The 285,793-nt window shown below is 41.8% G+C and overlaps 19 protein-coding genes across 44 annotated transcripts; 12 read left to right on the top strand and 7 right to left on the bottom strand.

Moving 5' to 3' along the window:
• Positions 1–86,810: 86,810 nt before the first annotated feature.
• LOC125307982 (desmocollin-1-like) lies at positions 86,811–96,862 on the bottom strand. 2 transcript variants are annotated; one of them, XM_048264136.1, is made up of 17 exons: positions 96,776–96,862; positions 96,592–96,678; positions 96,294–96,387; positions 95,908–96,107; positions 95,682–95,786; positions 94,958–95,113; positions 94,385–94,526; positions 93,925–94,079; positions 93,637–93,771; positions 93,006–93,194; positions 92,053–92,300; positions 91,526–91,668; positions 90,971–91,192; positions 89,934–90,158; positions 89,641–89,753; positions 88,033–88,320; positions 86,811–87,786 (listed from the first exon to the last, which is right to left on the bottom strand). In XM_048264136.1, the coding sequence occupies exons 2-17, from the start codon at positions 96,655–96,657 to the stop codon at positions 87,589–87,591; spliced, it is 2,679 nt and encodes an 892-aa protein (XP_048120093.1). In that variant the 5' UTR covers positions 96,658–96,678; positions 96,776–96,862; the 3' UTR covers positions 86,811–87,588. The 2 variants fall into 2 exon arrangements, with proteins under 2 accessions (XP_048120093.1, XP_048120084.1); XM_048264127.1 differs by lacking the exon at positions 96,776–96,862 and having other exon boundaries at positions 96,592–96,765.
• A 7,113-nt stretch (positions 96,863–103,975) lies between these two features.
• dsg2l (desmoglein 2 like) lies at positions 103,976–116,165 on the top strand. Its single transcript, XM_048263637.1, has 14 exons — positions 103,976–104,148; positions 104,666–104,791; positions 107,676–107,831; positions 107,931–108,081; positions 108,167–108,333; positions 108,616–108,750; positions 108,944–109,129; positions 109,845–110,110; positions 110,344–110,486; positions 110,670–110,888; positions 112,624–112,863; positions 113,727–113,857; positions 113,999–114,292; positions 114,452–116,165. The coding sequence occupies exons 1-14, from the start codon at positions 104,098–104,100 to the stop codon at positions 115,487–115,489; spliced, it is 3,303 nt and encodes a 1,100-aa protein (XP_048119594.1). The 5' UTR covers positions 103,976–104,097; the 3' UTR covers positions 115,490–116,165.
• Positions 116,166–117,424: 1,259 nt separating this feature from the next.
• si:ch73-140j24.4 lies at positions 117,425–131,529 on the top strand. Of its 2 annotated transcripts, none has more exons than XM_048261100.1 (9): positions 117,425–119,098; positions 119,817–119,886; positions 124,194–124,355; positions 124,689–124,886; positions 126,330–126,578; positions 126,708–126,800; positions 127,931–128,057; positions 128,162–128,206; positions 128,476–131,529. In XM_048261100.1, the coding sequence occupies exons 1-9, from the start codon at positions 119,043–119,045 to the stop codon at positions 130,971–130,973; spliced, it is 3,498 nt and encodes a 1,165-aa protein (XP_048117057.1). In that variant the 5' UTR covers positions 117,425–119,042; the 3' UTR covers positions 130,974–131,529. The 2 variants fall into 2 exon arrangements, with proteins under 2 accessions (XP_048117057.1, XP_048117049.1); XM_048261092.1 differs by having other exon boundaries at positions 124,689–124,901.
• A 308-nt stretch (positions 131,530–131,837) lies between these two features.
• On the top strand, positions 131,838–135,597 carry LOC125303215 (RING finger protein 11). The gene is made up of 3 exons (XM_048256818.1): positions 131,838–132,453; positions 133,088–133,257; positions 133,391–135,597. Exons 1-3 carry the CDS (start codon positions 132,331–132,333, stop codon positions 133,560–133,562), a joined length of 465 nt encoding a protein of 154 aa, XP_048112775.1. The 5' UTR covers positions 131,838–132,330; the 3' UTR covers positions 133,563–135,597.
• An 877-nt stretch (positions 135,598–136,474) lies between these two features.
• On the bottom strand, positions 136,475–141,045 carry rpe65a (retinoid isomerohydrolase RPE65 a). Its single transcript, XM_048256807.1, has 15 exons — positions 140,975–141,045; positions 140,642–140,724; positions 140,381–140,531; positions 140,109–140,216; positions 139,782–139,923; positions 139,478–139,625; positions 139,242–139,323; positions 139,012–139,144; positions 138,659–138,798; positions 138,276–138,405; positions 137,897–138,011; positions 137,660–137,754; positions 137,374–137,485; positions 137,033–137,216; positions 136,475–136,665 (listed from the first exon to the last, which is right to left on the bottom strand). Exons 1-14 carry the CDS (start codon positions 140,983–140,985, stop codon positions 137,071–137,073), a joined length of 1,596 nt encoding a protein of 531 aa, XP_048112764.1. The 5' UTR covers positions 140,986–141,045; the 3' UTR covers positions 136,475–136,665; positions 137,033–137,070.
• A 20,075-nt stretch (positions 141,046–161,120) lies between these two features.
• dab1b (DAB adaptor protein 1b) lies at positions 161,121–188,280 on the top strand. Of its 7 annotated transcripts, XM_048241877.1 has the most exons (16): positions 161,359–161,418; positions 169,367–169,415; positions 170,302–170,639; positions 176,240–176,379; positions 178,314–178,412; positions 179,978–180,109; positions 180,205–180,324; positions 180,495–180,533; positions 181,256–181,321; positions 181,606–181,665; positions 183,157–183,213; positions 183,586–183,691; positions 184,045–184,614; positions 185,633–185,760; positions 186,018–186,117; positions 186,408–188,280. In XM_048241877.1, the coding sequence occupies exons 3-15, from the start codon at positions 170,573–170,575 to the stop codon at positions 186,102–186,104; spliced, it is 1,671 nt and encodes a 556-aa protein (XP_048097834.1). In that variant the 5' UTR covers positions 161,359–161,418; positions 169,367–169,415; positions 170,302–170,572; the 3' UTR covers positions 186,105–186,117; positions 186,408–188,280. The 7 variants fall into 7 exon arrangements, with proteins under 7 accessions (XP_048097821.1, XP_048097826.1, XP_048097812.1 ...); XM_048241864.1 differs by lacking the exon at positions 169,367–169,415 and having other exon boundaries at positions 161,121–161,418; XM_048241869.1 differs by lacking the exon at positions 169,367–169,415 and having other exon boundaries at positions 161,121–161,418; positions 170,299–170,639.
• A 1,121-nt stretch (positions 188,281–189,401) lies between these two features.
• Positions 189,402–194,458, top strand: c8b (complement component 8, beta polypeptide). Its single transcript, XM_048241842.1, has 12 exons — positions 189,402–189,530; positions 189,827–189,974; positions 190,446–190,593; positions 191,140–191,281; positions 191,374–191,506; positions 191,993–192,190; positions 192,317–192,557; positions 192,656–192,784; positions 193,140–193,303; positions 193,704–193,857; positions 193,977–194,045; positions 194,211–194,458. Exons 1-12 carry the CDS (start codon positions 189,454–189,456, stop codon positions 194,363–194,365), a joined length of 1,758 nt encoding a protein of 585 aa, XP_048097799.1. The 5' UTR covers positions 189,402–189,453; the 3' UTR covers positions 194,366–194,458.
• A 173-nt stretch (positions 194,459–194,631) lies between these two features.
• c8a (complement component 8, alpha polypeptide) lies at positions 194,632–201,020 on the bottom strand. The gene is made up of 11 exons (XM_048241832.1): positions 200,828–201,020; positions 200,614–200,728; positions 200,217–200,361; positions 199,849–199,996; positions 199,511–199,700; positions 199,200–199,394; positions 198,664–198,904; positions 198,412–198,543; positions 197,588–197,745; positions 197,200–197,440; positions 194,632–195,038 (listed from the first exon to the last, which is right to left on the bottom strand). The coding sequence occupies exons 1-11, from the start codon at positions 200,914–200,916 to the stop codon at positions 194,893–194,895; spliced, it is 1,800 nt and encodes a 599-aa protein (XP_048097789.1). The 5' UTR covers positions 200,917–201,020; the 3' UTR covers positions 194,632–194,892.
• Positions 201,021–201,046: 26 nt separating this feature from the next.
• On the top strand, positions 201,047–207,500 carry si:ch211-188c16.1 (uncharacterized protein LOC562677 homolog). Of its 4 annotated transcripts, none has more exons than XM_048241810.1 (19): positions 201,047–201,438; positions 201,752–202,598; positions 202,713–202,871; positions 203,026–203,446; positions 203,731–203,849; positions 203,987–204,009; positions 204,168–204,208; positions 204,297–204,347; positions 204,467–204,602; positions 204,724–204,883; positions 204,969–205,086; positions 205,215–205,249; positions 205,427–205,487; positions 205,699–205,733; positions 205,842–205,905; positions 206,136–206,234; positions 206,345–206,358; positions 206,523–206,556; positions 206,743–207,500. In XM_048241810.1, exons 1-19 carry the CDS (start codon positions 201,430–201,432, stop codon positions 206,816–206,818), a joined length of 2,502 nt encoding a protein of 833 aa, XP_048097767.1. In that variant the 5' UTR covers positions 201,047–201,429; the 3' UTR covers positions 206,819–207,500. The 4 variants fall into 4 exon arrangements, with proteins under 4 accessions (XP_048097767.1, XP_048097758.1, XP_048097750.1 ...); XM_048241801.1 differs by having other exon boundaries at positions 203,731–203,861; positions 204,470–204,602; XM_048241793.1 differs by having other exon boundaries at positions 203,731–203,861.
• Positions 207,501–207,767: 267 nt separating this feature from the next.
• On the top strand, positions 207,768–219,180 carry LOC125295556 (phospholipid phosphatase 3-like). Of its 2 annotated transcripts, none has more exons than XM_048244873.1 (6): positions 207,768–208,171; positions 214,686–214,843; positions 216,751–217,031; positions 217,191–217,248; positions 217,367–217,543; positions 217,818–219,180. In XM_048244873.1, exons 1-6 carry the CDS (start codon positions 208,036–208,038, stop codon positions 217,947–217,949), a joined length of 942 nt encoding a protein of 313 aa, XP_048100830.1. In that variant the 5' UTR covers positions 207,768–208,035; the 3' UTR covers positions 217,950–219,180. The 2 variants fall into 2 exon arrangements, with proteins under 2 accessions (XP_048100830.1, XP_048100838.1); XM_048244881.1 differs by lacking the exon at positions 214,686–214,843 and adding an exon at positions 214,139–214,290.
• Positions 219,181–223,500: 4,320 nt separating this feature from the next.
• LOC125295522 (lymphocyte expansion molecule-like) lies at positions 223,501–227,931 on the bottom strand. Of its 5 annotated transcripts, none has more exons than XM_048244817.1 (10): positions 227,791–227,931; positions 227,409–227,496; positions 227,130–227,288; positions 226,594–226,716; positions 226,201–226,341; positions 225,723–225,866; positions 225,360–225,524; positions 224,577–224,711; positions 223,776–223,903; positions 223,501–223,635 (listed from the first exon to the last, which is right to left on the bottom strand). In XM_048244817.1, the coding sequence occupies exons 1-10, from the start codon at positions 227,838–227,840 to the stop codon at positions 223,542–223,544; spliced, it is 1,227 nt and encodes a 408-aa protein (XP_048100774.1). In that variant the 5' UTR covers positions 227,841–227,931; the 3' UTR covers positions 223,501–223,541. The 5 variants fall into 5 exon arrangements, with proteins under 5 accessions (XP_048100774.1, XP_048100782.1, XP_048100790.1 ...); XM_048244825.1 differs by having other exon boundaries at positions 227,154–227,288; XM_048244833.1 differs by lacking the exon at positions 226,594–226,716.
• A 201-nt stretch (positions 227,932–228,132) lies between these two features.
• LOC125295547 (leucine rich adaptor protein 1-like) lies at positions 228,133–230,854 on the top strand. Its single transcript, XM_048244863.1, has 2 exons — positions 228,133–228,951; positions 229,286–230,854. The coding sequence occupies exons 1-2, from the start codon at positions 228,748–228,750 to the stop codon at positions 229,907–229,909; spliced, it is 828 nt and encodes a 275-aa protein (XP_048100820.1). The 5' UTR covers positions 228,133–228,747; the 3' UTR covers positions 229,910–230,854.
• Positions 230,855–230,870: 16 nt separating this feature from the next.
• LOC125295507 (E3 ubiquitin-protein ligase TRIM41-like) lies at positions 230,871–235,723 on the bottom strand. Of its 3 annotated transcripts, none has more exons than XM_048244788.1 (6): positions 234,674–235,723; positions 234,496–234,591; positions 234,119–234,391; positions 233,394–233,413; positions 232,740–232,867; positions 230,871–232,604 (listed from the first exon to the last, which is right to left on the bottom strand). In XM_048244788.1, exons 1-6 carry the CDS (start codon positions 235,241–235,243, stop codon positions 232,063–232,065), a joined length of 1,629 nt encoding a protein of 542 aa, XP_048100745.1. In that variant the 5' UTR covers positions 235,244–235,723; the 3' UTR covers positions 230,871–232,062. The 3 variants fall into 3 exon arrangements, with proteins under 3 accessions (XP_048100745.1, XP_048100763.1, XP_048100754.1); XM_048244806.1 differs by having other exon boundaries at positions 234,119–234,349; XM_048244797.1 differs by having other exon boundaries at positions 234,119–234,352; positions 234,674–235,721.
• A 122-nt stretch (positions 235,724–235,845) lies between these two features.
• On the top strand, positions 235,846–246,536 carry LOC125307670 (outer dense fiber protein 2-like). 4 transcript variants are annotated; one of them, XM_048263752.1, is made up of 18 exons: positions 235,846–236,032; positions 236,660–236,686; positions 236,860–237,044; positions 237,202–237,328; positions 237,582–237,707; positions 237,885–237,959; positions 238,113–238,184; positions 238,433–238,549; positions 238,720–238,905; positions 239,896–240,005; positions 240,128–240,263; positions 240,417–240,527; positions 243,272–243,376; positions 243,999–244,157; positions 244,603–244,703; positions 245,010–245,172; positions 245,769–245,894; positions 246,117–246,536. In XM_048263752.1, the coding sequence occupies exons 3-18, from the start codon at positions 236,872–236,874 to the stop codon at positions 246,285–246,287; spliced, it is 2,058 nt and encodes a 685-aa protein (XP_048119709.1). In that variant the 5' UTR covers positions 235,846–236,032; positions 236,660–236,686; positions 236,860–236,871; the 3' UTR covers positions 246,288–246,536. The 4 variants fall into 4 exon arrangements, with proteins under 4 accessions (XP_048119709.1, XP_048119700.1, XP_048119692.1 ...); XM_048263743.1 differs by having other exon boundaries at positions 236,609–236,686; XM_048263735.1 differs by having other exon boundaries at positions 236,570–236,686.
• A 6,883-nt stretch (positions 246,537–253,419) lies between these two features.
• Positions 253,420–260,553, bottom strand: LOC125301430 (CCN family member 1-like). Its single transcript, XM_048253811.1, has 6 exons — positions 260,470–260,553; positions 255,584–259,195; positions 255,261–255,474; positions 254,820–255,149; positions 254,353–254,558; positions 253,420–254,239 (listed from the first exon to the last, which is right to left on the bottom strand). The coding sequence occupies exons 2-6, from the start codon at positions 255,629–255,631 to the stop codon at positions 253,931–253,933; spliced, it is 1,107 nt and encodes a 368-aa protein (XP_048109768.1). The 5' UTR covers positions 255,632–259,195; positions 260,470–260,553; the 3' UTR covers positions 253,420–253,930.
• An 84-nt stretch (positions 260,554–260,637) lies between these two features.
• bcl10 (BCL10 immune signaling adaptor) lies at positions 260,638–263,402 on the top strand. 2 transcript variants are annotated; one of them, XM_048253826.1, is made up of 3 exons: positions 260,638–260,744; positions 261,247–261,535; positions 261,693–263,402. In XM_048253826.1, the coding sequence occupies exons 1-3, from the start codon at positions 260,694–260,696 to the stop codon at positions 262,121–262,123; spliced, it is 771 nt and encodes a 256-aa protein (XP_048109783.1). In that variant the 5' UTR covers positions 260,638–260,693; the 3' UTR covers positions 262,124–263,402. The 2 variants fall into 2 exon arrangements, with proteins under 2 accessions (XP_048109783.1, XP_048109791.1); XM_048253834.1 differs by lacking the exon at positions 260,638–260,744 and adding an exon at positions 260,812–260,929.
• A 257-nt stretch (positions 263,403–263,659) lies between these two features.
• On the top strand, positions 263,660–269,854 carry mcoln3a (mucolipin TRP cation channel 3a). The gene is made up of 12 exons (XM_048241170.1): positions 263,660–264,484; positions 264,923–265,085; positions 265,995–266,148; positions 266,481–266,559; positions 266,736–266,832; positions 266,940–267,039; positions 267,675–267,793; positions 267,987–268,136; positions 268,292–268,393; positions 268,763–268,885; positions 268,968–269,174; positions 269,354–269,854. The coding sequence occupies exons 1-12, from the start codon at positions 264,258–264,260 to the stop codon at positions 269,489–269,491; spliced, it is 1,659 nt and encodes a 552-aa protein (XP_048097127.1). The 5' UTR covers positions 263,660–264,257; the 3' UTR covers positions 269,492–269,854.
• A 239-nt stretch (positions 269,855–270,093) lies between these two features.
• Positions 270,094–277,996, top strand: ssx2ipa (synovial sarcoma, X breakpoint 2 interacting protein a). 4 transcript variants are annotated; one of them, XM_048241121.1, is made up of 14 exons: positions 270,094–270,347; positions 271,860–271,996; positions 272,335–272,498; positions 272,663–272,869; positions 273,126–273,236; positions 273,370–273,505; positions 273,703–273,778; positions 274,559–274,739; positions 275,603–275,768; positions 276,198–276,340; positions 276,476–276,649; positions 276,749–276,866; positions 277,017–277,170; positions 277,439–277,996. In XM_048241121.1, the coding sequence occupies exons 2-14, from the start codon at positions 271,972–271,974 to the stop codon at positions 277,584–277,586; spliced, it is 1,803 nt and encodes a 600-aa protein (XP_048097078.1). In that variant the 5' UTR covers positions 270,094–270,347; positions 271,860–271,971; the 3' UTR covers positions 277,587–277,996. The 4 variants fall into 4 exon arrangements, with proteins under 4 accessions (XP_048097078.1, XP_048097106.1, XP_048097098.1 ...); XM_048241149.1 differs by having other exon boundaries at positions 270,098–270,347; positions 276,479–276,649; positions 277,439–277,994; XM_048241141.1 differs by lacking the exon at positions 270,094–270,347 and adding an exon at positions 270,705–270,904.
• A 709-nt stretch (positions 277,997–278,705) lies between these two features.
• tubb2 (tubulin, beta 2A class IIa) lies at positions 278,706–282,764 on the bottom strand. The gene is made up of 4 exons (XM_048241156.1): positions 282,573–282,764; positions 281,879–281,987; positions 280,973–281,083; positions 278,706–280,084 (listed from the first exon to the last, which is right to left on the bottom strand). Exons 1-4 carry the CDS (start codon positions 282,627–282,629, stop codon positions 279,000–279,002), a joined length of 1,362 nt encoding a protein of 453 aa, XP_048097113.1. The 5' UTR covers positions 282,630–282,764; the 3' UTR covers positions 278,706–278,999.
• Between the last annotated feature and the right edge of the window lie 3,029 nt (positions 282,765–285,793).

Below are 285,793 nucleotides of genomic sequence, written 5' to 3'. Positions count from 1 at the left end.
GGAAAGGTGTAGCACAGGCTAAGGAAATCCCATACATGTTTGGAGCCGATCTAACTGAAAGGGAACATTTTCCATATTGTAGCCTATTCTCGCAATGATGGCGAAAGTGAAACGTTTTATTTTAAATGATGAATTTGTGCAAGCCTGTGTCATTTCTTCCACGTCTTTCAACATAAATAATGCATTCATATGCTAGTAGTAATGCCAGAAATTACCGTGTATAGGCCTCTTAGAAATGATTGTTGCATCTTGCATATTATTTAGATGCGCACTCAATCGTGCATCCATGCAGGCAAAACGTGATCAAATGTGGCGACTTTTACAATACGTGATAGCCTACAGTTAATGTGAATCGCGGACAATAACCAAAGAAAGGAATTTGCACCTCCATTCACCAATTAAAGGCTGTAGTAGGCCAAGTGTTTCTACATGTTGGCACAAAACGTCATTTCTGTCAGAAGCCAGTCTATAATGCATACAGGGGTAACATGAGGTGAGTCAGACAGAAGAGGGGCCTGTCTTAGTAGCCTATTCCTGAATCCTGTCTCTTTCAAACTATGTTAAAATTGTGTGATTAGCCGCCAGCATAATAAAATCTAAATTAAAAGACAAAATCTTATTAGGCTCCAGACCTATGAGTCTAAGCCTTAGTTTAAAAAAATCTTCAGGTTTAAGTAATAAGTCGAAGAACCACATTCTGTGTAATATAGAGGTCATCATACTCTAGTTTGTAATTTCTTTTAAAGTATACATTTTGAACACAAATGGAGTCACAGGTCCAGTGAAGTTGCTTCTTCTCCACCCTTCTCTTTTCACAAAACTCACCGGGGTTGGGCATTTGTGTCCGTCAAAAGTTTGGAATAACCTAATTGACTGACCTAACTAACGACTTGTTTGTGATTTTTAATAATATTTTTGCATGGTAGGAAATGTATTGAAATTCTGTTTGGGGGTCCCTCAGACCCCACCACAGATTTGGTCCCCCCCCAATGTTGACATCATGACTACGGCCTTGGTAGCAGGTCACTAAGCTGATTTCCTGATTCTCTTATGCATTTCGTCCACGTAATGGAATTATCGTGAAACATAATTCATTCCGTAAACTGCTGACTCAGAAAATGTATTGCAGCAGGTCACAAAACTGATTTTGTGATTCTGTTATGCATTTTGTCCACATAATAAAATGATCGTGACACATACCGGTAATTAATTTCGTAAACTGCTGACTCACGAAATGTATTGTAGGCTACTTGATTATATTATGCATTTCGTTCACAGAATGAAAGCATATGTCACTGAATGTATTTCGTAAGTTATTAAGTTACTATTGCGTGGACGGAATGCCTTCTGTAACACAACACAATACTTTTGTGGACGAAATTGAAATGGGATACACAGAATGATGCATGTAGGTGCATTCTGTATTTACGTAGACAGAATTACTTTTGACCAAAAAAAAGAGTTTATTTTTGTCTACGACAGTGAATAGTGCATTCAGCATTATGTCCACGAAAGGAAAAGGCCACCAGTCAATTTCGTCCACGAAATGATGTGCTCTCTTCAGTGTTTCGTGGACACAATGCAAACCAATTTGTGCATTAAGTGGACAAAAGGCGTTACGACGTAACATGGTTTCGTAATGAATATATGTATTTCGTCACACAAAAGTCATTCTGTCCACGAAATAAGGCATGTTACATTTGGCGCCCCATAGCACAGGGGGTCGTAACAGATTGTAACGTTGCAAGTCTGCCATGCTTTTTAAGATGAAAAGATCCCTCAGACAAAACTAAAAAAGCACATACTAATTGAATTTCACAGCCCAGATGGGGGTGAAGTTTATGGTCATGCTCAGCAAACACAGTGGACAATGGACAATTACAATGAGCCATAAACGTGTTTGTGTGATCACCATGTGCAGTAAGGCAATGCTATTTTACCAGTGCTTGATATTACATGGAAAGATGGCTTTAGAGAGATGTGTAGCACCACATTACAATTTCCCACAAAGAAAATCACTCTCAAGTGCAGTCTTCAGTTGGGGGTGTGAATCCCTGGTCCTCAAGCTGTCAATCTCTTTATGTCAATGTATATGTTTTCTGTCTCATGATAGTCGCCTAGAATGTTTGTAGGCAGAACACAAAAGCCCAAATAACTAAAAGAAATAAATGACCCCACTGAACTGTTTTATCTTGAATGGAGTTAATAATTTGCCTAAAGTTTTTTTTTGTGGGTGCTGATCTTTCAAGATGTCAGAAAGACTGAGTAATTGAAATCCATTCTCTGGCTATATTGAATTAGCCATCACAGCACTGTGATGAGAGTCCTATTTATCGGATTAAAAGAGACATGTTGCACAGTCCTGATAACAATGTGACAATGACTTGAAGGAGATAATGGAATGTGCGTACAATTCAAATGAATCTGCCTAATTCCACAATGCACTCATGACAACCTCCCTCTGCTTGCTATTTTTATGTGGTTCAGGGCAAGGGGAAAAAAAACTATAAGGAAGCCAACCATCTAATGAGAAAACTAGTGAGAAAGTTTACATGGCAATTAGATTTTATTAACATGAAGAACATGCATTAGAGTAAAGTGTATATAGTTTGATGAGAAGGCTAGAGGGAGGTCAAATGAAAGTCATCTAAGGGCACGGTTCTCCTACTAAAAGATATACTAAGTGCTGCCTATGTATCATGCACTCTAGACTATGACAGTTCCTTTGGCTTTGCCTTAGTATGTTCTAAAATGTCACATTGTTCACCTGCAAGAAGTGTCTTTGTTTTCTTTTGATAGCCACTGATAACAGGTTTCACTTCTAGACAGTGGTCCTTCACAATCCCAGACATTCACCTGCTTAATAACAGCTCCCTCATGGCCCAGTGAAGGCATTCCTTCCCCTACAAACAACACAGCCATTCGCCCCACCTACACACACATTGTATTTATACAGGAAATTCCACCTCCTTCAGTTTTTGTGGGTCATTTCACGGCATCAACCACTGCTGCTCTGATGACCGGGTGGAGTGCACAGAAGGTGAAGGGCCTGGAGTGGTGAAGGACAAAGCCCCTCAGTCGGCTCATCTTGACCCGCCGGACGCCCAGAGAGGCACTTGTGCTCGAGTCTCTTTGATGTGCGCCCCCAATAGATAGGGACACTGACTGCACGTATAATACCCAAACAGCGGCAGGCAGATCAGTCCAGCTCAGCTCAGCTCAGCTGCTACAAATGGCTTTTCTAATCCACCAGCCGCACCAGGCCTCTCTCTCTCATGCGCCCTTTTTGTTTTGAAGCCTGCGCCTCAAAGACACACATATATTTCATTCTCTGTGTATGATGATATGTGTGTTGCGAAGGGGGGAAATGAGCTGGGATTCACATTCTTACTCTGAGTATGAAGAGGTGAAGAAGGGAGAGTTGAATGCAGTGTCTTAAAACGAAGTGTCTCGGAAAAGTGTCTTGACGCTGTCGTTAATTCTTATCTTATTTTCAGCAATACAGGCATGCTCAAGGGCACGGATTCCTCAAATGTCTTTTCATTCAAATCAGTTGGCCACAACTGATGTACGCTCATCCCGCCCACACACACCAAACCGATGCAATAAATGTGGCCAATATTCATTTTGCAATCCCTTGGCTGTAATAACATGGCAAGCCAAACACGATTTCAAGGGTTCTTATGTCTCTTTAAGTCTCGCTTAAGGTTCTTAAGGTTCTTTGCATCCCCACTTACTAATATATCCTCAAGGACAGCCTGTGACCATTACCTACATGTGGGGCCAAAATGGGGTGAGGAGACTGTGCCCTCAAGGCAACAATGTGGAGTCCTTCACATAGCAGACACAAAGGCATCCAGAAACCTAATCTGAGACAGCATATCCAGACAGAGCCATGAAGATAGAGGTATATATTTACCATCACAGCTTCAGAGACTAATTACTAGCATACAGAGCAACAATACCATATGCCAGCTGACAAGGCAACATTACTGTCATTCCACAGAGACAGGTTCAAATACGGAAAACAGGCTTGTCTCAAATGACATCACCACATATGTGGAGAGGGAGTTCAGTGGAGCACACAGACATCCAAAGGCTTTATATACTAAGGTACAGACATCCAAAGGCTTTATATACTTAACAAGGTACAGAATGTGAGGAAGATGTCATGTACACTGCATGGAGTGTATTTTGCACCTTTTTTTAACAAAGAGGTACATTTGAATGGCTGTGTGCACCAGTGAACTCCTTCTCTACATGTCATCAGGGGTGTTCCCAGCAGCCTGGTGGAGCGACTCATGACCTATTACTGAGATGGTTACATATGTACATATGTTAGAAAAGAGACCAGGGTACAGATGATGAGCTCCTCTACATGCATATCATGGAAGTAGGCTGAAACTATAAAGAACAATACTGTACATGATTAACAGCTTTAATGCCTTGGTGTTTTTCATTATTATTTGTATAGTATATGTTTTGTACATGTGCATAGTTTGGTACTTCAGTATGGTAGTTACATACCATTAACATCATATACAGTATTGTCTGTAGTTATAATTTGGAAAAAAGAAAGAAAAACAAAATGAACCTCAGTTGAACCTCACTGTTTGATGGATCTTTGAGAGCCATTTATAAGCAACAGTGTTGACCTTCAGAGGCTTCAGTCCATACAATGTTTTCAATGTGCACTTTTTACCTGTTGGGTAACTTTCCTTAGTTGGATCCATCATCTGCACCAAAAGGCACATTGGGATGTGTCTGTGTATACACACACTGACTAATCCCAATAAGAAGGCCTCTTTTCTCTCTTTAAAGTGCAAATCATGTCATATTCAAAGGGTAGCTCATGTCAGCTAAAATATGCATATGCCCTTCAAAGCATTTATAATGCATGAACATGAAAAAGGCTCAAAACTTGGATGACAGATGCTATCACAATTTAAGCCACAGGAAAGCACATGGTCCTCTCTTGCAGGTGCAAATGTACCAATTTGTGCAAAGCATAAATGTAAGAGTTGTCAGTTGCCTTAAAGTAGAGGAGTCTCTGGGTGCAGAGAATGTTCTCAAACACTTGAAATTGGAGGCTCCTCCTGTGGAAATATTCTGGACCTATTGTCCATATGATGTAGGTAGGGTTGATGGGTAGGATGCTTTTTAGTTTGCATATATGTTTCCATCATATTTGTTTTTAAAGGAAAAAGAGGGATAAAATCATAAGAATGAAATCTTTGTTTTTTCTTAGGTCAGCTTTAGCACAAATATAAACACAGATATTAAAATAACACTCAGCTTTATCCAAGCCCAAACGAGATGAGATATAAATAGCATTGGTGTGAGCAATGCCTTTTATTTTGCTCCTTAACAGCCAACGGTTTTCAAACAAAGTGATCCTCAAGTGGACTATTGAGACAACATTTGGTATAAAATCAAACTCCTAGTACCACCCACTACCTCTGCAAGCCCCCAACCATCTGTCAGACATTGGTAATTAGTTTTATAGTGTGGCTGGCTAACAGTAGCCAAAAAATAATTAGGCCCTTACTTTTTATGTATTCCATTGTTGGTGTTGTTTTTGTTGTTATTGTCAGGTTTGTCCTAATTAAAAAAAGTTTGTATATCTACAGTAGTTAAAGAAGCAGTGAAAGCTACATTAATAGTCCTTGGCGATGGAGCGTTGACCTTTAGAATGAGAGAAATAAAAACCGTGGACCACCCACACACCATTTCCACCACTCACTACTAACTAGCATAGCTGTTTGCATGAGAATGTGTTGTCATCTTCTGCATATGATTTCATAATAGAATAATTATTCTAACCTTGAATGAAATCTAAAATGACATAAAAAATGGCATAAAAATATCAATGTCTCAGTGAGTGGTTTAACTGTCATGACTCCATTGCACACAAATAACTTCATAGCTATATGTTCGTGACAGAAAGCTCTGCGGTCATGGATGACGGCAACTTCCATACATCCCATCCTTTCCAAGACAAGAATACAGAGTTATGTCACTTTTTTTGCCAAACAACTGCTCGGGGTTGCTCAATGTAATTTACTGCTCCCTGTCAGCACCCACTATGGGTCTAGATCCAGCAGGAGAGCAGGCGCAGGAGGAGGAAATGCGGACTTCTACTTACGCTGAAACAATGCACTCTTCTCGAGCTCATTACCTCACTAAGCCAAAAAAGGTCCGTTTTCTCCTGATCATGCGCTTTATCGCCTGGAAGGATGACTACTCTACCTGTAGTTAATTAAACATGGACTCACCCTCACAGAGCAGGTACATTTCAGAGCAAAGGTCATTATTATATTTCAGCTGAAGTTGGCCTTCACTTCCATCATTCCCACTGATGCATACTTTTATATCCAGCCCATTATTAAATATGACCACCTTGTCAAAGTAAGGGGTTCATTTTAAATGACAATGTAATACGGTGAGTAATTTCCCAAAGGAAAAACGTAATAATTCAGATCTCTTAGCTGTGTAGGAAACTTTAGACGAATGGGAGAATAGCCATGCCTCTAGCTTTTTATGACATTTCACCAAGCCTCTATCCTACACCCAGAATCACTTATTGTCACATGGTTGCAATTCACCACTTAATTTGTTGCTCAGTTTAACAAAAGAAATATTCTCTAACCACAACACAAAATCAGCATGTTTGCCAGACTATGCAAAAGCAGCCAAATATTGTGTTTATGTGTGTCTACAATTTTGTTTTCAGTGCTGCGCTTTGTTTCGCAAAGACTAAACAGAGTGAAGGGAAGTAAACATTTGACATGAAACCCACATAATTAGTCTCCTTCACTCTTCATCTTCACAGTGTAGCAGGCAGAGTCACAAAATGACTTTCGGTAACACTTTATTTTATTGGGTCCTTGTTCCATTACCTACATGTGGGGCCTTCAGTATATCTGCATAATGAAGTACAGTGTAACGGCATGTGTAACTATATGTAATATCATGTACTTATGTTGTCCATATATAATGTATTTTTGTGTACCTCATTAGTACATGTAATAAGAAATGTCCTAACCCTAACCCTAACCTATGGCCACTTTGGCAAAGTGTTGTAACAAGTACTTCTTATTACACGTGTACAGTACTAATGATCTGTAGGTACATAAAAATACATTATGTATGGACAACACAAGTACGTCATATTAGCTATTGTTACATACATTGTTACACTGTACTTCATTATGTAGATACACTGGAACAAGGACCCTGTAAAATAAAATGTTACCCTACTTTTACATTCACAAGCCATATGAAATACATCATAATTAAAATGTACCCAAATCCTACATGATTCTCACACTAGCTGCTAACACAGTGACACTAATGTTGCCTAGTGTTAACTCAATAATTAATGCCTCGAGGGTTATCAAAATAGCCTGGACTTTCATTTCAGAGGACTCAAAGAGTTGTTTAGTTAGCCAACATGGTCCTATGGGGTGAGGTCTAAATTGGGCTAAAATGACTAGTGGTTATCAACAAAGCCTGTTATTTCTCAGGTGAGTTTATTTTTGCTGTCCGAGATGACTGTTAATGCTTCTCCTGCTTTGACAGTTGCAGCTCGGGGAGGAGAGGTCGCTGTCATGTTGATCACACATTGTGTTGCTCCACGAACAGACAGCCGCTCCCAAGTAATCCAGCAAAAACAAACTCCACGTCTCCCATTCTCGCCTCTCGGCAGGGGCCGCCTTTCTTCTTCTGAGCTCCCTCTTCAGCCCTCTTCTGGGCCGTGAAGGTCAATATTTTCACTGTATCCCCCCCTCCAGCCATGTTTTTAATGGGTTTTAAGTTGACAAATGGTCAGATATCAACTTCTCTGGAATAAGACGTCTTGTCTGGGAGGTCCCTGGGGCGAGGATTGGACATCAGTATGGAAAATCCACTTACACGCAAACTCCTAAGCCCTCATATAATAGTCTGTGCCGTATATTAACCTGCGAATCACCTGGTGTATACTTAAACGAAACACAACCTGGTTCACACAGTCTTTAACTCTAGATGTTTTCTATTCTTTGCCTGAGGATTAAGATACATCCCATTGTTTATTTATTAAACTATTTATTCTTTTTCAACAGCACAATTAATTACAACTTTTGGCCTTTGAACTCTCCACCCTGGGTGGAATTCAGTACACTGAAGTGTAATTTTTGTAACTTGAAAATGTGACAAACATTTTTGCACTTGCTTTTCTCTGAGTGAGATTCAAAAGTGACTTTTTAATTGGTAGGAATCAGCATGCTCCTGGCACTGGCCATTAAAGAATAAAGAGGAGAAGAAAACAGATGATGGGTTAAATGAGTCCCAGTGTCCACACTAGTAGTTGGCATCACATTTTTTAAAGCATCATTACTGGAACCAACCATTTATGTGAGTGAGAGATAGAGTGGTTTAGCAGTGTGTGTGTGTGTGTGTGTGTGTGTGTGTGTGTGGAGGGGGTTGGGGGTAGAGACAATGACAGAATCGTAACATGCAAACTCCTGCAGTTGCAGCTGCATGCAGTCCGCTTTGGCAGGGAAGCTGCTCCCCCCATGTTTCTCTTACCCAGGAATGGGAACAGCAATAAAGATCCTGATTCCCCCTTCCCCCATCAACTCACAACTCACACACAGCAAGATAGAGAGAGAGAGAAAGAGAGAGAGTCCAGACTACAATTGAAAAGATTTACTTCTCCCGTGTGCTGCATGTGGCGGAGTGAGCTCGGGGACAAGCCTGGATAGTTTATTTTTGACAACTAAATCACTGGGCTGTCTACACCCCTCACCCATCCAAAGCAAACATAGTGATAAGGGTGTCATTTATCTCAGAGCAGATGTCACAGATTTTTGTGAGTTTGACTATTCGGTGTGCTTTGCTTTTATTGCATGAAGGAACATATCAAGTTTTGCAGCATAACTCCTGGATGCTACAGGCTGAGCGTCTCTGTCTCTGGCTCACCCACTGTGCCTAATGCAAAGCCATAATTTGCATTAATAAGTGATAACTAAATGACAAGCAATTTCCACTCAATCCACATGCTAGATCAATGCAACAGCCTCATTACATTTGAGGGGATATTCGTACGACACAAAATGGACGACAAAAAGATGATTAAAAAACAGTGTGTCGTGGATGCCAGGAATGGAAGCTGTGCACACCATTCCACATCACCATGTGAGTCCCAGTCATCAGTAGGACGGACAGACACACACACACACACACACGGACACATACACAGGGTGATGATTCCCACTTAAGGGTGACATCCGTAGGAGGCTGGACAGTTCCCTTCTCTCCAGCCTGCCTGGCGTTCACTAATAGGGCTTGTCGCTGCCCATTATAGTCTGTTGACATGGTGACTCGCCGTGCCTGGCACCAGCCGTCGTCCATAGCTTTTATTTCCTCTGCCTTTATCGCATCATTTCCGCTGCTCGCACAACACACACACACACACACACACACACACACACACACACACACACACACACACACACAGACTTATGACAACATTTATCAGATGACAAAACTAACCTTGTTATTCATGAACCATGGCAGAGGAGGCTCAGCGTCTGGCTCAGTGTTTGCCAGCGCCCCATCCTCAGCGCCCTGCTGGCTCTTACCGGGGCTGGAGCCGGCGCTTGCGGACCAGATGCTAGAGCCGCTGCCGTGCAGCTCTCTCAATCACCGGCACGAGCGCCGCGCTCTCGCACGCTGATCCAGACATGAGCCAAACTAATTACGGTGTCAGCCTCACTGCGATTTTTTAAGGCTCCTCGGATTTCCCGAGATTAGTTCCCTCGGAGTCATCCATTAATGGGTTTCATGCAGCGCTAACAATGCGTCTGTCTGAATTAGCCTGCAGTGTCATTCTCCTATTTGTTTAGAATGGAGATGAGACCTCGGGGCTAATTGTACAAGGGAAGTTGCTGTTTCACATTAATGGGCCATCACCAACTCGTGCTATGAGGCTAGCACGTTCCCTTTTTAACACTCGTACCGGATCACACCAAAACAACCAAACAAATGTGCGTCCTATCGAGCTGAACGTGCATCACAGGTTTCTAGTTCTAAACCTTCAAAGCTTGGACACTGAGGACTCTTAAAACAGTTTTGCCTTAGGAGAAGATACCACTGAGTACTAAACTATAATTGAGCATCCCACTTGCAGTTTTAATGAAGGGCAACATCAGTGGAGCAGGGTAGAAACTCTGTAATAGAAAAGCTTGGGCTATATTTGACAATTACTGATAATACTTTGAAACAGCCATTCTCAAAATAGGAACATTTCCATATCTATAAAGATTGTTTATTCAGTTCAATTCATTGAAACACTTGGATGTGTTCATGTTGTGCTTTTCAGATAGATGATTTTGGCAAACAGCATCAACATAACTTAAAGGGGAGACCATGATTCTAATCCCATAAACATTTTTGCCAGATTCAGCCAATCCCTCCTCACAATCATTGAGCTGTTCGTTCAAAAACAGAAAGAAAAATTGTGCACAGTTCAGATTGTAAATGAGAAACATACATAGTAGCTCAGACCGAACCATAAACAACCTCAGCCAATCAACACAGAGGGGGTGTCATTTCATTGGTTGTCGATTGTGATTGCCTCAATTATAAACAACCTTTCAGAAATCCGAATCGCACACTGCATCTTTAATGACATCTCCAATATCGGTATAAATCTTCATGCCATTTATTTATAGTCTCCCTGACAAAGTGGCCTCATAGAGGTACTGTTATATGCAGTAGAGCCAGTCTACTGTATCATAGGTTAATGGTGATTCTACAACTTACAGGCCACACCCAGGCCCATTTGCTAGACCAAACCACCTAATAATACTGACCACACTTTACATGGACGGTGTCCTATAGACTCTTTCAACTGCATAAACAAACATGTGCATTCCCATTTCCCTTGGCACAGAAAGCAACACTGAGCTAATGGTAACTTGGGGACAAACAAAATAAAAAAAATAATTTAAAAAAAGTTTTGTAGAGCATTACTGATTTATTTTCATTTCGAAGTATCTGCGTTGGTTTTGAATGTTTCAACCGGAAATCCTCTCCGAAGAGATTGAAAGGGTCTAAAGACTATCTACAGATTCTCACATTATAAACACACTAACACGTTCAGATTAGGCTATTCAGTAACTGTACAGTAACCACAACATTCTGATGAACTTGAATTTTAACAAACCATCAGTAAAGTCTGTCAGCCTGGGTGAATCCAGGCAAACCTGTAAGCAAATTTGCTCTGCAGCTCTGTCTGGAAAGGATCCAATTGACACCAGTTTGCGAACCTACTGTTTTATGACTTCCAGAGGCGTAACCAGCAGTGAAATGAAACTAAAATTGGTGCATTATATCATTGGTGCTCTTACCCAATCATCTCAGAAGTGCAGCAAACAAATCTGGATTTAAATGCAGTCGTGTACTCAATCCCTAAGAAAATGCATTTTCCTGGGTTTTTTGGTGATTCAGAAACGGACGTCAATGGGATCTTTTCCAGAACAACCTGCAGAGCAAATTTAAATTTGATAACAGGTTCATCTGAGTTCACCCAGGCTATGTGTAGGTGGTCTATCCAAGGAAACTGATGCCATATCAAATACCTAGGGTATATTTCTGCTATTCAAATGTTCTATTCACAGTTTCAGAGCTACTAAGATGTCTGGAGAGGGGGAGCAAACAGATGACAAAGCAACAGACAGAGTCATGCAGGGTGTACTTTGCCTTCCCCCCCATAAGGGCAGGACAGAGCTCTGTCTTTGTCTCCTCACAGAGGAAAAGGGTCTTCCACAGCAATAGATGAAAGATTCTAGGTGCCATCATCACATCACTGTCACAATCCAACAGTGATGAAAACAAAGTCCTAACACAGAGAAGTTGATATCAAAGACATTCACACCAAATGTCTCACTGTGTCTTCCAGCGGCGAGGCACTCCAGTGCTCAGTTTTGTTTGCTGCACCCACTATTAAACTGCCGCTCACGGAAAGGTCTCCTTTTGATTCTCTCCTTTTGTCGTTTATGCTGAGCAATTTCCCTGCACCCCCGGGGGACCTCATGCGTGTAATAGCAGTGGTGGCTGTGGAGCGCCGGAACAGTGGCAGCGACAGTGGCCCCGAGTCCCACAGGGGGAGGTGGGGGTGGTGGGGGCAGAGGGGGTTGTAGGCAGAGTGACAGATCGCCCTCGTTTCTTTTCCAGTCAGCCAGGCTCAAAGTCAAACACGCGCACAACTTAAAAGCGGGTCAGCCGCGGCGCGCTGGAACTGATGGACACGGGCCCACTCAGAACAGAATGTCAATTCAGACCCGGCTGTGACTCCAGCACCGCGCTGGCGGGGGCGGCGCTGCCTGGACGTGTTAGCGTAGCATGACATCACATCGACAGAGGCAGCAGGCAAATGTGGCATGCAGAGACACGAGGCAGCTTCAAATGACGTCGGTTAGTTTGTCTCATATGTGGAAAATGGACTTGCTAACTAAAGGAATTAACAGCAAAGTTTACTATTAGTATTTAATATGAAGTAAACAGATTAAGATAGATAATGTATTAATAAACCAAACTGATGATAACATAATAATTATGTAATTATGTAAATAATTAATTAGACCTTAAAACATAATATGATATGGAAACATCATTGATAGAGCAAAAGACTACAATCACATCCAATTACTTCTCTACCAATGAAACCATGTCACAGCACAGGCACAGGTGAAGACCCAGTAATGATTTCTCATGTGATCTCCAACATATCAAATGTCAGCTTTATCCAGGACACCCTATCAAAATGTCTCTGTGTTACTGAGATGTGTGTGTGTGTGTGTGTGTGTGTGTGTGTGTGTGAGAGAGAGAGAGAGAGAGAGAGAGAGAGAGAGAGAGAGAGAGAGAGAGAGAGAGAGAGATAGCACGGCTGAGCTCTTGTAGTTTGTTGTTAATTCATGTTTTCACATTATGTGCTTCAAACTCTGGGAATAATTTATCTGAAAAACAGCACAAAGTACTTTCTCAACATCCTGTGCAAGCAGGGAACCTTGGTGCCGATGTTTACTTTTCAACATGCCTTGCGTGTTCAACACACTCTGTGCCATGATGAAAAGCTACATGATATTTCATGTAGCTGCAGGGTGCAGTGCAGTCCATTTTGGGGAACCTTTGAAAGCAGTAATTGTTGTTGGATATCATTTTGAATTCTGTTTGCCATGCATGCATAAGGAAAGGTAACATTTCAAGACCCAATATGATTATGTTCTGCATCCATTACTTTGTGTATAAAGGTTAACCATTTACAGCATATGCAATCCCTATCTAAAGCAAAGCATTCTTTTTTGTCACATAAAAAACCCAGCTGACTGTTTCTTTTTAACACGCCAATACTGTGTATTTTGATAACAATATGAAAAACATCAACTTGTTTGTTGTACTACTTTCTTTGGTTACTAAAAGTGTTAACCATCAGTAGTTGGGTGGTTACAGTTTATTCCATTGCTGCAAAGCCTTTTTCCTAATTCAACCATTTACTATGGTTGTTATAGTGACCATTCAAAAGAGCAATGATATGGAAAGTTGATTAAACTTTTTTTTTTCAGATCTAATTCATATGTGTCCAGATGTCAGCCAATCATAAAATAATATTTTTGTCTCAAGAGGATAAAGTTATAATGCTAACTCTGACAAAAATCCTCCAAACACAAATTGTGGGACTGCACACTCATGATCCTACAGCAAGTTATGTGCCAAGATTGATACATTTGGCCTTATGGAAAATATTACTATGCTAGTCTAAAGATTAAAGATTCATGCACCATCAGCAGCAATTAATCTTAGTCAAAATACATAGGATACATTTCCAATTGCGCAAAGTGCACTACAAATCCAAACTCACTCACATTGATATCAGCTTGTGGGTGATTTTATGCACACAGCGCCCACCATGGCATCTGCATCAGGCCTACTTACCAAAATTATTAAGGTCCTCCAATGACTCATTCCATCCTTGTTTCCATGGAGACATGATATGATTCAACCAGATAGGCCTAAGTCAGACACTTGAGTTAGTGTCTGGAACAATGTGAACAGACAAAATCAGGCTTATTGATTAAAAAACTTAAACATTTTCGGTCATATGGAATGGAAGTCCAAGTTCCAGAAACTCACAGTAAACAAAGGTTTTGGTCAGTGCATTTTTTTCAGTCATCAGCTAAATTCTGTGACGCAAGTGGTTCCATTCAGATGAATTCAGTTGCCTGAAGAAGACCCAGATGGGTCAAAATGCCGTTGGTTTTCAAAGTGGGGAGCTAAACTTTGGTGTCATTAAGTTAGCAAATCTAAATTAAATGTATTTTTAAACAAAATAAAAATATATTCGATCATATATTTTAAAAATATATTTTATATAATAATAAAAATAATATTCGATCATATATTTTACATTTTGTTGATATGTCTAATTACAGTGGTAATTAAGGGTGTCCTGAAATTGAAGATGCTATACTATGCTATGAGTCAGGGTCTGGTCAGCTTATGAATTTCATTTCATTTCTTTATCTCACTTCCATCTTTTGTTTCACTGCTCCCCGGGCGCTGTGTGTGGGTGTGTTGTAGGCCTACACTACCCCCGGATGGGTAAAATGGAAAGAACAAATTCCTTGTATATGCAAGTATACTTGGCCAATAAACCTGACTTACGATTTACGATTCTGTCATGTATGGTGTCAGAACTGTGATTCCAGGTGGCAAAAAGAAAAAAAAATCTGTTGGCAATCAAGCAAAGTTCCAACCTAAAACATGAAGGGAGCTAAGGGTGGACGTTAAAAAAATATACACTGTCTAGTTGCCACGGAAATTGTTGTCTATTATCTGGCGAATAAAACTTGCTTAGTGCTGAAATCAATACTGTATTGGTAATTAGTGATATGAAATGCTATTTCTTGCAGAGGAAAAAAACACTCCATAAGATGTACGATAATGACTTACAAAAGCTGATTCTCACAGAGACACTGAGGCAAACATGCCTGCCAATTTCCCATAACCTATGAATAACAAATTATTAGCCGAGATAAATTATGCAAATAATTTAAAATGTCTGTCTTCATTTAGTCAAAGATGTGAACATCAGAAAAAAAGATCTGATGAGCACATTCAACATCAGTACTGTCTTCTTACCCACACGGATAAATGTTAATTCAATGAATTAATGAGCTCAACATCTAAAAATATATACTTGCTCTCTATATTTAACTCTGATGGAGCTGGGGAAGCCTTAATGCAGACTTTACAGTTATGGGGCAGTCGAGGTCTACTGGTTAGGCCTTCGGGCTTGTAACCGGAGGGTTGACAGGTCGATCCCCGACCAATAGGAACGGCTGAAGTGACCTTGAGCAAGGCACCTAACCCCTCACTGCTCCCCGTGCACCGCTGTAGCAAGGCAGCTCACTGCTCCGGGTTAGTGTGTGCTTCACTTCACTGTGCGTTCACTGTGTGCTCTGTGTGTTCACTAATTCACAGATGGGATAAATGCAGAGACCAAATTTCTTGTATACGCAAGTATACTTGGCTGAGAAACCTGATTTACATATTACATTTACATGTCTGTTGTTCAAATCTTTCAAGGAAAGATTTGAAAGAGCACAGATAAGTTCTTATGATTTACTTTTTACTTTATTTAATGGTGTATGTAAAGTTGGTTATTATGTGCTCAGTGTCTGGCTACGAATATCCTAGAACACTGGTGAGCTTATTCGGCCACTTGGGACGTAAAGCTTGACATACAATCCACTTCAGCTCCTTTGATGTGGCAGGTCCAGGGCTCGTAAAGTCCACAGAAGGTCTATAACCATCTCCTTGGTCATGCTGAACCTCGTCCCTGTAGGCCGTCTCATCGTCATCTCAGATCTGACCTACAACCATGGGGTCATTTGTGGAATACGGAGTTAAAACCACTGTAGCAGGAGGAACTCATTACTATGTTAAAGCTGCACTTGGTACAGCTCTCTCTACTCTGCCCCCAGGTTGGTGGCACCGGATTGGCCAAGTCTCTAAATCTGCATTCAGGTGGCATCTGAGCATGTGCCAGTTTGTGTGTCCTCTTGAGGTTATCCCATGGACCAAGTATCTCATGTATCTTATTTGTTTGTCTGTGACCTCTCCTGATTGCATTTCCATCTTGTCAGCCTTATACCACTTGCCACCCCATGCACAGGAATTATACAGGAAAGCTGCTTTGTGATCAGAGTATCACTGTGTTGAATGTTGAACTCCAGCCAATGAAAAGCATATGAGCATATGACATATGAGCTGATGTGGGTGTACAAGACAGAGTGGAAATAATATGTCATCAGGAGTTCTGTGTTAAACCTGAGGTGTACTAACTCAGAACAGCAGTAGGCCTACTTGACCGCTGCCTTTCTATGAAGACCCTGTGGGCTGTTTGTGGAATATTTACTAATATCTCATTCATAAATGGTCAAGGTGAAAGGTGAAACAGTGAATGAGAAGAGACTCTTCTCTAGCACTGATGGCAAATGAATAATGTTATGGGTTATGTTATATCACATATCCTTCACTATACTTAGAGATTGGCATGGGATACTTTCCATAAGATCATCTCTCAATGCAAATCAAACCAGTTATTAGGCTAACTGAAACTAGATGTACCGCAGAGCGGTACAAAATATGACCGCCGCCCAGTCCAGCCCATTTTTTCCACAAAAATAAATCACGCTGAAAGGCCTATATGATTCTAACTGTCTCACTAAATTGCATTATCCACACTCAATTCCCACTGGTATCTGCTAGACAACAAGTACCAAAACATGATTAGTTCATAGATTTCACATGTAAAATTCATTTTATACAACCCCACCCCCATCTTGCCTGTTCATAATTGTGAGAAATTCTTGTGTGCATGTGTGCTTGTACATGTTTATGTTTATGTGTGTGTGTGTGTGTGTGTGTGTGTGCGTGCTTGTGTGTGTGCCTGTGTATGTGCCTGTGTTTGTGCATGTGCATGCATGCGTACATATGTCTACTGTGTGAGTATTTGTCATACGTAGGATTACTGTGAATGTATGTGTGTGCGTGGAATGGGTTAAGATGACCCCTGGAGGCAAACATACGGAAAAAATTGGTCATCCTAGGCCCTACAGTTCTCAAGATATTCACAGAAAACTGTGTCTGCCCTACCCTCCTTTCCGGGGGTCCAGTCCAGCGGGGGGGCTACAGATCAAAACGAAAAATGATGGTTCCATGCTATCCATGTGGGGTTACATGCCCACCAAGTTTCGTGTACCCCGGTCTTTCAGTGTCCCGGGAATCCTTGTTGGTGTACGGTCACTAAATGTACACATAAATTATTTTATTGTAAGGCCCCACATAAACGAAAGTTCACGAAACTTGGCATGCATTCGGAGGGTGTCATAATGATCCTACACTTTCAATTTCGTGCAGTTTTGACCATGTCAGCCAGAGATATTGTGATGAAAACACCTAATTTTTTGCTTTTTAATTTTTAACTAGGTGGCGCTATACATGAAATAAGTGGTAATGGGATAGGTTGACATGTCCCCTTAAGACCAACATACAAAAAAAAGGTGGACCTCCTAGGCCCTACGGTTCTCGAGATATTCACAGAAAACTGTCTCCGGCCACCTACAGGCCAGTTGGTGTGTAGTAACATAAATTAATTTATTGTGTGGCCCCCCATGAACGGAATTCCACGAAACTTGGCGTGCATTCAGAGGGTGTCATAATGATCCTAAACTTCCAATTTCGTGCAGTTTTGACTATGTTAGGTCACAGATACCTGCGATTACAACACCTCATTTTTACTTTTTTGTATTTAACTAGGTGGCGCTATACATGAAATGAGTGGTTATGGAATGGGTTGACATGGCCCCTTGAGATCAACATACAAAAAAAAAAGGTCCTTCTAAACCCTACGGTTCTCGAGATATTCACAGAAAACTGTGTCTGCCCTACCCTCCTTTCGGCGGGGTCCAGTCCAGCGGGGGGGCTACAGATCAAAACGAAAAACGATGGTTCCATGCTATCCATGTGGGGTTACATGCCCACCAAGTTTCGTGTACCCCGGTCTTACAGTGTCCCGGGAATCCTTGACGGAAATCCCATTACCACTTATTTCATGTATAGCGCCACCTAGTTAAAAATTAAAAAGCAAAAAATTTGGTGTTTTCATCACAATATCTCTGGCTGACATGGTCAAAACTGCACGAAATTGAAAGTGTAGGATCATTATGACACCCTCCGAATGCAGGCAAAGTTTTGGGAACTTTCGTTCATGGGGGGCCTTACAATAAAATAATTTATGTGTACATTTAGTGACCGTACACCAACAAGGATTCCCGGGACACTGAAAGACCGGGTACACCTAAACTTGGTGGGCATGTAACCCCACATGGATAGCATGGAACCATCGTTTTTCGTTTTGATCTGTAGCCCCCCCGCTGTACTGGACCCCCCAAAAGGAGGGTAGGGCAGACACAGTTTTCTGTGAATATCTTGAGAACCGTAGGGCCTAGGATGACCAATTTTTTGGCCTCCAGGGGTCATGTTAACCCATTCCATGTGCACACATGTGCATAAACAGATACACACGCACACACATACATTCACAGTAATCATACGTATGACACATACACACATAGTAGACATATGCATGCATGCATGCACATGCACAAACACACATACGCAGGCAAACACACAAGCACGCACACACACACACCCACACACATAAACATAAACGTGTACACGCACACATGCACACAATTCAAGAATTTCTCAGAATTATGAACAGGCAAGATGGGGGGTGGGGTTGTATAAAATGAATTTTACATGTGAAATCTATGAACTAATCATGCAATTTAGTGAGACAGTTAGAATCGTATAGGCCTTTCAGCGTGATTTATTTTTGTGGAAAAAATGTGCTGGACTGGGCGGCGGTCATATTTTGTACCACTCTGCGGTACATCTAGTTTATTTATGATTTATGATAGAAAATTGGTGTCCTTAAAGGTTGGATATTTCCTCATCTTTTTACTTAATGCATTAAGATCAGTTTCCAAAAGATGATTTTATATTCCTCTTGTGGCCGGATACATAGAACCAACCAGTTTTAGTCATATCATACCATTTTTACCTATGGATGTGCCTTCAAGCAGACTGTTCTTTATGTGGAACAAATAAACTACATAAACTTGCCACTGCTCACCAGTAGTGTGTAAAAGCCAAAGAATCAATGCAAATGGATGTGTGAGGACAATCAGACATCATTTCTTACTCTGTCTCTCTATATGCATTGGCTCACCATTGATAAATTAAACTAACCATGAGGGAGTTCAAATAGTGGAATACAAAATCACATTTTTAATCTCCTTTAACTGGGAGACAGACGGAGGTCAGAACAGAGGATGTTGCCATTCTTTCACACTTTAAATGCATACAGTAGCATTGGCAGAATCGCCAGGCATGCTGCTCAATTAATGAGGGATCGTTAACCACTTGTAAATTATGCAAGCCTCCGGGCTCACAACAAAAGGATGTGCTGCTTCCTTATTTTTTTCTCCATTCCTCTCATAAATTATTGGCTCCAGTTTTTGTACATGCTAAGACGTTTCTTACTGGCAAGTTGTTAAGGGCAATATGTTATGAAAAGCATTTGTTCGTTGTAAACTTATTTCAGTCCTAAATCGTGACAGCAGAAGTCTATTAAATGATCCTCAAGTTTTGATGGTCTACATGGGTCTATGGTTACTTGAGCATGCCATAGTTCTCTTAATCAATCTTTTCATGTATCCCTTTATGACAGCAAGACAGGATGCGCTATATAGAAAATGTTGCATGTTCATAAGCCCCCATGTTCACACCCCCAGAGTGTAGCACTGTAGCGGTAGAGCCAATTGTTTTCATTTCTGTTTTGTTTTTTGGGCCAACAGCACTCTGTGATGTTGAAAAACAGAGATCTATGTGATAAATGGCCAGAATTCTCCTTTAATTTCTGGTCAGTGCAGACAGTAAGTTTCCAGTAATGCTGTTTAGGGCTCCACTAATCGAGGGATCAGATGTTGATGTCTAAAAGGTGCTTCTGTGTTATGAAGTTCAGTTACAACAATGTTGGTGCAGGAGTAAGGAGACTAATTCAAAGCTGAGAAACATTCACATGAATATCTCAGGATTTCACAAAAAAGACACCTTCCTTTCATCCTTCATGGTACACTGCCGGTTAACACACACACACCTGCTCCTTCCAGTGACCACCTGATTTGCATGGCTAGGCCGATGCCCGATAGCCTAGAAATCTAGACGCACCCTAGCAGCGGCAAATTAATTTGCTCAGCCTGTACGTCTAGTATCAAACCATAGGAATTTCTATTGGCTGATGCCGTGGATGTCATCCAATCACAGCGCTCTATTTTGTTAGAGAGTCTTAAGGCAGGCTCAACAGGATGATGACAGTCCTACGACGGTGAACAACAAGGAAGGTGGCTATGGCGAACGAAGAGCGGTTGTTTGAATCGGTGTAGGCGTCAACTTTGGAGGAGGACTTTTTTTTTTGAAAGTTGAGCAACACAATGCACTTAAGTCATTCCTTTCAAAAAAGGATGTATTTGCCGTTTTGCCGACCGGATACGGATATGGTCGTAGCGCTGGCCTATTGCATGCCTAGGCAGTTTGAAAGACAATTCTCTGCCCGCCCCTTTGATTAAGCGAGGTGAATGGGTCGATTCCAGACTATACATTTCATTGATATAGGATGGCCCGCCAGGCTAGATGCCCGAGGCACCCCCAGCGAAAAACTGTTGAAAGCATCGGCTAACTAGGGCCAGATTTCTGAGTGCAGGGGACAAGTCGAGATGAGCTATGAGACATACATTCACACTCGGTATCATGTTTCAACACACTTTAGGTCAATATCACACCGGAATTCTCCTTTAAGTAGTCTAATGGTGTGAGGGAAAAAGCTCCTCGAGATGCTCAGTTTTTGACATCAGACTGTAGAAACACCTGCCTGATTTCAGTAAGCTGAACTGGCAGTGACAGGGATGGTTGGGTCCTTTATAATTTTGATAAAGTGTGACCAACTTTCCTGTGGCAGGCTACACTGGCACCAGCCTCTGGAATTTCTGTAAGTGCCAAAAAAAATAGCGTCGCCCAAAGATGAGGAGAGTGATTTAGTTTAACACCTCATTTAACATTTTTCTATAGGACATTTACCTCAGGTCATCAAAAGAGGGCCTCCTGTGTGATTTGTCAAAAGATGTATCGAAATTATAATTTGTCAGCAGGAAAAGCAATATGTGCAACACTACTCTGGAGCAATGCAAAAACTCAGTGTCAGATCACTCAGACTTCCATAACAATGTCCTGGGTGATGCAGGGAAAATGCATAGTAGCTGATTAGGCTACTCTCAACATCAGTAAGTAGTTGGTTAGTAAAACTACAACAATATCCCAAAGTGTATCTTACTCCAAGCTGTGTTATTGATTAGTGTACTGATACAGCATACCAGACAGTATATGGATATTACATATGTCGTCACTACATTTTAAAGACATTGACAGGAAGTGTGAGAAAATCACTGATGCTCCTCTGTTTTAGCCTCAGGAAAGTCGGTGTTAACCTTAAGAGACAAAACATGGGATAGGGGATGTCAGTTTTGCTTATGAAAGCATCAATCTGTTATTTGTTTTTCATGATCACTAAACCATGACGTGAGAGATGTTTGTCTCCCAAGTATTTGAACAAACGCTTGAGACTGCAAAAAAAGAAGATTAAAATCTGCCTCTGGATATGTAACCCTGCTCAGATGAAATGCTCCCATGCTTTTAATTGGTGTTTATCGCCTGCATCAGCAAAGTTCCTCTTACTGAATTCCAAAAAGCAGACTAACATTTTTATCAAAGAGAATATTGATTAATGCTATGAATTTCACAATCATGGACAATTCCCTTGCTATCAGACATTATCATCACACTGCAGAGCTGTAACCTAGCAGACTATGTACCCTTCCACATTCCAGGTGCCACAGTGCATACGGAAAGGATTCACAGGATTTTCCACATTTTGTTATGTTTCAGACTCATCTTAAAATGGATTCAGTTGTCACTACACTTTTCTAATAATGTCCGTTGAATTAATTTAGGCACAGGTGGACTCCAATCAAGTTGTAGAAGGATCTCACCATTGATAGAAGTAGGATGGAATATTTCAGTCTTTTATTATTTATACAAAACACTCCAAACAACTGTTTTTTTGTGGAGTGTTGGAGTATTGTGTGTAGACTGATGAGACAAAATGTGGAAAAAGTGAAGCGCTGTGATTTACTTTCCGTATCCACTGTATAACACACATTGTCTGTAGAAGACAATCAAGTTGTGTCAGAGTGTGCTGTGCCTGAAGGTCTGTTTCCTGGAGAGATTGTGAGGTGTTCTTCTCTGCTCTCTGACTCACATTGTGCTGTCTAACTCTCACACTGCATCTCCCTCACCACATCACTGTCCCATTACTTGGCTTTTTACTACACAGGCTGAAGTAGTGAGTTATTTTTTTTGGTAAGGCTATTTGTACCCCTGGTACAATTAGCAGTGTATGCTATTCGTACCCTATTGCAATTAGAAGTGAATTCTATTCGTACCCCGGTGCACACAGCAATGTGTCCTATTAGTACCCCGTCTGGTACAAATATCAATGTATGCTATTCGTACCCCGGTGCACACAGCAAGGTGTTCTATGAATACCGTGTCTGCTACAAATATCAGTGTATGCTATTTGCACCACTGTGCATTTATTCTGGCATATTGATCACACAATCTAATAATAATAAAAAAAAACAAGCAACATGTTTTTTTGTTGTTACGTAACAGGGTGTGAATAGCTCAGCTGTGTAATAGACACTCTGAATAAGGTATGCTGTTTGCATCAATGTATAGTTAGAAGTGGATGCTATTCGTACCCTGGTGTATATAGTACTGTATGCTATTTACACCCTGGTGCATGAACTAGCTAATTGTTGCAATCAAAACTTCCGTTTGAGAATCGATTTCTTGTTCAAATTGCGCGCCTTCTCTCCAGAGATGTTGGTACACATGCACACTCACTCTGCCAAAATGCATCACATGGGAATTGAACCCGTCTCCCACATGCTAACCCATGTCTGTGACCCCTGCACTATCTGCTTACACAAGTAAATTGTGTTTGCAGGTAAACTTATAGTTTATACTGTAGGCCTGAACGTATATCATATACATGAATTTTCTGTTAACTAACAAACTGACAGTTGTATGTGTTCACTGAAACAAGATTATGAAAATAAAACACAACTTTTCAATCTAAAACTTAATCTAAACAGATATTAGGGCCGAAACCTTTCAGAATTCGTCACTTTCTGCTGACGAAAAAACGAATGTCCGCCATGTTTTTTGTGTACGTGAGCAACGTCTTTTTGTTGTTATGTCACAGGGTGTGAATAGCTCAACTGTGTGGCCAAGGCTATTCGTACCAGGGGTGTAAATAGACACTCCGTTTTTCTTTTCATTTTGCCTGACGGGAGAAGAGAGCACCAACATATATCAACCACATGAACGTTACCAAATAAGAAGTTTAGATCATGCCCACTATTGTGAGTAGATTGGATGAGAAAAAAAGGAATTAAAATGAAACATAAAAAATGTGGAAAAAGCTAAGCACTGTGAATACTTTCTGTATGCACTGTATGTGGAGGTCTGTATGTTTGAAGTTTTATTGCCCACAGCCACATGACACTCTTCCACACATGGTGCAATATTACAGCAGAGCCGTGCTGATGGTTTACACCTTTAGGCGCCAAGGTTAAAAAAAACAACACTGGATTTTGACATCAAAATTTCAAAAGGCTGTGGCTTGAAAGTGGTCAGGGATAAAGTCCTACTGTAAATGTGAAAATCATTAAGTATGATCAAAAGTTTATGAAGAGGGTAAATCTACTCATCTAATTTGTACATCATGACGTCACTGGATGGCAACCACCCCGAATCATGCAATTTTCAGTAACTGGATGTTGAACATACATATTTGAGTTCTTCAGAGCCCTATTTTTATTACTTACTTTCTGTACATCATCACATTTACCACTGCCACCTCCAGCTATGTTGGACAAAGGGTCGAAATAAACATTGTGTGTGTAGGACAGTGTCCACTAAGCATACAAAGATGCAGCTTCATTCACAGATGCACCATGACTGTCAGTCAATAGAAGATCGATCAACATCACCAAAAGGTAGATATTCTCCTTCAGAATCAGAATAGGTGTATAACAGATCCAATACTTCATCACATATGAACGTTTTATTCACCATTTGGTGTATTTCTGCTTCAATTTGGGAAGAATCGTTTACGCGTCAATACAAACAAATGCACTTATTCTCCGTCTTTTTCATGAATGATTCACTACTTCCTCTACACTTTGGCCGACATATTTGGGCTTGAATTGAAGCTCTGGCTGTATCTAGTGGTAGAGAGTAGGCCTACAAAAGAGATTTTTTTACACCGTACTTGGATTTATCATCTGTTTTAATCAGTGTTGCTGTTTGTCGCAATTTTGCGACTTTGGCGCTTATGGATACAGACGATATATATTAAATCGTCATTGAATCCAAATGTTTCTCTATCTTATCTTAATTGGATGAACCTGAAGGATTTTACTCTGCTGCCGCCTTGACTACAGCTGTTCATTGGAACAAATGTGTCAATAGAGATGCCATTTTGCCGCGGGGATCCACTCCTCAACTACTTACTGATGTTGAGAGTAGCCTAATCAGCTACTATGCATTTTCCCTGCATCACCCAGGACATTATGGAAGTCTGAGTGATCTGACACTGAGTTTTTGCATTGCTCCAGAGCAGTGTTGCACATATTGCTTTTCCTGCTGACAAATTATAATTTCGATACATCTTCTGACAAATCACACAGGAGGCCCTCTTTTGATGACCTGAGGTAAATGTCCTATAGAAAAATGTTAAATGAGGTGTTAAACAAAATCACTCTCCTCATCCTTTTTGGGCGACGCTAGTTTTTTTGTCACTTACAGAAATTCCAGAGGCTGGTGCCAGTGTAGCCTGCCACAGGAAAGTTGGTCACACTGTGGCTATCAAAATTATAAAGGACCCAACCATCCCTGTCACTGCCAGTTCAGCTTACTGAAATCAGGCAGGTGTTTCTACAGTCTGATTGAAAACTCAAAAACTGAGCATCTCGAGGAGCTTTTTCCCTCACACCATTAGACTACTTAAAGGAGAATTCCGGTGTGATATTGACCTAAAGTGTGTTGAAACATGATACCGACTGTGAACTTTTGTCTCATAGCCCATCTCGGCTTGTCCCCTGCACTCCGAAATCTGGCGCTACCAACAGGTTTTCAATGGGGGTGCTTCGGGCATCGGGCTAGCCATGCAAATAAATCACTGTACCTTCAGGAAGTTTTCCTTGAAATCTCGCGTGTCATGGGAAGTTGATTGAGGAGAAAGAGCGAAACTACAGCTGATACTGACATGAACCATCCCGTCTTATCCTCCATTAGGGACTGTACGATATTTAGCGGGGGGGGGAGGGCCAGTCGCCAGACGATCGGGTTAAAAATGTTCTGCCTAGCCCTCCCCCCTGGTCAAATTTTCTTTTCCAGGGGCCTCCCCCCAGCTCAAAAAAATTCTCCTAGGCCCTCCCCCCTACGTGAATCAAATAAAACTGGTCGAAAAATGACGTTTACAAGGTTAAAACGGCCAGCAAATGTCATAAGCACACATACACACACACGGGTAGGCTACACATCAGTGTTGCACGAGTTTGGTCACAAGCGGCCCCCAGTCGCCCGATATTTTAATCAACCCGACGGCAACTCGGACCGCAAATATTAATTAGGACAAAATTATACCCGACCCGCGATCCGACCCACTTATTTACAAAATGTGTGCTTTTGGTTATAGCCTGCATGCAGTGTGACAATAGTCCATTTCTGTAAAACAAACTAATTTATTTGCGAAACTTTATGCAGTAGAACTACACGCAGTAGGCATGCAGGACATAATGTTTGCACAGGAGAGAGAATGAGAATAAGAGCGCAAGCACGCACGCAACCACCAAGGATTAGAGCACTTGGATAAGATTTGGCCATGGACATACATCTTTCTTTCGAAAACAGAAATTGTGAGGCAAGGTAGGCAAAAGAGATACATTGCTGGTCAAAACGTTAGCGTAAGAACTGGTTTAAAATGCTTAATGAAGCACAAAGCTTTACTAAAGCACATCCACTGTTTAAAGTCACAAACACAACAAACTAAGGTAACTTTTATGCATGCGCGAACCTATACATACCGGTATATATGGCTGTGTAGTCTGTGCCATAACATTTATTCCTGCAGGCTGCCCCGTTTCGGCTGTCATACTTTTAAATGGCTTCGCAAGAAGTAGGCCTACAGTACATAGACCATAACTTGTACTACTGTCATCTTCTTTAAGAACTTTCCCCAATATTTCCCATAGCCTATTATTGCTTTTCCTGAAGGGGTGTCTTTATTATTTTAACTCGCATCTTCAGCTTCTTTACTGTTGACTTTACTGTATTGATGCTAGCCTTCTCGTAATATTTTAAGTAGGCCTATTTGTAGAAAATATATATTTAATTAATTTTAACTGACCCGCCCAAAAATGACCCGAATATCATTAAAATATTTTGTTTATGACTCATAACCGCGGGTGACCTGCAAGCTTATGAGGGGGGTTGTGGGAGATTCAGGTAGGGTTGCGACTTTTTGTACTCGCCCACTCTGTCAAAGAGACGTGAATCATGTTTTGAAAACGGATCATTGATCAGGGAAAAAAAATATCATGGATCAGGAAAAAAAAAATGTCCTCGGCCCTCCCCCCAGGCCAAATTTCTCCTGGGCCTAGCCTGACGACCGCCCCCGTTAAATATCGTACAGTCCCTTATGTCAGCTGAAGCTGCAGTCCGTAGGCTATATGCACATGTACCGGTCACTCCTTCTTCACACAGCACGTCTTCTGTCAACATTACTATTGCGAGTATTCACGTATCAGCTGTAGTTTCTCGTCAATCAACTTCCCGTGACACGCAAGATTTCAAGAGGGCGGCGCCCGGAAAACTTTGTGTTTATGGTCGAGTCTAGAGAAAATTAAGCTTTTGATGATAATAAAGATAATCGGGGTGGTCAGAAGTAGCTACATTAATCATGGGTGTAGTTTGGGCGTAATGATGATTCCAAATTATTCCAAAAATAATTCCGTGGAAATGCATGGATTCCAGTTGCTGCTACTGGAAGCAACTGAATCCATGCTTTCCCACTGAATTATTTTTCCTTTATCATACCTGTTCATTCGTACTCGTCGCTCGACTTATCGTGACTAAATTCAAGATGGCGTTGAACGGTAAAATTCCTTAAGGTACTGTCTGTATAAATCGTCTTGCAAATAAACTACCAGTGCTTTTTCAAAGTTCTCCATGTCTCGTTTTAAATGTCAAGGCCCTCGGAAGTCTACAAATGAAGTATAGAGCTACTTTGAGCCTCGTAAATGGTGTAAAACAGGGATTTATTTGCATGGCTAGGCCGATGCCCGAGGCACCACAACAAAACACTGTTGGTAGCATTGGCTAACTAGCGGCAGATTTCTGAGTGCAGGGGACAAGCCGAGGTGAGCTATGAGACATACGTTCACACTCACTATCATGTTTCAACACACTTTAGGTCAATATCACACCGGAATTCTCCTTTAACTGCACGTGGTTGACTTAAAACCAGCTACGGCTGTACTAAGCGATTGTATATGCTCATTTAGAAGCCAAGAGTTCATGGGGCACTATATACTAATCTTGTTTTGAGATAAATGCCTTTTATTCGCGATCTCTTGGATAAGTACTTCATTACCCACAATCCTGAACAATCCCACAGTGATGCCTCTGATTGGTGGAAAGGCTGTTATGGTCTACTGTAGCCTTCATACTGTATGATTCATATCAATCATTAACCTAGGAATACTTCTTCGTGCATTTAATGAACATTTTGTGTAATAATTCACGGCAAATTAATAAATATATGGTATATGGTGGTCCAAGAGCAGACCATGCACCGGTCCATGCATCAGCCCGACTGAGCAGTGATGACAGCATAGGATGACAGTCAGGTACGAAGCACTGTAGCACTACTATGTTGCTAACGCTAACGTTAACCGTTTTCACACACACAATATAAAATACACGATGATAAATATAAAATTCAATATTATTTTTATATTCACTATTATTTACACGATTACTCCTGAAATAACTGCTATTATCTGCACATTCACTATATAAAAACCATTGTTTGGAGGAAAGGGTTTGCGTGCTGTTGCCGGTTGGAAATGGTTTAAATGGCAAAATAAATCGCGCCGATTTTGCCTATATTATTTAGTGAGGCGCGGTGGTTTATGGGATGAGTAGTTCCTTCACTCGGAAATGAAAATATGTACACAGTCTTGTACCTTTGACTATTTTTGGATTTTCTCTTCGTTTTTTCACTCGAAATGATATGTTGTATGCTTATGAGGTATGCCGTAGCTGGTTAGCCTAAGACAAATGAATGGGAATCTTGTGCAGCTCTATATCAACATTGATCACCACACAATGATTTTCCAGGTTGTAGGCCTACTAAATTGTGCTTAAATCTGGTTAGCATCATAACCACGCTGTGCTAATGTGCTAACTATAAAGTAGAGTTTGTAAACACGTTATCATCAACTTAAAGCACGCACAACATGTTTGAGCAGGAGAGAGAATAATAATGAATGGACGCAGCAACTACAGAAATTGTAGCCATACTTGCTGCATTCTTTTACTTTCTATGGTTGCTGGTTAAATAGCACATAATAAGCTGATTTAAGCTAATTCACTAACTCAAGACTTCAAGGCCTAGCCTAGAAATCTAGACGCACCCTAGCGGCAGCAAATTACAATTGCTGACAGGGCTAGTCTAGCAACTCTCCGTTGGCTTGTTTCAAATATATTTATTGGGAAACATTTCCTTGAAAAAGGCACTTTGTGTGGCATTACATGTTTCTTTTAGAAGACATACAAACAAATAAGAAGCAAAGACAGCGACAAAAATATATTACAGAAAAACCACAAACTAAAAAAGGTAAACAAAAAAGCACAACATACACAACACATAATTCACACCACCCACCCCCTTACCCACCCTGACCCCAAGCCCAGTACCCATGTCAACCCCACCCTCTCCAGGAGTGCATTGCTACAGACTTTATTGTTCAGATTCCCTATCCAGGTAAGAGACCAAAGGTTGCCACATTTTCTCAAAATCCCTCAGTTTATCTTTTAGGATGTATATGATTCTCTCCAGGTGAAGAGTGTCTGTCAAGTGTGTCAGCCAGTGTTTGAAGGTGGGCACCTCTTTCTTTTTCCAGTGGAGAAGGATCAGTTTTTTGCCAGTTATAGCACCATATGCCAAGAGACGCTGTTGTGCTACATTAAGCTTTCGAAGGATCCAAGATATTCCCAGAATAATCAAAATGGGATCTGGTGTTATCTGAACTTTCAGTATCAAGGAAAAGAAGTGGAATATGTCACACCAATATTGTTGTAGTTTAGGGCATAGGGCATAACTGTGTGAAAGGGTAGCCTCCATGGATTCACATTTCTCGCATAGGGGTGATGCATCTGGGAATATTTTATGCAGCCTAGCCTTTGAATAGTGTAACCTGTGCAGAATTTTAAATTGAATTAAACAGTGTCGGTCATTAATGGAACATTCTTGGATGTACTGTAGACTCTCTTCCCACACGTCTAGGGATATCAGGGTACCAAGCTCTTTTTCCCATCCTTCCTTTATACTGACCACCTTGGGAAGGGACATAGCCTACTTTGTAAAGTGTCATATAGTTGAGAAATTATAAAGCGTGAGTTGGAAAACATTCTAATGAAGCTCTCTAACTTGTCTGGCTTTGCCCTTTCAAAATTAGGGAGGTGCGTTTTAACATAGTTTCTGACCTGAAGATATCTGAAAAAGTGATGCTTGGGTAAGTTGTACTTCTGCTGGAGTTGTTGGAAAGAGGCAAAAGTCCCCTCAATGTACAGGCTTCCAATATTACAGAGCCCCACTTCCTTCCAGACATTGAAAGACCCATCCAAAGTGGAGGGAGTGAAGGTGGGGTTTGCTGCTATTGGCAATAAAAATGACAACGTGCTGAGATTGAAATGTTTTTTTAGCTGTTTCCATACCCTTATTGTGTCATGAATAATAGGGTTGTGCTTATAGTATGCTCTTTTCACTGGCACAGCTGATAGTATTACTGCTCTTATAGAGTATGGCAAGCAATCCTCGCGTTCCATCTCTAGCCTATCAAATGGATACGGGGTGTCCTCTAGCCAATGTGCAATTGATCGTAATCCGGTGGCCCAATAATACAGCTTGAAATCAGGCAGTGCTAGCCCCCCATTTTCTTTGTGTTTGCAAAGATGGTCTTTTTTAATTCTGTGTGCTTTATAGTTCCATACAAAAGGAAGGATGATAGAATCCAGTTTTTTAAAGAAGGATTTAGTAAGGAATATAGGTAGGTTTTATAAAGAGGTAAAGTATTTGAGGAAGAAAAATCATTTTAATAGCTTTGACTCTTCTCACTAAGGAGAGTGGGAGTGTTTTCCAAAATTGAATGTTGCGTTCAAGTTTCTCAAGTAGTGTAGGAAAGTTAGCCTTATAAAGGGCACTGTATTTCTTGGTGATTACCACTCCCAGATAAGTTAAGTTGTCTTGAGTTATACGGAAGGAAAGCTGTTTGAGCCATTCCTGATTCTCAACTCGTATTGGTAGCAGCTCACTTTTACCCTAATTGATCTTGTATCCAGAATAAGTGCCAAATGAATTAAACACTTCCAGTATTGATGGGACAGTTATCTGAGGTTGAGTGACATATAATAAGATGTCGTCCGCGTACAAAGATATCTCTGTACACCTTGTATTATAACCATGAATTTTGGGATGTGATCGAACGGTTTCTGCAAGCGGCTCTATGGAAGTGGACACCCCTGCCTTGTGCCTCTGCCAAGCTGGAATGGAGTAGAAAGGGTCTGATTCGTAAGTATCCTAGCGCAGGGGTTATTGTATAATAGTTTAATCCAGGAAGTGAACGTATGGCCACAATTGAACTTCTCCAAAACTGCAAATAAGTAAGGCCATTCGACCCTGTCGAATGCCTTTTTGGCATCCAAACTAAGAATAGCAAGGTCATGTGTGGGTGGCCTAGGGCAATGTATAATATTAAAAAGGCGTCTGAGGTTGTGAAAAGAATTCCTATTGGGGATAAACCCAGTTTGGTCCGGATGTACTAGTTTACTCATAAAGGCGTTAAGTCTCTTGGCTAATGTTTTGGCCAGAATTTTTTGATCCATATTTAATAATGATGTTAGCCTATATGAGCCCACCTCTTCTGGGTCCTTCCCTTTCTTAAGGAGTAGGGTGATGGTGGCTTCAGTCAGCGTCTGTGGCAGTATGCCATCCTCATATGACTGTGTGTATAATTTACGTAAATAAGGAACCAGCAGCCCACCACACTTCTTGTAAATCTCATTACTTAGCCCATCAGGGCTTGGGCTTTTACCATTAGTCAGTGATCCTATAGAGGCTAGTACTTCCTCACATGTAATGTCTGCATTTAAGACCTTTTGCTCTTCTTCACTTAAAGAAGGGAGTTTGCATCCATCGAGGAATAATTGTACTGTAGTAGGTGACGTGTTATGTTCCGGTGTGTATAAAGTTTCATAAAATTGCTTGAACTGGTCGTTAATGTCTTTATGGGAGGTCAAAGCTATACCCTCTCCTGACTTGACTTTGTGAATAGCCCTGTCATTTTCAATTTTCCGTAATTTCCTCGCTAATAATTTATGTGGTTTATCACCAAATTCAAAGTATTTTTGTTTAGCAAAGGTAAAGGCTCTGCAAATTCTGTCAGACAGTATTTTATTCAGCTTGTATTTGAGAGTGTTTTTCCAGAGAGGGTTGTTGAGCATTATCCATATCCAACTGATGAATGCTAATTCTAACTGTGTAGCTTTATTACGCTTTTTGAGGGACGACTGGAAAGAGATAATGCAACCCCTCAGGTACAGTAAGCCTTAAAGGTTTCCCATAGTAGAGTGGGAGAAATGTCATCTTTATCATTGGTTTCAAAAAAGAGTTTTATGTGTATTTCTAAATATTCACAAAACTTGACATCCGTAATAAGTTGAGGGTTAAATCTCCAACTCCTATGGTTAGGAATATTTTCAGAGAGCTTAAGCATAAATGACACTGGACTATGGTCAGAAATAATAATATTGTGCATTGGGCATTATACGAGAGTGGTAATAATTTGCCATCAACTAGAAAAAAGTCTATCCTTGTATAGACATTGTGTACTTTGGAATGAAAGGAATACTCTCTGCCAGAGGAGTTAGAGATCCGCCATATATCAAACAGATTCATATTTTCAGTGTATGATTTTACAAGGTTGCATGCTTTGAAAGGTTCCGCTCTCGAGGTAGTAGATCTATCTAGGTAAGTGTCCAACACAAAGTTAAAGTCACCGCCAATGACTAAATTAGTGCTAGAGATGTCTGGTATTAAGTTTAGGACCTTTCTAAAAAACTCTGGGTCGTCATTATTTGGACCGTATATATTCAGTAGAGTTATTGGGGTAGAATGAATTTCCCCCACAAGAATGACATATATTCCATCCCTGTCAGTTATTGTAGACAGATGCTTAAAGGGAACTCCCCTACGGATCAGAATAGCTGTGCCTCTAGCCTTTATAGTAAAATTAGAGTGATAAATCTGTTGTATCCATCTACATCTAAGTCTAGCATGTGAGTCATTCCTCAGGTGCGTTTCTTGCAAAAAAATTATGTCAGCCTTCAATGATGTAAGATGGGCAAGCGCTTTCCCTCTTTTAACTGGTTCATTAACGCCATTCACATTCCAAGAGCAGAAGGTTAGATTACCCCCACTATTCCTATTCTGCATTCCAGTATGCATTACGGGGGTAGATTAAGGGCATTATGGGTAATTAATGGGTAGATTAAGGGCATACTGTACATTAGTCTCTCCTTCTCTGTTTGATATATTATATATGTCTGTAAGCTGAATGACACTCCTCCCAATACTCTCCCATACCACCCATCCTCCCACCCACCCTAAAAACACAAAACACATAGAAGAACATAATAATGTCAGTTGTACACTTAGTGCGTAGTTTAAGCATTCTGAACAGAGAATTAACTCTAACTTTAACAACCAATAGTGGTCAAACTCTTAATCTTAGTAACTCTACAGTTGTAGAATCTATAACCAAACCTACTTTAATCCTAAACCTAAGGTTATGCATCATCTTTGTAGTGCATTGAAAGGATGTAAACTCCAAAGTCCTGTAGGCCTACAGACTTGAAAAGGCAAAAATAAATAACCATATAAATGAAACTGTGAGGCCTATTAGTTTAGACAAAATAAAACAGTATCAATATTACCAAATGAGGATTGCCTTCAGGAGGGTGGCCAATCAAAAGAAAATAGAGGAGATAGCTGCCTTAAAAGAAATGTGCATTCTGTGCTCCTGGCCATGAAAGTAACGCGTCTCAGTCTTGCTCCTGGCCGAAAAGCCGTTCTGCAAACTGACGGACCTCCTCTGCATCTGTGAACGTGAACTCGTTCCAGTTGTGCGTCACTCTCAGCTTGGCCGGGTATAAGAGACCAAATTTAACTCCGGGTTTGTCTCGTAATAAGTTCCTGGCTGGGGTGAAAGTGGCTCGGCGTTTAACTACGGCGGGTGGAAAGTCTCTGAAAATTTGAATTTGTTGACCTTGGTACTTGAGGGTTCTGGACTTCATGATCTTGTGTAGAATATCCTCAAGGGTATGACAGTAGTGGACCCTGAGAATCAAGTGTCGTGGTGGCTCCATGCCAGGGCTCTATGGGCTCGGTCAATCACCGGTTTCTCATCAAGCTGCAGCACTTCTGCTAACAGCTGGGCCACGAATTCTCTCGGTTTCTGACCTTTTTCCATCCCCTCTTTAACTCCAGCAATCCTCAAATTCTGCCGCTTAGACCGCCCCTCCAAATCCAGGCACTTCTCTGAAAGTTGTTCCACTTGGCTATGTAGTTTCTTAACTTTAGCTTCAAGATCCACCACAACATTGGAAGTAGCATTAGCCGATTCGCCCAAACTTTTTCAATGTGTCATTTTGGCTGTCTATGCGGGCATGTACAGCAATAAATGCATTATCGGTATCTGTTTTCAGAACGGCAATTTCTCCTCTCAGGGTTGTACTCACGTCTGCTAAATTTTTCATCAATTTTGTCCGATTTAGCTTTCGACAAGTCTGCTCGCAGGGATGCTATGGCGGCTATCACAGTTTGATCCGTGTTCTGAGCACTCGGCTCCGGGTTCTCTTTCCCAATCTGGCTCGGCGCTTCAGTTGGGCCTCCATCCCCAAACGGCTCGGCCTTGGAGTTCTGGTTGGTTTTCCGCATTTGGAATACACTGTAGATACTAGGAGTATCGTAGATACACAAACCTTCAAGCAGATGAGTCAAAGTTGCGTAGGTTTAGTATAAAATGTAATTTTAAGTTAAACTCTGCAGGAGCTACAGCCTAGCGCGTCTTATCTCCTCATTGCTCAACAGCGCCCCCCACCTCCGTTGGCTTGTGAGCTCGAAAAATTAAACTTCTATCAGACCAATCAAATCCTGTATCGTTAGGCGGGCTTAACATAATGATTGATGGCAGAGTTGCAACGGTTTGGCTTGAATTCCCTGCTACTTGAAAACAAAGAAGATGGATGTTGCTGTTGGCGAACAGTCTGACATGAGTTAAGCTTTTTTTAAGTTGGCAAAAGTTTGAACTAGCCAACTAGCTCTGCTGGTGGGAAAACGCATGGGACTCATAGCGCTGTCCTATTGCATGCAGAGGGAATTTGAAAGACAACCGATTATCCCGCCCCTCGGACTGAGCACTGCGAACGGTGAGTCCGGGAACGGTGAAACCGGGAAATGGACAAATATTATCAAGGCTTAATGTTTCCGTCTGTGTGCGGGGGTGTCTGTAGATCGGTGTGCAACGCATTCATTCCTGCAGGCCTGTGGCCATGCATGCACCCTTAAAATAGCATCTGCATTTGCGCCACTGACTTTAGACCAGGGAGTTCCTGGTCTGTGGCCGAATTGTTTTCTGAAACTGCAAAATATCAACAGGTAACTTTTGCGCCGGAACACGGCCCGTGTTTTCGCTGAACCACCCCCGTGGGTGCAATCAAATTCCCTAATTTACAGACATGTACCTGTGGAGGGAAAATTCCAATATGTGCTGACTGCAAAATAAGAAAGACAAAAGCGTGAGTATACAAAGTCAATTGCGCTGGAGTGCCTTAAAAGTCATTTAAAAGTCTAATCAAAGTTAATTTAATAACTGCACACAATTAAGACAATATAAACTCCCATTATATTATATCGTGTTATATATTATATTATATTATATTATATTATATTACATTACATTACAGGAAGGACACCCAAGAGATTTTTTTCATTACAATTGTTTCATTACATTGAGTTATTGTTTGTATTTGTCGGAATTTAACCTTTGAGAGGGGACACTGTTCTATAAATTTTAAACCTGCAATCACACACCAACACCCCGCCCCCAATACACACACACACACACACAAAGTTTGCCTTTTGATCCTGTTGTGCATCACAGGCCAAAAGAATCTGTCTGGGGTTTTTTTTGACCAAAGCAAGATGACTCAGAGGTGACACAGCTTCCTGAAACTTCCTGGAAAACCTCCACGTCTTTTGTGTAGTCTAGTGGGTATAAGGACAAAAAAATGACCCATGGTTCTTCACTCATTTCCCCTCCTCGAGCTGAGAAAACAATCCATGTAACAGTGCCATCATCCTTCAACGCTCACCCTGCCTCTGCCCGAGGAGAAGCAGTGAAGGACAACCACTGCTATGTTTAGCCACTGCGATGGCTGGAAGAGAGAAATGGAGAGAGAGGAAGAGAGACAGAAAGAGAGAAAATGAAAGAGAGAGAGAGAGCATTCTCTGTGTCATCCGCTCTAATCCCATTACGGATGAACTGCTCCCAGGACCAGGCCCCCTATCAGACAATTAGATACCAATGGCTCCCCTAATGGGTTTACCACGATGTATTACCTGGCATTGGCTCCTTACCTGGGGCCTGAGCTTGCACTGAAGAGAGGTCAGATACTATATGACTCTGACATGCGGCTCTAAACGTGTGGCCAGACGGACATAGAAGAGCTCTAATTGTAGATATTTAGTGCTGATTGTTGCTCAATCCTATAATGATCTAAAGATGTTAAGGTTTTCATTAAAGCCAAGGATGTGTGTGTGTGTGCGTGTGTGTGTTTAATAAACTGTAATTTACACTATACAATCCACATGATGAGGAATTCAAAGTGCAATGTGCAACATTGATTTTAGCTATATGTCCATAAATATCTCAGACTTTTCCCATATTGCAGGGCTTCCTGCAAGTCATTTGGCAGCGCTTCTAATAGCTTCTTCAAACCATTTAGTCATTTTATGAGTCATTTTACACTCGTACAAGACTGTAGTAGAGTCCCCTATGTGTGTATGTGTGCATGTGTGTGTGAATGTATGTGTGTGTGTGTCTGTGTTTATACAATTGCAGGCTAGTCAGCACGTACCTGTCGGTGTGAGTCTGGGAGCTGGTACGGGGTTAACAGAGGGTGTTGTTACGACTCTTTGATTCTGCCAGGCAGCAGAAACCACAGTAAGATAAATGTTCTTCCTCCGAGCCCCTGTCACTTTGCATCCCTTCCGCCGTTCGCCGAGCCCACCGAGCAGTCCTGCTTTGGAAAGATGAGGGGTGTGATTGTATTTAACAGCTCATTTAACATTCCTGTTGAGGACATTTACCTCTGAAGTCTAATAGTGTGAGGTATGTGCAGCATAGCTCCTGCTGCTTCCAGCTAAAGGCAAGAGAATGGGGGTATTTCTGTAGCAACAAGCTTAAATAAAAGACATTTTTCAGTTGCAATTGCTTTAATTGTGTGTGTGTGTGTGTGTTTCTGTTTGTATTTCAAAGAGAAGTGTTTCAATTAGGCTTTTCATTGCACATTCATGGTCCCATAATGGAAATCTGTAATGCGTTGGAATGAAATAATCAGAATTTATCAGACAATAGAAACCGAATAAAATACAGATCTTCAAGGCTTTATTCAAAATCACATTAACCCCAGGGTTAACCAATTACATTCATGTTCCTCTTCGCCTGCAACCACTGACTATTTGCACTTCTCAAGGCAGTGAAAGGAAGTGGTTTATTTTGTCAATTTTATGCACTTTGCACCAGGTTGCACTGGGTCATTTTGGTAACCTCCCTCGACATACCAGAGCAATGGCGTGTGTGCTTCTCACACCCCCATCAAAGCCCCAAATATGGTGCTCAGGAAGATGGGTCTGTGTCCAAGGCTGGCTCTGTGCACAGCTGACAGAACAACCACCATTTTAAAGTCATCTGCATTATCCATCCACTCTAAGAAATAAGCCTTTTGTTTCTCTTTTACCTCAATGTCTCTCTCTCTCTATTCCCTATCTCTCTCGCCCTCGCTCTCTCACTCTTTCATCCTCTCTCTGCTCATTCCTCTCTTTCTCATTCTTTCTTTGTTTTTACTCCTTCTCAGGAGGGGCCTGGTTTGGACAAGCTGCCTTAGCTTTGGCCTTGCTTCTTCCAACCGAGGCATTCTTTTATTTGCTTCCCCCCCGCTCCTCCCCTCCTCTCCCTCTCCCTCTCAGCCGCTGCTGCCCGGCCTGCCTGCCAATTTTCCTGCCAAACGAAGCAGAATTTGCCGGGGAACAAAAGAAGAGGAGTGGAGCACTAGAAAAGCAGAGTAGTCAGCCCCGGCGCTCGCTAACGACCCCACTCACCCTCGCGCCACTCCCAGCCAGCCCCTCCTCGGCCCCTTTTATCATCCATGATCCTCTTGCCCCAGTCTGGGGAGAGTCAGCACGGCGAATACTTATTACATTAGGTCAGAGCGCGTCGGAGGGGGGGGGGGGGCTGCTGGCCCTGTCATCATCACCACAGGGCAAGAGGGGAGGGAGAGCGGAGCCCAGTACAAACAGGGGGATACTCTGCAGACATACTCCCAGACAAAAGGCAGAGAGAGAGAGAGATACAGAGAGAGAGAGATGGAGACAATGAGAAAGGGAGATAAGAGAGTGAGTAAAAGAAAAGGCAGGAGAGAGAGAGAAAGATAGAGAGCATCGAATGTGTAGGAGAGAGTTAGGAGGAGGAGGAGGTATTTGGGGGGTAAACTTGATTTCAAAGCTATTACAGTCTTTAGCACACACCATTTATTTGACTTTATGTGATTTGGAAACATCAGCAATTATCCGCATCTCCCGCCCACGCAGTCTAACTCCCGTCAGATTTCATTTCCTCTCATTGTCTCTGCAGGCCGTTCACGCCCTGCAACTAACTGCAAGATGGTCATTTTGTATGCTATACCTGTGTTTTTTTCTGCATGTGTGAGAGAGAGTTTGTGTGTGTGTGACACAGAGGGAGAATCTTTTGACATCAAGGTCACACATTTAGTTTCCTCATATGACACAGGGCATAGAATAAGCCATTGCATAGACAATTGCGATTTGTGCATCATGACAATGTTCTTTTTTATGATAATGTTCCATGATTCTGTTCCTTCAAATAGTCCTCCACTCCCAAGAAATGAGCTCATAAATAGTCTGCCTAATCAGGCATCGCGCCAAGGAGCAGCATAGCTCTCAATAAACACCCAGGGTCTCCTCTACAATCTGGGATTGACATACGTAATCATTACAAAACAGTATTTTTTTGTCCTCTCAGCTATGTGGTCATAGTGTTGTAGAAATTCTTACAAATATATATTATTTTTTTTTTCAGAAATGAAAAAGACCTTCCTCCATGAATGTTCTGCAGTTCAGATATTCATAAATTCAGTGTCATTACCAAAATCTGCCAAAACCATCTGAAAAGCCAGATTTACACATCAGATTTGTTCATTCAGGAGGAAATGTTTGGCACCAAAGGAAAACAAAGCTCCCCTTTCATGTTGTAATGGATCAATGTAGTCCTCAGGACAAATGGCTAGTGTTTATCTTGGGGATGTTGCCAGCCTTTTGACAGGGAAACAATGGAAGTTTTCTTTAAAAGTAAAAGTATATGTGTTTTGTTGGCACATTATTTAATTCTGCCTTCAGAAGTCCCAGACATGCAGTTTCTCAGTGGAACTAGTCAGAACACTTTGTTCTCATTAATTTTAACTCTGGAATTTTGCTTTTGCACCCAATCCCTAGACTCACGCCGTTGGTCCCCGTTACCCACACAGCAGATCTGAGGTCAGCACTAACAATCCTCCAGGCACCTCCAGACCAGAACAGGGGACTCAGGCTCCCCCTAGAGATACAGCTGCGACCTAAAAGGGTGTATGGGGCCTTTGAGCTCCAATCAGAAGCTGTCTTTCCCTTAACAGGCAAGCAGATTCTGTGGACGCCATTTCACCCACTATGATAAAAGAGCAATCACTTGGGTTCGATGACAAGAACCAAGAGGCTCTAGTGCTTTATTTACGCCAAAACCTATGACCTCAGATTTCATCATGTATCAAGACACAGGATGAACTGCTTTCACTCGACACATACCTCACTGCCTCGTAAGCGGGGGGGTAGGGGGGGGGGGGGCTGGGGAGTCATTCCCCAGGCACCTAGAGCACCATTGCTGACAGCAGCACACAGCCTTGGCCCCAGCAGACACTGTCTTTAGGGATCAGCACTGCTGTTTCTCACCCCAGCTGGTCTTGCCTGATCAGCAGAGAAAGTCTGGGAATGGTGCACTCCAAATCTGCACCAAAAGTGTTGATCAAGGCCATTAGAAATGCTCAAAGTGTAACGGGTGGAAGTGCTGAGCCAGCAGTTATTCAGGCCTTGTTAAGAGGGTGAGAATGTTGATCAGATGTTCAGTTATTTATTTATTTGTGCATTTGGAACATAGATAGGCATTCATTCTGCTATTTTAAGTGTAGATGAATGGACAGTGTGCTTTTCACAAAATACATAATCAAATACATTGAGCATTTCAGGTGTACCCCCAAATGTTAGAGAGAAAATAATCTTTCTAAAAGTAACAAAGTATTCTAAAAGTATCCTCTCTCTCTCTCTCTCTCTCTCTCTCTCTCTCTATATATATATATATATATATATATATATATATATATATATATATATATATTGGCTCCATCTACTGGTAGAGTTGGAAACTCCACCCCTCAACTTACGATATCTCAACACACCTGACGCTGATCAGTGCCTGATGAGCTGAAGGGCTTTTTAAGGCTCAGAGACACGGTTAGTGGCAGAGTGGGGTTTGGGAGACAAGCGCCAAGTTGTGTTCTCCCTGTGGGTACAGGCTGTCAATGTGGATTACCTGAACGTTGGAATACTTACCTGAAGACGGGAATACTTACCTGAAGACGGGAATACTTACCTGAAGACGGGAATACTTACCGCTGGATTGGCCACGGGCTGCGGCGCTAACTAAAAGTAAGGCTAAAGACTTTTCAAGAGGACACTTACCTGAGGGAATCGGGATTATTATTTCACAGTTGAAGAGACCTTGTTTAAGTTGAAGACCAACCTTCTCCTTAGTTACCCTTTTGACGTACCTTTTCTGTTAATTCCCAAGAACTGTATTAAAATCCTTCATTGTATTCAAACACTGTGTCCTTGAACTGTCCCGCTGAGAACCGTGTAGCCTCTCATGGCATCACATATGGTGGAGAATGCGGGCAGTCTTCAAGCGCTAATAGTGCATGTCAGAGAAGGACACCGAACATTTGATCTCCCAGTTTTCCACATTGGCCGTAGGGCCCCCACAAAACAAAATGGAGGCAATTTTGAAAGCCCTGGTGGCTGGCCAGCAAGCCCAGACGCAAGCGAACGTGGCTATCTTGGAGGAGCAAAAGAGAGCCAATCTTCTGAAAACAGAGGAACTGCAAATGCAGAAACAATTGGCTGTCCGTAATGTCCGCCCAATAAGAGCGATTGACTTTATATCCAAGATGGGGGGGGCCACAGATGACGTTGAGGCGTACCTGCACGCCTTTGAAGCTACAGCCACTAGGGAAGCGTTGCCCAAGGTACAGTGGGTTACAAGGTACACTGGGTTAGCCTCCTTTCTGTCGGGGGAATCGATGAATGCTGTCCAGGACCTGGCCCCTGACCGGGCGACTGACTATGATGCACTGAAGACGGAGATCCTCAGCAGAAGTGGGCTCACCAAGTTTGGCATGGCCCAGCGTTTCCACAGCTGGACCTTTCAACCAGACCAGCCTCTTTGTGCACAGATGCACGAACTTGTCCGGATCACGCGGAAATGGCTGGAACCGGAGAAGAGTACGGCAGCTGCAGTAGTGGAGGCCATTGTGGTGGACCATTACTTACGGGCCTGCCGAAACGGCTCATCAGTCAACAGGCCTTGACGACAGCGGATCTAACCATGGAATCTGTAGAAAGGTACCAGGCCACAGCAGAGATGCTTCGGACTTCCAGCAAGGAGCCCCGGAGTGTGTCCCCGCCACAGACAGGTGGAGCCCATCCAAAAGAACCCCAAGGTTTCCAACCCAGCCACTTCAGGAGCTGTCCAGGCTCCAGGGGGAGCCAGAAACCAGCCAGCACCAGAAAGAGTACACCGGGAGAGTGAAACCCGACAGTGTTACCGGTGTGGGGAGATGGGACACCTCTCCTGGCAGTGTGGGAAACCGGCGGATGAGCCTATGCCCACTGCTGAATCCTCCAGCTCACCACCCGCCCACCTTTTTGCTTCGCTCGTGGTAGTCGTAGATGGCGCCCAAGAACGAACCCCCACCTGCCCGGTGACTGTGGTGCGTAAGGATCTGGTGGGTTCATCGTGTCTGACCCCAGGGAAAGTCCTCCTGGTTTCCTGTGTCCATGGAGACACCAGAGACTACCCCACCACTGAACTCACAATGACCACCACCAGGGGAACCATACTCACGACGGCGGGTGTGGTTGATTCCCTACCCATTCCTGTCCTAATTGGACAAGACTGCCCAGCCTTTCACCCACTGTGGAGGGAGGCTCAGGAGAGGCTGACCCGACTACCTCGGAAGCGGAGAGGTAAGACTTATCCTGAGAATACGCAAGTACAACCCTCAGAACCACTCACTCCAGCCTGTCCTCTTGCAGGGATGGCAGGTGCCCAGGCTGATTCAGAGACTGGTCCAGACACGGGGGAAGAGAACATGGTCCCAGGGAGTGCTCCAATCTCCAGCGAGGAAGACGTCCAAGGCACCAAAGAACTCCCCAATTTATTTAAATAATGACAAGTTCTAAATATCCTCTTCAACAGTGTTAAAATCAGCGGGTGCTGCAGATATAATAATAATAATAATAATAATAATAATAATAATAATAATAATAATAATAAATACATAACACACATATTTCTGTTTTCCGGCAACATATTATGAAGCATAGGCCATTTTACATCATTGTACAATATATTCAATGAAATGCCAACATGCTGCATTAAATGGATCCATAATCCAGTCATACTGAGCACTGCTGGTTGGGAAATATTTTTGAAATAAACTTTGCAGGGATGTGATGTAGGCCTACTGTTTAATACATGGGATCACAAGAGTGCCTCCCAATCAGACGTTTCAGCAATTTCGCTCAGAAATCTCAAAGGCATAATACTGTCGCGATCGAGGCGCCTGTCCCATACTCAGGTTTTTTTGGTGAATGCAGTAATCTTATTTGCTAGGTGAGGTAGGTGCTTGTCTTTGCCTTGTAACTGGACATTTAACTCAAATGTATCGCTAAGAGACCAGCTTAGTCAAGAAATGTTCATTAGTGAACGTGTTTGCAGATTCAAACATGCTCTTCCTCCAAGAAGAGGCTTAACTCGAGCTCAAACACGCAGCGACAGCACTTTACCTCGGGAAAGCCACCTTGCCTCGCTGTAAAACAGTACAGCCTTTTTGGTCAGCTACCATCTCTTCAAGAAAGTGCAGAGAATAGACGCGCTCTTAAGGGCCGGGTTTTGATGAAATTCACCACTCTCACAACAACGTTCAAAATCTCATGTAGGTCGGGACTAACTAAGCTGCCTTGACATGAGCGCTTCCCTGTGAATAACACAGTGCGTCCATTGCGCATCGGGTATTACCTGGGCCCAGGCTACAGATAAAAAATAAATAAAAAAAACATGTCAGTTTTTTTTCATGTCAGTTCGCGCCCCACCTGGCATGTCTCCGCGACCCACAGTTTGAGAAACGCTGCACTAGGGGCTCACCTAGGGGTAGAGAAGACGAAAGAGAGAATCTTGCAACGCTTCTTTTGGCCAGGAGTACGCAAAGAGATGGAGAACTACTGTCGGGGTTGCCCTGAGTGTCAGTGGGTGGCGCCAAAGCCCACATATAGAAACCCGCTCATTCCCTTGCCCATTATCGAAACCCCGTTTGAGAGGATTGGACTGGACATCGTTGGGCCCTTACCAAAAAGTTCCAGGGGACATCAGTACATTCTGGTCATCCTGGACTATGCAACCCGATATCCTGAGGCCATCCCGCTGAGGAAGGCTACGTCCAAACAAATCGCCAAGGAGTTGTTCCTTCTCTCAGCTAGTCTGGGGCTCCCGAAGGAGATATTGACAGACCAAGGGAGTCCATTCATGTCCAAGGTGATGAAAGAACTCTGTGCTCTGCTGAAGATCAAACAGCTGAGAACGTCAGTCTACCACCCCCAGACAGACGGGCTCGTCGAACGTTTTAACAAAACCCTAAAATCCATGCTGCGGAAGATGGGCGCAACTGGGATCAGCTGCTACCGTACCTACTGTTTGCATGAGAGAAGTACCTCAGTCGTCTACTGCTTTTTCACCCTTTGAGCTCTTGCTTTCTTACAGACCCCGAGGACTGCTGGACATCGCCAAGGAGGCCTGGGAGGAGCAACCGTGCCGACAGCGGACCCTGATCGAGCATGTCGGGGCCATGAGAAAGAGAATGAAGGCTGTCTATCCCATGATGCGTGAACACATGGAGACTGCTCAACGGCAGCAGCAAGCCTCCTACAACAGATCTGCTCAACCCAGAGAGTTTAAGCCCGGGGACAGAGTGCTGGTCCTGGTGCCAACCGTTGAGTGCAAATTCCTGGCAAGGGCCATATGAGGTCATTGAACGTGTGGTGAGGGGTAAACTACAGAAGTGGCACGCCAGGGAGGCATTGTTCAGCTGTCTACCCCCCACAGAGTCCAAGGAACCAGGGAGAGAAGAGGTTCAGGTGGGTCCAAGCCTGTCTCCACATCAACAGCAGATGGCCCTGGAGTTGGTGGATCGCAACCGAGATGTCTTCTCCTCCCTACCTGGGCACACGGAGGTGGTCCAACATGAGATCTGCACTGTGCCTGGCCAAACGGTAAACCAGCGCCCTTACTGCGTGCCGGAGGCTCGTAAAGGGGTTGTTCAGGAGGTAAGGAAGATGCTGGAGCTGGGGGTAATCGAAGAGTCCCAAAGTGCCTGGGCAAGTCCCATCCCATTGTACTGGTTCCCAAACCAGACGGGTCTGTACGATTTTGTAATGACTATCGGAAGATGAAGTGTCTAAGTTTGATGCATACCCAATGCCTCGATGACTTGATAGACTCCTTGGTGCATGCTCGCTTCCTAACCACTCTTGACCTCACCAAAGGCTACTGGCAGGTTCCCCTGACCCCGGCGTCGAAGCCCGGTGTCGAAGGAGAAGATGGCCTTTGCCATACCAGAGGGGCTCTACCAGTATACCCGGCTCCCGTTTGATCTCCACGGGGCGCCTGCCACGTTCCAGCACTTGATGGTTCGCGTCCTCGCTCCCCACAAGAGGTACGCGGCGGCATATTTGGATGATGTGGTCATACAAAGTCCAGATTGGGCCAGCCCCGAGTACAGGCTGTGATTTGATTCACTCAGGGAAGCAGGGCTCACAGCAAACCCAAAGAAGTGTAGGCTGGCCTTCAGCGAGACAAACTACCTGGGGTACACCATTGGGCGGGGGTTGGTCAAGCCTCAGGAAGCCAAGTTGCGGGCCATACAGGACTAGCCACAGCCCATCACCAAGAAACAGGTGAGGTCATTTTTAAGCCTAGCCGACTACTACAGACGTTTTATTACGGGTTTTGCTACCATTGCTGCACCTCTAACAGAGCTGACAACCAAACGCCACTCACGAATGGTGAGGTGGAATCCCGAGGCGGAGGCAGCCTTCGTCAACCTGAAGCAAGCCCTGTGTTCCAGTCCGATCCTGGTGGCGCCGGACTTCAGGAAGGAGTTTATTGTCCAGGCGGATGCTTCAGAGGTGGGTCTGGGTGCTGTACTCGCCCAGGCACATGACGGTGAGGAACATCCCATTCTCTACCTAAGCAGGAAGCTACTTCCAAGAGAGAGGAACTATTCCACTGTTGAAAAGGAATGTCTTGCTGTAACCTGGGCCCTGGAATCCCTGCGGTTCTACCTCCTGGGACGGCGGTTTACGGTGGTGTCTGATCATGCCCCTCTGCAGTGGATGGCCAGGAACCGGGAGACCAACAGTAGGGTTACCAGATGGTTTTTGAGCTTACAAGCATTTAACTTTCCTGTTGTCCACAGGGCTGGCAAGCGCCATGGCAATGCGGACGCCCTCTCCCGGCACGACGCCTTCACCCCGACGAGGACGTCGGTCTCAAGGGGGGGGATGTGTGATGTCACGAGAGGCTGTGTCCTGGAGGGGCGCTACATTCCCCTGAAATGGCTGCAGTCACAGACAGCTTTGGCTCCATCTGCTGGTAGAGTTGGAAACTCCACCCCTCAACTTACGATATCCCAACACACCTGATGCTGATCAGTGCCTGATGAGCTGAAGGGCTTTTTAAGGCTCAGACACGGTTAGTGGCAGAGTGGGGTTTGGGAGACAAGCGCCAAGTTGTATTCTCCCTGGAGGTACAGGCTGTCAATGTGGATTACCTGAACATTGGAATACTTACCTGAAGGTTGGAATACTTACCTGAAGACGGGAATACTTGCTGCTGGATTGGCCACGGGCTGCAGCGCTAACTGAAAGTAAGGCTAAAGACTGTTTTCAAAAGGACACTTACCCGAGGGAATCGGGATTATTATTTCACAGTTGAAGAGACATTGTTTAAGTTGAAGACCAACCTTCTTAGTTACCCTTTCCCGTTACCCGTACCTTTTCTGTTAATTCCCAAGGACTGTATTAAAATCCTTCATTGTATTCGAACACTGTCTCCTTGCACTGCTTGAACTGTCCCGCTGAGAACCGTGTAGCCTCTCATGGTATCACAATAGTCTTTACCTCTCCATCCTTCACATCTCTATATATCTACAGTATATCAGAATTTTACAAGTTAAGTGTGTGTGTGTGTGTGTGTGTGTGTGTGTGGGGATCACCAGCTTAGTTCACCTGAGGCCCACAATTAGTGCACAGCAGCTGCTGCTGCTGCTCTCCACACACGGCGCCTGCATGGCCGACAGTGTGGAAGCGGTGGAGGCACCCAGACAGAAATGACTCCTGAGATCTGAATTTCTCCCATGCATTTGTGTTATCTGTCCAAGGGTGAGGCAAATCTGCATGCATCAGTGCAGAGGCGTCTGATGGCCAGTGTGTACGCTTAAAGCTGTTGAGGTGTGTGTGTGTGCGCGCATGAGTACATGCGTACGTATGGCTGGAGGTACGTGTGTGTGTGTATTTTCATGTTCATGTTCCACTGGCTCTCTCAGACAATTTCCCATTTGCTTTGTTATTCCTTAGTGTCTCGTATAATTCCATATCGGCCTTCCCCACTTTGAGGCCGAGACCCACTGCACATGTAGCCGTTAATGAGATGCAAGCAGCATGTGTGATCTGAATCATGCAAGCCCCCTTCGACTCTCAACCCGGCCGGCTCCTTTTTTAATGGTTATTAAAGTAGTCAGAAGCGGCAGTGCAGATGGCTTCTCTGAGGGGAATCCCTAATAGAAGTATTGTCACGTGTTATGATGAGGTAACTCAAACGACGCGCTTTCACCAACCACTTCCTCTGAGTTGTCAGAGGAGTCTGTTAAAAGCTACAATTTTGGTCTCAAAGAAAGTCAGTGTTTAGTCTGTTTCTGCGATGCTAAAAACAACTCTGATTTGGTCTGTGGGTTTGTTTTAATGGGATAAGTCTAAAACAAACCACACTAGACATTTGAGGTAAAGTATAGTTCAATATGAAGCCCTTTAATGCATTATGGTATGGTGTATTCACATTTTATGCTGACAAGACAATATTGAACCTATTATGTATGTTAACAATGTAATGTGGGAAAGAACACGCTTCAAAACAGTTTGTGACTAATTACAAGCGTGGAGTGACACATTTGATTATGGAGTAAAAAATGAAAAACAACCATAAACAAAAGATGAGATTCACTCTTCACACCCTCAGCTTCTGGTCCACGTCCCATCTCATCAAAAAGCCTTTCACATCAAGACACATCTGCAGCTGGCAGGAATGAAGCATTGACTTTCTTTTGTCTTTAGCGTCTGAAGTTGCAGTGAGACCTTGAAAGAGCATCTGTATGCTGAACCTTGTGTGATTCCAACACGACCCAAGGGCCCCTGCTGCTTTGGTGGGTGTCTTGTGCGACAGAGGCGTAGGGTCTGGAATTAATGAGATTAACACGATTATTCTGAGTTTTTAGTTGGGTTTCCAAGTGGCGAAGCGGAAGGCTTAGTTACCAGTCCTGTGCGCACAGGAACAATGTCCCACTGCCATTAAAACAACATCTTTAGTCAGAGTCAGAAGCACTCAATAATAAAATCAAATTGAGTTCCCCAAGAGTGAACAGGACATGGATTGATGTCTGATGAAGAGTCAGGTGTTCTCACTCTTTCTCACAATTCAAGAGTATAAAGGGTCATCTTTTCCTAAATTGCAGTGCAACCTTTAACTGAGTTTTGTTCTCTTTAACTATAGCCTACACTTTACAGTTCAGCTCCACCTGCTCTCTCCTCACATCTGTCACATACTGTGCACCATCTTGTGTTTTTAAAATATGCACAGCTGTGGATAGCATTACATCCAGCTGAAATCAATCTCCATATGATTTTTTCTGTGCTCTAGTAGGGAAAAATGGTGAATTAAAGTCCAACCATGCTTATGGAGTTAGTATCTTTAAGAATCCCTTCTGGTGTCTCTCTCTCTCTTTCTCTCTCCTCCATGTTCAATAACAAAACAAAAAAACTGTCTTTCGAGGAAGTGAAGGTATGCATAATTTCAAAAGAAGTGTTTCAACTGTACCAAAACAAACCGGATCAATCTCACCGGCAGACACTGTGATTCAGAGAAAAACAGCCCAGGGCCACTCTGCGTTTTTGTTCTGGGCCTTAATCAAGCAGGCTTTTGTAGGTGATGTGTCATACTTGAACTGTGCAGACACAGGAGACTGTAAAGCATTGCTCTTGGGGGTGGGGATGACATTTGTGAAGTGAGATGGCATTTATTCGCTTATTACCAGCTAAGCGCAAGAGTTGCTTTGTGAGTTTTCCAAAGTGCACTGACAAAGGGACATGCTGTTTCTAAATCACTCTGTAGGTCACTGCACTATATCCTTAGTAAATTCAAGGTCATTCTCCATTGACTATTTATTTAAGTGTTTATGGTGAAATGCAAGGTCTGATCCATACAGGCTTGCAATAATTGACGTCTGCTTTCTTTCAGAAATTCTGTGTGTACTTTCACCTTCAGAAAGAAACAGGCTGAGACCATCAAGGTTAAATTACCATGGATTCCAAATATAATCCTCCAGGTAACAAAATAGACAGACCCGTATTAAATAGACCTTGGATTTCTTCCCTGTGCCTTGTGGCTCGAGCAGAACCTATGTTTACAACATGTCTGCCCTACTCAGCCCACCCAAGCTCTCCACTGGAGAGGTGGGGCCCCGCACTGATCTATTTTTGGCCAGGCCCCTACCTCAGCCATGTTACAGGCTAGTACCAAAAGAGTCAGCAATCTGCCCTCTTTATCTCTCTGCCTTCCCCTGGCCCTTAACAGTCTGTGCTTATCAGCAAATAGATTACACAAGCATTGCCCACTCACAATGTCAGCATTACACATTTCTTTGAGAAGTGGAATGAGTCATTCGAAATACCTTGCCATTACCCCCGACTTCCGTCAGCATGGACAGTATTTTAAGTAGATACACCTATTATTTATGACTATTTTAAGTGTGTTACCATTATTTTAGATAAACGATTCTGTTCCGGAACATAAACATTTTTAAAGTTTCTGGTTTTCGTTTTCGTTCCGTAAACCGGTTCAAAGCCTTGATTTTAAGTCTGATAATAGTTTGTGTACACTCATAATAGGATAGCACTACACTCTCGCGATATTAAACAGAGTTTGTCATGTATTTAAAAACACCCAAGGAGTCTTTTAAGCTGAAGCTAAGATCCTTCCTGAAAACCTCTGGGGGGATTGAGAGGTCTGTGAAATATCACTGCTTTTCTTCAGATGATTCTAGGAAGCTCTTAGTGTAGGAGTCACCCTGGTTTGGGCTACATCCTGCAAAAACAACTTTCATCACTGCTTAATTGAAGAAAAAGGTCCCTGCAACTGACTTAGCAGGACACAGTTTGAAATGCAGGGCTTAACCGAAGCTGAAGTCTTGATCTGCGTGGATTAATCTGTCCCAGATAAAGACAACTTTCTAATGCAGTGGAGTCCCCTTTCTCTGCTTTGAGCCCCAGGAGGCTGTGGGAGACCAGTGATCTGACCATGACATTCAACAAAAAAAACAACCTCTCCACTCCTTCACTCTCAAACCTCTCCATTCTCTCTCTCTCTCTCTCTCTCTCTCTCTCTCTCTCTCTCTCTCTCTCTCTCTCTCTCTCTCTCTCTCTCTCTCTCTCTCTCTCTCTCTCTCTCTCTCTCTCTCTCAAACTAACTCAAGGTTGATGAAAACTTGCTCTATTCTTTTTGATCAAGGCCTCCTTAAAGGTTTACATGAAGGCCCTTGTTGTTTTGAGGTTTTGCTTAACCTCAGCACGATCAAAGATTCAAAGCAAGCAACATTATCATAAAAACTCAAATGAATGTTGGGCACGCAGAAGAAAGAAGGAGAGGCACATCTGGCGAGCAGACCCGGGCAGGTTAAGGTAAACAGCATCTCCTTTTATGGACATGAGCATGCCCTCTGCAGATTCAGAGGTATTGCATGGAACACCTTCAAAAGAACATGAGGCTACCACATCTTGTTTCGATTTATCCCGAACCAGACTGCCTCTCACTGTCTCTGACTGGCTTTTTGGCACGCCAGTACGACCCTGCAAACACGGTGCCCATTACACACACACACACAGACACACACACACACATTCACTCACATGCTCTTACACATACAGTCATACAGTACATGGTCACGCACATAAACTCTCTCTGTCTCACACAGACACTCTCTCTCTAACAGACACACTCTCTCTCTCTCACAAACTCACACACACACAGACACTCTCTCTATATAACATACACACTTTCTCACACTCAGACACATACTCACACACACACAGAGTGAGCACACGTTTCCGAGTGACCTTCTGGGGAACCATTAGGTGGGAGTAGATTAATTAGTTTGTACATGGCTTTGAAACCGAGGAGCAGCCTAAACCCACACGCCAGCCCGCCACACATCTGGTGCGGGGCATCTGGTGCCATACATCAAGCTCTCTCTCCCGTCACCGCAGACAGCCGCACAGGAAATGTTGCTTTATCAAACCAGCTTTTTAAGATAATGTTATTTTTGCAGCCGATAGCCGGGCGTGGAGATGCAGTGTCCAGAGCGTGTGGGGGGAGTGAGGGCCCCCCCTCCTGTCGTCGTGCGCAGGGGTGAGGGGTGAGCTGGAGCAGGCGCAGTGCTACTGTACACGTGCCAGTGGGAAAGGGAGGCAGAGGGGAGGAGATGCGAATGGAGGGGAGGGGAGAATGCAATCCTGAGGCCAAAGTGGCACGCCAAAGACCGAGCCCTAACAGGCAGTTGCCCCACTTTCCCAGGACTTTTTGTAAGTGCGGAGGGGGTGTTTGAGCTCACTTTTTTCTTTTTTTTTTTGGTCACTGCCTCTCTCTGCTGTCTGGATGACACTGACAAGAGTGGGAATGTGAAAGCAAGCGAGCAGGCAAGCGAAGTGAGTTTCTCTATATCACAGAGGGGAGTCAACTTGTCATGTGATTAGCTCAGGCTTTCCTTTTACTTTATTTTGACTGTATGGAAACTCAGTGAAACTTCACTCATACTCACAAAGCATCTGTACTTTCCAGATTTTTAAACCTATACTCAAATGCCAAACTGAATACTAAAGCACGTATACCACAGCGTGACCACCATTAAAACACAACAGATGCAACAAACAAATCACACCATTAGGTACATCACATGAAAACATTGCATTCCCGTTGTTCGTTATTCGAGCTATCGAGCTGTTCCAAACCATTAACTGATTTGCGTCATGGAATCCTCTCCAGGCCAGCCTGTTGCAGTAGACCTTCAGCGTTAGCTGTTGTTGAAGCTAACCTGTCACCCTGCTGATAGGATCAACTATCCTGGTGAATCAGTATGAGCACAGCAATAAAGCAGCCCACTCAGGCTGTTCCCAGGGCTACAGGTCTGCCTATTAGCAGCGCTGCTTTATCATCCCTCATTAGCTCACAGTTGTACTTTACTGTATTTACTGTGCTGGGATTTGGGTATATTTGCATTCGAATTGTACACTGTGTACCTTAGGAGAAAGAGGTTTTACCTGCTGTTTGTGAACATAATTGTGATGGATTAAAAGGGTTTAACAGTAGATTTGTAAATTATATATTTTTGGTGCGTGTGGTGAGAATTAGAGGACATAATGAGGAGACATGGTTTATTAAGGTGATGCCACGTACCTATAACAGAGTGTTCATGGTATGATGACGTGTTAAGTGTCAACACTATCTTAGTGTCAAACGTGACAAATTGATAAAATGGCAGAAAAGGAAATTCATTAGCCGCTTATTTTTCTGTAAGTGCTGTGAAAGGAATTGGCTCGTGAAGAACTCCACCTGATTATTCTGATGCATTCTTTCAAGACAGTGGGGGTGTGAAGATTGAACGAGACAGAGAGAGAGAGGGAGAAAGAAACAAAGAAAGCTTCATTCTTTAGGATTAAGGTGGGCAGGGGGTGGTGTACATTTATGAACATGTAGGTGGGGGCTCTTTCTGTCTATCTGGTTTTTGTTATGTGAGCATGGGTAGAGGGGAGGGGAGGGGAGGGGAAGAGGGGTTTTGTAAGGAAAAGCTATGAATCCCTTCCCTACCAATCCCCTTGTAATCCTAATAATCCTTGCCTGCATTCTCCGTCCTCTGTAATGCGTGCCAGATGCTGATAGTCCAGATAAACAGCCAACCTGAGTTTTTTTATCCAAGCTAAATAAGGCTTGGGAGCCGCAGGAATTCACCCCGCTGCGCACACACACACACACACACACACAGGAGGACGATCAAAAGCACACAGCGCACAACAACGCTCGACTGTCTGACAAACACCTCCACCTCTGTACATGTGCCACATCCTGTTCACACGCACTCTGCGCTCCGCACTCACAAGTGCAAAAGATGCAGATGCTGTACAGTAACACACATGCACGTGGCAGTTGTGAAATATGCTTCATATTTCTCACACACACACACACACACACACACAAAAATGAATAAAAAATGAAGCACCAAACAGACACAAACATGAATCCACCGTCGGCGTTGACTCCCCCTTGTCTTCTCAGCTGTTCTCCCCTATCTGCCTGTACAGTATATCCTTGTATTTCTGCTTCCAGGTGGTAGTGGTGCGCTCTGTTTGTGTTTGCTATCCCCCTCGTCTCTTTCTCTCTTCTCCTTCCCTGAGGGCCTGAGAGGAATGCTGGGTAGGAAGGAGCAGCAGTGGTGTATTGTATTGTTAAACCTGTATCCTCAGGGCTTTGAGCTGCATTGATTGCCTTCGCCATTCTCTAGTGAGGCAATATACGGGTGGAAATAGAGAGCAGTGATGAAGCGCCGTGCCACAAAGCTCAAGTGAGAGGGTATTGGCCAACCAATAATATGGAGGATCTGGCCGGGGATGAACCATGGGACCCACCTCGCCCCCATGATACCAGTTGTTACAGTAATCTTCTGGGACCCGTGCTTATAACTTGGGGGGCGTGTGTGTGTGTGGGGGGGTGTCATATGTGTTTTGTGACACTATATTCCACTGGATTTAAAGCATTGTGACATCTTGCTGAAGTCAAAACCATTTAATGAGGCATGTTCTCAGAAGTGCTAAGAACACCTGCAAGTGTCGCATTGTTATTCACTCACGAAAAACACATAGCAAAAGAATCACAACATCAAAAAAAGGATGGAATCAACACATAGCCTAAAGTGGTGTCAGTGAGTGCACGGCTGCTGTTAGTTTACTTGGTAACACTTTATAATAACTACACACAATTCATCATTTATTAAGCCTTTGTTACTTATTAGTTAATGGTTTGTTCATCATTAGTAATTTCTAATTTATCATCAGTAAAGCATTTGTTCACACAGTTATAAATAGTTTGTTCATAGTAAATAAGCCTATGGGCTCTATTTTAACGGTCTGAAACGGATGTGTCTTTGCGCAAAACGCAAGTCACTTTGTGGGCGGATCTTGGGGCTGATGCTATTTTACCAGCTGGATATTTGACTGTTGCCGATGCAAATCTAAAATGGGGTGGTCTGAAGTAGCTACATTAATCATGGGTGTGATTTGGGCGTAACGTGCAATAAACCAATCAGGGCGTCATCTCACATTTCCTTTAACAACAGGCACGCTTGTTCCATAGCTGATTGCTATTATGGTGGCATATTTGCCAGGCGCAGCCAGGAGCGTTCACAGCGATTTTACTGTTCAGTTAGGAACGGTCAGCTATTGATTTTTCCTCTTGACATACTTTCCGATGTTTTGGGATCACTCTCACTGAATCACGAGATTATGAATGCGTGGTGATATTTTCGCTATGAACAATGTAATCTAACATTACCTCTCTATAGACAAGGCATATCTTCTGTCAGTTAATCTCTTCTCTCCCGTGCTGCCGCTGGGGCATTTGGGTTAAATGGTATCGGCATGCAATTCAACATCACGTCTCCTTAAGACATCTAATAATTCCTATTTTATGTCATCAACACATCCATGATTCGTGAAAATGTGTACGCTAGATTTATGCCTATTTTTTTCACATCTTAATGGACACCACACTGATTTCCCTCGAGTGGTAATATTATGTATGGTTTACCGAAATGGGAACTACGTTGTATAGATGAGTGGAGCGAAGTGTGCGTTCAGCACAGGCGGCCTGTGAGAAACAGTTTCCAAGTTGACCTCTAACTTTCAACTCTGCACACTATTCCATTAACCCTTAGAACCCGATTGACGCAAAGTGCGTCAAAAAACACACCCTTTCTTCTCTGTTAAATTTCTCTGCGACTGTTCATCGCAACGAGATAAAACCTTTATTGCGAGAAGAAGAAGTGGGGCTTTCCAAAGAGACTACGCACTGTACGATTGTCTGTACGATCAAGTATGAAAATTAAAAAAAAATCATGAAATTAAATCAAATTGCATCATATTTACAGTCTATACTTCTCTGCGTTCACCTGCGCACCCATTACTCTCGTTTGAATTACTCGCGAACCCGTGATCGCATAGATATGGCAAGTATATCAGATGAAAGAGGAGAAACAGGGCTATCCATTGGTATCATGGATATCGATCTTTCTGGCTTATAAAAACAGACAAGTGACTGCAAAATATTAACATCATGTACACAAACCAACGCTGCACACCCATTACTCTCGGAGTAATTACTCGCGGACCCGTGATCGGATATATATGCCACGCATGTTAGATGAAAGAGGAGACACAGAGCTATCATTTGATACCAAATACATCCTTCTGGGTTATAAAACAGACGAAGTGACAGCAAAATAATAACTTCATATAGCTGGACTTACCCCACGTTTTTGTCTGTTTTTGTGGCAAAGCATGTTTATAATCCAACGCTGTCGTGTGTTTCTCTATGGCAAAACATGTTCATAATCCGGTTTTGAGATCCTAGCAAATTCCTGCATGGCATCCAATTCAAGGCTCACATTGCATCCCAATTTGTTCAACAAAGAAACACCTTTTTTGCCTTTACTTTGTTCATGGCAATGCAGTAAACAGTTGAGAATCATCATGAGTGCATATACCATAGTCACACATGCTAACAGGCAAACTTGGGTCAAGTCAGGTCAGATCAGTTCATGTCACAGATATGGAGCGCAGAATGGTCATTTTTCATCGCTAAATAAAATATGGCATTTATTTCCGTAAATCACACACCACATATTTCTGTAAATTGCTCAGCCCCAGAGTATCCCTCCAACATGGCAATTATATTGCCCGTTTCAGGACAGTCAGCCCTACACACACATGAAATGCATGTAGAGCTATGAGCTTGCTGTGGTGAGATACAGGTCAAAATATAAGAATTTTTATAATATGATTTTTATATTTTAATTCTTTAAAAATCAAAATAAAATCAATGCTAGTACTAATACATGAAATGATTAGCAAATGTCTAGGCAGATCTGGATAGCCTAGACTCTGCTGAAAAAAACAATATATAATATGTGTGTGTGGCACTTACAATGACCAGAATAAATCCTTATGAATAAAGGTAGTGAAAATGCCCTAAAAACAGCTTAGGGTTCTAAGGGTTAACTGCATGACAATAGGCTATTTACAATATTTTCTGTTAAGTAGAGTTTTAGCTAATTTTTAAGCTATTTAAGCTAATTCACTAACTCAAGACTTTAAGACCATCATGGATATAAAACGTTTTTTGAAAATAACGAAAGGATGTTGCAAAATAGGAAAGACAAAAGCGCAAGTATACAAAGTCAATTGTGCTGGGACGCACGAGAGCCCTATATCTAAAATATGTTTATACATTATTGTTAATACTTAATAAATGATGCAATCATTTGTTTTTTATGTTTTTGATTAAGTAATATTTCCATTATTTAACAGTTGTTACACATGCACTAATGATTAGTTAGGATGAGGATACATATTTTATAAACCACTTTCTAATACTATAATTCATAATTATCTCAGGAGTTACAAGTGGTTAGTTAATGATATTTTGTGAGCACATCTAAAGTGAGGACATTTTATGCCTTGCAACACATTTACAAATGAGTTATAAAGTTTACACTTGCATTTATTAATTTAGCCGACACTTTCACCCAAAGCGACTTACACATGTCAATGAAATTAAAGGGCAAGGCCAAATGGACGCCAGGGTTTGAACCCCCAACTTTATAGGTTACTGCATGTTAACCCGGCTCCCTATCCACTACACTACCTCTGCCCAGTGGTATTACAACAGTCAATTCAAAAATATAATATAGATATGTGTGTTTACTATGAACAAACCATTTTTAACTGTGTGTAAACATGATTTGCAGATGTCAGTGTGTAGTAGAAGAAAACAGAAACTCTTGCATAGTTGTGGGGGTTTCTATCCAGGCCAAGGTAGTGTAGTGGATAAGGAGCTGGACCAGCATGCAGTAGCCTGAAAAGTTGGGGGTTCCATTCCTGGCTTTCCCTGTTATGTCAATGTGTATGTAGCTTGTCTGCTAAATGAATGAATGTGAATGTAATCTTTACAACTCATTTGAAAATGTGTTGCAAGGCATAGAAAGTCCTCACTTCAGATACACTCACAAAATATCATTAACTAACCACTTGTAACTCCTGAGTTAATCATGAATTATAGTATTAGGAAGTGGTTTATAAAATATGTTTCCTCACCCTAACTAATCATTAGTGCATCTGTATGTAACAACTGTTAAATACTAGAAATGTTACTCAATCACCAAAATATTATTGCATAATTTATTAAGTATTAACAATAATTCATAAACATATTTTAGATATAGGCTTATTTACTATGAGCAAACCATTTATAACTGTGTGTACAAATACTTTATTTATGAGAATTAACATAGGAACAATGCTTTACAAATGATGAACAAAGCATTTTGTAATAGTTTGCAACTGGTTTATAATAAGAAAATGATTTCATTATAAGTGGTTGTTTCATTACTTTGTAAGTACATGATTTATACTTAATAACATATTTTTTGAATAGGCTTATTTACTATGAATAAACCATGTATAATTGTGTGAACAAATGCTTTACTGATGATAAATTATGTATGAACTTACCAATGATGAACAAACCATTAACTAATAAGTAACAAAGGCTTAATAAATGATGAATTGTGTGTAGTTATTATAAGGTGTTATTTTTAATCACCTATTATGCAATTCTCAGGTATTAAAGAGCATCAAGGTCACGACTCTATCTTACTGTTCTCCATGCACACTCCAGATTCTGGATCATCTAATGAGGGAAATTAGGCAGAAAAAAGCAAACACCAAGGCTGAATATGCAGAGTGGTTATGGGAAATCGTGATGCCGATGATAATAAGGGCACGCTGGTATTGATCACAGTAATGACCGCACTCTGCAGGGACCAGCTCGGGGAGCAGATGGCGCATCCACCCATTTGAGATACAGACCCCTCCATCATTCCTGGCAGCCTCTGAAACGTGGCCCTAATGTCGCGCATCAGTCTTGATCACTTTTGCCAATCTGGAGGACGGTGCTGTCTTTCAGGGGTGACTCCGCATGTCACCTCATCAGATGACATTGTCTCAGCGCTCCACTCCGTGCTCTTCTCATATTGGTGGGGAGAAACTCCAACAATGGTCTGAAAATGTGTGAAGTGCCAGAGAAGATTAAGGGTGTTGCTTTACAATTCAGAGTAGACATGTGCATGTCAATCAAGGAATGTCTGTATGCAGCATGTATATTTCACAGCACACCGTAGCTCATACCAACTCAGTTGTATGCAGCAAGATTACGGGAGATGAAATGTTCATGTCCTGGGGATAACTTAAAGATGCTCGCCTCAACCTGCCCTGGCTCAGGGCTAAGATTGGCATTATCCCCCTATGAATGCACAAGTGGGAGATGTTTGTTGCTTCGCCTTAGCCTGAGAGTCTCCTTAGCCCTGGGCCAGCGGAGCTTTTAGCCTCGGGCTGAAATTGGAAAATAGAGAATGAAAAATAGTGTGTGAAAAGCTGCGAAGAATTCCTTCACACGATTCATGGAACAATGCACACACTGTCAATTATGAAAACGTCATACAGTGGTTGCATTAATGTATTGTGAAATAATCAATGATTTGTCAAATCTGCGAGGCATCAGATGCATTGAATGTCCTGGGCAAAGATATTAATCACCTTCTTGAAGTAACATACAGTACAACCAAACTGAACAGGACATGAAACTAAAGTATTTGTGCCACAGACAAATGGATTTCTTAAGATCACAATACAGTATAACAAGTACAGTCCTGTAATAAACCATTGAGTTAATTGGCCATTGACCAGCTGTTGATATTTTTGATAACCCAAGACAGGTGCCCACAAAAAGCTTGTGTGGAATGAAATTAATGAGCATGCCCTCAGGCCAACCCAGGTCTGTGCTGACCACAGTGTAAGTGTAATTGACTCCAGGGTATGCATTTCTAGAAAGGGTACTCAATTTGCAGGTGTGATATGCTTATGTGTTAGACATTATTTTATAGTAAGTGCAGGTCCTGTTGTAGATTATGGCCTTTATTTAAAAAAAGGCACCAGTGTCGATTGCCACCACCAAGGTCTCTCTTTCGTCAGTCTCATTCAGTTGAATCGTATCTCCAAGGAGACAGTGTTTCTTTCTTTCCACCCACTTCCACCGTTGTGATTTTTAGACAGGGCTCACACATGCACAGTCTACAGAGAGCAGAGGTTCAGGTCAAGGAGAGTAATGACTCTCTCTCCCTCTCTCTCTCTCCCTCCCTCCTTCCATCCCTCTCTCCTGCCTGTGGCCTGGTCAGGCAGGCAAATACTGGGTCAGGGAGGTTGGATTCTCCTGGAATGTTGAGAGTGTTCAATCACAGAGCCGCTCACTATCAGGCAGAACAAGGTCTCTCTGACGCCAAAGGTCCACACAACGGTCCCTGTGGTATCACGCTGGTTGGATATGGTAGCTGCCCCAGCCCTCCACGCAGACGCAAACCTCATGTGTGAGAACATGACTCACAGGGTCTTTGGGAAGTTTGGGAAGTGCCCCCTCGTCTCCGCGGTGACTTCAGCTCGCAGACATCTGCTGTGGATTAGGTCCGGAACATTCCCTCAAAAAAAAAAAAGCCCACTGGTACCTACCACCTACCGTGTTGACACAACCAAGATAAATTGAAAGCGTGAAACCATCAGTCACTTCATTGTTAAACAGCCACGGGACATAAGAACGGGGCTGACTTAACCATTTTGTGTGTTGGCTGTCTGTTTTAGATTCACACTTTTTTTGTCATTCTTTTGAAATGAAGACGAGGCCCCCTTTAGTGTTGGGGGCAGAGGTGCAGGTGTTGGCTGTTCTGTCCTGTTCCACTGCGTCATTCCGCCTGTCCCACCACTGGACGCCTTGGGCAGGCTGCCAGCGCTCTCCCTCACCGGCTTATTTTTAGGACACAGCCTCTCCACATTGCACCGCTCTGCCTCGCCCCCTGTGAAGAAGAATTATCTCAAGTGGACAGCATCTCGGATGGAAGTCATTTAGTGTGTGTGTGTGTGTGGTGTGTGTGTATGAGAGAAAAAGAGAGAGAAAGAATGAGAGAAAGTGAGAGAGAGAGAGACAGAGAGAGATAGAGAGAGTGTTACATTACAGGCATCATGTTTCATGTATAATACATTGTTCTTTGCTGAACATCTCATGAGGTAAACTCATTTGGACAAAACAAACTCACACATTTTTATAATGGCTTAAGCTCTCACAACTGACTATGCAGACATAACAGGAGCTTTTTGTTTTTGGTCCCATTTAACAGGTCCATGTCAAATCAGTGCTCCCTTTATGTGTAAGGATGAAATCTGAAGGAACCTTTAAGCTGTGTCAAAAGCTGTCCCAGAATATCTTGCCCTCTAAATAGAATTCTGTCGCATCTCAGATTTAAGACCTCAGACCTAGCGATGTTATCTTGAAATAATTGCCAAGTTTTGAATACTTGTATTGTATGTTGTATTTATTTAGATTATTATCAAATAATAGTAGCTTGGCAATGTGTTTGTTTTTAACATGTTCAGGATTGAAGTGATAAGAGTATCACCTATGTAGTGGTTTGCAAAAATGTATAGGCTCCTTGTTGTGGAACTGCATGTAGAGTTTCAGCACTGTGCTAAGGCTTGGATTTTCCTATTTGCTTTTTGGGTGTCGCAACACTGGAATTTCCATGTTTAAGATTGGTTATGAACAAACTATTTGATCAATACACCTTTGTATTTGTGTTCCAATTCAGTCAACCCTTTTGTGCAAGATGCACAGGAACAAAAACAGCTATTTCTCTCGGTCACGCTCCTCGACTTGTGATAAGACTGTGACAGCACTTGCACCTTGCATCAAAAACGAAGGTGAACATATTCTGAGAAATATTATTTGTCTGTGTCTGTAATCAGGATTAGGCCAGTTTTCACCACAGGGGTAGCATGCCATGTGCTGAGGAAGAGCTACACTTCAGAGCAGGTCTGAATTGCAGGATGGAATCACAAATGATTTGTCTCTTTTGTTCAGATTGTGACATGGCCATGACAGTGCCTTGGAGTGCTGCTTCTGGTTCTCAGTTTTTCTGTGAATGCCCATTATTGAGAAAACAAACATATACAGTACTCTGTTCAATTAGGATCCAGTGGTCATACATAACATGATACAATGTACGAGCTTGAAAAAAGAATGTATCAACTTTCCTTCAGACCACCTGGCCAATTAATGATTTCCAGAGGTAGTCAAACCTCAAGTGTGTGTATACACAATATGGGAAACTGCTTGTAGACTAGCTGCAGTAGCTAAAACGCTGCCAGGAGGAAAAAGAGAAATGATGTGGGAACCCTTGCATATGCCATAAAAAATACATGGTTTTGCATTCATTATAGTTCCAGACTTTTTTTTCACTAATCAACAAATGCTTCAAAGGCTTTCCAAAAACGTAATGAGTCCCAATTTAAGTACTGAATTGCTACCTATTCAAAACATCAAATTGAAAGGTTATTTTTAAAGATAATGTTCTTATCCACTGGACCAGTGGTTGAATAGAATCTAATATCTGAGAGGGTGCTTCATATTTTGAATGTTTGATTTTTTTTTCATTAGCTTTCCACATCTGTCAACTTTCCCATTTTGATATCATTCTGTTGAGGTTTGTTTTTCCTGTGTCAGGTTTTCTCTAAAAGTCTAAACATATGCATCCAGCGAAATATTGCAAAACAGCTCATCAGGCATAAAAAGCCTCTGTTTTGTGTCACTGTGAGAAATGGCAGTCTGCTGCTTCTAGGCATTCCCTCTTATGACTGGAGAACTCTCCAATGAATGTCTCCATTAATCAATGGAAATCCACTGCCAGATGGGTGTTCACAGGACCACAGACTGTCCAGGATTTATGCTATAGCTGAAGAGGAGTGGGAAAAAAGCTGGAATCCCCAAGTCAATTAATAAACAGAATCTTTGATCTCTCCGTCTGACCCATCCATATCCTCCTGGTGTCTGACTTCAGTGTAACTGCTGGTGGACGCTTCCAGTCCAGGGTCAGGGGGTGAGGACTAAGAGCACCCCCTTCTCTTCAGTTCTAAATCAGAGACATGCTGTAAGGAGGATTTGTAACTTTTTCTGAGAGAGTAATTAAAATACTCACAGCCCCCTGACTGAGAGGAAGATTAATCTCCTGTGGCACATCTCAATCTGTGGTATGGGTTGCCTGATGCTCCAACGCACGCACAGACACACACACACACACACACACACACGCGCGCACACACACATACACACCTCCATCAGGACCCAGCCTCCTCTACACTTCACTGCTCACTTCATAAGAGTTTGGAGGGTAAAGTGTGTGTGAGTGTGTCTCTCTGTGTGTGTACATCCTGCATGCTGTGCATTTAACTGGTCCAATAAGACCTGGAACGGCAGCCATATCCAGAAAGGTTCACATCAACCATCAGCTCATTTTTGCCTCATTTTCATCCAAACACTGCTACCCAGGGACAACCAGCGTGTCTACTGTATGTGTCTGTGTGCTACAGAGAAAGAGAGAGCACTTGTGTGCATGTTGTGTGTGTGTGTGTGTGTGTGTGTGTGTGTGTGTGTGTGTGTGCCTGTGTTCATATCTTGGTAAATCTGTGTCCGATGCGACCTGGAGGGGCAGTCATTCTCATCACACTTGAGCTCATTTTCTACTGTCATTTAGGCCTCATTTTCATTTCATCCAAATTCCCACTCTGCAGGGGGACAGCTAGCTGATGCTAACGACATTCAAAGTGTTGGGGCTGGCAAGAGAGGGATGCATTCGGGAGTCGTGCAGACTACCCTGCTGGAGTTGACAGCCTGTTTTCCCTGAGCAGCCCCCTCGTGGAGCCTGGAAAGCTTGCGTGGAACGCCTGTCTGCCTTCACTGGCTCCAGGCTGCACAGGTGCTGTTCACCCAAAGCACAGAGGAAAAAAACAACACCTCCCCCAGACCCCAAACACAGCCCCACCGTCATCAGCCCCACACACACACACACACAGAGAAAAATATGGATACTGTCAGGATGCAGAGATGAAATCACTCATCATAGCCGCTTGCTAGGAAAGACAAAAGTGTTGCTGCAGACTGAGATAAGTATGTAGATTGGCACTGACAGTTTGAATCTATTATACAAAATATGTCTATGATTCATGGAAGCTCAGGCAGCAGTTACTTGTTACTTGTTATTCATTCGGTCATGGCTTCAGACTGATAACATGTACACTCCCGTTTCCATATAACCAAATAACAATATATGTGTTGCTGCCTGCAGTGCACCTTCTTCCATCGTTCCTGTTTGATCCCTGTCCTGCTGTCCAAGGAGTAGGCTCCACCACTGCAGCCTCAATCCGGAGGGATGGGCAAGGGTGACCCTGCACTATATACTATAATCTGGACTATGGATGGAGCCTACTTGCTTCTTACTGTTCAGATCTTCTTTGTGAATTGAATTGTCAGATCCATTCACCTTTCATGAGTCTTTCTGGTAGAAATGGCAGTTTATCAAGTCAATGCCCTCTTCCTCTAGTCTAGTCTACAGCATTAGGTAAACATTAAAAATAATTTAATATAACTCAGACTCTTCTCACTACCTCAGAGCTCAAGAACGTTTTGACATAATTCTGGTCACACTGATTTGAATTGAACCCTTCTCCGTCATGCTGGTGATGGTTGGAGTACTACGACATGTTCCCCAGAGGTCATCTCTCTCCTGAGTTCAGCGCTACAGTGGCAGAGATCTGGCTGATCCAGTTTGGGGCGCGTTCAATCAAGCTAATTCTGCAGGGGGATGTGAAGGCGCGAGACGCTATGCTGTGCCGTGCATGGTGTGCTGGAGTGCAGCGTTTGCAGCAGTGGCGGATCTTCTCGGCGAAGCATGTTTTAAAGGTCATGTTCTCACTGCATCGCTCTAGCCCGCAGCTTTCACCGTGAAGAGGCCACAGCCCAGAAATGGGCTATGTAAAAATCATCTCCGAAGTCAGCAGTGATTTATTTTCCGAAGCCAGATGCCCTTGCACACACGTTAGACGCGGAGGTGGGGGTGGATGCTGCTACAAGCTGTTTTCTGTGGTAACGCTTGTTGTCAGGAGTAGGGACTGAGGTTGGCAATAAGTGATATATTATATATACAAGTTTAGGGCTACAGGTTACAAACACAGTTCTCAGGAGTATATATTTTGTGAAGGTACTGTATATATTGTATGTTGTTGTATGTTGTTCATAAAAGTATGTTGTTCATAAAATTCACAATTATTCAATTGGTTATGCATTGTATTTCATTGTTTTTTACAAGATTTATGTCATGTAACACCCGTACCCAGAATGACTTAGAGAGACACAAAACGAGGTTAAGAGCCATACTCAGGAACACAACTGTGGCTGGGGATTGAATCCATGACTTCCTGTCTTCCACTCAGAAAAGTTTCCGAGCCAACAAACCCCACGATACGAGCATACCAAAGACATATAATTTTCTATAATCGTGGAGTGAAACTTTTTTCTAAGTTGACTACTTCATATTTTGATTTTCTGAAGTAGCTTACTTCATCCATATGCTACTTGTGTAGAGTGCAGTGAGATGCTAACTCTGTGAATTTCTGAAACTAATTATATAATCAGCATGAAGCCTCTGCTTGACATCGTGATGGCACAATGTAAGAAGAGACACTTTCCCATACGGCACTGCTGTGTTCATCTACTATGGCCGTCTGTGTGTGCGTGTGTATGCATGCGTGTGCATCCATGTGTGTGTGCGTGTGGCGTGTGTGTGCGTGTGTGTCTGAATATATGTGTGAAGGTGTATTTGGCAAGAGGGTGGCAACAATAATACATTTAGACCTTCCATTAACATGACGGAGCTCAAATGATAAAAAAGCTTTCACACCTCAATCAAGATTAACTCAGTTGTGAGGAACATCTTGAACATCTGAAGTTTTTTTTTTTATGTTTTTAACATTTGCATGTTATGTGGCATTTTAAAGGTGTAGTGCATTTTAAAGGTATAATTCACATCCAATTGAGCTAAGAGATGGATGAGAAAGTGTGAGTATAAGCACACTAAAAGAGAAGCTACATCATGAAAGTATAAGTATATATGCTCTGCATTTACACACACAGTGATGTGAAACACACACTAATCCCGGCGCAGTGAGCTGCCTGCAACAACAGCGGCGCTCGGGGAGCAGTGAGGGGTTAGGTGCCTTGCTCAAGGGCACTTCAGCTGCGCCTACTGGTCAGGGTTCGAACCGACAACCCTCCGGTTACAAGTCTGAAGTGCTATCCAGTAGGCCACGGCTGCCCCGTGAAAGTGAATATCAATATCCTTGTGGGATGGTAGCATCTGAGGCAGAAAAATGCAATGTGGAATTAACGCATTTCACAATTTCCGGGTTTCCGGTTTAACTGAGACCTAAGGTTAATGGCACCTTGGAAGGATAAAACACTTACCTGTTCTTGTTGTCCTGTAGACTGTGCTGTAGAAGAGTGACTTTCTACAACTCTGTGTAATAAGGTTGGCAACCGTCCCGAATTGTCTGGGACATCAGGTATTTTAGGTGATTTTGATTTGTCCCATCAGGGACAGCTCCAGTCCCGAATTTTAATCACAGCCTCATCGGCATTGTCAAGCTGTCAATGGCCAATAGTAGGCTACTTTGTGGGTGTAGATTAGCCTGGTTAAAACCAGACCCTTCTCAGTCGTAACTGAGAGTGGGTCTGGGGAAGGTTCGTTCACAGCCCATTTCCAAAGGGCATTCCCAAACGGACGCCGATCAAAATGCCTTGGACGCAATAGGAGAGGCCAAAAACCAATCAGAGCAACGAAAGAGACAGAGTGACGGAAACAGGAAGCAGGAAGAATTAACCACTTTTTAATTAAACGTAGGCTAATTTACAAAGATATCGTGCCACACTGAAAGCTAATATTTTGTGATTTTACATCTGCCCTCTGTCAAACACAATTGCATTTTCAGCTCTGAACAAAACAGTTCACGTTCAAACGAGCATTTTGTTTCATTCGTCCTTTCTGGCTGACCGGGACATATAAAGCAGGAATGGGAGACGAGAGACTGAAACGTTCAAAGCACTTATGCCGGAATTGTTTCAAGGCAAACACTGAAGTGTAGCATTCGAGTTATGCTCGCATAGCACACCAATTCAAAAGTAGCCTATGTGTTTTCTGTCGGCTACGTGTCCAGCTACTATAGTCCTATAAATTAACCAGTGGCGGTTCTAGGATTTTTCTAAGACAGGGGCCACAAAGGGGCCACATCATACACTGAGGGGCCAAGAACCGGTCAACATCCATGCACAGAAAATCCCTTTTTCAGTATGGCAGTGGTGTAGTCTACATGATATGCAGGACTATGCAGTATACCCACTTAAAAAGCATCACCATCTCAGTATACCCACTTAAAATAGGCAAGGATAGGTATTAACATTTGGGGTTGATCACAGTATACCCACTACAGCTAACTAGACTACATCACAGCAGTAAGGTGCATATATTTCACCAGTCTCACCTTGTTCAAATACTTTTGCTAAAAAACTAAAAAGCCAATTTAAATCTTAACAAATGTCCCATTTATTTATAATGTGCATTGAAAACACAATATATAAAACTAAAATATAATAGACACTTCAGCGGAAATGCATTGATATTTTAAACAGAAATCATACATCATATTTGTTCAATCACATTCATGTTTGTTCAATTGGACAAGTTTTACTTCAACTCTTTCCCCTTTAGTTGATAAGAGAAACCACTTTCACTGCCAGTTTGCATACATTTAAACAAACACACACACACACACACACACACTCACACACACACACACACACATAGCATGTGAGCAACAACTACATCATATTTACACAAATGTTTTTTTTTTCAACAAATATTTTTACAACGGTCTGATTTGGAATGGTCTTTGAAGTCACCGTCTTGCTTCCAGTTAGAAAAGCCTGATTCTGATTTGAAGACAGACGATGGGGCATTTGGAAGCGAAAAAATTACGGGAGGGGTAGCAAAACACTAAAGATGAAATACTCTAACCATTTGAAGTCTTTGTATCAGAATTCATTGAATGGCCTCTTCCTATTTCCATGTTGTATCTTGCGGAATACCTTTAAGAGAGGTTGCACAGAACCATCTGCTCTATGGGAAATGTCTGGAGATAAGAACATGTAACAAGTTTGAGTAACTTAATTGTAATTAACTTTCATAACCCACTGTCAACTTTTTTACCTTTTAACACCTACCTATAATGTCATGATTACATTATATTAGTGGTGTGTAAGTCCAGGGGCCTTTCACTTTAAGAAGGAGAGTAACTTGTGTCCGTGTCTGTAGGCTATTATTGGGAAATGAGATGTGTATATGAGGATGTAAGTCAGGATGTTTGCTATTTGATTAGTTAAAATAAATATTGAAAAACCAAGAAGAGAACCTGTCTTGGATCGCAGAGAAGTCAGAGAAGTGTCATGCAATGTTCATTTCTGGTGGGTGTAACAGAGTTATAAATGTAGTTTAGTGTTTGTATGTGATTTTCGCCGTAATTAAAGGACAGGTTCGGTATTTTACACTTAAAGCCCTGTTTTCAGATAGTTTATGATTAAATAGAACGTTTAAGATTGAAATTTGGACACATGCTGCTGTCCTGAGAATTTTCGGTTTCTGTGGTAGCGCCCCCCCTCCTCCAGAACGCTGCATAGGTGCACTGGAACAATCCTTCCTAAAACGCATAGTTCAAACTATGGGCCGCGGTCCGCAATGTGGACAATGGTCTGCAGAGTGAAATTATTCCCGGGCCATCGTCTGATAATTTGCTGCGCAATTGATCAAGGAGCCGCGGACAGAAAAAGAAAACAAACATTTCTGCAATTAGTAGAAAATACTTGTTTGGTGTCATCAAACATAGAGGCATAGAATTAAGTCGTAGTATAAGCGTTTATTCAATGCATGCGTGTGCACGTTGGTAGCAAAGCTAAGCTTCAACCTATTGAAAGGCTATTTAATTATGAAACGACATTTAATAGAACGACATGGATTTATGCAACTTCCATAAAAAACAGAGCACAGACTATAGAAAAAAAGTCAGCCAAAAGCTATTAATTAGTCTTAGTTAAAAATAGTTAAAGATCTCCAGATCAGTGATTTACGCATTATCTGATCCGCCATTTACCATTCACAAAAGCTGGTATTGTGTTTTCTGAATCCTTACATTCAGGCATTCAAATTAAATGTAATTAAATAGCACATAAATATTCTATCAGTGTATGATGTGTGCATGAGGGAAACATCCCAAAACAACGGCACCCATATAACTGCTGTTGTTTTGAGAAGTATTTCTCATGCAAGCATCATGCAACAATGCAAAAACAATGAAACTATTGTAGGCCTAATTATATTTTACATTAGTAAAGCAGTACTCTGATGTGCATGTTTTCACAAACTTTTGTGAACAATCTTAGCACTTTAAACATTGACTGTTTTGAAGTGCATGTATAGCAATATAGTATAAAAATAATAATAATTGTGATATTATTATGATAAATTGATGGGGGGTGGGAGGAGGGGTTCGTGGGTTCATGTAGGTGGGCCCTATGACCCCAAAGTATGCCTTGACTGGGCCTCAGGTCAAAGAAGTTTGAGAAAGGCTGATGTAGACGACAACGACAACTTTGCCCGCACTTCAGTCACAGTCATTATTCATTTAATCATTAAATAAAATACAGTACACGTCTTGGTTCAATAGGTTACGTGCAGTCATTTTAATATGTTTTAATAAACATTGAACCAATCCGGCCCTCGGCTTGTAGCAAATTTGTTTTTTTGGCCCTCTAATGTATTTGACTTTGACATCCCTGCTGTATACATTTTAAAAAGACCTAGCCTACAGACAATGTCACCCTAATAAGACAGGTAATTAAATAATTGAAAAACCAGGCACTTTGAATAGTTAGATTAAAGTAGGCCTATAAAGGCTTACATATAGACAGTTCCAACGAGTTCCACAAACCATTTATCAGCCTGAGTGGCCCATTAATTACAGTAGTCATAGGCTAGGCTATACATATCAACATAAGACTAGCTTGTGCTAGTTTCTGCAATAACGTCAATGCTTTAGCTCCGCTAACCTTTCTCTATGGTAAAATATGTCTTGTCTTCACCGTGGGATAGTGAGAAACGTAATTTCGATCTCTTTGTATGTGGAACATGTGAAGAAATTGACAATAAAGCTGACTTTGATGCCTTCCATCCATGTGTAAAACAACAAGCAACCACGTAAATCCGTCCACTGTCAAAAATCCTGTAGTTTTCCCATAGACAGTAACAGTTTTCCTCGAACTTGATCGCTTGTAGGGTCATGCCATTAGACAAGGGGCCACTCATTTATCCCCCTACATTTCTTGTCCTGCTGGTTCATTGGATAAACCAGAAACTCATTCCCCATTCCCAGGAGGCTTTGCTCCATTCTAGCCTAGGCCTGCGTTCATTTAAGAACAAATAACAAATTAAATTGTATTTTTTTTTATTTATGACCATGCAAGTTCTGTAACGCCTGAATAAGACAAAAATGAATTAAGATTAAAAAAAAATTAAGGCTAGCCTTCACAAAAATCAGCATGGGAGAAATGAATAGGGAAACCATGAATGACATATAGACAGTGAGCGAGTGGTATAAATTTTGGTTGGACTCCCACGTACATTGAAGTGTAGATCTCGGAGATTTTCGCGGAAATGTTTACATGTATAGGCTATCTTATGAAGGACTCGGGGCCGCGTTAAAAGCTAGACCGGCCCACCGGGAAAATTCCCGATCTTCCCGATTGCCACTCTGCCCCTGGGCTTAGCCCATAGAGTCTAAACAGCACTGTCAACATGGCGTTTCTAAAATGAATGACAAAATATGCTCACTGTAGTGGCAATAGGAAATAGCATCGTACCATTAGGAGCAGCTACGCTTGGTGACTGGTGGTTCTGAAGACTGTGGGTTGAAGTCACCAGCTCCAATCTGAGCCTGCGCCATCGTCTGTAGGTGAAACACTAATGCGTGTCACAAAATCCATACTTGTATTCAGCATGTCGTCTAGCAACTGTAAAACCAGTTATTATTATTTAAAAAATCATATAAAGCTTGAGTGAATAGGGTAGAAAATGTAACCAATTTATCTCAATGAAACTCTCCTTGTCCTAACACTTTCAGACAGAATTCATGCGAAGCCCATGAATCAAATAAACTCAGAATAGTGGTTAATAACTTTGCAAAGCCATATAACACCATTTCAAACACTTCACACATTACCTTTCCATGCATAAAATCTATCAGCATGCTAACAATGAATTCAAACCTGAACTCAAGTAACCTAACATTAAGTAACAGTTCACTGACTAAGTTAACGTTAGCAGCTTGCTGCTGCTTCATAATTGACAAACCTAACAGCAACAAATAAACGTCCTTTTCACATATTAATGATAACCAACATAGAGATTTGTGACTCACCAAGAAACTTCTGTGGAGGATGAAACACCATTGATCGGTTCTTCACGTTAGCTGATACTTTTCTGGTTAGCCAAATGCATTCTTTCTTTCATATACAGACCTAAGCAGTTCGCTGTGTGCTTTAGCTTTCAAGCTTCAAAAGGTGCATTACTGCCACCAGTTGTTTGGGAATGGAGTTGCATCTCTGATCATCGTTCTCAACAAGTTTGACACTTATTGATGATTAACGGTACAGGGGCCATTCAGGGGCCAATGAGATTTCAGTTGGGGCCAGGGCCCCTGTGGCCCCGCCCCTAGAGCAGTAGTGAGAGATAGAGTTCTTAGTCTTTTTGGAAAGTCATAATGGTTAAATCATTGTTTGCACTGGTTGCACAAATTCTACCTTGCTGGGGCATCATATGCACCGTTTTCCTAACCAGAAACTTTATGTTTTATAGGGGTTTTCAACCTGCAAGTTGGTCTTTAAAATGCTGAAGGATTTATGTATGTTTCAAAGTTGAATAAAGAGTTGCCCTGTTGGGCATTTAAAGTATTAAGTGTCACGAGAGTGAACACGAAAGGAGCAGAATATAAAAGAAGATGCCATTACACTGATGCTCCACTGGAAATAAATTGCTGTCTGAAGCGCCTTCCGTGTCAGAGAGTTCAGTAGGTCTTATTTATACAGTCTGGATCCTACCGGGCACCAACGTCACTGATCAGGCAGTGGCAGAGATATATGCCCTCTAATGATTTTGAAAATTAAATGCTTATGTTTGCTGTAATTAACCCTTTAACTGGAACACCATGATAAAAGTGATGATTTTTTTTTGTTTTATCTTGCTCTATTCGGCTGTAGTATGAAAACTCTGTGATTTTTTTTCAAAGGACCCTCCCATTCAATTTCTATGAACTCCACCAAACGTTTGAAGTGCCTGTTTATGGTAAAAGTCAGTTATGACTTTGGCATGAGATTATTGTGTTTTACTGAAAGAAAACATTTTTTTCCCCAACATTATTATTATCTTGTAGCCCTGGTCCCAGAGTTTAAGAGAAATCATGTTAACAAGAAATAAACTCATTCCTGTACCTGCAGACCACTTAAGTAAATTTACCATTGAAATGAATGGGATTCTATGGATTTAGGTGAAGAACGTGTACACATAATACATTTTGGTCTGTACCATGAAGAGAAAACTGATTCAACTATATAAACCATATATTCTCTGAAAGCTTAGACCCTCAGGATGTGATCTAACATGACATGAGACATGTCCCACCCTCCTCATTAGTATGCAGCCCATGCATAACACATTGGGTATTGGTAAATCGGGTATATGGCTGATACCTTTGGGTCTGTGCTATTTAGGAAAAACTGGTTCAACTATATAAACCATATATTTTCTGAAAGCTTAGACCCTCAGGATGTGATCTAACATGACATGAGACATGTCCCACCCTCCTCATTAGTATGTTGCCCATGCATTACACATTGGGTATTGGTAAATCGGGTATATGGCTGATACTTTTAGGTCTGTGCTATTTAGGAAAAACTGGTTCAACCATAAACCATATATTTTCTAAAAGCTTACACTCTCAGGATGTGATCTAACATGACAGATCTAACATGTCCCACCCTCCTCATTAGTATGCTGCCCATGCATTACACATTGGGTATTGGTAAATTAAGCGTATGGCTGATACATTTTGGGCTGTACCATGGAGGAAAAACTAATTAAACCATCTAAACCATACATTGTCTGAAAGCATGTACTCTCAAGATGACATGAAACTGACATGGGTTTTGACATTTGTCACCCTCCTCATGACATGATAGCCCAAAACAGTATTAGCCATACACTTTTTACCAATACCCAATGTATTATGCTTGGGCAGCATACTAATGAGGAGGGTGGGACATGTCTCATGTCATGTTAGATTACATCCTGAGGGTCTAAGCTTTCAGAAAATATATGGTTTATATAATTGAATCAGTTTCCCCTTCATGGTACAGACCAAAATGTATTGAATTGCATTCAATTAACATACAGTAGCTAATAAGCCTATTTAGCACCTCACCAGTCCTGGCCCTGTCACTACAAGCGTCTTATGCTGGATCACCCTCAAGCACATTGGACTTTCTTAATTTAACTTATATAGTGTATTTAGTATTGTTAGTTTCTTATCTTATCTTCTACTGTCTTTATTGTACAGTGGAGTTTAGTTATATGTTTATACTATACTAATGTTTACCATTTCTGTTGTAAGTGCATGTTGTGTGTTATGTCTGTATGCTACTGAGACCCTTGAATTTCCCCTTGAGGATCAATAACATATCTATCTATCTTACATTACATTACATTACATTTAGCAAACACTTCTTGACCAAAGTGACTTACATAATGTCAGCTATATTACAAGGGATCACATTGTCCCCGGAGCAACTTGGGGTTAAGTGCCTTGCTCAAGGGCACAACAGTGGAAGCCGGGAATTGAACCGACAACTTTCAGGCTACTGCACGCTAGCCCAGCTCCTTAACCACTACACTACCACCGCCCCATATATTTGATATATTTCATGCGTATGCATGCTTTTTAAACATATATATGCTGTGTTTACAGTAGTGGTATACATTTGAAAACAGTATATAATGGTTAATATGATTAATTCATAAACTTCATGTTTTCTAGAATTATCTATACAGACCTGACTTTTACCATAAACTGGCACTTCAACCAATTGGTTGAGCATGTTTTCAAAAAATTATTTCACCATGAAAATATGTATATATTTTTAATGTAAGTTAATACATGTGTTATTCCACTTCATTTTAACATAATAATGAAGGGAAAAAAGTCTTACTATTGAAAACTTGGTAGATGTGCCTCCACAAAATATGGCCGAAATCGCGTAAATTAATTTCTTAAATCGCGTATGATGAGAAGGTTTGGCCTTTGACATTACAGAGGTACTGAGCAAATATTTTGTGCTTAACATGTAGTGCTCAAGTGGTAGATATGGCTCCATATGTTTAAACTCAAAACAGTTGGATGTTATGGTAAGATATGGTGTCTTAAAGTGTGCTCTACCAAACGGTTGAGCAGGCAGTTAGTTAATGGCCTGATAATACACAGACAATACTCAATGCAGATGTGTGCCCAGAAAGACTAGTATTGCAGAATGTATTGTTGTAGCTTTGTTGTTCCAACCAGGAACATAACCCTTATCACTACATTGAAAATGGAAAGAAAATGAAATTCCTACATTGAGCTACTGTAACCATTTGTATGCATCAGGTTATTAGCCTATGATTGCAGACACTCTTCCCATCCTTTGTCTGATGTAAATATGTTGCTGTGCATTCAATTTCTGATTATGATTGTGTTTTGTACTTCATGTTTAAATAGATCATAACTTTCACTTTTTGTACATTGTTTTTACCTTGAATGTTCTGTCTGTTGACAGAACATTCATGGATACCAACATCAACCACTGTCTGCAGGAACTGTGGGAGTAATGACTGATAATCAGCTAGCAATCACTAGGCGTGTGGCATATTTTCCCATGTATAACATCAGGAACATCCAGGAATGTCAGGCCCTACCTGGCTGAAAACACTCATTACCGGCTTTGGTCTGTGCATTCCCTTCTTTCAAGCCTGTCAATGTATTGTGAATCCTCTGCAAATGGATCAGACGGGTCTGGCTCGTCTTCAATCAGCCCAAAGGGCACATATCACTCTGCTTCTCTGTTCTCTCCAATGCTTCCCCATGGCTGCGCACATTGCATTCTGTTCAGTAATGCTCACTTATATGGACACGACCAGATCATCATCGACCAGACAACTGAGGGTGTTGCATGCATAAACAAGAGTTAATGATAGCCTATGCATAAATGGGAGGATGATATGACAGTTGTCCCGTAAAAATGGCAGAAATTGTGTAAAATGCAGGTTAATGTCTGCAGTGTAGTGCTAGTTGACTAGTTTTGTTTACTCATGGCAACTGTTGATATGGACAGAAAACTCATGCTTTTAGCAGAGAACTTTAGCTTTCTCCCCTCTGGTAAAATTACATGTGCACTTTGGTTCGCAGGAAAAAACAACTATTTTTGTTGGTTCAAACTCTGAAACAGGGTCACATTCCGAACCGCTTTTTGTTTGGTCAAATGTTAGTTTGCGAAAAGGAACAGAACCGGTTCTTTGTCAGTGGAAAAGGGCTATATGTGAAACCAAAGTTTGAACTATGGTGGTGCAACTCACATAGCCCAATAGATAGTTAAAGGCCCCCTATGCAACATTTTCAACTTAATAAAACAGTTTAGAAATCATTGTGATGGTTAAATCACCTGTTGTGGCGAGAATAACAGCTTTCCCTGCTCCCCCTACCGTCTAACCTGACCCTAGCCAGATGAATGTCGTTCCGCTTAGCTCCGCCTAGCTTCACTCACATCCATCTGGGACCTCTTCCATTGAGAGTGATTTCTGCAACCGACTTTATGGTTCAGCCAATCAGGACGCAGGGCGGGAGTTTCATAGATGTGAAGTAGTGGAGAAGCGACCGTGAGACTGTTATCAGCATCATGGGTTGGCTTCGATGTGAGTGGTTGAAGTAGCACGTCAATAGATGACGGACAAGTGGCTTATTCAATCATATGCAAGCATTTTTTGATTAGGCCCAGCCTTCTGAAACACCATTCCAATGGATCGGTTTCAGATGGATGAGTGGAGCTAGGCGGAGCGAAATTCATCTGGCTAGGGTCAGGTTACCTACCGTCTCCTATAGTGGGAAAACCAGCCTTGCAAGATCTGCACTATAGCGTCCCGAAGTGTCTGAATCAGGAAGTCCTGTAAGAAGCGAGAGCGAGCTAGAAACACAAAATGCTTCAAATTCTCTGGACATACACACGCCCCCCTCAAGCACCAGTTAGCCATAATATGGCTTCATTTTTTTGATGTTCATCATGGCACAGCCAGCGAAAATACCAAAGAGATGGTTGTGAAATATGCCCCCCAAAGCTGTAGGGGGAGCTCCGTAGAGAAAAATCTGACAACAAAAGTGAGAAATTGGCGATGAAATGACTGGAGTTACAGAACGGCCCTTTAAGCAACACAGGTGTTTTCCAAAACCATAGTTCCTACGAACCAACGAACGTTGAGAAAGACTTACAAGCTGGATTAAAACTTAATGGCTACTACTGTATCATGCCATTTCCAGAGTAAATGAGGAGGTGGGCATTAGCACACAGAACCACACCTAAATAACAATAGAGTACACACTAGAGAACTGTTTCACCTGGATGTATGTCCTGTATAAGACAAAAGTTCATTCAAAGCAGTCAATAACTTATGAAGTCAGCCTATATGAACTTTAGGCCAGAAGCCACATGGCCCTAGAGAGAGAAAGAGAGAGAGAGAATGTTCATTTTAGCACAGAGTTTGTCGCTTCTGTTTGCTCTTTGCTGTAAATATTTAACACAGTGTCAAATGTGTCAAACTGAGACTGATAATGGGTTTTAACTCCTGTTCTAAAGAGATCTCCCATGACCTACCAGATGTGGGAAAAAAACTGAACACCTTATGCTCTGAATATTAGACCCATTTACACTTTGAAAACCTTAGCAGCTCTATATATTTTAGTCCTTACGAAGACTTACAGTGGTTAAAAATGGAGCTCTTTTAAAACTGTTTTATTTGAGCAGCATAAGAAAATCGGGACAAAAATGGTTCTCATCCTTTATGTGCCTGGGTTTGTACTCCCAGTCAGTCTTAGACTGCTTGGAAATGAAACATATCAAATGCTTCTTTTATATATGTCTATTTATTTTCTGTTGCTATCAGCTACTTTTACTGTACCCAACTGGGTGTTAATAGTGTGGTGAAGGCATTGGCACGTTTATTTGCAATATGGGGAAGTAAATAGATTTGCATGAACACAAGCAAAGGATCTTTTCTCAAGCACATCCAGAATACTTTGCATTGTGACAGAGATGTCCATTCTCTCCTTTTAGCCAAGAGGCAAGTAAAGTTGAAAGACTTTGGCATCTTTTTGCTTTCTGTGAAGGGAGTTATGTGCCTTCTTCCTTGCTGCTTGAATGGGGAAAAACAGCAGTTGTCCAGGGCTACATGATAAACACGAGAGTGAAAGAGAGCGGTCTGTTTGTATGTCTGGTTTCACACGCAGCATAATGTTACGGTTCTGTTTCTGTCTTCATTATTATTATTTTCTTCTTGCATAGGAGGGTTTTCTGTGTGAACAGGTAGACAAGGAAAATATCTGGATTTTGTTTTTCCCTTGCATTTCTTTTTTGGGTTTTGCTTCCCTAGGCCTTCTTCACTTGTAGAATCCAGAGAAAGACATTTGTCAGACTCAAGATGAATGCTACATTCTGTACTGTATGTACATCATGAGGAGTCAGTCAAAATGAAATCTGTAGTTTCGATGCATACTGAAGAGATCTTTCTGTCATCTCTTACATCTTATAGCACCCCTAATGTGCACAGAGAGAGAGAGAGAGAGGGAGAGAGAGAGAGAGAGAGAGAGGCTCCCTCCCCACAATATGGTTCTAATTATATAATAATGTCCAGGAGAGTTCTAAAGGAAGTCAGGACATCTGGGGATATGAAACATTAAAGACTGCATAAATGGGAGCTACGGGTGCACACTTTCACATTTTTTTGTCAGTCTTCATACTGAGGGCCAATTAAAATAAAGTAACTCCATCTACTGCAGAGGACAGAGGGAACCAAGACAAAAAGTGAGGAATTGACTTAACTATTATCAACCATGCCACAATAATCTGTCCTTTCCATTAAATGTATTGATTCCTTTATGATAGGACAAGGCAGGGAAACTCCAGAGGTAAAGTTATATGCACTAGGTATTTTCTTTATCTGCACTCTAAGGTATACATGAAAATGTGTTCATAATGAGGGTGGATGCAGAGCTTAAAGAAAGATGAGGATGTCCATGACACCTGCCATGGAAAGTGCAAAAAGAAGTATTTTCATTGTTATGCTGATTCACAAATAGTTACACAAATATGTTTTTTTCTACATACTTCAGCAAAAACTCTTTTTAGAAATGGTAGAAATATACACAGTTGAAAATTCAGAGTCCTTTCTTAAAGATGCAGTGACACTCTGATTAACCTGATGGACTGAAGCGTTTAATGTGGCACAGCCAATATATATACCTCAGGAAATACAGTTTAGCATCACTTGAAAATGGAATTAAACTTAGTTTTAACCTCAGATGTATCAGAATCAAACTCCATTTCCTTAAGCCTAAAAAGACAGATGCATTTACAACAAGCTAGCAATTGAGGCTTTAAGCCTCCACACTAATAAACCCAACTCCCAAGCCAAAGCGAGAAGAAACAAATGTGATATTCTATGTCAGGTACTAATCTTGGTTTCATTTTCTCAACCACCCACTCCAACAAATGAACCATGGATAATGGATATGTGTGCTGTTTCTCAGTAGTTCTATGGATTATCACCTCCTCTTACCTAGAGATTCAAGTTTTCCACTCAGATTTCAGATTAAAATTGACTTGATTTATTTAAACAGTTTTAAATTATACATCAGTTCTGATGCAAGGTGCTGAGGGCTGTTAAAGCTTAAAATGCCCTCAGGCCTTAGTGCATACTAGTGCACTTCAATAAGATCATATGTCCCATAAAATAAGGCACCAGCTCACCACAGATAGGTATTTATTTACAAAGTCCATTCATGAAGACATACCGTACATAGTCTTGTCCAAACCAGGAAGACATGCCTCTGAAGAATGGGGATATATGTGTGCATGAATGTGTGTATGGATCAGTGTGTGTGTGTGTGTGTGTGTGTGTGTGTGTGTGTGTGTGTGTGTGTGTGTGTGTGTGTGTGCGCGCGTGCACGCGATTTGTGATGTGTGGGTGATAATTAAGTGTTTAATTAATCCACACCTTCCTGAAATGTAATCTCTGTCGGAAGTTTCTCTCTCTCCATACTATGATGCCACCTGCTCTGTGGCTCTGCCACTCACTAGGTTATAGGTTTCCAATTAAAGAGCTGTAAAGTTTTTCAATGTAGTTTGTTACCATATAATAACAGCTTCAAACTCTCAGATATTGCTGATGTGCGCCCGAAATTCCTGGTATTGCACTATGTAACACTGTTTTCAAGGGTAGGAGCATGACCCTTTTTATCGGCTTAAGATGAATTAGGCGCTCCTGTAGCACTAATTTGATAACCAGTATGTTGAAATTTAACAAAAAGAGGAATTTCTACATTGCCTTATAATTGAAATACTAGTGTTTTTTTTATCTTTATATATCTGCACTTTTCTGTTCTATGACCGACTTTGGATCTGATTGTGGGTAATCCAGTTTCCTACTTCCTCTATAATACACACACATACCTTCTTCCCACTGTCATCAACTCAGAGGGTGTGTGTGAGAGGTCTTAATTACCAACAAAAACAAAAACACACTCCCTGCACAGGGAGTCCAATTTTCCTTCACACAAATTACATGTCTAGTGGAATGGGTTGTCCTTTCTTTCCAAATTACAAGCATTTTTTCTCTTCTCTGAAGTTAAATCTTAATGTGTTTGCTGCCTTCAGATAATGGGGATTCTAGGTGGATTGGTTGCATTAAGTTGACAAGGAGGAAGAGGAGGAGGAAAACATACCACCAGTGTTGGTAGAGCAGCAGTAGCCATGCAGTCCCAGACTATTCAGGACCTCCTTGAGGAGTGAAGCATGCTGTATCTGGATGGAGTTATAATTCCGAGTTACAAATGAGCCAGGAGTTATCATCAGTAGTTAAGGGATTCTGGGGCACACCATATATATTTACAACACAGGTTTTTTTTTTAGAACTGGTCATGCACAGAGCTCTAGTTTGTCTTATGTTTTATTCACAGTACTAATAAATGGTGGTTCTATACCACCAGTTTTTAGCCATACATTCATATGTGTTTGTGTGTGTGTGTGTGTGTGTGTGTGTGTGTGTGTGTGTGTGTGTGTGTTTGTTGCGGAGGGAGTCTATTGATGCAGCTCAAATTTTATTGTTTCTTGAACATTACCTGCTGCATAAAATGGAGATGGGTTGGGGGTGGGGCAAACAACGAGTAAGAGATAAGGACAAATGAGAAAGAGCTGCTTGAAAGTGTGCATCACCAGGGTGTATTTGCGGTGTGAAATTGCAATTATCTGGACAAGCGGCGAGGTCCTGGCGTCCGGAGGGGGCAACACAAATGTGTGGCTGGCATGTAATTAACAGATAAAACTGTTGGTTCATTAAATGCCTGTGCGGTGTCATGGCTCTGTGGCGGCGCTATCGATTGGCGGTGCTGCTTCAGTGCTCCTCCCACGGCCCAGGAGTTCTGACACTACATCCATCACAGCCTCCCGACCACCAGCATATTTGCAGAATTTTAATTAGCTCTACGCTAAATCCAACATTGTTAGGGTTTTTTTCTACCTTTCTCATTTACTTGCATTTACTTTTTTACTTTTTGGAATAAGACAACACATAATGCTAATGGTTTTAAGGAGAGTGCAATGCGGAATAAGACAACACATAATGCTGATGGTTTTAAGGAGAGTGCAATGCGGAATAAGACAACACATAATGCTAATGGTTTTAAGGAGAGTGCAATGCGGAAGGGAGACAGGTGACAATATGAAAAGAAGAAAAATGAGCACTTGATGGGGAGAGACACAACAAAACCATTCAATGGTGTTAAGTTTTTACCATTTGTAATGTGTTTAGTTTTGCTTTTGCAAATTCATCTTCCTCTAAATATTTTGCAATTTTTTATAAACCCTGCAGCAGTTCTTTTCTCCTGAGTGAATGCATTCTCCCCATCCCATCTCCCTCAGAGTACCAACTACTGACTGCTCTTTTGAGCGCCCAGAGGAAATTAATATGTGGCTTGACAAATTCCATTACTTAAAACTGAGAAAAAAAGTCACATCACACATCTACTGGCTGCATTGACAAGGAAAACTAGGTCCTGTTACTCTTTGCTAGACATGTAATATCTGTGAGAAGCTGTGTGTGAAGTGCGGAGGAGGCCATATGAACAGTGGTAGCCATTTTACTTGTTCCTGCAATGTGAGTTCGCCCTGTACAGCTTCCTTATCAAAGGGACAGTCCAGAGTGAACTGGCAGCTGGTGTCCAAGGACCTTAGGTATTATATAAGATAATGAGAACCTGTGGGGTGAGGACCGTAGCTGTGCAAAACCTGATGGCACCTCTGAGACAGGTTTAAGCGGACGACAGGCACCACTCGACATCTTTTATTTAGATGGTCCCTGATTGGATGTGGAACGTGATTTACATATCCATTGGCTCCTGACTTCTCATTCCACACATCCAACCCTGTTGGGGCTCTTTGTGATGGTATCATCTTCATCAGCGGCCTTGGCATATGCTCTTGTAAAGGCTACTACAGCTCTGTCGTGTCCAATCCACTGCGCACAAGAATTTGGCCATTCGTTATGTCCTTACCGCAGAGTGTATGTGTGCATAAGAACTGATTGGTATCATTTATTTAAGAAGATGGAGTTGGACTTGCTGGCTAAGCCATTCTGCCTCTGAAACAGGCTGAAACAGGATTTCTTGCATAGCTGTTTAAAGAAGAGCTGAAATATGGATGTGACTCACTCAACTTCTCCCACATTCCCAATGAATGGAAATTCAAAAATCCAGTATTGTGCAGAAGATCTGCACATACGTTTTGTCAGATATACATTTGTACTGAAATAACATCCAAAATGTCATGCTTAGGCTTAGTTTGTGAAAACTTGAAACTCACCTATCTTACATTACAGGATGAACTGTGATTATCTGAGTGGTTTATCTTTATAAGACATTGTGTCATTTCACAGAACTAATGGGCATTTCAGCCAGGACCACTTCAGTCAAGAGAGAATGTTTATTTCAATTTGCACTAAGCTATCTATGGCTCTGGTACGACCGTGTTGACCTCCCTGCCCTTCCATGTGCATCCATGGAAAGCCTGAGGTGAGCAAGTAGAGACAAGACCCCCACCCCCGATAGGTACAGAACAGAGCAGGTGTCAATGACAACATACATTGATCAAGTCAGACAGGAAAGAAAGAGTTGGGATGGAGGTGAGTCTCAAAGTGGCTTGCAGTGGCATGAAGTAATGCAGCTTAAATAAGGTGCCCAAAACAGATGCAGCTTAAACAAGGTGCCCAAAACAGATACAGCTTAAATAAGGTGCCGAAAACAGATGTAGCCAATCGTAGGCATAGCAAGGGATCAGCTGAGCTGTCAGCTGACTGTGCGGCCTGCTTCAACTGACGCTATGCTCAATTTGTGAAGTGATCGCTTGTTACTAAAGGCCAAACTGATTGTTTGGATAATATGCTCATGTTAATATAGAGCTGTGCTTCATCAGCTTCATCATTTCTATGTGCATGTGTGGAGAAACGATATCATTGGTACAAATTGCTCTAACAATATTTTCATTCTGATAATTGCCTTACTCTCCCTGAGGACTCTCACTCAATCTCTCTGTCTCTCTTTCACAAACACATACTCTCTCAAAAACACACACACACACACACACACACACACACATATCTGAAGGTGACCAAATTAAGCTGTGATGTAGGACTTAATTACTTGTGACCTTCGACTGATGTTGCCTTATTGTTACCACAGCACTGCATGCAGCTTGTGGACTTAATCACTTTGGCCTTGGTCTGTGGTTGCCAGGTAACCAACTCATTTAACTCCTCAGTAATCCCCATTTAGAAATTCCTGCACCATCCATCCCGCAAGCCCTTATTTACTGTAGCCTAGAGAGTGAGGCAAATTCACATTGTGCAGTGAGCACCATGGCACTACAGTACAGAAAATCTGTGCAGCAGACCGTTCTGACACTGTCAGGAGAAGGTCATCTGTACAGGTCAATCACTGAATCCAATTAAGGAGTATTACATTACACTACATAATATAAAAGGAGAAGAGGAAAAAATGAGATTATGAGAAGGGAAAAAAACAGGGGTGACTTGAGTGAACTCTAAAAGGTGATGTGTCTGTGTCAAAAGGCAGGGCTTGAGTTGGATTATGTAGCTATCAGATTCAGAGTGTGATTAATCACTAGCTTTGCAATTACCCTAGAGATGCCTGCCTGCATAGTGCATACTATGGTGTCTGAAAAGCGCTTGGTACGCATGGACGTCTTCATCACAACTCTTTTATCTCCTTGCCTGACAGATGTCAGTATGATACTTATTTTATTTGGAAATACACATGATCCATTGGCACATTTGTTTCTGATTAATTACCAAAATTGTTTTTATACACAGTGAAAAAGAATGCAGTACTTTCAGAATCAGAATGCAGAATCTCTTCAGAAAAAACAGATCAACACTCACATGGTAGCTGGCACACTAAGATCTGCTTGAACTGTTCTATAACATCCTAGTGGCACTGTAGCCTACCTTTATTGCACCTTTATTGTACCTTGATTGTTGTAAGTCTCTTTGGATAAAAGCATCAGCTAAATTACTAAAATGTAAAATGTTTTATTGGCAGCGAGAAGTACAGCGGTGAAACGCTGTTGAAGTCATATTCTCACCGCATTTAGCAACTGGTGAGGCTGGGAGAGATGAAACCAAAGGTGGTGAATCAGAGGTTCAGATGAGGAATGAAGCGCATGTCACCTGTCCCAGAGCAAAGACAGACGAACCTGTGACAGAGGATATAAGGGGAAACAAGGAGCCTGGGGCACAGCCCTCGCTCTTCTGAAAATCTAGCCTATATTTCCAAAAATCTACTCCTGTCGGTAAATGGTGGGTGCAACTTACACCATATTCTGTGTACGTTTTATCCACCTAATGGTCTCTCGTGTCTTAATTCCTGCTCTCCTCCAGTGCAGCCCATGGCTGTGTTATGTGCCTGATGATGAAATGGAAAAGCTAATTAGAATTGTGTGCGTATAACAAAACTATCGATACCAATGTCCTTGATGGTGACCTATTTTACATTCCACATGAACATCACAAACTATTCATTTTGGAACATTCTGGAAGGATCTGAAGGTTCAAAATTGCAGTCAAAATAAAGAAACAGTTTGGTTTCAAAATCACATTTTCTGCAACCATGAGCTTGGAAAGAAAAAAATGAGCATTTGAGTTGTGATTTTATGAGTAAACTGGCACTTTGTTTCAATATCTGTTGGTTTATTTTCACTCATTAAGACTACGTTTTCCTCAAGGATATGTCATGTTTAAATTGACATGTCAAATGAACTCATCAGAAATATGCTCGGCACTGATGATCCTGACAGTAACATAATGAAGCAATGGGTTAAGCAAAATATTACTTGCGGAAGATAATGCCTCCAACTATACTGAATGCAATTAGTCTTTCCCAAATAGTTGTTACAACACTGCGGCATTTACAGAGTTGCATCATTTATCCAATGATTATTTTCTGTGCATTTCCTAAAATGTGGAAGAATACAGCAATATACTCGTTTGAGCTCATTTAATCTAGTTAGTTTCTTACAGACTGCTCTGTCATCACATTCCAAGACACTGTAGGCCTACCTTTCAGTTTAATAACTACTGGATTAGCTAGTCTCAATGCACTGATATTAAAGTGGAATAGGCTAATCATTGATTAGCTAGTCTCAATGCACTGATATCAAAGTGGAATAGGCTAATCATTGAAAGTTGGATCTAGGCCTACTACTCGGTTTACCAAGGTTTTGATCTTAAATATTTAAACAGTGTGATGTCACTGTCCTTTCAGCCTGGCTCCTGTCCTCTTGTATGTGCACTCTGGTTTGCTGACTGCTTAGTGAGATGCTCTGTGTGTACCAATGGGAGTTCTGATTCTGTAAGTGGTGTGGCAGCACTAGATGAGCATTGCCTTGTCTTTCTTCCGTCTTTAGCTTAAGTTTAGTCTCAGTTTCATGTATTTGCCTACTAGGTCAAATGTTATCCAGCCCCACAGACATAATTTATTTTTCCCGATCACTGATCTAAATACTACTCGTAGTCTTCCCTTGGAATTGCTCTCAGAATAATGACTAACACTGACGAGTTTTCATCCCCATGTGCTTTCCTGTCTTAAGGGGTAAGACTGACCCCTAGTGTTGATAAAAGATTTAAAAAATTGGTTATAGGAGTAAACTGGGTTAGACCTTGCACACAGCGTTAAAAATGAGAGACATGGTATGCATTTATCTCTTCATGTTTGAATAATCATTTCCTTCTAAAAAAATATTTAATTTGTAAAAGGTCTGTAATAAATGAATGAGTGAATAGTTTGAGTGATAAAGGCATCCTTTCCCCCACTCTCCCTCCTCATGTTTTTTTTCTTTGTTCTTTGGCATCTCCCAGACACCAGGACAAATTAAGCCCCATTTGCTATAATGTTCTACAGTAAAATGGGGAAGTTATCAGTGGTAGCTCCACTAGATTAATTTCACGGTTGTGCTTTTGGAGTTAATTATTTCTGGAAATAATAGACTCTCTGAAATTATTCCTTTAAGTTGATACTCATACTGTACCTCTGCAATTAGCGGTGGGGTATTTTGGTCACATACAGCATATTCAACACACTGCATTATGTGATTTATCATGGGTCTTGCAGATTTTAATCTTTTCTTCTGGTCGCTACTCTAAAAAGGAATTATATAAAGTGCCCTACAGCTACCAACATGACTACATTAAAACACTGTATAGATGGAACATGGTTCTTTATTGGCTCTGGGAAATCTAAATGTCCAGCAAAGGATCTTTCCAACATAAAGAATCCTTGGTTCTAAAAGGCTGTGAAGCTGACAGCTAAAGATCCCCTGATCATCCCAGGTCTCAAAGTGCAACCCTCAGGGACTTTTCTGTTGAGCCAACCCATTGAACCCTGGAAGCAAGCCTTACAAAGACACTTTTTTTGCGAAAGAGACTTTTTGTTATCAGGGTGGAGTTACAATTCCATTCCCTTGATTAGGAACATCAAGTAAGTGGAGGGCTTCGTGCCTGTGGCCTCACTGACTTCATTCTTCCAGATCACCCTCGCGTGAGGTTGAGGCGCATTCCTTTGGAGGCGGGTGGTACATTTCACACCAGACCCAGAGTTACCGGAATAGAGCCTGCGTACTTCAGCACTCAATTAGAGACCACACTCATCACAAAACCTGCCTGACTAATCTCTCTGGTTTGCTATACATGAATGTGAGTTTCCAGTGTGTGTAAAATGGCAGAACCTTGAATGTATGATATGAGCATATGAAGAGGGAATGTCTAATTACAAGTAATGTTGTAAAGAATGCGCAAATCAGTAAGCAATTCTCTGCCAGTGACAGGAGTGTCACTCACACTCCTCAGTTGTATTGAAATACTTCACTGACAGGCCTTGTTTGATGCAGCCACACAGAACAGGAACAGGATATTTTTTTTATTATTATTTTATTTATTTTTTTGGAGGGGGCGGTGATGGTTTTGGGGGTATTTGCGGCCTGAGGTTAAAGAGCTGCATTCTACACAAGTTGCTCTTTCTTTGTTGGCTCCACAAAGGAGAGAGAGAGGGAGAGTCGTCACTTTGGTGGATATTCAAAATAGAGCCTAGTAACTTCTTCAAGATGGCACTAATTGGCCCCGCTGGGAATTTGGAGTTGGAAATCCTTCATGTGACTTGTGCACTGCTCTCAAACATAAGCTCTTGTGTCGCAGATGAAAAGACACTCTCCACTGCACGATCTTCTGATTACGATGAGAGTAATTGTGATCTAACAAGATATCATAGTGGGATCCTTTTAATACACTAAAACATTTGATCATTACAACAAGCCAGAGACTATTTCCTTTCCAAGTCCTTGTCCACAGGAGGTTAAGATATGCATGTGTAGCAGAATCTCACCCATCTAATTATGTCTTCTGAGCCAACATCAGAGTTTGGGTCCATATTAATCCTACTGATCAGCAACCCTGTTTGACTTTAAAGATTATTCATTGCTCATCAATATTAATTTCAGACGGTGGTTCTTAATTTGGATACCACTTCAATATAAAGCAATGTTGGAATACAGAATATTTAAAGTGGTAATTGTTTCCACCTTTTCATTCACTGAACAAGCAGATGGATGAGTGAAACAACATAAAAATGAAAAAATATGCCTAACAACCACATGCCATGTTCATGAGTGAACTACTACTATACCTGCAGTAAGTTAGTCACATGTGCAATCAGTGATTTACAGTATGCTTGATATGCCATGCACGCAGTGCAACAAAGACACACCAGCAGAGGGCTTTGGAAAGAGCAAAAACATTCACCCGGAAGCCGACAATCCCTACTCTCATGATGTCACTCGCTTAAGCAACATGGTGAGCCACACCTAGTTAATCATCAACCCCTCAGTGCTAAAAACAAAATGAGCCACAGCCTGCTGTTCTGACACACACACAAGAGGAAACATTTATTTAACAAACAGGTATATAAAATTGAGAACTTTACAACAAACTGCATATACATATTTACCCATTCTGACACCAAACCAAAGGTAAACTCCTGCTGACTCCTGCTATGAAACTGTGTTATATTTAACACATGTGACACATCATAAACTCTCTTCAAAGTATTTAAAAAGGAGAATTCCAAATGAAATTGGCCATTAAGACATTTTTGGAGTACCAATTTACAGCACTGTGTCACGATACCCCCAGTGCAAATATAGTACTTGTATTAAGTGCAAAAAGCTTTGACGAAAAACAAAACATTCTGGAAAGTACTCACTTCATCCATTAGAGGTCTACGACGTTATGAAGAGTTAAGGTCAGCAGCACTTTACACAACACAAACACATACAGTAAACTTGTCATCAAACCAATACTTGTCTGCAATGATGTCTCTCCAGCACTCAGAGGTGGAGTAAACACTGAATTTAGAAAGTGAAAGTCCTTCTATGTATTTCTTCTGCTTGTGCACGTAACACAGGTGATCACTAATTAGCTGACCTACTTGACTGAAGGGATGTGCTAATTTTGATCAGCTGATTTACTAAATCTTTGGAAAAATAATTTGGCAGGATTTTTACTTTCTGAACCGGGGATGAGAGTAGAATTTATAAACTGATTCACCATATCATTTTAGGTTTTAAGTACAGATATGAGTTGGATTTACCATCCTGGTGGTGAAAATAAAACATGCCATCATGTTGTGCACTGTCATCATTTTTTGTTGTAAACCTCTGCCAGTGTTCTGAACTTTGGGCCGAGGGTGTTCAGGAAGTCCAGATTGTCATTGGGGTTCTGGTCACTACAGCAACCCACTGAGCCAGCCACAGAGCCCTCCCCCTCAAAGCCGTACGAGTGAAGAATGTCATCTGCGTATCTACCATCCTCACCTGTGCGCAGGTAATTCAGCTTCTGCAAATGCACAGCAGGACTGGGATTAGCACTGAATGCCCATAGGATTTAGTAGAGCAACCACATTGAAACTATGTCAACTCAAGAGCATAACCAGATTATTTATGACAACTACAAAAACATGTTTATGTTCATGTTTAGGATACATAAGTCTTCTGTATTGTCAGAATGTGTTTATAATTCTCTCACAGGAACTACAGGTCATTACTATAGCTAAAAGCTTGAAAAGTGACAATAGGTGCTCACCATGTCTAAATAGATGCCATTTGTTCTCCATGTTTGAAGAGTGGCTTCGTCCCTCTGGTTAAGAAGGAACACATTGTTCTCTGCCCTGAAGTCATGCTGGCTGTTCATGTCCAACATGTCTGAGGACTGCTGCAGGAAGGGTTGCTGGGAGTCCTGCCAGGCTCCTGCCATGGAGGTGGCGTTCATGACTCCCATGGAGTTCATGGTGTCAAACATGCCATTGTCCACTGCAGTACCTTTCACTGACTGATCTATGCCCGATGTGGGCACAATAAGAATGTTGGAAACCTAAAGCGTGTGAAACAAAAACAAACATGTTAATGGAGGCCATCAGACTTTCCTGAGATAAATATGCCTTCGTAACTGAAAAAAAAACAAACAAATTTCCAATGCAAAGGAGGTCAGAAATACAATCTGGCATAATTTTTAAAGTATGTTGCTTTCAAAATATTAATTGTTAGCTTTGTAAATTAGCATGGATTATTTTCAGGCCAACGTAACAGTCAATCAAGAAAAAAACTCGCACACCATTATTTGCCGTTGAAAAATAAATAAACAAAGTGTTTAATCCAGGGGTCTCAAACTCAAATGAGCTGGGGGCCACTTCTGCCAACATCATCTGATTGGAGGGCCGCGTCAGTGTTAAAGAATAATACAAAAAAGAATGGCAAATACCTAAAATGCAATGGGGGTTTTTTTTCAAATACTGTATTTTCAAACAGAAAGTGCAAGTCTTTTTATCTATTTTTAGACACCTGTGCTATAAAATAATGATAAAATAAATATATATATACAAATTATGAAAAGAAACAAAAAAAGCATAAAAACAGGTATGTGTGTGTTTCACACCAAATAAAAATATTTTCCTCTCATAACTTATTTAAACCTGGCATATCAAAATTTCAAAAGGCCATGGCTTGAAAGTGGTCCGTTACGGACACTATCATCACGATTAGCACTGCAACCTCCAGCTATTTTGGGCAGAGGGTCGAAATAAGCATGGTATGCTTAGTGGACACCGTTGTACGCAAAGACGCACCTCCATTCACAGACGCACCGTGACTATCACTGTCAATAGACGATCGATCATAATATAATCTCCAAAAGGCAGATATTCTCCTTCAGAATCAGAATAGGTGAATAGCATAGCCTACCCAAGACTTCATCACACGTGAATGTTTTTTCAACATTTGGTGTAGGCCTATTTCTGCTTCAATTTGTGCGAAACTAAAAACCTGGCCTGCATCGCTTCCGCATCATTACAAACAAATGCACGTCTTCATGTTTCTCGCGTGTAGGCTAATACACTGTATTTCCTGAAAACTGTGTGCAGCGATTTTGGGCTTGAATCAACCTCTGGGTGTCTAGCAACTAGTGGAGGAGAGTACAAATGAGATTTGTTACTGTACTTGGATCTATCATCTATTTTAATCAGTGTCGTTGTTTGTCACAATTAAAAATACCCTCAAGGGCCGAATTACATTATTATTTTGAAATAGGCCGCGGGCCGGGAGTTTGAGTTTTAATCCATCAAGCCAAGTTGCTGCCAAGAGGTGAGGTGTTATTTTCAGGCCAATGCATAAATGTATGAACAGATGCAGTGCTTACCTCCTCTCCTGGTCCTTCAGTGTTGGATTTCAGCAGCATTCCGCCACTCCCATGTGCATCAACATGCTTTGGCTTGTCTTTCCCCGTCACACAAAAGAAAGCAGCTAGGACACCTTAGAGTGTGAAAAAAAAAACACGAGTTACATATGACGAATCGCTTGTGATTTCAACATGCACCACTCTGTGCAGTCCGTTATTTCTGTATAACTTAAGTAAGTAAGTAAGAGTGTGTGTGCTAGTGGGTGTGTATGCTTGCTTGTGTACACCTGCTTGTCACTGTGGGTTGTACTCACAAAGCAGCAGGAGCAGGGCCAGGCCCAGCAGCATGGCCAGTATGCCTCCGACCCCCAGCGCAGTGGACGTCTGGCTGGCTACACACTGATTGAGCTGACAGCGGCAGATCTTCACTGTGACCGTCTGTGTGTCTCCCTCACCCTGTAGGTCTTTGACCAGCACAGGGATTGTGTACGTCGTCCCCGTGGGAAGCTCGCCTGCCTGCTGCAAAGTGGCTGCTGTGTCTAAGAAAACACAGGTCAGTTATATGTTATTTAACCGCGCATTTGGGGACTGAGGTAAAACCATTGCAATTAGGAGCAAAACTGAAGATGTTTAAACACTAACAACCCTGTCAGGCCCAACCCACTGCCACACTGTTCAATCTCACTTTCATCACGATCACGATCACACATCACCTAATTTTATGTACAGTTAGAAATTAGCATATTCATTTTTATGGAGCCTGGGAGTGGCCATTGCAACACATTTTTACATTGGAAACTGATATTTTACTGGAACTGTAAATTAATTTGACTTAATATGTCTCTTGTTTTAATTAAACAAGAATAAATTGTGGGAATTAAATAATTATAATGACTGCATGATATGATTAAAACAACAGCCCGATTTAGTAAAACCTTCACTCAGAATGGCCACTCCTGGGCTCCGTTCTTTTCCCCATCCTTTACTGTATGTTACTATTGTACTTGTGTGCACGTTTAATGCACTCCTGATCCTTTACTGTATGTTACTATTGTACTTGTGTGCACGTTTAATGCACTCCTGATCCTTTACTGTATGTTACTATTGTACTTGTGTGCACGTTTAATGCACTCCTGATCCTTTACTGTATGTTACTATTGTAATTGTGTGCACGTTTTACTATTGTAATTGTGTGCACGTTTAATGCACTCCTGATTCTTTACTGTATGTTACTATTGTAATTATGTACACGTTTAATGCACTCCTGATTCTTGCCATAGGCTGATCTTACTAGGAATGATGGTTGTGATCATCATAATACAATTGCTCTCATTATCATGTTAAACCTTACCATTGAGTTTACTCAGTGTCCATTCGCCTTCATAAGGCTTTCTCAGTTCAAACAGGAAGGGGGAGGAAAATGGCGTCTTGTCCTTGTCCTCTGCCACCAGCACCACAGAGCCTAGCTCCCCCTCCTTCTCACACACAATCAGTTCGTGGGTCGGGAGAAGTGGAATGTTGTCATTCACATCCTCAACAATGATGAAAACGGTTCCTGTTCCTGTTTTAGCACCTGACAGAACAAAGCAATACATATTTGACTGGGGCTGAATAGGATTTAGTGTTCTCTGGTACCTATGCATCATTATCAATCCAGCTGGCTCTGTGTAATGGCACCTGGTTTTGTATGTGTCACTTGGTGGGGCAGGATTATTCAGATTGCCTGAAGGATTTTGATCCACCAGTACATGTGAAATAGAGGTCATCAGACTCCCAGATATGACTGACAAGTGGTGACCACACCCAGGCTTCAGGGGCGTGTGGGCCTGTGGTTCAGACTATGACTAATGTGCTGTCTGTTGTTGGTGTAAGCAAGATAATCCTCATGCAGTCATGGTTTACTCACTGGCATCAACTGCTTTCACGGTGATGTTGTACATGTCATTCTTGACTAAGTGAGACTCCCTGTCCACAGTGTTGGTGATCTTCAATTCGCCAGTGCTCTCACCCACTTCAATCCAGGAAGCTGGGTCTGAGATCTCATAATACCTGCAACACAACCATACAATATCATAGGAGCAGTTCACTGATCATGTTTGATGAGGATCTTCCTGGCATCACAGAGAGCTTGGTAAACATGTCAAATTCAAATTCGAGTAAATTTATAGCCACTGTAACTGATTAAGATGAAAGTCCTACTAAGGGATGGGTAGGCCATATCAACAGACAGTGTCTGTACACAGACGCGATAATAAAGTTCACATGCTTCTGTTACAATGAGTCATTTACACACAAGAGATAGCAAAGGTGTGCCTCCGCTGTTGAGTCTGTTACCATAGCAGTTATATCATAGCCTATGTAATAGCCTATGTAATGCAAGACGGAGTACATGTAAGTAAAAACAAACACATATTACAAGCATAACAGGCTTACCTGATTCCTGTGTTACTACTGGTCTCTGGGTCTTTTGCTATGTATTTGCCAATGACTGTACCATTCGGCAGGCCCTCTTTGATTCTCAGTGTCAAGTTTGCGGGCATGAACTCTGGTCCCTCGTCCTCATCCTCCACATTCACGTCTATGGGGATAGAGGCCCAGCTGGCCTGGGTGCCACTCAACTCTGCTTCATTCCGAGCCTGAACCTCAAGCTTCACAGCTTTGTTCTTTTCATAGTCCAAGGGCTGGAATACAGACGATGAGGAATGTTGAGTATTTAGTATAGCTAAATCCAGGGTAACACTTTATTCAGGTAGTCCACTTAGAGAGACTTGACAGATGTTTCTAGAAATTCAGTCAGTTCAATGAAGTTCAGTCTTTCAAAGAAATACTGAAAATCACCTTAACCAATCCTAACCCCTAACCCCAACCTTATTTTGTTGTTAACAGTGTCAACAACCACAACCATCCAAATAAAGCCAGTAAATTCAGCAAAACTACATGAACCACACATACTGCTTTCCTATCAGTGCTAAGTTAAGAATATCTTGTCCACACTGTTATCAGCTATAATGATCAGATTAGACTTGTATGTTCACACTATTAATTCCTTGCATTCCATATCTACATGGGAACATGCTTGCTATGCAGAATTGCAATTTATCTTACTTGTGTTTATTCCATTGTGAGATTTTTTAAATGTTTTGTATAGTTAGAAGTTAGAAAGTAGAATGTGTGTTTCTGTAATTAGATGTCAAAACACCAATGAAAAATGATTTGTTATAATTATTATAAAAGTTATTATAAAAGTATTAAAAGTTATTATAAAATTATTTGTATGTAATTATTATAAAAGTATTTGAATGATATACTTTCAAATCCTCAGTCAAGGCTTAACATGTAGGAATTCCTGTCAGCATTTTATGAATCAGGTACATCAGGAAAATCACCTTTGTCAGGTACAAAAGTCCCTCATTTGTGTCTGGGTCGGTCTCAATCCTGAAAAGGCCAGCGTCATTGCCCTTGGTAATGGCAAACACAGACTTCCAGTTGGGTGTTTTTGTCAGGTCTTTATCTTCCACTGGGATTCTGAGTAGAAGAGTTTCTCCCTCTACATTTTCTTTGACATTTACACTGAGCTGTGAGGGAAACAGAGAGCTTGAGAACAGTGTACATCTACTGTAGCTAATTCACAGAATTCACAGGTGCGTTAGGTATTATTCCTAATTACTAATGTTTTGCATGGATGTGCGCTCTTAAAATAACCAACTCGCCATAGACTTCAGACCAGGTTTCTCTTGGTCAGTGGCGTAATGCGTTTTAGGTGGTGTACAACTTTGCACCAGGTGGAAAACGAGTTTTACTACATGCGCCAGGGTGCAAAATAGGGGCCATCATCTTAAATATCACTATTTATCATATTTAAAAAAGTGAAATGTATTGACTTAGTATTTAACTAGATATTAACATATTATCTTTAACTTATTAGACCGGAGTTTCCCTTTAACTAAAAGACCATATTTTGAAACAGCCATAGCATTAATCATTTTGTTTTCCTTGCCTATAAGTGTGGATACTTACAGAGGTCTTTGAGAAAACTGGTGGGTTGTCATTGATGTCTTCCAAAAGAATCGTGGCTGTGGCTGTGTTAAACAAACCATTTGGTGCTCCATTCATGTCTCTTATCTCCACGGTGATGAAATGCTTATCTTTCACCTGCATAAAGGAGATAGTGAAAGGGTTTATCACAAAGGGTTTTCACACATACATTCACGTAGTTGCAGATTTGTAAAAAGTTTATTAGTTAATATTTAGACTTTTCTTTTCCTGAGATAAAAAGTTGCTTTGAATGATGGAGTCTCAGGTTACCTCTCGATCTAGTGTGGCAGTTCGTGTCTTAATGACACCTGTCTGAGCATCAATAGAGAACAGGTCGTTGCCATCCAAAAGAGTGTACTTAATCTTGGTGTGCTCTGTGCCAGTTTCATCTCGGTCTGTTGCATTAACGTGCCCAACTACAACACCTGAACAAAGGATCAATACAGAATATTTGAGTCATTAAATTGTGATTGATTGACTTTTGGTGTTGCTATATAACCTATAAATATTTTTTCCGAACAACTAGGTATAGATTTGAAGGTTTTGAAATCTATTGATGTCACAAACAAGAAATTATTGATTTCAGTACTAATTCCTTTCTAAAAACCCTTTGAAAATACATTAATTTGGGTGGTGGGTTGTGAATGATCAGATGATAAGTAAAGATAATTCTGAACATGTCATAGTTTAAACAGAAATACCATCTTCCAAAACACTTTTTATGTCTTACCTGCACTCTGTTCCAAAACAGAGAATTTGAGTGACCCAGTGAATGTTGGGGCATTATCGTTCACGTCGGTCACTTGGACTGTGAGAGGCAGAGGTAGGTCAGTCTCCTTATTAGTAAACCTATCATAGACCTGGACCACAATCTTAAGTGACAAAAACAACAAAAAAAGGACAAAAAATGAAGAGCAACTGTTACTATAATGAACACTGACAATCTGACAATCCAATAATTATGCTGTTAAGTCTTAAGTCTTTTTTTCACATGTCAAACTTATTGGCTTGAGTCTTTGAATAATACAAAACATGGATTTCTATGCAACGTCACGAAAACATGCGTGCGCAACTAAGAGGCAGAAAGCACCATAGAACAGCATAGAGCAGTGCTGTCCATGAAAAGATTACAATGAGTTTTTTTTGCTGAAAACTGCACCACTCAAAATCACAATGGTTAGAGAATGTTCAATATCCCTAAAAGAATGCATGTCTTCGCCATAATAATGCAAATGAACGATAAACTCCTAAAGTGAGCGCGCATCTAGTTTTGTTGGTAAACACCTTTTTTTTCCCCTCTTACTTGAAATTGAGGCCATTCCTCACGGTCAACAGCACTGTGGACCCTCAGCATCCCAGAGAACTTGTCCACAGTAAATACCCCCACTGGATCCTTGTCCACTCCAGGACCAGAAATGACATAGTACACAGAGTGGTTGGCAGAGGAGTCGGATCCAACCTGCACAAAAAAGACAGTTGATATATCTCATAATGTCAATGACAAGCAAATATGGCTAAATAAGCAGCACCACAAGCTAAATTTTTGTTCGAGCACTCTGCTAGAATTACAGTTTTTCTCAGTCATGATTCAGTGGATTTTTCAAATCATCATTAACGTTTGCACTACAGTAACTGCTTTTCTCAAAACATTTTGTGCAAATAGCAACACATAGTGGATTACCTGCAAATGCATGTAATTTCCTCAAAATGCTTACTTCATGTCTCAAAAGCAAATATTCATGCCAATCAACATGGCAGTGCCATCATAATGACACCTTCCTCTCTCGCTGTCATGAACAAGATAGTCAAAATGCGTAGCCATGTCACTATTGTGGTTTACCCAGTAAACCTTCTTATGAAAATGCACAAGGCTGCTTTTTCCTGTTTGCCATTATCAATTTCAAATGACAAATTACTGTATGTGGGAGATTGTAGGAAAGAATCACATTTTGAGAATTTCAATTTTTTGCCTCATTTCCAGAAATACACTTGACTCCATAAACATAAAACATTACAAAGCATCTTACTCGCTCAATATCCTTTGAAAGCCCTGAATTGTCATTTTCAACAATGCTGATGGGAGGAGGGCTCCATCTTCTTTTGAAGCGTCTCAGAATTCCGGTCTTTGGGGGCTACAATGTATGACACACACTCATGAGACACTACATTTGAATTTGACAAACATTCAATTTCCTTTAGTCCAGAGCCACCATACCAGTCAACACTACTGACATTAGTTGAGTGTATATCTACCTGAGTTGACTTCTGGGAGATGTAGACATCCATTTTACTTTGCCTCCCATCACTGTCCTGGGCCCACACTGAGAAGTGCCTCCCAGCGGAGGGCACCTCGGTGCTGTGGAGAGCAACAATGGTGCCATCTAGGTGTATGGCAAAGTCAGGGTCACTTGTTTCAACACGCTTTAGTTGGGAAGCACAGCCAACTACATAAACTGAGAAGGGTAGGAAAATCAGATGTTAACATGGTGGAGAAATTCTTTGCTTGTAGCTATTATGTGGATCATTGAGAAAGAGAGAGACAGAGAGAGACAGAGAGTGTGTGTGTGAGAGAGAGAGAGAGAGAGAGAGAGATTAATGGTATCCATAAATGAATGCTTCTAAATGCCTCTTATTCTCACCTTTTGACAGAACATGACCCGCATTTATTTCTTGGGGAGCCGTAGCATAAAAAGAAGGAGGAAAACAAGACTCGCCACATGCACAGAAAATAATCTGAAATACAACAATATGGCACTGTATAAGACTGATGACTTTACCATCTTTAACATCAACAGATAACAATGCAGACTTCAGTGTTTTTATGGAATTATCTTTTTCTTTATAACTATGTAGAATCCATCAAAGATTAACATCAAACACGTTTTTGTCTCTTAAAAGGGTATTTCTCAGTCACTAAAAGAAGTAGTTGTTACTAACCTCTACACAGACGCAAATCCACAATATCATGTGATGAGACATGCTACCAACTTCTTGACTCTTCATGGTCAAAACAACAATGATTCACTGAAAAAGTAAAAACAGTATATAAGGGTATATACTGTGTTTTGGGTGTGGATGGGCGTGGATGGGTGGAGTGAATCTGCTCTGTTTCTTCCCATACCTTCATCTGGTTGAGTAGCCACACGCTACACACACACCTGTTTTGAACACTCACGGCATAAACGAAGATTGTTAAAGCGGAGCTCCGCCTTAACAATCTTTGGCATAAACTCTAGCTTGTGTTTGTTCTAGTGACGTACACCAGTTTCGCCCGACTCCACCCTTGTAATCTGGGAAAGTGAAAGAACTTCCGGCACGGCGGGCACCAACATGTTGCATTAGTACTCGTGTGGCGGTGTAGCCTTGGGCTACAGGGATGTCACCAAGGGGTGACCGTGGGTAGCTGCGCCCACCACAACATAAACTCTGGCCACCCCTGGCTATGTCACACCCATTATTATCTGTTGAATTGCTCAAGAAGTACTTATCACACATAAATCACACAGATATGACGTGACCCGCATTTATTTCTTGGGGAGCCGTAGCATAAAAAGGAGGAAAACAAGACTCGCCACATGCACAGAAAATAATCTGAAATACAACAATATGGCACTGTATAAGACTGATGACTTTACCATCTTTAACATCAACAGATAACAATGTAGACTTCAGTGTTTTTATGGAATTATCTTTTTCTTTATACAACTATGTAGAATCCATCAAAGATTAACATCAGACACGTTTTTGTCTCTTAAAAGGGTATTTCTCAGTCACTAAAAGAAGTAGTTGTTATTAACCTCTACACAGACGCAAATCCACAATATCATGTGATGAGACATGCTACTAACTTCTTGACTCTTCATGGTCAAAACAACAATGATTCACTGAAAAAGTAAAAACAGTATATAAGGGTATATACTGTAGGTGTTTTGGGTGTGTATGGGCGTGGATGGGTGGAGTGAATCTGCTCTGTTTCTTCCCATACCTTCATCTGGTTGAGTAGCCACACGCTACACACACACCTGTTTTGAACATTCACGGCATAAACGAAGATTGCTGCTAGCAAACATGAGAGCCATTCCAACTTTCAGTTATCGTCAAATATCTACCTATACACAGCCATTAAACTATTTGAATATCAACATTCATTCAACTTCCAGTCTGTCAACAACTTTTAAACTATTTACCTTCAATTTTTAAACGGTCTACTTTTAAACTATCATTAAACTATCTATTAAACTAGCTGTCTATCAACAAATTTTAATCTATCTACTGTCTATCAACAATTTTTAAACTATCTACATTCAGCTTTTAAACAGTCTACTTTTAAACTATCAACTTTTATTAAGCTATGCAACCACCATGTCTATCCTAGCATCACCGTAGTAACCATCTCTGTATTATCTGTTTTAACTATACATGATATTTTACATCACAACTTTAGCATTTTCATGCACTGGTAATGCCTTGGAATTGCATTTCTAGTTTGCAATTGCAAATCTATGTGTTACAGTAAGACGAACGTTTTGCTGTTGTATAGGTTTTGTTAGGCAACATAAATTAACACATTTTGGTCTCTTTATTGTCTTAATTGTATATTGATTTACTAATTGTGCAGCACAAGTCAAATTTCATTCAACATGTGCGTGCAATTTTTTTTTATAATTAAGTGTTCCACGTGCGCTAAAAAGTGCCCCCCAAAATGTCTGTGCACGCCACTGGCTGTTGTGATAAACGGTTCTCGAGAAAATTAACTACACATGGCATTTAATCATATTTCCATTGTGCTTTGTCTATCTCACAAACGCTTTGGTCAAAACAAACCATATATCAAAATAAACAGCAGACCTTACCGAACACTAAGATAGCCTATGCATTAAGAATAAACGAGGATAAGCATTCCTCAGTATAGTAAGTGGATCCCGAGTAGGCTAATCCGGTTTTGAAATTGCAGCAAAATTCTACATGCTATCCAACTTTTGTCTGAAATTCTAATAGCAGCCCAAAATAATGAACTTGCTTTCCAAATCAAAGAATCATAAGTTGGTCATGGCATGCACAGATCATCTGTGCTTTTAGATATTTCTACCAGCATGCTTCAGGTGGCATGGATGCAGACACCAAGTATTTTTCCATAAGATAAAGGCTGATCTAAGATATATGCTCACATCATACTTTCCCAGATATGGGTAGGCTAGACCTGAAAACGGATATAGCCTAGCATATGAAGAGCTCTTTTCCAAAACGCTATAAATCCATTTTTGTCAACATTAATGTCATGTTATTATGACCGCCGCGCAGCGAAGCGGCGGTCATATAGGTTTAGTCAGATTTTTTTTTTTTTTTTTTTTTTTTTTTTTCGCATGCCCAAATATCCGTCAATGATTCCCGGGACACTGAAAGACCTGGGTACACGAAACTTGGTGGGCATGTAACCCCACATGGATAGCATGGAACCGTTGTTTTTCGTTTTGATCTCTAGCCCCCCCCGCGCTGGACTGGACCCCCGAAAGGAGGGTAGGGCAGACACAGTTTTCTGTGAATATCTTGAAAACCGTAGGGTTTAGGAGGACCATTTTTTTATGTTGATCTCAAGGAGCCATGTCAACCCATTCCATAACCACTCATTTCATGTATAGCGCCACCTAGTTAAACACAAAAAAGTAAAAATGAGGTGTTGTAATTGAAGGTATCTGTCACCTAACATAGTCAAAACTGCACGAAATTGGAAGTGTAGGATCATTATGACACCCTCTGTATGCACGCCAAGTTTTGTGGAATTCCGTTCATGGGGGGCCACACAATAAATTAATTTATGTTACTATACACCAACTGGCCTGTAGGTGGCCGGAGACAGTTTTCTGTGAATATCTCGAGAACTGTAGGGGCCTAGGAGGTCCACCTTTTTATGTATGTTGGTCTTAAGGGGGGCATGTCAACCCATCCCATTACCACTTATTTCATGTATAGCCACCTAGTTAAAAAAATTAAAAAGCAAAAAAATTAGGTGTTTTTCATCACAATATCTCTGGCTGACAAGGTCAAAACTGCACGAAATTAAAAGTGTAGGATCATTATGACACCCTCCGAATGCATGCCAAGTTTTGTGTACTTTCGTTCATGGGGGGCCTTACAATAAAATAATTTATTTGTACATTTAGTGACGTACACCAACAAGGATTCCCGGGACACTGAAAGACAGGGGTACACAAAACTTGGTGGGCATGTACCCCGACATGGATAGCATGGAACCGTCATTTTTCGTTTTGATCTGTAGCCCCCCCGCTGGACTGGACCCCCCGAAAGGAGGGTAGGGCAGACACAGTTCTCTGTGAATATCTTGAGAACTGTAGGGCATAGAATGACCATTATTTTCCGTATGTTTGCCTCCAGGGGTCATGTTAACCCATTTCATGTGCACACATGTGCACAAATAGATACACACACACACACACATACATTCACAGTAATCATACGTATGACACATACTCACACAGTAGACATATGTACGCTTGTATGCACAGGCACATACGCAGGCACACACAAGCACGCACACACACACACACACACACACACCCACACACATAACATAAACATAACACAGACAATCAAGAATTTCTCAGAATTATGAACAGGCAAGATGGAGGTGGGGTTGTATAAAATTAATTTTACATGTGAAATCTATGAACTAATCATGTTTTGGTACTTGTTGTCTAGCAGATACCAGTGAGAATTGAGTGTGGATAATGCAATTTAGTGAGACAGTTAGAATCATATAGGCCTTTCAGCGTGATTTCTTTTTGTGGAAAAAATGTGCTGGACTGGGCGGCGGTCATATTTTGTACCGCTCTGCGGTACATCTAGTTTAATTGTTTTTCAGGTCATATCAATAAAAGTGCAGTTGTGTTGTTTTAAAAAAATATTTATGAAAATGCATTAAAATGGAGGATAAAGCGTTTTGGAGCCAAACTCTTCTTATGTGGCCCTATATGTGATATGTGATATTACTATTCATTTATACCCTCCCCCTCCCCGTTTTGGCGTGCCACCCCAAGATTGTGTGGTTTATGTACAGTGTTAGTGCCTGCAGCAAAGGTGTAAGACTTCATCAGAAATATAATGGACATGATTCATTTATTGATCTTTCTTAATAAAATTGCAAAATGAGCACTGGTTGTGACGGAGATGGGTAAAAGGCAGATAATAAATTCCCACGCACTGGAATGTATTATCTGTGAACACACATCCACACTAGGTGCAGTGAGCACACACACACACACACACACACACACACACACACACACACACACACACTGGGAGCAGTATGAAATACCAAAAAGCAACATGATATTTGTGTTCCAGTTTCTTAGAGTATTTACAGTATTCTCAGAGTCAGACTATGGTTACTAAGCAACCAAAAGAGCCTTTTTCCCATCTGCCCTGTATTTACTCTGTGGTGTTTCTGCTCCAATGTGGACATGTGACTTCTCATCTAAGTGCTGTGGAATGTGACTGGGAAAGGAGCTCAAGTGGGAGAGGCTTGAGTCAGGCAGATGAACTCACGGCGTCACCCTGAGCAGACTGATAAGAGAGCCACATTTGGAGGCCGCAGCCAAAGCTTTTGGGTTGGCTGAGTGTACAGCACAGAGAAGCAATTCCTTTCAGAGAAAGTCATATTAAAGGAACAGCATGATTTATCTCTAAAGCTGTCTCTGGTTTCATTACTATAAAGCTGTCTCATTCCACCTTACATTTAAGTCTTTGCTAAGTGGTTTCAGGAAATCTGAAATTGGAGGCTACTTGTTGCTTCTGAATTGTTTCCCATGAGAACATTATGAAAAGTTCATGAAGAAACGTTTATGGTTTGAGTGGACATGGACTGAGTGAGCACTTACAGGTTAACATTACCTCTAGTGACTTGTCCACGGCCTGATAAAACGTATCTTTAATGTATATCAGTATGACTGGGTGTGTCTCAGCTGTTTGTGTGTGTGTGAGAGAGAGAGAGAGAGAAGGAGAGAGAGAGGGAGAGGTGTGGCTTAAGTAAACAGACAATAAATTCTGCCTTCAGCAGATGATATTCTCTAGTTGCACCCATCTGGTGGTTAACAATGGGATGGCATATGAGGGATACGAGGGGTCCAGAGATCCTGGTACAGCTTACAAGGGTAACAGCTATTGTGGGGATTCTAAGAATCAGATTGAAAGGTGAAAAAAAAAAGTTTGCTTTTCAACAAAAAAAGAAGCAATCATGGGATTTGGGATTGAGAAATCCTTCTAACAGTACAGATTCACTTTGTTAGGATACTGCATTATGGGCATCCCCAAATGTTTGACAGCACCCTCCTTTTCAGTGTAAAGTGTCAATGGAGGGGAGGGGGTGTCTAAAGCATATGCATTCGACTCCTATCAGGTGTAACAATCTGACTAAGTAACTGTGTCACTGAAAAACCAACATTGACTTGTCTCATGTAGTGCATTCACCCGAGCTGTCTGAATTTGTTATTATAATTTAAAAAAATATATATTTTGTGCATTTCTGATGTGCTGCCCTGTGGTGTTATGCCAGAGAGGCAGAAATGTTTACTTCCCATAAGCTAAAGAAAAAATATGTCTAGTACAACATGCTTGTCCACATACTTCTCATTGTTTGAGTCGCTATGGCAATGTTATCTTTTTTTTATCTCATTATCTGCCTGTGAGGAGTGGCTTTGTTCATCTTTTTTCTACATCTTTGTATTTGTGTCTCACTTTTGTCTCACTCATTTTTCAGCTTGATTCACAAACTTTCATATTTGGTTGCATAATGCCAATATACGTTATTTCTTTTTTTGCCCTTGTGTGTGTGTGCATGTGTGTGTGTGTGTGTGTGTGTGTGTGTGTGTGTGTGTGTGTGTGTGTGTTTGTTTGTTAACCGATAATAATCTGCCTCTCCTTTAGGCACGTCAAAACAGTTTTATTTCATCAGAACACACCCACACCCATTTTGCTCATTTTTCGTAAGAAAGATCCACCACAAGTAAATGTCATATTTCCCATGAAGTCTTACACCTTCACTTCAGGCTACAACGCCACACCAGTGCCAAAGCAACATACCTGCTTTGTCTTGCTAACAGTGCGAGGAGTCAGTTCTGTAACTATGGGACTCACCCTTGAGTACAGCGTACTGCCTAGGCTGTAAGTTAATGATTCGTTTGTTTTTCAGATATGAAACCAAATGAAGTCACAGTTGCTTTTTCATGACAGGCAAACTTGCTAACTAAGTCATTCACATACATGTTCTGATTTATCCTTGAAGCTATCCTTTGAATACTGTAAATCATTTGCTGACATTTTCTGCACATAGGCTATTTATCTCTGAAGAACTGCTTCCAATATTCACCAGGCTTCTTTTCATAGACTTTCATGTTTTTAATGTTCTAGGCGTTCTTTGAGTTTAATCTTGCATGTGTATTGAATAACTATTTGACCCGAAGTACTTTTTAATCATTAAACATCTAGGTGATATTGCACAGGGGTATACTCACTTATTTTGTATTGTTTAGTTTGTAATTGGCAGAAGCCATTAAATTTGTTGTTTACAATAAATTAATTAATTTACTTGACTTGCCTTGACTTCACCCATGAATGAGGATCCTACACTTCACAATGGACTTCTGTCTCTGCTTCACCTTATCAATAATTAGTGCCACACCTATACCACGGTACTTTGAAATAGCCTGTAAAAAATGCTAACAGGAACTTGCAGTTTTACGAAAGGGAAAGCTGTAAAACTGCTAAACTCAGGGACTGAGATGGGGCAAACAGAGAAGTATTAAAAAATAGAGAAGTATAACTCTCCTCAGTTAAGTTAAGCATAGGGGTGTCGTTACTTTAACACAGCAGAACGTTAAGTAAAATCTGCAGTCTGGTGAAAAGTATGCCAGAAAGGCACCAAACAATGAATAAAAGTTTGCAAAACACCAATGTGCTGCAGCAGGTGAATTGAAATCGTGACACGATTCAGATCCAAGACCACCTGCAAATAAACAGGCCAGTGGTGAAGAGGAGGTGGGTGCACATTCCTAAATGGTTCTACAGGCACACACACACACACACACACACACACACACGCACACTGATCTTGAGACAAATGTTAGATATTACGCAACTGTGCATTATGCCAGGGGTTGGGATGACACCAAACACCACTATACTGCAACTGCATATTGCGTTATCTCTATCCTTTAAAGGTCACTACCCCTATCGAAATTGGGTGTAGTAGACCATAATGTGGGCGCAGTTTGACTTGATCAAGCGCCGCCCATTAGGCTACTGCCCCTGCCTGTGTTGTATCATAAAAGTATCTCCCACTTTCTCTTGTTTTAGAGTGGCATTTGGAGGATTTATTCGACTGGAATAGGCTAGATAGGCGAATTGAAAGGATATTTGTCAACGAATCAAATGGCTCACGCAACGTCAGTTATACGACTTATTGTGCCCGTTCTGATACTGGTAAGTAAGAAAATATCGACAACTTTGGCTTCGGATAGCCTATTCAGGAACAGCAAATAACGGAATGTTGAGTGACATTCAACAAGTAGCTTAGGCTAAAAATCATTAAGTTCTGGACAGAGTCACTGTTAAGAGAAGTAGGCTACGTGACTGACATGTCACGAAGCCTACTGAAACTCTCCGAACTAAGCATACCTTTTTAAAGCGACTACAATCTCAATTTGTCACTTCTTTGTTGTGACCTGCCAACAGAGCTTTTACGAGGAATCTACACAATTTGACAGTTTCACAACTATTGTGATTTGCCTTTGGCTTACTGTTCTGATCGAGGAGTTCAAAGCTATTTCACGAGCTGTGCCTGTTATCTAAACTGGAAGTTTAAAGGAGCAACCTTTGAAAATAGGCTACCACTGAATTCATTTTTTGATTTACATCTAACAACAGTGACTTTTTTCACGGTTACCCTAGATAATTACAATAATGCCAGACATTGACGTGTTATGCATCTCGTTTTTAGATTTTACAAGTCCAGGGGTATGACAGAGGACTACAGAAGCTTCAGAGGCAGAAGAGAGAATGGATCATTCCTCCCAAGAAATTGATGGAGAATACGGACTATACTAAGAAGGAATACATATCAAAAGTATGAATATTTTTAGTATCAAAAAATGATTCTGTAGTTAAGTTACTGATGTTAAATCACACTGTAGACATGCAATGCTTGGAACCTTGCACCTTAACTTCTAACGTCTGTATTTTTTTTTTTTTTTAAATCTATTAAATGCAACCTCCTTGCTCCAGCAACTGATAGACAAATTTTAGGTTTAAAAGGCCATGCTGTATCTTGTCGTCATTATGTAGCCTATTGCATAGTATATTTATATCCCTTCTAGCCTACAATATTATTGATGACACTGATCTGCAAGTACGTCTAGCTTAGTTCAAGAGTATTGCACTGTTGGTTATTTAAAGCTCGGTTTACACTTTCACTAGTAGCCTACACTGATAATTTACACAAGTAGGCTGTAGATAGTTGCCACATGTAGGCTACAGGATTTCCCGGGATTGTTCTCTTTTTTGAGTGACTGTCCGGATAATTAATAATATTTTTTGGGATACGAATTGTTGGTGAAAATGAACGTCTGATTATCATTTCTGCTATTTCAAATGAAACGGCTATTCGGTTTTGTTCTTGGTTGTGTTTATCGTATATCAAATCCTATGTAGCCTACGTACACAGACATAAAAGGCATGCTTTTTGTTGATTGGCAGCAAAAATAGGCTTTACCTTAGGCCTATTACCTAGCAACTGCCGCGCAACCACACTGCCCTACAAAGGCTAAGAGCAGTATCTGCACTTTTGCTCTTTTTTTTTGCACAAATAAGAAGTACATGGTCTGTTCTTCAATCTGTTAAAATTTTATATGGCTACCTAATATATTTCTTAGCTAAATGTACATGTTTAGTTTGCAGTTTGTATAGAAGAGTAGAGTGAAACCAAGGCAGAGTGCAGTATCTGCCCTTACTGCCTTGATGTCACTTGCCATTACTGCATTCTGCCTTTGTTTCACTTGCCCTTACTCTAATTGTGTGTGTGTGTGTGTGTGTGTGTGTGTGTGTGTGTGTGTGGACTGGGACTAAAAAAAGCCCTGGACTTTCTTCTAAAAAGGCACACTACCATTCACACTCACACACACATTAGGTGTATATCATGATACAGTCTCACAATATTAAATGCCAGTGAAAGTATCATATTCATTCAAAATAGTCAGTCAGATTTTACAAAAAGTAATTAACATATACTTTGACAAATAAGCAGCAGTGTGCAAAGGTGTCAAAGGTTAGGTTGTGCAGCAATGCAATATTGCTTGACATGAAAGTCTACAAGAATACCCGATTGATTTTGTTCCATTTTTACATAAATGTTTATAAATGAAAGAGTTTTCATTGTTAAGGCATCAAGCAGCATATCTTCACTAAAAATGTAGTAAGTACCTCCTCAATTAATATATATTATATATTAATAAAATCTGGGCGGTGGTAGTGTAGTGGTTAAGGAGCTGGGCTAGCGTGCAGTAGCCTGAAAGTTGTCGGTTCAATTCCCGGCTTCCACCGTTGTGCTCTTGAGCAAGGCACTTAACCCCAAGTTGCTCCGGGGACAATGTGATCCCTTGTAATATAGCTAACATATGTAAGTCACTTTGGTCAAGAAGTGTCTGCTAAATGTAATGTAATAATATAAAAACTGAGTGATTATGATCACTTGCTACACTTACTGCAATGTTATTGTATGGCCATGTAAGTATAAGCAGTAATGCAAAGGCAAAGTGCAGTATAGCCTATAAAACTACCAAATTTTGCCTAAATGTCAAAAAACAAAATGTTTAATATTCACCTCACTTTGATCTATCTAATGATACCCCTTGTTGTTGAATATAATTTGATGCTTATACTTGGTGTAAGAAAAACACAAAAAGCTGTTTTTCTCAGTTTGGCCTTTTTGCAGATACTGCTCTTTGGCTTTGTATAGGGCAGCACAACTATGACCCCAGACCCCACTTTGTAGTTACACACGCCTGTCTAGCTAGTTGCTCTGTAGGTTACTATAGAAAGGGACAGCAGCAGGGAAAGGAGTCCAAATCGAGTGGGTGTGTCTGCGTCAAGTGCATCAGGGCAAATATAAGTAAGATACTATAGGAAATGTTTCAACATTGTATATAGGCTGCTACACAGTAACGCCGCTCTCACCACACGCATCACACACAAGGGCACCAAGGGACAGAGGGGAAACCTAAATGTAGCCAATAAACTTGAACGTTACTTACTCTAATTAATTGGGAATGCATGAGTGCACACCAAAGAGAGAGAGAGAGAGAGAGAGGCTGGCAGGCTCCAGGTGGCTTGTTGTGATATCCCCTTTTAAAAATAAGAAACTGTTTATAACAACTTAATATTATGCATAGTATTGTTAATATTGAGTTATCAATTTGGCACAAACGAACAATTAAGGCTAGAGTTTATGGATCAACCTTATATCTCACAAGAGCTGGAGGGTTTTATGAGAAAGCTTAGACTGAGCGACCTTAAAGTGGCAATGCACCATTATGTATTATAACAGCATAACATTTGCAGCATTTCTTAATATTTATAACTTCATAATTTATAAAAAAAAATATTTTATTTATTAATTTATTTTATTTTATTTTATTATTAGGGCAATTCCATGCAAAGGTCATCCTTACCATGGAAAACAAGTTGTGCATACGCAAATAGAACTGTTGTTAAAATCTTCATTTAGGTCTATATTTTATTGTTTGTAACTGATCTGATTGAATTTGATGGAGAATGACACTCTTTTTACATCATAAATATGGTGTGCAACCATACAGAAACAACATTTTCACATGGTAATATTATACATATTTAAAAAGTGGATAAATGGACCCAAGGTTCAAACAAATTTTTTCACAAATCAAATGGGGCAACCCTAGCTGTACATCACCAGACTCTCATGTCTTTTCAAACAGATTCGCTCTGATGAAGAGACACGAACCAGCATACGTTACTATCTCGAAGGCAAGGGAGCAACTGAAACTCCAGTGAACCTTTTCACAGTGAATCCTGAAAATGGCTATGTCAGGATCAATGGAATTCTGGACCGGGAGGAGACATCTTCTTACTATGTGAGTCTGTTTTTCACACTGGCTGAGGAATGGACTTTTGTCATGAGGCTGTGGTTGGTATAATGAAGTTGAATTTGTGGTGTGTGTTTTTTTTTTTAGTTGAAGGGAGTGGCAAAGTTCACAGATGGGACACGAGCAGAGAAAGACATTGATCTGATAATAGAGGTTCTAGACCAAAATGACTGTCCACCTGTGTTCTCTTTTGAAGCATCTCAAACTACTGGTGAAATTAGTGAAGCAAGTGCAATTGGTATGTGTTTTACTTTGCAGATATCAGAAATTCTACCTCAGATTAATAACTGGTGGTTATACTGATGACTTTTGGTGTATTTCAGCTACATATGTGATGAAAGTCAGCGCCACAGATGCAGACATGCCCAACACTCCTTACTCACAGATAGCCTACACCATTGTTGAGCAAAGCCCTGCAGGGGGCAGCATGTTCTACATCAACCAGGAAACAGGAGGGATCTATGTCAAGCTGAAAACTCTGGACAGGGAGGTGAGTGTCAGACTGTTGGTTGACTGTGTGACTTTCAACGACACTGACTGACTTCATGTCAAAATATGCTGACTCAGAGAATTCAGATGTTCAGTGTTCGAGAGCACAGTGTCACAACTTGTAAGTCATTGTGCAATCGAGGGATCCCACTCCCACTTCTATCCTTCCTAACGTCACGACTAGAAGCATAATTTCAATACCACAAATTGTTACACTGTTATTGCCTCTGGCTTGTCGTATGTCTCTCTGAAGCCTTGTTTGTCTGGTTTGTAACATGTGCAGACCCATGACACATACACACTGACAATCAAAGGAACTGACATGAATGGAGGTGCAGGAGGGCTCTCGGGGACTGGAAAAGTTGTTATCAAGATTCTGGATGTAAACGACAACATTCCAACTCTGGAAAAGAACTTTGTAAGAAATTATTCACTCTAAGATAAGTCCATGACAGTAACTCAGCTGTTTTTAACATAAACATCACATGAGAATAAGTAATTCTTTTAGAAAATCATATAACATACCGTGTTAGATGCATTGCACTTTCTGTATACACATTGAATACCTCTTTAGAAGTGAATTGCTCTAACCTCTTCTTTTATATTCATAGTACGAGGCCAAAGTAATGGAGAACACAGTCAATGTGACAGTGTTGAAGATCCAAGCAGTAGATCTCGATTTAATTCATACCGATAACTGGCTGGCTGTGTACACCATTGTCTCTGGAAATGAAGCAGGATACTTCAGCATCACTACAGACACCCAGACAAATGAGGGCATACTGGTGTTGAATAAGGTGTGACACTGAGACATGTCACAGTAGTCAATTCAAGTCAACTTTATTTATATAGCACATTTCATACATTTAATACAAAAGCAAAGAGTACTAGTAAATAAAAGCATAGAAGGGCAATAGTTAAAGAATAGTTTAAAAAGGAAACTACATACATAGAGAATAATTAAAAAGAAAACACAAAATACACCAGGTAGAATAATAAAAAGACAGATTCAGAATGTATAACTCAGTGATAACAGGAAGTACATTTGATCAGTTTCTAAATTATGTTTTGACATCAGCCCTACATGTTTGGCTTTTTTTTTTGAGGTGGTAAAAAAATATTTAGTTATTACTTTCATGTGGCTTTGGCAACAAAGAAGCTCCTTTCTTGTAGATATGATTTGAGCCAATTGATAAGTATACCTGCAAATCCAACCCAGTGTTCTAGTCTGTGTAGTAATATGTTGTGATCAATAACATCAAATGCTGCATTAAGCTACCCACTGCTACCTGCTCTTCCCAGCAAATCATCTGCATTTTAGTGTTTGACTGACACCATAGAATCTTCATCTATTTCTATGCTTTTGTCATGAATGGTCAGAGAAACTGAGAGGGACAGAGTGAAATATTTCAGCAATCTATGGACATGAACAAATATTTAGAAAAGCACATTGTTGACTTTAGACAAGGTTGTTGTATTTAGAAATTAAAGCATTTCTTATATCCTTGGCAGCCCTTAAACTATGAAGAACTGAAAGAGGTCAACCTGCGGGTGGCTGTTTCCAACAAAGCGGAGTACCACTCCTCCACCATCATCACTCAGTCCAAGACTTACCCCATCAAGATCCATGTCCAAAATGAGCCGGAAGGCCCTCGCTTCCGACCTCAAATCAAAGTAGTGACAGTCTCAGAGGACAGAACCACCATTAATTTAAATGAGGTCATCACTACCTACAAGGCCATTGATAGTGACACACTGATGTTTGCCACCAATGTCATGTAAGAGCCCTTTTGTATGTTGTTTGTATTGTGCATTTAAAAAAAAAACGAAAATATACTGCATTACATTCAATATACGATACACATTGATGTGCATATGATTTTATTGCCTTTGGGAATGATTTGTTAAACAATTCTACTGCTGTAGACTAAATGACACATCAACACTACTAATGTGAATGTAACGTTTTATCTTCATGTTTGCTGTGGTGTTTATGGCTTTCGTTTTTCAGTTATGCCAAAGGAGAAGATAGGGACAACTGGATAACTATAGATCAAAACACTGCTGAAATCAGACTAAACAAATTTCCTGACCGAGAATCCAAGCACCTGGTTAATGGAACATACTATGCCAAAATCATTTGTATCACAAAAGGTAGGGATTGTTTGAAACTTTGATTTACACACATTTGGTCAAAATTACAACTGCAACAAGCTAGTGCTACAAATCAGAAATGTACCTCCCAAATATTTATAAACAATTAGTTTGATTAAGTGTATTAGGAGTCAGACGCCTTGAGTAAGCCATTTACTCACAATCTGTAATATTCCATCTTAGATAGCACAGAGAAAACAGCCACAGGAACCATCGCCATTCAGGTTAAGGACTTCAATGACCATTGCCCAACGTTGACCAACACGACCCAGACTGTGTGCTTTCAGGATAATGTGGTGTATGCCACACCCGTGGATAGGGATCCCTTTCCCAATGGAGCACCGTTTGAATTTAAAGTCATGTCCAGCACAAAAGAACAGTGGACTGTAGAGCGCCTGAATGGTGAGTATTTGACTAGAGTCACGGCCAGATAAATTATTACATGGGGAATGTTCCCTCAAACAAGAAAACTAACTCTGCTTTCTGCTTTGTATTCTTTAACATATTGCTAGTTGGAAAAATAGTGAATAGTTTGAGTATTATGTCTTTGTGTGTGTGTGTGTGTGTGTGTGTGTGTGTGTGTGTGTGTGTGTGTGTGTGTGTGTGTGTGTGAGCAAGGGCGTCGGAGGTATTTCAAACCTGCGTGGAGCAAAGTAGCGGGGGGTTAGGGGGTTCTCCCTCAGGATTTGTTTTAACTGAGTAGATGTGATTTCCATTATTCTAGTGCATTCTAACAGGTGGCCTACTGGAGAAGGGCGATTCCTTTTTTCGTTCACATTACGTCTTTACTGCACAAGTAAACCTGGCTGAGCTGAGCATGCTTTCCAGAGTGACAAAATTGCACTGCATTTGGGTTAAACCACGGTTTGAACTCGATATAGCTTAGGCCTACTGTTAATATTACACAATGACTAGGCTAAGAGCCGGTTTTAGCCTACTACGTGTGGGTAAGCTGGTAGAAATTTTGGGTGGGTAACAGCAAAGCGGTCAAATTGGATCAAAATTGACATAAACACAAACACAGAAAAATCGGTACTACCTAGTTTGAGTTGCTGCAGCAAACAGCCAGGGATAGGTAGTATTTCTGGTACTTGTATTTCAAAAACAAAATAGTATGTTGTCTTTGTATTTTATTTTGTTGAAAAAATGGCTTCCCGTTTTGTATCAAAATACTTTATAGGTGTGTATTTTTGTAGTTGTAGTGACATCATAAAAGTGCAAAACAATGGATACAGCCTCTGACTGGTGCTGTCTTGCCCAGAGTTGTTGTGATCCCTCAAGTTTCTTGAGAACTTTAGTCATCAGTTTCTTGAGAACTTTAATAATCCAATTGGAACACATGGAACCGGCGGCTATGTGGTTGCCCTGCAACAAGTTGCTCCATGTAGGCCTATCCATACGGCTCTGGGCCTATCGCTTAAAAGCAAAATGGAACACATGGAACTGGTTAAGTGGTTGTCCTGTGTAACATTGCGAATGCATTGATGATGTAAGAGACACTTTGTACCACTTGACAAGTTCAGACATTTTGAGTGCATCTCTGATACAGCATTTAGGATATGAGATGTAACAGGCAAGTCAGCATATTGATCTGTTGACTGTTTGCAGGTAATAGCATATCTCGTAGGCAGAGAAAAGCTGTTGCCCTCAAACACTGTCCACTTACAGTAATCAACAGAGTCAGTGCAATGATGAAGGAAGAGATTAAATTGAAAGATATGAAAGGTTTGCAACATTCTTTTTGTAGTCTAAATCCAAAGAGTAAGACAAAGTAAGTGTTCAAAATAAAACTTCACCTTTATTTACAACCAAGATACAGAATAGGGTAGACTAGCCATATTTCTGAATAAAAGCTACACTGTTACGATACTTGTGCTCATGTGCTTCGCGTTTGCTCTGCACTTGGGTGCAATAATTCTGCCAGGAGGTTTGCGGTGAAAACTTGACATGCATCGTCACTGATTTGGGTATTTTCCTAAAAAAGATAGGCGGAATTGATTCAATATGGTTGCACATAAAAAGACGCAATGAATAAATTGATACAGTCGCCCACGTGTGTGTGTGAGAGAGAGAGAAAGAGAGATTTGCACTCATCTGATCATTCTGTGTGATTTTTTGTTTGTTTGTTCACTATCAGACACCACAGTGATCTTGCGACCCAAAGAGACTTTGTGGCCAGGCTTTTACAAGGTTTTCCTGCAGATCGAAGACCAGCAGGGAAAATACTGTGCTGCTGATGGCCAGGTGTTAAACATGGAGGTGTGCAGCTGTGCCGCTGGCACCAAGTTGTGCCTGCCACGAAATGAAAGGGGGCCCACTGCCGTCCTGGGACCCGCTGGCATCCTCTTGCTCCTCCTGGGACTCCTACTGCTCTTCTGTGAGTGCATTCAACTCACGCACAGTACAGTGTTTAGTATAAGTATAAGTATATATACTTTTTTGATCCCGTGAGGGAAATTTGGTCACTGGTCGGGGCTCGAACCGGCAACCCTCCGGTTACTAAGTCCAGAGTGCTAACCAGTGGGCCACGGCTGCAGTAGGTGGTTTGTGTCACTTCCATGTTAGTTACTTTGAAATTGTAAAAAGAAATAAGAAAACTGGCTAAATTAGCTCTAGAGAATGCAACCAAGAATGCATGCAAGTTTGTGTGATAGCTGTTAAGTGAAAATGGTATACAGAACAGATATTGCTTGTCAACAAGTTGTTGTTGTTGTTGTCACAGTGAATTTAGCCAGATACTGTCAGATTACTGATTATTTGACACTAACACTTCAGTAATCAGTTTAACTCAATGGCCTCCTCTTGATAAAGAGGCTAGTAGATGAAATTCAACCTCTTGAAAGGTGTTTGGAAATAGCTTCATGAAAACATGAGGAACAGGGGGAGATTCCAAGTGTATGCTTTACTGACAACCCTGAATTATGAGCTCAGAGTAAGTGGCAAAGCTCCTAATACAGGTAGAAGACCTCTGTGACTATTTTGCTTTGGGGAATGAAGCCACAAGGCTCTGCTATTATGAAGGTTTACCGCTTATTCTGATCTTGTTCTGAGGTTTGTCACTAACCCACGTTCTTGGAATACACTCCCTACCCGTGTGTTTCATCTTGCTGGTGCATTAGTTGCTCATTTAAGTTAAAAAAAGAGAACTCTTAAAAACGTTTAAATTTAAAAAAGAAAAAAGAGAGAACATCTTCGATGGTACTAATCCTGTGCATTTGACATGTGCTCACAACTTGACAGTGCTGCTCCTCCTGCTGTTGTTCTGCCTGTGCGGTGGTGCCGGAGCGGTACCCGATGGTTTTATCCCCATGCCCTGGGGAGCCAAAGAACACCTCATCGCTTATCACACTGAGGGCCAAGGGGAAGACAAGGTATCGGTCACGCGCACTCCCAGAGGCAGGCCTTCACTGTCTTTGTAATAGTGCATAGCAGCCAGGGAGGTTCAGATGACATGAAACAGACTGCATGACGTGATTGACATTTCACTGAAATGTGTGGTTTTGACTTTACAGGGAGTGCCTCTGGTGACCATACCAACAGAAGTGGATGGTGGCCACATTCCGGCCATTGATGGAGGCGGAAAAGGTTTTGCCACCGGTCTTGGCCTTCATGTAGACAAAGGAATTACTAATAATGTGTATAACAAGCAGAAGTGGATTTCAACAGTGGGCACTGGTGGAGGAGGATTTGAGTATGGGTATGGGATTCAGCAACATGAACACAGATATGAGGGGGTGTCCAGCAAAACGGGTGCATTTGAAGGCATTGCATTATCGGAGGGGTTTCTTCAGCAATATTATTCACAAGTGAGTTTCTTTATTTGTATAGTGTATGTGTGTTTGTGTTTGTGTGTGTGTGTGTGTGTGTGTGTGTGTGTGTGTGTGTGTGTGTGTGTGTGTATTTTACTTTGAAAGCAACTCAAACTTTCCCAAACATGTCTCTGAGTCTCAGTTTCTTTACTTTAGAAAGCCCACTGCATTCATGATCAGCATTCTCCAAAAGATGCTCTGCTCATCTCTAATTATGAAGGCCAGGGGTCTCCATCGGGCTCAATAGGCTGCTGTAGTCTCCTCGAGGATGACCAGGACCTGGACTTCCTCAGTGAACTCGGGCCTAAATTTAAGACTCTGGCTGACCTCTGCGGTGGAGCGGCACTTGAAGTCGGGTCTAGTATGGTGACGGTCACAGCTCCTCAGCCTTCAGCAGCGCACGTGGCGAACGTTGATATCAGCGGGGATATCTCACGGAGCATTAATGCTGCTAGAACCGAGTCCACCAGCCTGGCCACTTCATCCACCCTGATCCAAGGAAGCACACTCTCGTCAACCCGTCCAGCCACCACCAATGTGCAGCTTCAAGAGAACTTAGGCGTTCCAACCCAGACACTGCTCATCCAGCAGCCAACTCTCTACTATGCTGCTGCCCCACCTATGTACGTGGTGGACCCACAGCCCCATCCAACCCTGGTCGTAGGTTCTGCTGTCAATGTGGGTGAAAACCTGATCATGGTCGAGAGAAAGGCCGCCACAACAGGATCTGCCCAGCTCCAGGGTGTGCGTCAGGGGGTGCTCGGGGTGGAGAACCTGCACGGAGCCCAGAGCCTGGTTCTGCTGGAGGGCAGGGCTTCTGCGGCTGGTGACCCTCAGCAGATTATTGGCACGTTGGGGAAAAGGCAAGTGCTCATGGTCGAGACAAGTGGTCAAGGAATGAAGAGCGGCTCTGTGAATCGAATCGGTCATGGTGAGAGTTACACTTCTGGTAATGTCTCACTCTCAGGGACAGCAATGAGTGCTGGGAGCGGGAGGCTGCAGTATACAGGCAGTGGAGGTCCGATTCAGGTGCTGCCATACCAAGGCCATCCCAGTCAGAGTGTAGACGTGAGAGGCCAAAGTGCCTCCGTGAATGTTCCACTGGAGGCTATGCACGAAGGCACCCACAAAGTGGTTGTCCAGGAGAGGGTGTCAGTCACTGAGAAAAATATCCAATCCAGTAGTACAGCATAAAATGCTAAGGCTTCAATTATATATTTTGCTCCAGTTTATCAAGTTTAATACATTAGAACTATAGGGAGACCAGTGGCTATCTGAAGAATTACAAAAGAATATCATTAGAATGCAAAATAACAATATTATTGAATGCAAAATGAAAAGTTAGTGTTACTAGGATTAAGTATTAACTCCATCAGAAGGCAAAGGATCCGGACAAAAAGAACTCTTAAGATTTCTTTTGACTTTAGTACAAGATTTAAATGTTTTTAAGATACACACAACCTCTTCATTAAACTGTATCCAGCACTGTATTTGTTGCTTTACAAGTATTGTATATTGAAGATCATGAATCATCAAAATCAATTTTTTGTATAATAATGTAATGTTTCTATAGTTGTTTCCCAAGAAAGCATAAACAGTATAATGGGTTTAGGTTTGCTGTAATACACTGCTTATTATTACCACTAGAGGGTGCTACTGTTCTATGCAACTGAATGACTTCCTGTATGTCATTACCGTAATGAATGAAAAAATAAGGTTAACTTTTTCAGAAGAATAAGGTTTGCTGAAGGGTGCAGAAATGTAACTGACATTTCAATAACTTTTTAGTTTGATATTTCCATTTTTTTGTTTTTTTACTTGAAGCTTTATGCAGAAGATGTAATATATGTTTAAATGTGCTAAATATTGATTCTAAGTCATTTGCATTCTTTTTATATTATTTGGTATTTTTTCACTTACTGTACCTGCCAATGCTGCTTTGCATATTTAAAACTGGTCTGATAAGCCATTGGAAAGCTTGTAAAACAGCCATAGGAACAGCGTCTATTCCAGGCTACTCTAATTCGGACTGCTCAGGACTTCGACCTTGGGTGTCTTGAAAGGTGCCTTATAAATAAAATGTATTATTATTTTTTATTATTATTATTATTATTGTTATTATTATTATTATTATTATTATTATTATTATTATATTAATAATAATAATAATAATAATAATAATAAACCTTGCTTTACTAAAACCTGCCTGTGACTAGAAGAGTATAGCCTACATGCATCTGCACTTACCTATTATTTGAACTCTTAGGCTTACTCGCGAACCCGTGAACGCAACCCGAGGAGACACAGGGCTATCCATTTGTACCAAGTATGTCGATCCTTCTGGCTTATGAAAACAGACGAAGTGACTGCAAAATAATAACGTCATGTACAAAAACCAACTGCACACCCATTACTCTCGTTTGAATTACTCACGGACCTGTGATCGGATAGATATGCCACGCATGTCAGATGAAAGAGGAGACACAGAGCTATCATTTGATACCAAGTACATCCTTCTGGGTTATAAAACAGACGAAGTGACAGCAAAATAATAACTTCATATAGCTCGACTTACCTCACGTTTTTGTCTGTTTTTGTGGCAAAGCATGGTTATAATCCAACGCTATTGTGTGTTTCTCTATGGCAAAGAATGTTCATAATCCGGTTTTGAGATCCTAGCAAATTCCTGCATGGCATTCAATTCAAGGCTCACATTGCATCCCAATTTGTTCGACAAAGAAACACCTTTTTTGCCTTTAATTTGTTCATGGCAACGCAGTAAAAAGTTGTAGAGAATCATGAGTGCAGACAGGCACACACGTAAACTCGGGTCAAGTCAGGTCAGATCAGTTCGTGTTCCAGATATGGAGCGCAGAAAGGTCATTTTTAATCACTAAAAAAAAAAAGGCATTTATTTCTGTAAGGCGCACACCACATCTGTTAATTGCTCAGCCCCAGAGAATCCCTCCACCGTGGCAATGATATTGCCAGATTCAGGACAGTCTGCCCTACACACACATGAAATGCATGTAGAGCTGTGAGCTTGCTGTGGTGAGATACATGTCAAAATATAAGCTTTTTTATAATACGCTTTTTATATTTGAATTCTTTAAAAATCAAAATAAAATCAATGCTAGTACTAATAGCTGAAATAATGGCAGATCTGGATAGCCTAGACTTTGCCGGAAAAAAAACAATATGTAATATATGTACTTTATGTAAAACTATACAGAAACCATGGTGATATTACCATATTGTCTAATGCATTCAGTAAACTCGAAATAGCACTGACACTGATTGTTTTTTTTTTTTTTTTTTTTTCTCCCTGTCGACAGTACTCAGTGACTTCGAGAAACAGTATCTATGTGAAAAATGGACAGTTTTCCTTTAAAGCATCAGCTGGGGTGTTTACCTAACACACATACACAGGCCTATACTGCACAGCTATGTACCAGCTAACTACCATGACACTCAAAACCAACTCATCTACATCCAAGCTGGGTTTGAGGCTGCACAGATACACAAATGAAAACTTTGTTTGGGTGGGCAAGACACAATGCTTGAGTGGGTTTGGGGTCAAAAAGAACCATTGTTTTTATCAATGGATGACTGCATTATGCAATATGAAAATGTACTATTCTGCCTTTGTCAGATGTGTACAGAAGAAGACATGGGGATGACGTCAGGTAATTTGGTAGATCACAAAAAAACGTAAAATCCACAATTGATACCTTTTTAATTTCATATTTTTATTTTATTTTATGGCTCCCATGCTTATAAACATGGCAATTTTACATAGAAAATGTCCCATTTCAGCTGATTGTTTTGGCCCATCAGATATCATCTGCATTAGATAGTCACTATTCTTTCCCATAAAAAGTAGCCTATAGTGTGTTGTTACAATATTTTAACAATTAACACACAATTTATAACTTATCACATCATACAAGCATGTTTTGTGTTATATCATTAAAGTTTTAGCTGCAGTGCCCTTATCACCATCAACACAAAATCAACATGCCAGGTGATTTTCTTGCAAGTTTTGGGTCCAATGTTGTTGTTTTTTAATCGTAACCCCACCTATCCTTGTTATCTCACTCAGACCAATCAAAATTGTTGTTTCTAATAAAGGACACTTACCATATAATAACATTGTTGGTGATTGCCTTCTAATATTTAAAGAGCCCAAGATGTAAAACCATATTTTTCCAGTTTTACCTGATGTCCCAATTTACCTTCACCCTACTGTAAGTGCATCTGATCAAAATCTTTTGACAAGAAAAAAATCACAAAATACAGTTGATTTCATTGTCTTGCCATTACTAATGTTGTGCATATTATACACATTAAAACAGTTTGACTATTTTCCAGCCATATCATATCAGCACAAATAACCCCTTCATATAGTGTGAATTTCCAAGAATGTCTGTTTTATGTCCCTCTAGCTATTTGAATGCTCTAAAGTCTACTGTCTCTAGTGGTTTAACTGTGTAATGCAACACTGCTGTTTCAAGGAGAGAGACCGGATACAAGAAGATGCTCTGCATCTTCTTACCTTTAAAGGCTACAAAACGTCTGTCATTTACGTGTTAAAATATTTGATTTTACTGCAAGGACTTGTTGTTTTAATATTCTAGGTAATTAGTGGCGCTTCTTTGCACAAAAACAACTCTGCCTCATTGCCCGGAATAATTCGAATTCTACATGGGATGGAAATACCTGGGATGTGAAATCAAGGACCGCTAAGATGATGCGGTTTATACTGGATTGCCTTAGGCCGACACGGCAACGGGCTGGCGACAGGTAATGCTCACGTTAAGTCCATTTTGAAACGACTTTGTAGGTTTCAATGGCCTCTCTGACATTGAATAAGCGCAGATCCGATGAAAAACACTGATTAGCCGTGAACATGCCTCCTGCTTCTCCTTAGTGAGTGAACAAACAGAGTGAAGCCACGAAACAAATAATCTTGACATTAGCCTACGTATGGACGTGACAATAACTAGATTTATTGAAATCTAGTGAATGATTTGCCCTACAATAATTTATATCTTAGGTGGCAGCGACTTAAGTCAGTCAGGACACGGTGGATGCGAATCATGACAACCATGACCAGACGCATATTAGGGCAACTCCTGAAGTAGGCTCCATTTGTGTCCTAACATGACCAGATTGGTTATTTCCATTAAGTTGACTAGTTTTAGTTTATGTATTTATGCATATTAATTTTGTTGTTGAGGTGTACGGTCTGAAAGAGTAGCCTATAGGATGTTTCTCCTATCAGAACCCCTTTTTCTGTGAATGACTGACTCATACTGAGTGCGGCACCTTGCACATGCTCCGTTGAAGCTGCACCAACACACAAAAACACGCGGACCCTTGCACACACACACACACACACACACACACACGCACACACAGAAAGAGAGAGAGCGAGAGAAAGAGATTAAATTCTAATAGCCTTAATGATTTTAGCTAATACTGATTGTGTATTTATAATGCCTTTCATCCTGGTGTTCAGGGACATCTCCCTGGAAAAGGTGGACAAGGAGAAGGATGGCACTTCCAATCATCAAAGCAATGAAATCCAGGTATTATGATTTTATATTGCTATAGAATGCTTATTGCTTATTGCTTAGATGTTGGATCACATGCATTTATAATCTAAACAAACTGAAAGTTTAATAAAAGAAGGAAGAAGGAGATGTTCTGGAGTTTCTCTGAAAGCATAATTAGCATCGAAACCTGGGCAAGAGTGCAGGCTTTTCAGCATGAACTCTTCAGTGTGCATCCTCTACCGTCTATTGTGGATTAACCGACTAATGTTGAGCAATCAAGTTTGCGGACCAAACACATGTTGAACCATGAATTGAATTAGTTGTAACTGACATGAAATCATTTACAGTCAGGACCACTTTACTCAAAATAATATTGTATAATATTGTATTTCTATTTGCAACAAGTTACATTTGGCAGTATGGCTCTGTTCTGAGACCACCCTCCCCCTATGAGCCAACATGGAAAGCCGAATACAGAACAGAGCAGGCACATAATGAGGAGGAGTTCAGGTGGAGGTGGGTCCCGAAGTGCAAAGCAGCAAGCGGTTAGAGCAGTTTAAGTGCGGAGCCCCGCAAACTCTCTGCCAATGTGCTTATATAGTAAGCAGTCAAGTTAGAATAAATTAACGTAACACAATGTAGGACATTTTTGGTTTTTACAAAATTCTTTACAACACAATGTAGGACATTTTTCATTTAACACACCCAATTCATCTCAAACCGATGAAAAGGTTCAAGCTCCTACAACAACGTCTAGAGCAATACCAGTTAGGGACATCGGCAATGTCCGACATTCTATACTCAGTATTGTAAGCTGATTGTTGGTGTGTTTGTGAAACATAAACGTGGTTACACCAAGCACCAGGGGCGTCGGACTGGGGAGAGAGGGCCCTTGAAAAGTCTGGAATATATTTTATTTAACCTGGGTTGAGGAGCATGGGAGCCCATCAGCACTGCCTATGCAGGGGCCCAGGATCTTGTGCTACGCCCCTGCCGAGCACATTGATAACAGCACTGTCTCTTTTGACTATCATCCTATTCTTTTCTGACCATACTGACAGGAGCAAAGTTAGTTAGCCACAACGCTAATGCGACAGCAGGGCATAGATAGGCTACCTGTCTACGATGCATCCTAAACATTGGGCTGGGACACTTCTGCTTGCTAAATAGGTTTTCAAAATGTAACAGAATTACACACTGTAGCCTAATATAGAAAAAATAATGACAATTTCGTCTCTCCATTTGTTTACAGTTCAGTTCAGAGTCTCCATTTTTCCTATTCAAGCAGGCCTATTTATCCATCGCTGTTTTAGGCCCCCACGTCTTTCCCCCTATGGATATTAGAAAACTACCAGATTGTCCGTCAAGTTCTATTAAGTGGCATAGGCTATACGTGAACGCACCCGTCACATTGCTGGGTGCAAACGCCTTACTGTCTATGAGCAACATTTGCCGACAATCAGAGACACCTGTTTGATTTCCAATCAGACACCTAGTGATTGTTGCCCCCACCATGATGGCAGCGCTATTACGTTGGCTATGTTCTGGAGCCCAATGCGGTATCTAACTTTCTAATATCTATTTCTCTACTTCTCGTGCACAACGCTTAATTAACAAGGTCATTATTGCACTACTGCCTACTGCCACCCACTGACATGAAATGTCCACATAGTTTGGCTTTGATACATGAAAGTGTTGCTGAGATATGACCTCACTTCCTGTTTGGGGGCATTGCAGCCACCTTTTTTTTCTTTCACTCACACATACATTTGTTTGGAATCACACACGTATACCCCCCCACACACACACACACACACACACACACACACCCACACACACACATGCACACACATACAGTATATGCACACACCTTCACACAGACAAACACACACATACATACACATACACATACACAAACACAGACATACACTCACAAACACAATGCACTTGCACAAATTTACATGTACAAACTCACACACACTCAAACACATACACACACACAGAAAATCACCTTGACTCACATACATACGTTACCACATGTACACACACACTCCCATATACACACATACACACACACTCATCATAAATGTGTTTGTCCTGGTAAAATCTCTATTTTAGTACGTTTTCACACCTGGCTCTTTGAATCAGAACGTGGAGTGTTTCCCTCAAAGATCTGTTTGATTGGAGGAGGTGGTCTCGGCTCGGTTCCAAACGAACTCTAGAGTGGTTTCTTTGCAGTGAGAAAGCAATCGACCCAGTGTACTTACATTTTTGTAGACCCACACATTAGGACGTACGCACACACGCACACAAACCCACACCACACACACACACACACACACACACACACATACACACGCATGTGGAGCTCTTATAATAAGTTAAATGTGGGGTGAAGTGTTCGGGATAGTGTCTTCAACAGTGAAATAATCATGGACTAATCATGGAACAATTAAATCACGCGTGAGGTTGTTTGTAGACAAAAATGTTTTATCTCACGTGGGTTTGTTATATAATTTGTTTACGAATTAAATGCTGCCATGTGAACACAAACAAAAAACAAATCCAGGCACAATGGAGAGTATTGATTCAGCCTGTGATTCGAAACAAATTAGGTAGGAAAGCGCCCCTATTTTGGCTCTTAAGAGCCGTTCACACCAAGAACAATAACTAGGGATGGGCAAAAATATATCAGGATGTATTTCAAAATAAAATACCTAATACCCTCATTTTAAATGTATCCAAATAAGCTAACTACAAAATACAGTAACCATATATGTATCAAAATAAAATACTGTATTTTTGTGTTTTGACAATACTCAAAATACCCTTCTTAAGGGAGCATGGAAGCACTTTGCAAATCAGCTTTTTTATCCCAAACATTTAGTCTATTACTGTAAAACTACATAGTAAAAAAAATGACACATTTTGGCCCCTGCGATACCATACAGTATACCGTATGCAAGTTCATGTAGTGTAATCAGAAATTAAAATCATTCAAAAATGTACATTTGCATTTAGTCATGATTTTACAGTGCTGATGCTTATGCAAAGCGTGTGTGTGTGTGTGTGTATCAGGGTTGTGCACAATTCGAATTCTGCTTCCTGTTTGCTACCTCAATTGAAATGCAATTCAAGTTAAATTCAAGAATTGAATTGGAATTTAAGAGCCAGTTTCAATTCAATTCTGGAATTTTGCACAAGCCTGGGATGTATGTGTGTGTCTGTGTAAAGGTGTGTGCATACATGTGTGCATATGTGTGTGTGTGTGGGGCTTTTTTGGATATTGTGTTAATGCATGTAGCCTAACTTTTGACTCGTATGCCCGATTTTCAAAAATGAGGTACTATTGGAATCCTTGGACCCTCCCCTGTCTGTTACCGTTGGTGAAATTGAGCCAGTACGTGCATTTCAATGAGAAAAATGAACATTTTTGGCAACCATCTTGAAATATGGCCGCCATCTTGGATTTTCCATTAGCCAATTGGACAAATTGTTTTAGTATGCCCTAGAGAACAAATGTGCCAAATTTGATGCTTCACTATTTGTACGATTCCACTGAAAAAACACTCTTAGCCGCCCTACTAAAAACAAAGACCTGACACTTTTATTTCTTAAAAAAATAGATTACTGTAGGCCTATATGAAGAGCCTTTCATTAGGAAACTAGATAGAATATAAGTATATATACTCTTTTGATCCCGTGAGGGGAAATTTGGTCTCTGCATTTATCCCAATCCGTGAATTAGTGAAACACACTCAGCACCACAGTGAACACACAGTGAGGTGAAGCACACACTAATCCCAGGGCAGTGAGCTGCCTGCATCAACAGCTGCGCTCGGGGAGCAGTGAAGGGTTAGGTGCCTTGCTCAAGGGCACTTCAGCCATGCCTACTGGTCGGCAACCCTCCGGTTACAAGTCCGAAGCGCTAACCAGTAGGCCACGGCTGCCCCCCAGTAGGCCACGGCCCCAAATAAAGATGGATAGATAGAAACAAAGATAGTTAGGCCTATTCAAATACATAATGCCCCACCTTAATCAGAACCTTGTTATGGGAGAACATTTTTACATTGTCTTTGTTAAAAATGACTATCGGCCGATAAATATCGGTCATCGGTTTTTGAAAAACTCAAACATGGAAATCGGTATCGGCCTTCAAAAGCCCGTGTCGGTCAGGCTCTGTAGGAGATGGAGACAAATTAACAACCGTGAATTATATTCGCAGAGAGAATTGAGCTGCGGTCATATTTTGTACTGCTATACAGTACATCAGAATTATTATTCATAAGGTCTCTTATGAACCCCCACCCTCTCTATGTGTGTCCTAATCTGACCACCAGGAGCTTCACGAAGAAATGGCTTGTGAGGAGCTTGGCTTGAAGGAGGAGCATGAGCAGCGCCATGAGACTCAAGAGGAACTGGAGAAGCTGGCAAAGCAGAGGACAGAGCTGAAGAAGCAGATCGAGCTGATCCAGCAGCAGCGCAAAGAAGAGAGACAGTTGGTGAGCCTCAGTGACAATATTCTCATGAACCTTCAACATAATTAGAGATTATTCATCTATTTATATTATTATCATTATCATTGGTAGTAGCAGCAGCAGCAGCAGTACTAATGACAGTAAAGTTCAAATTTGCTCTGCTTGCCATAGATGTGATTTTGAATACCATTATTTTACTTTCCTCAGTTCTGTTCAAACACATAAAATGAGTGGCTTTGCTTGGGAAGAAATACACAGATTGTTTCTCTTTGCTTTAGAACATGTTTTCAAGGACTGACACAACCTAGGGCTACAGTATTTGTCGCAGATTACTGACATACTTAATTGTTTTTGCAGCTGCTTTCCTTACAGGAGGAGCAGGAGGAGTTGGAGCAGAGCGTGCATGAGTACGAGGAAGAGCTGTCCCGTGCCCAGGGGGAGCTACAGCGCCTGCAGGAGGACATCACCCAGGCGGAGCGCAAGGTGGAGGGCGCCAGGGTCCGCATCAGCCCTCTGCAGAACTCCATTAGCCAATCGTATGCCGAGATTTCACGGGTTGGTGTGTCTTTGGTGAGGTCCCCCTTGTTCTAAGCTTTGTCTTCCCACTGTCTGACCACGCTTGAAATGGCTGCTTGTCCTAGTCACCTTCTGGCTGCCTATGGAGCGAGCAACGTGATGGTCTAAGGTGAACGTGTGGCCCAAGCTCATTGGATGGCTGCTCATTGGCTATCAGCAACTGTGTCTTACATACCAGAACTTACTTGCTGCTCTGGGCAAGTAAGGAACCAAAGTGCCATCTTCATAGGAATCAACTGTTTATCGCTTAAGACAGTTTCTAAGCATGGAGATGTACAGAAACAGATGTACAATTTTTTTTTTTTTTAAATAGAAGTTTGCAGCATATGTAAAATATTTAGCACATGCAGTAATGGGTTGCAGTAGCTTTATGAGTGATTGACCTCATTTCAGACCTAAGAGTTTCCATTCCAGGTTGCAGAATGTGCTCACAGATGTATACCACTGCAGCTTTCCGATCTTCCCATGTGCAACAGACAGCTAAGCAACAGCCAAGTACAATACACGCAAAGTACAATTTCATGCTTTGGGTGCTATGCTATGCTAGCTAGCAGATATGAGTAGCAAAATCCCTCCCACATCACCTTTGAGATTATTTTGACTATTGTTCAAATAGTCAAAATAGTTAAATAATGATGCTCCCTCTTCTAGTTCAGGATATGCCACTGCTCTGTAATAATGGTTTTGGTTGTGGCCATTTTAGTGGCAGAGTGCTTCAGGACCAGGATATTTGGATACTTTGCAAATGTTGCAAAGTATATTTAATAAACTATATTTAATATAGTTGTTTTTACTAGTGAGACAAGCATTAACTTGCCACTTTTGTAGAGACAAGCTAAAAATAAAGATTCTACATCTAATATTTAGTTTACCATGCATACCATGCATAATCATGCATGGCATGGTCTTAGTGTTGCTCATTATTTAGGTGTGAAATGGAATGTTTTACATGTGCTAAATGTATATTAGTGTTACAAACTACAAGAAGCATAAGGATAGCATAATGAGATGAGGGCATGTGAAAACCTGCATGTTCCAGAGGTGTAAGTTCCTCAACGGTCATGTGCATCTTCTCTCCGTCTCAAAGTTGTACAAGTGATACCCTGCCAGGATTAACTGTGTTTTCACTGGACAAAGTGAGTGTACGTCTGTAACACTGTGTGTCATCTCTGCATGTGAGCTTACTTCAGGGATAGTCACCACACCTCTTCAGCTGGTGTTTTCATGATCATCTATCAGACTTCAGAAAAAAAGGGGGCATGATTTGGAATGGCCATATATCAAATGTAATGAATGTAAACACAGTCACGAGTCATATTTCTCACCGTATTCAGAGTACTCTGACAACAAGTATCACAGACAAAGTCATCCAATCTTATCCCCTTTTGCCATCACATAACAGGTGTTGTGTCTTTTGACCAGGCTCAACAAAGACTTGGTGAGCTCATAGCCGAGCTAATTGCCGTTGAGGGACCTGTTGCCATAGGCATCAGCCACCAGCAGGGAGGAGAAGAGATCCACACAGAGGACGGCCCCGAGGAGGGGAGCCAGGGGGACGAGGGGGAGCTGAGTGAACAGGACCTGCAGCTGCACATCGCAGATGATGAGGAGCTGTGCGGCGAGAGCACCAGGGAGGAAGAGCCAGACAGGCCCAATCCTGCAGACAACCTGGTATGAGCACACACATACCGCACTCACACACTGCGCATGTGTGCATGTGATCTCTCTGTCGGGTGTTCTGCCACTAGCTGGCTGACCCCTTTCTTATCTCCACCTCCGCATCTCTGGCCCTTCTGACAGAAAAGCAGCGGATCCTCTTCATTCACTGAAATCACACTCACTGAGGTGAAAGAGGAAGAGGAAGGGTCGTCACCCAGGTCTATCACACCACAGGTTTGCCAATTTTAGAACAAACATTTAATGTAAATCAGATATATTATGTTACATAATACAGGAATGGGAATTATTGATAAACTCCTGTATTGATTTTACCTGGCCTCTATTCACCCATCTTAGACATTTTTGGTTAATAATTACCAAGTAGTAGCAGAGTAATGGCATGGCATACAATGGGAGATATATAAATGGTGGTAGAATGATGATTTATTAACCAATATCCATAAACTTAAATGTAAAGCAATATCACTTCAATTGAATTTGAGGTAAAATTCAGATAGGCATATATACCATAACAAGTTGGATGCCAGTTAAACAAAGTAAGCTTAACCAAATAACAAAACATAAAAAATAAAAACATAAACTTAACAAATTATAAAACAAGTTAGATGTTAAATACAGTACATCAGATAAAACAGTAGGTCCTACATAAAATATTAAGAAAAATAAAACAAACTCCAAAGAAAGGAGAGAGAGAGGGGGGGCATAGAGCAAGGGCTGAGAAACGCCTAGCCAGCCCAAGACAAGGAGAGCAGAACAGAAGAGCCACAGAAAAGACAGAAGAATCTGTGTTCTTATCTTACATCTAAAACAACTTAACATATTAACATATAGACGCCATTCTACTGGAAACCCCTGAATCACCAGGGACTCTATCTTATCTGAGAGTACAGGGTGAGGGCACATCTCATCAGAGAGGGCATGCAATATCCCAGATTACAGAAACTGACAATGTTGTATTTCCCGCATGGAGACTTCTAACATGATACCAAACACGAGCAGATTATCATTTCTCCTTTGACAAATACAGTTAGAGTTCAGGTATTTTCCTGTGGTCCAGGAGAGGCCCAGGACTGAGTTAGGCCTTCAGTAGGGTGACTATAGCTGAAAACAGTGACTTTCCAGTTCATTGTATGTAGGTATCGACAGGGGTACTGTGATTACAAACACTTTTGTCAATATGGAAACCTTCCACTGATTTAGGAATGCAAAAAGGCTGGCCTTACACTATAATATGCAACTGCAAGTAAGACAGGGTTGTGGGTAAAAAATATCCCATTATGATATGGCTGCATGTATATGTTACCCTCAATGGTGAGCCAGTCTTGGTATTTCTCATTTGGCAGATCGACTCTCCTGACTTAGAGGAGGATGAGGAAGAGGCATCAACCATTCAGTCCCTCATGACCCAAACTAGCAGTCGCACCACGCTTGGGCAGTTTGACTTTTATCATCCAGACCCCTTCACTGACAGTGAGTAATACTGTTTTAGAGTAGTACTCATTTTGAAGTAGTCAAAACAACAAACACATAAACACACTATGTTTTCACATATTTAACACATTTATTTCCAACAGATGACATGTTCAGAGATGACTTGTTTCCAAAAGTGGAGGTTGCTGGTGAGTATAATCTAATTTGTTGTTTAATTTTGGAAATGATTTTGCTGTGGGGCCTCAGGCATGAAACGTGTGTGTACAAATGAAAATAATGCTTTGCCATTTGCTTTGCCAACATCGGTATGAATGACAAGGTCAGGGCGATGTGTGTGTCCAAAGCATAGTGGTCAGCTGGGTTGCACATCTCTCTAAAGAATCTGCAAATTGATAACACCATTTGGTGATAAAAGACCCAAAACATTTAATTTAATCATGTGAAATGTTCTCCACAGATTCTACCGATGGATTTTTTAGTGATCCTTTCAAAGGCACTGATCCATTTGCATCTGATAATCTCTTCAGCCAGTTTGAAGGAGAAGAACAGTACCCACCTGATGACCATCTTGACCAACGTGAATCTGAGCCTGAACTTTGTGTGCCTGAAAGTACTAACAATATGGATGATAAAGAGTGTTTCGTTGCTGAATCTTGTTCCTTCAATGAAATAGGGCACATTGGAGATAGGTCCCAGGCTGGAGACCAATTTGACAGCACTGCTACAAACCCTGATTCTAATGCTCTTGAAACCAGGGGAGAATGTGATGGCTTTGAAATAAGCATGTCCATCTGCTCTGAATCTAGTCACACAAATTATTCCCCAGTTGACCTAGCTGATCAGAACACTTACATAACACTTCATGAGTCAAGTGTCACTGAGAACCCTGGCCCCATTGAGCTTAGGGATCCTCCCCTTTTAAGTATTGCTCTCTCTGGCGAACAAGAACGGAAATCAGAGGGTCTTGAATTAAACAATTCCTGCCCCCTGAACGTTGATGGTATTGATGAGGAACAGTGCGGACCCATGGAGTATGTCCTCTCACGCCCACAGGGCAGTGAAGTCCATCGATGTGACCCCGATGGCTCTGAGCGCAGTGGCTCTCCACTGATGGACACAGGGATGTACAGCCTAGCAAAGTCCAAGGTTCAGGTTCGTAGACACTTTAGCTGTGAAGCAAGTATGGCACTATGCATTGAGACCTCAGAGGCCACATCAAGCTGTTCTGAGCCCTTTTGCTATGGAAATGACATAAATGGGTATCAGTTTGAAGACTCTGATGTCTGTGATGAAAACCATTTGAATGTGGAATCCAGTCAGAGGATCAGGGTTTCATCTGTTGCTCCAAAATTTAGTGATCAAGAAGGTACTTCTCGTAACCTCAATAACACCACAAACTGTGATGGTTGTGTCTTTGAACTTTGCCATCACTACCCTATTGCTGCTGATCCTGACACATTGAGAGCTAGCAGGGAGGGCTCCGGATTCAGCGACTGCGCCTCTGTAAATTCTCCAGCTGATAACAGTTCTTGTGATTATGAATTTGTGGAACATAGTCCCCTCAGTCCTCAACTCAATAATGGCAAAGATGATGACATAGATGGAACTGGAATGAATCAGAATAATCATGATAGTCCTGACCTCACCGGTTCAAGCAAGCAGGAAGTCAGTGAAACTCAGTATCGGTATCCTGACCCATTTAGTCCAGAACAAAATGAAGCTGTCCACTTTAACTTTGTTGGGTTGGATGATGGGGAATGCAATATTTTAGTTCCCATTGAGAGCTTTGACTTAAAAGCAGGTGATCCTTTTAGTCCAGACGCAGCTGACCTGATAAGTATGAATGCTAACTGTCAGCAGGTAATAAATCTAGACCCATGTCATCTTGGTCTTAACAATATTTCCAGGTCTGATCCAGTAGGTTCAAAACACACAGATTATGAATCTTTTAGCTCAGAACCCAATGACAGAGCTAGTTGTGACTCGAGTGGCGGTGAGCTATGGGACACAAAGGCCTCCAGTTCCCTGGGCAGTGATGATTTTTCCAGTCCAGCTCAAAAGAATTCTCACATTCCAGACATCAGTGCTGTAACACACTGTGACAACTTTAATAGTAAATCTGAGGACTTTGTCTCCCACAACTGCAAGCTATTGATGAACTCGGGACCATCTGAATTTAGGGGTCTGAACTCTCTCAGTCCAGAACCGAAGGCTGACTCTGGTGGCTACCATCTGAGAGAGTATGATAGTGGCTGTTATAAAACCAGCAATACAGTAAACTGTGACTTGCGGCCACCAGAACTAATGCAGTTTGATCCCTTCAGCCCTGAGCCTAGTGATGCAGAGATGTGTGATGTAGGTAGCGAAAGCAACCATTGTTCTCAATCTGCATTCTTTGAAACTGCATCTAATGGGCCAAGCCAGTTCTCCTCCTGGGGCTTGGAGCCCAGCATGTTCACCACCAGTGACAGGAGCCATAGTTTTGAACAAGTAGAAAGATGTGAATACACACCTACTGGAACTAGTTCTGATGACTCTGTGCGAGGTCACCCTTTTGATTCAGAGTCCAGTGAGACAACTGGTTGGAGCCTCTCAGAGTCTGAAACGAGTAGGCTAAATGATCAGAACCCAGAGGACACTAGAGAGAGAACGACCACCTGCTCTGACTTCTCAGAGCAAGATGGCTGCTGTTCAGAGCTGAACAAAGTGGCACGTTCAAGTCGCCATAGTTCTGTGCCTGACAGCATTGCGGAAATGTTGTTTGGCCCTGAGCTGAACGCAGCCAGGTTTTATCCCTGGGATTTTGAAAACAGCAACACAATTGTATGTGACAACCATAGTCCAGAAGAAAGTCCTGACACCATCAAATGTGAGTTCGGATTAATTTCAGGTTATGACATCAATGGCAGTGTTGCAGTTAACTCCGGAGCCTCTGAAATTCCTAACCTAAGATAGGTGAATTGTGGGCCTGTTGGTCTCAAAGTGATTAAGCTGGATGTTAAATGCTGAAACTCATTTTGACAGGAAGATAATGAAACAGACAGTGCTTAGCCTATACAAACCTTTGAATGATTAACACTATTAAACTTTAAATTGAATAGTTAATAATATTGTGAAAAGAACAGTGTTGTGCATTCCATTGGAGCAGCAATAGATTTCATAGCCGTAGCTGTGATTGTTTTTTTCTTATATCTGCTTAATTCTTGATTTGGCCTAAACTATTGTCTAGTAGCATTACTAAGGGCCTGACTTCTGTGCCACCACGCCTGTGTCATTGTTTTGCTCTTCCTGTCCACAGTATCCACACTGTTAATACTGTACATTTTGTTTAATTGTATATAGCCCACTCCACACATTAATGTAGGGATTGGTAATAAAATGTAAGTAAGTAGCCTAGTAAATAATAATAATATGATTAATAATAATAATAATAATAATAATAATAATAATAATAGTTTTACCATCGAGATTAAGTTGGTTGTAAACAAAATAAATTGTGTTTCATTCAAAATGTGTTGTCCTTGCAGCTTTACTAAAATGAAGGCTATCCATGCCATCACACATGCACCACTATCTGATCTGGCTCCGGAAAATAGGCCTAGTAATAATCTCATATCTAATAATCGGCCAGTTTAATTGAAGATGGATGCCAGTCCCATGCAACCTACCAACAGTACCCTAAAAGAAAGGACCCAGACCTGTGCAAAGAGCATAGAATAGCGTGAGATGTATTTGGTGTTCCACGTGTTCGTTTTTAATGTGTGACGTTAGACTCAAACCATCCACTCAGAGCGAGCTTGCTTTTGGAACCACCTTTCTCTGACGTAGGAAAACAACACTCAAGCTGTGACGCCTGCTACGGAAGAGAAGTGTTTGCTAGCAGTGAAATTTATCCTCTAAATATTCAGCGTGATATATTTAGAAACGGGGCGTCCAATATGTTGTGTAATCAAAACGAATACTAGTAGTAGGATTAGAATCGTTTTCGGTAAATGAATGTAGATCACTGTCTAATCAAGAAAATAATTTTAACGTTAGTTGGCTAGGTAGCTAGCTAGAAGCTAGTTTTCAGTCTAAACATCTGAATAGGCAGGTCCTTTGTTTCGGAATGATCCATATTGATAATCCGAGACAGTAAACTTGAGTGACTAATTTACCCAAAATGAATTAGCGAGTTCAAGAGTTAAACCAGTGATTTGACTCTGTTTGTTTAATTTGTCACGGAAATAGTTGTAATCAGACCGTGATAGAGGAATTTACGATCGCTAAGATTTGCTAGCTAGCTGGAAGAGGGAAAGGGCTTGGAGTGGTCATGGGCAATTGTCTGAAATCCCCTACATCAGACGATATTTCGTTGTTACATGAATCGCAGTCTGACAGAGCTAGTTATGGTGATGGCACAGACCCGGATTTAGAGCCACCTCCACCTTATGAGGTAAGTGTTTTATGTTAATGTTAGCAATAACATCGCAATTACAACGACGGAACAGTCTTGGCTTGTTATTTAGGCAGGTTAGCATTTCTGCCAACCAGCTAGCTATTTATAGTCGGGTCATTTCCGCATATGTGCAAAGCCTTTTATTCTTTGTGTATTGATTGATCTGTGTTATGTGATGTCTAATGTAATGGACGAATCTTTGTAGATGTATGTTTAATATAACACAAGGCGTTTAAAAAAAAACCGTTGAGAACACAAAACTTGGTCAGGACTTATAGAGTTAAAGTTAAAACAGCTATCTCTAGCTAACGTAAGGTTACTGACCTGGATAGACGCTGGCTAAGTAACAGTCTATCTGTAGAAGTTCAGACACTGCTCTAGATTGTGATGTTTACTCAACTATATAGGTATGAGTGATGCAGGTTAGCACGAATTATTTATGGCCTGTGTTAGAAATGTTGACAGCCTCTCCCCAAAATTGAATGTGTCAGATGTGTTGATGAAGTTGAAAAATAAGATAACTTAGGGGAAATGTGTAATAGAAGTTACAATACCTACCCTACCATATCTACTTATGTGGTCATGTTTGGCAAAGCAGACACTTCTTAAGTCAGTTGTCCCTATCTTGCAGGAGCAGGCCCACATGCCTGTTTACCACCCCACACCCAGTCAAACATGCCTAGCCACTCAGCTCACTGAAGAGGAGCAGATCCGAATCGCTCAGCGCATAGGCCTCATCCAACATCTGCCCCGGGGGGTCTATGATGGGGGTCAGGACGGCTCAGAGAAGAAAATTAGAGAGTAAGTACAAGCTGTAGCAGATAAAGGTTTGAGCAGTGACCAATGTGGTGCGCGCAACAAAGTTTTATATACAAGGCCTTTATAGTTTGATTATAGTAAAGCTACAGTGTAATACCTGATTACTCTTTTGCAGGTGTGTGATCTGCATGATGGACTTTGTATATGGAGACCCAATCCGATTCTTGCCATGCATGCACATTTATCACATGGACTGCATAGATGATTGGCTGATGCGCTCTTTCACCTGCCCTTCATGCATGGAGCCAGTGGACGCTGCTCTTCTCTCCACGTACGAGACCAACTGACCGTGGAGTGGACCACTCTCCCTACTTCTTCTTCTTGCTCTTACGCCCTCCTTCAAAGCTCTTAGTCTCAATTTGACCCAGACTTCAAACCCTATTGGCCAGTGTGTGGTGGGGACACATCAATGAAGATAGGGTGTGTTGGGGGGTGGGGGGGGGGTAAAAAGACCCCATTTCACGCAGCAGCCTGTGTTGCTGCATTGGAAATGGCTCGGTATGCTTTGGGGCTGTAAACTGTGGTTAGGTTTTGGTCAATGGTTTCCCTGCGTACATGCTGTGTTGTGTGGCCAGCTGGCGTGCAGTCTTGTGGTTTGCATAAACATTGAGGATCATTTGTCTTTAGCTCTTAGCATTATATATATTTTATTTTGTTTTGTTTTACTATCTTAAAAAAAAAGGATTTGTCAAGTTAAAATCAGTTTTCAAAGTGAAGGTCTAGATCAACGACTTGCCGAAATGTTTTTTTTTTGTTTTTTTTTCTGAGCCTAGGACCAAAAGGAATTTTGAATTCTTGGTTGAAAACCAAATTTTAGTCCAAGAGCAGGTTTCATGCCTAGAAAGACCAATCCATATTTCTTTCTTCCAGAAAGATGTTGACTGTCTTATCTCCTCTGAGCTAGCAGTGCAGAGAAAGGCAGTCAAGTGAGTCGTGCCTGCCGTACTTTTCAAGCAAACATGCAATGTTCTATTGAGACAAAAAGAAAACTTCATTTCTATTTGAGTTGCCCAGTTTTTCAGGCATCATTTCATGTCTTAACTCTTCTAGTCTTCAGAACTGTGTAGTACTTTGTCCACAACTGGAGGAGTCGAGTCACTCTCATTCAGCCAATGTAAAGGGCTCATTTGCGCATGGGGATCAGGAACAAGTAGCCACCGGTTTGCAAGTACAGTAGGATTGCTTGCACATACAAAACATAAATATATATATATATATATATATATATATATATATATATATATATATAGAACCTAGAAAATTGCACTTTACATAGGTTAGTAATGGGAATCATATATTTATGTACAGTATAACCTTAACCTTGCACTAATCTTATTTTTGTCACATAGGTCACTGTAAATAATTCTATTAATGCTATTGTTGATCAGTATTTATGTGACATACTATTGGTGTACATTTCAGATGCTGAAGTGTTACAGTAAACAATCTATTTGGGTCACATCATCATACACTACACTACTGAAGGCCTTTTATTGAAGTGTCAGTTTATTTAATGTCAGTTCCTAAATGTTTTTTTTTTTTTTTTTTTGCATTATATCCAAATGTGTTGGTCACCCTATATATCATAGCAGTGTACAGTCCCATTCTTTTGTGTACAGTAGCAGTACATTTGAAAAAGTAAACCAATGAGATTCATACACCCTTGCTGTCAGTTTAGAATATTATCATCATGATATGAACAATACCTTAGGTGAAATATACAGTGTATGAAAACTTGTGATTGACAGTGTGACAACAACAAAAACAAAAACTAGATATTTCTGCATTCAGGATGTTGAAATTAACATTTTGGATTATTGTAGAATTGCTCGCAGGTCGAGCTGAAGAGGTGGTATGGCTGTAATGCTACAGTGTTGTTTATTATGTTTGGGTTAACTGACAACATAGGCAGCCACAGATGAAAAACAGAGAAGTTGAAGATAAAATATTTTTTTTATTATTATTATTATTAGTAGTAGTAGATGTAAGATCTCGCTCTCAATCAGCTCTTCTATGTCAATTTTAATAATTTACTGACAAGTGATTTTACACTTTCTCCTTGTCTACATTATTGTGGTTGACAGCTTGTGTTAGCCAGACTAACATTTGTAGGGGCGTTTGTAGCTTTATCGGTTGACCAATTTATTTTATTTATATTTAATGTCTCTTTAGTCAATATATTTGTTTTCTTTTATTTTCCAGAAGAGTAGTATAGGATTTCTTTTGTCTTTATAGTTAGCCAAGCTTTGACCATTGACACTTCAACTCTGCCCATTCAGTAACCATGTAATAAAGATCACATTAAAGATGATATGAACATGCTATAGTGGCAAGTGATGTTATTGCTTGTATAGATGACCGTAATACTTGAAAATTAAGTTTCACAACCAAATGTGTGTGTGTGTGTGTTGTGGAAATTTGTGTTTTGGGGTAATTTTACTATATCAGATAAATTGTCAATCTGTCTTTTTTTAATGTTCAGAAAACTTTTTGAAAACTTTTCAATTTACAGACTTGTGTGCATAATTCAAGAGTCTTGCACCCCTAATGGATTCTACACTGGTTGTTGATGGTCATTAAATGGGTTAGGGAAGTATTTTTACAATGGGTGCTTTACGTTAAAGTACTTTATCATCATTTTTTAAACAACAAAGTTTTTTTTTTTTTTTCTCTAAAATCCCAAAATCCAATCCCACTGTGATTAAATGTAGGCTACAATGCATCTTTGTGTTCCCAAAGTCTTATCCATTTTGGTATTTGTTGTGTTCCTGTGGCAAAGAATGGTAATGCTGTAGCAAATCCACCTATTGCTTCACACACAGACATGGAGTAACCTACATGCTTCAGTGTTTAAGCACTCTCATGGAACAGCGTATTAGCCCTGTGGTGTTGTGAAAGCCAGGTGCCTTGCTGGGCATTTCCTGGAAATGTAGATTTCTGACCTCCTGAGAACTTCCACAGGTTGCTCCATGCCTTTTCTCCTGTAGACTATGCAAAGAAGTTGAAATACTGATCCATTTGCGTCACATGCATGGTATTACCAAACAGCCTCATTGTAGACTGGGACCAAACCTTTTCCACATTTTGACATTACTGTTGTTGCAGAGTTATTTACTCTGAGTAAGGGTGGTCACAATATAAAAGTTCAGAGCTAGGGATGTTAAACCAGGAATAAGGAAACACTTACATTACACACAACTTAGTCAACATATTTGCTTTTATTTTGGTTTTGATTTCAATCTTAACAATTGTTCAGAGTATTCTACATTCACCAAACTGTCTTTTGCTGCTGTTGTTACTTATACCTGAGATGCATTCACCAATCATGGTGGTGCTAAGACTGGTTGTGCTCCAAATGTGCAACAAATAAAGCCAGGGCTCTGCTCTGCCCTGTAAATTCAAAGGAGAGTTGCCGAGATACTGTTAGATTCATTGGGAAAAATAAGATGGTCCAACCAATTAAAATAAGTGGGTTTGTCTTTAATTTAAATAAGATCAAGAACCAAAAGCATAAACATTTAAATATAAACTTCTGGCTGACCACAATGCAAGTCATCTGTAATACCATGTAATGTGTTCCAGCAATACTCAAATTCAACACTCATGAAGCAGTTTGTGCCATATCAAGTCATACATGCACTAATCCAGTGTTTAAGGCTTGCTCGCAATTACCTGTTAGTTACTAAAAAGACGTCTACCAAACTCTGTGTACACATTGTGAAGACGTGTTTCACAAATTGCTTGCCAAGTCGTATACCTTTAGGTGTCAGAAGACTGAACTGTGAGCTGTTCTTCCTAAGGCTTGTACATTCCATGGAACGTGACAGGACTGATGATATCAACCTCGGCCCTGGCAATCTCCGAGAGGTCCTTTGCATTGAGGATGAGCATGTACGTCGGTCTCACGGATGCCGGGGCCACCACAATACTCAAGAGCACACCTGGAAATTAATTTTTCATGTGCTGTCAGAAATCTTTCCTTTTTGATTATGTTTACTGGGACGTGTGTGTATAAAATGAGTAAAAGTATGGCTTTAGTGTAAGAGACCTGTAAATGATCTGAGAAATAAATAAATAAACTTGTGAGTTCACACGCACCGTCATCCTCATCTGTGCTGTCAGGGGTCTGCACAAACAGGGGCTCAGAGGGGTAGGAATCTGGCTCCTGCCATACCCAGGTCTCCTTGGTCCTCACGTTCAGCTTGCAAATCTGAAGTCAACATAGTAAATAAAGATTGATCAAAACAAAAATAGCACTGCATGCAAGAAGCTCAAGCACAATTGCATGGTTTGAGTTCATTTGTGTTTTGCTTTTGTTCACTTTATGGTCTTCCGTCGGGTGATTATACTGTAAATCTGATTACAATTATAATTAGGTACATACCCTGTCTGGAACGAAATGGTTCAGGCCCAGGGCATAGGCATACGTGTAATTCCTTCCATTGCACATTTTGTAATTGATTTGGGGGAATTCAAAAGCTATGGACAAAAAAAATAGTATTTGTTGTAAATTATTCCTCTATATTTTCTAATAATGTTTATTTAAAGATTTGGCAAAGAAAACTTTGACTGACATGGCAAACCCTGGAAGTGATATAAAAGCCACCAGTGGTCCTCTTACCATTGTAAGGAGCGGAGAATAGCACCTCGGGCTCCAACCAGATGGTACCATCTTCGCGCATCACTGCAGTAGCAGTTGTATAGTTCAGAGTGATCAAGTTTGTCCCCTGATCTTCCTGTTGATGTTTATTCCAGACATTCACATACATGCGTAAACACACACACACACACACACACACACACACAGAGACAGACTTAATTAGTGATGCCATTGTAAATACACTTTTTTGCTGTAAAATGTGAAAGAATGGTAAAACAAAAGAGCATTTTGGACCAAATGCAGACTTTCACCAGCATCACAGACTTAGTAATCCTATGTAAATACTAAGTAAAAATGTCCCAATGCTTTTTAGGATGCAGACAGATGGCGAAGAACTCACCTTGGTGACATTCAGGGGAATGGCGTACCTGCGCACCTCAGGGTGAGGGGCCCGGACGGCATTTCTCTTCACGTCCTCCCAGTTGGAACGGAGATTCGCCAGCCACAAGAAGTTATACACAAACTCAGGCCTACACACAACACATAGAAGGGTATGGGTGATCAATGTGTATAATCCATGTGCTTAATCCATAAATTAGAATAAAACTAGGTAACATGCTTCTTCTAGGCCTATAATTTGTACCTTGTGTACAAATACCAGTCCAATTATTGGACAAGAGTTTTGGCAAAGATGCAGGATACTTATGTCATCAAATGAGCTTGTATATTAGATCAAGAGATTATTTTCCTGACGTTTGATAAAGGCTTCATGCATATGCTTACCCTTTCCAAGTGCACAGATCCACAATAATGCAGCCTTGGTCCTCATAGCAATTGATGTGATGGAAAAGGCCCATGGAACCAGTCCTGTACTTAATGTCAATGTACTCTGGATTATTCTTCCTGGCAATGTGAAACCAGGTCTGTAAAACATAGAAAGGCATATTTCAGAATTCACAATGTCCAGAAAACAAATGCTGAGAAAGTGCTGGTATTCAGAAATACTTGAAGTGAATTGAGTTTCCACTTTAGTCGTTTTTGCATTATCCTGCTTACAGACAAACTGCACCAAAAACCTCCTTGGTGGGAGCAACAAACCCACCACCTGCATTATGACCAGGTGCTCCGACACTTACTCCTTTCATGTCGTCAGACTCAAAGCAATCCATGTATTGGGTCCCACGGACACTCCAGGCCCCCAGGAATTTCAGCAGGTTGATCTTGATGGGTGTCTCCACAAATACAAAGTAGTTTTCTGACATCCCAAAGCTGTGAAAGTCCAACCCCACAAATAGAAAGTGAGTACAAAAGTACAATTGAGTACAAAAGTATCTTGTGTAATTTAATGTGTGCACTAGTGCTGCACCTGTGGACATAGGATGGCTTAAACCGCTCTGCGCTGGGGAACTGCACCACCACCTGAGCCTTCTCCACACAGTCAGACTTATCTGATGATCATGCACAAGTAGAGCGCATATCACATGCTAGTTTTAGGGATCAGAGACACAATACTATACCAAACCAACACATGGCATCTGGTTCTGCATGGATTTCCATGACAAGCACAGAGACAAGTCGCCTGGAAACGCTGGAAGATCATACCTTTCTGGGTTGGTGGCATCTTGACAATGTTGTAGGCCAGACTTGCTCCTTTTCCCATGCAGTTGCCAATGTTATAGACTGTGCCATCCCTCTCAATGTGGGGATGTGCTGTGACTCCATTGACGTTCACAATGCTCATGAGGTCCACCTTAATTCAATTATTGAATGAATAAATCAATCAATTAATTAATGAGACCTGATGTGCATGGTGGGGAATAAATGTGTATAATTAGTACCAGTGAAATTAAGGGAAATAAATCCAGTTTAGCTGAGAATGAAACAACTGTCAGTTGATGGGATATACCTTTTTAAGAGTGTCCAGCGTGTCTGTGTTGACTTTTGTAATGAAGTTGGTCTCTGTAACAGCATAGTAATCCTCCCCAATTGGATAAACATTTACCAGGCAGTTGTCAGTAACCTCAACACCCTTGAAGTAAGAGAAGAACCTGCAAACATTTAAAATTCCTAGAGTTACTGAGTGGTTCATTTTGCACGGAATGGATTTATGTCAAATAGAATGGATTTTTATTGTACTATTGACAGAAAGAGGTGTAGATGGGACCATGAGGACTTGTAATCTTTTACTTGGTACAGTATCACCTGTAAGGAATGTAAATGGATCATTACAAACCTGGAGAATATGTTTTTGCAAGGGTCAGGGTAGGCAACTGTGCCGAACTCAGTGATCACAACGCGCTTCTCTGTCATGGCACGCACATAGGCATCGGTCTTCACAAACCTAATTTAACCAAAAAAATCAGGCACTTGCATTTGAATATAATATTTGAGGGAGGTAATCATTCACATATTTATATACATAGTTTTGGTATTTATAAAAGTTTTATCACTAATACTGAAAATGAAGGACTTAATTTTATTTAATATTAACAAATCTATTCGTACTTGCGCATGTAGGTGACCTGTCCATTATTGAAATCAAATTTGTGCATTAGAGCCTGGCCATCAAAAAGATGGAGGAAGGGTTCATCTCCTACTTCAAACAGGCCTGGGCCCAGACGCAGCAAAGCGCCCCTCAAGAAGGATGGGATCCGTCCTGTGGACAGGCCAGAAAGGAATGTGAAAAGTCATGTGGTCAATTCGACTAATTAAACAAAATAGAAATGAACCTTTGTTTTAGTTAATGGAGGGAACGTAAAGGCTTACCAGTGACTGTTGCTGGGAGGGCCTCTCCAGTCTCCTCTACGGTTTCAAAGATTTTCTTGTAGCCACCAGCGGGGTGTTCAAATCTGCTCTCCAAATAGAACGGAGAAATCGGTTATCACTCAAACCTCTGCATAGCTCATCACTCTGGTTTGTTGTGCTCAGTTTGTCAAAGTGAGCATTGCTCAGGCAGTCTACAAATGGTCACCAAGTGGTACTGGATGTGCAAAACTCTGAAAGATGGGTGCTATTTCTATTTCTATTGTGAATTCTTTCAATCTAACCAAAAACCAACCAACCATGAATCACCATTCAAAGAAGCTAATGTTCACTCACCGGCTGACCATGGTTGCCTCCTTGATGTGAGCTTACTTAGGTGGATTGTGGCTGGAGTGTTAGAACCCTCAACCTTGGGTGACCATTTCAGCATTTATACCAAGAGCTCCCCTCATACGTAGTAACTCAAGACCTTATTGCCTCTCTCTTAGCCAATCAGATGACTGTCTGAACAAGAATGCTTTTGTTTCCAGTTCTTGAGCCTGTGGGTACAATAGTCACAATCTCCTTCAGGATTTAATTCCCACGGCTATACCCAAAAGTGCTTCTGCCGACAAGCGTGTCGCAATAAAAAATAATTTCAGGATTGTACAACCTTTTAAGAGTTTTACAGAAAAAGAGGGACATGAGCCGCTTGGTCTGTGAGCTTTGAGATCCAACATGCTTTGTACATTTGATTCTTTATTTTCATCGCTGGTTCCATGTCTTAGTTTCCTTTCCTTACCAAATACTTTAATCAGCATGACACATTAAACAAAGAGACACACACACACACACACACACACACACGCAGTCTACACGTTTTCTTTCATGAAACTTTGAGTGTAAATGACACTGAAGAGGTAGATATCCTTTAACACTGTACAGTACCACGTATCATCTGATTTACTAGGCGAAACCAAAAATTCAGATCTGGCCCGTTAAAGCAAAGGGAGTAGGAAACAACATTGTGGTTCAAGCAGCCGTAGAGGTCATGCGAGACACCTGCCTCGTATTAAACTGCCCTCATTTGATACACTTAGAATGCACGTGTCAGCCTGGCGTGGATTACACTGGACATGAGCAACGAACAAGAGCAACATTGTTTATTCACCAAGGACAACAAAAGCAAGAAATCATGACAAGAAAGCCACGTTAGTAACTTTGTGGCCAAGTAGGGCTGATGATTTGTCAGTCAGGAATCTGAATTACTGTAACTATCTGCATTTACACTCACTAATATGTCCAACTGACTGTTTTAAATTCACTTTTGTATCTGATTTTTTTTCTCCCTCAGAATTACCTTACCTATAGCACAAGGAATATAACACCTTTCCTGTGTATGTCTGAAATTAAAAGTGGTACATTAATTTGCATGTTTGTTAAGTATTTACAGTTAACTTTATTATGTTATGTACATATCAATAAGTATGCATGTTCGTAGGCTATATGTTGACAACACAAATGAATATTCACCATAGGTATTGCTTTAGCCTGAATACCAGGGGTTATTGTTGCTCAAGGGTGGCTTTGATTTTGAATTACATTCCATGTCAGATTTGTATTAACTCTGACAGACTTGATTTAGACTCTTGTAGAAAGTCTTTTGACATAAACAAATGCAAGCAAAAAAGTCATTTTCTCCATTTGTTCACACAAGTAAGGTGCACATTCTTACTTTCTTTCTTTCAAAGAATAGATAAAGCATACTGTTTTTTAAATTATTATTATTATTATTATTATCTACTTTTCTACGTCATATAAAACTGTAAATTCCTTGTGCTGCCATATCAAAGGGGGTTGGTCTGGATGATGACATAAGAGTTTGGATATGGCCCTAGCTAACATTTCACTGTATTTTTTATGTCTTGCTTTATGTGGATAAAGGCACTACGCTGTCACTTTTCCTCAACTCGGATTCCTATCATCTACAGGAATTCTCAGATGATTTTGCAGTTGTGGGGCATGTGGTGGACAGGAGACTGAGCTCAGGGAACTGTGTGGAACTGGTTGTGGGAACATGCCAATCTCTAGGTATGGTGAAGGGTATGTAATGATGTGGGGCTATTTTAAAAATCTGCCTGCCTCTATGGAAATTTCACATAGGGGTGTTTTTCCCCTTTGTATTTTAAGGAAGAACATTTATTTATTTACGATACATTATTCATTCACAGAGAAAATTGGTGTCCTTAAAGGTTGGATTTTTCCTCATTTTTTAATAAGGCACTAAGATCAATTTCCAAAAGATGACTTTTTATTCTTCTTTTTAGTCAACTTTAGCATGGGTTTTGTAAACTTATGAGCACAACCGTATGTGAACACTGACAATTTCTACCTTATCCAGTAGGTGGGGGTATTGGGATATGTTTTGGAAACGTCATCATTCAATATGGCGTGTTCTGCCTGAATATGGTAGGATAGTTAATTCTCTAACATAGCTTATATAAAAATAGTTCAATTCAATGTATTGCTTGGGGAAAGAACAGTGGACAAAAGCCAGTTTACACTAAACAGGTGTTTTGAATGCATCTATTGTTTTTCTTTTTTGTATGTAATAAGACATGCAACTTTTATGACACAACTTACCATGCTTACTTACTACTATGCACACATCATGTAACATACACATAACACAAACTTATCATAGCACATATACACATCTACTAATAGGACTTTTTCATATTTTTTACCTCACATTTTCATGTCAGACGCATAACACTACTCACATATAAATTATCCTCTTGGACACTCTCCTGCTGAAAGACACATTCCTAACTGAATTTGTGTCCAAAAATGTATCGTTATATATTATTTTCTTATGACCCGGCAACACTTTATAATAATTACACTCTATGAAGCATTTGTAAGCTATTAGTTAATGGTTTGTTCATCATTTGTAAAATATTGTTCCTACAATAATTCTCATCTGTAAGTTATTCACAAACACAGTTATAAAAGTGTTATTCTTGGTACATAAGCCTAGCCTGACGAGCCAGACCCACATTAAAATGTAGGGTCTGGGCACTCACCGTTCGCAGTGCTCAGTCCGAGGGGCGGGATAATCGGTTGTCTTTCAAATTCTCTCTGCACGCAATAGGACAGCACTATGAGTCCCATGCGTTTCCCACCAGCGGAGCTAGTTGGCTAGTTCAAACTTTTGCCAACTTAATAAAAGCTTAACTCATGTCACACTGTTCACCAACAGCAACATTATCTTATTTGTTTTCAAATAGCAGGGAATTCAAGCCAAACCGTTGCAACTCTGCCATCAATCATTATGTTAAGCCCGCCTAATGACTCTATACACGATTTGATTGGCCTGATAGAAGTTTAATTTTTCGAGCTCACAAGCCAACTGAGAGTTGCTAGACTAGGGTGCGTCTAGATTTCTAGGCTAACATAAGCCCATCTAAAATGTGCTGTAAAGTGTTACCACATTTGGAATGTTCAAATAAGTGTTACTTCATACCAAGTAAGATTGATGATCAAATTTTGTTTTATAGTGTCACCATGGCGCCTCTATGAGAGAGAATGCATTTCAATATTATTTTTTTCGCCCTGTGGTAAATGTTGATTCCCCTGTTGTGCTTAGTTCTTATGCACTAAACAGAAGTAGAAGTGGATGTCAGAAATTAGGTTAAAACCTCTTTAGTCATCTGACCTCATTTGGAATAGCAGAAGCCTTTCAGAGATCAGCACGACTGATGGCCTTTTTTATTTGTCTGTGTGACTGTGTGTATGTTTTTTCCCAGCACAGAATTCCTAGGTTTCCTGTCCAGAAAGATTATCCACACACACACACACACACACACACACACACACACACACACACACACACAGAGAGAGTGAGATGCTTTCTTCCATACAAAGTACATGTGGTTCTCTCAAAATTCATTTTGATTCATAGTGACTCACTCTTTTATTTTCTTCTGTCTCTGATTCTCTCTCTCTCTCTCTCTTCCTCTGTCTACCTTTCCCTCACACACTCCGTCCCTATCTCGCTCCATCTCTATCTCTTTTAACATTGATGTATACTGACATCGTCCTTTCCAAACAACTTTTCATGAGTTGGCTCAACAATTGTGTTTGTTGTGTAGTTGTGTGTATGATGACATACTACATTGCAATTTATATTCAATTCAAATCACACACAGTACAGTAGTCTCACAACCACGTTTGACATTTACATTTACATCACACTTCTCACACTTCTCTTTGTGACTTAAAGTATTATGTTACTGATATAAAGTACATATATTTATGCTGTTCAGATATACTATATATATATATATATATATATATGTTTTACTGTAATCTATGTGTGTGATAAATGTGTATCGTTGGTTGTATAGAACATAGTAAATGTTGAATAAAGGAGATCAAGGTCAAATTCATTCCATCCATTGATCCATAAGAATGGAAAATATACTGTCATCATTATATTGTTATATTGTAATGAAAATGAATTGTTGGATGCAACAATTTAACAGCTTTAGCTATTACATTAAACAGTACTGAAAGACATAGCAATACTTTACATCAGTCCTAGTAAAGTGTCTAAAGTGCTTATAGTACGGTCTGATGAAGGGGAGGGCCTGCAGTATCACTTAGTTTGCATTACAGATGGCCACAGTCTATCACTGATACTTCCCATAAAGCTGCCATAGGACGTTGGTTGAATTTGCTTTCCTTAATGTTGCAATTTATCTTTGGAGATTATTTGTCAGTTGTAAACAATACACTGATTAAATCCCTTTGGTTAGTTGAACAGACATCATCTGTCTGTATTGTTCTAATCAGTCCCACATACTTAAAGACTATGACTTAGATGGGAATTACCTGACTTTCTTGAGTAAAGCAAGTCTCTCTCTCTCTCTCTCTCTCTTTCTCTTTCTCTTTCTCTCTCTCTCTCTCTCTCTCTCTCTCTCTCTCATTCTCTTTTGTCACTCATCATTATTAAACAAATGTAATCCTGGGGTATACCGTGCGGTCACCAAATAAACAAGCACATTAATGCATTCACACACATATGAGGCTAAGACCAGGCTTATGGGTGTCAGTATTAAGCCCAGAGAGGGTCCATGCATTACCTCACTGGGCATTACAGTCTCAACATCAAGCCGACCTGTTATGGTCAAATCAAAATGGGTCAGAGTGCCCTGTCCATATGACCAACCGTAGTATTGCTGTAGTGCAGTATGATGTGACTCATGTCAGGTTGACCCATTCGCATTGCAGTAATAGGATGTACATGTTCATCAGTGGAACATCTTCACTCGGCCTCAGGCAGTGAGGAATACTAAGCGACCCCACTAGTTGATCAAACTTGCCCTGACTGTCTATTTTTCTGTTTGTCTGTGTGTGTGTGTGTGTGTGTGTGTGTGTGTGTGTGTGTGTGTGTGTGTGTGTGTGTGTGTGTGTGTGTGTCTGTGTGTCTGTGTGTGAGAAGAAGGAGAGAGAGAGAGAGATGAAAAAAAAACAGAGGTGATTTTTTTGCACCCTCTAGCGTTTCCTTTCAGCACCTTAAATTCCATCCACTGTTTCCCCTGAGGGGTCAACAACCAGGTGAGCGTGCCACGGAGGACAATCTAGGACAGAAAAACAACCAGGTGAGCGCACCACGGAGGACAATCTAGGACAGAACATTTGGCCCCGTAAGCAAGGTTGTGTGCACTTTCACATGCTTTCATCCTACTGAAGCATTCTGCCCTCATGGGCAGACACCAACCACCATGCTGCATGATTCACTTTCTCTCTGTATAACGGCCTGAATAACATTTCTGCTGTGTACGGTGGGAACGTGAGGTGAGGAGCTTACTGAATCAGCTGTAGGGGTGCTGTCTGTGGTGACTGAGGAGACACCAACATGCGATGCAGATGATCCCAAAAGTCACTTGCACTGACATTCTTTCTGAAATGACCTGGACATTTTTGGTTCTTCACATTTGAATTTTTGTTCAAATCGCAAGTGTACACACACACATGATACAGATGAAGAGGAGCCTCTCAAACTGGTCCTGTTTTCTCACTGCAGGTCTTGCGGAGTTTATGTGTGTGTGTGTGTGTGTGTGTGTGTGTGTGTGTGTGTGTGTGTGTGTACAGTATATGGAGAGCTCCGTTTCACTGCATATTATCTTCGTTGGTTCATCAGTTATTTGTGTTCATCAGTTTATGAATCAGTTATTTGTCTCTATTGCATCTCAACCTTCATTTTAGGTCAGAATATGATAAGCTTATATGGTTCATATTTTTGTTAAATATTTTAGCAATACAATACTTTCGTCTTATTCTACTCAAAAACGTACAAAGCGCTTAGAAAATATGGTTATATCAGTGCTGTCTACTATAAGCAACAACAAAAAAACAACAGAAGACATCCTTGCCCCGTTCTCCCTCTCTAAAAAATGTGAGCCCATCACTTGGCTGCCGCAGAGAGCTAGAGTGGCACCGGACATCTGGCTGCTGTCCCCCACAGACAACACTCTCCCGGAGCTACATCTCAGTGACACAGCAGAGGATCCAGCCACTGGGTCACACACACGCGCAAAGTGCCTCTCTACGCAACATTCCACAAGAAGGATCATGGAGGATCAGGGAGACGATGCCTCATCTTTTGTGTGTGTGTGTGTGTGTGTGTGTGTGTGTGTGTGTAGAGAGGGGGGGGGAGGGGTGTTAGTGTAGGTGTGTACTTAATCTTTAGAATAATTAAGTTGTGCCTGTAAAATAGTCCCAAATGGAACCTAGCCTCTCACAGGTTTGCTTTCTGTAGAAGCTGTGCTGACATATGATGCGCAGGTTCCCCAGTGTCTCATTGTTACTCCACAGGATTCTCCCACTCAATCCTTGACATGCCTAATCCGCCCCTGCCTGTCTGAATAATCCCATTAGGCTTCATTGTATTCCAAAAGAATAACAGACTTTGTGTAAATAAACTATTCCTGAAAGCTCTGGGACTATAGCTCTTGCCTCAAGTGGCTATTTTTTTGTGTTCAGTCCTCTTTTTAAAAATGAGCAAACACATTTTCTTTTTCATGGAGGATGAAAGTGAAATTGGAGGCAATAATTGGTGGGCATTGTAATACTGTAATACTCTCCCTGGACACTCCAAGATAAGGATGCAAATACGAAGAATTCAAATCAAATGGGATTGTGTGGCTGTAGAGGTGGGGGGTGGGGCTCGCTTTCCTAATCTATGATTTCAGGGGAATCTTGCAGATCCAATTGTCTTTCCTTCACCTCAGAACCAGATTTTATTTCATAATCACGATTACTGTTTTTGAGGCCATTATGGTGGTTTCCTCTGTATTAACATAGTGACCGTGATTTGTTCAACTAAGAGTTGTTCCTGGACCAACATTGTAATGACGGTCCTGGACAAACATGACAATGTGGGTCCTGGACCAACACTGTAAAGACAGTCCTGGACAAACATGACAATGGCAGTCCAAGACCAACATGGCAACATCGCTCCAGGACCATGTACAAACAAAAGCTACTGCTTCAGCCTATTACCAAGCTACATTAGTAGTCCAAAAGTGTGCTCCTTAGCCAGTGAACTAACATAACACCGGCTTGACACTTCACATAGTTGCATGCTTCACCTACCTATTAGCAAGCTAATTTGGTAGCATAAATGTATGTTCCCTAGCCTAGCCTCTAACATAATAATAGCGGCACCAAGATTGCTAAATGAGCTTCAAAGCTACTTCAACTACTGTATCCCTTCAAAATAAGTTATTTAAAAGATGCATAGCCACTGAATTACCTATTAGGAAGCTAATGTATTACAGTAAATGTGTGGTCCCTAGCCTGGCAGCTAACATTAGACAAACATGGATCCAAGTCAGCTAAAACGAAAATAAAAAATTATCACCACTTTTGTTCAGAAATTCTAAAACAACGATGTTTTTTAACACTTCAAAATAACATTTGCTAAATTAACCTTACATTTTTCAGTAGCCATAGGTGTGTAGATTTGAACAAAATCTGGTTTGGTTCTTAACGGGAGCATTTACTGCCTGAAATATCCGATTTTGCTTACCACGCTCGGAGTTATAATGCTGGCCTGATGGGTCGCCTATTTACACCGTTTCAACAGCACATGAACGGTTAGACCGAGAATTCTCGTCATGAAATTAAAATTCCACTGGAGCTCCAAGCGGTTGTGTACACGCAGCCTTACAACACTGTTTACAGCTCTTTGAGTCACGGTAAAATGTAATTTACAGGTACATAGGTAATTTAGATACACCTATGGTGTGGGTGGTTGCGTTTCTGTAGGAGTCCGCTGTCTTGGTTTGTATAGAAATGGATATTAAGTGACACATACAAGCAAGACGGTGGAAATACGGGACCGACGGTAATAGGGGGAGTTCCGATACCTGTATTGAGATACAAGTTATGATGACCCACTGGTTGTTTCTGGAGGGAAATTTCAAAATGGCAATGGGAAAAGCATGAGGCTCACATTGATGACATCACAACTCTTACTTGACACAACTCTTACTTGAACAAATCACGGTCACCGTATTAACATAGTGGTCCCCCAGCTTTACATGCCCCCCTCAATCCTCTTCCTTTAGCCATGGGGACTCAAAAGAGGTCACTGCGACACTTGCTGACAGACAGCACACAGACACAGTGAGTACGTGTTACGCAATGTTGCCCTTTAATTATGTAAGGAGCGATCGTCAGAAGTGTTCTTCAAAGAGAGAGGAAGCTTGCCGGAGTCCCAGATGAGCGCATGCAAATCAACACTTTGTGTTCCTCAGAAGCCGACTGCCACTGTAATTGTTCCTCTGGAGGACGCCGCTTGTCTTCGTTGTGTTGTGCCACCACAGCGTTTGACATGGAGAAAATGGGTATACTTATCTCAACACTTCTTTTTTATACAGTAAATAAGTTGTGAGTGGTTTGTCCATGTTCTAATCTGTAGTAATGTTCCTTCAAGCTCCACTTTCTCAGTTTCCCAGTCACCATACGACAGATTGTGCTTTTCATCTTCAGGGAACTATTTTGATGACACTCATCTTTTGTTGCTATTGAACTCTAGCAATTGCTCTTGCTCCTGAGCATTCCAGTGGTTGAGATTTTTTTTATCATTTATTTATTACTTTGTGTCAGACTTCTGACTCCATGTGTCCTACCACTGCTCTTTTCCACTTTGGCAGAATGGATGAATAACAAGAATTGTGGACATGTTTGATGGTACGTCTATTGAAGTTGTCACAACGATGTGCACTTTTGCACTGATCGCTTTTTTCTCTGTTCATCTCAGTGTGTATCTTTCATCCTCTTGCTCTCGATATCCTTCAGGGTCTCAAGGTGGTGAGGGCTGAGTAAGGTCTAAACATGTTCCTCACACTGACTGGACTCAATGATGACTGGATGCAATGCACACAATACTCACAAGTTATGTTACAATTCATAACTTCAACTTCAATCATTTCAGGGTTTGTGTTTTTCTTACCATTTTCCTTCTATAAAGTGATAACCTGTGATGAGCAGTTGAGTACTGACATATGGGTTAGAATCACATCCAATCAATATATTTCACGAAATGACGGTAAAACCCAGCATGCCTTGCAGGCATTCCATGGATCATGCTCTTTGGTAAGTGACCCTCATACCAATTTGTTTCTTCAGGTGTTCAATATTAAAGCACAGCCATTTAGCTGACAGTTTTCACCCATTTAACATACTGTATGTGCCTTGCAGTTTGCATATCGCAAGACATATAAGGCTTATAATTTGAAATGGTTATCCTGAAAAGAGCATAAATTGACACCAACTCTTGTTAGCTCTGAAATCCTGCACATGAGTGACTCTGAAAATATTGCATGGTTCCAAAAAGGCAACATATTGTGTTGTGGAGCAATGGCGCTGCGGTGTGGCAATAATCTAGTGTAATCTTTAATAACATCCTACCAGGCAAGACTGACAACAATAAGCTTTAGCTGGTCATCCTGGATGGGGGGCACCACCGAACCCCTGATGTCATCCCGAAAATGTTGCCATGATATTGCCCCTTCCAAACCCCATGCCCCCCCAAGCCAAGGCCACCCCCTGCTACCTCACCAAATTACTGCCATGGCCAGGATGTCCCATATGTTTGTTGACTCCTGTCATGTCAGGAGGTGGTCATATTGCTTTTCTCTGCTCACTATCTGTCATGGGGTTTGGATTCAGTAGGGCAGAAAAAAAGGAGTGCTCATTCTGGCTATAATGGTTGTCACTCTTACCGTACATGGGTAAGAGGTGTGTACAGTATGTGTGTGTGTGTGTGTGTGTTTGTGTGTGTGTGTTTGTGTGTGTGTGTGTGTGTGTGTGTGTGTGTGTGTGTGTGTGTGTGTGTGTGTGTACTGTATATACTTTGTTCATACAGTGATAGACTGTTTCAATCGTGTGGTGTGTGCATGCGTTACGGATGACTAATCTCCCTCCAGGTGAGCATTGCTGTGCTGTGCATCCACACACTGCGCTCTGGGTTGTGTAGCCATGCGTGTGTGTGTGTGTGTGTGTGTGTGTGTGTGCGTGTGTGCGTGTGTGTGTGTGTGTGTGTGTGTGTGTGTGTGTGTGTGTGTTAGTGTGTGTGTGTGTGTGTGTGCGTCGGGTGAAACAGACCGAGCCAGCTGAGAGGAGACAAGACGGACAAGGTGCTTGTGAATGTGAGGCCGCTCTCTGGCGGCTGTGGTGATGTTCTGTGCTGTGCTGTGCGTGGGAAGGAGCAGAGTCATGCAGGCTCCTTCTCGGCCTGTTATTCCCCTGAATGATGTGTGGGGCTATACACACCCATCTCAGCACTATTCCACCTTCCTCTAGGCCACAGACGAGCTATTACTCACCTGTCACAGAGACTGATGCCACCTACCTGCAGCTTGCACAAGGGGAACACAGGTAACATGGATCAGGAAAGAAAGATGCACTTGGTTAGAGGTCACCGACTGAAATGAACTTTTCAAAGCTTTAAAGCTATAGGCTACATAAAACATGACAACACATGTACACTAAAAGCAATTTTCTCTGCGTTGAGCATGTTTTATTTCATAAATCGGCTGAACTCAACGCAATTGGCTGATCAAACATTGTTTGAAATCTGGGTAAAGGGTTCCAGTAAGAATGTGAGTATGTAAATGACATGGAGTGAACAGATGAATGTTTTATGAATACGCCTTTGGTGTGCACATGCAAATGAACCAGGATGAATGGATGAATGTTTAATGGACGCCATTGTGATAAAGGAATCCCCTAAATAGGGCGCCAACAGCACTGCCACTTCAACAAAAAAATACAGACTGCATTGTGGTGCTGCCAGAAAAGTGATGCGATGAATCCAGATTAGTAAACAGTGTTAATCGGGCCGTGATTGGCAGGACAGCTGGAAGGGCTATTGTGACGAGTCGTATGCTTCTTGTTTTGTAAGTGCAGGATCCTATTGTTTGTGCACTAAATCCAATTACCCAAACTGGGGTGGGATGCAAACTTATGAGGTTAATATGAACAAGAATGTACATTCATATGTAAGGCACTGATACATACATGACAGCAGCTCACATGTGTTCTCTACTAAAGACCTACGTTAAATAGTGTGGTTTTATTTTAATAAGGTATAAAGAGTTGGTGGGTTGAGAGACAAACTACTATGAAAAACACTTTCAGAACAATTACATGGACATGATTTTAGCTGGAAAGTGTTCAGAAAAGTGATATCTTCAGACGTCAGCTCTATATAGAAAATCATGACTGACATGACCTCCATCAGCATGTTTTCCTGATTGCAGATTATGACCAAAACAGATGGTAGGAAAAAATCGTTTAACCCTCCACATACACAAATGTGTGCACGAATAGGCACACACACACACACACACACACACACACACACACACACACACACATCCCACTCCCATTTTTCCTGATCCTAACAACAACTCCACAGTGGTATAAAAGGGAAATGGAGCTTAGCAGAAATATTGTCAGACTGCCCTGAAAACAGAGAGAGGAAAAGAGAGAGAGAGAGAGAGAGAGAGAGGGAGGGAGCGAGAGGAAGAGAGAGAGCTGGGCAAGCATATTGAAAGAGGCGGCATTTGAATTGCTAATCAGCATTCCCAAATAGAATGGAGAGTAAGCCTAAAATAAAAGCAGCAGCCAGGGTTTGGTTAACCCTTGGGTGTTCAACATCCCGGCTGCGGCAGTACGGGATCAAAGCGTTTCCTCAGAACTGCAGAACTGAGCTTTTTTTTTCACAGGCACAGCTTTTCTCCTCCTCCTCCCTCTCTCCCTCTATGTTTCTCTCTTTCTCCTCTCTCCCTCCTTCCCTCTCTCTCACTTGCTCCCTCTCGTATTCAAGTTGCTCTAATTTCAAAATCTTTGCCTGAGAGAGAAACACAAAGAGATGTGTGTCAAAAATATCTGAATCAGGCAGATTATGTCTCTCGCTTTCAGTGTTAAAGATCACTGGTGAGCCTTTGTCTGCTCGTGTCTATATATCAATCATCATTTATCATTTAACTCCTGGACTTTCATACTTCTAACCCTGTGTGTGATTTGTGAGGGTCTTTTATCTTTGCTCTCATGCTGTGTGTGTGTGTGTGTGTGTGTGTGTGTGTGTGTGTGTGTGTGTGTGTGTTCTGTTTGCTCGTGTGCTTATGTGTTTGCTTATTTGTGTGTGTGTGTGTGTGTGTATGTGTGTGTGTGCATATTTCCACAGATGCTTGTACAAAACAATCACGTCCCCCTAAATATTGGTCCTCCTTCTGTAGAGGGGGATTTATATGCCTCCACGCCCCCTCTGTCCCCTCCACCCGCACGGTGCCCTGTTAGCATGGGTGGAGCAGCTGGCATCCCTGGCACACCTTGGAGAGTAAGCACTGCAGCAGAGGAGGAGTCTGCACCAGGCCCCCCGTGTCCAACATGTGATGCCACGTCACTCTGAGGAGTGCAGCATGCCAAGGATACCCACTCCTCAAATGTAGGTCAGATTTGATTTTCTCTCTCTCTTCTCTCTCTCTCTCTCTCTGCTCACTGCAGACACATCACATCACCGTGAGAGTGAAAGGCTTAAACGTGCCAACCTCACAAGTCACAACTACAGTATGATTTTCCTCTCAGCTAGCCTGATTATGGCTGCCTGCAGCTGAATGGCACGCCGATCGATGTTAGTGCTATTGGCCCCTATTTGTATGCAACTGCTCCTTCCACAGCCGAGATGATTTTTTCTGACATACCGATGGCAGGAAACGCTGGGGTTGGGCATGCCATATTTGCACAGAACACATGCATTTGCATAGATATTGTTTCAGGATGCCAGGTTGGGCGACATGCTTGCATGTGTGTGATTGACAGGCATGTAGCACACTCCAGACATATAAAGAATAAGACATACATGGCGGTGTGTTAACCCTCTTCTCCTTGTTCCAGCCTGTAGCGTCACGCTGTTCTTGTACCGCCAAGGCCCTATTACCATCCGCCATCACACAGCAGGTGGGCCTCAACTCAGATTGCATTGCACACCTTCTGTCCTTGGCATTGACCTTGACAGATACATTCACGTTGCCAGTTTAACTCTCCGAGAAAGCCCCAGCATATACCCCATGCTGATGTGTGTGAGTAGAATGGGCCCATCTCACTGAGTCTCTTTTAATTACATCTCGCATGTCTGCAGAGTTGCCTCTTAGTACCACACCTGCTGCTGAGCTAACCCACCCACCCCACCCCCACACACACACACACACATACACACACACACACACACCCTATTGCTGCTGTGCAGGGTGGTGTGTTGCCCTATCCTCCCACTTTGGTGTCTTAACTCCGAGGAGTCCTTTAATCTGCCATTAAGACAGGGAGAGAGAGAGGCTTACCTCTGTTCCTCTCACCAAATCCACCTCTAACATCCTCCCCTAGAGCTGTGATCTGACATCCCTCCGAGGATTACTGCAGCTATCACCCAGAAATGGAATAGAGAAAAGAGAGAGATGGAGGGGGATGGAGAGAAAGAGGGAGAGAGAAAAAGAGCGAGGGAGAGAGGGTGGGTGAAAGGATGGGGGAGAGAGCAGAGTGCAGAGCAGCATCACCACCTTGTTCACATTCCGCTCACACTCAAGGCACACACACACACACACACACACACACACACACACACACACACACACACACACGGCACTACTGTACTCTCGATCCCACATTCAATCTGAGCACGACTGAAACAGTGACCTAGTTGTACACGTACACATGGAGGTGGCCAGGTGAGGGGAGGCTCGGATTGCATGATTGCATGATTGCGGCCAACGGTCTGACCACCAACCCCACCCCCCCACCAGATCATCACCGTTCCTCCCAGCCGTGAGTAACGCCGCTCTGATGGCTGCCCATCTGCACTGGCCAGGGACGGTGCGCAGTGGGGGTGGGGGACGGAGAGCGCCAACAGAGGCGTCCGTAACAGACCACCTCTTTTAGCCGCACCTCGTGGACGCGGGGCAGATGGCCCGAGCCCCGTGCCAGGAGATCTCCCTCTCTCTTTGACCATCTGTGGACAAGGTCTGGAGGGCTTCTCTTCCCCATGCAGCTCACTTTCAGAGGTCCCCTGCAACAACAACAGCCCTCCCCCCAGTCCAGTCCTGTCCAGCACCCCCAGCTCCCTCCTCTCCATTTGAGCCGCTGCCCGAGAAAGAAAGAGAGAGAAAAAAGCAACTCTTGGCCGTTGAATGGCGAGCTCACAGGAGGAAGGAATTTATTTTCGCTTAATGGCATTGGGCGTACATTGACCCTTGACCACCTTTGATTGCCACCCTTGATTGCCACCCCTTCGGTTGCCATGGTAACCACATCCTGGTCAGCTGAGCGCGATCCTGAGCGGAACATCCTGCCATCACATCCTGTTACCCTGCTCTGGTGGGTCTGAGACCCCCTGCCTCCACCACCCCCCCTTAAGCAGGGTGCTCCATGTATGCAGATGAAGAGGAGTTTCCTGAACTGGTTCTGCCTTCTCAGTGCTTGTGTTGCAGAGTTTGTGTGTGTGAGTGTGTGTGTATGTGTGTGTGTTTTTGTGTGTGTGTGTGTGTGTGTGTGAGAGAGAGAGAGAGTTTAACAGAGAGAGAGAGAGAGTGTGTGAGAGGGAGAGGCAGAGAGAGCGGTAGAGACTGTGTGTGCATGTGTGTGTGTGTGTGTGTGTGCATGTGTGTGTGTCCATCCTCAATGCATATGTGTGTGGTGTGAGACTGTGAGGGAGCGGGCTGGATCAGTCGCCTCAGCTGCAGCAGGCTGCCTTCGCTAAGCAGAGCACGGCGAGGGGATGAGAAGGCAGCAGAGCACACATCTGCACCAGAGCAGGTCATGGTTGACTGGAGCTCCTGCAGCGACCCAGCTCTCTCTCTCTCTCTCTCTCTCTCTCTCTCTCTCTCACTCACATCTATGTCTCTTTTACTCTCTCCTCCTGTTCTAATCCTCCCTCTTTCTTTCTCTCCTCTCTCTCACTCTTCTGTCTCTTTCTCTGTCTCTCCAATTCTCTTTTCTGTCTGTCTCTCTCTGTCTTTCTCATATAAACAAACAGACAAACACAAACACAGAGAGAGACTAGAGGGTGTGTGTGTGTGTGTGTGTGTGTGTGTGTGTGTGTGTGTGTGTGTGTGTGTGTGTGTGTGTGTGTGTGTGTGTGTGTGTGTGTGTGTGTGTGTGTGTGTGTATGTGTGTGTGTGTGTGTGTGTGTGTGTGTGTGTGTGTGTGTGTGTGTGTGTGTGTGTGTGTGTGTGTGTGTTGTGTGTGTGTGTGTGCAGTGATTGCAAAGTTGACAATTGAAATCTCTCTCTATGCCCAGTGCGCACAATTTCCTATATAAAACAGCATTAGCCAAGCAAAGCAGTTAGCGTGTCATTCAAGAGCTGTTAAATCAGATGATCACTGGAGTTGATAAAAGCTCAGATGTGAAATGTGCAAATTCCTCATGTATATATATCAAATGAAAAGGTATGTGTGTTGACTTTCTTGAGTGTCCAGTATACATATTATGTCTATGTGTGCAGTCATATGTGCTTGTGCACACAAATGAGCAATCGTATACGTACATGCATGCATGTCTGTGCAAGCATGCATTCATGCATGTGTGTGTGTGTGTGTGTGTGTGTGTGTGTGTGTGTGTGCGTGTGCGTGTGTGTGTACATATGGTCTCGATGTGTTGATGTGTAAATGCACACATGTCCACAATAGTGTTTCTATGTGTGTGTGTGTGTGTGTGTGTGTGTGTGTGTGTGTGAGCCATGCATGTGCAGGATCTTTCTGCATGTGTGTCCTCTCTGTGTGCGGTGTGCGCTCAGGCACATGTGGCTGAGCATTGGTCATTCCCTCTGCACCTCAGACAGAGCTGACTCACCACAGATGGAGGACTCTCTCTCTGCCCTGTGTTATTCCTCTGACACATGTCACATGTCATAGTGGATGAGCTCGCGTCAAGGTGCCATGTGCCCATGTGGTATCACTACCACACCGCATCACACAGTGACATCTCATCTCTCAGATGTCAGAATTGGAGGATGTTTCTCTTCCTCTCTCCCTCTCTACTCTCTCTCTCTCTCTCTCTCTCTCTCTCTCTCTCTCTCTCTCACACACTCTCTGTCACAGTTAGAATGGCATGAGAGCCACTGTCGCTTTTGTGGTGCCTGTTGGTCAGTTGGTGGACACTGGCTATCTGATGTACCATGACTAATGTATAATCTGAGCTGTAATGTTACTTGTTTAGAGAGAGTAGCTAAGGGTGTTTTGATGTGAGGGGTTAACTGGGTTAGTTCATTCATAATCTTCAAATCGTAAAGTGTGTACATGTTAATTTTCAAATATTTATAGTCAAATTATAATTAATGACATTTCCTAGGCTGCTCATTAAGGCCCGGCAGAGAGAAAGAGAGAGAGAGAGAGAGAGAGAGAGAGAGAGAGAGAGAGAGAGAGAGAGAGAGCTTGTTTGTATGTGCATGAGAGTGAACGTGTATATTTGGAGGGCTCTTACATCTATTAAGCGCACAGACATGAAAGACCCTTTGGACAAATTGGGTTTGAACAGTAGTTTCCATGACAACAGGTTGTCCTGAGTGCGGAGTTTAGTTGAAACATGTGTATGGGTGCCCTGCTCAGAGGGTCCCCCTGGAGGAGCTGTGTGCACCATTCATCGGTTTCTGTCCTTGTTTTGTAGGGAAATAGATGAACACTCAGAACACAATGCTCAAGCATGATGTTTTCCCCCCCAAAAGAGGCCAGTTACAGTTTTTATTTCAGCTCACTCTAAAAGCTTACAAACACAAAAACTTTGATTGGATGAGAACATTTCACTTTTCGAATGCATTACATCAATTACTGGAAACTTGAACTGAACACTAAAAAGCAGCCAGTATTATTTTAGTTGTTTAAAGTTCAGACAGCAAGTTACATTTTCATAAAAGAGTCAGAATATTTTATATAGACCCTGTTTGCCTGTTTTGGCCTTAAAATTGGATCTGGGCATGAGCAGAATTCTAAACTGGTCCAAGCCAGAGGTCAAGCCCTATCCATCAATGTCAGTCAGAGCAGGGCCATGACAATAAATGATAATTCACACAGTTGAAGGCAAAAACCGAGAGTGATATGGTCAGTTTAATTGTAATTCAGATGTGATTACTTGAAGACCTGATGAAAACAGTCAATTGTGAGCAAATTTTCAAACCGGGACTTCACTCCTCACAATCTGTTCACAGGTCGTTCCAGATGCTTCACAAAGAAGGCTCATTAATCATTGAAAATTAACTCTTTTTGTGATGAGCGCAATTGATGTGGCCGGCCGCCCAAATGGTGCTGCATTGACAGTCCAGGCAGAATGGAGAAAGCGTTGGCAAGTTTCTCACAAAGGAGCAGAGAGGCGCACTCACTATAGGGGTGGCTCAGTACATCAGTTTGTCTGGAATCAGATGATAACAAATTCACTGATGCTGAGTTCCTACTATCCCAGTTAGAGATGTTAGTGTTTATTTACAGATGTTTAATATTAATTTACAAAACAAACAGCCAGGCAGACCAAACACCAAATTCAGATAAAGAAAACACAGACTTCAATCACTAGCCTGGCGGGCCATCCTATATCATTGATATATAGTCTGGAATCGAACCATTCACCTCGCTTAATCCAAGGGGCGGGCAAAGAATTGTCTTTCAAACTGCCTAGGCATGCAATAGGCCAGCGCCACGACCATATCATTATCCCGGTCGGCAAAACGGCAAATAGGCTACATCCTTCTTCGAAAGGAATGACTTAAGTGCATTGTGTTGCTCAACTTTCAAAGAAAAGCACAAGTCCAACTCCTCCAAAGACGCCAACGCGATTCAAACAACCGCTCTTCATTCACCATAGCCACCTTCCTTGTTCACCGTCGCAGGACTGTCATTATCAAGCCTTAAGACTCTCTAACAAAATAGAGCGCTGTGATTGGATGACGTCCACGGCGTCAGCCAATAGAAATCCCTATGGTTTGATATTAGACGTACAGGCTGAGCAAATTAATTTGCCGCCGCAAGGGTGCGTCTAGATTTCTAGGCTATTCAATCACAGCTATTGATTGATAATAGCAGCTCTGTATTCATAGCAAGTAAGTGTATAGATTTGACTAGTCAAGGTAGTCCCAATGATTTTACAACAAAATCTGAAATTTAGAATGTTAAGGAGCCCCTGAACATTATATTTGACAAGAATGAAGCATGTCTATTTAGTGTTCTTTTGACTATCATTGGATTAAATAATTCAGTTGATTATTATTATTTATTTATTTATTTATTGCTTTGACTAGATTACTTGTTTTATTGACTCTTACTGTGCACTTAATGTAGATCTCTTAGAACAAAAGGTCCATGAATATGACATATATTTAATAGATCAGAGACATATATGTAATAGATCAGAGACATACTGAATGTAAAAAGCCTTTTAATGACATCCGTAGAATATTATGAAATATTTGTGATAATGTTCAAAACAATTGTAAAATAACATGACAACAAGATGACGTGATGCACCATGTTTAAGCAGGATTAATTGTGCTGTGGCAGGCCATATTGTTTGAGCTTGAGCTCAAGACCCATTTAATGTTTTTTGTTCTAATGGACAGCATGGGTGCATCTACGTGATGGAGACTGGGGTGGGGTAGGTATAGGGGCTTACACCAAAATGGGGGTGGGGAGAGGAGAGGAGAGGAGAGGAGGGGAGATTAAAACCGCTGCCGCCAATAAACAAAGTGCATGTGTGTGAAACATGGAGATTGCTGTGGGAGACGGCAGACAACAGGGATCACGTCCATCTGCAGGGGCTCCCAGATTACTGCTCCATAAGCCAGCAGGCCACATGTCAATCATCCTGTCTGTGGCAGGGCACTGTCACAGAGCTCACAGACTAGACACTTGAGATCTACACAGAGCGACAGACGCATCACACAACAAACACATTCACCCAGCCCTATGATTCAGTGTTTATCCTGAGGTGTACTTCCCGTCCCATGGTTGGGGGAAGTTTTCGGATTTGTAAATGGTTGACATTAGCAGCTGGTTTGCCACACATGTCCAATGACATTCAGAGTGTGTCGGTGCTTTGACAGAGAACGCTCTTCTTAAGGGGCACAGAGACTTCATCACTTCCATTAAACACATCATGGTAAATACAGCATTTCAATCCTGTGTTTCACAATAACAAATATGGCCCTAGCAGAGTGCAGTTTATACTAATGTATCAGGGGGTCTATTCATGAAGTCATGAAGAGGTCAGACTTAATCCCACCACAAACAGTGAATAGAGATACATCCACCATCAAGAACATGGCTTCCCTCTTATCAGCCTATTGTGATTTGACATCCAGTCCGAATTTTTTTCACACAGCCTCCACAGCAAGTTCATTTTTAACTTTCTAATTGTTTGGCACTCATGTAGGCCTACATGTTATCTAATAAAAAATAGTTATTATTATGATATTAATGTAGCTCTTGAGTTAATAGGAGGCACCTCTTCCTTGATGAACACTGCTGTATCTGACAGCATTATGGCATGTTTGACAGTTTAGCACAACACGCGATGTATTACGTATAGCATGACATCCCAGTAAAATAAAGACTTGTTTTCTAATTAATCAGGAGACTCTCACATGAACAGTAACATTGTCCCACGGACACTGACTCATCAACCGTCATCAGCACAGTGGGCACCCATCATTTCATTTGTGATTGAAGTAACAGGCGTGAAAGAGTGGACAACAACTGTTGTGTCCGTTGCCCCCTATTTTGCTTTGAATCTAATCCCCCTTTCCCTTCCCCCCACGTTCATCTTACTCCAAACGTATCGCCCGTCCACATTATCCTCTGTGCATTTTAATTTTTTTTTTCTGTCATGGGTCTACATCTCCCCCCGCCCACTCTCCTCATTTTCGCTTCAAACCAGATAGAAGGAGCTGAGAAATACTTAATCTCCCAATGCGATTGGCTACTGGGGACGGGGTTCCATCCACCTTGAATGAGAGAGGGGTAACTAGGCAACTTCAGCACTAAAGCGCTGTGAGACTTCCGTGAGAGAGAAGGTCCTGGATTCTGTCAGATATGTAGGTCTGGATTATAAAGAAACAGTTGGTCTGTGGAACGTAGCAATGCAAAGGATATGGAATTACTAGAAGATTTATACGGAGAGACCAAACATGGATTTACGCATGATATTTTGGACTGTACAGTGTGCATCGGTCACCATTACAAAAAAGGTGAGCAGTCCCATATCTTACAGGTGTGGAAGCAAATTTATATAGTTTGGTGAATGAAACCTGTGTTTGAATCTTGTTTTCCAGTCATTTTATTGATGTCACGAATTTTGGGTAATGGAATCATTTTATGTTGGTCTTAATTATGTAATGTGCGGTTAATGAGGACATTGCCGTTTGGCACTGCCTACATATTGGCTACACATGTTGTTAAGGTGCTGCATATCGTGAATGTATCTATAGCATAATTATTTCTTCATTTTATTGACTATATCATCTTAGTTTCCCAATCAAAACACGAGCACGTCTTCTCCAGACCCATTTAAAATGTGAGAAATATGAATAAATTGTATTGCCATCATGGTAGTTGTAAGGCTCATGCAGGAGGTTATGTCAAAAGGAGAGGTCCAAAGGAAATTCATCTATTACTTAGTCTACTCAGATTCACAGGCTATGACACACGTCTTACCGGCTCTCTGCTCTGTCGTGATCACTGCAGGCTGGAGTCAGAGGTAGCATCAGAAACAGGAATATATTCGCCTCTCTAACCATTGTGATGTCGTTAGATTCGAGTTCACCCGAATGGATCACTGACTGTTTTATTGAATATTGTTAGTAAGTATTAATTTCTGAAATTCTCAGCTCTTTATGATCTGTTCCACCACTGAAAGGTGGATGAAAATAGATGTCACTGAAAGAGATGCAGTTAAAGAAAGCCTCTAGAAGGCACTAGATCTCTTTGGGGGATTTACATGTGATAAGGCTTCATGTACAGTAACTGATTTCATGGTATGGTCTAATCAAAGCAAGACTAGACACTCGTTCTGATGTCCATGAGGAGCCTTCTTTGAATAGTCAGATCATTCTCTTTCTATTGCATTTGATGCTATTTAGAGGAAATATGTGCATCTATCTATTTATGAAATATGCATTAAATTGGCCTGAGCAATTTTGACATGCACAGTAATGATGTTACTTAGCAGTTACTGATTAGATTGATTTATACCTCCATACAAGGGACAGTGAGATTTTATGCAACAAGTAGGCTAGATTCTTTTCTCCATATAATATGTTAATGTATGAGTAAAGCATGCAATGTGTTACTGTTCCTAAATCTATTTTGACAGCACCCATCATTAGGCTCTGCAAATGTGCAAAACCACATAAGTTCATATTCATCAAGCCTACAAAACCTGTGCCGTAAGCTTATCTAATTTGTGTTACTGAGAGCAGCAAAATACTCTTCACATTGCTTTGTGATTTCAAATGAAATGTAGCCTAATAATGTCCTGTTATAGGTGTGCGAATATCCCATAAGTGGTGTCCAATAGTAAGATCTTCAAGATGACCTCTGACCTCTGTCAAATGGGCCTCTGTTACTGGTGGCTCCGTCATCTTATGTAACTCCAACTGTGACGAGGCTCTGTGGTTTTCAGACCAGTGTACCACTGACCTCAGCGCCAGCCCCTCATTCACACTGATTAGGCCATGCAAAGCATCTTGGTTTTTTTAAACAGTTGGTAAATTATGCAAGCTATTTGAACATTTGTTGTCATACTTGAAGGAGAGTTTTGTGGATACTGGATATGTGGATACTGATTTAGACTTGATTTAGATTTAGTTTTATTTAGTATACTTTGTTTTTCAGTATATTCTTTATCTTCTACTGTCCTTATTGCTTAGTTGTGTTTTTTATATTATATAGTATACTTTTATTACTTTTTCTGCTGTTAGTGAATGTTGTGTGTGATGTCTGTATGCTACTGAGAACTTGAATTTCCCCTTGGGGATCAATAAAGTATCTATCTATCTATCTATGATCCTGAAGCTTTCTGGGCCCCATGTCCCTCCAGCATGGGAACGTCCTTATAGGCTTGACTGTATTAGTCAGGTTTTGTTACTGCAGGTCTAGAGTGAATGCTAGCTCTGAGGAAGTATGGTATGGATCTTCTCTGGTGCATGTGGATGCACCCCCCACACGATGCACCTCAGACAGTTCACAGAGAGCTAAGCAGATGCCCAAAGACAACTATCAGCTGCACTATTAGATTATTATTTTCTCAGCCTTGTTTCCACGTTAAATTTGTATCAATGAAAGGCTGAATATGATATTGAGTACATATCCAGTGAAGTAATGCCATTTTGTGATGTAGTTTTACTCTGTTTCTTTGAAGTTGCAATAGGCCACATTTGGGTGAAAATAAGAAGAATCACTCACTGCCACAATTGCCCCATGGCAATACTGTATGTTCCTCACTGACTTATTGAACAAAAACAGTACCTAGTGGCACATACTGATTAAAATTCTTCTACCTTGTATTAAAACCAACCGGTACAGACTCAGTATGAAAGTAGGGCTGAGAGAAATTGCTGCGACCATTGCTCACTTAGCTACATCAGAGTCTTAGTGAGAACTCCAAAGTAGGCTCCCTGCTCCCGTTCTGAGGTTTGGCCATCTCTGTGTGTTGGCTTGGATAGATGGAGCCATATGAATGCCCCCAGTCCACAGGAAGCTGATCCAGTATGAGACACAGCAATTCTGTCACTTAATTGAACCACATACTATGGAATAGAACATAGTCATAGATTGTATATCAGGTTGATCCCAGCTCATTCTCTTGTAGCATTAGATTTCAAACATGCAGGAAGTAGTTCTGCTAAGTTGAGAAAATAACAATGTGCACTGCACATATGCATTTGAACTAGACCCAGTTTACCATAACCAGACCCGTAACCCAGTTGACAGACCATATAAACTACAGTTTACAGATCATTTTATTAATTTCACATGTGCATTGCATGACAGTTCATATGCATCTGAATGATTTCTTCTACCTAATTATATTTAAATTTAATTCAATTTAAACCATATAAAGCTCTAGGCAAAGTTATCAAATAATACCGAAATTGCCACTTTTGTGATTCTGTATGTGTGCACCATAGATTTGGTCAAATGCTAATTAACATTCTGTAAAAGCACTAAAATTGAAATTAGAATTCAATTCAAGGTTCAAAAGTCAGTGAGCCCTTGGGGACGAATGCAACACAAATCCATGTGCACTTTAGCCCGTAGCAGCGAAGCGGGCCCAGATAAAGGTTAGCCGCTGAAATTATTCATTGCATTGTCGGTTGACTTTTTGCATTTGCTTAAGTAGGCACATTCATCAACCCCCTCGAGGTCCTCTGGTCTCAAGAGGATTGCTATCCCATAAACCTCCGAGATTTGACAATGCTGGGGGCTTTGTGGGTGTGGAGCCTGAACAAGGGAACAAATTTGAAGCTATATGTAAAGATGGGGCTCGTCTTTACAACAATGACTCTTTCAATTATTGCATTTGCAGTTCCATGCTCTAAATGCATTACTTGATACCATAGTGTTGAATTAGGCCACGGGGCTCTTTTGTGCTATGGGATCTAACCATCATATGTACCCCTATCAATGCAACCCCCCAATAAAATCAGAATTGTTCTTTGACTTCATAAGACTGTGACATTTGTCTCACCACTGAAAGAGTATAATAAACTGTCAGTAGCAAGTTAGGCCTTGAAGCATGGATCCATACAGAAATGAAAGTAAAAAGTTGAAAAGTAATCACTGAGCATAAATGCAAATTGAATAGAAATCATTTATATAAATTCAAATTATGTAATCATTGAGAAGTAATGTTTTTAACACAGTTGTAATGTGGAGTGCACCTTGTTTCCAGTGAAACATGAACAATTCTAGCTTCAAGATGAACAGTGTGTTTTAATAATTCTCTGCAACACAAGCTATCAAGAAATCATGTCGATGTCAATTTCACCTCAAATCCATTGTACAGTCATGCTGAGAAAACCATAGAGGTGTGTGCAAAGCAGACACAAAACAAATGGATAAAGCTCTGTTAGCAGCATGATTAGCTTCCACCGGGCTGTGACATTTATCAGTGTGTCTCATTGTGAAGAGCGCACTCGGACCTGGCAGCCGCTTCTCACTTCCCCCTCTGTCACTCCACGTGTCCGATAGCCCTCGGCCAGACTGGAGGGCCACACACTCCCATCTCAGTGTTAAGCGTGATGGACAGCATGGCAGTTTGATTTTGGGATGGCTCCGTCAGTTCTGTCAGACCAGAGAGCATAGTATATGTATGCATGCCCTACATTTGAACATTTAAATAAAAAAAAAGAGCAAAGTAAACACATCAAGAAACATTGTGTTAGCTCCTCATGGGTTAAATAATTGGGGTTCGGTATGTTCTATGCAATATGATTACAAATGGTGCTTTCTGTATGCATTTATCAAGCAGTTTGTAGATTGGTGTGATGCTCACCATCTAGTTGTGAATGTAAAGAAGACTGAGGAAATGACCTTTGACCCCAGAGCAGTTTCTGAATCAAGTCCAGTGTGCATCCATAACACTCCCATACGTCAGGTCTCTTCATATAAATACCTTGGTGTTTTTATGGACTGCTCACTCACATGGCCATGTCCATATAGAAAGTCTCTTTTCTAAGCTCCAGCAGAGGATGCATTTTCTGATTGAGGATTGTATGGTGTCAGTAGCGGGCTCTTGTTTTTATTTTTCCAGATGATCTTAGAGAGCGTGATACAGTATGGCATGCAGACCTGGTATGGCAATCTGGCAGTTCAGTTAAGGTCCAAGTTGGGGCGTCTGGTCAAAACTGCCCTGAAGATTGTAGGTCATCCAGACAGACCAGGGCTACATGCAGGCACTCTATGAAAAATCAATCCTCAGGGAGGCACTGAAAATTGTAGAAGACCCCACACACATCCTGTACGAGGAGTTTGCCCTCCTACCCTCAGGTAGACGCTTTAGAGTACTAAACTGCAGATTAAATAAATACAAAAACTCCTTTATCCCGACTGCCATAAAGATGCTCAATGATAGGTAGCTGGCTACCTATATGTTATCCAGTGTGCAGCTCTGACTGAGTTGTTTTTTTGTTTTTTGTTTTGTAACTGTGGTGGTGTGGAGCTGTATGTGTAACTGTTGTTTTTTAAATGCCTATGTATGAGCTGTGTATGTGTGATGCAGTGATCGTGAAGCCCAAGACAAATTTCCCCTTGGGGACAATAAAGTATACTTTACTGTATTTAGGAATGTATATTTTCATTTCCTCTACCGGTGCTATGAGGCTAGCTGAGGTTAGCTATTCAACTGTCACTTTATTATCCTCTTTTTTCTATACAAAATGATGCCTTCGATGAATATAGGAGTTAATGTATGTATCGATTGAGAGGAGTGAGAAAAAACACAGAAAGAGAGAGAGAAAGGAGCAAGAGAGGGACTTTTTGGAACGAGCTGTGAAGAATCTGGTCTGCTGTAGGGCCTCTCCTTTGGACCGTACCCAATCCTCTCCAACAAAACGCGGTTAAGTGGTCTGTTTCGACACACTATTTCAGCAGTGCGAATAAACAGAGTGAAAACAAAAGCAGATCCAATCAGCGGTGAACTGAAGGCACCTCAGGGGAGCTGGGTGAGAGAGAGAGAGAGAGAGAGAGAGAGAGAGAGGGAGAGGGAGAGAGAGTAGGAGCAGACTTGGCCTCATTAGCATAATGCTGTTCTCTGACCTTGGTCCAGTGTCCCTATGCCTGCAAGTGCCTGGCATTCACACTCAGTGGGAGAGCTGCCATTAATCAAATAATTAGATGCAATAACAACAGCGGTGGTGTATATAAGTGCCACAAAGAATCATTTCACACAGGGCTTATGTAATTTTGCCTATTATTTTTAGCCCTATCTTGACTCAGTCGTTGGCAGTGTTTTCATAGCTGTATAGTAAAGGAGTTTGGTGTTTTCGTGTTGGTATTGTGAAATCAATAGTCAAAAGGGGCTTTTGCATGCTGCAGGAGAACTTTTTGACGTCATTCCCGAATGCAGACATTCTCTCAGGGGTCTCTGCAGATATGGCAGAATTCAGAACATTTTCCTCTCATTCTGATGAAGGGTCCACTGCCGATGCAGCAAATATGTGAAGCGAAGCAATGGTGCTTTTCTTCTCATTTAATTTACCAGCTGCAGCAACTGAACCTGAAGTAATGAGACCTTAATTCTCTGCTGGAGAAAGTCAGTGTGTGCAAATATGTTTTACATTAAGTTGTGTTATGACAAAAATTGGTTGACAACACTAGAATAGACTGGATTATTATAATATGTGATTAAATAGCTGGTTTATAAAAAAATAGAAAGTGATCATAGTCGAATCCCTTTCTTTCAAGAAGTTTAAACAAAATATGTTACATTTGCCCTAATTTCATTATGACATTACAGTAAGGAAAACCACTCTGACAACAATACCACACCTTTCGACAATACCACACCTTTCGACAAACACCTTCTACATCTCGATACCCTGCAGTAACAGTTACCCTACACATTGTCCACACATAGTCATCCCACTTGACCAGTAATTACACAGAACTCACATCAACTGACAGATCTGGCTATCTGACAAGAGAACTAACATGTCTACTAGATGTAAAATTACGTAAGGACCATCTTTCCTTTCACATTCGTTGTACGGGGTTTGAGGGGTATCAGTTCAGGAATACCACCACCTGTATTCATCTTGACATGTTTAGAATAATATAATGAATTCACACACCAAATCATTTAACCTGTAATTTGTGACTCGTTTTGCTTGCACTCACAGCTTGGCATACCTCTTTGTACAGTGATTGGTAACCTGTGGTGCATGGAATGAATGAATACTTCTGACTACTTCAGATGCTAATGGTGGTTGCTATGTGCTCACCTTGTTCATTTTCCACATCATGCTTCTCCCAGTGAGCCACACACAGCAGAACAACACAGAGCACCAGGCAGACCAGACCAGCTGTGACACCAGGCAAAGCAGTAGCAGTATTTTGGGACAATGCAGTGGCTTGTGTTTTGACAGCGCTGTCCCTTCTGGAAGTTCCAGGTGTATTGGTAACAAAGACATGCGGCGTGGTGGTGTAACACTGAACGGTTCCTACAAGTGTCCTACCCTCAGGGCATGGTGAGGGCTGCTGCACATAGCACCAGGACTCAGCCGGCTCAACGCTCACCTCTCCTCTCTCTCACATGCACCACACACGGCTCTCATCTCATCATTTCCTTTTGTTCCCACACACAACTCAGTCTGAGTTGGTTATCGTATCAATATGGAGGAATAATCACTTTAACTTAAACTTAAACTTGTTTATATTTCATGAGAATCTAAGATGTTTGTAAATCCTACAGACAGCAGCCTAATTGAAAATTGAAGAGCTCCTCTGAGATTTGCTGCCACATGGAATTCCCTCATGCGTACCCTCCAGTTGTAACACTCATACCTTCTGAAAAGCTGTTTAGAGATTAATTCGTTTTTGCCAGTTTACAAATAGCGTTCCTCATTTAATAAACACTGGAGGTTACTGGTCTGGTGTGTTACAAATAGAGGCATATTGTGTGGGAAAGCTGGCTTCACATCAAACAAAATGATCTTTGTGCAAATGATTCCAAACGTTTCATCCTGTCTTCCTGTCTCTCACATTGGATTTTCTTTGACAGAACATAGAGTCTACCTACAGTAATCTCCCTTGGGTCCCTCGTTGTAAAGTAGGCCACTGACTGCCGTGAATGTGTAGTGTTCTAACTGTGCTCTTATTCTGCCAGCAATCTCCCTCGTGTAAGGAGAATAAGGGCTGTCATATTTTATCGTGTTTCGCTTGCCTGTGTGGAGAAGCTCTCTAATCTGACAAAACTGAGATGTTCACAGGCATAGGACTGATCTGTGTGCTTAACCTTTGTACTATGCCAAAGGTTTTCCTGATTATGTTTTAGTTTTTACATAGGGGGAGAGAGGTGCGTGTTAAAGTCGACAGCTTGGACGCTCTCTCTCTCTCTCACTTTCTCTCTCTCTCTCTCTCTGAGACGGATATGTGTTTTAATGAGTAAATAGCTAATCATTACATGTTACCTTGCAGCTCTGCCAGACTGACAGCGGTGGCTCAGGAGAGGGCGAAAACTTGCGGGGTGAGAGATGCTCGTTAACTCTGACCCAGATCAGAGGAGACATTGTGAGCTGTTGAAACAGAGAGCAGATTGAGAGCCTCCACTGACCTAGTTAGCAACGGTTTGAAGAGCAGTCACACATCACATCGAATCACTCTTCCGACTAACACAATGAGGCGTGCTTTGCCCCATGTTAATGAAAATTACATTACAGTGGTGTTCTCTCTGTGGTGGGGAGTCAGGGAGGCGTCCTACTCGGCCTATGGAATGGAGGTGTGCGGTTGGACATCCCTCACTAATGAGTTTGGACTGCACTGGCAGGATCTGACATGAGGCATTCTTCATATGTTAAGTGGTGGCAGACATGATGTCAACATGACATGGAGCAAAATGTTCCTCTCTGGTTGAGCTATTGTGACAATTAAACGTTGGAATGGGAAGATTTAAATAGTATTTGTTTATTGTGTTGTTTTTCATATCTGAGACACAAGGTACACTGTCTCCTGTTCCTCGCAGCCACGAACCAGTGCTGCTGAGTATTAATGAAGTCCTTCCTGTATAAACACTGAGGGCTATGTCAGCACTGGTGCCAGCTTGGCAGCTCTGGCCTATCTCTGTGGCAGCAGTGCCCAGTTCATGAGCATGAAGCTTAGTGGGTTCTGCCATTTACATTTTGTGTTGCCAGAAGTTTTCTATTAACCCATCCTTGATGAATGATGTTTTTTTACAGTGAAATTCAAAACTAGATCACAAATAAAACAACAGTCAGAACAAGATAGATAGATAGATAGATAGATAGATACTTAATTTATCCTGAGGGAAATGTAACAACAAACATCACCCTTTAACAGTGACATATTCTGTGGACTGAAGTATAGAATAACATGTTTATATTTTTCCCCAGCAGGTTCTCAAACAAGACAGAATGATGCAGTCCCCACAAGTGACCAAGAATAGGACACTGGCTCTTCAGCACAAAGAATGAATTAGTTTGAGAGAAGGGGGGGAGTACCCAGCCTGCCTTGAACAACACAGAGTGGACCTGTTCTAAAAGACTACTGCCATAGCTTGACATGGACATGTAACAAAGGATAACTGACTACCCGACAGTGGAAGTTGTACACTAGAGGAGTACCCCATGCTGGACCCGCTACTGAAAGCACGAAGGACTCAGGAGGATGTCAACAGAGGCAGAAGTTACACCAGGTGGCAAAACCAGCGTGAGAAAGGAGTCTCGGAGGAGAGGTACTGAACGACACACATACACTCACACACATACACACAAACAAACACACACACACATACACACATACTGTACACACACACATACCCACACTTTCTATCTGTCTGTCTGTCTGTCTCTCTCTCTCTCTCTCTCGCTCTATCACACACATATACACACACACTGCACAGTAAAACAAGCAAAATGGCAGACACACACTCACAGAGAACAGCAAACACACAACCAAGACTGAACAAGTGTCCCACAAACTCTTCAGTGTTCAAGTCAATTGCATTACTCAAGAGGTTGCAGGTCTTCTTTGGCTGTGACATATTCGGTACACACACATTGGTGTCAGTGTTGTTCCTCTGCAGCTTTCTTCCCCCTGGAAGACATCTAGGGTCTCTCTCTCTCTCTCTCTCTCTCTGTGTCTGTAGGAAGCTTTGGCAATCCGCTGTATCTAACTGGGAATGGCTGATTCGGCCGTAATAGGATTTCAACAACACGCTACTTAATAACTGTCAGAATGAGGCCAGTTTTGTCAGGGAGGGCTGCTCAGGGAGAGGAGAGGAAGAAAAAAGGGGGAAACGTGATGCTGAGAGAAGGGAGAGGTGGGAGAGAGGAAGAGAGAAAGAGAAGAGCGATTGATGTGGAAAACGGAGGCAGTGGAGGAGGGATGAAGGCTTCCTGAAATGTTTTGTGCTGCAATTACTCATCCAGAGGGGGCAAATAATCCTTTGCAGCATTTGCAGGTTGCAGTGGTTTCTCTCTCTATCTCTCTCTCTCTATCTCTCTATCTCTCTCTCTCTCTCTCTCTCTCACACACACAAACACACACACACTGCAGTCGAGCCCTCTGCGGTGTGTTGCTGCATTTCATCCAAATGTGTAGCTCCCTAGTCGCACCGAGCCACAGGCAGCTCAGGGATTCCCAGTCGCCTTTTACATTTGATACCATTCCAGAGTCCACCCGCGTAGGCTGGCAGCTTAACGCAGCAAAACGGAAAATGGCCGGGGCTCTCGTTTACCGGTGGTGATAAAGCCCTCTCCGCTAGTGATGATGTTGAGCTCATACGTCTCCTTCAGCAGCAGCACACTGGGGCAGGTGCAGACACACACTTCCCCATCGCCGGGGGAACAGAGGGGCATGTCAGACTCAGAGGTGCTGGAGTGGGGGGAGAGAGAGAGAACATAATCTGTCTGTCCTGTGCCATCTCGACGTGTTGAACCTCAGCCTACCTCCCCTCCATACACACACACACACACACACACACGCACACAGATGCACACACGCACACACACAGACACACACAGACAGACAGACACACACACACACACACACACACACACACACACACACACACACACACACACACACACACAAACATACACACACATACATACAGACACACACACACACACACAGACACACACATACACACAGACAGATGACAGACACACACACACACACACAACCTTTCTCCTCACCCTGTTGCATACAGCAGTAGTGATGTAATGCTTTAGGGCAGGAGAAGTATTGCCATTCCAAGAATCATGTCAAGAGTGAGATGGAATTGAATCGACTGCGTGCATGTGTGTGTATGTGTCTGTGTGCGTGACTGCGTGCATGCATGCATGTATGTGTGTTTGTGTGTGGGGGTATGTGTGTGTGTGTGTGAGAGAGAGAGAGAGAGAACAAGGGAGATTGAAAAAGAGTCGTTCGCTCAACAAATACCTCTACTCTCCTCCTCCACCTCCTCCTTTCCCCCCATCCTCCCCTCTCTTCCGCCTCTATGTCCTAATGAGTAAGCACCCTTTACTACACGGTAAATCTGAATTCCAGTCACAAACAGCTCCCGAGGCCAAGGCCTGTGTGGCTATTTCATTGCCGTCATCTGATTCTTCCAATAAATTGCACAGCTGGAGGGGAGCCCATCGATTTGTGTTAAATATATGTGTGTGCTCGTGTGTGTGTGTGTGTACGCGTGTGTGCATGTATGTGCATGTATGTGTGTGTGTGTGTGTGTGTGTTGTGTGTGTGTGTGGGTGTGTGTGTGTGTGTGTGTGTGTGTGTGTGTGTGTGTGTGTGTGTGTGTGTGTGTGTGTGTGTAAGGATGGGGAAGCAGACCTGTTACTGCAGCAGGCGATTCAAAGAGATGCAGAACAACCCTACTCCAAGACCTTTTACGAGCTTGATGCATTCTTGATGCATCACCTTATAAGGCATTGAGTAGCTTGTCAGGTTGAGTGAGTTGTCTCTTCTTTAGCTTTCCTTGAGTGGCCTCTGGTAGTGCATTCTACCTCCAAGTAGCATAGGTTGCATGCTGGTCTCCCTCATTAACAATGGCACAGAATGAACATTTATTTGCTACTCTTTTATTTAGCTATTGGGGCTAACAGCTTACCCCATTATTTTGAGTCTTATACATGTTGTATATGTGCAATATTGTGTATATATATATATATATATATATATATATATATATATATATATATATATATATATATATATATATATATATATATATATATATATGTTGATGTCTATGTTATTTGTCAAGACTATGTCTTATTTTATATGCCTGTGCAGATCTGTTGCCAGTATTTTGTTTGTCTGTTTATATTTCCCTCCAGAGATCAGTGGGAGGACTCTGCATGTCTGTGGATCATGTTTATGTTAATGTTTTCCAAAATAACAGCAGCAGGAGTTTCCAAGTGTTTGTCCATTTTTATCATGTGTCTGTCTGGTGATTTTAAAAGCTTCCTGAGAGTTGTGCTAAAACACACACACACACACACACACACACACACACACATGCAAGGAGCAGATGGCTGAAACAGATTTGCCCTCTTCATGCCTTTTGATTTCATAAGAAAGTAGAAGCAGCTCTCCAGCCTGGGGCAGTTTAAAAGAGCAATCACTAATGCTTAATGGGACGGACCACACACCTACAGATCTCCAATCACATAAAACGCCTACACATGGACAAGGACATCTCTTCACCTTTCACTGTCTTCTAAAGGCACGCAGGGAGACAGATATCGTGCAAGCATATTATTGGATGGAAAATGCATGGCTGGCTCTCAACTGTTACTTTGCAAACCCAAACTCCGCTAATTGCTTCCAGTCACGTCATAGAAAAAAATGAACCCCAAAATAATTGCTCATAATCTATTGCAGGTTCAGGGTTCAAAATTGCCCAATGCCAAATTAGTTGTGTCTGGAGGGCCTCTCAATACCACCCATCTGGTGCCATCTGTCCCGTCCTTGTGCCCACGTTTAGGCAGGCAGTGGGCACGGTATACATTTACCTCATTTCACACAAACTGCACGCTAACAGATTCAGTGTTATAACTAAGAACTTTCGGCCGTGGAACCTGCGTATTTGGCATGGCGGCCATCATTTCCATGCCTGAGCCATCTGCCTGGCTGGAGTAACCATTTGAATGAAGTTCTCTTCGCCCCTCTTCAGACTGCGCATGTGTGATTGAGTGTGGAAGCCTCGGACTTACCTTAAATCTCCTCCTTATTTTACGAGGATGTGGTTGAGCTTGGGCTAAAACAAGCTTCGTCTTGCATGCCTACGTGCCCCAGCCTTGCCCGCGGCTCATCACTTTCCCAAACGCAGTGCACTCACCGTGATCTGACCCCTGAGCGTGTCAAAGCCCGCAGTGCCGAGCCTAAGGGCTCGTCCCTTACAAACAGGTTTTTATTTCTGCAGATCTGGACAGGCAGTTATTTTCTTCATCAATGTTTTTTTTATATATTCGCTCATCAAGCTCAAGAGAGGTTGCCGAGCCGTTTTGTGCTGCTTTAAAATACTGTGCCATTACAGTAAGTGTGTTGATTTTACAGAGCATTATGAAGGTGACATTTTTATTCTTTCAGTGTTGGCAGAGTGAGGCATTTTCTGAAAGAATGACATTTTGTCAATTTTCTGCACTTACGTGATGAAAAAAGAAAATTGTTCTAGGGCCACAGCCAGAAGGTTTGAATTATTCTGATGGGCAAGATTGGCCTACCCACGGCTGCTGTGTGAGTCATGCACCTCGCAGAGGAATATGTTCCAACACTTGGACCACAGTCATCCACGGTCATTACAGAGATGCCTCATCTCTCATTTATGTCAGCATTTAACAAAAGATTTCAGAAAGCTGAGTGCCTTTGTAGCTCCGTTTCACGTCAGACCCTTTGTTTTGCATAGAAAAATCTGAAACACTCTAATTGGAGCTCCATCATTCTTTCAGTAGGTGCGCACACAGAGAGAGCCCCTGCATTCTAATTCTGCTCTGCTTTACTGACTCATACTGCAGTCCAGTGTACAGATGCTACTGAGAGCCAGATTAGAGCAGTCCCCATGATATACTCTACATACTTGGAGCTCACTGGCAGACATTTTAGAAATTATTTTCCCAATCTAGTGTTTCCCTGCTGAGACTTTTAATATAGCTCATCTGGCCTAGTTTTTATTGTCATACTTAATGCACAATGCAAAGTGTGCTCAGGAAAAAAAGTCATTTTGAAAAATGTATGTCTACACTATATGATCTCTCTCTCTCTCTCTCTCTCTCTCTCTCTCTCTCTCTCTCTGTGTCCGTGTGTGTGGCACTGTGAGTTGACAGGTGGGCGTGTTATTGTGTGGTCTGACCGTCTGACAGCATTTACTGAGGATAAGCAGGAGGTGTAAACAAAAAAGTGAGAGTAGCACCCCCAGATCCCCTCCCACCCCCAGCGCTCCTTTGCTAGAACCCGCTCCTGTCTGCATCCCCTCCCCAACACACACAAACACACACACACACACACACACACACACACACACACACCCCTCCTCTCCGCTGCACCCACCCATCCCCCCATGAGCACTGTGGGTGTGCGCTGGGCTGAAATGATTTTCTCCTTATATGCAAGTCGGGGTCCCATGGGAACCAGAGGCGTTGGCAGGGGGCCCCCTGGGTAGCCACGCTGCAGAGATTTGATCTCCATACCCAAATCCAGGCTGGCCCTTTCATTAGGAGTGTCTGAGTGTCTGCTGGGCCGGGGCAGATGCTGGATTTATTTGGTTTCACTTGGACGTGAGACAGAGAGAAACCCATCGCTCATAATTGTATGTTGTTTGTTTGTACTTGTACTATTTATTCATTTGTACTGGACGTATGTTAGTACTATTTGAAGTTCGGTTTTTCAAATGCTGGTTGACCCCCTTGATAAATGCCCCCTTCTGTGCATGATGACATATGTTGACATATGGAGTGGAAGTCAAGGAAGTCAAAGTAAGTCAGGTTCTGTAAGCCAACGAGCGGATCTCAGCATGGGCCGTGTACGGTTCATCAACTCCGATAAGTTGCAAGTCACCCACCAGGCCTCGCCTCCAGCCCCACTAATCTCTCTGTCTTCTGTCTCTTTGTCTTTGTCTCTTCCTCTGTCTTCCCCTGTCTCACCATTTGGCATCATCTCTCTCTGTCTCTCTCACCCACCCTATCTCTCCTCACTCTTTGTCAATTTCTTTTTTTCTTACACCACCCCCTTTCTCTCTCTCTCTCTCTCTCTCTCTCTCTTTCTCATCTCTCTCTCTCTCTCTCTCTCTCTCTCTCTCTCTCTCTCTCTCTCTCTCTCTGTCTCTAGGCCAGGATCGCAGTGAGGCAGGCCTGATCAAGCGCTTCAGGGGGGATGGTGTCCGTTACAAGGCCAAGCTGATTGGGATTGATGAGGTGACAGCAGCACGCGGCGACAAGCTGTGCCAGGACTCCATGATGAAACTCAAGGTGGGGTGTCCATCCAGCAGCTGCCACAGAGAGAGCAAGAGAGATGGTGTGTGTGTGTGTGTGTGTGTGTGTGTGTGTGTGTGTGTGTGTGTGTGTGTGTGTGTGTGTGTGTGTTTGTGTGTGTGTGTGTGTGTGTGTTTGTGTGTGTGTGTGTGTGTGTGTGTGTGTGTGTGTGTGTGCCAAAGGAAGGAAGGATTCAACTAGGCCCTGACAGTCTGTGATAAGAGACTAATCTTTCAAATATACATTTATCTGCCATACAGATGGTGGGATTGCTTGTTATTCTGTCCAGAATATGTGACATGTGAGTCAACAACGCTATCCCTTTGGAATCATAAGGTTCTACATTTTTTCAGTTATTCACATAATTTCCATTCTGTGACAATTATTTTTACAAGTATTAATTTTAAGTATTAAAATTATGTAAGGTATTTTTTGTTCAGTGTTGTTATATGGAATGCAAAAACGTTGACGTTTAGTATCTCAGAACTGCACAGAACCATGCGGACAGAGCCCCGCAATCCCAAGGGGGTGATATTCCACAACACACAAAGAGAAAAATTATTTCATGAGAGAGAAAATATATAGTGAGGACATAACTGATTGTGTTTTATGATTAATTGGGTGTACACTCTATAAATGCACAGTGTGTTGAAAGAATGTTGAAACTGTGAAAAATATATATTAGAAACCTGCCTGCCTTAATAAGCATTCCTGGCTCGTCTGCAGTGAAATGCCTAATGCTCTTCCAAGTGTCATGCTGTCACAGCTAAATCTTGTGACTCTCATGTCAATACCAAACACACTGCAACGCTATGCTTAGATGGACCTGCAATGAACTTCTTTTCAAAGCACAGAGCGCTAGTCTAGGGGCTACTGTGGCAGGTTGTCAATGGTAGGCAGACATAAAAATCATTGTTCAGCAGTCGGTGCTTTGTTCTTCTCCAAGCTCTGAACCTGACGCTGACAGGTATGAAAGGAATCATTAAATAGGCGTGCAGAGGTTGATAAATATATGTGTTTGTGTGTCATTATGTGTTACTATGTGTGTCTGTTTATGTGCTTGTAAGTGTGTGTGTGTGTGTGTGTGTGTGTGTGTGTGTGTGTGTGTGTGTGTGTGTGTCTGTGTGTCTGTGTGTGACTTTGTCTGTACGTAAGTGAAAATGATTTGTGTGTGTGTACATTTTTCTCCGTGATTCTGTGTATGTGCCTCTGTGTGTTTGTGTGTGTGTGTGTGGGTGTGTGTGTGGGTGTGGGTGGGTGGGTGTAGTGATTGTGTGTGTGTGTGTGTGTGTGGGTGGGTGGGTGGGTGTAGGTGTTGTGTGTTGTGTGTGTGTGTGTGTGTGTGTGTGTGTGTGTGTGTGTGTGTGTGTGTGTGTGTGTGTGTGTGGGTTGGTGGGTGGGTGGGTGTAGTGATTGTGTGCCCAGGCCCTTGAGTGGAGGTCTTCTCAGCCACAGTGCTGCTGACATGAAAGGGATGCCAGGTGATCAAGCCTGCTTGACAGGCAACCGTAGGATGTGATGAACATTTTTAATCAGCAGATAGAAAAAGGGCCACGGGAAAATACGCTTCAAAGACTTTGTTCTGCACAAGCTGCAAGATCCCCTCCAGCTAACAGCATGAAAGCATCTCTCTCAGAATGCGGTAGGTCAGCAAACCAAACCAAGCCCATGCTCCAGCATGCTCTCGATGCCACACGTAGAATAAAACAAGCTTTGACACCGCGGAGAGCTTTCCAGACACCGCCAGAACACAAATGTCACATTTTGTGCTTCACGCAACACATGTCCGCCCTCCCAGTGCTCCGCGCCTTTATCTCCGCGCGCTGATGAGAGGAGATAGATCTACCTTCCTGCCCGTGCCTTCGCTTTCATTTCCCTCATGTATCTTTTTTTGCTGTTTGTTCTTGTCCTCTTTCTCTCATCTCCTGCAGGGAATTGCGGCTTCAGCTCGATCAAAAGGCGAACACAAGCAGAGAGTGTTTCTTACCGTCTCCTTCGGTGGGATTAAGATCTACGATGAGAGAACAGGAGTGAGTATCATGCTGTCCTGTGTTCAATTACTGTGTTTGGAAATGAGATCATTCATGGACATTCACTGTACAGCAGTGGACAGCACACACTTGAATTCATGACAGAGATGATCCTAAAACATGGCCTGACCCTAGCAATGTGGGTAAACCATACACAGAAACAGGCGAACGGGTGACTGATCCACTTTGATCATTAGCTTGATCACAGGGGCTGATGCAGTCCCCCTCCCACACACTCACACACTCTCACACACACACACACACACACACATACACTGAGAGGAAGAACCCCCCATCCCCAGCTGTCTGTACCACTAACAGCCAATTAGTAGCTATCATATTTATCTGCTTCTTCCACAGCGCTGTGGAAGTGCACACCTACGTCACCTCAGCACTTATCGTTTAATGGAGTTCATTATGAGGCACAATATGAATTATGGCTGTAGATAGGCCACTCTCTTCATTTGCATTTATCATCAATAACAGCATGCTTGCGTGCTAGACTCCAGCTCAGAGAGCCCAGGGGTGCTTTTACGCCATCTGCTGATTGTTTCTCTTAATGGACACTATTCATTATTACTGCAGTGCAGCCTTACTTACCTCTGTGTGTCTCTGAGACACAACCGTGTTTGTATTAGTTGAAAAGATGACAGTGGTGCATAAAACTCACACGACTGGTTGTTGGATGTTTGTGAAGAGCTAGGAGCACACCCTGCGGAAGATCAATTATTGATACAAATTTTAGTTGTGGCACATTATGTTCTTCCCCTTCGCCACCCAAACTAAACATCATTAGTATCAGCCCATAAATCCACTATGCTGCTGTAAACCATACCTTGGCTTCTAGATAATTACCCAAACTGCCAGGGGTGTTAATCATCATCACTAATAGTTAATTATGCTACTTTCGTGCTCCAGTGAATGTAGGTCCAGATTCAGTGGGCAAAGCATCCTCATAAATTATAATAGTCCCAGGGGCAAGATCATGAGGATTTCTACCATTTGTGCTTCGCTCTGGTGGTCTGTAGCAGTTGTTATTGATGTTTGAAAATATGAAATGCACAAGTCACAGATTTAAGCTAGAGAAGGGAATTTAAGATTAGTGAAAATGTTCAAAATGACCTAAACTTTCCTATTTTTTATGTAAATTTCCTGTTATTGCTCAGATACTGGGTCTAAATCATCTAAATAATAATAACCAGAGCAAACAGATGTACCAGTATTAGTTTAGCCTTTGTCCTTGTGTCGAGATTCAAAATGTTTTTTGGTTGTTTGTTTTCTTGTCAGACACAGGTAGGACAGAGACCTGGTTGAAATTTCAATTTGCTCTCCCTATAGTTATCCATATATTGCTCTTGTTTATCAAGCTTTGGCACACCTAAATGTTTTGATCCAGCAAAATCTGCAATCTCAAGAGCAATCTTGTTTTTCAGGGTCTGCGTATGTGTGCTACTATGACCTTAAACAATAGGCCTAATGTTATTTCATGCGTTTGGCCTAATCCCAGTGGAAACCGCCCTCATTCTTTTAGTAATCCTCAATAATCTGCACTGCTCTCTCCACAGGTCATGCAGCACCACCATGCTGTCCACGAGATCTCCTACATCGCGAAGGACACGCGAGACCACCGTGCCTTTGGCTACGTCTGTGGAAAAGAAGGCAACCACAAGTTTGTGGCCATCAAGACTGGTCATTCAGTGAGTTTCGCCATCCTCTCTCTCTCTCTCTCTTTCTGCAAGCGTCCCCCACAGAGTGATCTCCATCTGAGAACCTTTTCTGTGCCCATTCACAGGCCGAGCCCCTCATCCTTGACCTGCGTGACCTTTTCACACTTGTCTATGACATAAAGCAACGAGAGGAGGTGGAGAAGAAGGCTCAGAGAGATAAACACTGTGAGCAGGCCGTCTATCAGGTAAAAGCATGCTTATCTTACCTGTATAATTAGTCATGTTTCACTGAGGTTTGTGGTTCACAGCTGGGCCAGTAGTTTTACTGATTAAACATGTTTAATTTCTATTCCATAGTCAAGCTAAATTGTATTTGTCTAAATCACCATTTGTTTTCCTCACTTTTTGACACAAGACTATTCTTGAGGATGATGTTGAAGATCCCGTTTACCAGGTAGGTAACTAAAGCTATACTTTATGAAGACTCGCTGTGTCTGCTTTAAATTATCCTCCATTGTAACCCTTCAGTTTATGGGTCTCTCTCTCTAATCATTTACATGTAAACAGTAAAAATGGTAGAAATATGGTACTCTATAATAAGTAATGAGAAATAACCCAATTAATTCCTTTCAGTGTAGTTCATATATATGTATATGTATATATATTAAATCATCACAAATCATCACAATGCTGCAGTTTATTTTAGACAATCATTTGACTTCATATTAGTGTATATCTGTGCAGCCATTTTTTCCTGTACATTTTATAAGTTCTTTTTATGTTTACTTTTTTATTTGACAGACCTACTATTTACTAATTGTTGCACTCCAACCTCTGTTTTGTTTGTTTAATTTTGTTTCGTTTATACCCAGTGCTCTTTTGCTCACACTGAATACAGACAAATTTCACCCTTGGCTTGCAGTTCCTAGTATATCCATTAAATCAAACGTTAGAAATGTCTATGCTGTGTACAACTCCCTCACATAAATACCACACACAACATCTGGCGTGAGCTCGTGAGCTTTAACGATCCATAGGTGGACTCGAAAATTAGCAGGGGAGCAAACCAGTCTGTACTAGCAGCACTGGCATGGACTGTGCCCATTGCTAACTCTGAGTATTTGCCCACATCTCTCTCTCTCTCTCTTGCCACCTCCTGCTGCATTGGTCTCTTAGTACATTGTGTTTGAAGCTGGACACGAGCCACTCCATGGCCCACAATCAGAGGAAAGCGTTTACCAGGTACTTAACTGAGCCCCATCCCTTACTCCCATAAGCCCAGTAGGAAGCTTTGGCTGAAAGGGGGACACTTGCTTAATTCATTATTAGCTGACTGTAGCTGCTAATTGCAAATATATGTCCATATTTGTCCTCCCCTTCTTTGTAAACAAAATGTCATATGAAGCTTGCCTTACTTATGATTTTTTAAGTCTACAACAATTCCTTCAAGGAATTAGTTTGATGATGTTTACCATGGTCCCATGGTAATGTGCTCTTTACCTATTTCCATCTGGACTGGCCTCCAGGTCCCAACCAGTCAGCAGAAAGAAGGAATCTATGATGTTCCAAAACGTCATCTAATGACTGTAGGTGTTTTTTGTTTGCTTTTTGTTGTTGTCCTTTAAAAAAGAAACCTTTGTTACTTTGCTCCCCCCTCTTACAAAGTCATTGGTTGCTGTTAATTGAAACCAACAGGGTCCAATTGCAGGCCCCATCCTATTTTATTTAACCTCTCACTCAACTCAAACCTCCCAAATGCCTAAACATCTTCTCGTGCTAATCTACAAAAGTGACAGTTAAATGGCTGATAATGAATTGGGGAAGAATTGTCCAAGTATATCTTGGAGACGCATATCGCTGATGATAAATTGAGGATTTCCCCCAACACAAGTCTTGGTTATTAGACCACCTTTATTCAGCCATGAATATGAATCCGGCTCAGAAGAGGCACTATATTGATTGACATGCATGATTGCAAAGGTCATTTCTAGTAAGGGAGGAGTGAAGTTTGCTGAGAGGTCTCCTTTTCAGGTGGGATGAACCTGCATGTGCTTGTGAGAGGCGTGTGGGCAAACCCTAGTATCCCCAGAGACATTATGGAGAGTAAATATATTTTCCTTAGATAGCATAATCTAAGATCTAAAAAATGCAAAGCATTGCTCGACGCAAAAACAGAAGAAATGGATCAGGGACTGCGAAAATATATTTCTTTCCATCTGGGAGATGTAGTCACATTTTCAGACGTGATAGTAAGCCACAAAACATCCATTAAACATTCAACATATTGGAATATTTTAAAAAGGAGAACTAAGCATTCATGAAATTCAGCTGGGAACTGGCTGAAAACTAATATTCTTGCTATCTCGCTTGAAATGGCCAACACCCCAACTGTTATGCCCACACATCACCCAGTCGAGCTTGTCTGCACATTCAGTTGGAGTGCATTGAGTTCCTGGACACCGTATTTTGGCGTATTTGACGTATTTGTCAGTATTATCCTCCTGCCTTTGCTCCATTATGCCAAACATTGATCTTGTTTCATGCATTTCTCCTCCCATCCCCTGCTAACCCAGGCAATAACACTATAACTCTTGCAGTTATGTTCTTTTGCCATTCCTTTGTCACGCATGCATGTTTCCTGTGTCTTTTGTCTACGGTCAGATGAAATGTGCATGCTTTACATGTGATGACTTGTTTTCTTGAACCTGTGCTTTCTTAAACATGATTTAAAAATCATATGATCTCAGTGAGAGTTACATGTACTATAATAAGCGACATATAAATGCTAGAGAGACTCTGTTCGTACTAATAGAGTAATGGAGATATCTTTTACATTTCCATATTTTGACCTTTACAGTTGAAATATGAATTCTGTTTTATTTTTCCTGCCTGCTTTGGAGTGATTTAGAGGACTACACATTGTTATCAGTGGATAAATAGTATTTGTCCTTCCATAGGTTACAGTCAAGTCTAATCACTAGTTATTTACAACATCTCTTACATAAATGGATAGCTGGAATGCATGTATTGTGCTAACTCTCTTCATGCCTGTCTCTCTTATCTTGCTCTATGTGAAGAACATCAGCCAGTTTGACCTTTTTGGTGACATGGCCACTCCACCAGACATCTTGTCGGTAAGAAAATACCACCAGAATGCAAAGCCTGATAGTGTGTGTGTGCATGTGGGTGTGGGTGTGTGTAAAAGAGTGAGAGAGAGAGAGAGAGAGAGAGAGAGAGAGAGTGCATGTCTGTGTGCTTGTGTGTGTGTGGTGCATCTATTTGAGTGAGCATACATGCATGCATGCTTTCCCATTGCAGTAATGTCAGAATGTATTACAGTAGACCTTTTTAAAGCGAAGGGATTATTCTGAGACACAAACAGAAACGTAATTGGATGACGATCAGAGAGTGAATGGTTTTGGAAAGGGCGCAGTGGAGAGTGGGGCTCAGTGGGAGACTTGAGTGACGATAACAAGCCGAGTCACAATCACTGTTCGTGCCCACAGATGCCTGCTTCCCCGGCCAACACGCTGGACCCCAACCGCAGCCGACGGCAGCGCCAGCTCCCCTCCGAGCTCTTCACCCACTTCAGTCCTCCAGCTGTGCCCTCAGGTGACTCCCAGCGGCCAGGGGCACTCTGCCCAGGGCCTGTTTGCACTATCTACCACCCACCAACCACAAGCATGTCCGCAGTTAGACTGGATAAATTGTTCCTCGTCAGTTATAGCAGAATAAGAGTATATGTGACATTTAGAACCATTTAAAAACCTTTATGGATTTTTTATGTGCAGAAAGTGTACATTGAGAAATATAAATAAATAAACAAATGTGTGTATGAATGTACCCATATGTTATGTTTGCTATTGTGCCATTAGAAATGTAGAGAAAGTGTGGGACTCTAGACTGTGTACAGTATATATCCAGCTATATTTTTGCCTTCGCTTTGTTCCCTGTTTCTTTCCCAGGCTACATGACCATGGGTGCTGTCCAGGCTGCACAGTGGGCCCAGCAGTCGTTCGCTGCCCAGGCCCCCCTGGCATTCGGGGTGCAGGGTCCCCTCCAAATGGCCCAAGTTCTGCCTGGGGGTCAGCCGGTGATCTGGGGCCAGGCCAACCTCTTCCACTCGCCGGCCACGGGCCAGCAGCAGTGGGCGTTTGTGCCAGCGCAGACGGTGGGCATGAGCGGGCACCCACTCCCGGCGGCCGTCCTCCAGGGTCTGGTGCCCATTGCCGCCATGCGGCCACACTCCTGCGAACCCTCCACCGCCCCCTCGTCGGTCATTGGAAGCCCGCAGCACACTGTGGATCCTAAGCTACAGCAGGGCAGTGCCAGAGAGGCCGTGGGCGAGGGCGTCCTTGCGGGGGTCCAGCTCCCACTGGCAGGGGCAGCACTGGCCGGCGTCGAGCAGTCGGACGTGGCCGGTGCCTTGCAGGCGGCCGTCAGCCAGGAAGGGGACGACAGCTGCACCAACCTTGATCTCTCGCAGATGACTTTGACCCCGGGCTCGTCCTCGTCACCCTCCACCAGTGACACATGTGAGAGAACACACACACACACACACACACACACACACACACACACACACACACACACACACCTACACTCACACATTCACACACAGCCACATTCACACATATAGACACACATGCACACTCACACACACAGTCGCACCTACACTCACACATATGCACACTCCCACACACACACACACACACACACACACACACACACACACACACACACACACACACACACACACACACACACAGGCACATTTACACATACACACTCTCAATCTCTCACTCACACACATGCACACACACATACCAAAGAAAAAAGACACATTCATGAATACTCACATGTACACTGTCACACACCATGAGGCATGCATGAAATGTTTCACAAATATCATCCCCCATGTCTTAAGTTTCAGCCACCCTATCCCATGCTGAAATATTTGCATGTATTTTATAAAATCACATACTGTTGTAGCAGAGCTGTTTCTAGGTCATGACTGGCTATGCCAGCCCTTTTCGTCTTTTTTTCCACCCTCAAGAAACGTTGTTTGGGAGTTGGAATAACATGAATAATTCAGTTTGTGTCAGTGAAAGTGAATGTGTGTTTACCCTCTATGGTATAATGAATGGAATATTCAGCCAAGTCAGAGAAAGAAAAAAGACATTTCCCAGTAATCAGACCAAATGTTTAGAGTTTAGAGAGATGTTTAGAGCTCCACCTTGAAAAACAGGTCTTGACTATCTTATTAACGAATACTGTAGTAGAAGTGAATGTACAGTATATTTGACTATTTGTTAGGTTGTTCTGTGATCTGTTCTTTGTTCTTTCCTGTCATGGTGCAAGAGGGTTTTGGAATAAAGAATATTTTAGTCTACACATACTGTAGAGGATAATGCATTCAAATTCACAGCATTATTGTGCACAAGCTAAAGGAAACTGTCCAGAAATGAGCGTATCACCCTCACCACGTATTCACTCCATCTCAACTCGACTCACCCCCCTTCTACCCCCACCCTATCTTCTGCTGATTGACAGCCCCTACACCAGCCTCTAAGCAGACCCCACCCTGCCAGTCTCCGCCACCCCAGAGTGGGGAGCTCCCTGCAGAGCCGTCACCTTTTGAAGCTGGAGCCGGCCCTACTCAGAGCACAGGACAGGAACTGGTAATGGGCCTCATATTTACGTTAGCCCACACAGTTCTCCACACATTTCATGCTTTATACTGTTTTATACTGTTTTAGATGATAGAGACAAGTAAGCTAGATATTATTTGTTAATGTCATGGCAGTAAAAAAGATATAGCATTATTCTAAGATAAATAGAATGCAATATATTGTATTATTGTTTTGTATTGTGACGTCTTTTAGTGAAAGAACTGTAAAGCACTACATGTGATGTGATGACTGTTTTTCTCTTCAAGGGTGCCTGCGCCAGCAGTCCCTGCTCAACAGAAACTGAAACACAATCTCTAGTGGACCAGTCCAACACAACAACATCAGACTCCTAAAGAGGGACAAGCTGTACGTTTCCGTCCAAGTTTCTTCCTCTGCATTCCTCTACTCTTCCATTTTCTCTCTCTTCTCTTCTTAACTTTTCTTCTCTTCACGCTGTTTCTCTTCTGTTGACTGCGTCTCGCTGTATTTCCGCGTGTGTATGAGAGAGAGACTGAGAGAGAGAGACAGACTGTGTGTGTGTGTGTGTGTGTGAGAGAGAGAGAGAGAGAGAGAGAGAGAGAGTGAGAGAGCGTTTTGCAGTACATTCTTGTGTTTGTAAACTGTACAGTTAAATTCTGGTACCGTTTTTTCCACAGAATGAAGGTTCCCTACCATTCTCTACCATGCTGCCAGAACATGGCTGGGGACACTTAGACTGGTTGTGGAGATTTTTTTCTTCTTTTCTTTTTCTAGTTGCCAAAAACGTCTCAAATGTTATGAAATAATATTTGATGCCAAAATCATATTATATGCCATGAAGGATCTCCATTCAAATTGTGGATTAAAGGAATATGTTCAAAACAGGAAAGAACATGAAGAAACTGCGGTGATAAAATTCTTGCAAAAGTATTTTTGAAAATACCTGCAATAAGGCACACAGTGTTTAAAGCTTGTTGCAACATCAGTTCCCAGACTGTATAGATGTGTACTTGCAGTCCTACTTAAAGGCCCTTTGTGACTTTGAGGTTGTCTCGTCACTTACGGCGTCACAGGGCAGCCCTGCTTGAACAATCAGAGCTGTTGTGTTTATTAAGCAATGGCCATGACCGCCCCCATCTTTGCTTCAGCCCTGACCTGGCATGGACTCTGCTCTCTACACTTGTTCCCATGCTGAGGGCATCTACACACAAACTGCAGGCCTGGGCCTATTGTGAAATGGTGAAGTCTTGGATTTTTTCTCTTTTAATTTTGTTTTAAGAATTGTTTCACAGTTGTCACGCTTTTTGGATGTTTGTGACCATGAAGAGCTGTGGGGAGAGAGGACTCGTCACTCCAAAAGGGAACAATGGAATGCCAGCATGGATTCCTCAAAAAAAGGAAAGACAGATCAAAAAAATCTAGCAAATGTTTATTCTCGATATAGCTTTTATACAGTGAGAAAAAAAAATAAAAAAGCTTCTTTGTTCTCTTTCTTTCTTTTTCTACCTTGTAAGTCACTCAAGCATCTGTTCTTTGGTCAACCCATGTGTTTTTAGTGTGATTAAAAAACTCTATTCTGTTGCCAAAATATAATTTTGTAAATACAGTCGGGAAACACTCATGGACCTTGGTGGTGTGACACTAGCCTCAGTGCCAGCTACTGTGGTTCCTAAGCAGTGTTACTTCTGACGGGGAGTCTTGCTGGAGGCTTGGCCGTTATTTCACACTGTTCCACTGAGGCTGTCACCCCCATGTCCTGTGTGAATATGTAAGATTGGCACCTAAAGATCTTACTGCAACTAATTTGTCAGTCCATTGGATGGGTGTTGAGTGTAAGTGGCTCAGTTTGTACTAAAAGAGTAGCACTACTCAAGTGCATATCTGTTGATGGGTCAGCATTGTTTGGTTCAGTTGAAGTTTCAGTTGACGTGTGTTGGGAAATAGTGATACAAGAGTAGACATGTTTTCATCCCAGTCTTTCCCTCCTAAAGAAATGTTGAAGAGACTTTGCAATCAGTTATACCCACGACCCTTCCATGTGCTGTTGTGTGTCAACATTGGCGTCTCTGTTCTCAATGCGATTTGGAAGCCCTTTTCGAAGCAGAAAATGCAGCTTAGAGCTCTGCCTGACTTGCGTTGTCCTTCTGTTTTTAAATACAGTTCATTTTGCCTTACGACTTTGTATGCAGGATCAGTTATTTTCACCCTCTACAGTCAATGTTTCAGTCATCCATTATAGTCACATTCTCTCATTGTGACAGAGAGCTTTGGCCATGCCGACCTGACCTGTTAGATGTTGTCCAGATAAATCTGTGTAATCCTCAGCAGACCCATGTAGTGGTCAGACATTCACATGTCATGTATTGATTAATTTACTGTAATATCATGGGGGATTTAATATTGCAATATAGTTCACAAATTTAACACAACTTGTAGTTTGTTTTAAACAAGAAAAGAAGATTATATTTATGACTACAACGTTTGTTTTGCTTTCCAATTCAACATCTTGCCATGTAATGCTGTCAAAAATAAAATGCCATACAATTCCCAGTGTTTGTGTTCTCACTGACACCGCGCATCTTTTCACTGATAGCTGACATGCTGGGAGAAAGATAGAGAGAATGAGAGAGAGAGAGAGAAAGAAATCACTGCAGCGTGAGTCAAAGGAATGAAGCTGATAAAGGCCTGCAGGACATAAAAGTCCATTTGACACAGTTATCCTCTCAGACACAGAGTGAGAGGGGGAGAGTGTGAAGTGAAAGTAGTGAGGATGGAGAGAGGTTGTAGTTTTATGTGGCTGTCATTTTTCACATGTACACTTACACATCACTCCATTCATTTGCTTGTAGCACCTTTCTTTCTGACGCAAGGCGAGAGAATGAGGTGATAGGCATAGTCGAGCACAAACACTGGGCCACCACCATGAGGAGACCTGCTGGGACCATGCATATTACACTCCCCAGCTGTTTTTAGACAGGGAAATAAATCTACTGAAAAGCATAATTTTATGGCACAATGTAGCACCATATAAAATGTAAGACTATATAAAATAGGTTTGTGGTTATGTGAATGTCTTTATGTGTAGATAAACTGAATGAACTGTCCTCATGTACATCTGCTTTTATTATTTATACTGAAGACAAGACAGAATTATTATTTTTTTACTGGATTTTTTTTCTCTTCAAACACTGAAAACTTTAGATTGACCCAGTAGAGGGTGCTACTAGTCCATCAGCAGGAAAGGTAGTCACATCAGTAGACGTAGTAGTAGCAGCCCACTTTCAAAATAGGAGTAAGTGGATCAGAGGGTCAAAAGTCATTTGAAGTGCGACACAAAACAAACACTTACGGGAAACCCTGGTTTTGCTAAATGTTCAATAATGTCCAGAAAACAAGAGGATATCTCTGTTTGCTAAACTGTGTCATTGTTTTCAAAGTGGTTACGCTTTATATTGTACATTTTTATAGTGTTTTCCTAGACAGATACTGTATGAGCTGATTGAGGTAAATTGATTTTAGGGATAAAAATAAAGAGATAAAAAAATGTGTCTCATAGACAGTAGGGACCAGTAAACTTTTGCTGACGGATGCATGTATCTTGTAGAATACAACCTCTCAGCTGCACTCTGGACAATATTGACTTTGAGGACAGGGGTTATGCAAACTGTTAGAACACACAAATGAGACAAATTCCAGTTTCTCCCTTTATTCCAACGGATCACCATGTTGTTAGTGTCCGGCGTGAAGTCAGCTTTTAAGGGACATCCATCACATGTCTGGGTGCTCTCATTTGTCCTATGGTGAGTACACACTACTTTACTATAGAATAGGATGTGCAAAAGTAAATTATTTCAGTTATCTCATCAATGCCAGTACCAGACTGTGAATTGCATTCTTCAAAGTCAGTATTACACTAAAAACAAATGTTTCATTTGATCATCTCCGTCATGGTCACCTCAAGCCTTTTCTTGTGCTTATCCATCTTTTTTTTCCCTCTTAATGAAACACACACGCGCACACACACACACACACACACACACACACACACACACACACAACGCACGCACGCATTCAAACCTGGCCCCTTTGCTTTCAGGAGCGCGGCGGTTGTGCTGGTCAGCAGTGGGGAAGTAAGGCGACGAGAGAGCCGTGCCCTCAGCACAGGATGCCCTGCCACCCCAGTTGATTGCAGTCTGTCTGAGTGGACCACCTGGACCCGCTGTGACCCCTGCCACAGGAAGAGGGTAGATGACCTCGCTTTACTTCCTATCTGCCACTCCATCCTCACACTGCTGCTGCCTCCATTCGCCATGCTCCTTTGCTATGCTATGCTTTGTAGTATGCTTAATGTAGACTAGTGGTTTGTAGTATGCTTAATGTAGACTAGTGGTTTGTAGTATGCTTAATGTAGACTATGTGGTTTGTAGTATGCTTAATGTAGACTATGTGGTTTGTAGTATGCTTGTAGACTATGCTTTGTAGCATGCTTGTAGACTATGATTTGTAGTATGCTTGTAGGCTTTGCAGTAGGCTTGTAGACTATGCTTTGTAGTAGGCTTGTAGACTATTGCAGTATGCTTGTAGACTATGCTTTATAGTGTACATGTTTTGTCATGTTCATATGTCCATACGGCTTGCTGCATGTTAGTTTATTTCTCTCAAATTCCCTTACACTATCGGTTTTCTTTCTGTCTTTTTCTATGTATTTCATTAAGTACCGCTATGCTAAGCTTCTCCAGCCGTCTGAGTTTGGGGGAGAGCCGTGTAACATCCAAGGCCGAGAGGAGGAGTCCTGCACCCCACCATCCCGCTTCAAATGCACCAGCGCCCCCCTCTGCCAGGGCTTTGTGTGCGCTGTCACAGGTGACGCCACACACATCATCACACACAATACTGCCACATGTTTATGTTTTCATCTCGACTGAGTAAGTCCATTTTCTGACTGACTGAGATGATCCCTGACGTAGTGTCACTAGTTCATCTAGTTAGATACAGTATACTGTACTAAAGTGAGAGCTAAATATGGGTGGGGTTGATGGTGGTATTGACAGCATTTGAAATGTTTAAGTCCATCCCAAGCCTTAGAATTTTGAAGGGGAATGGAAATCTTTGGTTAAAAGGACAGGGACAAGTGGAGGAGCAGCCTGTGGGTGTCCTGGTATTTGAGGGATTTGCCCACACTCTAAATGATGTGTCTCTAGACTGGGATCTCTCATCAGGTAGCACAGACGTCACGTCTGGCCCTGTAAGCTAGTAATGGCAGTAATGCAAAAGAAAACATTGTTAAGGGTAAGGAGCCTGGTGAGGGTTTTCTAATACTTTTATGTCATTTGAACATTATTTTGAACAGTGATGATTGTTGTACGTGTGTGTGCGTGTGTGTGTGTGTGTGTGTTTCGTGCTCTGCAGGGCGTTGTGTGCTGGAGGGACTGCGCTGTAACGGTGATGACGACTGTGGTGATGGCTCAGATGAGAAAGGTTGCAAGAAGGTGTTCCGAACCTGCCGCGAGGAGGCTGAGGAGTACTATGGCATTGAAAACCTTGCCAAAGGGGTGTGTGTGTGTGTGTGTGTGTGTGTGTGTGTGTGTGAGAGAGAGGACAAGGTTGGTTTTCCCCTTCTCATGCATCCGTATGTCTGTCCAGATTTAACGTCCTCAACAGCCACCTGGAGGGCTTGGTACTGGACAACCGTTACTATGCCGGTGGCTGTTTGCCCCACTTTATCCAGGATGTGCGATTTAGGAAACCCTACAACCTGCAGCACTACATATTTGAGGTATCAGACAAACTAACACTTGTTTGAAATAGTGACATGGTTCTGTAACCTGTAGCCTGACTAACATCAGGCTAAATCTCAAATCTAAACTCAGATTGAGAATGGGTCTGGGGACCTTTCAATCCCTTTCACTTTGTAACCGTGGAAACAGTGAAATTCAACAGAAATTGGTTTATTAAACTCTGAAGCGTTTCAGAAATACAAGAAACAAAAAATCTTTCTGATAAACAAGTGTTTAAAGGCAGTTAATCGTTTCCAAAGAAAATATTTATCCATGTAATTTAAACTTGACACCATCAGCGCAGCCATTGGTTGAACAGCGCCGCTAACTTTTTATGTTATCATATAAAGCCCATCCTATAGGCTACCGGAATTACCAGTTGTGATTAGTTCCTGGGTTTTTAGTGATTTGGAAATCGGCTTTAATGGAAATTGGGTTATCCAGACTGACTTGCAGTATTGCTCTGTCATTACTGTACCTTTCAGACTAAAGGCTCCTATGACTTTAGAATGGAGGTTCATGATTCATATTCTGACTACATGAAGGACAGCAAAAGAAGCAGCCTCTCCGAAACGTCAGTGTCCTTCGGAATTAAAATCCCAGGCGTCTTTGAGGTGGGCTTCAACTATGACGATTCCAAGTACAAAAATTCGGTGGAGAGGATACGACGTCTTTCAGGAACGGTGAGGAGGGGTTGGGAACATTAATGCTGAGGTGAAGCTATAGATTGTTTATTATATATTTATATTGCTTTCTTTACTACATTCCCAAATTCATTTTGACGGTACTGAATTCCATTTGTCTTGCAGAAAAACAGCTTCTTGCGTGCGCGTTCCCAGATTGAGTTGGCCCGCTACGCCCTTAAGGCGGATGGCCTGATGCTACATCCAGACTTTTTGGGGCGACTGAGAGCACTGCCTCTCGAGTACACCTACGGGGAGTACCGACAGATCTACAGGGACTTTGGGACACACTACATCACTGAGGCCACGCTCGGTGGAGAATACGACTTGACCATTATCCTCAATGAGCAAAAGCTGCAGTCATCAGGTAAGGTAATACCAAAAGAGTCTAAACCAGGAGAGCAGATGCATGCTATTTCATGACAGCATGTGGTAAATAACTGTCCCTTCTCCCCTCTCCTGAAGGCTATAGTCTGGTGGACTCACAGCGCTGCGTAGAAGCTGGACTGAAATTGGGAGCCAATATCAAGGGGGTCTATGTGACGCTCGGGGTCTCTGGTGGAGCTTGCAAAGGCTTGTTGGAAGAAATGGAATGTGAGAGCTTTTGGCCCCTGACATGGACATGAACTCAACCATGTTCATGTTTAAGGAAATGTTTGATTCATGGCATGTTTAGTTTAACCTTTCCAAAACCAAACAAAACTCATCATTATGTAATTCAAGACTGAATTATGATTGAAGGACTTTGCAGTCTTTTAGCCGATCTACTAATAGGTTTCTACCATTTTCCTTGCATTCATGTAGCAAAAGCTTTTATGCAGAATAATGTATGTGCTAGAGACAGTCATGTTCATCAGTATGTGCACTTCCCGGATAGCAAGTCCATAGTGTTACTAGAACCATGTCGTGCCAGCTAAGTCACAGGACCCTCTCTGTTTTGAAATGGCAGCACACACGGGTGCAGATTCCCTCGTGGAGGACTATGTGGCGGTGGTGAAGGGAGGAGACAGTGAGTCCATCACACAGCTGGCCAGTAAGACTCTCCCCACCCAGAAGCTGATGCAACAGTGGGGAGATGCTGTTTACTACAACCCTGACTTCATTCACACCAAGGTAGCTCAGTGGTCAAGTCCTGATGCCCGTATGTTTGTAATAACAACAAATGTCTGCTGTAACTTTTCGATTTTGCTTTCTACTTCAGTTATTTGTTGTTGATCTGATGTCACCATACTTGGTGTGCTGTTGTTAAAGATGCTATATGTAAGACATTTATGGTAATAAATCATAAAAGCACCATAATATACCATCAGAGATTTTCAAATGATTTGCTTTTGGACAGCAATGCCCGTTTTAAATGTTAACCAATGGTACAATGCAACGCTGGCAAAACTTGATTTAACAAATGTCAATCTAAAGGAAACTTCTCTCAAGATGTCTCAATATCTCATTTAGAATACATTAAGATTTTATCTTGTGTTGTGTTTTTTTTTTCTTTTGCTCGTCCTTGAGCCAGATGTCGCCCTTGTACGAGCTGGTTACCTCCAGAGACTTTGTCAATGAGCGGACCCTGAAGAAGAACCTGAGGAGGGCTCTGGCTGAATACCTGGCTGAGGCCAGCTCCTGCCTCTGTGCCCCTTGCCAGAACAACGGGGTGGCTGTCCTTAAAGGTAATCTGACTTGAGATGAACACAATGTCCACCTCAGGGGACTAACTAGTAAATGCAGAATACATAATACTTTTAGAAGTTTTAATTACAAGTTAAACTGTTGTTGTTGTTTTGTCAAGGCACACGATGCGAGTGTGTGTGCCCCTCAGGAGTCAGGGGACTCAGTTGTGAAATCACTCAAAGATCAAGTGAGTCTGCATTCAAATGATGCAATGTATTGCTTTATCTCTGTAGATTACAAGATACTGTGCTGTTTGTCCTCTGTGGGGACACAACAGACAACTCTTTCACTCTGCACTTAGCTATCCTGAACTAATGCTACATGCAATTTGTGTGCACTGCTAAATTCTCAGACATGGGGGTTGATGGGAATTGGAGCTGCTGGTCCAGCTGGTCGTCTTGCAGTGGGAGGACCCAGCACCGAACGCGCCAGTGCACCAACCCAGCACCTGCCAATGGAGGAGCGGCATGCCAAGGACCCCAAGAAGAAACCACCGACTGCATCTGATTGTGTCTGAATTCTGCTTAACTGACAAGCGTCACTTTGGCTGTGTTCATGTTATTTGTTTCTTGAATAAAGCTTTCTTATGATAACCACTAACTAATGTGTTCTCAAACACTATTCTGCAATTATTTCTTTGCATTATAATTTACGATAACTTCATAGTTTAAATTGTGCTGGAATATCAATCTAAACTTAATCAGTTGTATTTGGTGTACTTGCTGGCAAATTAATTAGTTATGGTCTGTTTAGACATCACGCTTACAGTTTCCTTCATTACTTCATTATTCAGTTTATTATATAGCCTATAACCTCTCAACAGTCACACTGCCAAAGAACAAACATTTGCAGCTTGAATCATAGCAGCACACAGGAAAAGCTGTGTTACATAGAGAATCTCAGGGAAAATGTGGTAGAATAAGCTTTAAGAAGAAGAGAGTATAGTACTGGTTGAAATGCATTTTCTGAATGCAGCTGCTTGGGTTGGTCCAAGCTGTTGTCCTTTGCTTCTCTATTCTTGCTTTCCTTCTTTCTCAGCAGGGTTGGGTTTGCTCAGAGTTACCGAGACATGGGGCTCCCCCTGCTGGTTTGGGATTGTTACACTCTCGTCTCCGGGTCTTTCGGCCTGATTGGCATGAGGACCAGCTGCCCCAGCAACTCCAGGAGCCATCAACAGAATCTGTCACATGAAAGGTTTCATCAGTACAGCCTGCCACATGAAAGGTGTCAAACACTCCAGTTGCCATTCTCAAAATGGCAAAAATTTGTATCTTGCTAAAAATGCTTTGTTTATGCCTCAAAAGCAAATATCCTGACGCCAAGGTCCTGACGCCATTGTTTATGTCAAGATAGTCAAACTGTTTTGTCTTGCTATGACAGTTTATTCAGTAAGTATTTTCTAATAAACAATGTGCAAGGTAGCACTATTTTCTATTTCAAAACTACACACATTATTGTCTGCGGAGGGTGTTGATTGCAAGACTGTGGATATGTTTCAAAGTTTTTTTTGTTGACATTGTGACATAAGCCATTGAAAATAAAAAAGCAGATATTTGTACAAAATCAGTTGCATGGATGTACTAAAGCATTGCTATTTGTTCAAGATGTAGAGAAACTGCTTTAATGATGTGTGTGGCATAGGGTGAATTGAGAAAACATAAAAGACTGAACCCCATTTAATTTGTTAGACTTGGAACACTACCACTGATTCTGTAGACCTCTCATTGTGATATTCATCCCTGTTAAGAGTAAACTCTCCAGCAGATGGCGCTCTCTGTAATACACATAGGCAACTACTGGTAAATAGCTGACGACAGAACAAGAGTTGTCAAGTAAGTTACGTGTGTAGAAGTGCGCTGATGAACTGTCACATCTTTTTTGTATTCCCAACAGGTAAATACACTTAAAACAGAATCTTGAAATTAGTTAACAGTAGTAGAAGTACAGATAGCGACCTGTGGTAATGTTAACTCTCTACAACAACGAGTTTTCTTGTGTGTTTTAACTAGCTTCTTCTGGTACAGTGGCGCGCGGTCAGTTAACGGTTATCGGCAAAGCCACTGAGTATGGTTGTTACATTATACGAAAGCTTGTCAGCTAGAGGAATAATACAGTTCAAAAATGAATGCTGTGTATGTAATGTATGAGGTTTACTGTTATGAAAAATAGGCTAAAAGTAAATACTGAAGGTATCATTTTGTGTATTAGCTCCAAGTTTGTGTCAGCGTCAGTCCCAATGAGTGAATGTATGTTAGCTAACGCTAATCGCGATAGAGGTTATTGCATTACTATAGAGGTTATTGCTATGTTACACTCTCTATGTGGTTCTGAAGGAAGGCATCAAGACATGATTGTCCTCTATTGTTTAAGTGTCACATTATTTCGGCGGTATTGATGTTAGGAATTATTATCTGTTATCTCCACACTGGGAATTTGAAGAAAGAAATCTAGCAACATGAATAGAACATAGGCTAAGGTTGTTCAGTGAGAATGTTGCACACACACACACGCGCGCGCGAGCACAGACACAATTGGCGCCATTACACACACACACGCACACACACACACACACACACACAGAATTATTATCTGTTATCTCCACACTGGGAATTTGAAGAAAGAAATCTAGCAACATGAATAGAACATAGGCTAAGGTTGTTCAGTGAGAATGTTGTACACACGCGCGCGCGAGCACAGACACAATTGGCGCCGTTACACACACACACACACACACACACACACACATCTTCACAAATACTTACCTGTTACATGGTTTCTGCTTATTAGAGAGATTGTCATTTCATGAATAGTTATATGATTACTGTATACACATCTGTAATACTTACCTGTTACATGTCTACTGCTTATGAGAGAGGGTATCAATGGATGAATAACTTAGATGTTAGATGATTTCTGCTACATACGCATAGTATACTTACTTGTTGGTGGTATAATTGTATAATATGTTACATTATTAGTGCTTATGCGAGACATTGAATTTAATTGCATATTCAAAATATCTGTTACAATGTTCTTCTGAAACCCAATGTGTGATTGGGTTATACATGAACTAAAGGTTGTGATACTTAGTAATAGTAATGTGTAAATAGCTGACGACAGAACAAGAGTTGTCAAGTAAGTTAAGTGTGTAGAAGTGCGCTGATGAACTGTCACATCTTTTTTGTATTCCCAACAGGCTTTTAATTAAATGTGTTACACCAGACCACAGTGTCATTCTTGGACCCGTAACATATGCACAAGTGATGATAGTTTGAACAAACAGTCTGATCTGGGAAACACACCAAAGCAACTGAGAAAAACTGTAATATATTGTTGGTTACCTTGCTTGGGAGCATCTGGTCTCTGAAGCTCCTCACAGGCTTCTCCCCCATAGCCCGACTTGCACACACAGCTGCAGGAGGTGCCGCTGAGCGCAGGGACACCGTTATTCCTGCAGGGGGCGCAGCGGCACGGGCTATACTGCTGTAGGAACTCCTCCCAGGCCCTCCTCAGATGCGGAAGTCTGGTCCTGGCCTGGTCGGCTGCAGTGCTCAGGCGCACAAGCTCATACATAGGTAAGGTCTGGACATGTGGGGAGCATGCACAGATGTAATAACGCTATAATGTTTCGTCAACATTTTTTTGTCATCATAAACATAGATATAGATACAGCATGTATCGTGATGCTGGCACCCCACATTTCATTGGTATGAAATTTGAGTGTATTACCTCAAAGTCAATAAGATCAGGACTGTATTTGAGAGATTTGCCCCACTTCTTGAGAGCGCTTGTGTCTTCGATGATCTTGGCGCCTGCTGCGGCAGGATCCGTTCCCCCTTTAACCAGTGTGAACCCATCATTGATTAAACTATCAGATGACCCACGGCCTACAAAGAAATGACAAGAAGGACACATTTGATCTACAGACAGTGCATTATACATACGTAGTGCTAACTATATTAACTCTGTGATGGTATTTATGGTATTGAGACATCACTACAAAGGGTTAAAGGTGATGGAAGGGTATAGTACATGCCATGATTATTTGCTTTTACTGTACTTTAAATATGTACAACATACAGTTCAGGTGGTACAATTTTACACAATAAATTGGTTTTAAAGGAACCGTATGTAAGATTGTGGCCAAAACTGGTACTGCAATCACTTTCAAATTACTGTAGAGAGCTGGATCCCCTCCCCCTCCCCCCTGACTGGCAGAGCTGGCAACCTGGATGCCGAAACACTACTGACTTTGTGATTAGTAGATAGGTGGAGGGTGGCGCATCAGGCCAAAACACAACAAGACAACATCAACATCAGTTGCGGGCTGCAACTTCACTTTTTAAATGACAATATCCTGGCCAGACTATTGTCATTGATAAGTATTTGAAATGAACATGATTTCTTAATGTCTAGTGACATATCAGAGCCATTTTATGATTAATTGAAATACATTTCTTACAAACGGTTCCTTTAAGGGTCATTGACATTATCTCTTTAAAAATGAAGCTTTCATCATGCTTGTGGGGCACATATGAGTATAGGTTGCTCACTCTGAGTCACTTCGCCTATCTTATTACAAAAGGTGATGTTCCCCTTCACTGGGTTGTCACGTAAAGCATCTGTCGGTAACTTCAGTTTAAAGGACAACCCAAGGCATTTTTGGACCATTTTGGAATGCACCTCTGAGAGAAGAAAGGGGGAAAACTGGTAAGGACTTTCTCAGGACATATTCTACTCAGCTCTGACCAAATCAAAAGAGCATTTCATTTTGCACAAATGTCATTCCCGATGTACATCATTACCAGATTTCCTCATGGCCTCTTTGTTGACAATCATCACATGCTCCAGCGTTCCCCCCATGGTGCCACGGGTGATGTGGTGGGTGCCGTACTCCTGGAAAAACTGGGCATACGAGCCGAAGTCGTACTCCTCCGGCAGCTCCATAAGAGACTGCAGCATGTTCTCTTCCAAAACCAAGTCCCTGCTCCGCATCTTAAACTGGGCTGTCTGCACAGTGGACACAAGTCTCACCACACCCACATCCTACACCCGAGCATGGGGGAAGACAAAGAAGAGGAAACATGTAGCAGCTTCACTGGATCAATGCACTTTGTGTGAATGGTTGTAAACTCAGTCCATTATGTTACATGAGCAGCATCTGAAGTAAAACTGTGACAAACTAAATGCTAGATAGATGCATAGTTTTAGCTTCCTACCTGTGTTGAAATAGGAATTATATAATGTATATAGTTTATAAAATGCATAATTTCATTGTCAGCTGTTTAACACAAAAGGCATTATACCACCTGACAAAGCCATAGACAGCTCCCTGCCTTACCTGACTTGCGTACTGTGATATGTTGTGGAGGAACCGAGACTCCTTATTCCCTGAAATGCCTAACTCTCCACCGACACCATTTTTGGTTATTCCTACAGTGAGTCCCCATTTATAAGAATCCAAAGTTTTCCGGCCATTGAGAAAACTTGACACGTCCTCAAAGTACTCTGAGGAGGCTTCCGATCTTGCCTGCGCCTGGGACATGCATCCATTGGAGAAAACTCAAGTAAGTTCTTTATTAGAAATTAACACCAAGTCATGCATTCAATACAGCACATACAGAGTAGTGTTACATAAATAAACATACATACCACAAATCGATATGAATGGAAATTATATGGTGTCCGGTAGTACTTTTCATCATCATTATAATAAAGATTCTCACAATAAGCATCATATGTGAGTTTCCTCCATTCTCCATTGTAGACATATTCACAGATCCCGCCATAGTATACTGGGTCCAAGATGTGCAGTGCAAAATCTCCAGTCAACACATTGTAGCTAAAACAATGAAATTATCATGTATGTTATCTCTGAATTTCATAGCTGTGATAGATTGCTATTCTTCTCCTCTCTGTCATTAATCCTTTCTTTTTCTTTCTCTGTATGTGTGTGTGTGTGTGTGTTTGAAGGCATGTCTACAGCTTACCCTTGAGTGGCTCGTTCAGAGCCGGGGATGGGGAAGAGGTTCAAGCATTTGTTATCCCTCACATCCACATCCTCACACTCCTCTTCATCTGTTCCATCCTGACAGTCCATCTCTCCATTACAGCGGAGATGCTGACTTATACACCTCCCTGCACGCAAACATGTTGCACTCAATAACACCTACAGGGGGTACTAGATTGGGTAAATCTTTATATATCTTTATAAAAGATATCTTTTGGAAGATTAAGAGACCAGAGAGCACAAAGGAGTATATGCCATTTAAGGGTATCTTCATCTCAATGTCATTGGCAACACAATGTATATGACAAATGAAATAAAAATCCTTGAATCCTTGAATTGAACACTAGCCTGTCTGCTTGCAGGAAAACATTTCCCCACACTGGTTCTGCAGTGGACACACTGCTCCTGATGGACAGAACTTCTCATCCCACTGGCTTTCCTGACACTCCGTCCCCCCAAACTGGGATGGCTTGTCTAGGGACCTGAATCGAAACTGGACCAACATCCAAAAGAAAATACAGACTTGTATGTTTCGAAACATAGATAGGCAGGGTAGCCTAATATATCTGAAAAAAACTAATAGAGAGGTGTGCACGGAAATCATTCCTGGCTCTTTCCTAGTTACCTTGGTTGTTGTGGGAGAAGATCAAGTGGAATACTCTACAAAAGTATCAATTTGAGCACAGCCAAGCACACATTATATGCTGAGTAACCGAGTAGCAGTAATTTCTTAGAGCAAACATACCGCTTTTGTCTGGCAAGCACCACAGGGTGACCAAGATGACCATGGCGTTAGCCTGCAGTCAATTGGTGCTGGCAGGTTCACACTTCTGGCTTTTCTCATTGTGTCATTTATAGCCCTGTAACATTGGAATTGGAATTAGTCAGATCCTAGTAGTAACATCCTTTTTATGTTTCTCACATCATTCCACATTTGAACAAACAAAAGAAGAAAATACCTGACCGCACCATGTTGTCCCCAAATAATGGTCCCACTTGTGAAAAACTGATTCAGCCAAAATACTAAAAAACAAACTGCAATCTTCATTTTGTAGAGTGAAGTCAGTTGTATACAACTAGACTAACAAATTCTCTGAAAGATTAACACATAGCAACATCGTTCGTCAGGACGAGCCAATGATTTATTAAAGGTAAATACCTGCACACTGTTTATTTACCAGACATGAGTCAATCCAGTTTGACGCAATCCTCTCTCTCTCTCTCTCTCTATCACACGCACGCACGCACGAACTGCTACGCTTTGGTGTGATGCTGCCATCTGCTGGAAACACTCAATCTGTACTCAAATGACAAATCAATCGAACAAACTCTAGTTATTGTTCGTTCGCAGTGGTGTGGTTTACCGACAAGGACACTTTTGCTTTGACGCGTGCGCAAAGGTAATTTATATCCGCATACATTTGTTTGGAAAAGCCCGGGAGAGAAGATGAGCTCAGCGACAGATCATTTATACAAGCGTATTTGTGAGAAATACTGTGTACCCCCGTCGTGAAATCATTTGATAAACTCTTATCAACAAAAGCTGCACACAGTGAACAAAATGGACCAGGTAGGTCAAGTGTTTGGGATGAGATTGCCTTCGGGTGGGCAATCAGTTGATCTATTGTTTAACGTGACTTTTAAGATTGGAGTGTAAAATGGAAACAAGACTTTAAAATAAGTAGCCTAGTATTTTATGGAGGCTCTATATGTATTTCATGGTATGGTTTTTGGTATTTTGCTTGGACAGGTCGCATTTATTGAGGATTAAAAGTTTAAAGAAGCACTTAACTAGAACATTTTCTTAAATGTATAACATAAATCTATAAATTGATATTTTTTCAGAATTAAATGTTCTACTAACATTTATTGCTACTCATTAGGAGACTGCTATCAATGTCAAATATTTGAGGGCCAAGTTCCAGGAGTCACAGGCAAAAGAAAGACCTCCAGTTCCAGAGAGGCCAAAACGTCTGGCAGTCCCAGCGACTTGCTGTGGGCCACAACCTATCTGTCCAAAAACCATGGTCAGAAATGATCACAAGAGACTGGTGCCAGTGCCAGTCAACTGCCTCCAAACCACCGCTGCTCCTGCCACTGTTTGCACCTCCGTTCCCATTTCCAAAGCCACATTCAAAGACCGCCACCTGCCGCTCGTGCTGCCTATTCCGTTTTCAAGCGAGCCCAAGCTACACTCTGTGTCCCCACCAAGGGGAGTGTCATCACCAGTCAGAGGCAAGAAGAAGCCCATGATGCCTTTCAAGTCCACTATCACAGCAAAGTTTGGAAGGGGGAACCTGGAGAATGGTGAGCACACCTTCAGCATGGAGAAATCCAAAGCAGAGAATGGGTTCGGTTATAATGGGGACAGTTCCAACCCAGGCTCTGTAAACCCAAGTCCAGAGAAACCAGGGACCCCTCCGCTGGTTGATGCGATCGAAGGTTCCTGCACAGAGGGGTCTGCATCTCAGACATCTCAGCAGCGGGTGCTGAGCACCCTGGAAAAGGCCAAGAGGAAGTTCTCGCCCAAGCAGCTTTTGGAGTACGCTAAGCCCAGGAGTTTCCACTCCCGCAGTTTATCTCCGTCAGCTAGTCCTCCACCCCCACCGGTGGACTATGAGAATTTGATCCCAGAACATCATCCACCAATGCCTCAGCCAGAGAGTAACCTACCTCCAGTTCCTCTTCATGCTCCTCCATCACCTTTCCAGAGCAATGGCATCTCTTTTAGTAAGTGCATGCAGTCTCAAACTGTGGTTTATCTGACAACTGTGAATTCCGGTTCATAAAAACAATGAAACTTCTATACATTTACATCCATTGTACTTTTGTTTTGGATTTTAGAATATGCCACAGTGAATCGTGACAAAGGGTATATACTTGACCAGCCAGCTGTGGTTCCACCAGTGAAAGTGCTTCCTGACTTGCAGTCACTTGGCTCCAGGCCAGTGAAGCCCCCAAGACCCCCACTGGTGGACCTCTCGCCCTTCAGCACCACAAATGGTACAGTTTCAGTTGTCCTTCAAGGTGTAGGCAGCTTTATTAATTACACTAATAAGAGGTTTCATAAAAAATGTTTCATAGACTAACCTATGGATGGCACTTAAAATCACTATGACGTATAGACCTACAATGCTCATCCTGTTTTTACTTTCAGTCTTACAGTCTTTGCTCACAGCAAGTGCATCTGCAACATCTGAGGACGTCAATTTGGACCAGCATGTGCTGGAAGCTCCTGAAGTCCCTGACTTTGATCCCCCAGAACCAGTGCACATGGACTACAGTGCTTTTGATCTAGCTCATGCAAACATGACTCCTGTAGTGCCTGAAACATTAGGAGAAGTGGGGTTCCCACCACCTGATCCAGTAGACTTGGGTTACATGGGTTCCAGTGAACCTCTCACCACTGAGCAGGTAGCTGCAGAGGCTCCTGAACCTCCTGCTCTCCCTCCATGGGTGGACACCCAGCCACCCCCCGTGCTGGAGACAGATGGCGCTGAGGAGATCTCCGATTGTGCACTGAGCAGCACCCAGGCCACGGATTCCCTTGGGACCAGTGAACTTGCATCAGAGCAGAAGTAAGAGCAATTCTGATATATTTTTTGTTTTCTGACACTGACATAAAGTGCTCTCCATTTATAGTGCTCTCCATTCTTTTCTGTAATCTAGCGTGGCACAAAACTAACAAACATCTGTCTTGTTGCACCAGGTTATTCAATGACTTGTCACAAGCTCTTTTTTGGCTTAACCTTTTTATATAATATGGATGGAAAGTTCAGTACTCAATCAGTTTTCTGATGGTTTCTAGTTTTCAAATAATTTCTGGGACTTAACATTGTTTTACATATTCCATCCCGCCTAGTGTGAGTTCAGTGGACAGCTGTTATGAGCACTGTGACAACATCTATGAGGATGTGGCCTCAGTGGCCAAGTTCTTTTCCCGCAATCAAGACTCCCGCAAGCGCAAAGAGGCCCCAAAGAGTAAGATGCTATGTGAGACTCTAACATAATTAGACCAAACTTACCATTTTGATCAGGGAGGAGTACTGTGGTGATTTATCTTGAAATGTCTTATGGTCTTGTAACAAAAGTAACACTTTCCACATGACTGTTTACAGATCCATATGCTAGTCCACCCCTGGTAAGTAGGTTTTATATTTTGTCGCTCAGAATGCATGTGTCTAATCAATATCTGTTATTGTCTAATGTTTTTTGCTTTGGGAAAACATTTAGGGATTGTTTCTCCAAATTTTTCCTCAGTAAGTTGTGACTCGTTTACCTGTCTCCCTTACTTGACAGAACGAACTGACACGGAAGACCGTCCGATCCATCGCTCCATGGTGACATATCGCTTAATAAATGTGTGTAGTTTTGTGTCTAGTGCCACCTTGTGGAGATACTCAGCTATTTTCTCTGTTATGACCTCAGGTCTAAAGAAGCAGGAGATCGCATTACTTTGACTCGCCGACATAGCACCAGGTATTGTAATCCGATGATGTTCATTAGTTACGACAGTGAGGGGATATCTATTTCCATAAGATATGAAATAGAAATGAACATAAGAAATGAACAGCTGTCTCCTCCTTCCTTACTAATAGTAGAAAGGAACGAGGGAGTCCAGAGACTCAGGAACAGAAAGAACAGAAGAAGAAAGAGAAGCAGCACCAAGAAAAAGAGAAGAAGGAGCAAAAGGAGAGACAAAAGCGAGAAAATGAAATGAAAAAGAAATTTAAAGTAAGCTTCAGCCAAGTCCCAGTTCCATTACTGTTAAATCAGAATAGAATTCTGTTATTTCTGACTGTATTGACACTGTGCTCAAATAATGTCATTTTTAGAAACAATGTTGCTTTGACAGGTCACTGGACTAGAGGAGCCCATGTACTATGCTAAAGTGATGGTCACCAGCAAAGTCCGCAAGCACGATTTGCCAGTGAAGAGTGGTGACGAAGTCAGCATAATCCGCACCAACAACTGCCCCAAGGGCAAATGGCTGGCCAGGGATGCCACACACATATGTGCGTGGTGGTATCTGTGTACACTGTCAGTGGATCCCTGTGCAGATCACTGGAGTGGTAGTAATACAGTGTCTCCTCTGTGCAGATGGATACGTGTCACTGAAGAACCTGGAGCTGAACATTAAAGAGATGCTGGAGCTGGGAAAGAGGGTTGCCACGGGCTTTGCCAACAATGAGGGGGACACCATCAGCCTGGGGAGCAGGTAGCAAACACGCTAAAGCGCTTCTAACATGCACAGGTCACAATGAGAGATAATGTGCTATGGTGTTACCTGTGTAGGTTGTGCTATTGTTGTCATTTTCAGTCATTTGGTGGACTTCATATTTGCAGGTCATCCACACAGAACCCTACACACACCAGCAGCTGTGAGTTTTTGTCCATTTGTGCCCAAATGAGATGTTTGCTTTCATTTTAGTTCATTATTTTCAGCAGGTCACTTTACATAAATGGAATACACAGTAAACTGCCTATGTAAAGTCCAAATGTAAGGTACTACTGGTACTGCATAGCAAAGATTAAAGTTGTGTCTGTTATCTTTCTAGTCACTGACGATAGTGAGGAATGGACATTTGAAGAAGAGACGCTGTCTCCAGCCACAGACATGTGAGTGCCTCATGTGAATGCATGTCTGGGGGTGAGCGAGGGAGAGCATGGATTTGCTGTACAGAGTTGTTTGTTACATACTTTCAATTTGAGATACAGTATTACCAATCAAATTAGCACATTCTCTCCATATTGTGTCTTACAATAAACAATGGCAATCAACAGTGAATTCAACATTTCACTGAGCTACTACGTGTTGATTATCTTCCAGGTCCCAGTGCCGATCCATGTCTATGCCAGAGATGTGTACGTAGACTTAAGATTCTGCTCTTATATCATCTGATTTACTGTCCTCTCAATGTATGTTCCCATTTTTTGACTATCTTTAAAATGTTCTGCCATGTCTCAAAACAGATGGGAGTGATGGCAATATGCACCACACTCAAATTGATGGCACTATGAATAATGTGACTGCCCAGTAAGTATAAATCAATTCATTACTGTGGTCCACCAAAGCATGGGATTTGCTTGCTTTAGTGATAAGTCAGCCATTCAACTGACACATTCCTTGTGGAATCGGTTTTCAGTTACTGTATAATTCACCCTTGTATGAAAGACTAGAACTAGAAGTGTTTTCTCACTTAATCCTACACCTGTGTTTGTATTTCATCTTTGTTTAATCTAAGGCTTATCTCTCTCTCTAACTAGAACCAGGCATGACGCACTTCAGAAGCTGGCCATTTTCTTTCAGCAGTCAAAGGGAAGCTTTGATGGCGCTACAGATAATGGAGAAGCCACCCCAACAAAGTACCCATTTCTCAGTATAATGTGACTGTTACTGATAATGTTACTGTTCTCTTTTCTTATTTTCAGTATATACTGTGTATATATGATTATCAAAACTTTTATTTTAACAGCACTGAAAATACAGGTAAGTCTTCAAATGACACATCTTTTGGGTTGGTTTTGTGTTCTAATGTCATTAAGCTGATTTCATGGAGGATTCTTCGTGTTTTAACAAATGTCACTTGTAGAAAGTACAAACAGATGAATTTAAATGTTTCAATTTATCTTTCACCACTGTCGTCCAATTAGACTTTCTGTGTGCCATGGAAGAGCCTCCTTACTTGTGAGTATTTTGAAGGAAAATGCACTATACTCTCTTTAGCAAGTACACATGGCGAATGTCAATCAATAGGCTTGTATCTGAAAGTGTATGAGGAACGTGCAATGTTGTCAGCAGTAACGCAGCACAGGCCAGAGGGGCCGTGTGAAAGTAAGCGATAAGGACATCAGTGCTTCTCTCGCCCTACAGAGGACAACAGGAGGAGGATTTTGAGTTTGCAGGCGTGGTGCTACTGCCTCCCCCAGAGCTGTATGCGGACACCTGAAGCCCTCATGGGCCACGTGGACACTGGGACCCAGTTTGTGGTGTGCCGTGTCATCTATTGCCGTCACCTGATCTGTGTCTTGCTCATTACAGAGGGGAATTGCATTGTTCCTTGCAGTTTGGGGCGTTTAAAGGGACTAGTATCACTATTGCATAGTGTTGAGAGGCACGCACTGGGAACTGACCAGAGTGGTAATGACATTATGTGGCCACCAGGGAGTGGCTTGCACGTACATGCAGACCAGACATGAGTGGAAGATGACTGCTCTGATGGATGTAGTGAATGTAATGGGCCTACACATTTCCAGGCTCCGTAGTTTAACACGGTATGATTGGTCAATTCAATTTCAACTGAAAATCGTACCGTGTGCACAAGAGGTAAAGTTTGTCAAACACACGTTTGAAATGTCTAGTGATATCCACCATTTGTTATAATGTGGATACATTGAGCAGTCTCACTCCTCAGCCCCCCAGCCATGCACAAAACTGAATCACTTTTTTGTTGGATGCACCTTTTTTGTTTGTTTTTGTTTTTGTTTTGCTTTTGAAGTCCTCCCCTCAGTAACCCCAACCTACAAATGTAATGTACTATTGGTATGGTATCCTATAGTCAGTGTTCGATTCACACACTTCTGTTATTTTTGTGTACGTTGTGTTAAATAAATTTAAACATATGTGAAGGGCTTTCCTGTGTTTGTCTTATTTGTTTTTTGAAGTTCAAGTGAAGGCACAATGTGGGGCAACAACTGAAGGACAGCATTTTCCGCTGAAACAAAACACTGTGTGTGTGTGTGAGAGAGAGATAGAAGCGTGTGTGTGTGCGCGCGCGCGCGATCGTACGGGCGTGTGTAGTGGTTCGGGTTTGGGGGGACTGAGAAAGGGGCTGATCTTAAATTGCCATACTAAAGACGGGCGGGTGGTAGCCTACCAACGTTAGTTTGCCAGTTGCTCTCAGTGAACGACACCGTGTTGCGCCGACATTGACTTGCCAACAATGCAAACAGTAACTCTCTTAGCTTAATCTGACAATACAAACCAATGTGTCTGACTTAAGTTCCAATGAAGATTTTGTGAACGTTTGCCAAGTAGCGAGCCTTAAAGTAGCGGTTTACGCCTTGAAGTTAAACGAAAAAGCGTTGGCGCTTTGGTCACTTTTTGAACAGACGAAACCTTTGAGAGCACATTTTTACGGCAGAGAAACTAGACATTTCAGAGTCAATGCAACGACTACTGTGTGAGAAAATGGTCCCAGAGACGAGACCTGGGGGGACCTCGGTGCTGAATAACAACAACGACGTGAAGGATCATAGAAGAAAGCTGCTCATATTTTTGGATATCTTCTGCTTATTCTTGGGTATGTAATTTATTGTTGCTAAGTATAGCCTAACGACAGCTTATGTTTCAGTTAGATATAGTTTCAACTAAACGTTTTTGCTATGATGTGTTCATTCTATTGATGTTATGAAGCTTTTTGCGTGAAAACGTGTCCTCCTGTATGCTCAAACGTCCCTGTTTGGTCACGTAGCCTATATAACTCCAGTCCCAAATCCATCATAAGTAAGCAGTTAAGGGATATTTGCTTATTGTTTAAAATCATTTGGTCTAACTGACGCAAGATTGAGTTCTGTTAGGATACTTGCACAAAAAATGACAAACACTACTACATATTTTGTAGGTGCATGGTCTGATACACAAATGACACTTGTTATGCTTCCAGGGTGGATTTTCCCTTACAATATTGAGTGAATGAATATGTTGCTTGCCCACAGAATATTAGTGTATGGTTATGGTGCAGCAATATTATTCTGTGGTCCAGGACCAGCACTAGCCTGGGAACTTACCCTCCTGCATACTATGAGATATTACTAACTTTTCAGTTCAAAACACAGGTTCAACCTCATCTGCTCAATACCTGCTATTCCAATACTATTTGGATTGAATGTTAAAATTAAAGGTGCATACCTGAACCTCCTAACCTCATGCATTAAGCCATTGTGATTTAAAATTCTACAGCATGATTTGAAGTGTTTGATTTCAGGTGGATGTGAATGTCTGTTTTTTCTTCCCTTGGAATGTTACTACAAAGTGAAATGTTTTCACTAGTCCTGATGGTTTCACTTAGCATTTTCTCTCAGAATTTCTTACATTCCATACTGGTTTCCTGGCCAGGCTTTCCCTCAAGGTGACATCTGGCCCCCACTTCTTTTCATTTCAGACGAGTTTGAGTGTGTAAAAGAAAATACCGGAAAGGTGTGAAAATATGTTCAGAACTTATATGTGTGTGTTTTGAGTAAATGAGAAGGTGTAAGAGGATACAATTCCTGTTTTCTTCAGGGACAGTCTGGGAGACTCAGATTGTTGTGATTAACATTTGACAATCAGCCATTTAAGACAGGCGTGTAGGCCTACAAAGAGAGCAATTTTGAAAACAGTTGACATGAAACTCGGATTGTTGTGATTAACATTTGACAATCAGCCATTTAAGACACACATGTAGGCCTATCACGACTGCAATTTTGAAAACAGTTGACATGAAACAAAGAAATATTTTACAACGTTAACTTCATATTACAGCCTCTGAACGTTATGTTGTCTGGATCATTACAAATCAATCAGAACAATACATCAATTTCTTCGGATATCCACAAGTAGGCTCATTTACTCTGGACACATGTGACAGTCAACCTGCTCCATTGTGACAGGTGGTTCACAACACTCGATGGCATGCTGTTTTGTTGCATGTGGGATGAAAGCAAACAGACTTCAGCCTGCAGCTGACCCCCACACATTACAACACTGTCAAAGATCTGCAGGTGGATGGCACTTGTGGTTACTGTGTGTGTGTGTGTGTGTGTGTGTGTGTGTCCATCCAACAGTGTATATCAGTACTTACTTAAACTTATCATATCTTAATAATATAGTCAAAGAGCATAGAAGAAGGACATTACACATAACTTTGGTTTGATAGTCTCTGGTTTTGCTGGTCAGGAGTCTATTTCCATGTCAGGAATTCATAGTGTGGTTTAGTGTATTTCCTAATGCTTTTTAATCTCCACAAAGCCACTATAGCTAAATCTTATTCTGTAGAAAACATGACCGCTCATGTGTTTTGACTTGAATTAGGATTAAGAATGGTTGCACCTGTATGCTATAGGTCTAAATGTTTGTGGAGGGCTTTTCTGACAAGTGGTTGGTTTTTAGTAATTATTGGTGATTTAATCACTAATAATATATAATATAGATATAATGTCAGTATAGGATCACAGATTTCTGCTTGGTCAAATATGGAAAAGATATCAAAACACAAAGTATCATCAGCATAGCATTTGAGGCACTGCAGGTTAGAGTCTTAGTGGTGTTACTCTCATAAAATCATCTCCTTCAAGAGAACACCATCACCCTCTCCAACACGATAATGTCACCCATCCTGTAAATGGTCTGTGACATCAGACTGACTTGACATTCAAGTTCATTACTCAGTATGTCAAGCACGACCCAAATGTTGTGAAGTGCGATTGCTGTGTGTTCCCAGAGATGTGCCCCATGTGTACTTATAGAAAGCGGGGGTTCTTCAGTTTTTTGTGGGCTTGCTCTGTTTTGCCCAGTGTGTGTTTAGCTGACCTCAGAGAACGCCCAACAACAAGCCGGCAGTGTTTTCCCAGTGAAAGATGTGGTTAGTGGGGAGTGACCGCAACGAGGATGTGGTGGAAGTACTTGGATAATCACTGTCCTCCACGTGAATGACAACTTGGTGGCCTGATGTGAATGGTTGAGAGGAAATGGCCATGGTCCTAATGTACTAATTCCTCTCCTTAGCACGCTTTCTCTGACTGCCAGTTTGGTGAGCATATAGAATTAAGAACATTTGTCCTCAACTGGGTTCTAAAGCACTGCTCAGTGATTCTTAGCTGAATGAAAAGGTAGTCTATGTGGACATAAGCCTTTACTGATCTTGTTGGTTTTAATGTTAAGCTAATCAGCCTAAGACTGCCATATAGGCTGATTTGGCATAGTTCTCCAGCTTATGACCAATGAGGCCTCTATTCATGTACAAATTATATACTTAATTTAAATTAACTAGAATTGTAATGGTTTCCTTCTTTGTATTTTTTTCTTCGTAGTTGTATATTATATGAATTTTAATTATATTTAGGGATTTTAGGGTATGGAATCAGTGTAGGTATTCTCCATATTGAAGCTAATCAAGGCAAAAGATGTGGTGATAGATGCCTGATCTTGCGTCTGTTATGATTGATGTGATTAATTGTATAGTGTGTTAAATTGTAATGAATATAATCATGTGGTTAATGTATGTATTTATGTACAGAGTGTTATTCTTTGTATTTGTATTTTCACAAATGGAGCTGCTATATAGACATTAGAGTAGTATCTAAATTAGAAGTATTATCACATCTATCTAATCTAATGAAGGGCTGGGCACTGCATGTGGAAAAAGTTGCTTCAGTGCTTTCAGTCTAGTTCTCGCTATCAATGGTTTTAAAATGGTCAACAATATATTGCCTACTGTAATTGTCGGTGTTGGCCAGATATAAACCTGCAAACACATTCTCAGTCCAGACAGTGTGGTGGACACAGACTGTACCGTAGGTCTGGGCTCACTCTGATCCAAGTCATAACAGTCTGTGTAGTGGGCCTGAGTTTTGTTTTTTTCATGCATGCGTATACACTTGCCCTTTGAGAGCAAGGGTAAAGGCAGAGAGTGGAAAGTGTGTGTGTGTGTGTGTGTGTGTGTGTGTGTGTTTATTTGAACAGCAACCACTATTAAGCCCCGGGACTGGGTGGGATTCGGGGGGTTGTGGTCTCTGTTACACGGTCTTATTTGCCCCTGCAGGGCTGATTATTCTGCCTGACTATCACTGGGAGTTATTTGTTGTGACAGAAAATGTGGTGGCTGACATGATTGTGATAACTGACTGGAGCCGTAGGATCTATTACTATAGGCTCCAGGCCTCACCTGTTTCGGATGAACATTCAGCTTTGAGGTACTAGGACCACCAGCCTTCCTGGAGCCCTGCACATCTCTACTTCTTTATGCACATGGTCTGTAGCACTGTTGTCAGGGCCGGAGAGTTAATGCATTTTAAAATCATTCACATATTCATATTCTATTTCCACTGCCAAAATGTTACCCCTCATCCTCCACTGTCCCCATAATGAGCTATATCAGCTGAATTTGATGAGGTTACTGAAATGTAGTTCAACTCACTGTTATGCAGTGGGCATCCGTCAGCCATTAGCCTTGTATTTGTATTTTCTATTGATATGTATAGAAGAAGGCAAAATATTTACCTCAAGCAGAATCAGTATACTTGTGTAAACATACTAGAGGCAGCATACTGTCTTAACATCAGGTGGCGGTTTAGTCCCAACAGGTTTTGCTTTTCAGGTTTCATGTTTCAGTCTGAATCCCTCCTGTTACTTTAAGCCAGTCTCTAATGGCTATATTGTGTCCGGCTTCCTGGTATTGCCATTATCAGTGGACCACATGATGAGAGCATGTAATATGAGAGGTCTACAGCTGGCCTCTCCGGGCTAGACTGGATAGGGGAGAGGAGATCGCTCGGCCTCAGGGCTCTTTGATGTAAAAAAAAACAAGCACTGTTTCTAACAACATTGGCTGAAAGTTTGATATAGCACACACAGTCTTTCACAAACATCCTTTAATGTCTTGTTTGGAATGAGATTGTGTTTGTTGTCAGTCGGTGAAGTGTCTGTTTAGTTTGGAGAAAGCAGACCTGGTATGAATAGCATCACATCGTGCTGCCATGAATAACACCCTCCAGCACTTCATTTCAAGTTTATAATTTAGCTCTCCTTTCCTGTAAATGCCCTTTGATCGTTGACATTCTAAGAAGTGTGTTTTTTTTAGATTGCCAGGCATTTTCCACACGCAAATACCCTCCAGCATGTTCATTTGTTTGTCCATTATGGTGTTGTTGGAAAAGCTGAGTGTGTGTGTGTGTGTGGTGGGGGTTGGATGAGCAGGCTCTTTAGAAAATGTTATCTGTTCTTGGTTATCTGTATTGGGAATAATCCAAGATGCACTAATCTGTTTTTCAGGGTTTCATGGGGGAAATCAGGGAGGCGTTGTCAGAAATCTCTGACCTGAATGAGGATATCTCGTCAGACAATTAAAAGTTTAGTCAGTGCGTTTAAATAACATGCTTGATACCCTGGGGCTATGGAGTGAAGGAGGTGGGGGGTTGGGGTGTAAAATGAAATGATGTTCTCTTTATTCACTGTTCAAGGTAAATTCAAGCATCTGAAATGTATTGAAGAAAATATTTAAGGAGCAAGTCTGGCCTGGCTTTCTGCTCAGGACGATTATTGTAGTATGCATTTTTCCATTGTTTTTTTTTATTTATTTTCATTTAAACCACATCTTATTCTTTCAGTGCTAAGATAGTATGAAAAAAAATGATCTAAAAGTAACTCTCAGGGTTCCTACGCAGTATGGAAAACCTGGAAAAGTGTGGAATTTGATTTTAGTTATTTCCAGGTCTGGATAAGTATGGAAAAAAGAAACAAGGATATGGAGAAATATTTGTCTTTCCAGACTATTGCATTTGCAGTACTAATCACTTCACTCAGGTCATAATGAACCATTCCTACTGTTGTGTAGTGTAACTGTCAGTCCCCATCATCAAGATACAACTGTGATACAACTAAAAATGACCCAGCTAAATGACCCAGCTAAATGACCCAGCTAAATGGACGAATATTAAGTCATTTTTTTATTCACTTCAGTTGTCCATACCTTTGTTTTCACCGAGTTATCCCAAACCAGAAGTGGCCGCAATGTCGAGAGTATGGTCAGCAAATTTTTTGCAAGTTTTGAAATTTGAGTATGGAAAAAGTATGGAATTTTGAAATGGAAAATGTGTAGGAACCCTGAACTCTAAAATTAGTGTGTCTGTGAATGACTCCAGCTTCCGTAAGATTGGAGAGGGGATTCAGCTAGTCAAAACAAAATTTAAACCTACGAGCATGAAGACGTTGATGTTTGTGTGTGTGTGTTAATACAAACATGGTGTATGTGCATCTGAGATTCATTAATGCATATGTGTGAGTGAGCATCCAGGGCATGTCTGATGACATTGCCATGAGTATATGTTTTTATGCATTCTCAATTGCATGCATGCCTGACATTTGTGTGTTTGTGTGTGGGTGTGTTTATTTATGCATGAGTGTATTTGTTGTTTTGTGTTAACGTATGCATGCACGTCTGACATCCGTGTTTGTGTTTGTTTGTTTGTTTGTTTGTTTGTGTGTGTGTTTGTGTATGCAAACGTGCATGCAGTGATGCTCACCTCGGTCATCCTGCACTCAGCCATCCTCCCCTTCCGAAGGGGCTTCTACTGCGGTGACAGCAGCATCGGTCAGCTCTATCAGAGTAGCACAGTGTCCACCATACAGCTTGTGGCGGTGGGGTTCACTGTGCCCGTCACGTCTGTAAGTCCTCGGTTGGCTTTGCGCCAGAGCCAGGGGGCAGAGCATCCTTAGAGGATCGAGCCTCTTCACAAACACAGCTCACAACCCACTGCACCTGTCTCCACCCAGAAACCAGTCCGGTTTCAGTCGATCACTAGACCACAGTGTTATCATTTATTTTACTCTCATGGATACAGTTTGGTAAAATGAATATTTATTGTATTATCATATAACTTAGTATTTAGTTTCGGGTGAATGGTAAAATGGGTAGTGAGTTGTGTTGATGAGGCACTGGACAGATTCTGATGCTCCCTGGCCTACCCCACGCTGTAGCCTCTCTTTTTTTGAACCTCTCTGACCTCTTCTCTCTCTCTTTCTCTCTTTCTTTCCCTCTTCCTCTCTCTCTGCTTCTGCAGCTGGCCTTCCCTTCCTGATCATAGAGTCTAGCGCTATCAAGCCCTACAAGAGAGGGTTTTACTGCCACGATGAGTCCATCAAGTACCCGTCCAAACACGGAGACACCATTAGCGATGCTGTGCTTTCTGCTGCTGGCATTCTTATCGTCATCCTCTCTGTAAGTCTCCTCCACAGTGCTTTCACTTTGGGCTGCTCACGCAGAAATCTTCTCACTCTTCACCTCAGCTGTAAAGGCTTTTAGACACTGTGCAAAACAAATAATGAGATTTGGAACTGACACCTAAAGTATCCTACCCAAACTTTTACAGAGTATGTAATCTTTATAAATTAATGCATAATTGTGTTTTATTCGGCACAGTTCACAGTTGCAAACAAGGCTGCACTTTAAAGAGCACAGAAGCAATCATTCTTTTCAGAATGTGTTTTTTAAGCCAGACTGTAAACATTGCTCTCTTCAAAGTCATTTTATCAACTGATCTTTTCCAGACTGTAAATCAGATGTTTTTCTCCCTCTGTCTCACCCCTTCACCCATTCTCCCCTCCCTCTCTTCCCCCTAATTGTTTTACTCTTGTTTTCTCACTCTTGTCATCTCTCTCTCTTTCTTTCTTTCTTTCTTTCTTTCTCTCTCTCTCTCTCTCTCAATCTCAATCTCTCTCTCGCGTCTGTTCCCAGCACCCACTTAAATTTCTCTGTGGCAGTGAACCCACCATGTCTGTGGGCTCTAAAGGCTTCAGTGGTGGGAGAAAAACAGTTATCAGTTCTCCGCCATCTCTCCTAGCCCTTTTCCAGCTCTGTTTTCCTTTTCAAAAGCCCCCCTCTCTCTCTCTCTCTCCGTTTTGATTGTGCTGGGATTGCAGGTAGAAAGCTCCCAGATGGGCCTGTGAAATCAGACCTCGGAGAGTCAGGAAAACAAACGCGTCTGGCTGCGAATGTCAGAAGCGGGACCTAGCTCAGCGGTTCTCCTGATTGAAAACAGCAGTGCTGCCCCTCAGTCATCCCTCCCTCTTTCACTCCCTCTCTCTCTCTTTCCCCTTCTCTCACATTTACTCTTCCCCCTCCTCTCTCTCTCTCTCTCTCTCTCTTTCCCCTTCTCTCACTTTTATATTTCCCTTCTTCTCTCTCTCCCTTTCTCCCCCTCCTGTTCTCCCCACCCCTCAGCCTCAACTCGTTCCTGTAACCCCCTTTTATCTTTTACTTTTCCCCCTCATCTCTCTTTCTTTCTATTTCCCCCCTTCAACTCTCTTCCTGTTTCTATCCCCCTCTCTCTCTCTCTCTCTCTCTGATGGAAGGGGCATGCTAAACAGACACAGCTGTGCTGCATTAGTCTCATACTGCACCTCCCCCCAGCACTCACACTCACACAGACCCTGTCAATCATCCTTCTCTCCCCTCTTATAACCCGCCAGCAGTTATGTACACCAAACACACTTAACAGGCATTTAAGTCGTCTACCGTGGTGCACAGCACTCAGCCAAGCCCCATAAGCAGCAGGCTAGTTATCTTAATCATTTACCACTGGACCATGATCATAGATTAGTCACTGTTGATGCGGTCTCTCCCTTGCCTTTTCTTGTTAACCTTAATATCAGTCATGTTCGGGTGATCAAAATGAAAGGAAATAAGAGCCATGTGGGCTTTGCTTACACTTGCATAGTTGCCCATCACAGGAGTTATATTCTGGCAGCATCTAGCCTGGAGCATAAATTGGATATGAAGTCCCTCTCTCAGATCAGTCGACATGACAGCCTAATCTTCTGAACAGTTTCAGTTGATTATGTCTGAGTGCCTTTATAAAAGGTGCCTTACTTCTGTCTGTGTCTCTTTTCCCTATACTAACCATCTTTCTCTGCTTTCTTTCTACTCTCTTTGTACTCTCTTGTGAGAGGTTTGGTACCTTGTCAAAAAACTGCCAAAAATCTCACTGTAATTCTTTCTTTTTAACATATGCTACAATTCAGATGTCCTGCCCTTGGATTGATCTCTTATTTTACTCTTAATAAATATTTTGTGTGTAATTGCATGTTCAATGTTGCCTGGGTGCATTCTCTCTGCTTTGCACCCAGATTGTCATTGGCGAGAGCTACAGAATCCACTATCTGCATGAGGGCTCCAAAGCATTTGTAAGGAACCCGTACATCTCTGCCCTCTACAAGCAAGTGGGCATGTTCATCTTCGGCTGTGCCATCAGCCAGTCCTTCACCGACATCGCCAAAGTGTCAGTGGGCCGGCTGCGACCTCACTTCCTGGACGTGTGCAAGCCAGACTTCACCACCATCAACTGTTCGCTAGGCTACATCACCGAATACACCTGTCAGGGGGATGACAGCAAGATTCTTGAGGCCAGGTAAGCAAATCACATTTACTGCAAACACTGGACAAGAACTCTACTATTGAATCTATACTTTACAATATACTATGATATTTGTCGTTGAATGGATGGGCAAAGTGAGTGTGTTTTTGAAGAATTTATTTATTAATTGTACATGGGTGATCTCTGTTCCAGGAAGTCCTTCTTCTCGGGCCACGCATCATTCTCTATGTACACCATGCTGTACCTGACCGTGAGTTTCTCATGCTCTCACTCTTACACATGTCAAATTATAAACAGAAATAACGTTCGGTAAACACAAAAGAGTTTGGATTCTGGTTTGGAAACCTGTGCGACGCTCTCTCCCACAGTTCTACCTGCAGTCGCGTTTCACCTGGCATGGCGCTCGACTGCTGAGGCCTCTGGTGCAGTTCACCCTGCTGATGATGGCCTTCTACACCGGCCTGTCCCGGGTCTCCGATCACAAGCATCACCCCACCGACGTGCTGGCTGGGTTCTTTCAAGGAGCTGTTGTGGCTTATTGTATTGTACGTTGACTCCCCTCTAATCTATAATATATACCTTTTCATACCCTTCCATAACTGTTAACAAATAACCAATGATGTAAATAGAGTTTTGGGGTTGTTTTTATTAGCTTGAGGTTCACATTCTCTGTTTTGCGCAAGACTCATAGAAGATATAGTTAGCCAACATGAAGTTACTCACTACAGAGATGTATGTTTACGTCACGAACAATGGTACGTGATGCCAGTTGTGTTCCTACCTCATTTTCTCTCTCTCTCTCTCTCTCTCTCTCTCCAGGTATTTTATGTGTCAGACCTTTTCAAGTCAAAGACCCGTAAATCCTCACTACCTGTAACACCCATCAGGAAAGATCTGCACTCGCCGGGGGACATCAGAGACCACCTCACCAACCACCTCAGCTTACCGTGAGCTCCAACTCACTCACGAGTGGACTTACCAAACACTGGACAATCTCTCAACCATACACTCAAACTGCTTTTAAAACCATGTTGATTGTGAATTCAAGTTCGCAAGAACCATGCCGCACATTCACACTGTTAAGACCTATGGCAACTGGAAGAAGACATGTGGAATCATTCTTTTTATACTTTCATTGTTTTAATGCTGCACCTCTGTCAAATAGGTATAAAGCCATATTGGATTGTCTTGAGAAACATGTGATTAGCAATAGTTGTTACACAATTTGTAGTCATATGCCACACAATTAATGTTTATAACCATTCCTCTGATGAGAAAACAAATTCCTAGGCTAAAGGAAGGATTCTTTTTGTCTGTGTATATAAGACACACATGCATAGTATTATGATATTATCGCATATTCATTCACAGTATTGGCGAATGTGACAGTGATAGAGCATCTCTTCTTGAAAAAGCTAGGAGGACTTTGGTTGCCCCAGATGCATAAGCTGGTGCTGTTTTGTTTTGTCCTTCGAGAGGGCGTCTCAGTGAAAAACTATAAATATGAAGGGGCACATTTAAGTTTGGGCCTGTTTCCGCTGGTTGGATAGCGCCCTCATTGTGAAATTATGTTTTTGGGTTTTTATATTTTTATATTGTGGTATCGTGTCTGCAAGTGTGTGTGAGTAATGTCAGAATTGTGACCACTGACAGTAAGTTTGCCTGTCAAGTCAATGAAAGAACTTCAGCACAGAGACCATAGGTTGCTCTCACAGATCCAACTATATGGTGATCTTTATGAAACTGTGGATTTGTTTTCCTATGCACCACTTAATCGGTAATAATTATATTTGTGCATAAGTTGGTTTGTTTGTTTGTTTAATGTTTTTTATTTTTGTTTTATTGTATTAGTATGTATGTTTATTTGTCAGCATATGATGAACTGTTTGTTCACAGTGCAAACTGAATTTTGTAACAATTGTTTAATGTCATGTATCTTCAAAACCACAATCAGTATTTTCTTGTCTATGCACAGACCTGTATGAACATTTTTGAAATGACTTCCACTTGGAACCATATGCTGTTTTTAAAGAAAAGAATCAAGTAGATTCCAATGCGTTGGTATGTAGGTATTCTTAAGCTTTCGTATAATAATGAAAATGTTTCAGGGTATATGAATACCTCGAAGGCCACACACATGATGAAAGTCTAAACATGAGTAAATTTTTGTATAATTACAGTGTTTGGTTTGGAGTCTGGTCTGAAATGCTTAAAAGACACCTCATTTAATGTAAAATAGCCTCCCCACCCCACCCCCACTGCAGTTTCTTTTCCTCTGTGAAACTTAATTCTCCGCCAGAGCAGAAAGGAATTCTTACAGGAAACGCTCCCCTCTTTGACAAAGCAAAAGCCGATGTTGGTCCTGCATTTTAACTACTTTCGAGCTGAATTCATTTCATGTGGCTTAAATCAGAACTGAAGTGAGCGCTTCAACTATAATTGGGTCCCCTGGCTTCATTTGAGATAAATATATCTTTAGTTGCATTCCTACCACTTAACACTGCTTGATTTGTTCGACTTCCTGAATGTTAACATCAATGCACATCACACAAATAATGTGCAGGGTGTTGAAGGAATGTCATGCAAACTACTGGGAACAAATCCGAGGAAATTCTTGTTTGGCAAGGGTAGGGACCGAATCGCCTTTAAATACTCTCAGTGAAAGGCAGTTTATTTGATATCTCAGTTAGGCTGAACATTTTTGACAACTTTAAATCTGAAGTGGTCTCCGAATGTTAAGATGGGCGTCTGCACTCATGCCATGTTGACTCACTCAGACTGACCTCATCATTGCTTGGCTGACCCTGTGTGACATCGCAGGTCACGGGTGAGTACACCTCTCATGTGGATACATTTATGTATTTATTTAGCAGACGCTTTAACACAAAGAAGAAATGAGGAATAATATTCAATGCTACAATGCAGAGGAGACCCTAGGTAGCAATACTTACTGTTACTACCATTGCCACTGAATGCAGAAAGGACTTCGGGACCAGGGATTTACCTCTGTATCAGCTGCATTTGTTAAAACTCATATATTACATACATATTTATGACTGCCATCATGAATTATTATTTACACATAATATAAAGTTAAAACAAATTATTAGTATGATAGACCAAAATTACCAAATTTCCCTCACGGGATCAAAAGAGTATAAATACTTATACTTAGACATTATGAGCATTAGTGAGCTACTCAATACATTTTTCCATCCTCACCCAATCTGTGCTTTACATCTCACAGACACATTTTATGCTCAGCCTCATGCTTGAGTAGTGTATGAACTACTACTGAACTGTGGACTTCAATGTTGTGAATAACATACTCCGTGGTCAACTCTTTGGAAACTATTCCATCACACACCACCCACCCCGGGACACATAGCCAAATAACACCAAGTTCTGGGGGTAGTTTTCCCTGTCTTTCCTTTTTTTTCTCTCCTCGGAATTTGCACAAATTACCTCCACATGTTTCAGGAGGGGTCTTCTGGGAAAGGGCCCAAGAATACATACTGCTGACTTCATCAAATGCAGTCTCCCTGATGCTCTCCATATGGCCAGCTTGCAGACTTGGCCAATGGTCGGCAGCCATTGCACTGTCACAGATGGTGTAAACAAATAAATGTTTCATTGTAGAAGCAGACAGTTGCCAATAGTTGTTTAAATGTACTGACAATGTTGGCCAGATTTGTTTTTAAATGACAGCTGGTCCTGACTCCTGACACTATCTGCTTTACCATCAGCAGGATTTCTCATTTGATAGGAGTCATATCATATGTCTAGGAGTCTTCATTTCCTCCCAATGAAACTGAGCTCAAACCTCAGGTGTGAAGCGAGCTACTTGCTGTTCGTAGGGCTCGTCTGGCAGCAGTGACCTTTGGCGCTCCACTGCCCTGGGGGACCAGAGGAGGAAAATCCTGTTTAGCATGACCATAACAACATTGCCCCAGGATATTTACTCTGGAATGCTGATAGGCCTGGAGCCCGGTCCACGTGCCACCACACACAGGGTCCTTAGAGTTTAGCTATCAGGCACCTGATCCGGCGCCCTGGATGTCCCAGCACAGAGGTTGCTGTGTTGAGGGCCTGCTTTGAGAAACTGTCACACAATCCATTTGATAACTTGGGTTGATTGTTTTGGTGAGTCATGAGTATGCCACCTTAAGTACAAACATTATTTTTTTTAAAAAGTGCATGCAAAATTTTACAATACAGATACAAACAAATTGTAAATGAAATGAGGGTCTCCTAGCCAGTATATTAATTCAATAAGAAGTGAGAAAATATTTTTGTGAGGAAGTGAGAAAGCTATTTCTTTCCTCACCCATGTCTTATAACCCTCAACTGCAGTACACGGTTGTAATAATTTCAGCATTATCTAAGCATCTCGTGCAAACTAAACCATGGATATCCGATGCGGTCCTTGGAATGCTGTCCTGTAAATATTTGCCCGATCACTGTCTCTATCTTTTGTTTAGGGTGGATCTTCACTTCCACAAACTGAAGATGAGAGCCAGAAAGTCTGAGGATAAAAAGAAACTGGCATAGCACATAAACTGATATAAAAAGCCAGTTGTTCTGCAAATGGCCAGTCTTGATTTTGTGAAGACAAATGGCACAGAGAAATGCTGGAGGTCAATGAGGAGTCAAGGTGTATCATTCTATTCCTCACACATTGAACAAAACTCACATTTCAGATGTCACCTTGATATTCTGCCATGTTTTATTAGCAGTAGACACTGGCGCATGGCGTGCACTTTCTAGCATCCAGGAGATTAATATTGCTGCAAAGTTGAACTACAGGACAGTGGCTACTAGATACAAATTCAAATTGAATGTCTAAGAAAGAACTTTAACTCAATGCAGCTGGGGTTTCTTTTGGCAGTGCTCAAACTGAATGGGCAGATATTGTAATAATATACTTTTGTTCCTACATAACCTTTGACCCCAGACTCACCCCATAATATGGACTTGTAAGTATTAACTGCCGTTTTATGAAAGTTGTGTCTGGGAAGACTAATAATGGAGACATATTACAATGTTTTTTTTTACTTCTACGGTAATTTGTATAAATGATTGTATTGCTCTCCCTCCCTCTCTCTCTCTCTCTTTCACTTTTCTCAATGTGTGAGTGTAAGTGTCTGTGTGTGTGTGTGTGTGTGTGTGTGTGTGTGAGAGAGAGAGAGAGAGAGAGAGAGAGAGAGAGAGAAAGAGAAATAGAGAGAGTGAGTGCAGAGAGAAAGATGTACATGTGCTGCATGCATTTGGAATTATAATCATGCCATTAGTCTAAAGTTTTCTGGGAAACCCTGTCCAGACTGAAGTCCAGGATAGAAAACAACACTGCTTTTCCTTCTCGCAGTGTCATTATGTCACCTGAGAGAACGCCCTGACCTCATGGCCTCAATTGCCTGCAGTGCAGTCAAAACCCTTATTGACCCTCCTCATGCAGCATGAAATGAGGCAATACTCCCTAAACGTTGAAACAGAGCTACACTCACCTGTCTGGGGTAAAAAAACAGAACTGATAGTTATGTCTCACTGATTTTTAAAAATCAGTACTTTGAATGACAGCATCTATACATTGCTGATTAACTTAAGACTTCACTATTTCTTCTAATCACAAACATGCTTAAAAATCTACCAGTGCATGGTAGCATGGGGTAGGATCTATTAATCACTCGCCACTGTATTATGTGGTTTTCCATCATGATGTCAAATTTTTCTTTAGCCGTACAATTTCCTTTATCCATGAGTCAAATGCTGGGACTCCCAATGCAGGAATCTGCCTGTTTGGAATATTTTTACGGCCCCTCCAAACTTGAACTATTTCCTGTGCACCTCAGCTTTTTCAGAGAAAGCCCAGTGGTGCCATTAGGCTGGATTAATGGTCCTTGGTTTAGAAAGGGTTCATTTTACAATCCTCATCATTTTCGTTACCTCTGCTGCCTTTCAGCAGCCCAGATTGTGACCTTCCTGTTACCATATTTAGGGTGTGCTTCATGAGAGGGCTTGTTGTTCTCACCTGTGTGAATTGAGCAATAATATTTTATGGCCATAGCCACTTCTACATCAGGAAATGTCGAGGTCAGGTGGAGTAGGATAAAGGTGCGGTCCTCAGAGGCATATTAAAGAAGCTATGTTCTCTGAGCCCTGAGAACCTGCTGTAGTTTGGAATGAATCAACGCATCATGGCAGGATTAGTAAATGCATGCCTTCAAAGTAGTCAAATCAAAGTGTTCATGCAGTTACTCATTCTCTATTGCCACAATGTTTCTATGAATTCAGAGGTTCACTTTATACATCTTTGTGTTAAAGATCTATGGATCAAAGTACTGCTGTAATTTTAAATATGTAAATATGTAAGCATGACACTGGATTTCCAATATAATATATCACATCTGAATAAATAGGGATGATACTATTATCACCTTCAGATAGCAGCATCAAAGTTCAATTTAGTTTTGTTATGAACAGAAAAAGATGCGTATTTCATGCATAGATTTCAAACATTTATCGTGCACAGAGTGGGTATTCAGCCTAAAAGGCAGCCGTAGAACATGTCACAGCCTCATCCGGATGCCTGTGATAGGGCCTCTGCTCAGCTGGGATGTTGAATGGCCTCAGTTTCTCCCTGGAAAATACACCAATTATATTTTAAACACATAATAACTGACACTGATCACTTTAGATCACATTAGGTTCAGCGTGTATGTCTGAGTCTGCTTTATTTTATAGTCTGTAATTATACTGTATGTGGTGTCTCTCTCTTACTGGCCAAAGATGTCCTGGTCTATGTTGTCCAAGTATCTCTTTGTCTGTGACTTGAAAGCAGTACTTCCTTTTTTGTGATTCTTTGATACTTTTTGGCAGATGTTGTAGCGGCCTGGGCCCACTATACACTGACCACAGAGGAAGAGAATGAGAAGTAAGTGGAAACATCTACTGTAGTCTTCAGTCGATGAAACAAATCTGCCTGTCAGAATATGATAGCATTACACTTCATTTTATAATTAGCTATACAGTATAATTATTTATTTAAATGTATATTTTGTTCTCTTCTGTGCTGCTCCATCAACAAAATGCCATGTATTTGGGTAAACACTGCAGGTCCTGATTCAAATAGTGGGCAAAATGCATGAACTAGCTTTTGTGGTTAAGGTCTTGCCCATGGTGTTGAATTAGCTAATTGATTTTGCAACAGTTTTGAGTTCAGTTCTGAGTCGCTTTGGTGCATTTCTCAGACTTGAATATCTAAAAAAACTACATGTTTAATTCCCACATAATCTAGTCACTTGTGCACATCATAAAATAAATTTCCCATTATTTTGAACAAATAGCAAATGCTTTTGTACATCCATATTGATTGTGTAAAAATGTCTGCTATTTTTTACATTATCAATTTCTCATGTCATGTTGGTCGAAATGCATTATACTGGCTCTCCGTTGAATCATCCTACCTCCTGCAAATTAGTTTTAGTTAGACTTGAGACTTTGCACTTTGCCCATCATTAAAACGAGGGCCCTGTGACTTACAGAGTTGCCCATCATTAAAACGAGGGCCCTGTGACTTACAGAGTTGCCCTGCATCGGCTTCCCAAGCATCGGGCCGAAGCGACGCGTGGGGGAGAAGAACGGGGGTGGATTACTATTCTCCACCCGGGAGAGTGGAGCGATCATGTAGTCACTAGAGCCAGGACCAGGCTGGTTCTGAGTGCACATAATTATGATACCCGTTAGACTGGCGGACAGACAGACAGACAGACAGGCAGACAAACACACACAGACAGACAGACAGATAGACAGATAGATAAATAGATACATACATAGATCCATAGATACATACATCCTTTTTTATCCCAAAAGAAATGTAGGCATCCAGTATCTTATATGACACATGCAGAACAAGAAACACAATCACAAGACTATAAAGATGCAATTGGTAAAATGCAATTGTGAAATGATGGTGATAGTGCGTAAGTGAACAGTACAAAGTGGTTACTAGATTGGTGCCCAGTAATCAATTTCTCATTATGCATTTGTTTCACAGTGCAGCAGGGGGAAAGGATAATAAATGGATGTGTGTTACAATCTGGAGAGATAAGTGTGAGTGTGTGTGTGTGTGTGTGTGTGTGTGTGTGTGTGTGTGTGTGTGAGAGAGAGGGGGGGGCAAGAGAGAGAGAGAGAGGCAAGATAGAGAGGAGAGAGAGGAGAGAGAGAGAGAGAGAGGCAAGATAGAGAGGAGAGAGAGAGGGGGGGCAAGAGAGAGAGAGAGAGAGAGAGAGAGAGAGGCAAGATAGAGAGAGAGAGAGAGGCAAGATAGATAGGAGAGAGAGGGGGGGGGGGTGAGAGACTGACTGCTGGTTCAGGTCTCTGTGCCAGTGTGCTGTGGTAGATGCGTTCGCTCGGCACGGTGGGGAAGCGCTCCATTTGGCCAAATTTGCCATGTTGCCTCTGCTTCTTGAGCCCGTCGCCAAACATGGGTGGCAGGAAGAATTGTCCTGGATTCACAGTAGCTGTTCTCTGAGACACGCAACACATGTCCACATAAAACGGGGACAGTCTAACAACCCACAGCCAGGACCAATTTACCGGTATCTTACAATGACTCCTTTTTTGTAAAAAAAATAGATAAATATATAGCCTTCAAAATAATATTTCATTATCAATTAAATTAAAATATAAACAAATGAAACAAACAAATGATCTCTGTTTTTTTACCGGAGCTGCAAAGTATCCAGAGTTGATGGGTTTGTCTCTTCGGCCTGTGAATATTTCATAAGGCCCTTTCTTACCGACATGGTGCTGCAGGATTAACTCAGTGAAGGACTTCATCTTGTACGTGCCAGGGTACAAACCACAGTCCTTCGAAATACATGAATGCATAATAAGCTTCGCTCAGTAATGCTTAATCCAAACAGTGCACCATATATGTATAGTAAAACCCTTTCTCTACTTCTGATTCAACTACTACTACTCAAGCACTGATCAATTATTGTTAACTACTGCTACTAATATATCATCATTATCATCATCATCGGCATCATCATCGTCGTCATCAACATCATCATTGCATTGTCATTGCCATCTCCTTCATCATCATCATCATCATCATCATCATCATCACTACAGCCCTACATTCCGTGATGTTTTCAGGAATGAATAAGTTATTGCTGAGACCACTAGGAGGATCTCCCACCACTGGTCTCTCTGGGAACCGCTCCACTCCAGCGTTGAAGTCCATGATCGCACAGCTGCCCGTGGGTCTGGCCCTCCTCTCGTCCAGCAGACTGCTGGGGATGCCCCCTTTCCCATAACTCCCTGGGCCTGCCGGACACTTCTGCCAAGCCCAATCACACGTTCAAGAACATTTAGAGTCTTGGTGAAGATGTGTGAATATGACATCACTGACACAGGCATCATGGAAGTACACAAAGATAAGCAGAACAATGATGAATTGAAAATACCATACGGTTTGGAATTATCACAGGAGGAGCAATGGATGGAGAATGACACTGCATCATTGACTGGGATGAGGTACTGTATGTACTTTCATGGGTATTTGTCTCCCTCTAGAGGAGTCTCAATGTACCTTCATATATTCCTTGAATCTGTCCTCACGAGAATCACACACACCCCTCACACTGCTGGGTTTCTCCTTCAGTACATCAGTGAAACTTTTGAGGTTGTATTTCCCAGGTCCAAGTGCATCTCTCTGAGGCACAGACAGACATCACTGAGCACATAGACTGTTTTGTGTTGCAGTCAGGTGACTACAATTTTTTTTTTTAAGTATATTTGTTTGGGCTTTTTATGCCTTTAATTAAAAGGACAGTGTAGAGTGACAGGAAGTGAATGGGAGAGAGAGCAGGGGTGGGATCCAGAAAGGACCACGGGGCAGGAATCGAACCCGGGTCGCCAGTGTACGGCGCAGGTGCCCCAGCCAGTTGCGCCACAGCTGGGGCCAAGGGACTACAATTTAACGTTTCTGAGAACTATAGCACTGTTTATAACAAAAAGTCAGATTAAAAACAGTGCTACATGTACAGGTAAGGGCACATGACTCGGGTGTTTCAGAACTTTTAAATGTGCATTAAATTCCATTTATTTGCATTGTCTGGTACGAACCAGCTGGCATTGGATGGTCCATACCCTCCGATGGAGAATGTGAGGCATGTTAGCTCCCAGCTGCTTCCTCCAGACCTGTCCAGCTGTCCCGCTCTGCACTGCACACCGACTGAGGTCGCCAGCATCCACCTCATATTTACCTGGGCCCAGGCTGCTCACCTGCACAACAGGTAACAGCAGCAATCTCATACATGTCCCTCACAGACTCATCTACAATGACGTGTTTGGAATGAGTTCATTGTGTTGTTCACTCTGGAAGTTAATGCTGCTCCAGCTCACCAGATCATCAGTGAATCTTTTGCAATATGGGGTTTCTGTGAATGTTCCAATCTGCTTTGTTTTAGGATGGACCCCAGAAACATCAAACCTTTGAGACAAAAAAATGTTTTCAGCTAATATTTTAAAACTTTTAAAAACCTTCTACAAATGACTGCAAATAATCATGTAATACATGTTTTGAACAATATCACCATACTTTGCAATATCAAAATGTGAATAATAGTCTAGTCTAATGCATTAAGAAGTGGAACTAATTAAAGGAAACAATACAGTAGAATTGTGGAATTATATAAGGCATGCAGGTAACTGTCCTGCTTACATATAATTAACACAATCTCTAGGTAAAATCATGGGGAAATTGTGTGAAAATTGCATTGAAAACCTTGCTGACTGTGTCCCAAATGGGGCCCCCTTGAATTGCTTTTGCGCCATGCTTGATCATTCCTGTTTACAGTTCCAAGTCCATATAATTTTAGGTTATTACATCTAAACCAAGCCCATTAATGATAATGCCGTTTCTGCTATGAATCCTTTCTTTGGCTGACGTAATCTATTGTACGGGACTGCATTGTTGCGTTTACTAGCCTACGCCGCAGGTGTCAGGGACTTAATTTGACCACTAGGTGTCACTGGTGAATTAACATTCAAGCTTTGAGTGCAGACAAAAGTTGCCATCATTTTCAGTTGCCCTATAAGTCAGATGTTCATTCGACAACGTCCACATAATCTGCTGCTTCTCACATGTAGTTTCAATATCATTTGCAGTGACATGCTTCATTAGCTACAAATTAGCTTGTAGTCCTAAAAATAACCCATAGCACAAATAGCTTTCAAGTAGGTTGATCGCGTGAAGTCACCATTTAAACCTGTTGTATTGAGAATACAATTCATGAGAAATTTGTATTAATTAGCCTACACTATAGCCCTAATTCACTAGTTCCACTAACAGAAGAGGAAGCAGGCCTAATGGCTGTGACAGCATAATTCACATTATTGTTTACATGTTTGTGACAGAATTCTCTCCATATGGGTCTGACACAATGGTGCGCGTTTGTCTTTTAAAGAGAATATTCTGTTACCTGTGGCCTAGCATCACGAGTCGATGTGAGTTAGCCTGACTAACAGGCTCTCAAACCAATAGCGACAAGTGCCCAAAGAGCTGCCATGAATACCGAAATTCGTATTTAGGGGAAAGTGGACAGTTCAGGAATCATGCAGTGCGGCTGAATGAGTAGGCTATGTCCCTTCGGCTGCACACATCACTACGAACGAGTGTGCTGGGCAGTAGCTGCGACTAATTACTTTTAGCACGCTTCACAGTGATACAGTTCATCTAGCTATGGAAGAAGTTATACATTCTGGGACATGTCCCGAATTAAAAGATTTGGAAGTAAAACTTGGCATGAAAACACCGGCGAGTTTGTTGAGATGCATGAGAGAGGATTACACAAGTGATGAACGCCCCCTGGATACTGATGAGAGACTGTCTATGATTCTTCCCGAGGAACTTTTTGAGAAGATGAAAAACCTGAAACTTCAGATGGTAAGCAGTTATTCCACAGATGTATAGGATATTTTACAGAGAATTGTGTAGCCTAATTTCTGCCATTAGCACTAATGACCGGCTATCGACATCAACATTGAGGGGGTGATGGCTCTCCTGCCCGAGGTTATGGATAGGATTTAGAAATTGAATATGTGAAATGCAAGTGATTGTGAACTGTTACCAAACTTTCCCCACTTTTATTGGTGATGGTGCACATGCAAGACCACTTAGTTTACATCTCGTTTACTAACCATAGAAATCAAATGCGTTCGCTGGTCTATTCTTGTCTTTTCCTAACTTTTCTCACCTGGGTAAGTTACATTTCTTACAGGAGCAGGTGCGATCGGCAGACGTGAGAATTATGCGCCAGTTGCTGTCGCTGCATGAAGGTATGGAGATGCTCCGATGGCTCCAGGGTGATCGGAGCACCCTCACCAGTCTGACGGGTAGCCTGACAGGCAGCCAGTCCAGTCTGGGAGAAGCGGCTATGGTCCACGAGCCCGGTGGCGAGTCCCCCAGCTGCTGTCCAAATACACCACCTGAACCTGCGCACAGGACGTGTCCCTCGCCATCTGGATCCGCACACTGCTCCACATCATGTGAAGATTCTATCGAGATCTCTAATCAAGCTTGCTCAACAGTGTCCAGTCCATCTGATCTAACAGCTTCATTACATGAGGGTGGCCCAGTGGATCTCAAGGGACTGGCTGCCGTTCTCCAGAGGCCCAACAAGATAGACTGCAGCAAAGATCTGTTTGTAGGCGCTGTGTCATCTGATGGCAGTGGGCTGGCTCAAAGCGGAGTTATGAAGGGTGAAGTGATAGACAGCAGTGAGGGAGGTATCCTGTCTATCCAGGAGGAACCTGAGCTCTCCTTAGGTCAGAGTGAGGCCCTGCTGGGCTATGATACTCACTGGTGCTGGGTGGAGTCAAAGGATGATGTGACCTTCCTATGATAGGCTTCCCTTTTTCAGCTGTAGCCCACTCATCTCACTGAGAAATAGGTTACATTGGTTGCAGAATGATTTGCTTTAGGATACTCATAGACTATATGATTATGCAAGGAATCTATAAACAGCAGACCTGTTAGCCTGTTTAGTTGAGTATGACACAAGCCTTTACATAGCGCAACATTTGCTACTACATATGTGAGAAATCGGTATAGTTTTAAAAAGTCAAGTTTCTCCATGGTAGCTTGCCAAATTATGAGTTTAGATCTTTCCACAACTCTGAATGGTATTGTCTATACCATGCCTAGTGTGTGCATTGTAATGGTTGTGGAGAGAGCAGTCACTACAGTAGATGTCGAAAGCTTTTGATACTGCATGAACATTTTAACCACATGGGTTGACAGCTCCCCCACACAGCATAAATGTCTCTTCAAAAAAACTCCAAAAATCACAACATACTGCATAAAGCTGTTGTTTCATAGCTACTGTCAGCTCAGAAACGTTGATATTCAGGATATGGCTGCAGTGACAATTAAGTGTTTGATTATTTAAATAGACTTTGCAAAATATATTTTATAAATCATTAAACACTAACAACTCTTAAGACACCATGTGACCAGAGTCTAAATCCCAGTGTGTCTGCTGATTATGACAGCTAACGGAAACTTCCTCAAGAGTGCAGGACTTTCCATTGAGGTTAACATGTGAGCAATGTGTAAAGATAAGACCATCTGTTGAACAGAGATACTGCAGGCAGTTATACTGTGCTGATGATTGAGGAACGGAGATGGAAGTTTTAGTAACAAGTGTTTTTACTAAAGCATTTGTGAGTTTCTGTAAAATGTCTCTAATTGTTAGAGAAAATAAATGTAAAATGCACTGTGCACATTTTATTTTGTTCCATATCCCCTTTTAAAGTGATAACTTATGTAATAAAATAAGCTAAACCAACTTGTTCACAAAATTGTATTTTTCACCATAACTCTGAAGAATAAGTTTATTCTTATAAAAAATAGGAAAACCATGCATTTTACATTCATGGTGACTGATAAGCTGGGTTAAAGGTACACTATGCAAGATTTTCACCTTTACGAAGCCAATTTGATGGTTAACAAACTTGTAATAGGTGGATCGTTCACCTAGCATAGCTATACAGCATAGACGTAGCGAGTCGCTACCGAGAAAACCAGCCATGCAACTTCAACTTTAGAGGGAACTCTACAGTCGCCAAAAATACCTAAACCTGCATAGTGTACCTTTAAATACAAAATTGAACATTATACTGTAATATAGCAAAAAGCTTTAACAGAAGGTTACAAAAGGTTTCAAATGCAATCATTTACTCAATTCCCAAGAAGATCCAAGCCTAGGTGGTTTAATACTGACACCATCACCACAGACATATCTATAGGCATAATTATGCAGAGCTGGGGAGATTAGAGGGAGAAAGGTTCCAGCCACATTCATTTCAACACCAGTGCTATCTAATTCAGCCAAAATAATGACTGTCTGCCACCATCTTTGAAATTGGCATGGCATGCTCATTTCCGGAAACATTTTCACAATCAAGCCAATTTGGTGCCACCTTACAGATGGCCACAAACTATGTTGTCCATGTCGATTGGCTGATCCTCCCAGCTTGGAAACTGGCAATCTATATTGGCAACATACTCGTGTCCATCAGTATGGTGGCTAATTGGCTTGTTTGTGAAAATGTGGCCGAAGGTGAGTACATGATGGATGCCATTTTTACAGATGCTGGTAGCCAGCAATGATGCTAACTGGCTGAAGCTAACTTTCCAAATCCTGATCCCTGGTTCACACTGGTTCCTTGCATACTTCCTAATCTGTCATCGTATATGGCCTGCCTCATGTAGGATTAACCAAGTTGTGATTGGTTCCTGGGTTTTCGAAAGTTTGAATTGAATAATTCCCAGATGAAACTGCCAATTTAAAAGCGATCGCAATTTTTTCTGGATTCACCCAGACTAAGGGCTAGACATACATTTTGAAAACATGGCAAGGCACACTCCAGTCAAAATCCCAGTTGTTGTTTTTTTTCCAATACAGAAATCACAATCACTGAAGCACCTTGAAATGCATTCAATTCAACTATACAAACTCTGCAATATTTCACTTATGATTATGTTGCCACTAACTCACTGATTCTTCTCTGGGTTAATAACTCTGATCTTGGTAAGGCCTTCTCCCTCTGGTTCCACATTAATACTGAAAGCAGCATAGACAGGTGCGTTGAGACTGCAGTAGAATGTATGCAGATGCTCCAGTCTCAGTGCATCATAAAATGACAGGATGCCACTGTCCACATCCAGAAACACCCCAATTCGGCTGGGCAAACCAGGAGCGGGGTTGGTGAAACAGAACTTGTACCAGCCATGTTCAGCACAGAACTGGCCTCTGCTTTGGGTATAGCTCAAGGCCCAGGAGACATCATCACTGCCAAATGCTGCACTGGCCACCTCACCCTGAGGAGGTGCGTATGAGATGCCCACTGTCCAACCAGGGACATCCGCAACCATGACCTCCCAATGGTGCACTCCATCTCTGAAGGCATCACAGCCCAAAACAGAGTATGGACCACCTGAGTGTTCCTTGTTCTTAGACAACCACAGTGAGCCACTTGCAACACACAACTCTAACCCGGGATGAGCTGACTGTGGGTTAAGCTTGATATCATCTCCTGAAAAAACAACAAGGCATGTAAAACAAAACAAAAATATGTCATATACTGCATTGGATTCATGCCATCTATGGTTGTTTGCATATCAACAATGGTAACATATCGACAATGGTAACTATACATATAAATAATTACCGGAAAATGTCCCCCTCAGGGTCTGGAACAGTGGCATGATCTTTGCAGAGGCAACAGGCTTTGGTCCTCGCCACTCCCTCACCTCCTGGATCTGACGACTACATGACTCACCCTCATAAAGGTCTCCCCTGATGAGAAAACAAACAATTAGTGGGGATCTTATTCCAGGATGCTTTGCTGTTGCTTCTGACAATTCACTTATTATGCAACAATGTCACTTTTTGATCATTTTTATAAGTAACTAGTGCTGGTAGGCATCATCTCTAAATGAATCTCCATGATACATGGCCATGTGAAGGATGGATAAACACAGCTGCCATTCCACCTAACCGCCAGAATGTCCCATATACAGTTCTGTGGTTCATGTCAGACCATTCCACAAAAATAAAAATAGCTTCACTAAAGACTATAGGCTAAAGACACAAGCATACTCGCAAGATTTCGGTCAATGCCAACGGGTGATTCAATTAACATCAAGTATGCTTTTGTTTCAATTAGTCTGTAATCAGATTAGTTTAGTAGATTGCTAGTTTTTGGTCAAGAACTCATGCATTACTTGTGATGATCATCACAGCTAAATGCAGACAAACTGTGTCAGTAACTTCAATGAAGCCAATAGACTACTACTCAATAATTAGTACAACGTTGACCTACCAGTCAGTGTTCTGTGACGTCTGTGATGATGAGAGAAAGAACAATTATCAAACTTGCAACAAGCTTAAATATGTTGCAATGCTATCATTAATCATAAATTATGGTATCATAATTTAACAAAGCATTGTAATAATAGTTATAATACATTAACAATAACTTTTATAGTAATGCCATTTCATAGGGTGTTGCAATTCCTTAACAGTATCATTATTAACCTATTGCAGTGGTTCTCAAACGTCATTCCCCACTTTGGAGGTAGGGAAATTTCAAGCCCAATCAACCCGGCAAAATGGTAACATTCAAATATATATTTTTTTTGTATTTTGGTTCCAAGTTACATTTTCCATCTCGCTCCACTGGATCGGATGTTATTTTAATTAATATGTTGGTCTGTTTATGACTCTTATGTTTGTGTGTGGCTGTTTTGTTTTGTAGATATCTAGATAGATAGATAGATAGATAGATACTTTATTGATCCCCAGGGGAAATTCAAGGTCTCAGCAGCAGCATACATACAACACAAACACATTCTTTAACAGCAGATCTATGATATTCCTTGTCAAAAAAAGAAAACCATTATTAAAGATAGGCACATTTTTTTATTATTATTATTTCCTCCTGTTCCTCGCACCCCACCTGTCATGTCACACTTTGAGAACCACTGCCATATTGTATGTTCATATAATGCACATAAATGATATAATAGATGAGGTGGTGCATGTTACCTGCAGTAGCAGCAGTGGGTCCTGAATGGCCAGAGCCTGTTGTAACCCCTCCTGTGCCTCTACCAGCCTTCCCCTCATCTTCATCAGCCTCTCTACCCTGTGCTTCAGATTCCTGCTCTCCTGAACCAGGTCCACCGAGAACCGCTTTTGCCAAGCTTGCTCCTCAAAGTCTAGGAACAGTTTGATCCTCCTGAGCAAGGATGTGCAGTCCACCTGTTGATCTTCAAGTTTCTTCTGTGTGTAGTCAGTTTGGAACAAAGATAAAAGGACATGCTGTCCAAAGGTCAGAAACATGTTTCACAGCACATGTACATATAGGCCATTTGATAGCCAGTACTCAGAAGACAAGATTTTGAAGTGTGGGTGGTGAACCTCACCTTGGAAGTGGATGCAGTGTTCTCAATATCTGCCAGACATTGTTTTATTTCTGACAAATTGCCTCTTACATCAGAAAGCTTGGCTTGGCAATTCTCCTAAACAAACATGGGGAAAAATAGCTTAATACTGATCTATGATATTAATGCAGTGGACTAGATAATATTTTAAACATTTTACCTTCAGATTTGCTGTTGCATCTGACAATTTGACGACACTGTGCCCTTCTGTGTGTTTGGCCTCTGAAGGCAACATGCAGTACACACACAGGGCAGCGTGGTCTGTCTGGCAGTAAAGTTCAAGTTCCTTTCCATGTGATTTACACAGTTTGTTGATGTTGGATATAGGATTTACTAGCACGTGTTGTCGAAGAATACTGTTCTCAAAATGTGGCATAATATGAAGGGTGCAGTAGGACTCCTCACAGTTCAGACATGTCTTTTCAGCAGGAAGTTTCTGTTCGCCCTTGCAAATGCTACAATCGTGGCCACTTTGTCGACTTTGGTGGTACTTTTCCAGGATGTTATGGAGGACGATATTCTTCTTAAAATCTATTCGCACATCACACGGCGCTAAGCAAAGTGGACATGTGTAGTGATGTGATTCATCCTCTTCAGTCGATGATCTTTTTAACTGATTGACGCATTCTTCACAATAGTTGTGTCCACATGGCAAAGTTACTGGTTCCACAAATATGTCCTGGCAAACTGCACAAATTAGTTCCTCGTCCAAAGACAAAAAGTCAGCCATTTTTGAGAAGTTATGACAGTCTACCAGTTCGCGAGGGCGAGGTTATTATAAATAGACCTGTTTTTGGCACGCTTACCCACGTGACGTGACAGAATAGCCAATGCAGAAGCGATTTCGACAACTGACAATCCATTGACAGCAGCCCATATTAGAGACGGTTGCTTTATCTTGTGTTGATATCATAGAGGTTATAAAATTATCTTTGCCCGCATGGTGGCCTTTAACCTGCAGCATTGTTACAGTTTGTCGACACATTCTGTGATACAAAGATCGATTGTTCCGAGTGATCTCGTTACAATGTGTTAAAGAATAAAAATGTGCAATTCAGACCATCGCTTCAGTTATCTTTCATTATTACCATACCAAAGCCTACCACTACCATGATCGTAAAGTGAACGTAAGGTGAAAGCAGAGAGGGTAGAGAGGGAGCTAGTAATCAATGATCTTTGGTGAAAGTGCATAAAATGATACACACAGAAGTAAGAGTGCAGGGCCAGATCGAGCGTCCCTGCCAACACCTAACTACCACTTTTGTTTACATTCACACGGTGACGTTTTTTTACAACCAATTACCACCGAGAGATGAAGAGGAAGAGTTTGAAATACACCAGTGAAAACCAGCTACGTCACACACCGGCTCAGCCTCAGAGTAGGTTTATCCAGAGTGGGCTAGGAATCAAGGATATTTGTGTTGGTCTCCGTCATAAGAAGTAATCGGCCAAGAGTTTGCGCTCTGCAAAAAAAGAATCAAATCCTTCCAATCATCAGATCTTGATTTCCAAATGTTATGTAAGTCTTTCAGTCAAACTGTGTGTGTTGTCAAGCAAGCGAACACATGTGCACTGGAGCTTTTGAATGCTCAAGCGAGCAAGCTAGGTGTCAAGCTAACATAAACTCTATGCAGCTAGTTTCTAACTGTTAAAACACCAAAGGAAGACTGACAGGACAAGCATAAGAGTTTAATAGTTACTTTATGATTTTTGTCAAAGCGATCTCTGATTATTTCAAGTGGAATACGCAAACGTTCGAAATTTAGGGTTAATTTAGCATAACTTCACTAAAGGTAGTGCTCTGGGCAACCTAATTGGTTTCAAAGTAGCTGTTAAGCTGTTGTGATCCCTACAAGGTCAAAAACGCGAGTTTGCAGATTGCAGTTGAGGTTGCATCCCATAAATTCCAACTGTAACTATTAGGTACTGTTAACACAACCTCTTTGAACATGCAAAAATATGTAAAGGCAACATCCGTGCGCAGAAGAATCTCCCATGCATGAAATTGTTTCACCCAACGAAGCACATTGTTATATGCGTTGTATGTATGTTGTAGCTAAATCTCAGTGAAGTAGAAGATAACATTGCACCCCAGCCCTGTACATTTGAAAAGGTGTCGACCAAAGAGATGATGACTGATTTGCAGGACCATGGTGATGAAAGCAGTTATGAGGTGAGAAAGATATTTCCCAAATGAATCCAGCATTCTTTTCATTTTCCCAAACTAATAAACATCTGAACATACTGTGCCTTCTATAGAAGGTATATATACATTTACATTATTTTATTTGTACATTTAGTACCTTAAGCTCAACACCTGGTTCAATTGACTGTGCCTTCTCTAAGGTCCCTGGAGGGATGAGGCCTTTGTCTACAGATGAAGTCTTTCGTGAGTCATCGCTCTACTCCAGAGCCACCAGGGACGAGCTCCCACTCAGTACTGGGGACATGGACGGGGCCTGGGACACTGACAGTGGGAGCAGAGGACGCAGGGCCCACCACAGCAGACTCTCAGAGGACAAGAAGAGCAGGTTAGACTTGAGGATACCCTCTCTACTGTACACAGAGAATGCATATCTCCTCAATGTATATGATATTTACTTTGAATTGAAAATATATTGAAGTAATATGTTAACTGCATTTACAATTAAGTACTTGTGTGATATGGCCCCTGTTCTTTGTCTACAGTTATGATGAGTTTGTTTCATCGGACAAAGGACTTCTGCTGAAAACTCTCATTGATGCCGAATCTGCTGCCAACTCGGCTGCCATTCAGCTGGTGTCTTTTAAGGACATCTTGGACGATGACTTTGGGGTTTGTTAAATTCTTTGAAAATAAGAGACTGGCTTGTCTTGATTTTTAGAGCTCAAGTTAGTCTTGAACGTGAAAATTATAAAATTGGCTCAGATGTGTTTCCTCTAAAAGTGTGTTTAAAATCTGATTATAGCCAATCCTAAACATGTATTCTCTCTCTCTTTCTCTCCCTCTCTCGCTCTGTTTGAGGTGACTCACAGCTTAGTGTTCCAAATGTCTGCCAAAGATTCAGTGTTCCTCTTTTGCTCTGAAGGACTCGAGGTGCTCCAGTGATTTGCGCTTGTCCAGGCAGAAAGGCCTTTTGTTAGATAAGTTGGAGGTCTTCAAGCGTATCAACAAGTCTGTCCGCCAACAGCTGAAAGAGCTACAGGATCAAGAGGTGGGTGCTGCCATGGTTGTGTGGGCTTGTGTGAGCTGGTGGGCTCAAATTGCAACACAAGATAAACAATATAAACAGTGACAATGACGATATAAACAGTGTTTTGCAGAATGACTGGTGGCATTTGGAGGACTTTCAGTTAGCTCTGATGTAATTATTTGTAATGCTCTGTCCTAGGCATGCCGCATGGAGACAGACAGACAAATTGATGTGTTACTGAAGAGGCTGACACAGACAGAGAGTGAAAATCAGGTGTGATTTTTATTTCCATGCATCCATGTTTTTGCACACATTATGAAGTATGTGCTGCTCTTCATAACTTCTGATGTGTACCGATATGTAAGATTTACATTTCTACTGGAGATTTGATGGATAATAAATAATAAATAATAAATAACTTTGTAGCATTTGAAATCCAATCTGAGTGACCGAGAGAGAAGAGTAGAGGAACTGATGTCTCTACGGAAAAAAGAAATGGTAAGCATACTTATACTTCTTCACTTAATTAGGCATAGCTTGTTAGTTTGATATATTACCCATCATTGTTTGCTTGGTGTAACCTCCACAGTTGTGGTCAAGACATAAGACACCACACTTACCACCCTCTCAAAATGGTCCCCAAACATCATAATGTGATGCCTGCTATTCCTGCATGCTCATTGCCATGTTGGTCATCATAAAGTAGAACAAAAAATGACGTGCCTGTTTTTGATGCAACCCATCAGGAGAATGCAGAGTCCGTGGTCCAGCAGTCCAGATCAGTGGAGTCCACTCGGGCGCACCTCCAGAATCAGCTCCGCAGCAAAGAGGCTGAGAACAACCGCCTGACTGTCCAGCTCAGGGTATGCTGCCAACTGCATTACTTTATTTCCCATTTCGCACAGTGACCAGTGATGCCAGGCTCAAGCTATACCCCAGTGAAATGTACAGTGAAATGTAATACAATACAGTGTAATGTGAAATGTAGTACAATATACAGTGAAATGTAATGTGTCTCTCTGCACCCTCCTAGGGTTTGGAGAGGACAGTCACCGAACAGAAGTTAGAAATTGACGACATGAAGGGTCAGATCAATGCTGTCTTGGAGAAGGCGGCACAGGAGAAGGATGCCCTGAAGAGGGCCACCCGAGCTCAGAAGCAGAGGGCCGAAAGGTTTGAGGCGGCCATGGAGAAAGGCTACGACCAGCTGAGAGACAAGGTTTGACACTTGACTTTGGCAAGGGAAGGGTGCCTGGGCTCTGTCTGTCTCGCTAAAGTGGCTTTGTGCAGAATTCTGTGAGATTTGAGTTGTCTTGAACGCACCAACCGCACCCTTCCATCGACTTGCATTGTATTTGATTCAACTCATCACTGAAGTATAGAGTGATGTTACAAGACTGATGGCCCATCCCTTAATACTGAAGGTGTACATTATGGTTTTCCAGTGAATTTGAGGAATCTGGTGAATGAAGCTATCTGTTCCTCACTTCACTGCTTGAAGTAAGAGCACAGGGTGGAACCAACTTTTATGCTCAAAACAGTCTGAATGACTGGCTAAAGGTTACAATATGCAAATCTCATGAGAATCATGAAATGTTGCCTTGTCAGTTGATAAAGCTCTTTGGAGTTTTTGCCTGTTTTTAATCCTTCACCTCCATGGCAAAACATTTTCATTGTGCACAAGGGGATAAGTCATGAGAGGTTTGCTATTTACAACAGCAGAGTAAAATATAAATATATCGCAACTCTAGAGGGAGCTCTGCAGTTGGCAAAAATACCTAAACCTGCATTGTGAACCTTTAAAGGTTCTCTAAGCACGGTTCACTTCTGTTAACAATTCAAACAAAATAGCGAGCTAGCTCGCCCCTTTCTCCCGTGCAATTGAAAGTGACAAACGTGCATCTCGTGAAGGGCTGGAACAATTAGTTATGTTTCATGGTTTTTACAATGTATTCAGGGGACAGGCAGTTAGTGGATTGTGAGGAGATGTTTGCTGTATGTGACAAAAAATGTTTTAGCTTAGAAACCTTGTAACATCACTAAGAGCACCTTTAACTAACCGCAAAGTCCATTTAGAACACGGAAGACAATTTAGTGGTGTGGCTCTGAGTGCTAGCATGGTTTCAATGATGGTCAAAATCTGAGTATCCTAATGTCTGACTATTCTAATGGTGGTGTGGTATTGAACTGTGGTGTGTCCATTCGGAAGGACGTGAATCTAGCAGAGATGCGCGCTGAGAGAGACATGTGGAAGACTCAGCACGAGCAGATCGCTGAGGAGAAGGTGCATCTGGACACAGAGATCACCATTCTGCGCGAGTGAGAGACCATCCGCTACTTTATTCAACAGGGCTCATTGGGTGCTACTTAAGCGAGCTTCTCCAGCGCAGCGATGGTGCACTGAGGTGACGGAGATGTGTCTCTTTGTCTTGTTTTTGAAGTCAAATCACAAGCCTGACTGACGAGCTGCTGAAGGAGAAGGATGCAGCAAGTGCTGCCAATGCCGTTCTGCTCAAGAAAGTGGAGACCCTGAACACTGAGAACGGCGAGCTTGGCCTGGAGAATGCAACACTCAAGGTGAGATATTTGTTGGAGTGTAGTGGGATCACCTTGTTCGTTGTACGCTACTACTACTTCTTTTTTTGGATTGCTTGTTTTTATAGGTGTTTTATGGTGATTTTTTTTTTATGTTAGTCAATGGTTTGTCTGCTTTTTGTCGTTCATGTGAAGGCCTCAATTTCGGAGTACGAGTATAAGTTGGAGCACTCTTTAACCGTGTACCAGGAACACAGCACACGATCTGAAGAGAAGAAAAGCCAGCTGGAGCAGTACCAAATTCAGGTGCACATCTGGGTCATGACATCTGGTCTTTTACTGCCTGCATGTGTTAAGCATAGCGCCTGCTGTGTGGTTTACTCTTCACTAGGGATGCACCGAATCCAGATTTTTGGGGTTCGGCCGAATACCGAATCCACTGGTTAAGATTCTGCCGAATCCGAAACCGAATATCGAATCCTACTCCATCCTCAGTCCATTAACACAGTAAACACATTTATGAAGTAAATAACATCCACAGCAGTGTATATTTAATTTAATTGTATTTTAACTGTAAAAAAGGCAACATTAGGCCAGGATGACTATTTTGACAATTAGGCCATCTCAAGATCCAACCAATAGCCTATACAAAATATGAGTCTTAATCCCATAAAGTACAAAGTACAAACCAAAGTGCAACCAAGTAGGCTACAAACCAAAATCTTTCAGTTTTCATCAAAGTGCAACAATGCAAATAAAAGGTTTTTTTAAATCAAAATGTTTAGTGACTAATGGTTGGCTATTGAACAATTACTCAAAAAACTGTTTTGGTTGGAACAGCTAAACTGCGATTAACAGTAGCCAAATATAACACAAAATTGTAGGCCTAATCACACACCTATAACCTTAACCTGTAGGCTAACCTCAACCTCTTACATGAAATGAACGTTCCCTTTCAGGAAAACAAGACGCTCAGCATTAAGAGGTGACAGCCGGTTGCGAGTGTGGGAACGAATGTCCCCAGCAGTACTGAAAAGTCTTTCACTGGGCACAGAGGTTGGTAGCGCACAGAGATAGATCTTTGCCATTTGTTTTCCACCACTGGAGAGGATCTTCTCTGAGGGCAATGAGGGGTTCGCCGAAAAACGCACTTATCTCCGCATCGGCACCTGATGTGACTGCTGCGGTAGAGATCGTCCCAGCCGCTCCAGATTCCTGAACAGTGTTGTTTAGTGCGAGGTGTCGGGCCTTGTTCCTCAGGCTGTTCAGTTGCTGTAGGCCTAGCAGATGCGTCTTGATCTGATTCACGCAAACGGGATACAGCCTCCTGCACAAACAACTTTGAATGGCACTGTTCTGTGTCACTCACCCAAAATTTCGCCTTGTATCTGGGATCCAGACTTGTTGCCACAACTAAGTGGCCATTCTGCTCGCTTCCCTCAAACCTATCCTGCAGAGATTTCAGTAAGCGGGTTCTCATCTGCTTGATTCCATGACCGTCTGTTTCGTTGTGGATATAGCGCTTCAACATCATCACAGCTGGCAGGACAGTGGATATACACGCATTTTCTGCGCTTATTTCTCGAGTCAACTCCTCGAATGGTCTGAGCACCTTGAGAACATCCTCCATCAGAGTCCACCTCTGTGCATGAATATGTTGCATCCCATCTGTCTCGGACACGTAGATGTTTATGGCACGTTTTTGTTCTATTAAACGATCATAAGATATGTCGAATTCCATCGAGTTGTCACGTCCTGAATTAAATGGTGATTTGGCAGCCCCAACTCCTGCTGTAGAGCAGAAAGCCTTGATTTAGCACTTGAGGAGTGCCTAAAGTGACCAACAGTTTTCCTGGCCAGTGCGATCATGTCAGAGACACTTTGTTGTGACAAAAGACTGTCGTGGATGCACAATTGGAGCGTGTGTGCAAAACAGCCAGCACTTGGAATCCCTGCCTCGGACATGGCTTTCCGCATGTTTGCAGCATTGTCCCTCAAGACCAGGTGACACTTGTTAACAGGTATCTCCCACGCTCTGATAATTTCTTGTAGTGCATCAGCAATGTTTAATGCGGTGTGCCTTCCATCGAATGCTTCACATCGAAGAATAGCATGTGTGCGTTGAAAATCATCATTAATCCAATGTGAGGTCACACTGATGTAGGACTGTGTGTACTCACAAGTCCATATGTCACATGTAAATGCAAAAGCCTGTGCTTCGGTAACGTGTGCTTGTATGTGGGAAGTGATGGACTCTCAGCAAAAAAGCGTCTGGAGGGGATTTTGTAACGTGGCTCTAGCAGATGGAGTAGCTCATTGAATCCAGTGTCTTATGCTATAGGGCTGCAAGTCAATGGCTATCATTTTCCCAATTGCTGCATGAATGGCTTTGGCTCGTGGGTGATCTGAGGCCCACTGTTTGTTCGGTGTAGGACTGGCAAAGCTGGTGATGGTCGTCTGGTTAACACACGTTTTTGGCTGTGACTGTCCTTCCTTTGCTGTACCTGAAGTTGCTGCATTTTGGCTGCTGTCTGTAGATTCCTTCATGCACAACTCGTATTCTTTCGAATGTTTCATACGCAAATGTTTTAACAGCGGCGATGTTGTGTACTGTTTAGGGTCCTTACCACCACGAGACAAATCGGCATTGCAAATTGAACATGTAGCTCGACTAGAATCACCTTCTTTGGACTGAGTACTGCCAAACAACACTTTTTTCTGCTCACGAGTTCCATTTTCACTTTCTCACTCACACAGCCTGAGCTACTGCATTCGAACGGGCCACCTACGTAAACACCTTCCTATAATCAGCGGCGGCGTCATGACGTCGACCAGCGTAGCGCGCATAGTGTAAGCGTAGGGTTCGGTTCGGTGGGGAAAAATTATAAGGTTCGGCAGAAACCGAACCCCGTCAAAAAATCCAATATTCTGCCGAATCCGAAACCGAATCCTGGATTCGATGCATCCCTACTCTTCACTAAGGAAAAATACATAATTTCTGATATTTCATTGTCATCGTGATTACAATGTCTTGATCTGGTCTCTTTCAGATAGCGGAGTTACAAACAGAGGTCACTGACTTGAGAATAAAGCTGGAAAGCTTCTTAAAGGAGAAAGACAATATCATAGACGGAAGACATGCTGAGGTTGCCAAGGTAACAGTACATTTGAACTGTTGGTTCATTTGAAGATCAAATTAATCAGTATGGTAATGGTCACTGAAATGCATAAAACCATGCATCCCAAATGGCCTCTCATGTAGAGCATTATTTTTTGTGTGTTATATTGAGATCTGAGGAAATGTTATTAACATTTTAATTTCTTCAAGCTTTACTCCCAGTCCTTTTCACATAGTGGGCTCACCCACAGTCACACTGGACACAAGGGAGTTGCTCTTAATCCCATGTACCTTAATCTGTCTAATCATTTGATAGGCATTCCTTGTTAAGGTCAGGATAAAAGGAAGGAGTAACAGAAGAACAAGAACATTCAAGAACATTTAGCTGAAATATTTTCTGAAGAAGTTTTGTGTATTGGATTGGATTTAGTCCTATTTGCTATGTATATATGGACAAAAAGGGGCAGAGAATGTAGACGCACACAGAGCTGCTGCACCATATCCGGTCAGCTCACATTTATCTGACTCTTGTCTGACCTGACCTTACAAACCACAATTATTACCCACTCCCCTCCTTCACCCATGCACAAACACACGCACACACGCACACACACACACACACACACACCACCGTGCCCTGTGTGTGTGTTTGGCCCCAGGCGCGGGAGCAGCTTGAGAGCCGAGTGCTGGAGCTTGAGGCCTGCCCCGAGCTCCTGAGTGCTACTGAGCAGCACCTGCTGGACAGCCAGGACAACCTGCAGCGCTCCGAGAGGAAGTACGCGGAGCGGGCCGAGGCCCTCCGCCAGCACCAGGCTAAGGTGTGCTCTGCGTCTGTGTAGACGCCAATCCACCAAGCGGTGATCCTGTGTGTAGCCATTTTTCATTGTGGTGGTCGTTGGTGTTGTTGTTGTTGCGTAACTTCAGCCACAAGGTGGCAGCAAACTCTGTTTGACGTGCCCTGCGTGTGACTGTGTTCCTCGCAGGCTGTTTCAAGGCGCCAGCTTGCTGTGGCGTCACTGCGTAGGCTCGCTGTGTTTGGCAGTGTTGTGCTGTGGTGTCCTTGTTCCTTCCTCACCATCTGAGAGTTCAGGTTCGGTGTTGTGGTAGATGCCCCTGTTAGCGAAACCGAGTCCACACTTTTCACTTCTCACTTTTTCATTATTTTTTGTGTTGAGCGTGTGTGTTTGTGTGTGCTGAATCCCCATGCTCATCCACTGACCTCATGATTTTCTGCCTGATCATTCTCAAATATTTGTTTTGTAGGCCGAGCGACAGCTGGAGAAACTGAGGTCCTCTGTCGAGATGAAGGATTCAATTAATGAAGCCAACAGTCAGCTGCAGGAGAAAGTGGAATCCCTTCAGAAGTGGGTTTCCAATCAAGAACTACTATTTTTAAACACATTTTAATCACTGGAAATGAATCACCCGTTCCTCTTGTTCCCTCATGAGCATAGTGTTATTGTGTTATTGCCAGGTCAGGAATCGTGATCTGGTGTGAGTCCTTTTAAGCACTAGCTTAAGAACATTTTGTCCTGATATTGACTGATACAGTTCACACACACACACACACACACACACACACACACAAATGGCACAGTAACCAGAGCAGTGGGCTACCATTACACTACAACCATCATGAGTGTGCATGTGTGTGTTGCTGTGTGGTCCAGGCGCATGGAGGAGGCCCATGCTGAGAACAGGGAGCTGGTGCACAGGCTTGGGGCCCAGGAGGAGGCCTTGCACTACAGCAGCCGTCAGCTGGAGCAGCGCTCCGCAGAGTGCCAGGCCCTCAGCCGCCAGCTGGAGACCGCCCTCACCGACGTCCGTCTGCAGGTAGGCACCTCTGACCTGGGAAGCAGATGTGGGACGGTTATCCCTCTGGTCCTTTAAAAGCTCAAGAGGGCCAAGACTGGACGTTTCATAAAATAGTCTCATAACATGGCAAGGGCCATATCTCTGATAGGATGAATGTTAAGACATGGTGACATGCAAAGATTTGAAGCCACCTGTGTGAAGAATGAGGAAAGTTGTGTGTTTTAGTCGCTCTCTGTGCCTCTTCAGGGCCTATGTTTCAGCACGGGATTGTGGGTATTGCGCATAATTTATTCAAGTCCCACAACTCTAGCCATCATAATGCGAGAAATTCTCACGCACATTTTACAGCACTGTCTGATAACGTTAATCTAATAATAAAACGGCGTGAATGCGGGACTATTGACCGGACGGACCAACTTCTGACTTGAATTAAACGTAACCCCATTAAGAGACACACACACACACGCGCACAGAACCGCTTTGCAGGTGCTCTCTCTCTCTCTCTCTCTTTCTCTCTCTCTCTTTCTCTCTCTCAAAAGTGTAGCAATCAGGAACTGTCAGGAATTCCCCCCCATTTTGAAAAAATAATTTTAAGCCCTGGTCCTTGTGTGAAGGTGTCCAAGGTGAAGGAAAAGACATCGACCCGAGAGGTCAATCTGCAGGCCCGGATCCAGGAGCTGGAAGCCGAGAAAAACAGGAAGGAGAACGAGCTGAAGCAGCTCAGGCAGAGCAAGATATCGGTATGTGATTTTTTTTTTTGCAGCCTCCATCGTCTGTTGTTTGTTTGTTTGTTTTTGTTTTCATTATGCCCCTATCTGTTTGGCTTTGTTTGTCTGTGTTATCGCCTTGTTTAGTTAATGGAACTGTTCTTTTTCCTTATTTTAATGTTTTTATGGAAGCCTTGGAAAGGAATGGATTTTTAACACCCAGTTCATCTTTTATGTATCTCCCCTAATACACAGAGTGAGAAGCAGTATGAAGTACGCCTCAAAGACCTGCAGCTGAGCCTGGATCAGTCAGAAAGCCACAAGCAAAGCATTCAAAACTATGTGGATTTCCTCAAAAACTCCTACTCCACTATGTTTGACGAGGGTCTCCCATCAAGCTTGGGATCATCTTATTTCTTAAAGTAATGCTTGCAGGTCTACTTTCTGTTTGTTCTACATGTTTGTGTTTGTGAGTCTGTGTTCCTGTCACTGTGTAAGCATATCAGAGATAATCATTGTTGTGCTATATTACAAGAGAAAATTCTGTGGAATTCACCCTCCAAATGTAATCTGTGACCAGTTCCATGGGTTGTATTTATACATTTTATATATTTATTTGTATAGACAGATCTATATTATTTCATGGTTTAAATTATTAAAATATTTCCTAAGTCACATTTTGTGGAAACTGGCAGTTATTTATTACATGTGAGCAACTTGTATGTCTCCCTAATCCTTTTTTGTTACACAACTTACAAAATCTGTGTCATGTTTAATCTTTGACCTAACCATACCACACCTCAGCTCTGTGAAAAGCACACGTCATGTTTAGCCACCAATGCCACTGCTGACGTTGTTAAGGCAAAGATAAATGGATTTTTTGGACAGTAGCCTTTTTTGTAATTGACAGAAGGTATTGATTTCTAGTTAAGCCCCATAGGGCTTTTTATTTTTATTGTACTTGCAGTACCCTCCAGAATTATTGGCACCTCTGCTAAAGTTGACTAAAAACCAGTATAAAAAACAATTTGTTGGTAATTTATTGTAATCTCACAATGAAAACAATTTGGAAAAATCCAACCTTGAAGGGAAGCAAATTTATTTTAAGAAAAAGGGAAATCTCATAAAGAAATAAATATTTTTAACTAAAACACATTGCTTACAATTATTGGCACCTCAGAATCACAGAAGCATTTTCCTATCTAATTTCAATTTATTTAAGTTAATCAGTGTCTGTGAACTTTCAGAAGTAGTTCATGATTCATTTTCATTATGGTATTAAAATAAAGTCACACGGAAAGACAAGAGAATACACTAAATTTAAATAAAAAGAAAGTGTGTTGACATTTGTAAGTCAGAGAATGTCTATGACAACTAGGTACTTTGTTGAAAATGCCTATATTTACAGTTAAAACCATTATTGAAAGGTTCTAATCAACTGGAAATGTGACAAACATGCTTGGACATGGACCCATGGTTATCTTGCCCCCACGTACAGTATGGAGGATGGTAAGAGAGGCAAACAATTCCATGAGAACCACTGTTGGAGAGTGACAGACAAAGGTATCTTGGGGTCTAGCTACTTGGGGTCACCAAGTCCCCAAAAAAATCTTCAAAAGTGACCTCACTGCTAATAGATTATTTAGAGGGCATGCCAGGCAAAAGCCTGTCCAGTCATTTAATTACCAATGTAAATGGCAGGAGTTACTGAATGGTACAGTGACTTTGTATGGAAGTGAGGTCTATTGTCAGATGAAATGAAAATTGCGCTCTTTGGCTAGAAACACTTGTATTTGGCGTACATAGAGGAATGGCTATACTGAAAAGAACCCCATGCCTAATGAGAATTATGGTGGAGGGGCTGTGCTATTGTGGGGCTGTTTTTATTCCCAAAGGCCTTGAGAACCTAATTAAGGTGCATGGTATCATGAACACCAAGAAAAACCTGAACATTTTCAAAGGATATCTGTCAATCTCTGCCAAGACACTAAAAGTTGGTCATGATTGGATCATTCATCAGGTCAATGAACCAAAACAAATGTCCAGATCAAAACAAATATTGTTCGCTGAACACAAAATCATGCTTCGGGACATTGCCATCTCAGTCCCCTTATCTAGATAGATAGATACTTTATTGATCCCCAAGGGGAAATTCAAGGATTAAAGGTTTTTAATCTAAACTCCATATAGGAAAACAGTGGGGTGAGTCAAAGAGGAGAATGTATTAGTGTGGACCTAGAAATCTGGACGATCTGGAGAGATTTTGTAAAGACGAACGGTCTTAAATCCCTTGCTTTGTATTCTCCAACTTAATGGGGTGTCATAGGAGAATATTACAACCTGTTTTATTGGCAAAGGGGGGCTTAAGAAGGTATTACAAGCAGGGGTGCCAATAATTGTGAGCGACGTGTTTTTGTTAAAAATGTTTATTTCTTCCTTTTTCTCAAAATAAATTTGCTTGATCCCTTCAAGGTTGGATTTTTTTCTAATTTGTTTCATTGTGAGATTACAAGAAATCACCAACAGATTATTTTTTATACCGGTTTTAAGTCAACTTAAGCAGAGGTGCCAATAGTCAAGTCAAGTCAAGTCGGCTTTTATTGTCAATTTCTTTACATGCACTGGTCATACAAAGAATTGAAATTTCATTTCTTACTTTCCCATGCAGACATAGACATGCTTTAAATACAGACATAGACATACTATAGACATAGCCATAGACAATAAACATTAAATTAAAGTGCAAGACTGAAATATAGAACATGTATGTATCAAAATAGAAATATAGGACATTTATAAAAAAAAAAAAGGTAGTAGTTGTGTTGTATATTTATATAGTCTTAACAGTTACATGAAGTTTAAACTTGTGCTTGTGTGACCTGTATATTTACATTGATATGCAGTATGCAGTAATTTCAAGTATATCAGGCTTGATGTGAAGCAGCAACACGTTAGGGCCGCGCAGTCACAGTGCAGTTCCACAGGGGGGGGGGGGTTGGGGTTAGGGTAGACAGGATCCTAGTTTCCTAGGTTCCTGGCTGGCTGGTGGGTGGGGGGGGCTGTCAGTGATGGGAGAGTGGGTAGAGTGTTCAGCATCCTGATTGCTTGGTGGATGAAGCTACTTGCCAGTCTGGTGGTGCGGGAGCGGAGGCTCCTGTACCGCTTTCCAGAGGGCAGGAGGCTGAACAGTTCGTGTGCAGGGTGGGTTGTATCCTTGACAATCATTAGTGCTTTGCTTTGTGAGGCGGGTGGTGTAAATGTCCTGCAGGGAGGGGAGTGGTGCTCCAATGATCCTCTTAGCTGTGTTAACAGTGCACTGGAGGGTCTTCCTGTTCTGATCTGTGCAGCTTCCGCCCCACACTGTGATGCTGCTGGAGACGATGCTCTCGATGGTCCCTCTGTAGAATGTAGTCATGACAGGAGGCGTGGCACTTGCCTTCTTCAATTTGCGCAAGAAGTAGAGGCGCTGCTGGGCTTTCTTCGCCAGTGATGCTGTGTTGGTGGTCCAGGAGAGGTCGTCGCTGATGTGCACCCCCAGAAATTTTGTGCTGCTCACTCTCTCCACAGCATCTCCGTCGATGGACAGTGGTGGCAGTTGTTTGTGGCCTCTCTGAAAGTTGACAACAATCTCCTTGGTCTTGCTGACATTTAGCAGGAGGTTGTTGTCTTTGCACCATTTAGCCAGCAGGTCTACTTCTTCTCTGTAGTGAGCCTCATCGCCCTTAGTGATGAGGCCCACCAGTGTTGTGTCGTCCAATAATTCTGGAGGGTATGTAGTTTATGAATGTTATTGTGTAATATACTAGTGACATGATTACATTGATTACAGTTTTCAATCAATTGCCAAAGTTTCACACAAAGTATCTGACCACATGTGGGCATTTGTAAAGTGATTGAACTCAATCTGTTTAACCATGAAGTCACTTTTTAATTCTGTTAAAGGTTCACAAAATAAACCATAGGACTAGTATTAAGTCATAACACTCACTGACATTGTGCTGCAGACTATGCCATCAGATTGACTGTAAAAGGCTGAGTTTTTATTTTTTTTTATAAATTTAGAATGAGTTCCAGTAAGACAGCCTCCTCCCACCACTCTTGGACAGCAAGCTGCATCTGGCTGACGTTGCTGAAACAAAGAGCCTTTGTGCATGTTCAGACGAGATGGCCGCGTTGTGATGCTACATACGTCAAACCCCCGTTTTCCCTGCCGGCCGCTTGTTGCTTGTGTAAACCGTTTCCGTTCATAGACAGTTTGGCACACGTGCCCCTATGTGCCGAGGGAGAATTCTTTCCATTTATGTCGTTTATGCTCGTGCCTTGCGCTGGACTGTGAAAGACGGGAGAAATGATTTACCCAATTACTCCATGACATCATCCAGGGAGTCATGAGAGAGCTCATTCGATTCCTTTGCCTTCCCAGTGGAGTGGAGACTGTAGCACACTGTAGCCTACAGGATGTGCTACTGAACCTATACCTGTTTTATCTGTTATCCACCTTCCACTTTCCCAGACAACTCACATATATAAAGTGGTAATCTAACAATGAACTTTAAACATGAGATGTGAAGCACTTATTTATGTGAAACACTTGTTTTAGCGTCTGAGAAGTTCATGGACGTATCCATTTTGTTTGTTATTGTCTCATGAATTTCCAATGGTTGTGTTTGCTTTAGTGTGTAGTCAATTGTTTTTTACCCTTCAAATCGTTGTTTTAGTTTGCATAGAAACTCCAAATTCATGGGCAAATGTAATCCTCAGGATAAAATCATTGTACCCCTCATTGGAGTCCAATATAATTAGATGCTGGACAGGGACTCTGGAATCTGCACTTGTCACAGTAAACAGCTGGGTGACCTAAATGCCAGTGAATAGAGGCCTAAAAATAACAACACGACAGGTTTGTATCTCAGTATGACAACACTTCTAAACAGGGCTTACTCTTTGGCACTACACTATTTGCACTTGTTCTGTGGGATAGCCCCACCCCTACATTTGTGTTCTTGAGTGTCTTATTTTATTGGATGGATAACATTGTGGATGCTATTGTCAGGGGCGTGCAGATACCTTTGAAGGGGCAGGGGCTCAAATTTAAAAAAAGGGCACATGGAACAAATTTTTTTTTGTCTACACAGAGATCATAGGCTATAAGGCTACATCTTTTTGATTAAATTCAAAGCTAATTTTAATAGCCTAGAAATCTACGCACCCTAGCGGCAGCAAATATGTTATTGCCTAGTCTGGCTTGTCAGGCTATAATTTTAATGTTTATCACAGTGAACTACGACCATTAGCAAGCTGGTGTCTTGCAGATTCACGTGCTGTGCGTGTGGCCACTGGGTGAAATGACGTGTGTAGAACGACGTGTGGAGTTGGGTTAGTTAAACAACTACAGTAGCCTATGTCGTCGGCTTATGACGATTTAGAAAAGGTTTGCCTACTCTGTTTTATGAACTAGGTCTACTAACCTAAGCTACTATAACATAGTAACCTAAACAGAATATGTTATGAACGTTCAGCCTTAGATTTTCGAAGCTGCCAGGTTATTGAAATGGATGGACCATGACATGGTTAAAACGGGTTTGATAGCCTACTTCATTAAACATGAAACAACTTTAAACATTTTATTCTCTATCTCTAAGCTGAATACTATTGCATGTTCAGATAGGCTAACTGCCAAGTGACCTTACCGTGCTCCCAAACGTCTCCTGCAGCACTGTGCCTGCGTGCACCTTCTGAGAGTTCACTGAATGTATGACGTCACGGATTGGTGGCGCAAGGCATGTCAATTAACATAGAAAATTGTTATTTTTGTACATGTGTAATTTCACAAACTATTAATGAGACATTTTAGCGAATATTCACGTTGGCACTAGCGGAAGTATTACAAATTTTAAAAAGTAAAAAACGGGTCTTGTCAAAAGGGCACTTAGACATCAAAGGGGCAAAAGGGCAGGTGCTAGAGCCCCTGTAGCACCCCTTCTCTGCACGTGCCTGGCTATTGTAGTGTGGAGCGTGCACTATGCCCTCAGTGACAGCTAACCTGCCTTCTTCATTTCAGAAAAGGTACTTGAGTTTGTGTGGACAGAGATCAGGTTTACTTCCCAGCCATTAAATGCTCTCAGGCATCTTGCATGAGGTGACATCCATAGAGAGTAGTAAAAACACAGCATTCTGCTGCAAGCAATGGATATTGCGTAATAGCATCACTAACAGGATAAACTGGGCCTACTATCAAATGTAATTGACTGTCTAAGGGTCTGTGTATGTATGTATGTGGATACATGGATAATCTTTTACAGATTATAATAGTGACACTGGCAGCTGTTAACTTTAACTGGTTTGACAGCACAGTCAAGGTTTCACATGTTTTCAGATGTGGTCTCGTCGTTGCTGATTCATGCTCAAATCATCCCCTACATCATTTAGAGAATTATAGCTTCTGGTGACAGTGGTCATGATAAGGAAGATATGTCAGCTATGAAAGTATAGAGTATAAGTATACGAGTATGTTCACCTTAAGGTCACCAATATTCACCATCCTATGTAGGTTTGAATATTGGTCAGTGCTTTTACCCCAGCCCCACCTCACTCTCATTGTGTCCACCCAAAATGTTAGCTTGCGTATCACCCCCCAGATGTTATTCTGCATTGCTGTTCTGCTGTTATTCTAAGATTGATTAAAACAAACCAACCCATCTCCAGCTGTAATGATTACCACTGCAGTGCTAGACACAATTTTACAAGCATTCCTGAACATGGACTTCATCGAATGAGGAACAGCGCAGAGAAGCAGTATTCGTTCTGCTTTTTTCCGGGGTAGTTATGCTGATGCTCAAAAAAAGAAGAATCTGCAAGGCATTGAAATGTTGCAAGAGTTTTACCAAAAATGCCTGGGTATGTTGGAATGTCTTTAACACAGACCCTTTACACTGCATGTTTTCCCTTCCTCACCTACTGTAACCATATCATAACAATGCTCTTAATTAGTTTAATGTTCGGTTCAAACCTCCAACATGCTCAGTTCAAAGCACATAGCAATGGGTGCAGCCACAGATCAGTGGTTTAACAAGAAAAAAACACTTTCTACAATGGTGCTGTAGAACTACTACAGCGGGTTAATAAAATAAGATTAGGCCTAGTGGTAATATAAGAGTTAGTTAATACATTATTTAATTGTGTTAATAAGTTATATGAAATCAAGTCTAATGTAGGTCTATTTCCTCATGATTGTCCAGCATCAAAGTGAAACAAATGATTGATAATGGACTCGATATAAACAATATAAAACATAATACATTACTTATTTGTACATTTCATGTAATCTGAAAGCTATCATGGCAAGACAACCAACCCTGGAGCCTGTCATGTTATCGGTCTGTTTTTCTCCACTTCATGTGCTATAACACTTGAAGCACATCCTCTGATTGTCACAATGCTATCTTCAGTATACTCTCTGCACTTTCCCCTTTTTCTACCAGTGCAGAATCACTTTAGCTTCACACTTATACTTAAAAAAAGACATGTACCGCATATAGGCAATATTTTCTATAAATACATTTTTATTCACACCACATAGTCAACATTGTGTAAATAAAATACAAGTATAATACAAAAATATGACCTCATCATTAATAAATAGATATAAAAACAAACAACAAAATACACTCATAAACACAGACAGCTGCTTGGTCTTAATTTATAACATTATTTTTTTTATAAACCAATGGAAGCAGCACTGACTGTCAAACCAACAGAACCTGAACAAACAGAATGAAACCTACAGTCACAACAATGTGTGTTGTCTGTATACAAAACATAACATGTCTGTATACACAATCAATTCACAATCACAATAAAAAAAAAAATAATACTAATAAATTATAATAGATAATATGCTTCAACATGAAGCTAATACTGATGCTCCAATATTATGAAGTAATACAGAAAACATTCCACACTTCTCTGCATGTTATCAAGATTTCCTCCCAGTTGCTCATGTAATCTTGTCTAACAGGAGGTTCAATGTATAATGTACCCAATACAAGCCTCATATACAGATCTCTTCGTCACTCATCATCAGTAAACCTGTGGATGTCATTCTCCAGCCTGTGCATTGGGAGGGGGCCCTCAAATCTGATGGGACAGTCTGAGCTGCACTTGCAAGTCTGGATGATCATCACGTCCTTGGTGAAGGTCTCCCCGCTGTCACATTGGAACTGCACTGGCAGAGTTCTGGTCTGCTCTGGGCGGCAGCACCGTCCGTCCAGACACGAGCCGCAGTATTTTGGCCAGTATTTCTTCACGCTGCTGCAGCCTGCATACGTCAGCTTCACTGGCTGCTTTGGCTTTTCGATGCGACTGCACTTCTTCCCTTTCTGGAAAATCAAAACAGATGTATTACTGTATCTCAAATCAGTATGTGTTTCCAACACAATACACCATACAACCGCATGCTAGGTTATATTTAAGTTATACACCATATGCTTACCTTTAAACTAGACTGTGAGAATGAAGAGCAGAGTCGCACTTGGCAAATCCGTGACTCCCTCACTAGCTTGCACTGTGGATTGCTGTTGGTAACCCTGGTAGAGACCCCGATGCCACAGGTCTTGGAGCATGGAGACCAGCTGGTCGAATGAGTGACACACTTCAGACCAGAAGACAACAAGCGGGTCACAGGCTGGTCTCTGTAAGCTAAGAGGGCAGAGAAAGACATTCAATGAATGTTATAATGCCTATGGCAATATAACTGACATTCACACAGACACTGCTAGTCCTCATTGGCATAGGTTGGCTACTAGGACAATAATTCACTTTGAAAACATTTTTGATCAAAAGGGCTGATTCAGAGATGGGAAATTTAACTATAAGTGAAAGATTCTACCTGGTAACCTAAACCTTACAGTTAGTAAAGGTGAGTATACTTGAACATAAGTGTGAGGCTGAAGTACTGACCTGCTTGAGGATTTCCTTTGGAGAATTTGGAGAACATCTTATTCTTCTGTGTGAAGTTGTCTTCAGGTTGACCAGGTTTGATTTGGCCTTTCTTCACGTTCTGCTTGTCTGTGTTGGCACAGACCCACTTGTCACAGCACTGGCCAGGCACCTTGACCAATGTGGGGTTGAGACACCCAAGGGCCGGTACAGATAGCTCCTGAAGACACAGTGGAACGCACCCCACGGCACCATCTATGCAAGTACACTGATGCTTACAGCTTGGCTGAAAGGTTTCTCCATTCTGGTAAATGTTGTTGTTGAATTCACAAGGTCTTCCTTCAAGCTTGGCTGTTAGAGAGGAAAATCAGTTACAATGGAGTTGAGAGATCCTTCACCAACAGACACAACGCACTTCCCCCTCCAAAAAAACATAGTTTGAATATGTGAATTTATTCGTACCTCGACATATGCCTTTAGTTGCATCCCGGCTAGCCCCGAAATTGCACTGAAGTCCTTTGATGTGGTCGCACGGCTCTGTGTTGCTGCAGTCCTCGTTCAGCTGTCTAGCGCAGACCTTACAACAACCGCATCCGTCCGTCACCAAACTGACTCCCAGTTCGCACCGTGGAGTTTCCAGGGGACATACGCACACTGAAGGGCATGTGGAGGAAGCCTGTGGCAGGCGAAAAGTTCATTTTTCATTTAAATGTTGAAGACATAGACATCAGCAGTATGTCAATTAGGCTAGTTTCTTTAGTTAGGTTAAGGAAAGTCATATTTACCATTGCAAGGCATCCATACATGATAATGGTAATAGAAAGCACCAGCATGTCTTCTGTTCTTTCCCTCTGCAATCTCAATTGTAAACTCACATGCGCTCAGTGCCTCTACTGTCGGTTGTACTGCCGAAGTCGTGTCTCCCTCTCTTTTATAATGCTATGTGGGCTTACGTACGATCTGGCTCGGTTGTGAGGTGTTCCTGAAACTATGCCTGGAATGTTTCAAATGCACTTCTCCATCCAGGAAAGACGCCCCCTTCGCTTCGCGGAGGTCCATGGTTCGAATTACGGTGTATTGGGGGGGGTCCGACCCCCCTAGATGAGACTTGGACCCTCCCAAAAGGGATGAAAAAAAATAGTTTGGGGGGTACTGAAAAAATGTAATAAACTTTAATGTTATCCAATATTGCATGTAATTAAATGCAGTATTACCATCACATACCAACAATGCAGGATATAATCTAATGAAATACGATTTTCAAACCCTCACCCCCATTGGGCTGTACCATTTATTCAGACTGTGTTCTTTGCTATGATATAATACTGACGAATTAAAACAAATGCACAGTGTAGCCTGATATACGAATGGGTTAACAAGCGGTGGCCAACTGGCCATTCGTCTAATATTTCACTGCCTTTGTAACATAGTGATAGCCAACCTTTAGAAAAACATTGAGTAGCAAGATCGCTATGGTTTAACCGGAGGTCTCCCTTCCACTAAGCGGCCACGACCATCGCTGCTGCTTAGCTTAAAAATCAGGCCTACAATCACACGCCATATGAGGAGTATAATAGATATACTGACACGGGGAGAGGTTTAATGAGGCGATTTATCATTGTGCATCAATGTCTTAACAAGAGGGAATCTGCACTAATATTCAGGGAATTTTGCATGTAGATTAGTGGTTCTCAACCTTTTTTAAGCAAATGCCCATACACCCATAATTGCAACGTTACCTGCAGTTAGTTTGAAACGCTACGTGAACATATAATAATCAATTTGACCTGAAATGTCTTTCCTCGTTTCCATTATTAGAGATCAGTCTTTCTTAAAAGCGTATTGCTGCACAAACGTTTTGTGATACAACACCAGGCGCACAATGAATTGCCTAGGCTACATTATATGAATTGCCTAGGCTAAACAACGTGAAGATATTTGTTTTCCAACCGTGAACAGGTCATTTTTTTTATTTGCTTGATGTTTGGTAGGCTTAGGCTATCCAAGAAAAACGAATCAGATTAACCAAAGGCAGGACGTTGTTTTAGGCTAGGTGAACTTGGCTATTAAACGGGAGACTTTCTGTGGCCCATCTGTAAACAATTCTGGGTGTTAAATTTAAGTAGTATGTTTGCCATTTCCGTGCTATTGGTCTGTATGCATTTCCATGTTTGCACTGTCCTGCTATACCAAAAGATAGTTTTTTGACTGTGGCGCGCAACTTTACGCACGGGGCGCACCTTGAAACAGTGTTTACCCAAGTCCATCCCTTCCCATAACGCATAAGGTATATTGTGCTTGCTAGTATGACTAGTTTCTTTTAACTTGTCGGCCAGCCAGCCACGGTCATATGACCTATAGTTTGAAGGAAAATTGACTGTGAACCACAAGTGTGAAATCATTAGGCCTATTATTATTATTGGGAAGCTTTTTTATTTTAAAGGCCTTTATCCCAGATCCCACAGCTCTCAATATTCTGATAAAACTGTTCTGAGGTCGGTCTTAACATCTCCCTCTTATTGAGGGATTTCTTGTTTACATTTGTAATGTAAATGTCTTTATGCAAAAATGTGGCAAAAGGAGGGAAGAATGATGTGTTCCTGGAATAGGATATGTTTAACTTCCTATGGGATCTTAAGTCCAGCTGGGATAATGGACTGGGCTTGGAACAAGACTAGACAAACAGAGGTCCCAGGGTGGGGAGGAATGTGCTGGAGGAAAATCCATTGTGGAACATTCCATGCAGGATCTACAGAGAATGAACCGTGAAAAAAATACCTTCCTTGCGACACATCAAGAAACGCAAAACATAAATTACCTTGCCTTCCATCCATCAATCCAGATGAAGACTTGGTGATTTTTACAGGAAATGTGCTTGAGCATACTCAATCATGTTTTTTTCCCCACAGTGGATGGCACAAGTTAGGTTCAGAGGGGAATTGACTTTGCTATAGAAATTAGAACCTCACTGGTTTCTTGGAGCTGACTTGACCATGCATATTTGTGCAGTTGGTCTTGGGGAAAATATTGTTGAATGCCTATATTCTGAAAATATATGATTTCAAGAACATTGACTTTGTAGACTATGCAAAATAGTGTTTATCATTAATCATTTCTGATGTCTTACATTTACTTAGTAAATTCAGAACTATACTATAATATATAGGATACATGTCTATCTTCAAGAAGCTCTTGAAGACTTAACTCCTCCGCAGGTACCTCCTCTCCTAACACAACTACAGTAACCCTCTCCTTCCCTCTCTTCCCTCCTTCTTCCCTACCACTTTCTCCTTCTTTGACTACTACTAACATCTGCACTCTCATTCTCTGGTAATATTGTTTGATGCAGTATTAATTCCCACCTATCTCCTCTGCACCATTACATAGCTTGAATGTTGTTCTCCCCATTTGTGTAAGTTGCTTTTGATGAATGAATAAATGATAAATGTAAATCTTGGCTGTTGGAGAAAATATTGTTGCACTAGAATAAAATGTTGTTTTGATTCATCTCAGTACATATCATATTGGATACAGTTGTCTGTGTTGGCTTGACAACTAGTCAAACAAACATTACATTGATGTAATTGTTCCATGGACTAATTAACAGGATGCTATCCGAGATCCTTGTCACAGCTGTCAAGTTTGGATTGGATTACCAAAACCCTGCACCAGGGTTCCCTTATCCCTTTGGGTGAACATGAAAGCTTCTGAAACCATGTTATCTAATTACAGGGTGTACATTCTGAATATGTCATAAATTAAACTTAACACACATCAATAATGGTGGATCGTATGGCATTTACATTAGCATGGCATGGCCACACAATTGGGGATTAAGCTGTACAGAGTAATTGCATAACATGTATTTTCATAGTTACATCCTTGAATTAAATAGTGAAAGACAGAAAAACATCCAACCATTCCTGTCTTGTTCACAACATTATTCACGAAAACCTTTATATTCACTCATGTTGATTATTTTTATATATTATTTTTTTATATATTAACAATCTTAAACAAATTATTTCATGCATGACAACATTTGTCATACTGTAGTTCTGGATTACTTTGACTCACACTGTGTTTGCATCTACTAAGACCAATGCTTCAGTGGAAAAAAACCCAGCTGTGTTTATACAGTGCATAAGGGCAGACGAGATCTGTTTCTGTCTGAAATGCTGATGAATCATTCACATTTCTGATAGGTCAGACACAAAAATGCCTGTGGTGTATCAGAGGAGTTCAAAGAGATGATTGCTAATGCAGTTCTTCTGACATCACTCTACTCAACCACTTTCCCATATTTAAATCCCACAGTCCTCCGAGCACTCAGAAAAGGAACATTGTGTTCGTCTGTGATCGCTCTCCTGCTGACTCGGCAGTATCCACTGGGCTGCCTGCAAAGTCACAAGAAAAATGCCAAAACCTCCTGTCTCTGAGCACTCCGAGGCTTCTTGGGAACAGTGATTTTTATATGCATAGCCATGAACATTTACTTTGTAGTATAGGGAGTAAAATAGGTCTAATGCTCATTTAAACTGTGACTGATTTTATGCTGATGCTACTTTTCCTTACTTGCCAAACTGAATTCAAAATCTCCATCCATTCACAGAAGCATTCACAGTGGTATTTCATACTGTATATGTGCTGGTGTTAAAACAAATCAATATGTGTCTAGTCAAGAAAGGAAAACTCTCCGAGCCCTAATTTAAATGGTGGGCAAAGTGCAAAGTCTATCTGTTGTTGTGCATGTCTCCATGAGCTATTTGTTATTATGTGGTAAAGGATCATTGAGCTGATTTGTCAATGTTTGCTGTTAAGGTCTTACCCATGGTGTTAAATTAGCAAATTGATTTTGCCTAGTAGTTTTAGTTAGACCTTGCTCTTTGCCCATCATTCAAATTTGTGTGATCTTCAGTGATCAAGGTCCAGGGATGGCTCATTCAGACTCAACTTTTATACTATTTCTTCTTTTAAATGCAATTAAATTTAGTCGCTGCACATGACAAAGTAAAGGTTCTTTGAGTTTCACATAAAATAGCCTGTTTATGAGCTCCCATTTAGAGCAGCTCTGTGACCTAAATGGGAACTTCCTCTAGGCTATTTCTCTAAAGAGGAAGTCAACTATTTCTCTTGTGTTGTTGTCTAAAGTAAATTAGAACTCTGAGCCAGAGTTTAATCTTAGCCTGATAGCAGGCACCTTGCCATTTCAGTCGACAAAATGAATTCAAGTCTGGGTAGGCTAAAAATCATAAGATGACCGGGAGTGACGTAATTAGACAAATTTTCATAGCCCTATAGCTCCACCCCGAGGCCACTTGTGTTGTAGGCATCTGTCAAAGACAGATCCATCCCCTACGATTATTTATGAAAATAATATTAGTGGGATTCGCTCAATCACTGTTCATGGTGTCTTGAAATAATATTTACCCTGGATCATTCTTTACTGGCATAATGCTTCAATCAGACCTAACAAAACACCCCTGTTTGGTCTCTAAGGAGGCCTTTCTAATGTTAGCCTAGATTTAGACCTAAGTCTAGGATATTATCGTTCAAAGTTTTCTTTTGGTAGATATTGTCAATTGTTAATGTACCAATAGCCTACTAGTAGTAGGCCTAATACAAAACCACACAGTTTGATCCACCCGGATAGATTTCTGCTCAAACTTACGTGAAACTGAATGAGGAAGTAGTCCAATTCACACAGTTCCCCCTCTCTCCTTCCGATGTTTAGAGTTGGCAAAGCAAGGTGCATGTAGGCTACTGGCATGCAACATTCTTAAAATGTAGGCACGCTGACGTTTCGTTACATAAATTGATCTTTTACAGACCTAAACATTTGTTTTAGAGCCGTAGCTTTAGGAAGCAGGGTTGGGAAACCACTAAATTAGTAGAATGGATTTTCCTCACCTGACGGAAGATGACATGGCTGAAATAAAAAAGGAAGTGAGTATTCACTGTTGATAGCCTACCTACTCGAACATTCAGTTGAATTTTCTTTAAACAAATTTGCCTCGACGCGTTGGACATATGGGTAGCCTAAAGAGCGTTAAAGTGTCAGTAGGTTATGTCTGCATGAAAGTTAAAGAAAGAAAATGCCGTTGTCGTGGTATCTTGGTTGTAGCCTAAAAGTAGGCTAGTCTCTTGTTTCATAGCATAGCCAATGCATATGAGATAGTGAATGAAGTCATGCATGACTAGAACTCCTGTGGAAATAGCCCAATGTCCATTTTAACTAAACTGTGCTAAGTTCTGTGGGGCACTCAATAAACTTTGCGCGCAATGAATAGACCTAGGCCCTAACTAAAAGGTTACCTGGCGAATCTAAAAGATAGTATCATCAGTTTCAGATTGTGACAATGACAACAGGGGCTGACAATACGGTCAACTCAAACACCAACGTTACCTAACCTTACCTATCCAATTTTTTATTATTATTATTTGCCAGGCACTTGAAAGGCTACGCCCGTACTTGGTCGACAAGATCATCGCCAGTCGACATTTTGACTACCTTCGCTCAAGGAAGATCCTGACTCGAGACGATACGGAGGAGATAAACTGCCGTACCACAGACCGCAAGCGCGCTGGAAAGCTCTTGGATTTCCTGGCCGAAAACCCTCGGGGCTTGGATACGTTAATTGAATCTATCCGTCGGGAGCGCACTATTAACTTCCTCATCACTAGGATAACCGATGAGGTGCAGAAGGTCAAGAATGAGAGGATAGCCGCCTTGAAGGGTAAGAATAACTGTGTAGCCTATAGATGTGCCACTGGAGCCCAACTCCTAATGTAACAGGCCAGCTTTCAAATATTAGGCTAAACCTTACTGTGACCAAATTTATTGTTGGCCTATCTGTTGAAATTTAAGAGAAGTTGTACTTTTGTATCCCGCAGCTGAAGCCTGCAGTGCAAGTCCAAGCTCAAACTATACCCACAAGCCCGGTGCCACCAACGACCTCTCTCGGACATTCTCTTATGATTCGAACTATGACAAGTGCTATGCCTCCACCCTGCTTTACCACCCAGAGGGCGAGAGGAGCCCAAATAACTCGATGGCCTCTAGTTCACTAAACCTGTTCAGTGGGTCTCCTAGGGGGCGAGACAACCTTGGGGGCAATGTTGTTGGCAGTAGTGACAGTATGATTGGGTCATCCTCCTGTGTTTCATCTTTACCCAAGCCCGGAGACCCAGGGGCTCCCCCGCTACCGGAGGAGGTCCTGGATGAGGTGCAGGACACAGACCCTGGTGCTTGTGGGAGCACGGCCAGTGGTGGGGACGCCAATTTTCAACCACTGCGATCCCGGTCCATTTCACCTCGCCCTTAACAGCTAGTGAACCTACCCCATGCCAATGACTTTACCATACCATCATGGCATAGGCCCACTTCTGAGACCATTGAACCTTTCTATTATTTTATGAGTAAGACGTGTATTTGTGTTAGTGTTGTCCTTCATTTGTCTTTGTTCATGGTGCATATATCTTGTCTGATCATTTTTAGCTGTCTTCACGTTGTTTTTTTACCCATCTTGTGCCTTTTTAAATGGTTCATGCATGGTCAAGGAGAAATCCTTCACTATACAGCTTCACTCAGAGTTTGTATACCTCCTTGTATACCTAAGGTTATAGGAAATCCTAGGATCCCAATCCAGTTGAAACTTGCCCGTGATGTGTTTATAGCTGGCTGATTATATAGCAACCTCAACCTTTGGGCACATTCTTCACAACAGGCCACTTCAGAACATGCCCATGATGTTGGTTGTGGATTGGAATAAGACCCCTCAGTGTCATAGGGCCCTGATGCAAATGTTGGGCAAAGTCTAAAATCTAACTAAAGCTTGCTTAATAACTATGCAAAATTTATTGCGAATGTAATACCTGAGAAAGGTACTAAGCACAACCATTGGTGCAGCTAAAAGCTGTCTCACACCACATGATGCCGTTAGTTCATGCACAAGAACCTTGCTCATAGAATGATGTCAGACAACAGATGGAGCCATGCGTTGGCATTTATCATGACCTCTAGACAGCCATCATCTTCTATCACTGATAATGATCAGGAAAAGCATATATTTTGTATCATTAATGTATAACCGCAAATCACACTGAAGTCATTATAAAGAAATCAAAACCGGCTCAAATTTAAAAACCAATTGACAGAGGATTATAAATCAAACTGAAAGTAACTAACTGAACTAACTCATATTCAGGATGATATATGTAGCGTCACTGACTGCTCCCACTGGTGTTTAGCTGGTGGTTGAAGTTAGGTAAAACAAATGAATCTAACAGTGGAACCACTACACATGGAAATATATCATGAAACTAAAATAAATTGATTGTGAAATTATCAATGCAAACTTCGGAAGAAATAGGTGTCTGTCTATATACTCTATGTGAAAGAACAAATCCTGTGTTAGAAATGTTCCAGTTCATATATCTGTGTTCCACAATAGTTTATTGTAGGCTGTAGTCTAATATGTAAAGTGGGATATAAGGGGAGACAGAATACAATGGTAAATGTTTTCTGTTCACACTATCTTGTCAGTTTTTATTTAAAGCTGTGATGGTTACAAGAGAATAAATGTGTTGCTTTTTTTTACCGTCTTAGGCTTCAAGCTCTCATTGCATCCACATTGGTAGTGAATGGCTCACATGGCATTGTTCAATCTCACATAACAGCAACAATGGGGCAGCCGTGGCCTACTGGTTAGTGCTTCGGACTTGTTCTGAGAGGGTTGCCGGTTCGAACCCCGACCAGTACGGCTGAAATGCCCTTGAACAAGGCACCTAACCGCTCACTGCACCGGGATTAGTGTGTGCTTCACCTCACTGTGTGTTCACTGTGTGCTGAGTGTGTTTCACTAATTCACGGATTGGGATAAATGCAGAGACCAAATTTCCCTCACGGAATCAAAAGATATATACTTATACTAACAGTACCAGAGTACCAGACTGTTCCATTGAAATATGTGTTGGTTTGTGCAGGTATTAACAGTCCAATGAAACAGTACCCTAAGAAAATGTTCATTTCTGCATGTTTACTTTCATGTTTATGCATGTATACTCTCAAAGTCTAAGAAGAAAAAAGGAACAATCTTTGTTTTGCCACTGTTAAAGAAAGTTTGAGTGATTTTATTTTTGTATCTTATTTGTTTCTGTAGGCTTTTTCCGTGGTGAATTTAGGGGTGACCATGATTGGCAGCTTGATGCAAAGAATGCTGTAGAACTTGTTTTATGAAACTTAAGAATGAAAAGAATCCTTGAACTCTTCATCTGTATGAATTCTTTATCAAGATAAAACTGTTTTCTTGCTCTGCCACTTCGGTCTTAACATGCGTCTTCACTCATTCTCATTCTCATTCTACCTAAGTCAACAAGCCAAACAGCATGGATTTGTCTATTTCACTTAAATAATCTTAATTAGTCTTAGAACTGAGGGACCTGTAAGGAGCACATGCAATGGCAGACCAAGACCTACTAATAACAAGTGACCCTGCAGCTCGTCTTAAGCAGGACTACCAATGGACAGCCGCTACATCGAATGTGGATCACAGGGTGGTGGATCATTTCAGGAGGAAGCTTAAATATTTTTTCATGAGTCCTTGTGAGAAATACTGTGCCAGAGGCCGTAAACCATGGAAGTTAATGTTGCAAATTCTGAAGATACTTCTAATCACAGGCCAGGTAAGAGTGATAACTCATTAGACTTTACATGGCTGAGCTTAATACAGAATTGCACTATAGTTGACTTTTAATTTCTTTACAGTTAAGAACAAAATTATTCATACCCCTGGCAAATATTGATATAGTGCTGATTTTCTCTTTATTAATATGTTTGTTCTGACTGAAAATGACACTGTCACATGCCAAAAGTTTGTAAGACAATGTGGGAGAAACATGGAATTAAAAAAACGTTTTCATCTTTTTCGAAACGTTTTCATCATCAGACAGTGTCATTTTCAGTCAGAACGAACATTTAGATAAAGAGAAAATCGGCATTACATCAATATTTGCCAGGGGTATGAATCATTTTGTTCTTAACTGTATGTCTTGGCCAATATATCCTTTCATTTTCATGACTGTTGCATGGAATTGAACACCTACTTTTTGTGCACTTTTCTCTCTTTGTCTTTTGGGCTGAGTAACGAGATGGTGGTCACCTTCAAAGAAGAAAATATCAAGACCTTAAAGCACCTTTTCCTGAAGGGATATGAAGATCAGGACAAAAATTATGCTGTGTACACAAGTAAAGAAGTGTATGCCCACATCAATTACATCATAAATCAGGTAATATCATCACTGTTTGTCATATTTTCCTTGATACCCACAGGAAGCAGTAATTACCACATTCGGTTTTTGTGTGTAGCTGACGTGCTCGTTTCTTTTAAACCAAGCAGTCTTAAGTGCCTCTATTTATGACCATGCTCAACTTGTTTTCAGGTCTAACCTTCAGCTGTCAAGTGACAAATTTCTAGCCTAACTACTGACTGAATAGCCAACTCTATGTATGCAAAATGTGTATATATATTCAAACTCATATATTTACAGTCAGAATGTGACCTATTGTAAAATAGCAAAACATGTTTCTATATGTCTGAATGCTGAGCTGCCCCACCATACTTCACCATGCAGGCTTTGTAGCTCATTGTGGTTCAGTTGAGACGTCAGTCACTGAAAGGCCCTTATGAACCACACCTTCTATAGGGAATCTTGTCAAGCTTGAATCAGTCAATGTCAATGAGACTACTTGTTAAAAGGTAGTCCTTTCACAAAGGCCATGATGTGAGGAGATCAATAAAAATCCTGTTTTCCCCAGTTCATCCATGCCATTCCATTGCAAAGTACTCCTGTGGTGCTTGCCAACTTTCTTTGTCACTGTAACAAAGAAATCGTACCAAAATCCAAAAAACCCCAAAGCTAATTTGCAGTCAAAATTGCACTGCTCGCCCCATTCATGAAGTATACTTTCAAACTTTCTAAAATAACTTAGTCATTGTTGCAAGCCCATAGGGATTACTTTTCACTTTCTATTGTCCGCCCATCACACCTCCAACATGCATTCCAAATTCCAACCCATTGATGAGAGCATATTTATAACAGTTATCAAACCCTCTGTTTGGTAATCATTTCGAACATCGTAAATCAAAATGGGAGCTATAGACTTCCTGTTGAGTGAATTTAATTTTTCTCCATTAGTACATGAACCTGCCAAATCTCACCGTGGGAAATCATGCGTATGAGAAAAATGATGGCGTTTCCACCCCGTTGTCCCTTTGCCAGGAGTTTTACAGACATGGGAGCATCTCTCCTGGCAATGACACATTTGACATTGACCCATTTATTGAGAAAGGTGATATACAATTGTGTGTGTGTGTGTGTGTGTGTGTGTGTGTGTGTGAGTGAAAGAAAGTGACTTACTGTTTTCTTTTTGGTTATAAGTGCTGCTTAACATATGACATATGTGAGGAGACAGTGAAAAAACTATACTGTACACTTTATTCATCTTAATCACTAAACATTCTGAATAAACATTTTCTGCCTTTGGATAATTGTTGATAAAGAAAGACACGGCTTAATCAGAAGCCTACTACAGTATAAGAGTAGATGATACATAGTATGTTATTTAAAGGGGCTGACGTCTACTAAAGATGAATAAAAGCCTGTTTACTATTTTCCCACCAGAGTGTCTGTCTATCTACCCTCTGGAACCAGTCAAAGATGCTGCAATACAAGACATGAATTTTACTCTGGATTTTAAAAGGTCATGTGCGCTTTCCCCAGTTTCAGATGTCACAGCAATACACATACATTTAGCAGTATTTTTCTATGAGCATTCCTAATTATTTGCATGCCTCTTTTTATTTATTTCATAAATCCAAGGTAGAACGTTTGTAGAATATTTTGTGTTGAATTATGTTGTTATTTATATATTCATAGGCTACTGTCTGTTAAAGTCTACCTAATTATCAAGACTATAAATCTGCAAACAGTGCGTCACAACGAGTTACCAGACTGCTATGCTTTCAGGACTGTGGTGGGTCATTACTTTTATTAGACAAAAGAGGCATCCCATCTTTTTAACTGCTTTAATAGCCCTGTGTTTTGGTACCATCTAATATCTAATGCTTTCTACAAACTCAGATTTTGTTTGACAACACGGCCCATAGTGGACGGATTAAGATATCACTGGACAACCATGTGCAGATCAATGTGTGCAAAGACTGGAACATATCTGGGTCCTGTAAGAATGCTCTCACACTTACACAATGCTCACACATTTCTTCATATACCAAATGCATAGTTAGGATGCTTATTCACTCTTAAAACGAATGTGTTGAAAACAACACAACTTGTGTTGTCTTTTTAACACATCTCTGTGTCCAGATAGGGACAACACATTCCTTTTTTTGGGAGGCAGCCGTGGCCTACTGGTTAGCGCTTCGGACTTGGAACTGGAGGGTTGCCGGTTCGAACCCCGACCAGTAGGCACGGCTGAAGTGCCCTTGAGCAAGGCACCTAACCCATCACTGCTCCTCGAGCGCTGCTGTGGTTGCAGCTCACTGCGCCGGGATTAGTGTGTGCTTCACCAAATTTCCCTCACGGGATCAAAAGAGTATATACTTATACTTACTTACTTAAATACTTTTAAGAGTTTTCAGTTAGCCATAAACAGAAAAAGATGATCCTCTTTATATACTTGTAACACCCAGCATACACCACCAGATCATAGATGAAGCAAAGTGTAGTCAAGCAGGGATGTTATGCAAATAAATGAAAAGCAATGCAATACAGTTTTCAAACAGAGGGTGGAGTACAACTAAACAGATTTTTGTTCATTATGACACAAACTAAACTTATGTCCCTGTTTCATTGCAGCAGATAAGGACTATCACCTCACCCTGATTCTCACATTTGATTCTTTCATCATTCTTGCTTGTCTGGTGTCTCTCATTCTATGCATACGCTCTGTGCTCAATGGACTTCAGCTGCAGTCTGTAAGTGTAAGCTGTGATGTTTGCAATAGACTAGCCTATATGAACTCCTCTTAACTACAGACTGGCCTACATCCTGAGTGCATGTTTTAAGATAACACTTTTCACTGGCTAGCACACAGCCTGTTTGGCCCATTTTAGCATGTTAAGAAAAGTTGACTAGAACATCATGAATATCTCTGATGCTATTTCACAGGAATATGCTATGTTTTTCCAAAAACACTATCAGAAGACAGTGTCCATGTCAGACCGTCTGGAATTTGTCAATGGCTGGTATATTCTTATCATCATCAGTGACACACTTACTATTACTGGTTCTGTTATGAAAATAGGCATCCAGACCAAGGTAAGCTTACCTATCACCCTCGGATTTATATAACCAATAAACTATGTTTCATAGTCATTGTTAAACTATAACTAAACATATAGTTTATTGTCAGTGTCAATGCCATTGTCATAACATGGTCATTGTCATCAACATTTAGTCTTCTCATGTTGCAGGAGCTAACAAACTACGATGTCTGCAGCATTTTGTTGGGAACTTCGACAATGTTTGTGTGGATTGGTGTTTTGCGATACCTGGGCTTCTTCCAGAAATATAATGTGAGATCTTCATAAATATTATACAATTATTGTTCATTCTCCATGATGAAAGGCATGCACACATAAACATATAAGAAATCTACACAAATATGCTAACAAAATGACTAAATAAGCCATGTGAAATTATCCCCCTTATTCCCAAAGGCATACATGTCATTACTAATATTTCACCATATTTCTATGAATTCTCAAATTACTCTCTATTTTGTTGTAAAGGGCTTTGACTTTTAATTCAGGCCAATGCCTTCACTCACTCAGGAAACTGTCACACCAGGCACTGACTCAACTTAACATGGCAGTAAGATGAGATATCACAGTGACACCCAACCAGTCTTTTCCTCTAGTGACAGGAGTTCTTTGTTCTGTCAGATTCTGATCCTCACCCTGAGGGCAGCCTTCCCAAATGTGATCCGCTTTTTAACGTGTGCTGTAATGATCTACCTAAGCTACTGCTTCTGTGGTTGGATTGTGCTGGGACCACACCATGAAAATGTAAGCAGAAGAGAAAGAAAAACAAATGTTGCAGAGATGTTTTACTTGATTCAGATATTAACGCAATCCTTACTTCCCATAGTTCCGTACCTTTAACATGGTGGCAGACTGCTTGTTTTCCCTCATCAATGGGGATGAAATATACTCCACATTTACCAAACTGCGGGGGAAAAAGTACTTAGTCTGGCTTTTCAGCAGACTTTATGTGTACACCTTCATCTCCCTGTTCACATTCATGGTCCTCAGTCTCTTCATTGCTCTCATCACAGACACATATGAGACTATCAAGGTAAAAACTATTAAATTCCAAGAATATTCAATACAACATACAACTCAGAGAAAAATAGGTTAGAACTAAAGTATTCAAAAATATAACCTACATGATAACTGCATTGTTGTATATGGGAAAAGCAAAATGTCATTGTCTGCACCATAAAGAAACTAAAGCTATCATTCAATCAATTTCAGCAACAGCAGCAAAAGGGTATCCCTGCGTCTGAACTCCAGGCCTTTATTATGGAATGCAAGGACTTGCCGGCCTCTGGGAAGTACAACGATCCTGAGTCAGACTCCTACCTTTTCTTTCCCTGTGCCTGCTGCAGCTGAGAGGTTGGCCTGAGTTCCAGAGGCTTCCAGGCTGATGTGTCTGTCACAATTATTACACCTCTCGGTCAGCAGTATCATACCAAACTTAAAAGTGCACTCTGTATGGTCTGAGCTTGTCTACATAAAATATTATGATATAGTTAGGTTACATTAAGATGTATGTGTAGACTTAAACAGCAAATGGTGTATACATTTAGCTTTGTGCTTGTCTAATTCCATAGGCAATAGTTACAAAATGAAAACCAAATGTTGAAACTGACCAATTCTAGGCTACTGTTATGTTGTAATGTATATGACAATTTGCATATACCCAAAATGTGCATATATATATATATATATATATATATATATATATATAATGAAATTCTGCTGTACATTTTTCTTTAAAAATAAAATCCTGTGTAGACACATTACCTTTGTTTCAACTTGATGCTTGAGAGTTACGCCCCTATCCATGACCTAGCTAGAAAAAAGTAGGCTGTGTTGATGTTGCCGCCACATGTTAGGCTATTATTATTATCATTATCCCGGGCCTCTTATCTCACATGCTCATTTGATGTTACGTGGATGGTGTGCCAGGTGAAGGTAAAAGCCAATGCACGAGCGATACTGGTTGCTTAACAACGGCCTCTCCAATAGCTGACTAGTTTCTTCTTACGTGAGAGAGAAGTCCACTTCAAAACTCAAGCTGCAACAGTGATATTGAACATGGCACGGCAAGTGTAACGGCTGGGGGAATTGGTGTTTAATGATTGTGTGAACTAAGACAGATGATTCCAAAAAATCTTCACTCAACGGTAGAACAAGAACAACGGCCGCACCCAGTAGTTATTTAATTGAAACATCTTGCTTGACCGTAAGTTGACTTGGCCTTTAACCTAACGTTATGGTAAATTGTCGCTTTTGCTAACGTCAGCTAAGTTAACTTGATAGTAGACATTAGCGCTAAATCTTTACATTTTGTGTCCGACTAATTGTGTCGGAATAAAACAACTCTGTAGCAAAATGAGTCCACTGTTGGGTGTCGCAGTAATTATCACATTAGTCTAACGTTATTTGATGTGAAGATGATGGAACGCTAACCTGTGAGATGCTAACGTTGGTGGGTTCCTTTTAGCTTGTCAGCTCGCAAGCCTAGAAGCTAGAATTGGAAATCTAGCCAACTGCAACAGCTTAGCTAACGCTATCCCATTCTAGCCAGCTGTAGCAGCTAACGTTTGTAGGGGTTTTGCCATGGTGGCACTTGATTCTGTGGATGTTGTCATAAGCTTCGGGAAATTAATAACTTTGTCATTGTTTTCGGATGGTATAACTTTTACCTATGGCATCATATCTAAGTGATACAAGTTAACGTTAACTTAAGTTGATGCCAACTGAAGGATTCGGCAGGTAACGATAACGTAGCAGAAGCAGGTAAAATCAACGTTAGCATTTCATTTTTAATCTGTTGTTAAGCGGGTAACGTTAAGATGTAACGTTATATCGAATGTTAGTTATAATTTGATAGATGACGTTATAGTCAATAAACAGTGAAATCAACAAACCTTTCTAAGACCTTGGCTTATTAAGTTATGTTTGTTTACGTTCATTCTTGTAGAATGAGAACGTGACTGATTCACGAGTTTGAGAAATGGCTGGTATTCCGTTAAAAAATGTGTATTGTGTAAATAGTATGAAATTAGTGCGGTTTGGTTTGCCTGTAGTAAAGTTAATATTAAAGGTTAAAAGTTGGTTTGTCGTGAACTGAGCTTCCTAAACGTTTTTTCCACTCCCAAAGAACGCTCTGTTGACTGACACCCAGGAGAGATAAGTGCGTCTGGGCGTGTGGATAGGGCCATATGCACCACGGATTATGGGATAAAGAAGCAAGAAAACCAAGTTATTTTCTGCTTGACACAGTCGTTTCGGCCTTTGGCTGAACAGCGTTGAACAGCGGGAATTCCACATGCTTGCATTTTTTTACAGTCTGAGCTGGAATCTAGGAGCTATTGTTGAATGCAACCTAACCAGTACTGTTGTCACGTCAGGTGATTGGACCCCAGGTTATGCAGGTTTAGGGAATAGTTTCATACACCAAAGTCTTAAATAAATTATATAAATTTGACTTCAAAACGTGACTGAGATCTGGGGGGAAAGAAAGGTATGTCAGCTCCATTCTGCATACCCAATTTTTCACACACTCAACACACCTATTAGGCTTTGTGACTTAGCTAGCCGCTGTGTATATAATTTATCCCGGACCCCAGTCAACAGCACCTCACAGCATCCATCAGTGTGCCATGTAATCCCATACTGGGGCAGAATTGGCTGCTAATCCAGTGTCATAGGCGACTGTGGTAATCCATTGTGCCCTGCTGTTCTATTTCAGGCACCAGTGCCTGCGGAAGCCTCATGTCCTGACGTGTGTGTCTGCTGGCACGACGGATGACCAGAGAGCCTACGAGTCCTGGTGCCGGACTGATAGGGGAGATTGGTGGACAATGACAATGCCAGAGCCAGCATATGGTGAGTTTACATCACTCTGTGTGAAATGGGGTATAAAGCAACTATTAATAGCAACATTATTTGCATTGTTTCAGTCTAATTTGATCTGAAATGGAAATACAATGTGTCACTAGCATACTTTACTGAATTGGGAGATGTAGATGCCATCGTTAATAGCTTTTACCTACATTTTTAAACCTGATTTTTAAGTGTTCATGTTTACCAAAGCTTTGGAATGTAGTAGGTGAACTATTTAAATGTCACAAAAGAGGCAAGAAATATGATCTGTGTTAAAGGGTCTTTTCTCGGTCGTAATTCTACCTTTCCCACTGATTTCTAATTTCCTGTTTTTTGTCTAGAAACCAAAGAGATCTGCAGTGTGACCCGGCTTCTAATGTCCCCCTCGAGGCAAAACTCAGTCCCCACCCTGCCCTGTGCCCTGTTGCTGCCTAAAAACTACAGTGTGTTAAGTGCCTTCTGCACGGAGCAGAATGTCAATCAGTGCACCTCCTATATCAATCAGGTATGGTACCCCCTAAATGAATAAAAAGGAAAATACATGGCTCTGTTGCATAATCTCTGATAGTAGGCTACTCTAATGTTTTTATGTTGGCGAATACAGTTGTTGAAATGAGCAAACTTTTTAAGACACAACCTCTTCATGAATGTGAATTCTTGTGTGTGCAGGAGATGGGCTCCCTGGGCCTGTGTGGCCTGAGTGTGGAGCTGTGTGCGGGGGGCGAGGGCCTGACGGCGGTGCCGGCCCTCAACCTGATGTACGAGCTGCTGCAGGTTAACCGGCGCAGCCAGAGGGCCCTGGAAGAGCTGGAGAACCAGCACCTGAGGAGCACCAGCGACCTGGAGCACCTGCAGCACGGCCACACCAGACTCAAGGTACCGCCCCTACAGCACAACACCCATACAGAGCTGAAAGGGGATGGGATGTTACAATGGATAATGTGTAGTAGTTGTAAAAACAGATTTTTGAAAACTCATTGTAGAGGTGTTAAATATTAACACTTGTTTACTGGCATTTTTATGATCAAGCAGCAGTATTGTCACTCAAGCCCAATGCTAATGTGTTGATGTTGTAACTGTAAAATGCACGGAGCTTTGCACCCTTTGACCTTTGGCTTGTGCTGTGTTGCAGGATCAGTTGGAGTACATCAGGAGGGAGAACTCGGGATTGCATGAAGGCGAGAGACAGCTGCAGCTCAAAATCAAGACCTTGCAGAGCTGCCTCAAGTCCGAAAAAGAGGAAGTAAGGCATTAAAAGATGCTATCATGCAGAGTGCTGTGAACAAGCTTTTCTTGTTTTTCCTTTCTTTTTTTTTTGAGCTTCTTTTACGGTGTTGAACTATCTAAAACTGTGATTGGGTGACCTGTATTTTTAGGTTCAGAAATTACAGAGCATCATCTCAAGCCGTGCCACTCAATACAATCACGATGCCAAGAGGAAGGAGAGAGAATGCACCAAGCTAAAGGAGCGACTCAACCAGTTGCTGGTGGACAAGAGAGACAAGAAATTAGGTAGGTTGATTGGATGACAGACGGAGAATCCTAATGTGCTGAATGCAGAATCTAGCCTCCTTCTCTAGACCCACAACTTTTCCCTTGAAGGGTAATAATGTTTGCTTTCAATTTAGCTACTATCATGATGGGGTCCTGATGGTGGATTTACATAAAAACCTGTCTGCTCTCTGTCACTTCCCCATGTGTGTCTCCAGTCATTGAGGTGTCAAATACCATTGGGAGGTCAGATGGGAAGAGAGGCCTTTGGAAGACTGGAAAGGCAGAAGCCAGGTAATGTGCCTGCCTTGTGTTCTCTTCTTACAATTGGCAGTCAGAAGGCAGAACAGATGCTCGCCTACACCCTACACAGTGTTCAAGTCTCAAGTGTCACTTCAGATGGTCCTATCGGTAATAAGATTGGAATGGGGGAGGGGGGCTCTGGTCACGCTGGGTGTCTGTCTGGTGTGTGTGTGTGTGTGTGTGTGTGTGTGTGTGTGTGTGTGTGTGTGTGTGTGTGATTACATGTAAGAACATTGCTCTTGGGGGTTCCGAAAACATCCTGGATATTGTAGTTGTCAAAGAGCGTTCTGATTTTGGAATTAGGTTGCTGCTTTGACTCTAATATGAATCTTTGCTTCTCAGTGAAGATGTTAAAATACCAACCCTTAATGCTATAACATTGTAATGTGTATATGTGAAACATAACTGGCTTTTGGTTAGGATGCAGTCATATTTTAATCAGTACTGCAATTTCCTGACCAAGATTTATACATTGATTTTGCCAAATTTCTGCAGCTATGGGGTTGATCATTTATTTTATTTTTTTCATTCTTCTTTGAAGCACAATCTGATTCTGATTCATTAGGCTGTTGGGCACTGTGGTAAAATACATGGATGTGGTTAATGGTTATCTTTTTTTATTTTTTTATTTGCGTAAAAAACACTGTCCTGCGTTTTTTACACAATGCTGCTAATACACAGGAAATTACTGTAGTCATTCCAAATAATAAAATTTCCAAATAATCAAATGAGTGTGTGCGTGCACGTGCATGTATTCTTCACTTGATTCAGACACGAAGGGGAAATGTACACAGCTCTGCTGACGGATTATGAGGCCAGGCAGAGATCCCTGATGGTGGAGAACGCTGAGCTGAAGAAGGTGCTTCAGCAGATGAAGAAGGACATGGTGTCCATTTTGAGTCCAAAGAAGCCTGTGGCCAAAGGAGCGGTCCCAGAGGACAGCTTAGAGCAGGTGAGTGCCCAAACGACTCGGCCAATCGTCTTGATACAGAGAAAATGATTTCCGTACAGCCTGCCTTCTAATGGAAAATGTAATATACCCTTCAAACCTATATCCCTGTCCACCTCGATAAAATGTTGTGTACTCATTGCTCATTCAGGAGAATAAAACATTCTGTACCATTTTGCTAAATAATTCAGATAACAAGACAAGCAGATGCATAAGAAAAATGTTAATGTGGTAGACTTATATATATTTGACATGTTCTAGTTTTTTTTATTGTCTATTAGCTGTAGAAGAATGAGAGAGAGTTTGTGCCAGTATCGTGCAGGATTTGTATGCATTTGATATGGTGAGAAAGGGGAGAGCAAGAGAAAGAGACTCGGTGTGCACTGGCTGGGTTTAGTGTGGTGAGGACCACACTGCATATTACGTAAGCATTTGATCTGTAGTCTGTCTGGACGGAGGAAGTTCAACAAAGTGTCGGTGCCTGGCTTGAGTACCATCTGCTGTTGACCACAGGCCTAGCATGGAAGACTCACTCACTGCATCCCTCCTGTCTGGTAAAACCATGTGGAAAAGCATGAACGAAAATGAAATTGGCCGATTGGAAATTGGTTTTATTGAGTTCAAATCAATTTACTTGCAATCGTATCACGGTTTACTGGCGGCACATTGATTCACCCGTAATGGAATTACGCAATTCATTAGGAAATGGACATCATAGGGAGATTAACCTCACCCTACGAGCTTGGCCACCCCTTGGGAAATGGGTATTGTGTTCTACAGAACAGAACTGCTGCACAAAATTAAAGTGTGTCAATCTGGCCTAGCCTTTGGAAGGAAAGTGCTGATGGGCTGTGTTTGGGCCTCAGGTGGGCTCGGATGCTGAAGCGGAGGAGGAGGAAGAGGAGGAGGTGTGCGAGTCCAGCCGGGAGAGCCTGGAGCAGTCGTGTGAACAGGCCCGCGAGCAGCTCACCAACAGCATCCGCCTCCAGTGGAGGAGACTCAAGAACCACATGGAGCGCCTGGACAGCCAAGGTAGACCTTTCCTTTTCTCTTTCTTTCTTTCTTTCTTTCTTTCTTTCTTTCTTTCTTTCTTTCTGCAACAATAGGGACGTTCTGGGCCGATACCGATGTTTCAAATTATTATTTAGCCAATAGCTAATGCAGATACGGAAATGTACTTTGTTGAACTTGTTAATGATACACTGGTATAGCAGAGGAATAAAAATATTCATTATAAAACAAAATAACTGACCCATTTTCAAGTCTTTCAGCCCTTCATAACACTATCTTTGAATGTGCCAGTTTGCTAGCTAGTCCAGAATAGACTGTAAGTAACAGATAAATATCAGCCATTGCCATCAGTAAATGTAATTTTATTTGCTGATAGGTGGCTACTAATGTTAGGCTGATATATTGGTGCATCGCTGTATTAATCTATTAAGTGTGTGTGTGTGTGTCCAGCGTCCCTGGCGGCAAGTCAGGAGCGGGAGAGGGATGGTGAGGAGCTCATCTCCAGACGGGTCCACGAGGAGGAGCTCCAGCGTATGAGGCTGGAGCTGCAGCAGTGCCGAGACTTTGTCCAGTCCCAGCAGCAACTCCTGCAGGTCAGACACACACACACACAGGACACTGCTTTTGCACATGACTTGAAATGCATGATTTTTATGTGCCTTTTGAGTGTTAATGGGACGTATGTGTGTGTGTGATGATTGATTGTGTGTGTGTGTGCATGCGCATAGCAGCAGCTGAGCTCCCCCTGTGATGAGGAGACAGCAGCCCTGCTTAACGACTGCTACACTCTGGAGGAGAAGGAGAGGCTCAAGGAGGAGTGGAGGCTGTATGAGGAGCAGAAGAGGAACTTTGAGAAGGAGAGGAAGAGCTTCACTGACGCTGCCATTCGCCTGGGTCATGAGGTACAGGCAGGGGAACATTCACACGCGCAGACGGATGGAGTTTAGATTTTAGTGTTGATTAACCTGATCTTCAATCCGTGTGTGTGTGTGATTCCACAGAGGAAAGCATTTGAGGATGACAGAGCAACATGGATGAAGAATCAGTTTCTAAACATGACTCCCTTTGTAGACCGAAAGAGGCCTGCCAAGTCTGCATCAACCAGTGCCTCATCACTTGGTGAGGACCCTTTTTACATGAAGGGATTATTTTTTCATGGCCTTGGTACTAATGTAATCGTTAAAAATGTCCATTTTGTTTTCTGTTGTGGTTATACTTTGACATTGTTTGGGATTTTGCATTTCATTTGTGTGTGTGCGTGTGCCATAGGTGCCGAACCTGAGGCCAAGGTCATCTCAACGCCCGCGCCCCTCACCAAATCGCTCTCCTACTCTGCCTTCAACACGCCCAAAGCTCCCATTGCCAGCAGAATGCCCTCCACTGCTGACCTGTACCGCACATTGCGCCTCCTCCCAGACAACAGGTAATGAACACGCCACCTCCCACAAAACAACTCAGAGATTTACCTACAACTATGGGGAAGGTTTTGGTATTGAGAATATGTATAGGTAGAGCAAGGCACAAGCTAGCATTAGCTGGGTAAAAATGTGTCCCTCACGTTACAGAGCATGTAATTATGTGTGTTAATGTGTGATTTGTGGATGTTTCAACGTAACTCTGCTTTTAGAACACTGGCCATATGTTGAATATCCGTTTTGTTTGTTTACGTTCCTCTCTCTGTCTTTTGTCAGCTGCACAAGCGGCTCAGGGAAGCGTGGCGGCCAGGTGGACTCCAGCAGTGTGCACAGCAGTGGGGATCACTCCACAGCCAAGTCCCGGCAGCGCCCACACGACTCCAGCCTCCGCAGCCACACTAAAGATCTCCACAGCCCCACCTAGTGGCAGTCAGCCCTCATAGCGCACACCAGAAACACCAAGCTGAATCAGCCTGGTGACCGAAGATGTATGAATGGGATCCCACTGTCAGGGAAGTGATATTTGTTGTAGTGGAGAGGAGCTCATTGACAATCCATATTTTAGAGGCATCACTGTACCTCAGTTAAACTGTTGCTGTAGTAGCCAATGATGGACCATGTGTTAGAAAAGACACTCCATGATCCACTTTTCTCTTGCTGAGTCATGACCACATATGATGGCACCATAACTCCTGCTGAGTCATGACCACATATGATGGCACCATAACTCCATTCTATTGTAACACTTCGCAATCCTGATAGCACTTTAAAGATGATGCCAATGTTTTCTCAACATCTTTCTATATATATATATATATATATATATATATATATATATATATTTTTTTTTTTTTTTTTGTCAGAAAATGGTAGCCTCACAAGCTAGATGCAAGTTTCTCATAGCCTTGCTGTAGAGTTGCGGATATTTTGTTAAATGATAGAGATTTGAGATTTATTGTAGATTTTATGGACATTGAAATGTTATATTTACAAGCAGAGTATCGGAACAAAATTCTACTATGTGCATAACGAGGAATGTAGTCTGAAAGAGTCTTTTTTTTTTTTGTGATGAGCTGATTTTTATCATCAGAGTTTATGTTGTCATTTTAATGTTTTTGAATTTTTACTGCACTTGATGTGTACGAACAGATCATGAATGTGTTTGTGGTAGATCCACTCCTTGGGTTTGTAGGAGCCAAGTTTACGAATAGGCTGCTAAGATTCTGCAATGCAATAAAGGTTGGGTACTGTAAAGAAGATAATGGTGGTTGTGGTGATGTACTGCCTGTGTATACTTACTTATAACGCGGATGCTAGAGCATCTCCTTGTTAGAGTGCCATATCTCAAGGTCATTAATACTTTCCCCATCATTTTCTTGATTGATGCTTGGAAATAGTTTTTAGGCTTTAAAGCTATAAACATGACCTCTATATCCAATCAACCATTGCTGAGCTGGATTAGGATTATTTATTGGTGTTTGCAAGGCACAATTTTGCTCTTAACACAGACCATTTCTGGATTAGACAAATAAAAGATGTGCAGTCAGTTAGACAGATTTGTTTTATTAGGACATGATCTGGAAACAGACGTTTGAGGTAAACTTATTTTGTCAACATAGCAACAAAGTAAATCCAGTACCAATATACGTCTTTCTTTACCACAATAATAACACTGTAGCACTTCATTTAAAGGCTCTACGTTGCGAAAACGAGCACTGTTGAGTACTGTAGACCCTATGTTGTTGTTTGATGCATCAGAAAGCTGTGATCTGAAAACTAACTGACTATTTTACTAAAATGAAATAAAAGAAGCAGTGGCTGTGTGTGTATGCCTGCCTCAGTGGCGGACCTCTTGGCGGATATCCTCCTCATCCTCCAGCTCATCTTCCTCATATTCGCCCATCTCATCAGCAGTGGCGTCTTGGTACTGCTGGTACTCAGACACCAGGTCGTTCATGTTGCTCTCGGCCTCGGTGAACTCCATCTCGTCCATGCCCTCGCCGGTGTACCAGTGGAGGAAGGCCTTGCGTCGGAACATGGCGGTGAACTGCTCGGAGATGCGGCGGAACAGCTCCTGGATGGCCGTGCTGTTGCCGATGAAGGTGGCGGACATCTTGAGGCCACGGGGCGGGATGTCGCAGACGGCCGTCTTGACGTTGTTGGGGATCCACTCCACGAAGTAGCTGCTGTTCTTGTTCTGCACGCTGAGCATCTGCTCGTCCACCTCCTTCATGGACATGCGTCCGCGGAAGATGGCTGCCACCGTCAGGTAGCGCCCGTGGCGTGGGTCGCAGGCGGCCATCATGTTCTTGGCATCGAACATCTGCTGGGTCAGCTCGGGCACGGACAGGGCGCGGTACTGCTGGCTACCTCTGCTGGTCAGTGGCGCGAACCCAGGCATGAAGAAGTGCAGGCGGGGGAAGGGCACCATGTTGACGGCGAGCTTGCGGAGGTCGGCATTGAGCTGGCCGGGGAAGCGCAGGCAGGTGGTCACTCCGCTCATGGTGGCCGACACCAGGTGATTGAGGTCGCCGTACGTGGGGGTGGTGAGCTTGAGCGTGCGGAAGCAGATGTCGTAGAGGGCCTCGTTGTCAATGCTGAAGGTCTCGTCGGTGTTCTCCACCAGCTGATGCACGGAGAGTGTGGCGTTGTAGGGCTCCACGACGGTGTCGGACACTTTGGGCGAGGGCATGACGCTGAAGGTGTTCATGATGCGGTCGGGGTACTCTTCGCGGATCTTGCTGATGAGCAGGGTGCCCATGCCTGATCCGGTGCCACCGCCCAGAGAGTGGGTGAGCTGGAAGCCCTGCAGGCAGTCACAGTTCTCAGACTCTTTCCTCACCACGTCCAGGACGGAGTCCACTAGCTCAGCTCCTTCCGTGTAGTGTCCCTTGGCCCAGTTATTTCCAGCACCACTCTGACCTGGAAAAACAAAAGCATTGCAGTGGGATTGCAGATATTTATTGCACAAATTGCACATGCACTCATTGTTCATCTATATTCAAAGAATGAGGCCTAAGTGGAGTTATCTTCAGTCAAGGACTTCTATGGTCAACATGTGCTTCCTTGCTCTTTCTGTGGTATGATTAAGCGGCAGCTGAGGTAGGCTGCATTTCACAGCCATTTTGTTACTGCACAATGTCCCATCAGAGGACCCTGGAAACAGAGCTGTGAGATGGAGGGCAGTCCCCATTTGGAGAATATTTAATGAAGCTACCAGTGTATGTCATGGACCAGTAGTTTGAAAGACGCTGATTAAACAACACACAGTGGTGCAATTAAAATAGATATAGCTTCAATACAAAATGGACTGCATTAAATGTGCTAAAAAGGACTTTCAACGTTCATAAAATATTATATTTTCTAGTGATAGACCTCAGACAGTGAACCTTAAAATTACTATAAGTAAAATGATTTAGAAATCCTTCAAGCAAATAAAAAATAGTAATATTAGTCTAATATGTTGCAATTACACTGATTTGTTGTCTTGATTGTATTGTTCCATTGTTGTCTATGTGAAACTGTATTGGTTTAATGTAGTAAAATCAGCCATACTGATTTTCTGACTGTCATGCTGAGTCACCGTCAGTGACCCAGTGCCCCCCCCCGCCCACCACCCTCAAATATAACCCAAATTCAGATCCTACTCTTATAGGCTTTTCCATTAGCTCCGTAGTTTGATTCCCAACTCACAATGATAGATAGATAGAGAGATACTTTATTGATCCCCAAGGGGAAATTCAGGAATCCTGGGGATCCTCTTATGATTTATATATGATCCTGATATGTTAAGCTGTCATGATCACTTACCGAAAACAAAGTTATCTGGCCTGAAGATTTGTCCAAAGGGGCCGGAGCGGACAGAGTCCATGGTGCCTGGCTCCAGGTCCACCAGGATGGCTCGAGGGACAAACTTATTGCCTGTTGAAGAGAGGACGACATGGCAGTTAGAGTCCGCACCATACTGGGCAGGAGCAGTCTCTGTTTCTGACTGTTCCTGCTAGAACATATCAAAAGTGCAAAGACATAGACTTGTTTCTGGCACATCCCCTATGTAACCCTGTCCAGCTTTCTAGAATGCATGTGCATGCACAAAAGAATATAGGCTACCTGAATGTCAGTCCCTTAAGGGGCAAAGGGTGGGGCAGAATGGTGTTACCATAGTTTCAGCCAGTGTCATTATTTCATACAGATACATGATTAAAAAGAATGTTTGCCAGAAGCACTGCTATGTCCTCTTAGTACCTCCCTGGGTAGTTGTTTAATGAGGACACCAGCCCTCTAAGCTATTTTTTCTGCCTCTCCCTTCCGCAGACTGCAGTAGCAGCTCTGGTAAAGTGCTTGCTCCAGACACAGAAGGGGGAGAAAACAGCTGAGGTAGACTCATTACATTCAGCTCAATGCATGTGACACATCCAATGTCCAATGTTTCATAACATTAAAAGCTGTCACTTCAAAACTACTCACTCTAATGTTCAATGTTTGGCATATCCTTATTCTATTCTGTCCTATTCATTCATCAACACCAGAAATGACATTAACTTAGCCTACTTAAAAAGGGAAAATTACAACATTATTTTGTCTTGAATGCGTGCGTTTGTTGATGGCACATCTAGTTTTTCTGGACACTGCAGTGAAAGGGTATATTTCACCGCATTGCAAGGTCGTAAAGCAACATGAAGCAGACACTGAGATAGACTTGGAATATGACTTTACCGGAGGCTTCATTGTAGTACACGTTTATCCTTTCCAGTTGCAGGTCACTGTCACCTTGGTAACTGCCAGTCGGGTCGATGCCATGCTCATCACTAATTACTTCCCAGAACTAGAACAAACAGGCATTGGGGTCATTTTACATCCACTACTACCACTATGTGCAATAGCCTACGTATATCTATGGTGCAATGTCAAACGTCAATCATTCTGACGATGAATGAGAACTAATGAGACCGGTGAAATAGCCTATTCCCGGCCTGAAACTTGTCGTGTTTGCGCATGCACTGGTCTGCGGGCTGTCACACCGCAGACCATCATAGCCACTGCAGCCCCTTGCCCCACATCTCGTGTCCCCATGCACCTCGACCGCACCCATATGACACACACAAATCTATACTTAATCTACGCAGATATCGATGGCAGTAATTCCAGGCGGATTTCGGATATGCAACACGACTGTCAGGAGGCTACAATCTAGCCTAACTGAAATATTTGAAATACGACTAGATTCAGAGATTCTCATTAGAATCAGTAACACTAAGACTAAGTAAAATACACAAAATACTTAATACAGCCTAGAGGTTAACTTGAGGGAGGGCAATGCCACGCAGTTCATTAAAACATGCTAAATATCTCATGCTTAAAGGAAAAGTTGTGATAAGTTAAAATAATTCATACAGTAGGCTACCCTTACCTTTGCACCAATCTGATTTCCACACTGACCAGCCTGGATATGCACAATCTCCCTCATGATGAAATTGGTAGGCTACCCGCAGCAAGCCTTTTGTTTCGCTCTCAACCGTGATGTGCTTTAATACCTACAGCTCTCAATCGGTCCACCAGCCGTCTCTACATTCCTCGCGAACGGTGAGCCTGTGGGAGTCATCATTTAGACCGGTGATTGGATGACGTCACGCCAGCGCAGCATCCCAGCATCACCGTTAGCCTATCAGCGAGCACCACTTTGATGCAGTGGGGACGGGGGTGAGGATGCGGCATCGCCCGTCCTGACGGTGCAGCTGTGGTGCAAGTGTCCAACTGCTGATTCGCCAGGAATGAAATCATGTTTGGGTTCAGAGGTAGCGTTGCAATTCCAGGGACATCGCCTGAAAGTATGTCTGTATAACATGTCTGGTCTTTTGTCACTTTTTTGGATTTCCTGGATCTGCATAATTTTGATGGGCTCCCCTACAGAGGTCGCCATAGCACATGTCGTGTCATTCAGGGCATGTGTCCTAAAATGAGACACTACCTCAAACCTTGTCTGGAGAAATGCATTGTTCGACACTGCTGAGGCCCGCAGTGTTGTGGCAACATTTACTTCACAAAGGCTAGCCTACTGTAATTCATTTACTACACAAAGGCTAGCCTACTGTAATTCAATGTAATGAAGTAGGCCTAAATTATTTTGGTCGTGAGATCCTTTGAAATAAAAACGTTGAGCAAAGCTCACTTAATTCATTAGGCCTATACAAACACAAATTCTTGCATCTGTGTGTTTTTTTTTAGAAAGTGTCCTATACATTAAAATTCTGAGAGCAACGCTGTACATTTTGTGACTTATTTGTGCCATAGCATATGGTAAAGTCTTTCACCATTGGAGAAAGACAAGTAATTTCCTCAAGAAGACTAAAATTTTCACATATTAACACAAACATACAGTATATAATTAAACAAAGTCTTCATATCTTCATTTAGGTCAGAGATTAAATAATGAAAATATAGTCACAAAACTTTTAGACATTTACTTTGAGCAATTTACTCCCCTTAATGTAGGTTAGCCTTAAGTAAGGTAATGGTAACCTAGCGTACCACAGTTATGAATTAACCCATGGACACTACATAGCCTATGATAGCATATGAAAATCCAGTTCTGCAGAGATCCAATACAAGGATACAAGGAAGTTTATTGTCACATGCATATAGTTACTGGATGTAAGAAATGCAGTGAAATTATGTCTGGTGTGTGGGGGGGTAAAAAGTGCAGTAGAAGAGGGGTTTAGTAGATTAAGTGGCAAGGGCTACATAAGAAAGGTGGGGGAGGATTGGGATTGGGGGGGGCACCAACAAGGAGCACCCAAGAGCAACAGGGGCAAGGAAAAACTCCCTTACCAAGGAAGAAACCTTGGGCAGATCCATGGCTCAAGGGGCTAACCCAACTGCCAGGGGTCTTAGTGTGTGTGTTGGGGGGATGATAAGGGAGATGGGATATTGTGCTGTGTATGTGAGTGCTGAGGAGTGAATGAGTGCAAAGTCAGTATAGTGTGAGTTCAGAGTTGGGAAATGTTTGAGAGTGCTGAGGAGTGAATGTGTGCAAAGTCAGTATAGTGTGAGTTCAGAGTTCGGATGGCCTGGGGATAAATAAAACTTCTCCTGAGTTTCTCAGTTCTGGCTTTGTGACTACATAGGCGTCTTCTTGATTTCAGCGGTAGGAATAATCCACAATACTGGAAAAAGTAACAGGGGTCAGTAATGGGCATCTATTTTAGGTGTTATCAGCTTGGAAAATTTTGATTGTGACAGTGGTGTGACGAGTTGAACAGAGGCCGGGATGGGTAGTATTTACATGTAAAATAGTATTTTGTATTTTATTTGGTTGAAGAAAATGGTTTCGAATTTTATATCAAAGTACTGTATAGGTGTGTTTTTTTGTAGTTTAAAAATACAGGCAAATATTTTTGGTAAAACCAATACTTTTGGTGATGTGATCATAAAAGTGCAAAACAATGAATGTAACCTCTGACTGGTGCTGTAACCCAAATGTGTTGTGATCATATTGAGATTCAAGAAGATGATCCATTGCAAGATGAGTGCAAGTTTCTTGAGAACTTTATCATGAGTTTCTTGAGAACTTAATCATCCAATCGGAACACGTTGTGGTTGCCCTGCAATATTGCTCAAAAAGTTGCCCCATGTATCATCTAAAGCAATACGATGAGAAATTCATATTTAACCCCCTTGGTGTTAGCGCTTACAAGTAATAAGTAAAAAAAATCAGCAAAGAGTGTCATCATCCTTCCTGATCAACAGCGTTACACAGTGCTATATCAAGCAATCTGGGCATGCATTGACAATGTCAGGGACTTGTCTCCACTTTGTACCACTTGATAAGTTCAGTACTTTTTGAGTGTATTTCTGATACAGTATTGAGGGCTTTGAGATGTAACAGGCAGGTCAGCATAGTTGGTCTGTTGACTGTTTAGCTGATTGTTCTCAAACACTGTTCACTTAATCAACAGAGTCAGTGTACTGATGAAGGACTGATGAATAAACAGATATGGAGAGGTTGCAAAGTGATTTCATGCTCTCTTTAAATAGTATTTTTAGTATATTGAAAATACAAAAATACAGTATTTATTTTGAAACATGGCGTGGCTACTGTAGTTTACTTTGTAATTTATTTTAATGCACTTAAAATTAGGGTATTTCATGTTTATTTTAAATTACATTTAAATGTATTTTTGCCCATCCCTGAACAGAGGTATAGGCCTAAAGTTAACCTGGAGGGTGACAAAAACCTTTTTTTCAATGGACAATGTGAACACTGAGCCACAGGCACAATGGTGTTTTAAGCCCCCAATGTCATCTTCCAGGCAGCGCTGGATGGAAGGCACCAGGGTTAGGGTTAGGTGCCTTGAAGTCGATGGTGGGGGCTTCAAACACCATCGAGCAAAACGCAGTGTCTACCAGAGTGAGGGACAGGGGCACAAGAGGTGCTCATTGGGTCAGTTGTGATAGATTGTGATTGGATGGCTAAACTCAATGAGTATGATAGATAGATAGATAGATAGATAGATAGATAGATAGATACATTATTGATCCCCAAGGGGAAATGTGTGTGTATGAGTAGAGAGACATGTCTTGACAGATAGAGACAGGAGATGGTGAGGTGAAAGCTAATTTAATAACAAGGCA

This window comes from Alosa alosa, chromosome 1 (genome assembly GCF_017589495.1).
Source record: "Alosa alosa isolate M-15738 ecotype Scorff River chromosome 1, AALO_Geno_1.1, whole genome shotgun sequence".
Lineage (NCBI taxonomy): Eukaryota > Metazoa > Chordata > Actinopteri > Clupeiformes > Clupeidae > Alosa > Alosa alosa.
Note: the sequence above shows the minus strand (reverse complement) of the source record. Positions and strands in the feature narration are given on the sequence as shown.

Coding starts and splice junctions, on each gene's coding strand:
- LOC125307982 (XM_048264136.1), bottom strand. CDS start 96,657: ATGAAGAGTCAAGAAGTTGGTAGCATGTCTCATCACATGATATTGTGG. Junction 96,108..96,293: donor GGGTCATGTTCTGTCAAAAG/GTGAGAATAAGA, acceptor TACCCTTCTCAG/TTTATGTAGTTGGCTGTGCT. Junction 91,669..92,052: donor AGTAGTAACACAGGAATCAG/GTAAGCCTGTTA, acceptor GTTGTGTTGCAG/GTATTATGAGATCTCAGACC.
- dsg2l (XM_048263637.1), top strand. CDS start 104,098: ATGGCTCACGCAACGTCAGTTATACGACTTATTGTGCCCGTTCTGATA. Junction 104,792..107,675: donor AGAAGGAATACATATCAAAA/GTATGAATATTT, acceptor CTTTTCAAACAG/ATTCGCTCTGATGAAGAGAC. Junction 109,130..109,844: donor GCATACTGGTGTTGAATAAG/GTGTGACACTGA, acceptor TATCCTTGGCAG/CCCTTAAACTATGAAGAACT.
- si:ch73-140j24.4 (XM_048261092.1), top strand. CDS start 119,043: ATGATGCGGTTTATACTGGATTGCCTTAGGCCGACACGGCAACGGGCT. Junction 119,099..119,816: donor CGGCAACGGGCTGGCGACAG/GTAATGCTCACG, acceptor CCTGGTGTTCAG/GGACATCTCCCTGGAAAAGG. Junction 128,058..128,161: donor TCCAGACCCCTTCACTGACA/GTGAGTAATACT, acceptor TATTTCCAACAG/ATGACATGTTCAGAGATGAC.
- LOC125303215 (XM_048256818.1), top strand. CDS start 132,331: ATGGGCAATTGTCTGAAATCCCCTACATCAGACGATATTTCGTTGTTA. Junction 132,454..133,087: donor AGCCACCTCCACCTTATGAG/GTAAGTGTTTTA, acceptor CCTATCTTGCAG/GAGCAGGCCCACATGCCTGT. Junction 133,258..133,390: donor TCAGAGAAGAAAATTAGAGA/GTAAGTACAAGC, acceptor ACTCTTTTGCAG/GTGTGTGATCTGCATGATGG.
- rpe65a (XM_048256807.1), bottom strand. Junction 138,406..138,658: donor GATCTGTGCACTTGGAAAGG/GTAAGCATATGC, acceptor TGTTGTGTGTAG/GCCTGAGTTTGTGTATAACT. Junction 138,012..138,275: donor TTCCCCTGAATGTCACCAAG/GTGAGTTCTTCG, acceptor AAACATCAACAG/GAAGATCAGGGGACAAACTT.
- dab1b (XM_048241855.1), top strand. CDS start 161,322: ATGGAATTACTAGAAGATTTATACGGAGAGACCAAACATGGATTTACG. Junction 176,380..178,313: donor ACTCCATGATGAAACTCAAG/GTGGGGTGTCCA, acceptor CATCTCCTGCAG/GGAATTGCGGCTTCAGCTCG. Junction 185,761..186,017: donor AGAGCACAGGACAGGAACTG/GTAATGGGCCTC, acceptor TTTCTCTTCAAG/GGTGCCTGCGCCAGCAGTCC.
- c8b (XM_048241842.1), top strand. CDS start 189,454: ATGTTGTTAGTGTCCGGCGTGAAGTCAGCTTTTAAGGGACATCCATCA. Junction 189,975..190,445: donor ACCCCTGCCACAGGAAGAGG/GTAGATGACCTC, acceptor TATTTCATTAAG/TACCGCTATGCTAAGCTTCT. Junction 192,785..193,139: donor CTTGTTGGAAGAAATGGAAT/GTGAGAGCTTTT, acceptor TTGAAATGGCAG/CACACACGGGTGCAGATTCC.
- c8a (XM_048241832.1), bottom strand. CDS start 200,916: ATGAAGATTGCAGTTTGTTTTTTAGTATTTTGGCTGAATCAGTTTTTC. Junction 199,395..199,510: donor TCCATTCATATCGATTTGTG/GTATGTATGTTT, acceptor TGCATGTCCCAG/GCGCAGGCAAGATCGGAAGC. Junction 197,441..197,587: donor CTGATCTTATTGACTTTGAG/GTAATACACTCA, acceptor CCACATGTCCAG/ACCTTACCTATGTATGAGCT.
- si:ch211-188c16.1 (XM_048241793.1), top strand. Junction 202,599..202,712: donor GAGCAATGGCATCTCTTTTA/GTAAGTGCATGC, acceptor TTTGGATTTTAG/AATATGCCACAGTGAATCGT. Junction 205,488..205,698: donor CTGTCTCCAGCCACAGACAT/GTGAGTGCCTCA, acceptor ATTATCTTCCAG/GTCCCAGTGCCGATCCATGT.
- LOC125295556 (XM_048244873.1), top strand. CDS start 208,036: ATGCAACGACTACTGTGTGAGAAAATGGTCCCAGAGACGAGACCTGGG. Junction 217,032..217,190: donor AGCAAGATTCTTGAGGCCAG/GTAAGCAAATCA, acceptor TCTCTGTTCCAG/GAAGTCCTTCTTCTCGGGCC. Junction 217,249..217,366: donor ACACCATGCTGTACCTGACC/GTGAGTTTCTCA, acceptor TCTCTCCCACAG/TTCTACCTGCAGTCGCGTTT.
- LOC125295522 (XM_048244817.1), bottom strand. CDS start 227,840: ATGGCGCAAAAGCAATTCAAGGGGGCCCCATTTGGGACACAGTCAGCA. Junction 225,525..225,722: donor CTGGATACTTTGCAGCTCCG/GTAAAAAAACAG, acceptor TGCGTGTCTCAG/AGAACAGCTACTGTGAATCC. Junction 223,636..223,775: donor GACCAGGACATCTTTGGCCA/GTAAGAGAGAGA, acceptor TGTATTTTCCAG/GGAGAAACTGAGGCCATTCA.
- LOC125295547 (XM_048244863.1), top strand. CDS start 228,748: ATGGAAGAAGTTATACATTCTGGGACATGTCCCGAATTAAAAGATTTG. Junction 228,952..229,285: donor AAAACCTGAAACTTCAGATG/GTAAGCAGTTAT, acceptor CATTTCTTACAG/GAGCAGGTGCGATCGGCAGA.
- LOC125295507 (XM_048244788.1), bottom strand. CDS start 235,243: ATGGCTGACTTTTTGTCTTTGGACGAGGAACTAATTTGTGCAGTTTGC. Junction 233,414..234,118: donor ACCCACTGCTGCTACTGCAG/GTAACATGCACC, acceptor TCATCATCACAG/ACGTCACAGAACACTGACTG. Junction 232,605..232,739: donor CCTGAGGGGGACATTTTCCG/GTAATTATTTAT, acceptor TTGTTTTTTCAG/GAGATGATATCAAGCTTAAC.
- LOC125307670 (XM_048263743.1), top strand. CDS start 236,642: ATGATGACTGATTTGCAGGACCATGGTGATGAAAGCAGTTATGAG. Junction 237,708..237,884: donor AAGAGCTACAGGATCAAGAG/GTGGGTGCTGCC, acceptor GCTCTGTCCTAG/GCATGCCGCATGGAGACAGA. Junction 237,960..238,112: donor AGACAGAGAGTGAAAATCAG/GTGTGATTTTTA, acceptor ATAACTTTGTAG/CATTTGAAATCCAATCTGAG.
- LOC125301430 (XM_048253811.1), bottom strand. CDS start 255,631: ATGCTGGTGCTTTCTATTACCATTATCATGTATGGATGCCTTGCAATG. Junction 255,475..255,583: donor TGTATGGATGCCTTGCAATG/GTAAATATGACT, acceptor CGCCTGCCACAG/GCTTCCTCCACATGCCCTTC. Junction 254,559..254,819: donor CAAAGGAAATCCTCAAGCAG/GTCAGTACTTCA, acceptor CTGCCCTCTTAG/CTTACAGAGACCAGCCTGTG.
- bcl10 (XM_048253826.1), top strand. CDS start 260,694: ATGGATTTTCCTCACCTGACGGAAGATGACATGGCTGAAATAAAAAAG. Junction 260,745..261,246: donor TGGCTGAAATAAAAAAGGAA/GTGAGTATTCAC, acceptor ATTATTTGCCAG/GCACTTGAAAGGCTACGCCC. Junction 261,536..261,692: donor GAGGATAGCCGCCTTGAAGG/GTAAGAATAACT, acceptor TGTATCCCGCAG/CTGAAGCCTGCAGTGCAAGT.
- mcoln3a (XM_048241170.1), top strand. CDS start 264,258: ATGGCAGACCAAGACCTACTAATAACAAGTGACCCTGCAGCTCGTCTT. Junction 268,137..268,291: donor AAATAGGCATCCAGACCAAG/GTAAGCTTACCT, acceptor CTCATGTTGCAG/GAGCTAACAAACTACGATGT. Junction 268,394..268,762: donor GCTTCTTCCAGAAATATAAT/GTGAGATCTTCA, acceptor TTGTTCTGTCAG/ATTCTGATCCTCACCCTGAG.
- ssx2ipa (XM_048241121.1), top strand. CDS start 271,972: ATGACAATGCCAGAGCCAGCATATG. Junction 272,870..273,125: donor ACGGCCACACCAGACTCAAG/GTACCGCCCCTA, acceptor GCTGTGTTGCAG/GATCAGTTGGAGTACATCAG. Junction 277,171..277,438: donor CGCCTCCTCCCAGACAACAG/GTAATGAACACG, acceptor GTCTTTTGTCAG/CTGCACAAGCGGCTCAGGGA.
- tubb2 (XM_048241156.1), bottom strand. CDS start 282,629: ATGAGGGAGATTGTGCATATCCAGGCTGGTCAGTGTGGAAATCAGATT. Junction 281,084..281,878: donor GTACTACAATGAAGCCTCCG/GTAAAGTCATAT, acceptor TCTCTTCAACAG/GCAATAAGTTTGTCCCTCGA. Junction 280,085..280,972: donor GCCAGATAACTTTGTTTTCG/GTAAGTGATCAT, acceptor TTGTTTTTCCAG/GTCAGAGTGGTGCTGGAAAT.